This window comes from Falco cherrug, chromosome Z (assembly GCF_023634085.1).
Source record: "Falco cherrug isolate bFalChe1 chromosome Z, bFalChe1.pri, whole genome shotgun sequence".
Taxonomy (NCBI): Eukaryota; Metazoa; Chordata; class Aves; order Falconiformes; family Falconidae; genus Falco; species Falco cherrug.
In genome coordinates this window covers 25057882-25344608 of record NC_073720.1, presented here as the reverse complement: position 1 = coordinate 25344608, position 286727 = coordinate 25057882, and the positions used below count along the sequence as shown (strand labels likewise).

The 286727-nt window shown below is 43.2% G+C and overlaps 9 protein-coding genes and 3 long non-coding RNA genes across 22 annotated transcripts in view; 3 read left to right on the top strand and 9 right to left on the bottom strand.

Moving 5' to 3' along the window:
* CMYA5 (cardiomyopathy associated 5) overlaps nucleotides 1–35678 on the top strand; it is a 46369-nt gene extending 10691 nt beyond the window's left edge. Inside the window, exons 2-13 of the mRNA XM_055699178.1 lie at nucleotides 1–8907; nucleotides 11796–11891; nucleotides 12611–12844; nucleotides 14556–14578; nucleotides 16521–16642; nucleotides 21101–21250; nucleotides 22304–22450; nucleotides 25843–25987; nucleotides 31555–31688; nucleotides 32485–32584; nucleotides 33669–33845; nucleotides 34814–35678. The exon at nucleotides 1–8907 is cut by the window's left edge and continues 2602 nt beyond it. Coding sequence (XP_055555153.1) covers nucleotides 1–8907; nucleotides 11796–11891; nucleotides 12611–12844; nucleotides 14556–14578; nucleotides 16521–16642; nucleotides 21101–21250; nucleotides 22304–22450; nucleotides 25843–25987; nucleotides 31555–31688; nucleotides 32485–32584; nucleotides 33669–33845; nucleotides 34814–35066 — 10488 coding nt within the window. The 3' untranslated portion in view covers nucleotides 35067–35678. The remainder of the gene's footprint in view (nucleotides 8908–11795; nucleotides 11892–12610; nucleotides 12845–14555; nucleotides 14579–16520; nucleotides 16643–21100; nucleotides 21251–22303; nucleotides 22451–25842; nucleotides 25988–31554; nucleotides 31689–32484; nucleotides 32585–33668; nucleotides 33846–34813) is intronic.
* A 49319-nt stretch (nucleotides 35679–84997) lies between these two features.
* LOC129734720 (uncharacterized) lies at nucleotides 84998–206440 on the bottom strand. Its single transcript, XR_008730238.1, has 2 exons — nucleotides 203702–206440; nucleotides 84998–86856 (listed from the first exon to the last, which is right to left on the bottom strand). It is a non-coding gene; the product is annotated as an uncharacterized LOC129734720 (long non-coding RNA).
* Nucleotides 85830–95957, bottom strand: MTX3 (metaxin 3). 5 transcript variants are annotated; one of them, XM_055699187.1, is made up of 9 exons: nucleotides 95783–95957; nucleotides 95150–95219; nucleotides 93769–93845; nucleotides 92184–92276; nucleotides 90945–91127; nucleotides 90722–90798; nucleotides 89694–89851; nucleotides 89189–89277; nucleotides 85830–87748 (listed from the first exon to the last, which is right to left on the bottom strand). In XM_055699187.1, the coding sequence occupies exons 1-9, from the start codon at nucleotides 95861–95863 to the stop codon at nucleotides 87674–87676; spliced, it is 903 nt and encodes a 300-aa protein (XP_055555162.1). In that variant the 5' UTR covers nucleotides 95864–95957; the 3' UTR covers nucleotides 85830–87673. The 5 variants fall into 5 exon arrangements, with proteins under 5 accessions (XP_055555162.1, XP_055555161.1, XP_055555163.1 ...); XM_055699186.1 differs by having other exon boundaries at nucleotides 85830–87722; nucleotides 95783–95955; XM_055699188.1 differs by lacking the exon at nucleotides 89189–89277 and having other exon boundaries at nucleotides 95783–95956.
* On the bottom strand, nucleotides 96723–101587 carry LOC129734721 (uncharacterized). The gene is made up of 2 exons (XR_008730239.1): nucleotides 101250–101587; nucleotides 96723–97186 (listed from the first exon to the last, which is right to left on the bottom strand). It is a non-coding gene; the product is annotated as an uncharacterized LOC129734721 (long non-coding RNA).
* On the top strand, nucleotides 100622–146253 carry THBS4 (thrombospondin 4). The gene is made up of 22 exons (XM_055699179.1): nucleotides 100622–100766; nucleotides 105479–105682; nucleotides 108777–109024; nucleotides 110095–110200; nucleotides 122098–122180; nucleotides 122776–122827; nucleotides 124172–124344; nucleotides 127623–127760; nucleotides 128383–128460; nucleotides 132069–132221; nucleotides 133550–133654; nucleotides 133878–133985; nucleotides 135463–135622; nucleotides 136292–136410; nucleotides 137146–137198; nucleotides 139228–139421; nucleotides 139708–139886; nucleotides 140804–140852; nucleotides 140953–141149; nucleotides 141679–141851; nucleotides 143961–144100; nucleotides 146026–146253. Exons 1-22 carry the CDS (start codon nucleotides 100679–100681, stop codon nucleotides 146085–146087), a joined length of 2862 nt encoding a protein of 953 aa, XP_055555154.1. The 5' UTR covers nucleotides 100622–100678; the 3' UTR covers nucleotides 146088–146253.
* Nucleotides 150865–194872, bottom strand: SERINC5 (serine incorporator 5). The gene is made up of 12 exons (XM_055699185.1): nucleotides 194681–194872; nucleotides 180073–180240; nucleotides 172806–172984; nucleotides 172427–172509; nucleotides 169451–169544; nucleotides 167617–167828; nucleotides 166672–166767; nucleotides 163674–163800; nucleotides 161973–162039; nucleotides 158633–158672; nucleotides 157820–157967; nucleotides 150865–157510 (listed from the first exon to the last, which is right to left on the bottom strand). Exons 1-12 carry the CDS (start codon nucleotides 194705–194707, stop codon nucleotides 157363–157365), a joined length of 1389 nt encoding a protein of 462 aa, XP_055555160.1. The 5' UTR covers nucleotides 194708–194872; the 3' UTR covers nucleotides 150865–157362.
* A 3756-nt stretch (nucleotides 206441–210196) lies between the features above and the next one.
* Nucleotides 210197–233894, bottom strand: CDK7 (cyclin dependent kinase 7). Of its 7 annotated transcripts, XM_055699109.1 has the most exons (13): nucleotides 233838–233892; nucleotides 233733–233805; nucleotides 233271–233330; nucleotides 228793–228826; nucleotides 226968–227035; nucleotides 225015–225083; nucleotides 223338–223448; nucleotides 221948–222066; nucleotides 220810–220909; nucleotides 218921–219007; nucleotides 213156–213305; nucleotides 211388–211535; nucleotides 210197–210420 (listed from the first exon to the last, which is right to left on the bottom strand). In XM_055699109.1, the coding sequence occupies exons 2-13, from the start codon at nucleotides 233790–233792 to the stop codon at nucleotides 210395–210397; spliced, it is 1032 nt and encodes a 343-aa protein (XP_055555084.1). In that variant the 5' UTR covers nucleotides 233793–233805; nucleotides 233838–233892; the 3' UTR covers nucleotides 210197–210394. The 7 variants fall into 7 exon arrangements, with proteins under 7 accessions (XP_055555084.1, XP_055555087.1, XP_055555086.1 ...); XM_055699112.1 differs by lacking the exon at nucleotides 213156–213305 and having other exon boundaries at nucleotides 233838–233894; XM_055699111.1 differs by lacking the exon at nucleotides 218921–219007 and having other exon boundaries at nucleotides 233838–233889.
* Nucleotides 233895–234408: 514 nt separating this feature from the next.
* On the bottom strand, nucleotides 234409–239884 carry MRPS36 (mitochondrial ribosomal protein S36). The gene is made up of 4 exons (XM_055699629.1): nucleotides 239739–239884; nucleotides 238923–238986; nucleotides 235938–236140; nucleotides 234409–234679 (listed from the first exon to the last, which is right to left on the bottom strand). Exons 1-4 carry the CDS (start codon nucleotides 239775–239777, stop codon nucleotides 234662–234664), a joined length of 324 nt encoding a protein of 107 aa, XP_055555604.1. The 5' UTR covers nucleotides 239778–239884; the 3' UTR covers nucleotides 234409–234661.
* An 82-nt stretch (nucleotides 239885–239966) lies between these two features.
* CENPH (centromere protein H) lies at nucleotides 239967–247075 on the bottom strand. Its single transcript, XM_014281246.3, has 9 exons — nucleotides 246924–247075; nucleotides 246776–246831; nucleotides 246072–246120; nucleotides 245586–245648; nucleotides 244859–244915; nucleotides 244006–244069; nucleotides 243666–243717; nucleotides 242287–242450; nucleotides 239967–240675 (listed from the first exon to the last, which is right to left on the bottom strand). The coding sequence occupies exons 1-9, from the start codon at nucleotides 246995–246997 to the stop codon at nucleotides 240583–240585; spliced, it is 672 nt and encodes a 223-aa protein (XP_014136721.2). The 5' UTR covers nucleotides 246998–247075; the 3' UTR covers nucleotides 239967–240582.
* Nucleotides 247076–247077: 2 nt separating this feature from the next.
* On the bottom strand, nucleotides 247078–249709 carry CCNB1 (cyclin B1). Its single transcript, XM_055699689.1, has 4 exons — nucleotides 249555–249709; nucleotides 248430–248495; nucleotides 247957–248067; nucleotides 247078–247688 (listed from the first exon to the last, which is right to left on the bottom strand). Exons 1-4 carry the CDS (start codon nucleotides 249657–249659, stop codon nucleotides 247587–247589), a joined length of 384 nt encoding a protein of 127 aa, XP_055555664.1. The 5' UTR covers nucleotides 249660–249709; the 3' UTR covers nucleotides 247078–247586.
* A 1161-nt stretch (nucleotides 249710–250870) lies between these two features.
* Nucleotides 250871–276610, bottom strand: SLC30A5 (solute carrier family 30 member 5). The gene is made up of 16 exons (XM_055699171.1): nucleotides 276408–276610; nucleotides 276064–276186; nucleotides 272342–272408; nucleotides 270918–271003; nucleotides 269048–269135; nucleotides 267191–267278; nucleotides 264044–264120; nucleotides 262664–262834; nucleotides 261751–262039; nucleotides 261175–261383; nucleotides 259958–260115; nucleotides 259223–259352; nucleotides 257510–257735; nucleotides 255874–256100; nucleotides 254064–254192; nucleotides 250871–253315 (listed from the first exon to the last, which is right to left on the bottom strand). Exons 1-16 carry the CDS (start codon nucleotides 276479–276481, stop codon nucleotides 253145–253147), a joined length of 2313 nt encoding a protein of 770 aa, XP_055555146.1. The 5' UTR covers nucleotides 276482–276610; the 3' UTR covers nucleotides 250871–253144.
* Nucleotides 276611–276877: 267 nt separating this feature from the next.
* LOC114016312 (uncharacterized) lies at nucleotides 276878–281804 on the top strand. The gene is made up of 3 exons (XR_003560710.2): nucleotides 276878–277226; nucleotides 278770–278810; nucleotides 281234–281804. It is a non-coding gene; the product is annotated as an uncharacterized LOC114016312 (long non-coding RNA).
* Nucleotides 281805–286727: the final 4923 nt, after the last annotated feature.

Here is a 286727-nt window from a genome sequence, read left to right as displayed (position 1 = left end):
GAATCAGAGAGTGCACAGCTGGAGACAGAGTATCCAGACTTTTCTTTTTCCAGGGAAGAAGTGGAAGGTGCACAGCTGGAAATGGAACATGAGGGGTTTTCACTTTCCAGGGAAGAAACAAAAAAACAAACACGTGTTCCTTTTGAACTGGAACAACCAGAGTCTTATTCCCCTGAAGAAGCAGAGCAAGAAAAAACAGCACCGCTTGCACCAGTACCGTCAGATTTATCGTGTTTGATGGAAAAAGCAGAGAAAGAAAACACCACTGAATTCCAGTGGTCAGTACATCCAGATATATTTGATTCCATGAGAAGAGCTGAAACAGAGCAAACTGGATATCAGGAAACAGCACATTCAGATTTACTCTATAACATGAATAAAACAAAGCAGCAAAAATTGGCACAAACAGATTTGGACAATTCTCTTATGTCAGATTTTAGTGACAAAGGACAACAGCTGCAGCCTGTACAGCAGCATTCACAACCTGGAGATAAGTTGTATTCCTGTCCCAAGGGAGTACAAGGAGAAACTACTCCACTGCAGTCAGAGCATCCAGTTTTGTCATATTCTACTGGAGAAGAACAGCAACATAAATTCTCACAGCTGAGGGCAGAACAGCCAGAGACATTGAATCGCACTGGCAAAACAGAGCAACAGAAAGTATTGCAACCAAAGCTGGAACAAGAAGATTCACCATATTCCCAGGGAGAAACAGCACAAGAAGCTGTACAAGGAGACTTAGAAGGTCCAGAGCCATCATGTTTCGTTAGTGAGGCAGAGCAATGTGAAAACGTACAACCAGCTTCAGAAAATAGGGATTTCTCATTTACCACTGGAGAAGTAATGCAAAAAGGAGTGGAGTCAGGATCTTTAGGGTCCCTACATTTGATTGACAGAGCAAAGCCCTGGGAAATGTCACAAACAGAGCAAGAGCAGTCACTTGACTCCTGTTCCGCTGCTGGTAGTCATCAACAAGAAGCACCACCACTGGATATGGTGCAGCCAGATAGATCATATTCTTTTGGCAGAATGGAACAACAAGATATAGTAGAAAGAGAGATGGAACAGCAGGAAACAGCCCAACAAAAAGCTAAGCAAACGGGAATGGTGTGTTCAGATTTGTCAGAAACCTGGGAGAAAGAAGAGCCACTGGTCACAGACCAAATTAATTTGGTACATCAAGAAATAGCTCAGCCAGAGCTGGTGCATCCGTCTTTGCCGTATTCTTTCAGTGAAGAAATGCAAGAAGAAATGCAAACAGAGCCAGCATATCCAGAACAGACATTTTATGTAAGTACAGAAATGCAGGAGGAAATGACACACCGCAAATCAGAACAAGCATTTCTTTCATGTTTTACTAGCAAAACAGAACAACAAGAAATAATACACCCAGAACAGGAGCAAATATTTTTACCATCTTCCACTGGAAAAGAAGCTCCACTGGAAAAGGAAATGAGTTCAGAATATCCAGATACTTCGTATTTCCTTCATGAAACTGAACAACAAAAAAAGATGAAACATCCAACCTTACCACTGATGAAACATCCAACCTTACCACTGACGAAACAACCAGATTTTTCATGTGACAGTGGTGAAACAAGACCAGGTGACATCATAGAGCAGGAGTCAGGACATCCAGAGCTTTCATACTCCATGGGAGAAACACAACAACAATTAGAACATTTGGATTCATCAGGAAACCTGGATGAAGCAGTACAAGATGAAAGTATGGAAGTAGAATCTAAATGCCCAGATTTATCTGATGTCCAAAGAAACCAGCAACAAACTTCACAACTAGATTCAAAATATCCAGATTCATCATTTACGTTTGGTAAAGCCAAAGAACAAGCAACTCAAGACTTTGAATCTAAATATCAAGAATTGCCTAAAGTGGCCCAAAAAAGACCTTCTGCAGCACAAATAGAGTCAAAACATCCAGATTTGACATATTGCCCTGGCAAAGCAAATGAGCCGGAAACTGCAACATGGGAAATGAAACATCCTGATTTGTCACATTCCACTGAGACAAACTACCAAGAAGTGGTAGTGTTGGATAAGAAACACAGAAAAGTTTCTGTTGGCAGAGAAAATCAGCAGCAAACCACAAAACAGCAGATAGAGCAAGAAAAGTTATCACTTTCTCCTGGTAAGACAGAGCAATTTAAACATGCCCAGGAGGACTTGGAACAACCAGATTTATCATTTTCCTTTCACAGGCCAGATGATGAAATGGCACCACCAGAGGCAGAGCACACTGATGTGATATATCCTCTGGAGAACACAGAGGTGCAACAAAGAGTGCAACAAGAAACAGAGCAAACTTACCCCTTTGGAAAAGCAGAACAAAAAACAGTTCAGCGGGAAGTGGAAATTCCAGATTTGGCCCATTCTGTGGGTATAGCAGCAGCAGAAGAAGAAACGGCAGAACCATGGCAGAGACATTCTGACTTGCCTTATTCTGATTTGAAAATAGGAGGACTGCAAAGTGAAAAGCTGAAACCTGAACACCCTGGCCTAGCATGTTCCCTGGACAAAGTGCAGGAAATGAACAAGCAGAAGTTGGAACAGTCAGGTGCCTTGGATGTTCATGACAAAACAGAGCAAATCCCACCTGCCCAGCTGGAGCTGGGCCACGCACACGTGGCATCCCCTGCCAACAAAGTGGGGCAGCGAGGAATGCAGCACTCAGCCTCAGGGTGCCCAAGTGAGGAACAGTCTGCCAGCAGAGCACAACATCCACAAGCTGCAGAAGAGAAACTAGGAGCTCTGCAGGCATCATCTCATGGTGGAAAAGCAGAGGAAAGAGAAATGACAAAGCCAGAGCCAAAACATCCTGATTTGTCATATTCCATTGATAAAACACAAACAGAAGAAACCACACAACTGGTGTTAGGAAAATCAGATCTACCAAGTTGGCCTGGCAAAACAGAGCAAGCACAAACTGCACAAGAGGAGCAGCCAGGCTTCTTGCTTTCTTCCAAAAAAGCTGCGCAAGGTAAGAAAGCACAGCCAGGACTGGGACACTCACAGTTACCTCATTCTGCTAGTGAAGCAGAACAAGAAGCTGCACTTGCAAAATCAAGCTGTTCAGATTTATCTGCTGGCAGATCAGAACGCCATGAAGTCATACAACCAGAGACAGAAATAATGGATTTATCAAGTTCAACTGGTAAAACACAGCAACCTCAGATTGCTGAAGTGGATTTGGTTTATCCAGATTTATTGCATTCCAGTGGCAAAGTACAACAACAGGAAAAGTTTCCACCAGAGCAGGAACAACCAGGTGATTTCTCATCATCTCTCAGCAAAGAAGAGCAATGGGAAGGTGTAGGAATGCAGACAGAACACCCTGAGCTGCAGTGCTCTGTGGGGAAAACAGAAGGATTGCAAAATTCACAAGCAAAATCAGAGTATGCAAATTTGTCATTCCCTGTTGACACTGCAGAAACTCGTAAAACAACACAAGCGAAATTGAAAGAAGACAATTTGTTGCATATGTCTGTTGAAACAAAGCCATCATGGCCTGCCCCACTGGAGTCTGAACATCCAGATGTCTCGGATGCTATGGGCAAAGTACTGCACCCTGGTGTGTCCTGTGCTTTTAGTGAAGAAAAAACAAGTGCACATCTGGAGGTCAAACAGGAGAGGGGAAGCTATACATTACACCCAGAGGAAATAGTACACCTGAAACTGGAGCAGACAATGTTTTCAAGTTCTCATGGCACAGCAGAGCAACCACATAGGGCCACACTGGAAGGGGAATTCCCAGGTTTCCTCTATTCCTCTGGCAAAAAAGAGCAACAAGAAATGGCAAAACTAGAGTCAGAACATTCAGATTTATCATACTCCACTGATGAGACACAACAACAAGAAACCACAAAACTTGGGTTAGGACTACCAGAATTATCTTGTCCTGAGGAGACAGAGCAACCACAAATTGCTCAAGTGGAAGCAGAGCATCAGGATTTACTGCATTTCACTGGCAAAAGAGCATGGCGAGGAACAGCACAACCAGAGGTTGAGCAGCCAGATTCATCGTATTCCAGTGACCAAGTAGGGCAGCCACTAGCTACACAACGGATATCAAAGCAGCCTGTAACACCCTATCCCATTGGAAAAACAGAGCAACAAGGAAGGGCACATCCAGAACGCGAACTTCCTGGTTTATCTTATGCCATTTGCAAAACACTATCACAAGAAGCAACACAAATGGACTTAGGGGTACAAGATTTAACGTATGCCCTTGGTAAAACAGATGAAATGCAAACTGCGCAAGGTGGACTGGAACATACAGGTTCATTGTATTCTTCTGACAAAAGAGAAGAAGAAATGACGTTGCCAGCATTGCAACATCTGCAGCTGTCTTACCCTGTTAGAGAAGTAGAGGAGGAAACTATTTATCAGAAATCAAACTATCCAGATTTGTCATATTCTATTGTTCAACAAAAGCACCATGAAACTGAGCAACCAGAGGTGGAAGAAATGGACTTATCCTATCCAACTGGCAAATCAGAGCACTCACAACCTGCCCAAGACTTACTGCAACAGCCAGAGCTTAAGGAGTCCTTCAGCCAACTGGAGGAAAAAAGAATGGCTCAGCCTGGCTTTTTGCACTCCATTGGTGAAGAAAAGCAGAAACCAGCTTCACAATTAGAATTAGTGCAGCCAGGTTTATCACATTTGCTTGGTGAAAGAGAAAAACAGGAAATGGCACGAGCAAGGTTCATGCCTTCTGATTTTTCATATTCCACAGGAAAATCAGAGCAGTTGCAACCAGAACAGCTAAAATCAAAACATCTAGATTTGTCTTATTCTCTTGGCAAAGCAGAGACTCATGGAATGAAGCCACCAGATTTATTGTATTCCTGTGGCAAAGCAGAGCAGTCACAAACTGCCCAGCTGGAGCATCTGCAAACATTGTCTTTCACAGGTGAAACGGAGCGGGGGGATGGGGCCCAAGCTGAACGGCAGTGCATCAATTTGCAGTCCTCCGTTGTTGAAACAGAGCAACCAGAAACACCTTCTGTATCACATACCTTTGGCAGGCCTGAGGAGCAGGGAACCACACAACTGGACTTTGAGCAATCAGATTTATTAATTCCTACTGACAAAGCAGAAAAGCATGATTTGGCCCTGCTGAGAGCAGGACGTTCAGAGAAGCGAGGCAGTGGGGCTACTTCATCTCCAATTGCTCAGATGGAAACTGAACAACAAGAATTATCCTTTTCCACTGAGGAAGCAGAGAGTCAAAAAATTCAACCATATTCCTCTCCTACTGAACAAACACTGTCTGTACCTGTGGGTGTTTCACATTCTGTCTCTGAAACAAAATCAGAAAGAGGTCCAAAGTCTCCACCTGTAACTGGAAGCCTGTTGCCCAAGCACTTAGAGTTATCAGAGCAGTCAGAAACTTCCCAATCTGAGTCAGGTTTCTTAGCAAGAAAAGAAGCAGAGAATAAAAAAAGTCATATACATTTGCCTGTGGCTGCACAGTCAGAGGCTGAACACATAATTTTACCTGAAACAGAGAGAGAACAGACTCCACAGTACTTCCACACAGCTATACAATTAGAATCTGAACAATTAAATTTATCATATCCTACAGATAAAGCAGAAACTCTAGAAAGTCAAGATTATTTATCTTTACCTTCAAAAACAGAGTTTGAATCTTCAGTTCCATTTTATTCAGCTGATGAAACATGTCAGCAAGAAATTCCACCTTATTCAAAACCAGCCTCTGAGTATTTGGTTCCCACATTGTCCCTTGCTGAACAAGAAAAGCAAAGCATGCAGGCTCAGTCTACACAATCAGAGTGTAAACATGTAATTCCACCACATGATGAAAAAGAATTGCAAAAAATTCAGCTCCCTTCACCTAAAACAACAAGCTTGAAGACAGTGCAGTTAGAGAGTGTGTCTCTAATGCATACACAAGACCAAGACAAGCAAGAATCTCAAGATCATTTGTTGGACACAAAATATTTGTCATCAGAGCAGAGAAGAAATCCCTCCAGATTCACTACTAAGCAGGATAACCAAGAAATGCAACCTGATGTGGGGACCATGCCACGGTCAGTGACCACAGAGTCAAAGATGACTGCTGTAGCAGGCCAGCAAGCAGTGTCATCAGATTCATTTTTACCTTTTCATACATTACCTGAACAGCCAGTATCAGTGGCTTTCATTGATGATGAAGAGAAACAAAATATACCTTCATCTTTGTCCGACATAGTAGGCATGTTTGGAAAGCAATCTAACATCGTTTCAGGCATTTATTTTAAAGGAGAGGATAGATGCAAAATGCAACAAGATTTTGCAGATCAAAACCATACGTCCTTAGAGTCTGTGGGAGCTGTTTCATCAGATGTTGTTTATGAAACTGTGACACACAAAACTCAGCATCATTCCAGTGAACAGGGCAGCCTTTCTTCAGCAGAGATGAAGTCTGTTATCTCTAGTTCTGATCAAGAGGAGAATCCAGATATTCCATCTCTTGCGCTAGCCAGCTGGCTGACAGAAGAGGTGGAAGCTCGCTCAATTAGTCCAATAAGAGCTGCAGAAGCAAGCAGGCAAGGAGTTCAGCTTTCTGCAAGTGAAGCTTCTGATTTTGGATCAAAACAATTCCCAGCTGGAAGCTGCACAGAACTTGCAGTTCATGGTGCTACAAAAAATAAAGATCATACGTTTAGAGCTTCTGATTCAGTGTCAAGTAAAATTTCCCACGAGATGTCCTCAGACTCCAGAAACAGAACACAAAGGTATAATTTACCAGCTCTGGTAGGAGATAATCCAGGTCCAGACAAAGTTTCAGAGCATGAAACCAGCAGTGGAAATCCTCAAAAAATGGAAGCAACACAACATCCAGAGGTAGACAATGTGTCTGAAGTACCTGAACATTACCTGAGAGGAGAAGAGGAAGAAATGGAACATGCGAGCACTGTAGAAGGCACTCAGCATGCTCCAGAGACTACTGAACAAAAAGATATATTTAATATAATATCAGAAGGTTATGAAATACTCAATATTCATGCTTCTACACATATTTTTTCTGTTGATGAAGAAGAAAGTAAACACATGGTAGATAAACTAGAATACTTGGAAACAAATCCTTCATATAAAAGAAAATCAGCTGATGATGGCCATAGAGCCCTAGCTTCTGGAACAATCACAGAAATTTCAGAAAGCTCATTGTTGGGAAAGCCTGCGAGTGATGAACTAAAAGAATTGATCAAAAATGATGATGTTGAGGAAACTGGAGAAACACAACAAGAAAATCCTGTTTTGCCAGAAAATGATAATAATGTGGTGTTGGATCCTAATAATGGTATGGCCGATATGGATTATTTTGAAAAATATACATTGATTGATGACAAATCCCCAGTTAAGCCACATTTTGAAAGACCAAGTTCATTGTTTTCTGTGACAGAAGTTCCCCACGAACCTGTGGAAGAAGCCACAACTTTTAAAGAAAGCACCGAGGCAGATACTTTGGAAGAGGAATTCTCCTTACTTGAGGATCTGGATGAAGTCTTTTATGGTACTGTGAAAGGAGAAAGCAAAATGCAGTCCTACGCAGATTCTCCAAAACCTTTACCTCTGCAGAAACCAATTGATATTAGCAGTAAAAAGGTTACAAATGTAGAAGATGAACAGAAGTCACCAGGGACCCCACTGTTTGATTCTGAAGAAGGAGTGCTAGAACGATCTCTATTGTTTCCTACCACTGTTGCTGCAGTTAATCCAGAGCTTCTAGAGGAGCCACCTGCTCTGTCATTTTTATACAAGGACCTCTATGCAGAAGCAGTAGGAGAAAAAACAAAGGATGGGACTCCCTCTGATGAAGAAAGTGGTAATTCTAATGCATCTTTTCCTAGTAGAAATTCAGACACAGATGATGGAACAGGAATGTATTTTGAAAAATATATTCTTAAAGATGAAATTCCAAGTAAGGCCATAGGGCCTCAAAAGTATCAGATACCGGAGGATGAGTCCTTTACTGGAGGAATTTCAGTTCAGAGTTCACAGGACAAACAAAAGCAGGGGTCTGGTGATCTTCAATGTGTCAGAACTGAGGTTCTGCCAGAAAGGGGTGTTGTGGAGAGAAAAAAAGTTCAGGTTGACTGTAACATTCAAGCAACAATTTGTAAACCAATGCATGCCATTCCTTTTGGAAGCAAAGTCATTCCTTCAGGTGCAGCAACTGATACCACTGAACAAAGAGAAGAAGAAAATGTACCTGTAGAAACAACTGAGGAGTTACCAGATCAATCAAGTCAACAAGCCTATAGTCAACTAGTGGATTACCAGAGAGCTGCTTATCAAGAAGCTGGTAATAAGCAGGAAGAACAGCATGACATAACAGCCGTTCCTCAAATGGAAAAATATGTCCCATATGTCAGAACTCCTGTTGAAGACAGTGAAGATGATCAGTATACTCAGGAAAATCTTTCCTGTATCCCTACCATTCAGCAAACAGAGAAGCCAGACTTGCAAAGAGAAGAGCACCACTCTGATATTTATGAAGATCTTGCTGAGTCAATGGACTATGATGTAATTACACAAGAAGAACTCTTGCAAGATGAAATATCATCTCAATTGACACATGAGGAGCTGTTATTTGAAGACAGGGACTCTTTTGAGCATGCTGGTGATAGTTATGAATTTGTTAATGAGCCAGAGCAAAGAACACCTGTTGAGCTTGAAGATTCAGGCTTTGTGGTTATGTATCCTGAAAAATCAGCAACAAACATTCCTCAAGTTGAGAGCCCACAAAGAGAACTGAAGAAAGCACAAGCAGACACATATTGTTACCACTGTAAGTGCCCAATATCTGCTATTGACAAGCTTTTTGGAGAACATAAAGACCATGAAGTCACAACACTAGATGATGCTGCAAACAAGATGAAGGTAAGAATTAGTTTGGGTGGTGGAAGGGGCTACTGAGGCTAATTTCTCCAGACCTCCTGTGTTGTCAGGGGAGAGGCTTCAAAGAGCAGTCCAGAGGCTAAGTCACAGTACTTACAAAATAAAAACTATTCCTAAACACCTGTTAGTGATCTTGAACAGAGACTGTCTTATTAAGGTGTTCTCTGGAGTCCTAGGCTTGCTAAGCTGGTATTTTTGCTTGTTCAGAAGTTTGAATTACTTTGTTTATATGTAGCTGCTACCAAACTTTCCATCTTTTAGATTTCTCACCTGTAAGTTTATTCTGGTTTGTATGTGTAGAGGAAGAAATGGGAAGAGTGTTGTTTCTATGAAAAGAAAATTTTAGTAACAGCAGCTTATTTCACTTAGCAAAGTACAGAAACCTTCTTATGTGGGGACCAGTATCATCATGAAGTGTTCCCTGTCCCGGCTACAGGTGTTTGTTGCTTGGAGATGTTGTATGAGTTGCAAAGTTCACACAGTTTTGTTGATATGCCTTCTTCATTTTCTGTTCAGTTCGTGTTCATCTATGCCAATAGTGGTTTAGCTGTAGCACAGGTAGGAGTTTGGCAAGTCCTACTTCCCACTATCTCTAAGCTGTACCACTCTAAAAGACAGAAAGAATTGCCCTCCATTTCAGTAGCCTAGTCCTTTGCTATCAATACTAGTGAAAATGCTTTTGTTTCTGTGGAAGCTGTTCCTCATTAAATTGTAGTTCTGCTTGTGAAAACAGCATGCATGTGATGTCTCGTTTTTCCCATATCAGATTTGTTCATGTACAAGTATAAAGATGTTCCTTTCTTGGTCACCAGCTACTTAATCTTGTAGTTGACTGGCTCAGTATTAGATCAGACATATGTATATACATGGTTGATAGAGGGTCAGTCTGTTATTTAACTCGAAATTTAGACAAAATATGTAAATATCTACAATGAAAAACAAGAAAGAATTTGAAAAACAAAGTATGTTACAAATTGTTAATGAAACAGGGTCTTGGGAGGACTAGACACCATAAATAATGTCAAGCTGGGGCATAACAAGGTAACTCAAGGAGAACCAAATAGTTAATGAGACAAACAGAAAATTACTTGAACTATGTATCCTAATCACCATACTAAAAGATCCACCCTGAGCGAAGAGAGCCCCCTACTAACAAAGCCCCCTCCCCACAAAACATAGGAGGTGAAAAAAAAAGAATGCTGTACCTTTAAATGGAGACAAGGCTCATAAGAACAAATGAAAATTAAGTGACTAAACATAACAGTAAACAATTGCTCAAAGTGTATAGAAAATTTTACTATGTGCCAGCTTTGTGGATTTCCTACCTAGCACCCATCTCTGTGCAGACATGCAATGAATAGGTACCTCAGCTCTGTGTGTGAGATTGGCTTTTTGCACACCAGGTAACAAACTATGTTTGTGAAACAGCAATCTCACCCCCGGAACCTGAAAGGTGAAGTCTGTTTCATGTTCATTTGATGGTAATACAGATTGTGCGTCATCTCACTAAAATTCCAGAAGCTTGTATCGATGGTATTTACGTTAACTTTATGTTAACTCATCTGCAAAAAAAGAGAAATTTAAAGTAGTAAGAGTCAATGTAGAAGTTTCAAATGTCAGTATTTACAAACTATCTCCATGGTGTACTGACATATGACAGCAGAGTTTCTTTTTATATGTGGCCATTCATGCTTGACTTAGAAATGATAATCAGCCACCAGTAAGTCAGCAATAAAGTCACAGACCCCAACCATAACTCAACGGTACCTGCACTGCAGCAAGTCAAGCCACAAATAAACATCCCATTATACCCCTCCCTGGCTGTGGAACATGGACATGAAGCCAATATTAAATCTGGCTACAACACAGACTTGGCTTCACATGATTTTTAGGGGTCAGGGCTCAGGTTACCTTGACACAGCACTTGTATGTTTCTTGTTACTTCTGTGCAATTACTGTGAAAACTTTAAGATGGCAAATGTATTGTCATCTGAATTTTAACTGTAGGAGCATAGCCCCACAGTAAACGAAATGTGCTATGGATGGCATATGTCAGATTTTATAGGTTATCTTGAGAAACAGAAGTTTGCTTCCGAATCTTGGTGATTGGCCCTAAATATTTATAAAACTGTACAGTCCAATGTGACATTGCTAATCAATAGAAAGTCATATGTTAGTTTTCAACAGATCTAGCTGTAAAAAAATTGCCACAATGTGAAACTGTTACCAAATTAAGTTAACCTTCCTTTTAGATTTATGCCAGCTAATTAAAACTAAATATTGTCATAAATTATAAATTGCACCTGAGCAGATATCCAGCTTGCTTTCACAAAAGGTCAGGAATGACCAAGAAAAAGTTCTGAGTTGTCTCTGATGCCTGTTGTCCCTTGAACTGCTTTTGTTTCCACATCTAATTCAACCAGTGATTTTGATGATTCTGGGTTATAGGAAATATCTTTAAAATTCCGATTAAAAAAATCATGGCACTGCATGTTCTATTAGACTCATAATCACCTGCATTATCTTCCTTTTTATGGACTTGTTCTTGTGGTCTCTCAAGGACCTTCATGAGGTTCTGAGTACCCTCAGTCTCTAGCAAAGCTACATTGGAATTCATAATGTTCAACAGCTTGTATAGACACTCAGCACCTTGTCGATCTGAGCTCACTTTTCTGGTTTGGAAACAGTTTTGTGACTGTTCCAATTGCTATTTCTGTGCTTGTCATTATAGCAGGGTGATACTTGAACTTAATTTAGCAATTGTTCCAATGGTGGCTCATAGCAAAACAGAAATATTCACCTAAAATAAGTTGCATGTAAACCCTGTATAAAACAACATGTTTATATTACTGAAAATTTTTAAATTTCAGAATCAGTTAAATGAATTACTAATAGCAGTGGAAGAAAAGTCAATGAAGATTGAAGAGTTTGTAGGTGATATTGAATTACTATTTAACTCTGTTGAGGTAAGTCCAGTGTTTTATCACACTAGTTTTCTTTCCCTCTATTTAATTTTTATATATATATATATATATTACTTATAAGATATGCTTGCCTTGTTTTGTAGCGTCATCATTTCCACTAAAATAGGCTGTTTCTCCAGTCCCCAAATTGACTTCTCCCACTGGAAGGTGTTAACTGTAGGGGAAGAAAAAGATTGCTTTTTTTGCACATTGTTGCAAAGTGGAATATGTGACTGTCAAGCACTGGAGGAAAAGGTTCCTTTCATTTTTTTTGTGCTTATAAAAAGCTCACACTGTTTGTGTCTTTATTTAGAATCCTGTGTGAAGCATTTAAATGAGTTGCCCAATGTCAAAAGTTCTTAATGCCGAAATTCTTAAGCCTTGAGGACTGTATTAATTTCAGTTAGAAGTATGGACTTATTTATCAATTTTGTAGTCAGACTTCCTGCTCAGTGCTTAAATATAGAACTTTAAACATTAACAGTAAAAAAAAAATAAAAAAAATCTGTCATTGTTTTAATGTATTTCTCTAGCATTATTTCTCCCAGATGAGCTTGCTTACAGAAATAAAGTTCTCTTATTGTCAGGATGCGAGAGGATAGCTTGTATTGATGTAATTGTATGAGGAATTGAGATGTAATGAGTAATTGAGAATTGCTGTGTATTCTTTAGATGTTGTGATTTTTTCAGCAGACCAATTTACATCTGCTTTTATTTTGCAGGAAAACTGTAAGAAAAATGCAGAGTTATTGGAAAAGCAAAATGAAGACATGCTTAAGAAAGTGGTAGCACAATATGATGAGAAATCAGAGAACTTCGAGGAAGTAAAGAAGATGAAAATGGAGTACCTGTATGAGCAGATGGTTAACTTCCAGCAAACTGTTGATTCAGCAAAGGAAACTTTGGAGACAACAGCAAAAGAAATGGAAGAACTTGATAGATTTGTTTTCCTAAATGTAAGTAAAAATGGCTTTCATACTGTAGCTTTCATGATACTTGTTAGGAAAGCACTGTACTGTATCTAGGCTGAGAAAGAGTTATTTACCTTTTTCTTTTTTTTTTTTTTTTCTTTTTTTTTTTTTTTTAAGACGGCTAAATCCTGCAAGCTCAGCTATTCCATTCTGAAACTGCTAGATCATTTCTTTTTGTCATATGAATTCTCAGAGTGAATTGCAAATGATGCACAGGATGAAAACATGACATGCCATTAAGATTTTTTTGTGAAGAGAAGGCTAAGAGACAGTTCAATAATTTATCTACAATTAATTGTCTGCTGAGGAATAAGAAATATTAGAGTAAAAGGTACTTTATGAAAAATGAGGGTGAAACAAGAAAGTGTAATTGAAAATTATCCAAAGCAGAGTTTTTGTTGGGTTGTGATGTTTTTGTGTTGTTGTGGGTTTTTTTAATGAGCACAGACAGTAGTTATGCACTCAAATTACTGAGGCTGTGATAAATGTTTACTGCTGAAAAACAGTGAGCAGCTGTGTGGTGCTTTGTTGCCAGCCAGGGTTGAAGTATGAGAATGGGCTAGGTTTAGGAATGTGCATGTGAGGTGCATGTCTGTAATGGTCCTTTCCGGATGTAAAAAATATCCCTTATGAATCTGCATGACTAGAGGTACCTCGCTCATACTGTTGTCAGTCATAAGCTAGTTTCAGGGGGTCTTACAGGTTAAAAATTAATGGCCTGGGTCCTCCAAGATTGTTCTTGTGCTGCACAACTTGTCTGTAAGCTAGCTGTGGTGCTTTCTCCTCTATACAAGTTTATCAGCGGTCTTGAAGGGGGTGGGATTTTTGGGACAATAATCTCCCATTATGGAGTTAGAATGTAGTCTGACGTTGCAGAGAAACTATCCTGGAATACAAGAAATGGAAAGTTCAAATTACTGTCTAAAGATCCATCATTTGTGCAAAATAAAACAGCTTTCCAAATACAAACTCCCAGCCCATATACCAGCAGTTATAGAAATAGCAATATTTGGCTTCCTCCCTTGTTCCAAGCTACACAATGTCTTAGTATCCTGAAACCAAGTGAATGCTGTGGTAGGTTGGCTGTTTTGGGATGGATGAAAAATATAGCTTATTTTCCGGAATTTTGTGAGGTAATAAAGCAGTGCTTTCACAAAGAGATCTTTGCAATCTGGAATTCTTTTGGGGGCTGTGAAAATTACTGGATTCCCTGCTCCTTTCTGTTAGTGATAAAGAACGGAAACTTTTCTGTCCACAAGCCAGGGAACATTAGCTGAAGATTCATGGAGCACAGGGGGGACTCTCACTCCATGCATATACATCTCACCCAGCTTCTAGTGATAAGAAGTTATGAAGGAGTGTTCAGCCAGAATTTGGATTTGTTTAAGTGTAAAAGTCTTGGTTTAAGAAAATATCTGACTGTGCTCCAGTCTTTAAACCTGGGTATTGAATACTGACCCCTCAGGGGCTTAAAACCAGATTTAGACTCTGATAGCCTGCTGAGCCAGAGCTTTGAAGTGCTATATTGTTAAGGAACCAAATTCTCTGCTGCTGTGAATGAGCAGCATCCCAGACATCAAGCCAATAAAGTCATGTGTATTTTATATCTGTGGAGTAGCAAGACCGTTAGATGAGTGGCTCTTCAACATTTTCAGGGCTTTGAAAACTGTTAATATCTCTTTTTCTCCTCCTCTAGTCATCGAAAGAATTCAATAAAAGGTATATGAAGTATGAGTTAGTGCACTGTAGTGAGTACTAGGCCTAGCATGCTGGGTGCTTCATTTAGTATTTGCAAGCTTTGAAAACACACTGCTAATATTCATAACTACTTTTATAAACCTTGCAAAGAATGATATTAAGAGAAGAGCTGCTGTAACTGACTGGTTTTGAAGTGTTTTGCAAATGTTCTGTAATACATCAATTGAACAAGTAGCATTTTAAAATGTCAGCTCAATTTTTGATCTCTACACAGACGTTTTTAAACAGATGTTCCTTGTAGTTGTTATTATATACACATATACTAAAAAACATTTTGACCATACTTCCATCTCTTAGACATCACTGGTATGTTCTTTTTTCACTAGTCTGGTTCTATAGTACCTGGTCTCTGAAAGTTTATAATGCAGTGTCACTCACATGGCTGGGGTTGTTTGACTATATTTCTGAACACAGCTCCAGGAAAAATAATGAGATAAAGTAGCTTTCAAAAGCTTACCAGGAGACTATAGGCTGATGTTTTCCTATGTCTCTCCATCGGCACTGCCTGATTCAGGATGTGTCAGAGGACTGGTGCCTCACCACAGCTGCATCCCAGCCTGCCTGCCAGCCAATACCAGTAAATACATACAATTGCGAACAGTTCTCTGGCGTGTGTGATTTCCTCAAGGAAGTCATTTTGGTGAGACCCATCCTTTATGAAAGAAGTGTTTGATTATAAGCCCATATTCCCCCAATAGATTTTCTAAGGTGAGCTACAAATATGCAGACAAGCTGGCTGCAGGCTCCTCCTATGCAAGACCCCAGATCTGCCTTGCCCACACTGCTGCCGTTGGCTTTGCCCAAAGGGCATGGGCATTGTGCAATGTATTTCAGACATACCCTTGTCAGTGCTGCCACAGCCAGCCCAGTGATATGCATACTGACATGGACTGGGATATAACGATGACACTAGGGTTTCGATTTGTGGTCAAACTACAACCTTCGGAGAGTGGTCTGTAAGAGAATGTGCCCAAAAAAACCTTCATGGTTCCTGTTAATCTGCAGAATTAGGAGTATGAATTTGGACTCACATGTTGTAAATCAAAATGTGAGAGTCTGGACACATATCTGCATGTACTTTATTGCGTAAGAATAGAGCAAGTGTAATGGGACAAAACAATTTTCCAAGACTTCCTGTATACTTATCTTTACTTGTTTACTTACACACTAAACATAAAGTTTATTCTGTTTTGTGCATGGGTTTTGTTATTACTTTCCTTTTATAATAACTGACTTGCTAAAAAATGTCAAGAACAAGTCTATATAACAATTAGGTTTTTTCTAAAGAAAGTGTATTTTACATTTGTTGTGCTTTGTTAAAATTATGCATGATTACTTCAGTGACTGACAAAAAAGAAGGGGAGAAAGGTAAAATTCAGTTGCCTTGAAAAAAAATAAGCTTTCATTTCCTTGAGGCTGCTTCTACCTCAGAGTTAAAAATATGTTGGGGTTTTTTTCCTGTAATGAACTCAGCCAATATGGGCTAATTAAGTGGAATCTATCTTCCCTCTCATGTTTTGGGGTTTTTTTGCTTGCCACAAGCAGCTGTTTTACATCATGTCTCTGGAGTCAGCTGCTGTATTTTAGCTCTAAGGTTTGTAACCTTTAAGAGCACTGCATTAGTAAGTCTGAGCCCCTGTGCTCTTGGGAGCCTTGCTGCGAACTTCATGTTCTCATGGGTTACATCTATACAGACCGTGTGCACTCTCACGGTGCTACAGATTCCAAACCGCGGTATGCTCTACATGTTCAAAATCAGGGAAGCAGTTTCTCCTTGCATGTTGTCCTCAAGTTCATAGGAAGTGTTTGGAGAAACGTACATTGCATGGTCTTTGCTTCTGGCCTCTGGAAAACTATGCCACAAGGGATTTAACTGGACAGCTATGTGTTTTCTTCCAAACAGATTACTTTCTGCGATGGACAATACCCTCTCTTTAGAAAAGGTGCCCAGTGCTTTTTCACTGTTTGAGCACTATGCGGACAGTCCAGGACAAAGTAACCAGCACTCCTTAAAACATGTGGCTGGTAAGGATCTCAATTTCATCTTTTTAAAAGCCAACATTTTGGCAGTGCTTTGGAAATTTTAGTGAGCTAAAAAGAGAATCTATTTGAGAAGTACTGGTTTGCAAACCATGTAATTAGCAATCAGAGCTGAATGTAAAATGAAGTCTAATTGTGCATAAGTGTTTGGCTTATAGTAGAACACTAAGAGGAGCAACAGAGGGAAAGTGGAGGATTCTTGCATTATTTCAGCTGTCTCTATGTCAGATTAGCAGAAAGTCTCTACCTGTAAATCTCCTGAGGCTGAAGAAGTTGCTGTTTGCTTGCAGTCAGGGACAAAAAGAAGCAATTAAAGGGTGTCCTGAGCTCTCTTCCTCCGAGGGGAGCAGCCCCAGCATCGGTGGTGTGTGGAGGTGAGCAGGAGGCTGGCTGACAGCTCGGGTCCTTGGGCTTGTGCTAAGTGAATGGAGGCACCTGAAACCCCCACGGGATGTGAAGGGAAAGTGGTTAACTGTAGCTGGAAACAGCCTCTGCTTTGGAAATCATCGGTGAAAATTGCTTATCTGATATTTCATGTCCTGTAAAAAGCCTGCCTGTGTGGGCTTTCTGCTCTGCCTGTGCATACATCTGTGGAAATTGTCTGGATCTGGACAGCTGTCAATGAAGAATTTGTCAGCACCAATTTGTGGATTTGTTTTCCTCAAAAAGGGGTCTTACTCCAGTGTCTCTTTCTCAAGAGAAAGTTTGTTAGGGATCTTGCATCTCACTGTTATGCTTTGTGACCTCTTGTTCACGATCGCATGTATCACCACCATCATGGTCACTCTGTGGCTTTACAAGCAAGGCCTCTTTCTCACGTGTTTGGTCCCTGAGCACTGGAACTAGAGCATCGATTTCCCTAAGGTGCTTTGTTTCTTGGCTGGATTTTCAGGTGCCTAATGGAACACTGGAGAAGCACCATCTTGCACAGACTCTCCGGTGTCTAGTAAGAGCTGAGTGTATTCAGCAGCATCATTATGGGGACATGGTCTCTCTCCACCCCACCACTGCTTTTATTAGACTTAGATGAACTGAGTATCTCTGAGACTTTAATGTCCTTTGTCAGATTTGTATGAATTTGCCTGCAGCATTCGAAGCTTCTCAGGTGGTCAGGCAGCTGTGCATGCAGTGTTACCTATGTCATTTTTTTAGGAAGTCACATAAAAAGATCTTTTTTGTAACGCACTCTCAGTCAGAGTTAACTTAGTGATGTGAATGTGCTATGTGTCTTGGTTCGGTTCCTAAACTTCCTCTTGCAGTCCCATGGGTGCAAACATTCTTTCTTCCTGGCCTGCTACCCACTGGCAATGCCATCCAGGAGGACAGACCCATTTTGTCATACTGTATTTCCTTTTCCTACAACTCACTTCCACGTGGTTTTCCCTAAACTGCTGAGATCCGCTTTTCAGCTCGATTTGCATTAGCTACTGTGTTTGCTGAACACCAATGGCTCCGGACCAGTTTGCTTTGACAAACTGGAAATGCATGACTACCCACTAGCAAGCAACCTTCAATGCTTCTCATCCTTTATACTTTCTTCTCTTTCTGAAATACCTGGTTTTCATTCTTCACTTTCTAGTACCAGGTATTTCAGTTGCTATTGTGATTTTTACTTCGGTGAGCAGTGGAAAAAATATATATTTATTTCTTTCAAAATTACACCCTTCCTGAAGAAAAATAGAGGTAAATGCCCACATGAAACTTTATGTGGAATTGAATGTCTTGAGTACACCATTTATCACGTAGCGGAGGCAAACGTCAGACGCTCTCAATTTTTTTGACTGAACCATTTGATGAAATACATGTGAATTTACCATGTTTCTCCAATCAATGTGTTTTTTCCTTCAGAAAGTATAGTCTTTTGCTGAACAACTTAATAGAATTTCATTTTCACCACTTCAGTAATATCTTTCCTTCAAAATGCCCTCAGTTTCCAAATTTCCATATCAGCTAATGAAAGGCCCTTTTCCCTCAAATTCTTCCTCCTATCATGTAAGCCCCATTGAAAAATGCATAAGCATAAAAAATCCTTGCAGCATGACACTGAGTGTATTGGAACCCAGGCTCTGCCACAAGAAGAGTGCGAATAATTTTAAAATTTTTAAAAATATTATTTCCAAAGCCTGCCACGAGTCCTGCCCTTTTATACCAGAAGGTGAGGATCTTGTAACAATCTTCCATTAGAGTCACAGGGGAATGTAACTGCTTTTCTTCAAGCCCACAAAGCCAAGGAAATTTTATTTCTCATTACATTGGAAAGGAGTAAATATCCATAAAATATCTGGGATTATTAATTTTTTCTCCTGGGGGCTGTGGAGATTAGGTAACATGAAGTAAAAACTTCCTTACACCACAAAACTTCAATAAAAACCGAACTGATGAGAAAACATCATGGTTTTCTGTAAAAAAATAAGATTTAGTCAAACTTGTGGTGCAAATATTTCATTTCTTTAACTGAAATTCATTTAAAAAGGGACCAGCATTTTGATAGCACATAAATGCTCTGGTTTTGAAGAAATAGTTCAACTTCTTGCTTTGAAAGTATTTCCTTTCAGAATTTTGTATCATACTAAGCAAAAAGGAAATTAGAAATAAAATGTTTCTCAATGTTCCCAAACTGAATTTTTATATATAATTTTTTTTCAGGAGTTTTATTCATTAAGCTAGCTTCTCTTCAGATTTGGCATAATAATAAATCTTGCAATTGTGGGGTTTCTCTGATCATAAAACAATTGTTTCTAGGCAGCTTCACAGGAATAAAAAAGCTGGTTTCCCTACCAGGTCCACTGAAAGGAAGTCTTTTCCTAAAGATGATCAATTTTTAAATTGATCAACTCTAGATGCAGTCAAAAGACAAAATGCAGATTGTTTTTAGCAATTAGAAGGTTGAGGGTTTTTTTCAATGGGAAGCAGATGTAGTCCTACTGTACTGATAGCTCTCTGTATAAATCATAAGGCAACAGCCAGCATCTGCATTTGCCTTTTTCATGCCACAGGGGATCATCATCATTACTGTGAAGATAACTGAAGAAAAGCAAAAGCTTGCTGCTGAGATTCTAGGAGAATTCATGCAATATGGAAATTTACTGGGTGAAGAAATAGAACCATGTATTTTTGTTCCCTGCAATCACTTTAACAATGAGCATCTTTTGGGGCTTTTTTCTTCTTTCTTTACTCTCCCTCTCATTTAAGCCATAATTGTAGAAAGGAACAATATCTCATCAGGGATGGATTTGTGCCGATCAGGAGACAAAGTTTATAAGAAAGCTGGGGAGCCTTGGAGGTCTTTGAAGCACTCTTTGCGAGGGATGCTCCTGTTTGTCCCATTGGGTTCAGATGCTTTGGCAGAGCTCAGTTTCACCTGTGCACCAATTATTCGTTGTCCACTGGGTCTGTGGGAAAATGACCATGCCAGGCAGGAGCACCTAGCTGTGTACCTGCAGTAGGAGTCCACCTCTGGGCAGGGGTGGACTTGAGTCTGCAGGGAGCCACCTGCTCCCCTGTGCTGTTAAAGCCTCCCTTTGCTTATAGCACATCCCTGCTGCGGTCAGTGTCTGGATTTGACAAACTGCATGAATCCCCTCCTGGTGTGTCAGGTCCTTTCCCCTGCCCACCTTTCTGGGATCAGCTATATACATCTGTCTCTGGAGAAGGCTTTCTTCTTCTGCAAGCTCCCTCTCCCCATCAGTGAGCTATCCTGTGCTGTTTGCTACAAACAAGTGCTTTCAGCCTCTGCTTTCGTGGGCATCCTCTTCATAAGGTGTCCTCTCCTCTGGTGCCTGTGCTGCAAGGCAAAGTCAGGTAATAGAGAAGGCAATCACCCAAAGGAGCCTGCATTAAGCTCCAGGGTCCAGTCTTCTGGCCTTTCTGAGGACGTGGCCTGAAATTCTCAGGAGTCCCTTGAGGTTTCATCAGCACGTGTGCCTCAAAGAGTGGAGCACAGAGCTGGAGGACCCTCCCTGTGACTGAAGGGAGCAGGTTTCTTGGGGAAAGGAGAGGGATTGTTGGAGTGGTATGACACCTCTGCATGTCCAGGATTGCTACAGCCCTGGGAGCCTCCCCACTGGAGGTCAGAAATGAACAACTGTGTCATGACTTACCTGCATGATGGTCCTGCCCCATGGGGAAGGTCCCCAAGAGCTGGGCAGGGCATGGACTCATGGTTTGTGTTGGGTTCAGGTGTACTAGGACTGGATTTTATTTTATCCAGACTGTGGGGGAAAAGGACAGATTCCAATGCTAAGAAATTATTTTTTTCTTTTCTTAGTTTAGGACAGCGTATTGCTCTAAAAGTGCACCAATATTCCACATTTCATATACTTATTGTGCTTGTTCTGTGGAAATAAGCAATCTGAGTGAAAATAAGCAAGGGTGTTGCCTCATGAACCTGTAAGTAATTTGGCTGAAAATACAGGAGTGTAAGTAACAATGAAAGACTTTCAGTCCCACAGACACCGACTGTCATACCTCAGGAACCAAACTCGGCCACCAGCACCTCCATAGCTGTCTACTGGGCTGTGAATGATGGGGACGCCATTGACTGCTTCCAGGTCTACTGTATGGAGGAGCTGCAAGCCAGCAAAGATGCAGGGGGTACGTAAGGTCTTCCCTTCACAATGGCAGGAGTCCTTTCTGCTCTGGTTTGGGGTCATCAGAAGGGAGGCCAAGCTGCAGGGGAGGTCCCAGGGCACAGAGAGATGAGAAGGGATGTGAAGGCATTGTATGTAGTACTAAGGATGGGTAATGGTGGAGGAGGGTGAAGTAGATGCTGTTCCTTCTGCTCCCATTTGTCCCCCAAAATGCAAGATAAATATCATGGTCTGTGAAGTGCAAGGCAGTTGTTTGCAAAGAAGCAGCAACATCCCTGTTGAGGTGCCCTGTTATGAAGTGGCCTGGCCTTCAGAGAGGATGTGTCTGTGCTGCCCCGTAGGAACTCACAGGGACTACAGACAGGTCTCCCAAAGGGTCTGCCTTCATTAGGCTTTTAGGGTCCTGTGTGTGCTTCAGAAATATGTCCCAAGAAAAAAAGTTACAGGAAAAGATAAGCAGTATTTCCACAGCATTTGCATATGCAGACAGTTGGGGTTTTTTTCCAAATTGACATTAAAATACTTAAAATGTTAAATATGAAGTTGAGAAAAGGGGATTGAATTGCTCATTCATTAGAAAGCTCAGACTGATCATAAAGTCACTTTAAGCAGCTGGGCTTTGCACAAATCCATGTGTGTATGTGGGTGCGTGAGTATATGCATGTGCATGCTAAAGGTTGCTAAGGGCTTTTTATAATAGCTAATTTATAGCTAAGAGCTATAAAGTCCATTATGAGAAACTGTTGGTATAGAGTGGTGAAACCAGGGTTGATACCTGCTGATTGTATGTCACAAATTTGCAGTCTAGTACTCAGTAGGACTGAGGGCCATAGTCTCCCTTTGCCATCAACGGTGTTTGAGTGCACTCAACTCAAGGGTATATCAGAAACTTTCTGTCAGAACTGTGTCAGAGTAAAAGAGGGAGATCTCGGCTAGTAACACTTTCTGGACTTTCTGCAGTGGCTGTTTTTTACCTGCTAGTTGAGAGATGCCATCGTAGGCCGTATCAGTGCAACATGTGAGTGTGACGTCCCGTTCATGTGTGTGTTCCTCCTAGCTTTGGTGGAAGAATACAGAGTGACGGTGAAGGAGAGCCACTGCATTTTGGAGGACCTGGAGCCAGATTGTTGCTACAGTGTGTGGGTCATGGCTGTGAATGGCACAGGCTGTAGCCTACCCAGTGAAAAAGCCATTTTTAAAACAGGTATGTACATATGTTACCATTGATTATTATTTTGACATTTGATTATTATAAGCTTCAGGTCCTCGGGTGAATTCTAGTCCATAGTGTTACTGAAACAGAAGAAACTTCTTGATTTAGCCCATCTGGCAGATATCAGGCAACTCATGGTCATTTCTTTATTTGCTAAGAGATAGTGGCTTAATTGCTCCAGGGAGGAAACATGAAGGCATTCATATTTGAAGATGTTCCCAGTCTCACACCTTGTAAGTGGGGCATTGGTGCAGCACATCACAAATTTCTCTCCTAAGTACACTGCAATGCTCCAAGAAGCCCTGGGAAAGCCACCTGGCTGTTCCCTGCTGCTTCTGCTGCTTTCTCCTGCAGAAAACAGCTGCAATTTTTGCCTCTCTGCCATCCTCCCAAATACGTCTATGTTGGATTGATTTAAATTATTAACTTTTCAACAGAAGGCCTGCTTTACTGAGGTTACATGCTGTGTCTAGCTCAGTGGGACACAAATCTCTGCTGTGGCTGAGAGGTTCTGCTGCTGTTTAAGTGGTACAAATTATGATGAGGAATTAGATGAGTACTGTTCATGAGCTTCATTTGACTGGCTATTTTTCCTGAGTTATAATTTCCTTAGTAATTTGTATTGACAAAACTATTGCTTCTTGAATTACAAGCAAGGTGAAGCATCCTGTGTCTGAGGCCCTCTTGCAGGCAATTTTTTTAGTGCTACAGGATAAAAACAATTATTCCATTCTTGCAGTCACAAAATACAGACAAGCATATTTAACAGTTTTGTAATTAAATAACTGTGCAACACTGAGTGTATTGTTGAAATCACTTGGCAGCAACCACAGCTTCAAGCCTATTGCTTAATCCACTAGACTTCAAATTTGTTGATGATTCTCTTTGATATTCGATTTGCTATTCATTGGCTCATCAAAGATTATTTTCCAGACAATTCAAAATAGAAATTCAAATTTTACAGCCTCAATAATGTAATTGTAGGCATAATGCAGAATTCCTGCAAAATGGTCAATAATAATGAATTATTGCTACCTAATAAATCATAATTTATAAAGGGGTTTCTCACCTCTTTGAAGCCATTTGAAGCCTTCTGAAGAAGTTAATAGCCTCGAGTTTTTCATGCCTTTGTTTGGCCTGTTTCTTTAAGAAAACAAATAAACTAGATCAAATAAGGGCTCATTTAAACACCTTCCCTCAAGATGAGGTGAACTCCTTCTGGAGCGTGCTGAGCCCCAGATGGACTTGCGGGAGCACTGGTGAGCACCGATTAATGCAGAACCACTGCACCCCCTTAACACCAAAGTTGGAAAGATGAGCGCCAGTAATGGAAACGAGTTCCTCAGTGTGAGCCCAGCTACCCTGACATAAAGCTAGAGAATACTTTGATTCTTCAAGCAGTCCAATAAACTCAGAAGCAAGATTTTAGAGTTTATGTGCCGGCTTTTAATCTGAATTACCAAAAATAAAAGAAAATAATTTGCTGGTATATGCAGTTATGGGAACATGCACATTAATAGTGGATCAAGGCTGTGCCTTTTCCAGGTGTTGGGAACCCCCACAAGGTTCCTCTGTTGGGATAGCACCTATGGAGGTGGCAGTGAGCCTGGGGAGCTGTGGGCAATGCAGGTGGGTGCTGCTGCAGCAATCCCCCCAGCGTCTTCTGTCTCCTGCTCTTCCACCTCCCAAATTCACAGCTTGTCTGACCCTTCCCTCAGGAGCACACTGTTTCCAAGCTGTATTTTCTGTGAGGGAATGATGCTGAAGGCAGCAGGTATCCCTCTACCTGCCATCCCCTGTCTGTCTGTCTCAAACTGATCTCTGGATGAAGGCTCTTTGCAATCCTAAAGACACAGGTGTGAATGCACCTTCCTCCGTTGTTCAAAACTTATGTGATCCTCACCCTGTACCTGAGGGACAGAGTAATAACTTACTCTTTTTGCCTTTTATAAAATCACTGGACTATTATGAGGATATCGGATACATATTCTAACCGCAGTTAATTTGTTAAGATCTCAGAAGCACAGTAACAACTTTTTCTGGTATGCTCACTCCATCTACTCTTTAGACAGATAATTTCATATTAAAAAAAAAAAAAAAGCTTGATGTCTTGTGACATACTGTTTGCACATACGTAAGTGAGGGTATGTGTGTCAGTTGCTGAATGCAGGTATTAGGGGATTTAGCTATTAATTTTACATTCTTTAGGAACAGATGCATTTAAAAATAGGCAATAATAAAGTATGACGGAAGAGAATGAAGGGATTGTTACTAAGGGAGCTACACAGATGTATTACCAGATGAGAATCAATCTCACGGTTTCATTGTTCTGCTGAATACCTAGATTAGCTGTTCCTGTAGTAAAATATCAAGTACATCTTAACCTGAACTGCTAATCTCCTGATTTTCACTAAATCAGGAAATTGATATGTAGTTGTAGGTGTTTTTCTTTCCTGTTCTACTAATAACAAGTTGTTTTTCTTACAAAACAGGATGCGTCTGGAATGCTTGTTGCGCTGCTGTAAGATTATCATATCATAACACTGTCTAATTTCTACTTTTGTCTTAGGCCTCTTATTTGGAACCCAGTATTTTTAAAAGCAAACAGCTTTCTATGACTAGGATTTTTTTAAATCAATAACCTTTCTTTTAAGGATTGGTATTAAGAATGTTTGTATGAGTTTCAACAACAGGTTGTAAGGTTCATTTATGTTGCTATTCCTTGGAGAGGGAAAAAGCAAGTGAATACAACTGATCCATTTTCAGCCCATGATGCTGGATGTGCAATTTCACACAATAGCTTTTGATTACTTGCATTCAGTGCACTATTTTACATTCTGTTTTCTGTTTTGCAGTTGGGCCTGTAGTTCTTAAACTGAGGTTCTAAAAGAGAGAAATTACAGGACCAAATTGTAGCATTGCAAAAATAAACAGGACATAATTAAGCAGAAAGTCAGCATCTCCCTGTGAGTTCTGCAGCAGCACATTTGTTTCTGGTGCAGTTCATGCAGGGACTGCTGAGGACAGGACTGAGGTGATGCAGGGAGAGCTGTAGGCGGTACTGCCTTGGTGCTCTGCTCCTTTAAGATTGGCAGAAATGAGGAAAATGTGCTTGAGGAAAGGCATAAAAATCTACAAGGGTGTTCTAAGGATGTGCAGTAATGCACAAATACTCACAGTGACTTCCCTAGCATGGGTTTTTCCCCCGTAATGTAACCCTCTGCTGTTGAAACACAAACAAGCAAATGGTCACTGTAAAGGTGGGCAAAACTGACTATCCTGTGGGATTTTGGGGGAGGTGACTTTCCTTTCCCTTTTGAGCATCTCCCTCCAGCTGCTGGTGCACTCCTTGCGGTATGCCTAATATGTCCCTGTGTCCTCAGCACCCACTGTCCCCACCATCAAGGCCGAGGACTGCACAGTGTGTTGGGACATGGCCACTGTCCGCTGGCATGCTGGCTCGGCGTCGGCGGAGTCCTTCATCCTGGAGTACTGTCGACAGCACTCGCCAGAAGGAGAGGGTCTCAGGTCAGTGCCACCATTGCAAGCACTGCTCGGTCGGATTAGGCAGCCACAAATCAGCATCCCCAAGACCGTGGGTCATTATGCAAGAGATTATTCTGCCTCCAACTGCACAAGGAAGAAATCTGCTTCTGCGTGCTGAGGAGCTCATAGGACAGACACTAATCTATGAGATCAGGCTGGGACATAAAAATACTTCTTTTTAATTCTGCTTAACCAGGAAATCCCATTCATTTGGGCCCAAAACCTTGGAGATGTTGCACTGTCTGCAGTGAACTAGAAGCTGCAGGGCTGTGGTGGCTGGGGAACCAACTGCTGCCCTGCAGATGTCATGGCCCTGGGCAGGGCAGGGTAGCTGCTGAGCTCCAAGGGAAGGAGTGGGATGGAGGAACTGGACCCAGTTTGCTCTCTGCTTTGTGGTGAACAACGTAGGAGCCAGACTGGAGCATAGTGAAGGTGGTATGGGTGTCCCAGTAATATTGGTGATACATCTCCACTGTCTGGATGTACAGGCAGGTGCCTCTCAAAGCACAGCTGAACTAAGCACTGCTGAACTGTGCAGGCATGCCACAGAGGTCAAAGAGCAACCTAAAGAGCAGCTTTGAAAATGGGGGTGGTGTCTGCTTACGCCAGACTCTCTCTGGTTTCGCCTACACAAAGTCTATGCTTCATAGATTGGAGGGTGAGGAGGAATGCAGGCACCACTAAGCCATGAAACCACACACTGTCGAAATGTAGAAAAATTATATGGTGCTTTGTAAATACTTGGGGCTTGGGGGTTTTAATTTGTTTTTTACAAACAATGAAAACATTTTTTCCAGTAAAATATAGTTGCAAATGTCTAGGAAGCTTTGGGAGGTGGAGGGGTGACTTGCCATATGGACCCTGTGGAAGAGCTTCAGTCCAGCTGAGTTTGTCATCTTTGCCTCCCTGGAAGCCTGATTAGGGGTCTTCACCTGGAAGATAGTTCACATGGATTTCATGGAGATATGGCAGAGAAGGAAGAGCTCTACCCTGTGCAGTCAAAATTAGTTGACTAAAAGGTTCATGGGTTTCTAGCAGACAAGTATGCCAGTGAAACTGTGTGTGCCTTGCTGCTTACAAAAGTAGGTTAAAAATTGAAATAAAAAATTTCTGTGGGGTTGGGAGACCTATTTTTCATGCAGTAGCAGCATGCTGCATTAATGCAATCAAGGACTGGTCTTGCCAAGCTCTCCTGCCTCTCAGAGGGCAACCATGACCTGCACTGTTTCATACATATTTCATGAGGCCATCAAGTCCCTGTCAACCTGCCAAAGTCACTGTTGGTCAAGGATAATGCAGATGCTCCCAAAACCTGTGCTGTGTGTTTGCCCTCAGATTTCTTTGCTGTTAACTGGAATTACCTCTTTTTCTCAAAACTGGACCAGAAAGTGTGACAGTTTCTGTAATTGGTGAGCGAGGTGTCAATAACACCAAGCAGTTTCCTTGTGGGGTGATAAGTGTGGCAAAAAGCTGCCAGAATTGACCCATTCCCTTTCTCAGTGACCTTGTGGAAATTCTAACTTGTTTGTAATTACACTGAGTCACATTTGACTTTTTGGCCTCCCTGTGAGTGGAAGGTGGCCTTTTACTGTGACAAGTGTAAAAAATTCCCACAGGACAAAGTCATGAGTCTTCTCAGAATTGCTGTAGTTTAAATTTCTGTATTTGTAGAAGGGCTCTGACTTCTTTTTACAGTGTCAAAGATGATCTTTTACCACTTATTTTCCCTTAAAGCATTACCACTCTTTTCTTTTCCAAAAGCAACCCCCTGAGATTAACCTGGAAAGCTTCTGTAACAGCACAAGACATTTCAGTGATGGAGAATATTTTTTTTTATTTTATTTATTTATGTATTTATTTATTTTGCATAAAGCCAAGGAAAAAAGAGCCTGCTGGTACATGGAGCATACTGCTGCCTGTATTGCTCCCATCCAGGGCCCCCATGGTGCAAGTGAGGACTAGAAATCAATGCCTTATGTAGCTGATATAGTGAGAAGCTGCCTTCTTGGAAGTACCTGTAGGGAGCTTAGAATTCCTATGTCAAGTACTTTTATCAGGTGGAATAAAACTGTGTCTTTATGGACACCTAGCATTTGCGCCTGGAAATACTGTAGTTTCTTCTGATTGCTTTTCTTGAAAGTTGGGGTTTGTCCTTTGCAAGTTTCCTGAGCAACACTCATCTTGGGGAGCAGCCAAATGCGGAGTCCTTTGACAGACAGCCTGTGCCTCTCATGCTTGTGGTGGCCCTGTAGCTGAGTGATTTCTCAGTCCCTGGGTGGGAGTTCAAATACGTTTCTCAGCAACTCTGGACAGTTCATACAGTTGCAGCTGGGGACACAGCCTGAAAACACTGGTTGGGGAAGGACATCCAAGCCAAGTCCTGGAGAAAGTGGCATGGTCCCACCCCACAAGGCTACTTTCACAGACATTGTTCTAGGAGCTCAGCCAAGGCGAGGGACACAGCCAAGGGAGCAGGCCGGAGAAATACCCCCATCAAACAGCCAGAGATGAGTGTGGACCCCCTGGTCTGGGCCAGCCCCCTGTCAGGGAGCCTTGGACATGTCACAGAATTGCAGGATGGTTGAGGTTGGAAGGGATTTTTGGAGGTCATCTGGTCAACACTCCTACTCAAACAGGGCCACATGGAGCCACTTGCCCAGGCAGCTTTTAAGTATTTCTGAGGAGGTCCTTAGAGTAGTTCTGGAGCAGTCCCAGCTCCCCAGGGAGAGAATTTGAAGCACATCTGGAAATGAGTTCATTAAAAGTTCCTTCTAAATACTATTTTAGAAAATATTTTTATCTGTGTTTTCCCTTCTGAGTTCTCTCTCCTTGCCAGCTTGCCATCTGAGGGACATGGTTTCATATGAAATCATCTTAAGTCTACTGCAACAATGAGTCCCTGGCCTCCTGCTTTGGTCTTAAAGCTCCTTCCTGGGTTGATTCTTTTTCCAGAATCTTCACAAGGCTTGGAAATTTTCTTTCAGTTTCCAAAGCTCTGCTATTTTCTCACCATTCAGCCTCTTTGTGTTGAGAAGTCAATGGAGCTGTGGGTGGAAGATGGAAAACTGTGAGAAACGTAGTCCAGGGATTAAGTGTGTGGGCTGTTCAGATGGAAACCATGTATCACATTATGAGAAATCTGTAAGACTCATGGAGGCAGAAATTAGTACATTATGCAGTGAGTTTGTAAAAGTGGAAGTGACTGAGTGTCACCCTCTCTGCCAATGCAAGACCAGCACTTCCAGTAACAAAAAGTTTACCGTCTACTTGCAGAGCAGGTCTAATGCTGGAATAGCGAGAAGACAGAAGAGGGCATCACTGTGCTTAAGATGTTGCCATAAACAGCTTCTGACAAATAGCTCAGCATATCCTCCCTTCATCTCACTTGTAACTACTTGCTCAAAACTTCTTTCTGGTAGTCTGTGGTTCAGATACATGTCAAAGATGTCAAAATGGTGCTTTTACAGAACAGATTGGGTGAGACTTGCCCAGGAAGCATGGACAAATTTCTTCAAAGCTTAGATGCCCACTTCTTTTCCCCTGCCTCTGCTTCCATCCCAGTTTTCCTTTCTCTCACTTCTTTTATATTTGCCTTCTTGCTCAGTTCCCATCTTGTATTTTTCTTTAACTCATCTTTCCTTTTTCTCTTGTGCCTTACACTCAGATGAGCTTTTTTCCTCTTCCAAGTCTAAAGATCTCGGGTTCCTTTCATCAAGCAACTCATCAGGTTGCACCTTTTCCCTGAATCTTTCAGTAAGAACCGACCAGCCTGCCAAACTCCCAGTGCCTTGCTGAAGTGCTCTTGTGGTTGGTGCTTTGGTTAGTCATGGGGGTGAAGCAAACTGCAATTGCTACCACGTTTGGGCAACCCATTTCTGTTTACCGCATTAGTTCCAGCATTAATGTAACACATTTCCCAAAGGTGACATGGCCCTGTGCTGATCACGCAAGAGCCCCAACCTCTCTGGAATTCTTTCAAATTGAAAAAAACAGATCACAGGAGCACCCTGTGCTTTTTCTCAGTGCTTTCAATCACTTTCAATGGCAGCTGTCAGTACAAAATACCTGTTACAATCTAACAAGAATGATGCACCAGTCTTTCCCCAGAGCCATCCTCCTAGACGCAGAGCTCTATGTGGTGTTAGCAGGAATTTGGTGTGTGTAGTGCTATAGGATTTTACCTTTATGTAATAAATGCAGCAGAGGCAAGCATGTGAAAAACCCTGATGGATGAGCACCGATTATTCTTCAGATTGTACTGCTCTCTGGTGAGACATATGTGGAAAAACAGACACTATGAGTGAATAGCAATGATCTGATCTGACTGCTGACTCACCTACCTTACCTCCTCTGGGGTCACAACAATTAGGGCTAGAAAAGGTAATTTGTTTAATTTAGCTTCCCATAGAGACATTACCTGTGGGAAGGAGACCATCCTGGGTGCCACTCTCAAACCTGAGGTTGAAGGGAAAGTGCCTTTACATAGGCACGTCTCCTATTCATGAATTTAAATAAATTGCCTTGAAGATTTGTATAAGCATTTCTGGGAGGCAACTATCACCTTTATACAGATGAACAGTCTTTACCTGCAGGCATACAATGCATTGAATATATACTCTCTGGCTTTGCAGCTATCAGTCAAAGCAAAATCAAGGAAAATCAGGATCCAGTGTATGAGAATTTGTTAAGCCAATTTTTCATACTCCTGACAACACAGAAAATAAAGTTGGCATCTTTCTAGCCATCCAAAGTACTTCCAGTGGCACTTCAAAGCACCTGTGATCATATTGAGTTGGTACTGACTGTTGCTTTCCAGCAGTGTGTCAAAATACCAACAGTTGAGTATGTGAACACTGGAGGTTTTGAGGCACCACAAAGCAGGGCACTGTGCAAAGGCAGTTCCCCTGCCGCTGCCTTTTGCTAAACCAGTCTGTGAGACTGCATGGCACCATAAGGGAGACAAAGTCAAGAATTTGTTGATAAACAATTTGTGAGCCAGGAGGTCATAAGAAGAACTGTATGGTTTCAGTATGGTCTCAGATATGGGTATCCTTTTTTTTATCTGGAATATGTGCCCAGAGAGTACAAACACAAGAATTGTTTTCACTGTGGTGCAAATGAATTAATTAAAAGGGTTGGGGTTTTTTTCTTCAGAAGCTTGTCCATTTTGTAAAACAGATTTTTCACAGGAGGCAGATGAGAATTCGATTCTGTGCTGCTTGCATTTCATGTGATGACTTATGCTGTAAAATGAAGTAAGCATTACACCAGATAACTGCACGGAGTGAGAAGGTGGTACAGGAACAAAGACCTGAAAATTTGTCTGAAAAAATAAGGAGGATCCCTCAAGTGACAAATGCCAAAGCTCCTACATGATCCACTTGTTTGTAAAATAAGTGTTTGCCTTTCTGATTTGGAGTTTCCAGTTGTGCCTGTTGTTTCAGTAGTCGACAATACTGTTAGCTGGCTTAGCTGTTTGAATAAATTAGTCTTTCCAGGTTTGGGTATCTGCATACATTTTCAAGTATGAAAATCTTAAAACTTTGCAGATCTTTTGCTGGTATAAAGAGACCTGAACTGAAAGTATCCCTGGAGCCCAATGTGAACTATTTCTTCTACTTGAAGGCTGTCAACCCATTTGGGACAAGTGAACAAAGTGAAGCAGCTCTCATCTCAACTAAAGGTAGATCACCATTTTCTGATGTCAAAACAATGGGACAGAGGGGCAAAGCAGCCAAAGATGGAATTTTCCTCTGGAAATCAAACCTAAACTTTCTGATAGGAGAGTATGCAAGTTATTGAGATAAAAGGGATTGTGTTTTATCTGCTGCTTAAAATCAGCACAGTCACGGATGACTTCACTTTAAGTTGGTGTATTTATGTCAGTGTAAAATTGATGTGACCTCAGAAGCAAAAACATTGAATTCTGTCAGATACATGAAATGATTAAAAATTCTTCAGGGATCTCAGTTTGCTTGAGTCTGGCAGAGCACGTTCTGATAAAAGATAACATAATCTTAAAAAAAAGCCCCTTACAATTAAATCCTTGTGGACTTTGGATTTCAGGGATGAGGAAACACGCAGAACAGTTTTAAAATGTAATGGATGATTTAAACTTTAAGGTTTCCAGATGAATATCATTAAAACATGTCTGGTTCTTCCAAACCAGCCTCAAAATTCAAATTTGCTATTTTGAAAAAATAATAGATTGAACATTATTCAACCTTTTTAAATAGTGAAGACTCCTTTATCACTTAGCTACAGTTCTGAATATTAGACTGCCATCCCAATCAGGCACAGCTTAGAAGACCCTTAGCATTTGCATCCTATTTTCTGTTGCGTCTACCTGCCAGCAGACACAACTCTGTCCAGTTGACAGCTAAAACGGTAGTAATTGTTGCTTAATGTTTTATGATTCATCTTGTGTTAACATTGCCAGCCTCTCATAACTGGTGTTTCCTTTTCACTAATTGTATCAGGAACTCGGTTTCACCTGCTGAGCAACACAGCCCATCCCGCTTTGCAAATCTCCTCCAATGCAACAGTGATCTGCCTTCCTGAGAAAACAAAATTCATGGGGTGAGTAGCATCATGACAAGCATGATCACCCTGTGGAGTTCAGGATGGGTCCCTCACTCTTATTTTTGCCTATAGGTAGCTTTCACTTGACACTAATTAATTTTGTAGAACTGAAGCATTTCAGTGCTGGCACATTTCAGACACAGCCCCTGGACTTTGCGTGGTTGACCCCCACTTTCAAGCACTGCAATATTTCAATAAAGCCAGTAGCAGCGTTGATGTACGTTCTGGGAAGAGTTCAGTTTCACACTGAGGAACTGCCAGAAAGTCAAAGGCAGTGGTACCTACTGCAGTTGCTGGGTTTGCCTCAGTCCATGGTCACTTGCTTAATCCTTCAGAGCACTTCAGTCTCAAAGCAATTTGTAGCTGCCCCAAGAAGGCCAGATTTGTGGGCTTATTTTTTAATATATTGTGGCTGGAAGTAATCCATCTCCCATACTTTGCTCCTCTACTGAGGGCATTATTGATAATGTTTTCCAAAGCATCTGTGGCTTTGGAGAACTAGGAAGTGTTCCTGGGGTATCTATAGAACAGTTGTACCAGCCTAGCTCCATCCATTGCAAACATGATTTTTGCAAAAAAAAAACCCCAAACATGCTGATACTGGCCCAATCACAAGTACACGTTAGCTTGCATAACTTGTTCCATTACTGAGATGGCTTCTTAAAAAGTAATGAGGTATTACCGGTTTAAGCACTTTTTTTTACTATTACAGCTGAATGCACGCGAAGTGTTTGCCACTGTGTCTACTCAAACCAGCCATACTTCATAGTTTGCACAGGCTGAATAAATTTGAGATCCATTCTTTGCCTCCAAAGTCACCTTTTCCACCTTTTTCTAGCTTCGTATAACTTTTGGTGAAGTTGCATGGGTTTGCCTCCTTAAGATGAGTCCATCTCAGTGCAAAGATGAAACGACTCTCAGTGACAATATTCAAATCTTTGATAAAACCCTGCAGTTAGAAGAACAGAGTGCAATCAATTAGTAATTTTAGATGCTGCTACATGATGTGATTGGAAGAAATATCACAATATGGTTGGTCTGCCACCATACTCACTTTACTGTATGCCTCTTCCACAAACAGGTTTCCTTCAGTCCTGGGTGAACTGCTGCCTGCTAGGGGACGTCATTACTGGGAAATTGTTGTCACTGCCTGCAGAAGCTACAGGATTGGGATTTGCTACAAGGCAGTGCCACAGAGTAGTATCTTGGGGCTGAGTGATACCTCCTGGTGCATGCTGTGCTGTCCTACACAGACCAGGTAAAGCTTAGTCGGTCTAGCTGCTTCGGAGGTTACTTGCCCTTCATGTAAATGAAGCTGGCCAGCTTCAGAAATCACAAGAGCAGAAAGGATTCTTCTGCTTTCTTTCTGAAAAACTGAGTTATAAGGAAAAGACAACTACAAAGGAGCTTTAGGCCTCCTCTTAATTAACAAAAAAAAAAAAGCCTTATAAAGCACCTCAAAAAATAAAAGTTAATCTCAGACAGACCAGTTCACAGCCCTTGAACCAGGCAGTGAATAAAACTTAAAAAACTAATTTGCTACTGCTTTGTCATACCAGGCGTGTATGCTGAACTGCTGCACAAAATCCCAGCAAGTGTATTTATTTCCATAAATGTGTTCTTTTTAGAACCTATTTCCACCTGCAGGAGATGTCAAGACTCCATAGGGAATGCCTTCTCCTGCCTTGTCCTTCACAGCAGTGGGCACCCAACTGCCACTGTGGCAGGGCTGCAGGGTGCTGGGGTAGTTTTTAAACAGTCCAGTGCCAGGCTGCTTGGAGGTTTGTAAGGCATAACCCTGTTAATGGCATAAAGGTGCTTTTGATCTAAACAAGTGTGCTTTTTTTAGTGTGAAATCATACAGATGCATGAACATAAGTAGCTAAATGAAACATCTGAGACGTAAAGGATTTTGCCAAAGCAGAGCTCATGGTTAAGTCTGCATAAAGACTTGTAATAAGAAATACATAGAGTAATATGATTACAGGAAGTCTGCTTTTATGCTGGGAGTCCAAAGATACGAAGTGAAAGAGCTCATCGGCATGCCAGGCAGGGCTTTGAAGCAATGCCATGTTGGTTTTGCTTACGTACTGAGCAAAATGTGGTTGCCATGTGATATGCTGCTGTATGCAGCCACCTGTTAATAGGTGGGAATAAAGCCATAGGTTATTTCTGGTAAATCACCATGAGGAGGCTCACTGTATTCTGGTTTCCATATTCCTGCAGCTTTCTCTACAGATTTCTTCACACCGGTGTGATGAGTGATGTCCATGTGACAGAACACCCAACCAGGATTGGCATCCTGTTGGATTACAGTGGTGGCAGGCTGTTGTTCTTCAATGCAGAGAGAGAACTGGTGCTGTTTGCCATCAGGCACAAATTCACTGATGCTGCTCACCCAGCCTTTGCCCTGGAGAAGGCTGGGATGCTTACCCTGTGCACGGGAATGGAGCTGCCAGAGTTCGTAAAGAACAGCTAATCCCCTGCTTTATGCCACAGAAAAACTGGCAGTTGCAGTGTCAGGGGACAGGGCGAGGAAGAGGGGTGCCCGGGAGGGTTGTCTAGTCTTCACTGATGAATGCTATGCACGCAGCTCTCCCCCACATCATCAGTAATTGTAGTTAATGCTCAGCCACACAGTCATCCTGAGCCTGGAGAAAAAATTGACTCCTTCAGGTGGAGTGTGTGTCTAGTGATGTACACAGGAGTACTTTTGAGGGGAAAAATAAGTTTTGTTAGATATGAACATTAAGAGGGGGGGAGATTATTTTCCCTGTAGAAATGATAGTGCTAGCTGTCTTTTTAAAGTTGATGATGAGCCTGTGTATGAAATAAATGCATTTCTCACTGCAATACGTGACAGCCATCATTTCATCATTTACCAGGACAGTCAAAGCCTGAATCCAACATGATATGTTTGAAAAATGTACAAAAATTTCAACAACTGAACATTCTGTAGGTTAATACATCTTATGTTATTGTTTGCCAACTCTTTTTAAATGCACAAATTGAGAAAACTTGAAAACTTAGAAATCTGCACATTTGCAAAATAAGTGAATCCCAGACTAGTCTTCATATCTGTCATGTAAAGTTTGAATATGCAACACCTACCCAACCTGCTCACAGCAGACTAACAGGCAGCTACCTGACTGTGTCAGCAAATACCTGTTCCTGTGAATACTCATGAAACACATGTATGAGGAAACTTGATACTGGTGCTAAAAGTCTTCTATGCTTTCCGTCCTCAATTTGTTGGCTAAGTGGTTTTGATGGTGAAGGGAAGGTTGCCACCTGGGACCTTAGGGAACAGTCAAATTACCAGCAATCTTATTGTGGATCACCCTTTTTCCATCACTGCTTTTTACCTTTGCATTTAGAGATTGGTTGCTCTTAATTTCAGGGTTGTGGATATTTTCCTGCAACTGTCCTGCTCTCTCTTGTTACCTACACTAACATCAGCATCGTGGCAGTGAGATGCAGTGTTTCAGGGCCATCAAAACAGGCAGGCTAGAAATGGTTGATGTCAGCAGAGGAACAGGATGCTGACTTTCCCCCTTAGCTTTTTCAAACCATTTTTCCAAGCACTTCACACACTGGTGGTGCAGTTGTCTTCTTGCCTGCCCCAGGGGCTGAACACATGAATGCCAGTGGTGCTGAACTCCAGTGAATGCTGGGGGGACATTAATCTTAAGGCAGGCAGGCAGGCAGGCAATGCTTTTCATGCTGTGTCTGCTCTGGAGATTTCTGCCATGAAGGACTGGGCTGCTGGACTCATTTCTGAGCTCAGCTGAAGAGCTGTACTCCACAAAGTAAAGCAGATTTCAGGAGTCTAACAGAGGGTTTGTCTCTGAAGAGAGGACTTAAATGAGTTACAGGGAAGCTTCTGCTTTTTATGCTCAGAGAAGGTGCCTGCTGCTGCTCTTTATTTATGATTTAACACCACCAAGGCATGTGCTTGCTGCTTTAGCCTGCTGTATGCTTGGTGTCCCAGAGAAGCCACACTACACACTGTCATAGGCTCAGGCGAGATGGCTGGGGCAAGATAAACAAAATCCTGTGACCATTTATTTTAAGCCAGAGCTCTTTTTGGCGTTTCAATTGAAGAGTGCCTTTAATTGAAGTCCCTGCTGGGGAGAGGGGAATGAAAAAGCAGAATAGTGCCCTGTTGGTTTAAGCAAGTGTTTTGTGGAGGTGTGGAGGATGGTGAGAAAATGTCCAGGATTAACTGGGAAAGGAAGACAGAAAGGCTATTGGGGGTAGTGTTACCATGAAGGCTGAGGAGGAGGAGGAGGCAGAAGGCAGGCTAGAGACACAGAGAGCAGATGGTGATAAACTAAGAGGCAGGTCAGTGGTGTCAGCAGGGTGCATTCCCCAGGTTCCTGCAGCCAGTGAGCTCAGTGGAGGTTTAACTATCTCCAGAGCTTAATGTGTCGCTTTGAACTAAACCTAAAAAATCCCAGCACTGGGGCGATTTCACTTGTGTTCTCCTCACCCTGGTTGCTGCTGTCCCAAATGTGGAATTGCTTCAAGGACGTCAAAGTGGTATATCGCCAAGGGAACAGCCAGTGAGGAGGAGAGCAAAATGACATGGTATTATGTAGGTAGCCTTTTCAATGAAAGCAAGAAGCAATTGCTGTGTTAAAGGCAATGGTGTATTTCTAAATAATGGTTTTAACATGAAAAGTGAAAGCCGTGTCTATTGCCATGCATCATTACTCAGGTACTACCACAACATCTGAGGCTGGCAAAATGTTTTTACTGAAGGCACATCAGTATTTGAAATGTTTGGTTCATTTTGAAAAACTGTCTGACTCTGTTTTCTTGTTTTCTTGCTGATTTTTGTATAAGGTTCAACTTTTCCATTGGGCAGTATTCAAAAAGAGTATTTACTGTTTATACAAAAGCTGGATAAATTATTTTAAATTGAAAATGTCATTTTAAGAGCCTAAACAGTACTAATTTGAGTGAAAGAAGAAATGCCTAGAGACAGTATCATGTTCAGAGATATGGAAAAAAGTACACGCTAAACAAAAAACAACATACAAGAGTTATCATTCAGTATAGAGAGAGATTTCACCAGTGAGGAAAGCAGATCCTGAAAGCCACAATTAAGCTGCCACAATATATGGTGCAAACTGTCCTGTCCTTGGAAAGCCTGGCGCCACATCTGCTGAGATCTTTTACTTGCCTGATGCGCATAAAGTGGCACCAAGTTCAGGGATTCACTTTCCAGAAGATAACCATCCACAGGCACTTCAGTGTGCAGGCATAGTCCATATGTCTTTGAGTTCAGATGAACTGAGATTTTGAGGCTTGTTGCATCTATTTTTTTTTTTTCTGGCCATTGTAGTTTGTAACCACGTAATAAAAAAGAAAGACAAAAAACTCCCAGACACTATTTTTCTTGTGCTTGATGAATTTAGCATTTAGAAATACGTCAAAACCAGCATGACTTATTCTTCAGCAAAGAAAGTTAACTTGGCTGATAGTAACTAAGACTTTGTGAAATACTGACAGGGTTGTGTGGTATGTGTACATGGTCTGGTCATCATTCCATGCTTAGATTACATAGAAATATATTTCAAGACTTAACTCAAAGAACTGTAAAAGAGTTCATCAGTAATTTGGAGGTTATTTTCATCCTGAAAGTACAAAAGCTGATGTCTAACACTGTAAATATCATTAATAAATATTTGGACTGATCCAAAACATATTGGATTAAAAGGAACGATTTCTCTTCCCTTCAGCAAGTTTTAGATTAGGCTCATAAACTCTTGTGCACTGAGATAAAAATTTAGGCCTAACTCTAAGAAGAGAAACATTAATTTCTATTGCCAAAATAGTGCTGAACTGGAATATTGCTATTATCAGTAGTATTGATCCACAAATCTTGCTTAGGTCTTGCTGCTCCAGAGAGAGTTTAATACTTGCATGACATGACAGGCGGAAGAACTTGCCAAAGTGTCTGCAAACCAGTGCACGCAATGCACATGTGTGCAGGCACAAATTTGCTCTCATGCTAGCTCTTTTTAAAAAGGGAAATATCACTGAAATACAACTGTTTGTACTGCAGATGGTCTAGTGATGCCTTATTTTAGAAATAGGTACATTAACACACTCGTTCCCACTATTGTGGAACTTAATTACATGTTATCACTATACTTGTTGTAAGACATAGACCCAGTGAGGCACACTACCAATAAATTGTTGTTAAATCCACAGTGCTGTGATATTATCGGTGATATACATGTGAAATATGATTTCTGTTTGCACTGCAGGGTTTTGAATAGGTATGTAAAGATGTATTTAAGAATAATATGAAAATATTACCTTTTTGAACCCTCCTCACTTCAGAATAATAAATAGGACCTCTTCCGTGTTGGAGTTTAAATTGGATTTGAAAAATTACATTCTGTGATGGAATCACGATTGTATTAATGTAATTTTGCTGATGGATTTACTTGCTATCGAGAAGCTCGGTATGCTCAGATAGTCACACAACCAGCAAGAAAGTGACGTATCTCTTCTTCTTCAAGCCACACATACTGGAAGAAAGACTGAACTAGAAAAGTACCTTCATTTTTCGTGTTGAGTTTGTCCAATTTTTTTCCATAGCAGAAAGTAGCATTTGCTGACCAGAGACCACTCTGCAGCACATTTCCTACAGGAACACAGCCTGGAAGGGCAGATGTCCACCCCAGACCCTGCAATGATTTTGTCAACAGGTCAAAAAAATGTATAATGTCATAGAACCACAGGATGGTTTGGGTTGGAAAGGACCTTAAAGATCATCTAGTCCCAACCCCCCTGCCATGAGCAGGGACACCTTCCCTGAGACCAGGTGGCTCAAAGCCACATCCAGCCTGGCCTTGAACACTGCCAGGGATGGGGCATCCACAGCTTCTCTGGGCAGCCTGTTCCCAGGCTGCTTCACCACCCTCACAGTAAGGAATGTCTTCCTAATATCTAACCTAAATCCACCCTCTTTTGGTTTAAATACATTCCCCCTTGTTCTGTCACTACATGCCCTTGTCAAAAGTCCCTCTCCAGCTTTCTTGCAGGCCCACTTTAGGAACTGGACAGCTGCTACAAGGTCTCCTCGGAGTCTTTGCTTCTCCAGACTGAGCAATCCCAACTCTCAGCCTGTTTTCATAGGAGAGCTGCTCCAGCCCTCTGATCATCCTTGTGCCCTTCCTCTGGACTTGCTCCAACAGGTCCATGTCCTTCTTATGTTGGGGACCCCAGAGCTGGATGCAGTACTCCAGGTGGGGTCTCACCAGAGCAGAGCAGAGGGAGAGAATCGCCTCCCTCGACCTGCTGGCCATGCTTCTTTTGGTGCAGCCCAGGATACGTTTGGCTTTCTGGGTTGCAAGCACACATTGTCAGGCCATGTTGAGCTTCTTGTCCACCAGTACATCCCCAAGTCCTTCTCCTCAGGGCTGCTCTCAATCCATTCCCCACCGAGCAGTATTTGTGCTTGGGATTGTCCTGACTCAGGTGCAGGACCTTGCACTTGGCTTTGTTGAACTACATGAGGTTTGCACCTCTCAAGCCTGTCAAGGTCCCTCTGGATGACATCCCTTCTCTCCAGTGTGTCGATTGCACCACACAGCTTGGTGTTGTTGGCAAACATGAAATTTAGCTAAATTTCAAGTACAGTTCTGCTCTAGAAAACATCTGTGCAGAAATGCCACCTTCCCTTTCACAATTTGTATCACAGAGACACTCAATTACTAGTATGTACTTTTCTTAACCCTGAAGAAACAGTGCTGCAAGCAGAGATGGAAGTCACCCATAGCACTGTCAAAGCAGTGGTCAGCTGAATTTCAACCTGCCAGACCATTACAACACTACTGAGGCGTGAGGGATGGAGAGCTGGACCCGGCCACAACACATACAGGAGAGAACTGGCTTCTGCTGAGCAAGCAAGAAGCCAGCGTGGCTTTTAATGCTGGGGCTGCCAAAAGAGACCTTTATCTCAGCATCACTTCATATAGCCCAGCCTTCTGAGGTTGTAAAATTCTACCCCACATCATTTCATGAGCCCAGGTCAGAAGGCACGGCGTCCCTTCTCTTGTAGTCCCACATCTCTTTATTTTCATATTTACCATGAAGAAGAGAACTGTGGATAACTGGCTAGCTGAAAAAGGTCACATAGACCTAGTCCAGCTGGCTGGACAAAAATGCACATCGCTCTCAGCCTATCTGAAGTAAAGCAAAAATACGCTATCCTTGGCTGTTCTTGTTACACAGTAACAGGAAGATTGCAGTGGGAAAAGAATGATGCAGGTGGGAACAGATAACTACAGAAGAGAAACTAGGGGCGGGCTTGGTATTTAGGCAACTAACCAATAATGAGCTTAACTTTTGTAATATGTATGAGCTAATTATAACAAGGCAGAAAAGGTGACTGTAAGGCACAATAAACGAAGTCTGCTGATCACTCATATTGAGTGACTGTGTCTTCCCTCCATCGTGACAGAGAACTACATTTTGAAGTAAAATTAAAAGGGATTATATTACCTAATTCCATAATTGTTTCGGATATGTGTCTTTCCACTTCTTGATATCTTTTAAGAAAAATATAAAACTTCTGAAAATGGTACTTGTAGAATGAAGCACAGCCTTCAGAAAAAAAATTAAAAATACAAATAAATTCTGAGTACTTTGTAAGAAGCTAGGGAGCTTTGCACATTTTCCAACAGCATCTTCTGGTGTTGGTCTCCCACACTGGCTACCAGTATCGTTCTCTTTACCCATATGGAGTTTTTTTTTCTGAAACACACATTAATAAAAATACTACATGCAACTAGCAGTGTAAAGAACTGATAAATGACTGCTAGTGCTTAAGAAGTCATCTTATCAGTATGTAATGTACCAAGTGAGGGCTTTCCTTTCAAAGCAAAGAACGTGTGTTGAGAACAGCAGAACTACACAGGAATGCATACTAATAGCCTGGCCAGGTACAGAAAGGATATTACTCTCCAGAGTACAAAACCAGATTTTGGAAGTTAAACAAGGGCATTTCTTGGGGGTTTTAAAGCAAAAAAGTGTATTTTGTCATTGAGCCCAAGTTAAAAATTGCTTTTTTTTAGCTCAGAGCCACATACTTCTGGTATATGCTTCTCCAGCAGAAACTAGTGCTGCATTCTGCAATTGCAATGCAACAAGACTCAGTTTTGCTGCATGGCACTGCAGTTATTTTTGCAGACATTCAGTAAGTTCAGTGGAGCCTGAATAGGTTGGGCTTGCTGATCATGTATGGCTCATCTGGGTAATTAAAGAGCGGTAAGTCAGACAATTCCTCGAAGTGTGAGATTCCAGAACACCTGCATATCCGTGGTGGAGAAATACCATCAACTTTTCTACCAGTTATTCTTCCACAGCTGCTAGACCCTTGAAAGACCCACAGAAGGAGCACAGGAGTTATGGTCCATCTGAACAGCATTTCTGCTGCAAGAAACATTCATGCTGGAGGGGCTTACTCTGGGCTTTAATCATGTCCGAAGTTCGTCTTCTGCTTAAGTGAACAATGGTAGGTAGGTCACATTCAATTGATCAGAAAAAAAAAACCCACCAACAAACCAACCATACAAGTCCTCTTCCCCAGTTACTTCACCAAGTGCCATGGGGTTGTGGCCCACTGTAAGGAAGCATTTGTTCTGCTGCTGAACACTTGCTTTCCCACCAGTTTATAGCATGCTCCTCATCTTCAAAAAAGCAGGTTCTCTGCTAACAGCAACAGAAGTTACAGAAGAAATCCCAAGCAATTATACAGAGTTCTTTGTCATCACTTTTACACTGTTCTTTATCAAACACACCTAGAAATAATTTAAGATCTTCACATTCTTTATCGAACACACCTAGAAATAACTTAAGATCTTCACATTCATGAAACTATTCCCTTAATACGGTTTTGATCTCAAGTTAAACAGGTTGGCTTTAGCTTTCCAAGCTTAAAATAGTTATCTGCCTTTTATAGATAAGTATCTGTGTTTTAAGGTGGTACACATGCTCTGCTCATGCACCATCTTGAAACTGCAAGGCAGCTCTGTTATCTGCAGTGCAGTGGTAACGGAAGACATTAAAGGTTATGAAATAACTGGTTAAAGGAAAAGGCATTGTGGCTGTAACCCTCAAGAGGATGCTAACAAAGCAGCAAATCCATGGCCGGATAGCAGGCTGTTAGCACAGGGAAGTGAAAGCCTGGAGATGTTACCAAATTGTAAGCCAAGGAAGATGCGAATGCTGGCTTTTACTGCACAAAGAAAGGAGTGAATACGCAGGAGAGATATGCTGGATGTAAGGACCACGGGCTTATTTTTGTCAACCTGTAACAGGCGTGTAACAACGTGGCAAAATCCTCTTTTTAATGTAGTTAATTAGACTGAATGACATATGCACACACTGAAAAAGCAAAGATGTTGTCAGACTTGTGGCACTGAAATGAACCCAGAGTGACTATTCCCACACTATGGCTTGACATACTCTGCTTCCTTGGATACCCCCTGCAGCTGGAGCTGAGGAACAGCTGTCCTGGATTCACCACCTGCTTCAGCTGAGGCTTCCAGTCTGGTTTGTAGACAAAGGAGAATAAAATGGCAGAAATGAGGCTAACAGTGAGAAGACAGACAGATGCTACCAGCAGGGCCAGCTTCCACAGGACTGCCACCAAGGGGGCTGCTGGAAAGAAAAGGACTGTGATGCTGGAATGCAGTTGCACTTCCTTAGTCCTGTAGAGGTGCAGCAAAGTGTTAAATCACGCCTCTCAACCCCTGGCTTCTACAATAAGGGCAGTAAAAAAACAGGAATAACAGAATGATAAGTTTCAAATTGGGTGGCAGAAAGAGTACGGAATGTGCTGGCGTGTGAAAGAGCTGATCTCCACAACACAACAACTCCTAACTGCAGCCAGAAATGGTAGCTCAGTGTAATGTATGCTCTGCTTACAGCAATTTCACAGCTACGTGTCTCTTGCTGTAATTCTGGAAGAGTGCAATTATTGTTCTGCAAGTCTCACTGAAATTTGCACAGCCCAGCTTTGACAAATAAGCACCTTTTTTAAATTGAAAACTGCTTCCTAAAGAAATTCTTGACTCAGTGTGTGTAATCCCTTCTATGAGCTTCCCCATTCTCTCCAAGAAGGGAAGGTACTCGTAGCATGAACCCAGGTCAGCTCTGGTCTGGCACCAGACTATACAGTGTATCAACCCTCCTGAATGATGCCTGCTTGGCTAGCAAAGACTGTTTGGTTGGCTCACCACACTGGTGAGCCTTCCAATAGCTTGTTTACTACCTACCTTTCATGGATTAGCCAGTACATGGATTAGCCAGCTTTTTACTTTTAAAATGTCTATATAGTCTGCTTGCAGTGTCCTTGCACCTACCAGAAGTAATATCTGCAACCAGTTACATCTACAAGTAAGCAAACTAGCAGCCAAGTAAGTATCACATTTTCTCTCTCATTTCTCCCGCAGCCCGTAGTGACAGCACTGATTTCTGGTTTTGCAAGTGTCTAATTCAGTGACTGCAGCAGTGTGAGAAGCGCTGTCACTTTCTCCCACTTCAGTCTACAGAGTTGAAGTATGCATGTGTGGGAGTATATCATGCAAGCATGGCTTCAAATGAGAAAGAATGTTGAATTTTTAAAACACTGTTTTCTCTGATCTCACTCCTGGAATGACCCTGGTGCTCCCAATGAGTATTTGGGAGGTTTTGTGCCAGCACACCAGTTCTTGTAACTGAGGTTGAGGGGAGAGGACAAGTATTTCATTTTCAGAAAATTGGGCTGTGTGGAACTTTCAGGGACAACAGTAGAAGACAGGGTAATGTTTCTGAGCTGCATAATTCCGAGTTACTCAGAAACTCTGATGAGATGGGTCTATATCTTTCATTACATATCCTGTTTTGAAAAACAAAGATCTACTAACCTAAAATGTCCATCACCTGAATCACAGGTAATCATAGATTCATAGAATTGTTTAGGTTGGAAAAGACCTTTAAGACAACCAAGTCCAACTGTCACGCTAGCACTACCAAGTCCACCACTAAACCATGCCCTGAAGCACCACACCTACACATCTTTAAAATGCCTCCAGGGATGGTGATTCAACCGATTCCATGGGCAGCCTATTCCAATGCTTGTCAACTCTTTCAGTGAACACATTTTTCCTAATATCCAATCTAAACCTCTCCTGCCACAACTTGAGGCCATTTCTTCTTGTCTGTCGCTGAGGCTCGAAAGGATCTCTGGAGGTCATCCTGCCCAACCCCCCTGCTCAAGCAGAGCTATCTACAGGTGGTTGCCCAGGAAAACACCTAGGTGGCTTTGGAATATCTCCAAGAATAGAGACTCCACCAGTTCTCTGAGCAAGCTGTACCATTGCTCTGTCATCCTCAAAGTAAAAAAAGTGTTTCCTGATGTTTCCTGCCTCCCAGCCACAGCCACAGGGTTTGGGACTGGAGGAGCTGGGCTGCTGTTGTAGAAAATTGTCAGAGAAAGGCTCAGAGCACGGTGACTGGAAGGTGACAGGGCCAATTGGTGTGGAGGTGCTGGCAGAACAACCCAGCACAGGTAGAGCTGTCAGCACGGCCTGTGTCCGTGGCACCCTGCTTCACAGGTCTTCAGGACAAATGGCCCTGCAGAACCTCAAGGGACTTAGACAGCTCTGCCTCAGTGGTTGGAAGGGGGAAGTGGGGAGGCTGGAAAGCATTCCCTGCATTAACTTGTGCTATCACTTTGAAATAAATATTCCATAAAATCTTTGGATTCTTTATTTCCATTAAACTACCATGAATTTCCATGAAATTATAATGACAATTTTAATAAAATCATAAAGCCATGCTCTCAGCCCCACTGTTGTTGTGGAGGCCAGGTCCAGCCACTGGACTGGCTGGGTGCGGCATCACAACCTGATGGCCAGAGGCACTGGAGTGCCTTGGAGCTGCATCACCCTGTGCCCCTCAGTACCTCCTCCTTCTCCCAGCTGCGGTCTGGTTGTTGGTGGACCTTGGGCGCAGGTGGTAGCGTTGCTGCAAGGATCTTCTGTGCACCGCCATGGTCCTTTGCTCACGGGTAGATGAGCCGACCATGTACACCTGGTACTGATCTGCGTTCACTGAAAGCAGAATGTGGTTAAAAGACTGCATGCAGAGCGGGCACACAGGTCTCTTGGCAGCCCACTGCTGGATGCATTTGAAGCAGAACGTGTGAAAGCATTCCTCAACAGAAGCTGCATTGACAATCTCACTCAGGCAGATGGAGCACAGGTTCTCTGGCTCTTCCTCTGCTTGCCTTTTCTCTGCCTGGTTTGTAGTGGCCATCATAGCAGAGCCAGTCTGCACCTCTCCAGCATCTGATGCCATGTCCTGCCAAAAAAGTTATTAAAAGTGTCTAAGCATTCCTGGCACTAGGAACAGAAGAGCAAAGACGGCTGCAAAAGCAGTGGGAGAAGGGGGTTAAGGACCTCCTGAAGGGTCTCCATGCAGCCTGAAAAGTGGCAGCAGAAGCAGCCCTGTGTGACAGCAAGCCCAAGGGCTGCCCTCCCCCCTGCCTGTCCCCCTCGGCTCTCCCACAGAGACACTGCCCACAGTCCAAGACCCCCCACTTGCTCTGCTCCCTCCAGACAACCAGCACAACTTGAGCTAGAACCGGGTACCTGACGGAGGTAGTCAGGGAAGGCGGATGAAATGGCTGGGAGTCTTCAGTGGCATCCACAGTCACAGCGCAGCGGTCTTGAAGGATCCACAGCACCCCAGCCAAGGTTCTGCACAGTGGCAGCACCCCAGCTGGAGGTCCACAATCCCAATGCACTACCAGGACACCCAGGTCCTTTCCCTTAGAGCTGCTTTCCAGTCAGTCAGTCTCCAGCGTATGCTAGTGCATGTTCCCCCGCAGGAGGAACTGCTATTGTTGATCTTGGTTATGTTCCTTTTGCCCCGTTTGTCCAGCCCCTCAGGGTCTCCCTGGATGGCACACTGTCCTCTAGCCTACCAGCTGCTCCTCCCAGTTTTGCATAATCAGCCAACTTGTTGAAAGTACATTCTGCCCCATTATCCGATTAATTAATGAAGATGTTAAACAATATTGGACCTGGTGTTGAGCCCTGAGGTACACTGCTAGTTACCAGCATCCAAATAGATTTTACACCACTGATCAATATGCTGAATCCACCTACCCAAGTTCTCAACAAAAGTCTCCTCTCTAACCCCTTAAAAAAACCTATTTTAAGCTGCTGCAGTAAAATTAGCACTATATAATGGAAACTTTGCATGTAATCACATCTCAGTGGGATGTTTGAACTTCACCATGACATTCTGGTGAGGCAGATCCCCAAGATTTTGTGGACGTCTAATGCCCACATAGTTACTGCTTAGCAACCAAGAGCTTCTTCAGCAGAAAGCAAATCCTTTGCAGCTTGTGAGTTGGTTCCATCCAGAAAGGAGGAGAACTGAAACTGTAGAGTGGATCTCAGCACACTCATCTCCAAGGTACTAATGGCTTTTTTCTTCACACCATGATTTGTGTCACTATGTGAACCAGGCACAGCTCAGAGCCAGCCACTGCCTCGCAGACTTCCACAATGCTCTGAGGACATGTGGAAGGCTTGTTTCTTTTCTCAATAAGGTTATTGCTTATAGGCTGCAACAGGAGTCCTGCTGTCTGAACCCAGGCTGTTCTGAAAGTCTGTCCTCTTTTATACACTTCAATGAAGTTTATTAATTTCCTCAACCCAGGTGGCATTAGCCCATCTTTGAGAAACACTAGCAATGCACCTAGTGGGGAGCTGGGGCCAGCTAAGGCTCAGTACTTGCTTGTTGTAGTGGAGATCTGTCCCCTCACCTGTAAAATTACCACAGGAGACCTGCTCCATAAAGAGCAGTATCTACTGATCTTCTTCCAGAGCTCTAGAAGTGGGTCTTTCTCTTTCTCTTTTATTGCATCTTTCCCTCCCATGAAAACAAGACACTGTATACAAAAAGGAGCAAACAAAATGTGCCTCTCAGCTGTGCTTTCAAATGTTCTCTAAGTGAAAAAATGAGTCAAAATCTATGATGGTATCCCAGCTAACTTATCTCACACTTCTCAGTTTTTCTGTCATTTTCATTATCATTTAATAGGTCCATTCTGATGTGTGATTTACATTGCTCTACCACTTCTTGGGGTCCTTTCTGCAAATATTAAGAAGTTGTCTTGGAATTCCTTCTGTAAATATTAAGGAAGTCTTAGCCAGCATCTTGTATTAACCCTGTGGCAACATTTCAGAGCTATTTTTGTGCCCACGGCCTTGAAGGCTGGTGTGCAGAATTCATCATCGCTTTGTTCTGGGACATTCTTTTGTCCAACAAGATTTTAAATTGTGTAAGCTCACTGACAAGAAATCTTGTACTTGATGTTCCTTGTGGCTCCGAATTTTTTTCCTTGTGCCAAATGTAAATGTTCCTTGCTATAACATGAGCAGTGAGCTTTCTTACAAGTGACATACAGAAAGATTATTTCCTTCAAGTCTGCAGATACTCTTTTATATTATTGTGCTTCTGGTCAATCTTTTCTTTGCTTCTCAGAAGTTATGTTTTCCACACCTCTGAATAGTAGGTTTTCCTTCTCTGGATGTTCTCTAACTAGTCTGTTCTTTCTGTGGTGTTTTTTATGGTGGTTTGGGATTTTTTGGGGGAGGTGGGGGTTGGGGATCGGTTTTCCTGATACCTATTGCCTAATACAAGAAATGGAAGCCATCTAGTACTGTCAAGAAGAGTTTTTTTCCTTAAGACATAAGTCTTAAGACATAAGTCTTACTTATGTTTATTTACTGCCATAAAATGTTTGCCTTTTTTCCACAATATAATGTTGTTTAATTCATGATACAGTGAAATCTACAGACTTTCCTGATATACTGCTGCAAAACTAATTGTTCCCTCCCCAGGTATGTGTAAGTATATATTCTTGCCTGAGTTCAGAGTATTTGTTCTTGTTCTTCAGGATTTTCATCCTGTTGCTTTTCCAACAGCTTTATGTCACTGTGACTGTTACCAGGCTTCTGCATAGGCTCCTGTTCCAGCATCCACTGAAGTTGCTCTGGAATAGCTCTCCAGGCCTCTACTTCCTACTTTGCACAGTAATCCTTCTTCCATCTGGGTATTTTGGACATTAGAAACACTTATTTTCATACAAATAATTGATAAAGAATAGGATTCTTTTTGTTGTTGCTGTTTCTGGTTACGTGTTATCCAAAAGGAGGCAATATAGAGTAAGAACAGAACTGTTGGAACTGCACAGAAAATGTTGTCAGGATCCAAGCAAGATTAGGTGTATTTTGTCTTTTTTCCCCTCTGGAGAGTTTCTGGTTAGCTTCATCTGTGAAGGAATTTGAAGGATCCCAACCCTATGGTGTTATTGTTTTCAAAATCAGTGTTATGTCTGATGGCTGTTGAGAAAATTGTTTAATTTTGCACAAAAGTAGCCTTTGATTAGGACAGTTATGCTGTATTTATATTTTGTTTTCCTGTAAAGGGTAGAGAAAATTATTTGTAAAAAACCAAGGCAATATTTTTTTTCCTTTCTGGTATGCACTGATAGGCCGTAACAGGAACTAGTGCAAAAATGTGTTCAGCTTGAGCTATACAATTTTGGAGAAAGAAGTTTATTAGAAACAAATGTGTTTTCAGGAGGAATATTCTCTCAGTGGTATTGAAAGCTTGCTAGGCAAATCTCTAATAGTTTTGCTTGGTTCCAGCTGCTGTCATCTGAAAGTCCACTCTGAGCAAATTGTATGTTTTTGTATTTTGTTTACGTATTTTGGTGGTATGGTAATGTTTCTGAATACATGCCATGAACCGCAGCAAAGAATACCTTCACTATGCTAATGCCTAAAGTCATTAGCTTCTACAGGGGCCAGCTTCCCAATATCATTCAAATACCAGGCAGTCTGAGTCAGTCCTGATCATCTCTTTGGGAAAACAAATTCACCCCTTTGCCAAAAAATAGCTTGAGTGAAGAGTGATCCTGCAATTATTCTGCCATTCCACAGAGCTGAGGATCTTGGTGTGGAGCATAGCATATCTTCCTGAGGCCTGGGATGTGCCATCCAGCAGCCGGCTCTCATGCCCCAATGCTCCAGGTGCATAAAAATGTATTTAGTCTCCGTGATACGGTCCTTTCCCTCTGCACAGCCTAAACCTCTTTTTCTTTTGTGCCTCTCTTCCTTCTTAGGCAGCAGCAACCACCACCACTGGAGCTCTGATTTATTTCTCCATTTGACTTTCCTTATGCCACTTGTCAATAAATACCTCAGAAAACTGAGGCCAGGCTCTGTGCTGACAAATGTTGAGACCTTTTGAAGGGATGGTGGATTCATTTTTGTACTTGAACCTTTAGCTCCAGTAAAACAGTATTCAGGTAGTTGCTACTTCTTGGTTGGCTTCACATATGGCTGCACACATGTCCCTGCCTCCCACTGGGATCTGAGACAGTGGGCCTCAGGAGACCTCCGTGTGGGGTTTTGTAAACCACCCTCATCACACTGCCTCTCCTATGGCTGCAGCAAGCCAAAGCAGAGTGGAGCAGTGAAGGACTTGGGTCCAAAGGTGCATCCTTAACCTCTAAGTGTATACAGTCTCCCTAAATGGCCACACAACTCCTCACATCAGCATACTCTCTGACTTTCGCTATCAAATTTCTTTAAAATGAGAACTAACAATAATACTAAGAAAATGGAAGAAGGGGATAAAATGACTTAAAATTCTAAAACTGAAAATATTTTTCCCTTATGACTTTGATATGCAGAACAGATGGTCCTCAAAAAAAAAAAGTTCAGGCAGAAGAAAGGAGCCTAGAATGAGTCTGTATCCTGCTCCCACTGCACTGGGACCATGAGCAGCTGAAAGGCTAATGGAATTGATTGTTCTGTTGAACGAAAACATCCATCCATTAGTGGTTCTGTCTGAAAACAGCTCTGTTTTTTTAATTCAGAGTTCCTTCTTTTATTTTTTTCCTCACTACCCAGTGTGTGACAAAATGACATTATGTGACACTGAAACGCACTGTCAGTTGGAAGCCTTAGCTGTCCTTCTTAAGATACATTTTCATTTGTGCAAGAGCTAGACAATTTCTCTGTAATGATATTTGTAGTGAGTGGGATTGTTCCTGGGTGGGATTGTTCCTTGAGTAAAATAGTGAAGAAGAAAAAGCAAATAGTAAGAGCTCTTGTTTTCTTGACCCTAAAATAGATTCTATTTCCAGCCCTCCAGACATTTGCTTAGCAGGTCAGCATGCTTCTAAACAGCCCAACTGTTCTCCAGAAATTGCCATGTAAAGCTCAGTTGCTGCTAACTAAAACTTTAGTATATGAAATGTAAACCCCTTTGAAATGGGTTTGACATTATTTTTTATTTGTAAGAAATTATTTGTCTGCTTCAAGAAACTAGTATTTTTCTTTCATCCCCTCTAATGATGCACGCTTGGTAATTGAAGGACCAGTAATTCCTTCAACTCTCTGCTAAACTTTTCTTGAGGTCAATGCATTACCTGTCTGTGGGCACCACAAAACTTGTCAAAACCCCAAACCATCTTGCCTTCTTTTTCTTCTGTATTCACAGCTCTCTTAAGTTGCTTTATAAATACCTGGGAATCATTCTGAAAGTGGAAGCCAAGCAAGTGATTCTCCTGTGGCTCATTTTTATTTCAAGTAATTAGGTTATGAGCAATTTATGCTGGCTTGGTCTCTCACCATTCTTCTGTGACAGGCCTGGGACAGTGTATTTAGAAGAAGGGTTGCTTCTATTGCTTTTAGAACTAACATTAAAAGCCCATTTGCCCTTTTCAGACTGAACCGGTTAAGAACATAGTGTTTACCAGATATCAAAGGGAGAACATTTTGAGGTATTTCCTCCTAAATAGGGGTTTGAACCCTTCATCTCACAAATCAAAGGATGCTTCCTCAAAGTAAATGCTTTCTATTCCAGATCTGGAATTGTGTTTTATACTGTCCCTTCAATTTTTTTTCATTTGGCAGTACTGTAATTACAGGCCAGCTGTGGACACATGTTCAGCTGCAGCAATGCACAGAGAGTGAAGCACAAGAGTCTTAACCTTTCAATAATATTTTTCATGACCCATCATCATGTTCTCTAAGCCTAAAAACTCAGGCAAATGACAAGGCTCTGCTTTTTTCTAATTGAATCTGAGCCACAGATCACAGTTATTTTAAAGGGAAACAGAACAGAACAAGTTCATTCCAATTGCGTTACAAACAAGGGAAAGACCTCACAGCTTCATCTAGAGGGGCATCTGTCAAACTCAGACAGCAGCCATTACAGAAACAGCCATTCAGAAACTGTTCCCTCTCCTCTGCAGAATCAGTCCTTTGACCACTTATATCCCCTTTATGCTATTGTAAGATCTTGACTTTAATAGACTAGCTCCTGGTTTATCCCCTTATCAGCAGTAGACAGTATATTCCTGCATGTTCACACATCCAATGCACGGGGAACAGCGGACAGTACAATAATATTAAACTATGAAAAAGAATTAGAAAGCATCCAATTAACAAGAGCATTTCCCCAGAGGCAGAGGTAGAGGAAACTGGCCTTGCTGAACAACAGCTTCTGCATGCTCCGTGATTTCCATCCTCTGGCTGCTCCAAGTACATGTCTGAAAGGGACCTTTGAGCTGGAAATGAAGTAGTCAGAAACTTTACTTTAAAACGTTATCACAAGAAGTTTCTGTATAATATAAATGTTCCCACCCTGTATCTGTACTTGTTACTGTTACTTCTTTGCGATACTTCTGCATGAGGAAAGACCATTTTGTAATTAGAGCTGAATAAAAATAACACTTGAATGTGAAAGATATTTGCTGGGTTTTAGAACATTTTGATTTCTGGAAACAGACCACCTGCTGCGTAGGACCCTTAAGTCTCCTAGCTAATAATCTTCTCTCCACTTGGAGGACTAATTTTAGCTATTGCCACTTGAAACTTTTAATGGTTTCAGACACCTACTTCCTTAATGCAACTTTTCCAGCCCCTTTCTAGCACTCTGCCTGTTCATATATCTGAGGATTATAAATAGTTTTATTTGGAAAATGGTCACTGGAGATGGAGGTGGAGAGACAGGAATCATCTGAGTGTAAATAGATTGTTAATTCCCTTCTGAGCACTGAGCTGCTGATTCACTCCCAGTCAGTTCCCACACAGCCTGGGCTGAGTCAGCCCAGAGGGTGTTGAATAGTCAAGAGCAAAGACAATTCAGAGAATAATGGTTCTGCAGAGACCAAAACAGAAAAGTGATTCAGAAGAGGGAACTAAAAGAAGAAAAAGCACATACTGCCTCAAAAGAGAAATAAAAATAGACAAGCAACCCCTATGCTGCTACCTCTGTGTGAGAAACAAAGGTGTGCAGGGATCTTAGAGATGAAACAGAGATGAATGAAAGGAAAGGAGTGGATGGAAGAGGAGAAAAGACATTACAAACCAAAAATAGTATCAGAGTAAAACCATCACAGGAAAGTCAAAAAGGAAAAGGGCTGTAGGCAGAAAATGGGCTCAGAGTAAGGGACACACTTCCAGGTGTGTCTCAGCTTAGCCACTGACTTCCCATCCACATAAACATGGACATAAAAGCTTGCAACTATAAATGTCATATCCATACCTATCCATGGGGAGGAAATAGCTGAAGCAGGGCCCTACAGTCAAGAACTTTTCCATCCTTTACACATCAAAACACATGAGATAGAAAAAAAAGTAAGGTTCATAGGAGAAATGGACACTCCAGAAATACATGAACATATTGGAAAGCACATTCACCCAGATTAAATCCAGGCTTCTGGCTTTGAGTTTGCTGTCAGTTCAGTGAAGAGTGTGAAGGTCCTGACCTGGATGCTCTCAATCAACCTGTGGGACATTTCCACAACCTTTGGTTTCTCTACCACTTCAAAAAGTTCCCTAAGTCATCTCAGTCCAATAGTGCAGTCTCTTATATCTCAAATTCAGTCCTGCAGCTTCTGGGCATACTTGGGCTCAGGACAGAGACTTGGCTCATCAGAGAGTTTCTCATTTCATGTCCTGTGCAGGAGCTTTCCATCTTTGCAGTTTGTTCATATGAAAGGCAAATAGCTGCTATGGCGCTGCACCTCCCGATGCAATAAGCTCTCTGCTTGCATTCAGCACTGCTGAATATACATTCTGCCACAGTAATCTAGGCTTCAATTTCCTTCTTCTTAGAGCATCTTATTTTCAAATAGTTTGTATATATTCAACCTGTGTATGTTTAAGGAGGCCGTAGTGAAGACTTGTCAGCAAGAGGATAGGAAGACATTGTTAGCAAGAGGATACATTGGCTTGCATCTGGCAAATTTAATGCACAGTAATGGTCAAGATTTAGGCACAAATTGGTGGTACTGATCCCAAAGCATGCGAACAAGCACTTAAAGGCATGTCCCTGGAAATGACCTCTTTACAATTGTATGGAGCTATATGGATGATGCAAGGCCCACTTGGCTGAGATGCCTAAGTTAGAAGTGTGTTTGCCCAGAGATACCTGTGGGGTGAGTGGAGAGAGTTTGCAGGGGCAGCTGAGAACAAGATTCAGCTTTCATCTGGGTCAGCTTGTCCTCTGCAAGTTCCCCCAGCCCCTTTAGTAAGTCAAAAAACACTTGTATTTCCAGCCTTATCACCTCAGCCAGACGATTAAAGACAGAAGGGCATGAGCTGAAATTTAGGCACTAAAGCAGGTGTTCAAGTGAGGCTGTGCATTTCCTCCAAGAATGTACTGTTTACTTATATGTGAAAACAAGTAACAAGTTACTGTGATGTGAACGTTTGCACAAAAATTAATCCCACCTCATTCCTCTAGGGAGCTGAGACAGACTTAGCAATGTATCTGAGCCTGCTCTGTACTGCTCTGACAGCTAAACACTCTCCAGAACTGGTAAAAAGTAAAATTAACAGTTCTGGTATATTGTTCATAATGTCACACTCTCTGCCAAAGAGAGAGAATTGTATGATAGTCATTTATGGTGTGGTGCTCTCTTGAGGCTTGTTTAGAGGAGGTTGTTTTGCTGTGTATTTGCATCAGAGAAGGAGAACTCTAGAAAACACTCTTCACACTTTGAGTAAATACCATTGAGCTTTGAGATGTTCCTTAGTTCCTGGCTTGCCAGGGTTTCAGACCAGCTCCTGAAAAAGTTGTATCTCATGAAATTAAGGTAGTTATTGTATCTCATGAAATTAAGGTAGTTATTGTATCTCCAAGGCACTGAAGCAGGCCTCCAGAGACGATGTTCTGATGGTTGCCTCAGAAAGATTATCACAGGGTGGCTACCACCACAGAGTAAATGACCATGTTGCAGGACCCCAAAATGGCAATTTCTATCAGTCTTGCAATGCTTCTTACCAGCTGTAGATTTAATAAGCATTTTACTGGTTTTTATTTTATTTTATTTTATTGTCAAAGAAGCAATTGTTTTGATCCCATGAAAGAAAAGCAATTGTCTGGAAAAAAACATACATACAAGATACCTATGATAACTATTATCTGGTAATGAAAAAGGAAAGCAGCAAGTTTTCCTGTGCCACCAATACATGCAGTGGGCACTGCAGCTGCCCTTGCATACACTGTGTTTCTGCACCATGCTGCTCAGCACAGGAAGCTAGTAGCAGGAGAATGAACTATGGATGTGGTGAGGAGATCCTTGTGATTACAGCTTGAGTACTCATATCATGGAACAGTCAAAACAAAAAAGGGCCTTTGATGAGAATTTTTGGGTTTGGTGGTTCTGCAAAACCAGAGGGTGCTGATGATAGAGGAATAAAAGCCACAGAGGTGTGGCTGAGGTGAGATGTGTTTCTGCTGACACACCACCATTGTCAGTGGCAGTTTTGGAGGGCAAACATTGCTGCAAAGTGATGAAACTGCATGGTTTGCCAGACACGGAGGGACTGTCAGCAGTTCCACTGCTCCTGTGTGGTGCAGGTTCCCAAGAACTGTGTGAAAATCTTCCCCCATCCAACCCACTACTTTGGGGTTGGAATAACATTTCTGGGGTGCCAGAGATGCACTACGCTGCCATGAAGCTCATCCATCAGTGGGTTACTAATAGAAAGACTTCTAACCCAACTGATGGAGGCAGTGAGCATGTCAACTTTACTCGTCTCATTTCAGCAGGATTGGGAGTCTTGTGGAAGATGCATAGAAACATCAGAAGCAAGGGCAAGACTCAAAGGGTCTGAGGGACACAGGAATCTATGTTCTTCAACAGCTTCATCTCCATGGGGAGTGTCATCATACTTAGGTGACTTCAGGAGCTTCACAGCCCAGCGACAGTGGAGCACATGATGAACTCAGTGGTCCTCTATATCATGTTTTGCTGGTTAGGTGGGTAAAATGCTGTCCATAGATTTAAGAGGACAAAGAAACTTTCTTTCGCTCCTCCATCTTCTGAAAATGAGTGAGACAATAAGGACTGCCTTCAGCAGCAGCACAGAGGAAATCTGATCTCAGCCATCCCATTTTTCCCCCTTAGTAAGAACATCAGTTAGGTCACAAATTCTGCAGTGGATACAGTAGTGGAGTCAAATTCCCCTATCCCAAAAATATCAATGTAAGGAAATAGAGCTGACACAGACATGGCAAAGAGAAAGTACTGGATAAGAGTTGTACCTTTTATTTTCTCTAATAGATACTACCTTTCAATGAAATAAGCAGCAAAACATGTTTAAAATTAATTATTTGGTTCAAAATGCATTGTTCTGCTCACATGAGGATTTATGTCAAGTTCAGGGCTTTTAAAGCAGTGAATTTACTGTACTTCATTAATCTGGTACCATTTAATAGGTCACGACCTGGTACAATAAAGGACCACCCCAAGAAATGGCAGTGCTATAAAGGCAGGCAATAAAACTCTCTGATACAGCAAATGTTACCTTTCTTCACATGTCTGCTATTGCATTTAGGATGAAACTTACCAGAACGAATCACTTTCAAGAGGTGAAGTCTTTTGGCTCTTCTTTTTTGGAAAATAAAAAAAAAGAATAAAGAAAGAAATGAAAAGGCAATACTTGCCTCCTTCAGTCTTTTGTTACAAGCAAAAGAGATATGCGAAGTGGTACTGTTGTTCTTAGCTGTGAATTGCTGTCTGCATCCCTGCTTCAACAGGATGGATATGGGCAGGCTGCTAGTGTGGTAGTACAGAAACCCTGTACTACTGGCTGACCAGACTGAAGACCCTTCTGTCAGTGGTGGTGAATTCTGCTGGGTCAGCTTGAAAACACCTGCCTCAGCCTGGCATTGACCAGAGTCATGACTGCTCCCTAGGCACTGCTCAGGTCTGCTTGTCTTCTTTGTGAGCTGGAAGCCTGAAACCTCAGTGAGAAGTACATACTGTTTATCTGTAAAATCAGAGCTCTACAGGCTTAGGGCACTCCTTGCTCAGCTTGCTCTGATACATGGATGGCTCAGAGCCACAATGGTGGTGCAAAGGACTCCAAGCAGACATGAGGCCTGGGCACACCTCTGCTCCCACCACTACACTGTGTGCTCTGCACTGCTGCCGAACACCCTGCTCAGGGCCTCTAGCAATTTTCTTTGCTGCTTTCCCCACAAGGCTGTTCTGGATCGACTTACCATTAACTAACAATAGAGTAGTGGGGACAGAAACAGTAATGGAAGTGCCATACCTTTGGAAAAGTCGCAACAGCAGGAGACATGTCAGCTTGAATTTTTCCTTGCTTCAAAGTGCCTTTGGTTTTATAGCTTTTATGCTGAACATGACATGTATTTTATAATTTACATGCTGGAACACATGCCTAACTTCAGAAGACTGTTCGCATAATTGGAGTTAAGTCTGTGTTTAGGTGTGTTCCTTAATCAGTGACCAAAAGCTAATGCAGAAACGTTGATTCATTATATAATAAGAACTACTAACACCTTAACACGCTAACTAACTGTTAATTGGTTTCTGCCTATTTGCACTGACAGGATTTATGACAAAACCAGTATACTTGCAAAACAATTTGGGATCCTTATTAAGCAGAAATGTGTGAGTGGACTTGCCTTAACTCATTATGTTCCACTGGAAAAATTATATTTGTTTTCGCTGGTGGTGTAATTAATTGTGTCCAGGTTAGATGGAAAGGTTTTTTATATTAGCTAACGCATTAATGCATTAAGAAAATTTTGAAAATGAGTTTTTTCAATATCTCACTGTTTGGTGGCATGGCTCTGGTCTGCGTATATGCTTGACAGATGTGGGTCTGGAATCTTACCGGGGTTTTCTTTGAAAAAATATTAAGAAGGAGTAACAATAAGCAGATTCTTTTTTATATTCTGCCTAGAAGGCACAAAGGGTTTTTTTGTTGAAAGCATTCATTATGTGCTCAAAATGCGACATCTCAAGAGTTGGGGGAGTGCAGGTACCATGCGTAATTTAAGAAGCTTGCACGTTAACATGAAGGTAAGTGGAGATTCCAAAAAGACTGAGAGGGGTAAAAAGCACTCCTCAGGGGAAAAAAAAAAAAAAAAAAAGGAAGGAGTGGCACAGGAAACTAAGGTACAATCAAGTTAACAAAGTAATGTATTGAGATAACGGCAGTCTTCATCTGGAATAGGCCAAGTTAAAACCTGTTGTCCACAATATCTGTCCTGGGATATGTTTTAATTCTGTTCTGCAGGATGAAGTTCCTTATGCAGGGAGTATGTCTTATGACCTAAAGTAATGCTTCATATCCATCTGGAAAATAGAAGATTGGCTTCTCAGAGTCTGAATCCACTATATGCAAGATGTTTGATCATCTGGAATCTCAATCAGAGAAAAGAGATGTTCCTGCTACAGCTTACTACATCAGTATGCTGGATACCTGAGGCTAGGTACTTTTGTGACCCAATGTCACATTGGACTACAGAAGTCAGCTAGAGTTTTATGGGAATACTTGAAGAAAAAATAGTTTCCTTCACTTTATTCACAGGGTTAAAGTCTTAGGATATCGGGCAGTTCAGAAGAGCAGAATAAACAATAACAGAGAGCTGAGCTAAGCATTCTAGTGAGAACAGTGGGTGCTCTGGGGATCAGATCCCTACACGAGATCATGGCATTTGAAAAACCTCAGTACAGCTCCTCTGTCTGGATACCTTCAGGCAACACCCTCAGACAGGGATTGTATCTAGAGCTAGAGTTCATCAGCATTTGAATAACCTTCCTCTTCCATGTGCTGAGCTCTCTCCAAAATGTTCTACTTAATGAATCGCAGCATATCAATTCAATTGCTGATGTACCCATCCTCCAAGGGGACACTGACTCAAGCGGTAACACAGTGAAGGAGCAAACTGCTCCTGCCTTTAAACTGGTACAATATACAACAGGCTCTTTACAATAAAGTCTCCTTCACAAAGCTGCTATTCTGGAGAAACAGCTTAAAAACAAAAAAAGTGAAAGCTTTCTGTTGTACCTATTTATTTATTTATTGTTCCCCATCTTAAATCACACCAGCATCACTTTTTTTACTTGAGTATTGCCCAGACTGGGTACTTTTTAACACCCTGCTTTCCTCACTTGATTGGGGAAAGTTTCTAACTGGAATACCTCCCAAGGGCACATAACTGAGGTTGGTGCTATTTCTAGCAAAGAATACTGCTTAATGGGGCAGTGCTAAATGGGAACACCAGCCAGTTACGGCTTTTGTTCATCTCCCACTCCTGAAGGTGCTGTATGTTCCTGGGGGCTCCTGCTCTCTGCTCTCAGATACCAGCTCTCCAGCTTGTCTCAACCCTGAGACAGGCAGAAAAGCTCCTCTCTTGTGCATTCAGCATAGCTGTGAGTGCTGGCCCACTAAATCAAAGAATTTACACCAGTTAAATATGATCAAGGGGGAAAGTCCTCATCCTATATCAGCCAGGGCCCACTCATAGCTTCATTTTTATTAAGGATATCATATGCCAGTTTGTGGAGCCAGGGGCCACTCAGAGGCTGTTCCTTTGAAAAGATCCTGCTCTAGTTGCTGCTTACAAGCATTGCCACCTTTCTGTGCTGTTTTTCTTTCCAGTGGGAGTGAGGATTTTTGGAGTTAGAAGCACTGTGAGGAATCTGTGTGGCTTTGGAACAGTTTCTTCTTGCAATGATTTAGCACTGAGCTTCAGTTCTTGCACTGAGATAAACCAGCTACCCCACAGCAGCCTGGATCAGATTCTAATCCTGCCATATCATCAGACTAAACAGGGAGAAAACAGCCTTGGTCGGATTAGCTAAACTTTCGGTTAAAATAGATGGAATGCTAAAATGTTACAAATGCTTAAGCAGTAAAGTGAGGACAAGATAAAAATGAATGGTTTTAGAAACCAGCTCTGAGAGAGAAAAAAGAGCTCTTAAAGAAAAAGAAACCCAAGAGCATCATCAGTCTGGAGGTCTGTACCTTAGTGGACAAACCTAATGTTCATAGTCCAGTAATACTCCTGAGCTTGCAGAAAGCTACGAAGTATTTCCTCTTTGAATGTGTTCCCAAATGACTGACCTTTATAATATATGGTACAGGTCACTGTGAGCTAGGAATTCGTGCTGGGAAGTAAAGATGGCTTCTTTGTAGCACCATGGGGATGCTGGAGCCTCAAATATCTGTCTCATTATAGTTCATGGGTTTGTAGTACTCAAGCGAGAGCATTCAAAGGAAAAACACTTGAATATCTAGTTCTAGAGACCACTGCTCAATAGAAGAGTCTTTGAAGCCATCATAAATAACCTGGATGGCTAAACTATACCTAATATGAGTGGATAATAGTTTGCGTGTAAACAGAAGCACAATGTGTGGCTAGCTCTTGCTTTTGTAACGCAATTTGAATATATTGATGCTTCTGTTTCACATACCAAGCAATGAATAGCTGAATCCGGAACAGCAGCAAGGATGGAGGAGAAGAAGTGTTTGAACACCATTAACTCCCAGTGTGGTCACGCAAGAAGACACACTGGAGGCTTTGCAGGGAATGAACAATGAGAAACTGCCTCATGAAGGGTTAACGAGGAAGTGTGAGAGTGTCACAGTAAGCATGCTTAGCCCAAAGTGGTTAGTCTGATAGGCTTGTGAGTATTCTGTTTTAACTCTTTGTATTGCTGTTGTATTGGATTAGACTGCCCCAGGGTCCTTGCTAAAACCTAGAACTGCTCATCTTTTTGCCCCTGTGGTTTGACAAAGCTTTGCAAGCAACAAGGACTCCTGTGAATCTGAGCTTGTCCTTGCACACATAGAGTGGGGGGAGCTTCCTCACTTCTCTGCTTCTGCATCCTTTTTGTGAGCTCTAAGTCCCCTTCTGCCTTGGATCCTGCTGTGGTTTGCCCTTACTCTGGCACATCCACCTAAGCCAAACAAAAGCAGGAATAGAGGAATGAGAACATGGAAACTTTCTCTGCTGAGTCAGATTTTAGCTGTTACCCATCTGCTTGTTCTAAGGAGTTGTTGTGGGTTTTTTTAACTCCGTTTCACCATCTATTATAGAAAAATATTCTGACTACAATTTGCAATAAAGAGGAAAAGGCAATTTCAGTTCCCCCTTTCAAGCAACCAACAATAAGCATCTATCTGTATTGCCTGTTGCTTCTGCCACCAGCCTAATGGAGCCAACTGCAGTAACCTGTCCCATCCTGTCCCCTCTTTCACCCCTCCATGCTGTGGGGTTGACTTTTCCCCCTAGCTGTTTGTGTTGGCACCTCAGGAAATAGCATTTCAGCTCCAGCATTCTTTCCAGGTCAGGAACAGCAGGGAGTTTTCCTTCTGACTGCTTCTGATAATTTCTTACAAGGTGAAAAGAGAAGTGTGTGCTCTGAACTCCCAAACGTGCATTGATTTACATGTTTGGAGTTACAGGTCTAAACAGTCATTTGACTAATGACATTTTGAAAGTGAAAATATGCTTTTTTGTTGGTGGTGTTTTGTTTTGTTTTTTTTAACCTACCTTCTGTCTTCCCTCTCCAGCAACAGACAATCAAAATGTCTTGCAGGTAGAAGCTAGCTCCCATGGCCTCTGGGTATAACAGGTTGTCAATTTTTTTTTTTGAGATCATATGTTGAGAAAGGCAAGTATCTCTTAACAAAGCTTCAGAGGTGGGCTCCTTTCAGTGAAGTGCCCAGCTGGAAATTAAAATGTCATACGCTGTCTGTGTAGGAAACTGGTGTAAAACTAAGCACAATAGCCCAAGAAAGCAGAGTGAAATTTTGTTTTACAAATCTCTGTATAACTTGCTTCTACCCATGGACACTCTCACACATACATATTTCAAAGCAGCAAAACACATAGATAAGTCTTCTGACTTTTCTTTCCCAAATTTGGGTATCTGTGCAGATGCGGTCTGTTGTCCTGTTTGGAGAACTGGAAGAACACCACATGCACTAGACTGTCCTGTTGTCAACCTCTTGGCACCAGAGTGTGCCTTTATCAGAGCACAGGCTCTTTCATGCTGGTGTAAACAACACATTCCTCAGTGTTTAGCAGCTTTAGCACTTACAGTGATGTCCTTGGCTATGAGCACAGGCCATTCTTCTAAACCTTGCTCCACTGTTTTTTCTTATGGTTTCACATGCATATTTCCACTCTAAACTAGAATTGTAATATTTTTTTTACAAATCTCCACACCTGTCAGTAGGTACCAGGATAGCTTGAGGGTGTAGATTTTTAAAGGATAACATATGGCATGTTTTCTCACTAAGTAAGTGTAGTCCCATGTCACATACTAATGCCAATGCAGCACCACTCTGGGTATCTCAGTGGTACTCATTTTCATGAAATACTGAGTAGCATTTTATATTTTTAAGGAAGTCATATATTCCTGATACTTGTGGAAGGTGCTAGGCCTGGAGGAGGATGGTCACTTCCAAGAAAAACCACCAAAAATAAGTTTGGGGTGTGTCAATAGGAAGCCACACTTCAGGTTCGTTCATTTGCTGTGTACATCCACACCAGCTTATCTGTTGGGGCTTCAGTCAGGCCCTGAAGCAGTCATGACTGCGTTTGAGAAGAGACCTGCCTGGGCTGAGACCAATAAAACACATCACGTACATAACCCAACAGTCCCTCCAGGGACAGGCACACCGCACTATGTGCTGTCTGCAGCCCAGCACAGGCACACTGATCATTTTCAGCAAACAGATATGTTGGAGGGTTACAGTGAGTAGTAATATTTTCAATCTGTTAGCAGAGCTTTTTTCATTCTTTAAGAAGGTTGACCTTTTTGGGGTTTTTGCCTTAATCTTTTAGGAATCATCACTGGGCCTGTCTCTGTTTAAAAACTGCTCCTGTTTCTGCTGGTATGTGCATAGAAACGTATTTCTTCAACACTGAGCTTAAAAGATCTCATTGATAAGCTGCTGAGCTTCCACAGCGTCATGATGAAATCCTTGTGAGACGTATGCTGCAAAGACCTTACATGAAAGATACCCATTTTCTTTTATTATGAATAAAGGTTACAGAAAAAGGACTTCGAGACTAAGTATAGTGTAAGTAAATAAATTAGATGCAAAAAAAATCTAGCAGTGTAGTTATTCTAAGGTTTTGTATAAAAACATATTATCTTCATTAGCTGTAAAAACAAAATTAGAATTGTCTGCAGGATTTTACAGTAACTCATTTAATTTCCTGTTTTCTGAGTTATTTGATTTCTACAGCATGATTGGTTGGGGGTGGGGGAGCGGAAATCATCAACTACTTTTCTTTGAAGATGGTACAGGAAACTCAGGAAACTTAAATTTCAAAGATTAGCCAGTTCATAAGAGGAATATATTTCACCAGGTTCTAAATAGTGAACTGGCTCTTGACAGAGCTGTGGTGACCAGCAACCTCCATCTGTTTTCAAAAAAGGAAGAAATAATGTTCTTTCTGTATGTCAACAGGCAGGAAAAAAGGGATATGTAAAATGGTTGTGTAAGAGCATCAGAAAATAGGCACCTGCCACCTTTAATGTATCAAAATAGTTGAGGTTTTCTCCCCCTCCACTGCCTCCCAGTCCCATCTTCACCCCAATGTAAAGATCAGGACTTCACTGATGAGTTCTTCCTCATCAAAGCATTGCAACCATTTTCCTTCTCAAACCCCAAATCTAAACCCAGAAACTTCCCCCTCAGGGAAACACAGGTGTGTTGTTGGGAAGTAGCAAAGCCATCACATCAGGTACATCCACAGAGACATAGGTAAGGGGCTTGGCCCCCAGTGTACAGATCTTCAGCAGCTCTGCCCTATCCCTGCAGGGTCCCTGGGCTTCCCTCCAGTCACTGGGCTCCAGCTAATGCCTTCTCCTGGCCCATGGAGTGCCTAAATGCAGCAGCACGAACTAGCCGTGTGTAAAAGGTAACCCTGATGAGGGCCTTGGGAACATTCACGGGGATTCCTCTCAAGGGCATGATGCAATAGGAAGAAATGGTGGTGTCTGTAACGCACACGGCTTTAATCCTACGCCACCCGCTCCAAGGCCCCATAGCGCAGCCTGTGACCCAGCCAGCTTTCAGGGCTGGGAGGCAAGAGCATGAGCACCATCTCTCCAGTGTGATTCAGCTCCCGTTCAGCAGCCACCCCACCTAAGCAAAGTAAATCTTTCAGGGGCTAAGATCAGAAATTATCCAATGTGACCACTATTTAGGATGCTGAGGGAATGCCCTAGCTGCCCTGTTCAACAAATGCCAAACTCCTGACTGAAAACACACCCTTCTGCACGGGCCACATCTTTGCTCCTGGGGAAGAAAAGCAGCCAAGGAAAAGGAAGTCTCCTCAGAGAAAAGCTTTTATCTAACCTCAAAGGCAAGATCTTCAGAGAGCGAAGGATTAATAAGCTCATTAGCAAACAAGTTGCATGCTGCTGCAGACAATACAATATCTGATTTCAGGCACTAAAACCTTTTCATTCCTCTCATATTTGTAGGCCAGATCCCTTGAGCTATCTACTTCCAGGACCAAGCCTTGATCATACAGCTGAAATGTAGGCCTAGTGCATGCAGATAAACTGTAGTTTCAAGAAAGCTTGGCCAGGGAGGATGCCAGTGTCTCGTTGGTGCTGAGAACCCAGGAGAGATGCAGTGACCATCCAGCCTGAGCTTTCCTAAAACTCGGGCCAGAGAAGTATCCTGAATTCATTTCAGCCTGTGTTGGAGCAGACCAGCTGGAAATCCAGCCCTCTCCATTTCACAGTTTCCATGGAGGTGGAACCACAGCAACACTGCAAAGAGGTACCAAAACCTAAATAGTCTCCCTATTAAGAATACAGTGCCATATTTCTGGTTGAATTTATGGCACCTCAACATGTAGCCATTGAATCTGCCTATGCCATTCTCTTCCAGAATAATGAAACTTAAATCCTATTTCTGTGCCATTACAAGTGCTCTTAGACTGTCATCAAAAACATCCAAACCCCTCTCTTTTTGCTAAGCTGCACAGATTTGAGCTCCTGCAGTCCTTTGTTAGAAGGCATTTTCTGATGTGTTAGTTGTTCCTAGTTCTGCTCCGGCTGAGCCTCTAATTCACCAGCATCCTTCTTCAGCTGCGGGCATCAGGAGCCAGCTGAGCACAGGATTTGCAGCAATGTCAAAGACAGACATGTGGCAATTTCTTTGCAAGTGGATGCAGGCCCATTTTCATGTCCCAGTTTAGCCCTTGTGGCCCCCACATTGCACAGGAACTCCTGATTAGCTAGTCTCTGCCATGACTCCATGCCCTTCTGCAAAAGGCTGGGATGAGTTCTGTTATTCTGCAAACCTACACTATCATTTGCAGTCTTCAATGGATGATTTGCCATTTAGCTGTATTCAAATGTACTCTGTTTGCTTACCCCACACAGTCAGCCTGTCTAGGTTCCACATGGTTATATCTTTATTTTGCACTCCTTTGCATTTGGGGGTATTTTTTACCATCTGTGCTGCTAACAGGCAGTGTGATGGAATATAAAAAAAAGTATTAATTATTCAGTCCAGGAACGGCAGGCACGGTGACTCCTCTTCAGCTCCTTCCTTCCCTTTTTTCTCTCACACTTGTAGCCGCTGCCATTTTGGCTGAGCATAAGGACCGCTACAAAAGAGGACAATGCATAGTAGTGCAGATGGAGAACAGGGTGCTTTGGTTTACAGTGCCTGTGGACACAGGCGCCTGGGATCTGCTCCAGAGCCACTCCTTTGCACTCGCTCCCCCAACAGTCCACGGGAGGCAGTGCGTGGCCACAGGGATGGCCGTGGACACCTTACACAGCAGCAGCATTTGACCTTCCTCTGCAGGCACACAGAAACACATTTTAAGTTAGCTAACGGTAGCCACAGCAGCTAGGGCTTGCCGCTGCCGCACTCACCCAGGCTCTTTAGTAAGCATGACTACTGTGTTAACGACACCCAAGCCCACCTCTGCAACTGGCATAGCCTCGGTTGTGTGTAACATAGAGGCCATTCTGGATTCAGTAAGACTTTATTCTGTAAGGTACTAAACACCTCACAGAATCAGAGTCTGTAAAATATACCTCAAAGTCTTTTTTCACTTGCCTTTTAACTACCAAAGGAATTAATTAGTATCAGCATGAGTGTACAAACTGTGGAAAGCAGAACAAGCTATATGAACTTCGTTGAGTCTGTTCCAGAGAGTTCTCATCAGAATTCATCCAAATGTCATCCTTGGTTTGCTTCTTTCAGAAACCTACTATTCCTGTGTGTTTAAAATGATCCTGTGGATGTGCTGTTCATCTGAGCTAATTAAAGCCTATAGACTAACAGGCACATTTTGCTCCTTGTTCTTTCAACAAACAGTGAGGCTGTATGTGCAAAGATGTGTGGTAGATCTAGGGGTTATGACAACTTTATTTGTAGTAAAAGGGATAGATGTGAGCCGGTACGATTTATCACAAAAGTGATTTTAAGTCTTGGTTTTTATTTTGACATTTCAATAATAGCCTTATAATTTTAATTCCAGGAAGGTGGGGGGGGGGCAGAATATATTACGTTCTCATCTTTTAAAATAATTTCACTCTTTAAAAACAGTTGATATTGAATAGGTTAATGTTATAATTTGGTTTATTAACTCTTTCAAATATTTTTTGTCAGCTTTTGATATAGCTTTTTTAATTAAAATCTCTAGGCGTCATATATGAATAATGCTGGCCAAGCATTTATTACATCTCTGCCTCTTAAATCTCCAGTGACTGGCTAACTAAATCTGTAAGTCTGTAAACTCACTTTTTATTCTGTGTAATGTGCTATTAAGCAAATAAAACAACAGAGAAATCCAGTCTGGAAGGTGTCACTGTATGCCCTATTCTCATTCTTTTGTTGTTGTTACTACCTTCATAACAGATTGAAGACTACAATAGATTGAATGGAAATAAATGCAATGCTATTTTAACAGTAAAACCCAGATGCAATGCTATTTTAACAGTAAACCCCAGAATGTTGCACAGCCACATTTCTGTTGAGATTTAAAAGAACTGTTTTAATTTTTCTTGTGTTCAGGTATTGCTTCATCTGTGATCTTCTATTGTTATCTACAATTTACCTCGTTGTCTGCAACCCCTTTTGAAAACACAAGTGCTGTTTTCTGCTTGGAACGTTGATCAGCAAATGCTGTTCCTATAGTATATATCAAGACCACACTGGAATGAAATTTCTGTGCAATGAATTAGATTTATAGACAGATGGATAAGACAGGCAAATAGATGAATTGGATAGAGATCCAGTCCCCGCTGACATATGCTGAATCAATATTAAAATAACTGTGTTAAACCACAAGGTTTTACACTGTATGTTGACAGGAGTTAACAGGTGGTGAATGAAAGCGAGGTTTTTCCAAAGCAAGGTAATGGGACAATTTTTTCAGTGGTGACATCAGTAAGCCAAGGACACTGGTACCCCAAAATTGACAACATTTGTTATTTAGGAACATACAGTACTGGTACTGTTACCGAAATCTCGGAATGAAGAACTTATCGACACCAATGTGATGTAGATAAGCAGACACTTTATTAACGGCTGGGTGCATGGTGAGTCCTCTCACGATCAATGCACACCATGGTTCAAAATCATACACCTTATATAGAACTCATTCATACATATTCATTAAGTATTCCTGCATAATCATAAGATTTCCCATAAATCCTTAACATACTCTCCTCCCATATCCGATTCTGCGCAGTAAAGCTTAGAAAGGTCCGGAAATGGGTCTGGGGTACGATTTGGGTAGGTGGTATATGAGTCGGTGGTCTCGATCTCCCCCTGCCGGAACTACCGTTCACTTAAGGTAACTGTTTCTTGGCCGGCAACTATGGGTTGCTTCACTCGACTCTCCCCAGTTCACATTAATTCTCATTTTCACATTTTAGTACATTCTCCTAGGTTACATATAAACAATCATCTCAAATCTTAAGTCTGTTATCTAAGTTCTAAACATTCCTACTAGGTGATTCTGACCAATACCTCCGGCCTTAGTACGGGGCTGTACAGAGGATTTTTATAGCAGCTTTTACTATAGAATTTTCATTAAAATATATTTCTTATCCTTCTATATTTCTATTACATAATTGATTTTATAAAATCAAATAATCAATCAAATAAAGTCAATCAATCTTGATTTATTAACAAATCTGTAACAGTACCAGTTTGCCAGGTTATTCTGTAATCAAAAGCGAACAGGTTATAAACACTGGATGAAGCAAGGCTAATTCAAAGAAAATCCCATTGTTCCTAACACTGAGATCTAACTGCTATCTGCTATTGTTGGCATAGGTCTTCCTTCTCCAGGACCTGGCTGGATGGCATGGGAGGCAGGGTGTTGAAAGAGGTATCCTGAGACAGGTTGGGCTGCTTGGCACCAGCTGTCAGAGACATACATATTGCCGTGTAATGACTCTGTCACCACTACGAGCTCTTACCTATTTAGGGATGTGTCTCATTTAATCATAAACTCCTGCTGCAGCAGTATTATTCATGGCAATAGTGCCTTGAGCGTCTGCTAGGCTGGGGTCCTTTTGCGATAGGCATTACATGAAGCTGTAGCAAATTATAGTCCCTGGGACTGCTGGCCCACTCCTATTGCACTCAAGGGGAACTTCATCTCTGGTGCCAGTAGGAACTGTAACATAGCTTCCCATATGAAGCATGCACGTCCTTTGTAGTACAGCTCTCAGGTAGTCATGTATTGCCTGAGTCTTGATCTCATTAAAGTAGGCAAAACCTGTGATGAGAAACGATGGGATCAGTAGCTGTGCTAAGGTAATATAGCCAGCTAGGGTCAGGACAAGAAGTAATAGGTATCTGAAGATGAGTTGAAACCATTACCAGTACTTCTGCATTGACTTAATAAGCCTGTGGATTTTGTGTCAGCCTGCGTCAGACTCAGACCCTGAATATCACATTTTTCTAGGGTAAAAAAATGAAGAACAAAAAACCCTACGAAGCCATGGGTCTTAAGAACCAGTTTTCCGGACTTGGGGATGCACACACAAAATTTGTTATCCATCCTCTCAACCACACAAATCCAACACTGACCAAATTATTCCTTCTTTCCTCTTCTTCATGAATGCAAACCAGATTTAAAAGCAGATGCACATTGCTGCTTGGGTACTTTGCAAACATCTGGTGGTGATCAGAGGCCTCTGTGTCAATTAATCCAGCTCACAGATGGGTTAATTCTAAGAAAAATAAATATCTTCCATGGCTACTGGACTGTTGAACCCCTGAGGAGCTGGGTAGGAGCGAGCAAAGTTCTTATTAAATTGCCTCCTATGTTATCTATCAGCTGGCTGTGCCTTACAAGAGGGATGTTTAACAACGTGAGAATTAGATGTAAATATGGAGGTTTTCTCCATCTGCTCATACTTTAAATTAAGAGTTGGTCAAGCCCAGCACACTGAATTTGCAATGGGTTTTACTCTTTGCTATGTATGGTACAACTCATCTAAAGCCCTAGTGAGAAGGCTGCAGGAGGACACAGTGAAATTGTTATGGCACTGATCCCTGGGCTCCACTGTGCCCTGCAGGGTGATGAACAGCAAGACAAACCCTGCTGCTTCCAGAGTGTTCCCTGGCAGTGGAGACAGAGCATCGCTGTTGTAGGTGGCAAAGGGGAGCTCTGGGTTGGGGATGGAACAATGTGCTGGGTGCTGGGAAAGGGCTGCTGTGGGGCACTGCAGTCAAAGCCAGGCAGGGCAGGACACTACCATGAAAACTGCAACCCCACCTTCCTTTGCTGCTGAAGGACCTACTAGCTCCACAGTTTATGAACTCTCTGCAGTGGTGTCCGAAGCAACCCTGACCTGGAATCCTTAGTTCAGTGTCCCATCAAGTTAACCAGACTGGAAAGACAGGCTTGTCCTAATGAATACTGCCCTATGTTTCTGTCAGAGAAATGATAAAGGCTTATAACACAAAGGCATATACTTAAGATCACCTTATGAAAACACTTTGCCTTTTCAGTTGGTGTTAACTTTCAAAATTTTGAAAACTGCTGATGTTTGAGAAGTTTGATGTTCTTGCCTGTGGCAGGAACACAGCTGAGTGGTTTTGTTTAGGAGGAAGCAAAGGGTGGTTTTGTCAGAAAATGCTGAGTGTTTGTATAACCATCAGCCGTGCTCAGATCGAACATCTGCATTTCCAGGGACTGGCAGAAATGCAGTCACAACAGCAATATTTTGGCACCCAGCATCTCTTGAAAAGGAAAAAAAAATCAGACCCCAGAGCTGGTCGCTGTCTCCACCTGGAAGGAAAAGACTGCCAGACATAACCAACACACCCCATAGCATTGAGCACCACTCCTGTCCGCAGAATGGGGCAGTCTATTGGGAACAGGACAGCCTCCAGGACCCACCAGTGTGAAGAAGAGACAGGGCAGACAACAGGGAATTCAAAACATTTGACAGGAGCCCCTGGAAAGCTGAACACTGCCAGCTTCAGGTGTGGTGTCAGTTCTTTTTTCTTGACTGGATAACATGGGGGTAAGAAAAGAACTACTGCTTTTTAAATAGCATCCATAACTTCTAATTGCTCTGAAGTATCTCCAGTTTCTAAAGGACAGCAGTAGGAATAGAGTTCCTGTATTCCTCAAGAAGTTGTCTTTCTACTTGATTATAAATTCTTCCTCTATTTCTTTCCTGAACAGTTTCTTGGACTTTTTCCTCTCTTTTTTGAGTCTATAGACTTAAGTAGCTCTAAATCACACCAGTGGTCTTTATGATTTCCCACCAGAGCACACTTAGCCTCAGGTTAGTTTGAGCCCAGAATCCTGCAAGCACTGCCAAGAGTGTGACTTACCTGCTGAAGCTGTGGACCAAAAATCCCCACAAAAAGCATCACTAGGCCCATAGATCAGTATTAAATGCTTCTTGCTACCAGGTCACACTTCTCAGTCTGCGTGGAAAATGGTGACCGCAGTCCTGTTTGATCTCCCAGTAAAGGTCTGATCTGAGGATGGAGATCTCTGTTCAGTTGGTCACAACAGCAATTGCTGAAAAGCACCAAGCAAAATAAAATGTGCCTAAACTCCCAACCTGACAATCCATGAAATGCTTCCTACTGCAAATTACAGTGTTACCCAAGCCCCTCAGATACCACAGGGACATCCAGATTGTGGAGCAGAGCCTTGCAGTGAATGGTGCACATCCTGGTGTGACGTGTGTATATTCTGACCAAGCTAGGACAGTGCTCGGGTGAACTAGGGCTTTTCTGGAAACAGCTCAGAAAAAGATTAATCTTTAATTTTATTCTTATCAAGAAAGACACAGTGTCCCTAAGGAGAAGATGTGACACGCTGCAGCTCACTCTGTGCACTCTCAGAGGCCCTGGGGACCTCACCAGCAGTCACGGGGAAGGCAGCACTCTGAAGTGGAGCATGAACCTTGCCTTTTATGTGTTGGGGTTTTTTAATCTCCTGTGCTATCTATGAGGTGTTCTCTTTTCCATTTGCCTAGAGCAAACACCACTAGAAGCAAGGAGGCAAACTGGGAAGCCAATGGAGTGGGGTAAAGACAAGGGATAGAGCTGCTGCTTTATCTCCCAGGAGGAATTCTACTGTGCAAAAATGTGTGAAAAATGTGAATTTTAGTGGCCAGTGTTTGAGAGCTTGTCATGCTGGTTTTGAAATGCTGTGAGGCAGGGGGGTCTAGCCACATCTCTGGAGGAACAGCCATGCAAACAGGAGGCTTGGTCTCACAGAGGTGCACTGGTGTGCAGTGGCTGGTAGCATAGATCTGCAGCAGGAAGGACTCCAGTATCTCACAGCCTGGGACGCAGCTGTATGCACAGCCCTGGCCCATAATTAAGCAGTGAGCCCTGGTCATCCTCTCCCTGCCAGTCACTTAACCATACCTCGGCTTGTCACTCAATGTGATGTGTGTCCTGTGGCTCTTAGCCACACTGGGAGGTCGATATGGGGTTTCCAGGGCTGTGAATACTGGCTGAGTGTGCCACCATGGGTGTCATTTGGATGTCTCCACTGTTAATGGGAGATGAAAATTAGAACAGAGATGAGATGAAGCTGAGATAATATCTCAGGGGCAACAGCATCTAAAACCCCACATTAGGAAGGATCTTAGCTGTGTGCCAGCACATGATTAGCACGCCGGACACAGACATGCTGGCCCAGAAGTTTCACCTTGTGGGAGTCCCACTGTTGTCATGAAGCCAGTATCTGAACCTGCATGATCATACCTATGTTCAGCATTTCAGTGTGAGGAAAGTCTAGGTTCATCCTGGTCTTTGCAGTTTCCAGGGAGTAATGTGATGACCATTACGTCAAAGCAGGTTGCCTGCTGTTCTGGCCTGCTGAACATTTGAGTGAGACCCATGCCCTGAAATGATTCTGCGATGGATTCACTCTCACCTGCAGAGCTGCTCCAGCAAAAGGAGAAGCTCACTGTTTAGTAAGCTGCAGAGCACAGCTGCCTGAGGAGCTCTGCACTGGCTTTTGGCTAGCGTGTTTCATGTCAGCCCAGCTGTGCCTGCCACATAAAGAATTCCTTGGGCAGTTCTGGCCCCAGGGCAGTGCCTCCACCTAGCCTCTCTGGACTGGGAGCTGCTAGAGTTTCAAACTATTTCAGCTGGAATGCATCTGTGCAAGGTAGTAATACTTACTTATGTCAATAGCAACTACCCCACCACTTGTCATCTTTTACAAATGAAGCAGGATAGTATTTGAATAAGAGCTCTCCAAGGACGACTTGCATGCTGCAACTTGTGCTGGCACTGGCTGACTGAGCAAAGTCTGCTTTGAAAGAGCGTGATGGGAGTGTGCTGCAAGTGATGCTGTCTTTGACATGAGGCATGAAAGAGATGTCCTCACTGTTTATTGCTGTTCCCATTTCAGGAGTGCCTTTCTCTCTGTAGGAGTGAGTATCTAGCAAAGCTTTTGCATCAGGATGCTAGCTTGGACTTGCTGGCTGGATTCCAGTTCAGGCAGTTACCATCTACCTCTGCAAACTTTCCATGCTGTTTCAGTTGGCTACAGAATGATTTTTCATTTCATGTTCAAATCTGATTTAAATAGTTACTTCATACACTTGAACAATTCCTTTATTTCACACCCAGTGGTGGGTGAAAGGATGTTATGTAGCATATACTTGGATCCACTTCAATGGCAGTTATTACCATCACTACTGGGGTTGCAGTGCTGAACAAATTCATGCTGAAGGGAGCAAGCCAGCAAAACTGGAAAATACTTCCGTGTAAAACAGCATTGGGTTTACAGTGTCCTACTTAATACACCAGCAGTTCATGACAGAAATCTATCATAACTCAAACACATTATTAATAGTAAATGTTTAGTTCTTGAAAAGGTTACTCGTGCTTACGTTAACCATGAGAAATGGGATCTCTTACCACTGAGAACAAGCCAGTTAAACACACAGCTTAGTCTCTGCAATAGTGACCAAACCCCGTACTAGATGTCTGCAATTTTCTGGCACCTCAAGAGGACAAACTCCTCCTCAGCTATTTGAGTTGCCTCATTTCACCAAGCAAACTTTTTTATTCCCTTATATTCCAGTTGTTGAAGTTCTTTCACCACCCTGTGCTCAAAACTCCTTTTCCTCCCACTTTTCAGAACTGTCATGGTTATCAGCTCAGCAATATGCAATGTAGATTCTTGAGATCTGATGTCATCTTGCTTGGCATATGTTACACACTCAAATAAGCTGTTGTGCTGAATAATGTACCATATGTATATTTCCCAGGTCCTCCCAGCATTGTGAAGACTTACCAGTGCTCTGATTGTATGCCACTTAAACCAGGATTTTTGTTGCTGTGTAGAGCTTCCAAGTCTGGTGTTACAAACTGAAATAAAATCCTCAGCTCACCCTCTCTTCTCAGCAGCATACTGCTCTGCCTATCCAACCCCGAAAAGGTCCTGGGAGAAGCCTACCCTGATGATCTTTTGAAGAAAGAAATCATGCTTGCTTGCATATGCTCACTTGTCCTGTAACACTTGAGGTGCTGCTTTGGATGGGGGTTTTATTATTTTTTAACTCCACAGAAAGAAATTAACACCCCAAATGGTCTTCCCGTAGCAGTTCAAATGGCACATCTCCTCTCCTGTGGGGCATGCAGAACTACATCAGCTCACCAGAGGTGGTGTGGAGCCACTTCCTTGGAGGTTTTTTTGGGACTTGTCTGAAGGTAGCCTAGTCCAGCTTTGCAACAGTCCTGCTACAAGTGGGAAGGGATGAGATATCTCCAGCAGCCCCTTCCAACCAACACTGTGGTGATGTTTTGTGCCAGATTCTGACCTTTCTGGTGTAGGAGGCTGCCAACGATGACCTTAAGCCTGGGGGGAGGAGGGAAGAAAGTGACCCAGAATGGCCAGAGCAGGAAAGGTGGTACCACAGTGCTCCTGCTCCAGCTGCAGGCTATACCCAGGCCTTGGTTTCCCTTGAAATGACACTGCAGGGAATGGACCCCACCTAGAGACAATAGAGCAGCAGGCAGCCACTCCTGCAAAGCCCCCTTCCTCCTTCTCCCCACAGGCTTGGTTATCCTGCTACAGACAACTCCCTGCAGCCAGCCCTGCATCTGCCTTGTCCCCTGCACAGTATGCTCCCCACCAGCCACGGGCACATCTGGACACTGAGGCAGCAGTAATGGCACTATCCACGCCAAGCCAGACACACACCGAGCACCGGACACCTTTTCTGCCTTCTCAACTAGCTGCACAACAAGCACCTCAGGGTGCTCCTGTGGTGCAAGGGGATGCAAGTGGTGTCACGACACGCCAAATGCCTGCTCAGATGAAGCCTTTCATTTTAAAAGCATCCAATTTTCAGAGAAACTTCTGTAATGTTTTTTCTTGGAGGAACACAATAGTAAGTAAAGTAGTGCATGTAAAGTGGTGCTCTCCAAGCGTTACTCATAAACAGAAGCACCAGCTTTAATAAGCCACCTTCATTTTTTGGCTTTAATGCTTTTTGCACACGTGTTACTGGCATCATGTGTTTAAGTGATTCAGATTTAAAGATTCTGAAGCCGTTAAAGGAAAATGGAGTCTGATCACCATTGAGGTATCTGGTTTAGAGTGAGTAAAACATTCTGTTTTTTCTGGATCCCATTTGCACCCTGGGAAAACACTAGGAACAGATGGTTTACTATCCATTTTACAAGCAATTCAAACAGGAGTAGGCACCCTGCATGTTGCAAATGTTTACAGAGGTTAAGCATAATCAGCTTCTGCTAGTCCGTGCCAACTGCATTAATTAAGTTCGTGGTGAGTATGGGGGAAAAGCTTAAGGAAATACAGTTTTATGAACCTATTACGTTATTCTACATAGTATTCAAGATCACAGCTAAAGAGCTGACATAGATGGAAGAGTCCCAAGTCTACAGCAGAGAAATTTAATTTTCACGTTAGGTTGTTTATCAGTACCAGTGACTAGCAAAATAAATCTTTAGTTGCGTTCCACCCTGCAGGTTGGAAAGGATCTTAGAACAATTGCTGTGGAGAGGTACCCTATCTGATAGGAATGGTTTTTTGTTAGTGCTGATCTGTTAGCACAGAAGAAGTAATGGGAAGATTTTATTTTCATAGCGGTTCTTTGGGGCAACTGAAAAGCTATCTTTGGTGTTCTTGCTTTTGGCCAACAACAGCTAAACTTTGTACATATTCTCTTCATTTCTTTGAGAAAACCAGTGTGAGACATATGCTAGTCAATATCTACAATGTTTGAATTGATAAGGAAACCTATGACCCCATCTTCTTTAACTACATCTGAAGTGCAAGCCACCAAGAAGGTCTGTCTTTCTTCTATGATTTCTATGTATATTTGATTTCTAGGTGTATTGTACAAGTCCAGCAAGGGCTATCCATCAGTAGACACCAACAGTCAGTAGAACAAGCAGTCTAAGAGTTTATTTTCTTGCTTGTCCAAAGTGAAAGGTCTGAAAAGTAGCACACTCTCCCTTGTAGGTGAAATCTTTTCATGGCTTCCTCTACATAAACATGTGAAAGAGCTTCATTATGCTATTAAAATCAGCGTAATGACTCATTTAATAGCCCAAACAGATTTGCTCAGAAATCATTACAACTCATGAAATATAAAGTGCAAGTTCTTTGTCATGTCTGTAGGAATATTGATCTGGAGGAAAAGATTTCATGTTAATAAATCCCACCAGCTCAGAGCATCCCTGTTACAAATGGAGTTTTAAATTTGGAATTTGGAGAGAAGTGGTGTAATGGGCTCTAGGCTGCAAACAGGCTTTGTTACACAACCTTTACACTGCATTTTTTAAACTAAGCCACAGGTGTTAGTAGCTATAAAATGTTATACCGATGGTATAAAGTTTGAGAAAGAATTTATTTTTTTTCTGAGTCAGTAGTGAAACAATGTCACACTCCGGTTTACTTTCAGGACACAAAACCTAGGCCTGGTCAGCTGGCTTAATTTATGTACAATAGACCTTTGTTTAATAAGTATTGAACTTTAATATGACTGAAAACTTGACTTCTGGAACCTGAACAGAATCAAAGTGCATTTACTGCTTGTATTGTGACAGCAAGCATTTTGTTTCCTGGGAAAACCTGCAGCCGCTCTGCTCAAGGCTTGCTGAGAACTGAGACTATTTGTTGTGACAAGGTTTGGCACTTCCACAGCAACTGAAGTTCTTTTCTTCTTTCCAAAGCCCCAAATACTTTAAAATACCTTCTAGAAAAAAGCATAGCTCTGCCTCATATGCTTGACTCCTCAGGAAGATGTTGCGACTATGTTCAGTTTTCAATGAGGGAAGAGGTTTGGAAAAGAAGGAAAATAAAATCCACTCATGCTCTAACACAACTAATGTTATTCAAAGAAATTCAAAAGGCAAGTATTAAACTATTATGAAATAGCAAGATAAATGCTTCTATCAAGAAATAATCCTTTTGTTTCCTGTCTGAATCATTTTGTCAAAAGCCCCATGTAATTTTTACCATTAAATGTTCTGGGGTAAAAAAAATCACTGTGTTAGCTTAATCTACCTGATTGCTCTTTTGAGGAATCATCCGAAATATCAGCTCTTCTTTCTGGTACTATGACTACCTTTGTCTTATGCCAAAGTATTTGAAAAAGAATACACTTTTAGCATGAGGTGCTACAGCATACCTTGGAAAAGTGAGGCAATGGATTACAGATGCTCTGACTCCTAAGCGATGAAAGTGCTATCTGGAGCTCATGCAGGATGCCTTCTCTCTATTTGTGCACATGTTGCTTGCTGCTCTAAGCCTTTGACACCAGGCTCCCAGTAGAGTAGCCTTCTTCAGCTCTTGTTTTAAAACTTCTGTGGAGTAATAATACTGTGAGCTGTAAAACAACTTCTTTGCTTTCCCCATTGATGGTGATCCCATCAGCAGCTGGGGTCTCCAAGGGCACCATGGGGGTCAGTCTCCAGAGGTGATGGAGCTGCATCTCAGGCTGGGAGACACAGAGGTCTACTTTCAGGAAATCTTTCACATTGCCAAGCCTACAGCTCTGTGGCTCAGACAGGCATAACAAAGCACTGAAGACTCTTCTTTGTCTTGCTTCAGTTCACAAGTGCATTAGGGAGGAGATAGTAAAACATAGAAACAATGTAGGTAAGTCTTAACTGCGTATTGTTTTGTAAGAATACTGTAAACTGCAGGTCCAAGAAATAATATTGGTCCTTTCAAAAAACTTTCCTCAAGGTTTGTCCCTGACCAGTGGTGTCAGAACTCATGTTATTTTCTTCTGAAAGTTAAAGGAGAGAAGTGCATCCATTTCTTTGCAAAAATACTTAGTTCATTATTTCTTCATCCATATGATAAAGGAGAGCCTAGGAAAATACCCTGTTCTCCTTCTAAAAGGCAAGATCCCACCAGGCACTGTGGGGTACCTTCCTGTGATGCACCTGAAGTTACCAGTGACTTCTTGCAGAATTCAGCTACCGAGTAATTGGGAAGGTCCTGAGAAAACATGAAGAGCAAACGAGCACAAGCAGTGCAACTGCTTTTACCAGGTCAAGATATCCTGTCTATTCAGTGTTGATATTTGACCTGTGACAGCACCAGAGGCTTCTGAAAAAGTGCACCAGGAAGAAATTAGTTTTGTAAAAACATGGGAGGAGAGAAAGCAAGAGCAAGTTAATGTATCTGCCACCAGATGTAGTCAGAAGAAACAAGTAGGCATATTAAATGCATCTCTATCAATTTCAAATGACTCTATATCAATTCTTTACAGGATGTGTCACCTTCATATGCTAAACTACCTAAATTTTTGTAGGAATTATCTCAAACCAAGCCCCAGGGAGACACCTGGTAAACCTACAACTGAGAGAAGTGTTACTAAAGCAGAAAACACAGAAGCAAGTTATTAAAACCTCAGATCACACTGAACTGACTGAAAGAGAATGCAAAGGATATCATTATTGTTAAGAACTAGCAGCTAATTGCTTAATGAAAATCAGGTGGTTTGCATCCTGTGAATAACTTCCAGGAACATAGCTTATTTTATTTCATTCAAATAATCTTTGGAAGAAAAGTGGTCTGGTTTGTTTCTGTACCGTTCCCTTTGTGGCAGTACACAATTTCAATAACGCTTTAACAGAACAGCAGATGCAGTGAAACAATGCAGCCTCTAAGGTTGTTGAAAACCCTTCATAGAACCTGACAATTCAGAGAGCAGATGTCATTCTGACACTTACTGTTTCTTTCTCCAGGTGTACACCTTGTGATATAGGAAATAAGACACTTCCCTCTATGCCAGTGAAAGATTTTCTCACTCAAATGGTGAACAAAGCACCTCTCAAAATTGATTCTTCTTTTGTGTCAGACTTTGCCAGGCACAAGAAACCAAAAGGCATGTAACGATTTTGGGTGCCAGACCTGTGAGTTAGAAACTTGAGAGTGGAAAATGCAGTCTTACGCAGATGCGGTCAGGACATTTCTACAAACGTGTGCCCTTAACATGAAGGAGGTAAGGAAATCTTCCTTTCCTCTGCCAGATAAAACAGCAAACTCATACTCTGCAAAGGTTTCCCAGACTACAAATCACTTTTGAAATGTGGTGTGTACTTTCATGCAGCTCTGGAAATCAGCGCCTTGTATGTCTCAGGAACATCCACATCTCCTACAACCAGATGGGTCAGCCAGTATTCAGGACCCTCCTTCCAGGAATCTGGCCCACTGAGAAACCCAGCAAAGAAGCACTGGCGATAGTCAGTGCAGAAGACTGACACCATCTTGCTAAAAGGGAAAACAGTGGGCAAATAGTCTTAACGAAGTCTACGCTGACGATTAAACAAAAGGACATAAAATTGCCATGGATTCCTCTTCAACAGTTTTCCTTTATGAACTAGACAGGTTAGTAAAACAGACTTCTGCCCCCACTTTTGTGTCACTGATATCCCAGCTTCCTTCATTGAAGTTGTGCATCAGGCTTGGTTCAGAGTCGGTGCTTGTCATGGCTATGGGTAAATTTCTGATGCTCAAAGACGAAGGCAAGGTGTTCATATTTCTCTCCTTTCCTACTGCCAACTGGTCATTAAATCCCAGCACAAAAGCTCTAAAAGCAGTGATGGGAGCATCCTAACATGTGTTGAAACTTCCCAAACCAAATGTAATAAGCAATTACACAGACAGCTGACAACATTAGGTTCAGTCTTCCTCGGGCTGGTGAGACCACAGGAGAGCAAACTGGCACAATGCCACCATCAAAACATGCCAACATCAGTCAGGGGCCTTCTACACCAAACTAGCCTAAGCATACCTAAGTGTGACCTAAGGCTGGCCTGAGGGAAAGCTGAGCCTGTAGTATTAGGAGAAATGTGGTTACTGCCCTACTCTGCCCACTGTCTTTCACTGGGGAACTGTAATCCCAGCTGACCTTGTTTTTCCTGGACTCTTTGGTGGCATTTGATGTCTACTGGACAGGGCTGCAAACAGCACAGAGCCTTTGGAGATTGCTCTCAAGACCTGCCTGTTGCTGGAAGTGGTATCTAGCAGGTATTGTGCCTCCCACAAAATATTCTTCAGGGAAAAAAAGTAAGCATCCTGCCTGCTTCAGTCCTTCTAAGCATGTCGCTCTGTTGCTATGTTCTCTACACTGGGTGCCACCAATTGCCAACACCATTTCAACACCTTGTCTTCCCTCTGTGAAGACAGCTACCTGGCTCAGCTAAAATAAGGAAAGCAGATAAACAGAATAATCCTTGTGAGCTGCTAAGGAAGCAAATAGAACAGATGGGAAACTGCTTTCTTACCCATGGAAGTCAGGGGGATTTCTGAGTTTTTCATATCCTGCACTGAGGAAAAAGGACCTTTCAAGGATTTTTGTGAAAAAAAAAAAAAAAAAAAAAAAAAAAAGGTATCTCTGCCCATCACAGAAAAGCTACTAATCCACTGGCTCAGACACTTGCCTAGAGCTGTGGAGCAGCCAAAATGAGTTCTCACTTCCCTTAATTCAGAGCAGAGAGCTGAAATCCCTCTCCCACATCATCACAGAGTACCAGCTATTCCAGGCAAACTTGTGCCATCAGTATCCATCAGTTCCCTTACCCTCTCTCTAAATTCCTATCTGAGCTGAGCAATCTTTCCTGTCCAAAACAGTATGGCTTTTTTAGAATGTATAGGTTTCAAAAATTTGCATTTTCCAACAGCAACAGTTTCAGGAGAATACATGCCACTAGCCATGGAGGTGCTACAGCCCCTCCTCTTCCCCATGGCTGCTGCTGAGCAGTGGAACGTGCTTAGTGGGACTGCAGGAATTTCCAGAGATCCCTCTCACTGTGGTCACAACTAATGACTAAAAGCAAAACTCACTTGGGAATCCTGACCTGACCATATGCAGTCCAGTTCAACCAAATATTGGTCTTGCCTTTTAACAGTGAGAAGAAAAGTTTTCTACTTTTCTTCCCCCCAGGTTTTTGGGTGTGGTTTTTTGTGTGCTCTTAATAATTCTCAGAACACAAAGAAACCCCATGGACCCCACATGAAAACTTAAAGATCTTCCCTTCAGCATCTGGCTCTTTAATGCTGTGGCATTCAAGAGCAAGTTAAATATAAGTTGAAATAACTGACTGCAGAAATGGACAAAGCTGAAGAAGGAGACTTAAGACTTATTCCAGTAAAACTAACTAAAATGCATAAGGAAAAGTAAACCAGCCACATTCGCTTGAAATAATTGCCTAAATAAGCAATAATTGCAAGTGCCAAAACCCTGTAAGAGCATGGGTAGGTGATAACAGCTATGCAGAAATCAAAAGGGAAGGATGCTTCAAAGGTAAGAGGGCAGACACAGGTGCGCTGTTTGCAGCACAGAAAAGACATCAGCCTATTCCTCAAATAGCAAAGGACAGTTCCCAACATGACCATTGTTACCACTTCCACAATTGCTGTTGCGTCAACAATAGATCAGCTGGCAGCAACTCACAAATGATCATTCACCACAGCATACGGCAATGCAAGCAAGGCTGGACTCCCACCTCCATCAATTGAACATTGCTTTGGGTAAGTCATAGCTTTGCAGGGACTTGCGCTTCCTTGTGTGCACTCTCCCCCTCTCGCCTCTGTGCTCTTGGAAACAAAAGTTGTCAGGTGTTTGTGTGAACTGGCAGGCTGCCTAACCACCCTTGTCAAAACGGCTTTGCAAATTTGAGCTGAGCACCAAAGGCTTACAAAGGGACTGCTTCTACTTAATGAGCTCACTTGATACGCAAGGCATACAATTTCTCTGCACTCTTGGTTTCACTGAAGGGCTAGGAACATTCTGTATTTTGATAACAGTAAATCACCAACAGACCCCCACATGCAACACTTTAGCATTGTAAAAATTTGGAACACTGACATTCATGATGAAAAAGAACCCATGTGTTTTTTGTTGAGGCAAGGAGCAAAAGAGAGCTGAACGGTGCTGTGGCACAGCCTTGTGCCATAGGCTGATTTACTGCAAGATCTTAGTTGCTGTGTAACTGAAGTTGTGCCATCGTTGATTCCTGGTCTCAGCTTAGCTCTTAATGAAGTCAGTAAACCTTGCTCGCTTGGTCTTGCACTGAAGCAGGCTGGCTTAGCACATTACAAGTAATTTCTTTCTTTCTTTTTCAAAACCTGCAGCAAGTCATTGGATTCCTCCCACCTTTTGCCCACAAGAGCAGTACATCAGAAAGACAGCTAGTGAATCAGTCTTTCACAGTACTGTGACGCTGGTAAATCTCTAAGACAACAGCTCACTGAAGGTGAAAGTAGATGCCACTGATGCCTTTCCCTTGCTAACCTTTTCTCCCCTCCTCCTTCCCACCTTCTCATTCCAACCTGATCTGATTTCACTTGGGACCAGGGATGTGTTCTTGGGAGCTTTGCTGCAGGCAGAAACCAGTGTGGTACAGGGGACCTTCTCCTTGCCTTCTTTGCTTTAACACATTCCTGAGGGGGTGCAAAAACTCACCTGCCCCCCTGGCAGCTACCTCTGATACAGAGTTCTGCTCCAGAACAGGCTGCACCCAGCCCTCCCCACAGCTGGGCAGGTCTCCTGCTGCAAGGAGACCGCTGCAGTAGGGGTTGGCTTCTGCCCTTGATACTCAGACCAGGTCACAGGGTCCTAAAAGAGCATTAAGCCCCACATCACCACCAACCCTGCATGGCTGGGTCTCACATAGATGCAGAACGGCAGTGCTGCCAAGAGGCCTGTATGCCAGACATCATGTGGGCACATGCCTGGCAAAAGGCTGGACCACGTGAGCAGCCTCTCACCCAGAAACCTGCCTGTGCCCAGCCACTTCTCACCTTTCCCGGCACGGACTGTCACTCCCAAACTCTGCAGGCAAAGCTGCCCCATGGGTGTTCCCTCACCTGCTTCAGGAGAAAAATGCTTCATGAGCTGCAGCTGCTTAATGGTGCTGCCCAGCAGGCACACAGCTGGCAGCTCCCGACAACATAGGCCAGAGCACTCACCGTGGCTAAAATGGCCGGACAAGACAGGTGGAGGAGAGTAGCCTTCCCACTGGCACAGTTAGGGCTAAATGAGGACAGTGGCCAGATGCTGACTGGAAGCTCTGGGCTGTGTGCTTTGGTATTCGACCAGCTCAGCCCCCTGCGTGGCCCTTTAATACCACCTGCTGCACTGAAGGGCCTGATCCCGTATCAGCGCTCTAGCAAGCGCATCACCTCGTGGGCGTTGGTTAGCACCAAGTGGGATTATGGAGCATTTTGCTGAATCAGGCTAACCACTAACAGCAGACTAAAACGATTTGTGAACCTGGGCATTTGCACTGTGAAACAGTACATTTTTTTATGCAGTGTCTTCTTAAGTCAACAATCTTTAAGTACGTTAGGGATTGGACAACTTGTTGCCAACAGCACAGACCAGTCAGATTTGAGCTACAGCGTAGTTTGTCAGGCTAACATAAAAACCTGGTCTGCCTTTCTTTAAGGAAAGAAAAAAAAAAAAAAAAAAAGGCACTATGAATGGTTCCTACTGCAATGCCAAGAATAATATCGAGAGGAAATGTACTCAAGTGAGTCTGGAAACCATTTTACCCAGGAATGAAATATAATTGGGTGTTTTTCTTAATGGAGCACTAAGCTACATTAGCAAAAGCGATGTGCCTTCACCAACATGTAAGCATATATAAAAGCCTGTTTTCAGAGGAGGGAAAAGCCATTTTTAAAGCTATCTTGGAAATGTTAAATAGACCACATTTGTAGCAATTAATTCGTAACATTTTTCGTCTTATTTCTTCCAGAATGTATGTGTTCCTAGAACCAGCTGACAGAAAGACACAGAACAGCCCTAAAGATACCTATACACACACTTTCACCACAAGAGGTGTTAAATTTGCAAGCTGCCGGAGCAGTTCACCCCTGACAGCGGGCAGCCTCCTCCACACGGGGAAGCGCGGCAGGTTGGATGAGTTGCTCTAGAGGTAATAACCTGCTCACAGCCACCACCTTCCAGCAGGAGGGCAGGCAGGAGCAAGCTCACCAGCTGCCCTGGTAGCAGCAAGACGACAGAATCCCAGGGGTATCTCCTGCACTTGCACATTGTAGCCACGTGCACAAGAAGCCCACTATTTCGAGACTACAGAGAGCTGCAGCGCGTGCGACAGCCCCCTGCTCTGCACAGGCATCAGGTTGCATGCAGCGGTTTCACAGCCCCACCACTGCTGCTTGGCCAGAAGGGCTGACCACTTGTGTTTGCAGCCCACCTGCAACCTTAGGCACTGGAGGAAAAGCCAATCGCTGTGGCAGGTTTCCACGCTGTAGCTGAGGTAGGTAGCTTAAGGCTTCCTGTGCGTTCAGCAGACACATTTTCAGGATTCAACTCACTTTGCTATTTTAGGTATCTACTTTAAGGAGATGAATCACACCTAGCTCCCACCTTTCTCCACTAGGCAGAGAAGCAGCTCTGACTACTTCAGATGCAGAGAGCTACAGTTATTCAAACTGATCCCACCCTGGGCGTTATTAACTGCCCAGCTCCAAAACTCAGGCACATAAAATGCACCGGTAAAAGAATGGGCAAGTCTGAGTTGTCAGGCCAGGGATGACATCTTCCCCATAAAGGAGTCTGGTTTTGAATTCACCTTGGACAAGAATAAGGAAGCGTATGGCTATGCAGCCTCACTGGTGTGCATGACTGCAGACAGTGTTTGCTGTGATCTCTAGTCCCGTTGTCCTCTGCCGTCCAGTGAATGAAGTTACTTGGCCATCAGTTTGTTAAAATTTTGCTGTCAGACAGCGCAAGGCTCGCGTCTATTAAGATTAGAAAACCTGTGCTTCCCCACTCCCTCCTTCCCAAAAGCAGCTGCGGTGAAAGAAAAGATTAATACTGAAGAGCTGTGAATAGAATTTAAAATCTGACCTCATGGGTAGGCTAAGTTGTTCCAGTTTCTTGTTCTAGCAGTCAGTCATTTTTATTTCTTTTTTTTTTTCTTTTTTATGGCCAAAATAAACATTTTCACAAGGAAAAAGAAGAATGTTCAAAAAACCTGACATAACTTCCATAAAAAACACTACCAAAACTCCACTAAAAATCCAAAATTTTAATCTTGGAACAACCACCTTTTTACAAAGAGATCTGAAAGACTGAGTGTACATATTCACAAAAGCAACAAACTAAGGCATATTCTCCATAGCTGTGTTTATGAATTAAAAACTTTGAGAAGTCATGTGACACTATCTCATTTAAACCTTGTCAAGATACAGTCAATAAAAATTTTAAAATGTTTGACTTACTTTTACATGTAGTTGACTGTTGGTTTACACAATTACCAAGAGTATGAGCTAGATTAATTTCAAATCACTGAAACAAATACTCTGGTAAAAGCATGAAGCTTAAACATTATTTTAAAGTACTCATTAGAAATGCAAAATTTCAATTATAATTAAGAAATGTTAAAGACACTACATTCCTTATATATCAAGCCTGAATGTATCTTTTTTGTACAGTATGCACATAATTGTCTTTATAAATACGAAATAATTTATCTATAAATATCTCAAACATGACTAGTAGCTGAAGGGAAGCTGAAAAACTATTTCAATTTGGCCTGAAAAATTTAAAAAACTTAACAGTCATCCCATACATACAGAACTCCGATAGCTCTATCCCAAGGGCTGCCATTTTGGCCAATATCCTTTGACTCATTCTCTTCACACCCACTCATGAAGCACCTGCCAGTACATTGCCAGTAAAGAATTATGGCATCTCTCCTGTAATGGAATAGTCTCTAGAACTAGCAAGGCTGCTGCTAGAGAAAACTTAATGAGACATAAGTACCTTAATTAAACAGAAGAAATATGTGCTGTAATGTGTTACAGTTAGCAGAGATAAAAGAACTCTTGAACTAGACTGTCAAACAACAAAAATATGGATGTTCTTTATTTAAGTTTTCGAATGAACTCTATAGTGTTTATAAAAAATAAGACAAAACTATTACGAGACATCTGTGACAAATTCCAAAGCCTACATCAGCTTTCTTATAAGCCCCCTAATCAGTTCCTTTAAATCCAGAGCCACAGTACGTTTGTTAGTCAAGTCTCTTGTCCTGACAGGAGCTCATCAAACCTCTCCATCTCACGACCAGCCTTTTGTGATTTTGACTTAACGGTTTCATGGCATGTGATACTGTCCTGTGCACAGGTTCAGCCTGTTTAACACAGGACTCATACCAAGTACATGTTAAATGTCAGTATGGTACATCATTGTACTCCCCACAGCACACACACTTTTCAACAACCCTCCTTGAAGTACAACACAAGTTTTCAAAAATACAGCCTTAAAACACAAAACCAAGAAGTGTTAATAGAAGTAAAATTTTAAAAAAGTTTTAACTTCTTCTCATTGCTTTTCATTCCTCAGCTGCCATGAATCACAGAATTGTCAATGTTGGATGGGACTCTGGAGATTATCTAGTCCAACCAGCTGCTAAAGTAGTTCTCCTAGAGTGGGTTGCACAGAATCACACCCAGGCAGATTTTGAATGTCTCCAGAGAAGGATACCCTGCAACCTCTCTGGGCAGCCTGTTCCAGTGCTCGCTCACCCTCACAGTAAAGAAGTTCTTCCTTATATTTAGATGGAACTTCCTGTGTTGCAGTTTGTGCCCGTTGCCCCTTGTCCTGTTGCTGGGCTCTACTGAAAAGAGCCTGGCCCCAGCCTCTTGACACTCACCCTTAAGATACTTGGAAAGATCCAATTTTCTCCAGGCTAAACAGGCCCAACTCCCCCAGCCTTTCCTCAGAAGGGAGGTGCTCCAGCCACCTCACCATCTCTGTAGCCCTTGCTGGACCCTCTCCAGTAGTTCCCTGTCTCTCTTGAACTGGGAAGCCCACCACCAGCCTCACCAGGGCAGAGCAGAGGGGGAGGATCACCTCCCCGGACCTGCTGGCCATGCTTCTCCTAATGCCCCCCAGGATCCCACTGGCCTTCTTGGCCACCAGGGCACACTGCTGGCTCATGGGCACCTTGCTGTGCTCCAGCACTCCCAGGTCCTTCTCCGCAGAGCTGCCTTCCAGCAGGTCAGCCCCAGCCTGTGCGGGTGTGTGGGGTTGTCCCTCCCCAGGTGCAGGACCCTACACTTGCCTCTGCTGAACTTCATCAGGTTCCTCTCTGCCCGATTCTCTGGCCTGTCCAGGTCTCACTGAACGGCAGCACAGCCTATTGGGTATCAAGGAAGGGCAACATTTCATTCTTTTCCTAGTCTTTTCACCAATTTTGCAACTGGACTTTGTAATTTTCAGACAGACACAAGAGCACACCCACTCACATGTTGTAACATGATTACAGCAAAATCAAAAGCCACAAAATAAAATAATGGTGAGCATTCCATAAGTGGAATTTTAACTTTTGGTCAACATTTCTGCTAGGCTAAAGGCAAAAATATGCTATATAAAATCACTTTAACAACTGCAGAAAAAAACCTCTTGTTTAATTTAGCCTCAGCTTCATGTGTGGTCAGCCTGAACTATGCAATTTCCTAAAAGAACAATTATATAGTAGATTGTAAAGCTAAATTTCTTCCCTACTTGTATTCATTAGCAGCTTCTCCCCTTGCAAAACAACATTCATGTGAAAAAATTTACTGTGGCACTCAGAACAGTTGAAGGCAAACACACGTGTACGAGCAACAAAAGCTGTCAAGGTGACAAACGATTCAATGGACTGCTTTCTTCGCCACCTGCAGCAAGCTTGAGTGTTGTTAGCTTTCGAGGGGGGTGCTGAGGACTCTTACGAAGGTTGTCGTCCATCTGCAGAGAAATAATGAGAGCCGAATCTGGCACACAGTAGAATATAGATTATACAATTAGCCTATCTGTCAAGGCTGCCATCATTAATGCTGATTTGTAGTGGTTTGGGGAAGGGGGGGGGGGCAGGGGGGGCAGTATTTTTTACCCTGTTATTTCAGTCCCAGCCAAAACTGATACTTTGGTTCCTTTCCACTCCTGAACACTTTTTCCACTCCTAAATACATGCTTGTGTTAGAGCTGCTATTCATTCCATTAGCATATGTTACATCAAACCCAGGGCAAACAGATGTGCTTCTCCTCAATCGTTTCACCAAGATTGCTAAAGAAAGCAACACTGGACCTTCTTCTAAGAGGTCAAAGTTTCAATTTGGTATAATAGCCAAATGCTGCTAGAAAGCATATAAGTCAAACTGCTAACATCAATGGATGCTTTTGCATGTTCGTTCAGCAACTTGCAAGAACAAACCTTTTTCAAATTAAGAATGTTCTGGAGGCACTGGGTGAATTCAGGATAATTACAGATTTCAAAAAGTATTTAATAAAGAACTTGTTGTAAGCCCTTTTCAAAGACAGGTTAAAATTAAGCTCTGAATATAAAGATTTTATATTTTCATAGCAAATCAATCTAATACTCTGTGCATAATGTGCTATCAAAGAGTCTAGTTACTACAGAATAAACAGTCACAGAAGACAGCACAGGGGAGATCTCCAGAGGCTGTCTAGTCCATCCCATTTCCTCAAGGTAGGACCAGCTTTACCTAAATCATGCCTGACAAATATATGTGCAACCCATTCTTTAAAACTTCCACAGCCACACTTCAAAACCACAAAGAGGAGATACAATCAATACATAATGCTACAAAAGCTGATCATAGTCAATGATCTATTTCATACACTAATCTTTTTTTCAGGAAGAAATGCCTTCCAACCTTCAGGTTAAAAGTCCTCTGTCTGCATCAGAAGACTAATTCTCCCCAAGTGTTTTTCACACAGGTTGATAGGTGCTGAATGAGTGCTTTAGAAACAAAAAAAACCCCAAAGAAATAAAAGCTAGATGTAGAACAAGCAGGACAAAGTGTGACTGTAGGTTAGGGACTACAGCATTCAGCTGGGAACAAGGAGAGCTGGCAATCAGTCTTAACTTGCAAGACCATTTCCGAGTTTTGATCAAAACATTTGCCTCCTCCTTTGCTGAAATGTACACTTGCAGAAAGACACCCTTCTTTTGTTGATATGTGTGCTTGCAAGACAATGTTCTTTGGATTGTAATAAAAATACTTTTAAAGTACAAGGCTTCATTAATTATTCCTTTCAAACGACATATTCTTCCTGCCTCTTACACAAAGTAACTCTCTAGAAAAAAGCAATTAAAGTGTCCATTGTACAGTTGCAGTTGACATGCAAGAATATCTGTGAACAAGTAACCACAATGAAGCAGGAAAATTAGAGACTGAAGCAAAAGTAACCTTTTCAATCAAGTTGGATTCTTTATTTACAAGCTGTGTGAGTTTCTGCAGATTAGCATCTGCTGTATCCTGTCCAGCCGGAGAATGGCCTGGAGAGTGAAGGCAGAAAGATGAAGAGTGAAAAGGTATTTACAAAAGCTTTGAAACCCTTAAAAAATAAACCCACATTGGAGAAAAAGTTCATGCGCTATTTTTATCTGAAGAAGAATTTAAGTGGAAAAGCCATTCCATGTGAAAAAACCACAAGTACTAAGCATGAGCCATAGCACAGATACAGGTGCATTTTGCCAATGCTTGTCAAAGTTTAAAACTGAGTATTAACCCTTGCTTTTAATTTTCAGTCCCTCCTGCACAACTCTGGAAGTTTCTCTACCTCATTTCCCCACAGAAGCTCTAGCATAAACTACGTAAAATCCAATTCTGCCTTGGTTCACAGGTGGAATCCTGGAGTCCTAATTCAAACAAGACTACACATGACAAAAAGGGGAAAAGAAACACAGCTTACCTAAGACAGTTAACCTGAAGTAGCAAGTCAAAATATCATCACAGAATCGACACAGATTGGGAAGCTGCTTCAAATGCTCTTGTAATTGTACTCTGGGGAAGCACACTTTATAAATTGGTGCAAGGAAACCAAACACAAAGGCATCCAAGGTGGTAGGACTGAAAAGAGTGACAAAACAAAAGCGACTGAGGTAAGACGTTAAGACCTCTACAACTCAACCATTTTCTGTATATGTCAAACATAACTCAGGACAGGAGACAGTCAGCTCTTCTGGTATTCTATCTTTTCATATCAATCTGGTAAATGCTTTGTACAGATTGATTTCAATGCCTCTGAACAAGAGACATGCTGGCAAGCTGAAACAGTAACTTCAGCATTCAAAGGCAGCCATGCTGTCATGTACACTGACAAACAAGCCACTCTGAAACACATTTCTGACACCACAAAAGCCAAGCTGTATACCAGGGGACCAGGCTCCTCTCTCATGAAGTGGTCCAACTTCAGTGGCTGAAGAAACAGATCATCCTTTTTAAGCCCTGTGGGTGCTTTGCTGTTGGCAGTACCTGCTTCCTGCTCTGTGCACATACCACAGGAAGAGGAGTATTCCTGGACCAACATCCTCCTCCCATGAAGGTAGTGGTAACACCTCAGGCTTAAAGCATTTCTTCTATGTATGAGCACAGGAGGTGACATTCACTGGCTAGAAAAGCATTCTGTAGCGCTACACTAATTCATCAGGCACCCCACATTTTCTTAGCAGCTGTGGGCAGCATCCACTTGTCTGTGGAAAACACAAGGTAAGGAAGACATCACATTGCCTTAGTCTAAAGATCTCATTTGTGCCCTGTTTGCTCATTCAGATTTATCTGAAAAGCACAAGTGTGAGACATGAAACTACTGTGCAGCACTTTTAACCTGCTCTGGCAGGTTAGAAAAAAAATTAAAATTACATGTAAAGTGTTCACAGAGTCATGTGGCATCTGTTTTATCAGTCATTAAAAAAAAAAATAAAAAGAAGTCACACTCACGTATCCCCAAAGAAAAACTGAGATGTTCCCAATCTCTTCGACAGGAGATTTAGGCACTCCTTGGCATCCCTGTATATCTGATGAGACACAAGACTGTCTGAGAGCCCTAGGTGTAGCAAAGCTAGTAGCACAGCATTGTTCATCGTCTGACAGTGTGCTAGGCTGTTTCAGTTCTTGCCTTCAAAAGCATCAACTTACAAATTCTTTACTACAGAACACACACCTGTGCTTCTACTTCAGTGAGACTGTAGAGTGGAGGCCCTCCTCTGGTCAGCAAGATCCTGTTCAGCGCTTCCCTGGACATCCTTCCAGGCAGATACAAACTCAGTGGGAAGGCAATCCTTGAGGCAAACCATGGCTTTGTCACACTGCAGTAATTTTCAGCCTCAACCCAAAAAGTGTGCAGCTGTATCAACACAAGGGAAAATATGACTGGAATTTAAGTAAGAATAGCATGTATCTCTTAAAAGTTTGATGCGTATGATCTCCGTCAGAGAAGCAGAAGCACCAGGAATTACTGTAATTTAAGGCAATCAGGCTCCATAAAGGATTATACTAACCCTTTGACAGTAGGAGTGTATAATTAAGGTAACAGCTACCTTCCACCCAAAGAAAACCAAGAAAGATAATACATAGACCCATACACATGTGCCTAAAATTATATACATGCTCATGTTTATATATGTATATACATACACACACACTCATACACACACCATACATAGAAAATATATGACAAAAAAGTGGCAGACTTACAGGATCAGGGTGAACTCTCTAGAATTTTTCTATTTTGGTTTATATCAATCTTAAAATAAAAGATACGATGAAATAATGAATTTGAAACCTAGGGGGTCAGCTGAAGACACTAGCCTATGATACCATCCCATCTGAGTATTTTTTCCTGTGCAAACTGAAGGCAAAGTCATTTAGCAGATCCAATGTCTGGGGATTTTTATACCTCTAACGTACTTAGACTAAACTGGTGAGGGCTTGTGGCCTTGTGCTACTTAGAACTGAAAAATGAAACTACTGATGGATATCTTAATTTCTCAAAAGTTCTAAATGAACAGTTCAAAAGGCTTCCACAGTTGCGCACCACACATCAGACATAGCACATCTTACTCAAAGCTTTTTCAAAAGAGTCAAATGAAACAAAAAAACAGCTACAATAAGCTTTTTCAGGATACTGTTTCCCAAAAAAGGATTAAAAACCCCAACATTCACAGGTGCCCTTTTAAAATGTGTTTCATAAATTCATCACTATTACTTCACACCTCACAAACACGCACTTCTTTCCTTTTCAAAAGCTGCTAGGCAGTTATTTCCAAAATTGCACTAACAAAGCCAATACATTCCAGCCAGGACTACAGCTGACAGACTTCAATGTCTCTCATGCTGGGCACCTCTTGTAGCATTCCCTTCCAAAAACTCTGACCATTTTGAAGTATTTCTCAGTATTTACCAGAGCAGGAAGCAGCTTCTCTTCAAGTAGTGCAATATATGCCAGTGTATCAGCTCCTTGTTTTGCAGACAATTCATAATCAGCATTATATTTCTATGAATTAAAAAAAAACAAACCAAAAAACAAAACATGACAACATACTACAGTGTTCCACAGAACTTTCCAGAAAGATCACCAACACAACCTAAAGTTGCTTCAAACTAAACAGCTATCAGGTTAGTACTGTAACAACACTTTTTAGGACAGAAAGCACACGCTCACTAGAATTTCTTTACTTCTTCAGTCCAGCCATGTCAAACCTCCTTGCATCTCTCTTTTTCCACCTTCCCATTCCTAGATTTTTGGGCCCTCGTATTTTCAAAATAACTCATGTTTTCTTCCCATTGCTTTCCAAGCAAGTATCCAGAGATACAGTGGCAATTTTTCAGTACTTGGGGATGTAGCAAACCCCTGGCAAGTCCCCATCTTTATTTTTGAAGAAGCATCTGGCATTTAAGTTGCTGTAAGCATTAAAAAAGGCAAGCCATCCCACTTTTTGCTTTTAATAACCATTCTAAAAGCTCAGAAATTGGATGCTAACAACATAAGAGACCAAATGCACAGCTACCTAAATTAATGCAGTTACAGCTGACTGAGCTTTTAATTCTGACACAGGATCCTTTCAAGGTATCCTTTTGGGGGGGGCAGAGGAGATTCACTTCATTAATTTAGAAACAAAGGCTCAGTGCTGACCCTTAAACATCTGAAAAACAAGCGTATTATTGTTATACTTTAACTCAAAGAGGGTTTTTCTTCACCAACATTATGAAACTTCTGAAATTTAAAACAACTGTCTAAAATCCCATCTCAAATGCACAGTTGTAAGATCCTGTTTTTCTCCCCCTAAAGATTCAAAGTTTCAATAAGCCCTCTTGATTAGGCAGGAACTGAATTTCTAATGTAAAAGCAGAATAGTGGGCTGGAGGACCATCTTAGAAATAAAAGATGATGATGCCATGTTTCACTAGACATTTTTATTCTTTGTAAATAAAACATTAAAGAGATCTGCAAAAGACAAGCAAGAGTTGACTATGCAGTAATATGACGAGCATCAAGAAATGCTTGCAGACATTTTTATGCTACAAGCTACAGAAAACCTGCATATGTTAAAAACACTGTATGTATTATCCTTCAAAAAAGAGCACTTGGAGACAATTACCTATTAAAGCAGATAAAACCACAGACTTCCCAAACGCTGATATCCTAGGTCTCCAAAGCCATAATAATTTTAACATAATGATGTTAAAAGTGTTATAATTACAAGCAAAGGTGCTCAGTGAAAAACTGCTCAATTAAGACCAGTTAGTTGTCCTTGTCAATGAACAGTTTTCTTGTGCCTATTTTTAAATCTTCCACATAACTAACAATCAAATTTTCAAACAGTAATCTGTTACCCACCATTCTGCAATTCTCTGGCATACATGAAAAACAGGGAAACACCGGGTCTGAACTGAGTTCCAGATTTTCAGAAGCCTGTATCAATGTATATGGGGACATGCTGAGTCACTACAAGGCAGAGAAAACCAATCTTCTGAAAGAGCCCCACCTGTTTTCTTAAGAAGTTTAGTATTTTTGCTGGCTGAGAAATAACAATGTCTTCTGATATCAGGACTGGTACATCTCCTAGAAGGCATAAATAATAAAGTCAACAATTTATATGAATGAAATCTAACATAACTAGAAGGCAATCAGTCACTGCATCCACTTTTCCTTTTCTCCATAGCATGCTCTGATCTTCCTAAACATATACACATAAAATAAGCTTTACATAGCAGTGCAGTTCCACTACACTCACAAATATGTTTAGTGTATTGTGGCCTTCACCGACAGCAATACACAAAATCAGGCCCACATCAAATCAGACTGAAGGCAACATTTTCTGCTAGATATCTGATACTTCGAGAACCAGCCTATTTGTCTGGATTTCCCATGTTCATCTTAAGAAAAAAATTCCCATCCAGTCCAACTGCCCTCCCAACCCATTCACCTCTGGGCCTCTCCTTTCTTGTACTCTAATTTTTCCCAGCCCTTCCCCTCTAAATCCATTTTAACCACCTGTTTCCCCTAGCCTTGCTACAACCACTGCCCAAGCTACCACTGCATACCCATCAACTTTTCCAGCACCAAGTATGTCACTTCTGCCTAACATGATTGTGCTGCTAAATACGATTAAAGTATCGATTATCAGTAACACTTACTATTTCAAATTTATTCTTTTTTTTTTTTTTAATGGATTTAATGTATTTTGGCTATAACAAGTCAGAGAACTTTTGGCAAGTACACCCTGCTAGTTTTGGTACTTTCTGCTAACAGAAAACAATAGACCGAAAAATAAAGAGTCAAAGGTGCAACTTCTGCATGGATACAGTAAAGCCTAAGCTGACGATGTGTATGTGTAAATGACAGTACTTTAACAATGCAGTGATTTTACCTCTCGGGAACACACCAAGACAGTAACTTAAATGCCAAGCAAACAAGTAAGAATAAGCAGAAGTATCCAACATGAAGCAGTCCTCTGTGATACGTTAGTTTCAACTTCTCTGGCAACTAAGCTGTTAGCTGCCTTTTCTGAGTGCGAAACACTTAAGACTTACTTTCACTAGGCCATCACTTTAAGACTGCCTGACAGAAACGAGGTATGTATTGGCACCAGTGCTTTGTCAACTCTGCTGCTTCAGCCATACACATTTAAACGAAGTATCTTTTGAGACACCTTATTTATGTCCTCCATTATTTTACTCCCACAAATTCATCACACTTAATCTTGTACAGGCATTCACTGATGTATTGTGAAAGCAGGTAGCCTTCACTGGGCTGGTTACACTCATGGACATAAAACCCAAGCAAACCCAGGAAAAATGCAGAAACTGGAACCTTAATTTATAACGTGGCTATGATTAAAAGAACAAAAACCGCAACGATGGTACCTTTCGGAGCTCTCCAAGAGTTATTTATAGTATTCACTGTCAGGGGAGCACCAGAAAATTTGGCGTAAGCCTGCAATAAAGATTGTGGGGAAACAAATCCAGCCGCTGCGTAAGTGGAAGACGGCACTTTTAGAAGTTTCAAGCAGCTGCGGGCACTGAAGATCGACTAAAAGCAAACGCGCCTACCCCGCGTTGGCCTTCAGCCGCTCTCTGGCGCCCTGCTGCGCTCCCGGGCAGCGCCGCCCGCTCAGGCCGCGGCCAGGCAGCCCCGGGAAGGCGCGACGCCCTCGGGCAGGGCCGCAGCCGGGCCCGGCCCCGCGGGGACGGAGGCAGCGGCCCGCGGCGAGGCGGCTCCCTCGGGGGCAAGCGCCGGGGGCCGCCCCGCCCCGCCAGGCCGCGCCGCGGGCCCCGCCGCCGCGGCCCCCCTCGCCCGGCCCAGCGCGGCGGCTGCGGCGGGCCCCTCGCCCTGCACAGCCCGGCCTCGGGGCGGCGAGGGCGGGTGCGCCCTGCGGCGGCGGCGCCTCGCCCGCAGGGGGAAGAGCCCGCGGCCGGCCGTGCAAGCAAGCCCCGGGGCGCCGTCCCGCCGTCCCTTCCTCCCTCCCTCCCGGGGCGGCGGCGGCCGCCGGCCGTTACCATGACGGTTAGCGACTCCGGGTGCAGGGACGGCAGTCCCCAATCGCCTCCCCAGCAGCTCAGCTCCATGGGGGCTGCCATCTTGTCCGCCGCCCGCGCCGGCCCGGGAAGCGCGGCGCCGCTGTCCCTCGCACGGCGGCGCCCGAGCGCCCCCGGCCGGGCCGCGGGGAGGCAGAAGGCGGCGGGGGCGTGCGCGCCTGAGGGCACCGGCGCGGGGGCGGGCCCTGCCCCGGGCACCGGCGCCGAGGCCGGGGGGCCGCGGGCTGGGGAAGGGCCGTCGCGGCCCGGAGCTGCCGCCCCGTGAGGAAACGCTGCCCGGCCTGAGGCGCCGCCGCTTTGCTCGTGGCACACGGCAGCGTAACGCCTCGCTGCACCCTGCTCCCAGCCGTGACTTTCGACAGGAGAATAAAATGCGGCTTTCGACCAAACGTGAGGCGCAGTCGTCAGCAATTTGTCCTTAAAAATAAGGAACTCTGATCATATGGTACCGGTTTTGTCCAGGTTATAATAACAGCCTATTCAGCGGTTGGTTTTTTTTTACTGTGGATTTTTAAAGGCATCTAGTTGTCAGCCGTTTCATTTCAGTGTTCGTGCAGACACACCACTGCACATCTAAGTACTATGTCAAGTAAAATGTTTCCATCCTTCCCACACAAGCCCAAAATATCACACGATGACTTCAAAAAAACCCTGCACTGACCACCCTTACTCAGGTCCTCCATGCGCAAAGGGATGAGGAAAGCTTCATCTGTCCCGTCCCATTCCTGCCCCTGCCCCCACCATCCCCACTTTAAGGTCTCCATGAAATTTGTGGCAGAAAGTGTCACAATAAAAATCTATGACACTGATCTGAGATCGTTCTGCTCTGTTTAGAAGGAGCATGGGAGAAGCAGCACGTATTCATACTTCTCAGAAAAATGAACAACTGGCAAAGTTTGCATAGGAGTTTTTTTGTTTTATTTTGTTGTTTATTTGGGTTTTTTTAAATGGCTGCATTACATTTCTGCCTGTGAGAAGGTATTTGAGGTACATGTTCTTAAGGACACCTTTCTTCTCTTCCTCCATACTGGGAACAGCTAACCTATAGCCAGTCTGTCCACGTCCTTCACTTTGACCTGCTCATTGAGATGTGCGGAGGCAAGGGTGGCTCCTAACAGCTGTGGTCCCAAACATCGCTTTCTGTGAGAAGGATGAGCCAGCTTATGGCTTTTCCTAAGGCAGGCTGCAAGAAGGCTTAGGAGGTAAATAGGAGAGTAAACTTTCTTTGCAATGCCTTAGGGCCCAGTTGATCTCTCTGCTGTTGGGAGTCCAGAGCAAAGATGGAAAAAAGGCCATCTGCATCTTTCCTCCCCCATCCAAAAGCTCTTCAGGAACTTTTTCCTCTTGGGTGCCTGAGTGGAATTCCTATTAGTGTAAATGAAAAGTAAATAGGTGCACTGAGAATGGATATATGCCTTGACTTGAAAAAGTGGGACTTCAATTTCTGTTTCTGAAAAGCAAAACTTCTTCCGAATCTTGTGTTTGAAATTTTATGTTTTACAAAATTTTTAGGAGAATGTGGCAGGTTCAAAGCCGGGAGTGTCAAAGTAAATACAGAAGGATGTGGTTTAAAGCCAGTATTTCCCTTGCATTAAGACTCCTATATCTTAATTGCCCATGAATCCCGATTTTTAATCATCCTTATAATTACATAAAAACAGTTAGTCTCCTGATGCATATTAGGAGCAAAATATGAAAGCTGAATGGAGCAGCAGAGATTCCTTGCTACTTCCCCTACCCCATTACTTGGCATTTGAACAAGTCACGGACAGTTCTGTAAAGCAAAATCTGTAATGTTGCCAGCTTCTCTGTATTCGATATGCTTAGAATTGTATTGATTTGTGTAAAGTCAGCAGGATACATATTTTAATGGTTGAGGTTTACTTGCAGATTCTATATAAAAATATTACACTCATATATTTCTGTAAGAAACTTCCTTACAAAATGTTATTGGCTTTATGAAAAGTTTCTTGAAAACACAATGCCCAATAACCAAGTTTTGGTTCTTACCGAAGACATTAACTTCCAGTAAATTAAGGTGGAGTTTGTACTTCAGAGAATACACAAAAGTGAAAAGGTAATAGCTGGTATTCCATTGTTGTTATTGAAAATTATGATTCAAAGGTCAAATAGCCCCTTCCAGACAGCAGATAAACATTATACTTTGTGAAAATCCCTTAAAGAAGGTTGAGCTTGAGCACAAAATCCCCTTCAGTCTGTAACATACTCCAATAATAAAACTCAGCATAGAAACGAAAACTGGAAAAACTGTAGTGACCTTTATGTGTTCTGGCTAAGTTCATCTAAACATGGACTTAAGCTTCTGTTTATATACACTGTGAACTGGTTCCCTGTTAGATTGTATTGTGCAGCATGCTCTGTTTGCCAAATACTTCTTCCATGTGCATTCTTGGTGAATAAGCATGGAAAATAAGCAGATGTAAGAGCAAGAACAGGATACGGCCCTCACAAATCTAACTAACAAGTAGTAGTGCTACAAGTGCTACAAACAAGATCCTCTTCCCATAGACTCAATTGGCATCAGTGCAAGAGAATCCTCTGTAGTTGAATCAAATGAAAAATGGTAACTTAAACTATCTAATAATATATTTTAAAGAATAAAATTTTTCAAGAAAACTTTCTGTATGTTTTGATAAACTCAAATAAATTGCATAATAAATGGTTGCTAATAATTGATGTTCCCTTACATGAAAGCAAAACTTTACTGTAATTTTATCCCTTTTTTTTTTTTCCGTCTGCTATAGTCACTAAATACTTTAATACGGCATTGTGATGATTTTGCAGACCTTCATGATGGTTTTGTGCCAGGCATTTAGGCCTGTGTTTTCAAAGAATGCTCTTTGGTGATGAGGGCTTCTCCTTAACAGATATCAGAGCAGCATCAGTGCTGTTGTAGGTCCACATATCAGCCTCTGCTGCACCTGTGCTACCTCCATTGTTTAGGCTGGGGATGAGTTCTGGACGCAGACTCCTTTCTAGGGAGCTTGTGGCACTGTAAGTCCCTCCTTCTTTTGCTCCACATACTTGCCTTCCTGCCCTACCCCTACCCCCATTCAGCCTCCCTCTTTCTCCCTGCTTCATAGCACTCTGTTCTGCTTCTCTGTTTTTCTCACTCCGCTGTGCAGCTATCTGCCAGCCCACTGACACCATGACACCCTGTCACTTCCACTGCAAGGGCAAAGATGGTGGGAGTGAGGCTGAGGCATTTCTTATTGTAGGGAGATGTATACAGAAGAGCAGTGGGGCGAGAAGGAGGAGTAGCACTGTGCTGGGACACATTGCATAAGGGGTAGCAGCCTCCAGCCTGGTGGTGGGCAGAGGAAGAAATGAGCACCTGAATAAGCAAGGAAGTAGGGTGTGTTACAGGGGATATACCACCTGGGGAGGGCAACTAAAGGGCACGTGCATGCAGGCTAGCTGAGGGTATTTGAAAAGCCCACTGCTCCGGGATCGGAGAGGAGCCCATGGCCGCGCCCTGTGGGGTGGCAGAGCGGCTTGGGCAGACGCTTTGCAGCGTGCTCCTTTGCAGTGTGCTCTGTAGGGTGCTGTGTCTTGCCTCGCACACAAAGAGGCCCCCTGGGGCTGCTCTCTGGTGCTTGTTAGCTGTATATGCCAAACCTGATGTGGCTGAATATTAATCCATACTACTTTTCACACTTAACATAAAATTTCCCTGTTATTGTTGCCCTTCTTTTTATGATGTAAATAGTATCAGTCAACTCCAGCTATTCCAACTGGGTAGCAAGCTGTGAGGGGCCCACCACAGCTTCCTGGCTTTCTTCTGATGTGACAGAGGTTAGTCTGCAGGGCTGAGGCACACAGAGGGGCACAGGACAGAGGGCCATGCAGCAGGTTGGAAAGCCCACCACGTGCTGTCAACTCCTGGGTGGAAGAAGCACCTTGCAGCTCTTCTGCTGCCACAGGGTCCAGTGGAAGACCCCTTCCCTTGTGAGCCAGAAGGGGGGGGGGGGGGGGGCGGGGGGTTGCTACCTGATGGTGGTTTGACATGGGCATGGATGAAACTGCTTGCACAGCTGCTTAGCCCCAAAGGGGCTTGCTCACTAGCTCCCTTTCTCCTGTGCTTTCTTAACACTAGCAATGTAGAAACAAGAAGTTTCTGGAAGAGAAACAATGGGATAATGACATCCTGGTGGCACACACAATACTGGAAATTGTGGTAGTTGAAAGCAGAAGTTTTTTTAAAAACTGACTTTGGTTAAGTCATCAGGTTTCAGGGTTTTTAAGACTTTTTCAGTAGCCTCAATCCGGTCAGTTTGAGCTCTCCCAATGCTCCTGAGCTCTCTAAATGAAATCGAGGAGCAGATGCTACCTTCCTCACTTTGCCAGTCAGTGTCTTCTAGAAACCCAGTTTGGCCCAGTCTGCAACCTGCACAACCCCTTTTGGTGACACTCTTCAGTTAGAAGTGGACGAGCTAAATTCCTACCAAGGCCAAGCCTAGACACCCCCATACCTCTAGAACTCAATGCCATTCAACAAGATTCCGTTTCCAGAGCTCCTCAGAGGGCAAGACCCCCCTGCCGGGATCCCGGCAGGTGTTGATTTTGCTGGACCTCGGCAAGGTCCCCGGCTCTGCTGCGCCCCCCGCCCACAGCTCCCGGCGCGGGCCCCGACGGGTCGGTCCCGCCTGGCCCACCCCGCGGCCCGGCCGCCCCCGCCGCGGCCCCCCGCCCCCAGGGCCCGGGGCAGCCCCGGCCAATGGCCTGCGCCTGCCGCCGTCCCTCCCCGGTCCCGGGGCCACCCCGTTAAACGGCGGGACTCGGAGCGGAGCGGCGCGCTGTCCGCCGCCGCTCAGCCGCTGCCTACCCGCAGCCGCCATGGGGTGCGAGCGCCGCGCCGCCCTGTTGCTCCTGCCGCTCGCCCTGCAGCTGTGCCCGGGCCGTGCCGCGCCGCCCGCCCCCCGAGGTAAGGACCCCCGCCGCCCCCGCTTCCCTTGGCTTAGCAAGCCGGCCTTTCCCCTCCTTCATTCGAGACGGCTTTGGGCGCGCAGCGCCCCGTCCCCTCGGCCGGGGACCGTGTGCTGGCGGGGGGCGGGCCGCGGGGTCGCCCGCTCCGCAGGTGCGAGGGGAGCGAAGCGGGCGGGGTGCGGGGGGCGCCCCCCAGCCGCCCCGCCGTCGGGCAGCCCCGGCCCCGCGGCCGCCCCCAGCCGTGCTGTGCCCCGCCGGGCTGGCGGCGGGGGCCGGCGGAGGTGGCGGTGGCAGCCGCGCCGTCCCCGCTGCAGTAGGCGAGGGGCGGTCCGGCTTCACGGGGGCGCGGGTAGGTGTGCTGGGCGTCTGCGGAGCGCTTGTGCAGTTGCAGGCTCTTGTAAATGAGAAGTGAATTGCTACGCTGTGAAAGAAAACTCGTTGGGAAAACGGTACCTCATGAAGTTCATAGGAAAACGCGTACCTTGTGAATGCAGCGTTACTTGGGCGCTGTTACGCACAGTGTCCGGAGCCGCTTTAGAGCATGCATGAAGTGAGCGGTGCCGCTCTCCGGGAGCAGCCTGGGGCTGGAACCAGCTCAGCTGTCGAGTGCAGTTAATTACGTTAGTTCATTACAGAGTGAGTAATTTAGAGTCATTGAATCTTTTAGGTTGGAAAAGACCCTTAAGATCATCAAGTCCAACCGTTAACCTAACACTGCCAAGTTCAGCATGTCCTGAAGTGCCACATCTACATGTCCTTTAACCTCCAGGGATGGTGACTCAACCATCCGATTCCCGACCACTTCATTGAAGAAATTTTTTCTAATATCCAATCTAAACCTCCCCTGGCACAACTGGAGGCTGTTTCCTCTTGTTCCTCTTGTTTCCTCTTGTTGCTTCTTACCTGGGAGAAGAGACTGACCCCCATCTGCCTACAGCCTCCTGTCAGGCAGTTGTAGGGAGCAATAAGGTCCCCCCAGAGCATCCTCCTCTCCAGGCTGAACAGCCCCAGTTCCCTCAGCTGTTCTTCATAAAACTTGTGCTCCAGACCCTTCACCAGCTCCATTGCCCTTCTCTGGACACACTCCAGCACCTCAGTGTCTTTATTGTAGTGAGGGACCCAAAACCTAACACAGTATTCAAGGTGCGGCCTCACCAGTGCCCAGTACAAGGGGATGATTGCTTGGTGCCGCTCCAGGAGCCTTAAAGCTGCTCCTGGTTCCTTTACATTTTTAATCCCATCTGTTGTCTCACAGGTTGATGTTTGACATTTTAATTGGTTATTCCTTAGCTAAGTGAAGCAGATCTAAAAGACAGCAAATCAGATTAATTTAGCTACATTTCCAAAAACCTGTATTGAAGTCCTTCTTGATGTAAAAACATTTCAGCAAATTGGCATATTAGAGAAGTGGGGTATTGCCATATTTTAAAAAATAGAGGCAGATTTCCAGCTTGCTGGGGGCAGTGGCCAGTGAAATACCCCACTCTCAACATGTGAAGTTTTCACCTTCTTACAGTAAATCAGAGATTACTGCAGTGGGGCTAGGGTTTCACTGCAGGTGTCTAAGCCATCATTAATTACCTTGAAAGTGCCCAACAGGAGTGGAGCAGTGTATACATTTACAGCTATTGTGGTTAGCTGTGACCAGAGAATAGCCTTGGAGGGTCTCGAAAAGCTGGTGTGTTACAGCAGCAGAATTCAGGGAAAGAAACTGTCTTTTATTTTGAGCTACATCCTTTTCTGTGCCACTAATTTCACTTCCCCATACCACCTCCTCTTAGGGTTTCCTGTTGTGTCTTCTAGCTCCCATCTGAACAGCCAGCCTTCCCCAGAGAGTGGTTTGCCACTGTCTCAAGGTGTAGCTGGCCCTTTCTTAGCATTTTTGTAATGCTAAGGTCCCTTCTAAAAACCACAGAAAGCAGGGAGGGGAGAGAATTCCTGGTCTGTCCCATGAGTGGGCTTGGTTTGACCCAGTGGGTATGTATGCTCGCATTCAGACACATGCCCCAGTCCTCACTCTCACTGCACGGATTGAAAGCAGCTGCTTGTGCTTTTTGGCTTCAGCAGTCCTTTTCTATCCATTTGTTTTCAAGTCTGCCTTTCTGGGGAGAGGAACAAAAGTAGGAGATTCTTCTGAAACCTGAAATCCTTGTGGGTCTTTTTTGTCTTGCTCCTTCCAAACAAGCAATTTCTCTCTAAGGTCTAAAAGCTGTCTCTCCCTGCCAGCGCTACTAAGGATGTAAAATGAATTTTCATAACCTGATTGCTCTTCTGCAAGCCACTGTTTGCTAGCATGTGTGTAATCCATGCTAAAGGGTGGATCCAGTCATGTATTGTATCTACATGCTGCTCAGCAAAGATATCCAAAGAGAGGGTTTGAAAACATGGTGCTGAAGGATCTAGCTGGTGCCAAAGGATCTGGTTGAGGCAGTGTGCTTTATAGAACACAACTGCCAAACCAATTTGAGCATTCACTTAAATATGCAAATTTCAAAATTTTTAAGAAATGTTTTCTGTAAGGTTAGACAGAGGTTTGCCAGTGTTTAGTCATTATTTTTATAGTATTTCTCCTGTATTTCTGAGCGTTTGACTCTAGCAGAGATGAATTAGTCTTACAGGAATTGATATAAAATCAGACAATAGACCTAGAAGAACTGGACAAAATGTACAGCTGTATGTTCTGCTGTCAGAGACTTAAGTGCTGTATTGCAGTGCTCCAGCTGAGAAGACAGCTGTATTTTATGCATTATTATTACCAGCAAAATGCTGCTGTACGGGGCAGTGAGTCACATTTCAGTCTCTTGCTTGAGCAATTGCTTTGCTCCCTGTGCACTAAATATGCTAGGTACCCAGCCTTTTGCTTCTGCTGTCTGGGTCACTGGTTTCAGTGGTAGCAGTGGTTGTCCTGGGGTGCTGTAAATCTGAACTGAATGAAAGAGAAGTCCTTTGACCAGGTCCATCTCAGATATGTGTTTCTTAGCTGTATTATAAGTGCATGCAAATCAAGGGCCTAATTCTTTTTGTGTGGCTGCTGAAAACTCTCAGTGGAGTTGTGGAATCCTTGCACCCAATACAAGTATAGACTTAAGCAATGATTTGTATTTGAACGGTTTCATGAGATGAAGGGAAAAATCTCTTAATTTTTCTTTTTTGGAAATGACATGAGTGTCTAGATGAATAGATGCTCCAGAATGAACAATGGAAGCAGCACAAACCCAGGCTCCAATGTAAGGGAACAGGGTTTCCCACGTGGCTGTGGATAGGTCTGTGTGCCCCTGTGACTGTCCTCTGAGTGCTCTTCAGTATCCTCCTGCTTGTAGCGTATGGGAGCACTGGATCAGTAGGATGGCCCTGTCTCCTTAATCGGCAATGTCAGCTTTGGGGTCATGCTGGGTAGAAAAGACCCATATGTAAAGGTCCACTTTTTTTTGGCCCTGAGAAACTAAATGCAGTGGTACAACCAGGGGCTTGACTCAAGGTAATGTGCAAGGTGCTGTCATGTGCCTTTGCTGTCTGCCTGGTGTTAAGGCTTCTCTCTGGTGGCAGCTCTACAGCATTGTGCTGATATGGGAGAAAAATATGACCCTGCTATGGTAGGCTTATGGACCGGCAGTGGTATGCAATGGCTAAATATGCCCTTATGCTTAAATAACACTTGTGCATCGTCATTTATCAAACTTTATTGGAAGGGTATGATGTATGTACTGCTTTAATAGCAGTGGGTTGAAATATGAGATTATCTGGAAGCCTAGTGGGGTAGTTTTTTGAATTTGGAGACATCATGGATTTAGGAACATTGAGGAAAAGCCCAGTTTGTTGTTTCAGTGCCATAAAGGGGGTAGCTCACATACATGCAAGTATAATGTTTGCTCTTTGCTGATGCATTGTGCAAAATTTGAAACAGCTTTCACTGTGCCTTCAGGGTTATTTTTTTTTTCAGGTCTGTCTTTCTCTTTTTATTTGTACCAGAAGGGGAAGATGAGTCTTATTCATATAATATATCTTCTGAGAAACCAGTGAAGTGAGAAGGAGGTTAGGAACATCATATTGCTTACCTGGCTTTTTAGCATTTTAATTGGTGCTCTGCAAATGCCATGATTCTTAGGATAAGTACACTTATCTGTCTGGAAATCTGTCTGAAATTTTTCATGCTGGATCCTGAGTCTAATTGAAATGTGGACACAAGCACTTGAATTCATGAAAGCAGAAGTAGGTTAGAAAGCTTTCCTTTGAGGTGTGTCTTCAGAAGTGAAAAATTTTAGAGATCTAAGTGAAAAAATTTTGAGTACTTCAATTTGAAGACTAGGTATTTCTGTTAGTAACTTAAAAAAAAAAAAGTTGCTAAAAGTTGATCAGTTGCAACAAAATCTATATGATATTTTGATAGAGTCATGGAATAGTTCTGATTGGAAGGGACCTTTAAATATCACCTAGTCCAACCCACTTGCCATAGATAGGGACATCTTTCACTGCTTCAAGTTCCTTAAGGTGTCCCTACCAATGCCGGAGGGTTGGACTAGATGATCTTTAAAGGTTATCATATTATTAATTTCTGATTTCATATTATTTTTTGGGGGTAGGACAATTTGGGTTCATTTTAAAGTATCTGTGTGGAAATAGTGAAGAGTGTACAGTCTCCCATGGGTGGCTTCAGACTACATTCTTCTTTGGTCATTATTAAATTGCAGTTGAAACTTCCTTATTTTTCAGTTTTTGATCTTCTTCCATATTCCAACAAGAGAGTGGTAATGAGCTTCTTGCAACAGGCACTTGGTGATCCTACGCTGAATGAAGTGTACTTGCTCTTGACATTCAAACTGCAGCCAAAGAGCACAGCCACCATATTTGGCCTGTATTCGTCAGCTGACAACAGCAAGTATTTTGAATTCACGGTAATGGGACGGATGAATAAAGGTGAGTTGTTTGGAGTATGTAGGGGAAAACTAGTGTTGGATCTGTAGTTACTGGTGTGTCACAGATGGATGTTGAAAACCGTGTGATTAACCTTTGTGCTTGAGTCATTCCTGTTGCATGCTGTCACCACTGAGACCCCCCACCCCACCCCTCAAAAAATAGAAGTGTTGATTACATACCCCCTCACTCCCCTTCTCTCTCCATACTCTTACGGGATGCTGCTTGCTGCTGGCCAGGGGAAACTGACCTGACAGCTGGTACCTCCACACTGCTGTGGCACTTGCTCTGAGCAATGCTAAGGAGAAAAAAGGTGGAGTATGGAAAAAGGAATCAATTTGGTCGTGTCGTCCCCCCCCCCTCCCTTGGGACAATCGCTGGTTCTTATTACTCAGGAATGTGAGGGACTCACGCACATACTGCCTCATGCATATGAAAGGCAGGTTCTTGTTCTGCTGACCCTGGAGGTTAGATGTGACTATGCAAGACAAACATTCCTAGCATTTACAGGATCTTCTGGGCAAATTAAAGTGTTTGTTCTCCATTTATTGAAATTAGTTAAGCAGGAGTCAGAGTAGGAACTTCACCAGACTTTTAGAGATTGAGAGCTTTCATTGCTTTCTAGACCACATCCAGGATACACTGCAAGTTTAAGGTTCAGTAAAAAAATGTTGATTTATGTAAATTATTGCTGCTTCTTGACTTCACCACTGCTATGATAATTTGCTGCTGCAAATGTGGTAGTTGGGCAGCTGAGTCCAATATATTGAGAAAATCTACTAGGACAGAGAGCTGTGTTCCAAATGGTTTGCTCATGTTCTGGCTTGTTGTGGTATACCCGACAGTAAAATATTCATAACACCTAAATGCTTTTAAAGCACAGGTATTAATTACTGGGCAATTGCTCAACTTGTTTTGGTTACACCAACGTACTTTTGGAGGCAAATAGCATCCATGGGTTTCTTAGCCTTTTTGAATGGTTCCTTTATGGAACAAACAGCAGTAAGTGCATAAAAGTGATGTAATTTAACAATCCTGTGAAGCAGTATATATTACTGACAGAATTAGTAGTTTCACTGAAAATCTGTTCCTTGAACGATACAGGTGAAGCATTTACTCTCATGGACATCAGTGCAGAATATCCTAGCAGCAAACATATAATGCAGGGGATTGGATGGGTTAAATCTTATTCAGGAGGTGGAGGCGTTGGTTCAGAAAAATCTCCCTTTGAAAGTCTACTCTAGTTCACCAGATGGATGTTTGGCTTTGGCTGAGGAAGGAATACTTGATCCTTCTTCCAAGCCAGAATGTGCTTTGTCCTGAAACCATTCTGGCAGGGTCCATTCCGGGCCGTGCCATCATCTATCTCCTCTTTCTTTCTCTAGCTTACTGCTGTGTTTGGTCATTCTGAATGCAGGGCCCAGATCCAAAGACCTTGCTTTCATATGACCAGGCGTGCACAATACTCACATAAGTAAAATGGTTTCAGTGTACTCAAGTCTTGCCAGATCTTTGAGTTTGCCAAGAAATACTACCTTTTAGCAAGTTACTGGTGACCTCCTGCACCTTTGCGGAAATCTCTGCTCTGGCAGTGTTTTGACATAGACAGCAGTGAAAACATTCCTGATATTAATCACAGCTGCTGAGACTTTAGCAGAGGCATAGACTTTAAAGATGGAGAGATACCCTGCCCTGTTCCTGCTGCTATAAATCTGGATTCTTTCAACCAATAGGCTGAATGGTTGGAAATGGTTTCCAACTGGAAAAATGGTCGTTCACATCTACCCAGTAACTCAGAAGGTCACCAACAAACAGAGATATCACAGCATCAAAGAGGATACGTTAATAGGGGAGAGACGGGAAGATAATTTGTTAAATGAATAGAAATTGAATGAGTTCAGTAGGTTTTATTAGCTCTGAAGCGAAAAAGAGTTTTCCCCTCCACTATACCCACAATTTCTAGTTGACCTTATTGTGTTTCTTGAAGTTCAGAGTATTTGGGAACTCGCACCTGATGCAACAGTACCAGTCCTCTGTGAACTTCAAACAAATGTTCACAAGAGCCAGCACTTAACTGTTTAGGCTCCCGGCATCTGTGCATTTTCACTCCTCAATGCATGTAACTGTTATCATGAGGAAATAAGGGACATGAAGGCTAGTGATTAGTGGGATCCTTGAAACAAGGTGTGTGGTATTGTAGCATATTTACATGCTGTCTAGATGCACTCAGCTCATTGCTTCTGCAGATATGCATTTGGAGAGCCAGGGGGAGATTTTGTGGAGAGAACTAGCTAGCTGGTCAAAGAGATTTAGCTTGCAGATCCTAGCTCAGCCATGCAATTTCCTTAGGAAAGAAACATTTTTTCACTATTATGCAGTGAGTAAGAGTTTTTGTTTGTCTGCTGTTGTGGTTTTTGATGGTGCTTTTTACTTCTTAAAACGAGAATTTGTTGTGTGAATTATCAAGTCATTCACTAATGCCTTAAAAAAGGGTTAAGAAGGGCTTAGTCATCTTGAGGGGTGGAGTATGTCTTTTCTGCATTCTGTTTTGGTTTTACTTGCTTTTTGTTACAGAGAAATGCAGGTTATTGGCTTTGAATCATACTTCCTTTGGTTTCTCTAATGATACATTTGGATACACTGTCAGATAGCTTTACTGAATGCGATACGTATCACTAAAACTGGTTTTTTTAGCTGTGCATTTCTGCTACAGTGTATTTCTAGGTCTATCAGATACCTACCTGCCAAGTGCTGACTGCAGGCTGTGTGCTATACCCTTTGCCACTTGCATTTTGGTGCGTTAAGCGTTGTGAGGTGGTGTTGGTTAAGCCAGTTAGAGAGGCCTGGATGAAGCAGTGGAAAAAGCTGTGCAGGCAGCAATGCTTTACAAATGGGGAGTTATGCAAGAGTCCTGGTAATCCTGTTCTGAGAATCAGTATCCCATTCATTATTACCCTTTTTATCTGCATATGGGATGCATTTACAAAAGCTGACATGGAAAAATACCAGAGCAATTGCAGTTTTCCACAGGATCTTCCCTGATCAGTTTTGGGTTATCTGCTGCCCTCTAATAGCCCTTCTCTGTGTTTTGTACTAGTGGTGCTGCGCTATCTGAAGAGTGATGGGAGGCTGAATTCTGTGATCTTTAGCAACATCCAGCTGGCTGATGGGAAACCCCATGCTGTCATCTTGTGGCTAAGTGGCCTGCAGCAGGGATCGAGCACAATAGAGTTGTATGTGGACTGCCTGCAAGTAGGTGCCATTCAGGACCTGCCAAGAGCATTTTCAGTGCTGTCTCAGAGGTCGGTGGCAGTAGAGTTGCACACTTTCCAGGAGAAGCCACAGGTAAGTGGGAAAACTGGGAGCAGGCTGAGCACTAAGAGGGATCACCAGAGATCCTCTGGATCACTGAATCCAGACCTCAGCCCTCACAGCAGCCAAGCTCTGTACAATGATACTTTAGTAATACTTGAGTATTAACTTGTGAAATAAATGTAAATATAAGTTCCCTATGAGCCAAACAGGTGAAATCTTAGCTTCATTGAACACAGCAGTAGTTACACTATTAATTTTAAACACAATTTCCTGCCTCCCTCGCTTCAGTCTAGATTTTTCTTGGGGAATGAACTTTTTGCAAGGACTTAGCTGATGCATTAAGGGCAGCTCTTCATCAGCTTCTTACAGCTGTTTGCTGTGAGCAACCCTTGACTGTGTGTGTGGCTTTCCTCTTAATGATAAGCCACATGGACTAAAAAGACAAAAGCAGGGGGACACTCATGTGGTATGAGAGTCCAGCCCCTGTCTGTTTGACTACAATAGCTTTTCTTCCTCTGCCTGCCAGCCAGAGGTTGACATGGCTTCCTGTCACCTCTGCATCAGCACCCAGAGCTGCTGCTTCCACAGGCATCTTCTGTCATCATTAATGCAAAATATGCATTAGAAGATCCAGAGGTTATTCTGCATCCATCTTGCCCCCTTGCTTTGTTTCATTGCAGGCTTGAAAATGAGCCTGTTTGTATGGAGAGCCACTAAGGGGCCCACATTCCTGACATGAATGTAAACGTGTTTGAGGGGGGAAAAAAGTCTGCTCTAGATTCAGTTCCACAACAAAAAAATCATTCTTATATGCCACGGATATAAAAATATGTGAAATTCCTGGTATATGAGATCATATGAATCGGAATAATAGAAGTTCAAAATAAAACCAGAACTATGTGAACATATGCAAGGCAAAGAATAGGGATTTTATTACAGTTCACATGGTGATGGGTGGTCCTGAAGGGGACAGTGCAGGAGTCCTGCATGCTTAGGAAATGGACAACCTCTGTAAAAAAATTAATTTACTTTGCCTGATGTTTCACATTTTTTCTATTGTTGTACCAGAATTGCTAGCTCTGTTTTTCTTGTGAGTCCAGGATACGCTAGATGAGCTGAAGCTGGTAACTGGAGGAACACTTGCCCAAGTGGGGAACCTGCAGGATTGTTTTCTTCAACAAATTGAACCTGTTGCTCAGTACACTGGTAAGGCCTGCAGCTGGGAATTACAATTGTTCCTTAGGATACCTATGCAAGGAAGTTAATGTGAAGAAGCTCTATAGACAAGTAATAACAATGGTTTGACTGAATTACAGCCATAATTTCCTGTAAATGTTTTAGAAATAGCTCAGTTTAGAGACAAAACAGTCACTGCTGCTGGTGACAAAGCAATGCGTTGTCCTAGAGAAGAAGGAGCTGTAATGATTAAATGAGGTTTTTTAGCTTGATTTGGAGGACAGAACATTTGTGATCCTGATCTGATTGTGTCAATAATATTTTAAATATCCAAATTGCAGACAGAAGTAGTCCTAAGTGTGATACGCTGCAACAGGCTTTATGAAACTAGGTGGATGGATAGAGTAGCAAGACCTATTCATGTACTTTTCCATGTGGCCAGTATTCATCTTTTGTTGGTCACCAGAGTGTGCCAGAGAGGGGAGGAACAATGTATGAAGACGGACACAGGAGACTGCGGAGCATGTTGGTGCTCAGCTACAAAGCCTGCAGGTTCACATGGAAAAAGCTGTTGCAAAGCACCCACTAGTCCTGCCACAAGTTAGCCAAGGTTTTTGTCATGTGTTGGACTGGAAATCTGCTCCAAAACCAATTTCCTTCCTGCCTGTGCTGAGCATTGTGGGGACTGAGCTGGGAATAAGAAGGAAAGGAAGGAGCTGAGGCTACTGGTTTTCTGCAGGTTCCCCATAGGCTGGGTGAAATTAGCTGTGCTGGGTGGGGGTGCTCTCTAACCTCTTGACACAGCAGACCTGGGCTAGAATGCCCCATCTGTACCCCTTTCCTAGTCCCTTTTGATCTGCCTTTCTTCTGCCTGTGTGAGGGAGACAGATGGGTTCACACCATGCACGACAACCATGGGGAAAAAAACAAGTGAGTTTGAGGTTTGAAATGGGATCCATGAGAAGTTCTCTCTCACACCCTTTCCTGTCCAGCCCCCCCCCCCCCCCCCCCCCCAGCCCTGCAGCATTGCTACTTTTGATTAGAATAGAGTACAAGGTACACAAATTTCATGAGAGCATCCTGGGTACGTTACATGGATGTAGGCATCAGTGGTATCCAGTGACAGCAGTGTGTTTTGTCCTTTAGCTATATAAATCTTCAGTTGCACGTGCTTCTGTTTTCTTGCTCCTTAATATATATACATCTAGGCAAAAAATCAGGGTTTTATCATCAAAGGTCTCTTTTTTTTCCCTGGATCAACAGACATTTGCACATAGAAGGGATGGGTAATTTGGTGTTTGCTCCTGGAAAAAATCAGAGCTCTGTGAGTAGGGTTTCCAGATTGCAGACTTGCAGCTTTCTTATTTGTAACCTTTTGCTCATTAATCAATAATACAAACAGCAGTTACACAGTGAGATATTGTCTCTCCCTGGCTGCCTCTGCTTGTCTGAGACTCAAATTCAGTTGTTTATAACTTTCAAGTGAAATTACTAGCATATTAATAATAATAATAAAAACCCTCACATGAATATATTCAAAGTCTACATAGTCAAATCCACCAAAGGAAAAGGTGCAAATGTTCCAGCAGCAATATTAGCTCAGCTGCCTTGCACTTTGTATATGCTTCACGATACCCTTTTGCAGGAGCAGTATGTCAGATAACCACAATTTTGCCTTCAGCCAGGAAAATCTGGAATGTGAATGCTTAGCTGTATAGAGGTGTAAGACCACTATGTTTTGGTAAAAGCATGTGTTTTCATATTAATTGGAAAAACCCTGGGGAAGTTCATTGGACCTGAGTGATTGTACGTGGCTTTGACTGTGTGCCTTGCTCACTGCTGTGGCAGCAGCATTCCCTCCATGTTCAGTCTGTGCAGCTAAGACACCTAAACAGTGTAGATGAGAATATGATGATGAGACAGTGGAGAGCATGTGTATTTGGATCTTCCTCTATGGGCAGGAAAATACAGTGCAAGTTGCACTGTATTTGGTAGATGAGATTAGTATGCTGCGTGTGATCATCATCACAAAACCATTCAGGTCAGAAGGGATCTTTGGAGGTCATCTACTTCACATAGGGTACCTGAACCTGACATAGTGTTAAAAAACCTGCTGTGTTGCACCAGACCAAAGGTTCTTTTAACCTGGCTGCTGTTGGAGACAGTACACCAATACAGACCCAAGGACAAGATTATAGGAGAGTGGAGTTATAGTGTGGCTTTCCACAATGCTTTCCTGTTCTCCAGCAGTTCATGGTATACAGAGCTCTCGACTCAGAGGTGGAATCTTTGTGTCTTGTACTCAATATATATTTGCTTCCATGAATCTATCCAGTCAGTTTTGAATGTATGATTCAAGACTGTCTCCTGGTGAGAAATTTGTCACATGTTTGAGGAGGTGTCTCCTTCTATTTACCTTGAACCCTCATCTTCATAATTCCATGTGCAACTTGTATGTGGAGCTTCTCTGGGGGAGGATTATAGGCTGACAGGAAACTATTCTCTGGTCAGCCATCATCCATACTTTACTCATGGCTGGATCTCTGGCCAAGTAACCACAATCTCATTGAATGACACTTCAGGAATCTGACTTTGCTGGATGGGGCAAGTGGGGTGCTTGAACCAGTATTGCTCCCAAGAGATCTAGAAGAAGTATCTATGAGGCATTTCACAGTGGCCTGCAATTACACAAGCTAGTGTTTGTGCATTTGCTCTGCCTGAGCCAATTAACTGTGCAACAAAGCTCTAAATCCAGGGTCCTTTACTGGAACATGTTGCCTAGAGAAGCTGTGGATGCCCTATCATTGGAAGTGTTCAAAGTCAGGTTGGGTGAGGCTTTGAGCAACCTGACCTAGCAAAACATGTCCATACCATGGGAAGGGCGTTGGACTAGGTGACCTTTAAAGGTCTCTTCCAAACCAAACCATGCTATGATGCTACACTGAGGTCCTGGGAAGAGAAAGACAGGGTTGCCCCCTGATGTGACCTCAGGCTTACAGAGATTAATCATGTCAAGAGACTTCAGTTCCCTGTTGGATGGTAATTCTTCAGATTTGTCTCTGAATGCAATTATTGCAGTGAAAGCTATTCTGTTACTGAGGTTCTCACTGACTCAGCATATAGAGCTGGGGACTAGCTAAACTGGGAAGTTGCCTCAGTAGGTGGGGAATGCATGAGATCTCATGGTAGGATCAGATAATTGAATAGCTCCAGGCTGTACCTTTTGCTTACCCTGCTCACTCCTGGGAAAAGCCACCCCACAATATACTGTGGACCAACAGCTACCTGAAAGGCCTCTCTGAGTTCTTACCACTGACCATCAGTTATTCTGCTGCAGGTGGGGCCTACTGTAGGACTTGGCTTTAAATGGAAGAGAAAAAAAGAAAAAAAAAAAAACAACTACAGGAAGTCATCTGCTTCTGTTCTGCTGTCTAAATTTGCAAACAGGACATGTAGTTCGTGGCAGTGTAACCTGTTTAGCTCAACAGTCCGCAAAACTTAACTGTATGGAATAGATCTCGCTTTTATTTAGATGCTAGCCATTGAACAGCCTCTAAAATCTTGAGAATTTTTTTGCATATCTCAATCAATAATGCCTAAACCATTCTTTGTTTGAAATGAACAAGCAAATCAAGAATAGACCCTGGCATCTGTCTGGACAGCTTGCATGCCAGGTTCCACTATGGGATTCTGAAATGCCCATGATATTAAGTCCTTCCACCTTCCTACCAAATAAAAATAAGATAAGGTTTGGATTAAAACAGAGCCAGGTTCTCGAACAGGTGGTTCCCGAGTCTTTAAACTGGTTCAGTATTTTGATGAGAAAATCTGAAATTAAGAATACATAGTATGTGAGGAGTAGGACTGTACCTACTAGAATGTTTGGAAACAGTTACACATGCTTTGAAGTACAAAAAAATGACGTAAACATTAAGAAAAGTATTTTTCATACAAGCTTCAATACCCACAAAGGTAACATATGAATAAGCTTCCCTGAAGCCATTGGGCATTGTTAACAGTCTGGTGTGTGGCTGGGGAGGGGGACGACTACACATGACAGCCCTCCCGCTCAGGAGGGATCCCCTTGCTTTCTAAGCTTCTCAGAGAGAAGTGTAGGTGCAGCTAGATCCAATCCTAGTCTCAGGCTCGGTCAGTGGTTTTGAGTCTAAAGGATTGTGTGTACAGCCACTCACCAGAATGTCACACTTGCCTGTCAGAGCCCCGTTTAAGGACTTGCACTGGAACAGTTTTGCAAAGCTGAAAGAACAGGTGATTTATTAAGGCGACAGATATAACAAGCTAGGAATTGCTGTTGATAAGTTCACTTGCTGCAAAAATTGAGCTTAAGGGTAGAGCACTGTTGATAGTAATGCTGTCCCGAGTAACACCCGCCGTGGTCGGAGGCGCAATGCTTACCAGCGAGGCATGCCTGCTTGGGGAGGAGAGAGATCTGGGCCCGTCAACCCACACCGAAGTTAGAGTTCTTGCCCTCAGGAGGGAAGAAGAAGCTTCTGAAATGCCAGATTTTATCATCTTGGTGAGGTGGGACTAAAGTCAGTTGTTGTGTGCTGATTGGCCCTTAACCAGGTGCCAGGACGCTCCTTGCAGAGCGGGGAGGGTTCGGGGTTCGGTGCAGGCGCAGACTGACGGTTACAGACACGCGGAATCTTCTAGCCCTCACAGAAGCAACGCCATGCTGAGAGGCCTCCGCCTCACCCTGGGCGTCAGTCTGTTGGTTTGCTTGTTGGGCTGCATCCGTCATCTGTTCTGCAAGGTAAATGTGCTGCTGGAGTCAAACTGCCAGCTTCCTGGCTCCACTTGGAGCTGGATACGGTTCTTCGGTTCTTCGTCTGTAGGTCAGGAACTGGGGCTGTGGGGGCGTGGAGAGCACTCTGCCACGTTCCACCCTGTGGCTTTAGTCACAACTCTCCAAGAGGAATATCACGTAATTTGTATATAGATGGGTTGAGGGGCTTGTCTCTCTCTTCCTTGTTTTCATCTTCTCCCATTAAAGGGGTATAATTGGTAAGTTGCATCTTCTTTGTGTTACAAGCTTTCATAATAGTTGATTTTATGGAAGATACTGCTACGCTTATGATAATTATAATCACAATAAACATCAAAGCATGTTGAATTAACCTTTGGATCCAAACAGTAACACCAAGTCAAAACAAACTAAACAGTTGTGAAAGCTAGCTATTCTTAATTGATTCTCAGAGCTCATGGGTGTCTTGTGCCACCTGTTGCATCTTCTGTAGTTGGATGTTGAGGTCCTGTTAAACATTAGGGATATGGGTGCAGTGATCAGTACTGGAGAGACGTAGGTAGCCACAAGGTCCATTTTGATGTAACAACACTAAGTCCAGTGCAGTGTGATTCTGAAGAGCCATTTGTGACGTAGCTTGTAGGTGATTGTTGAGCACCTGTAAACTGGCTTTGGAAGCATTAGGTAGCCTTTCTTCTGGATAGGCTAACTTACTCATCCATAGTTGCATCTGCATGGTAACTGACCCAAATCCTCATAAACCTTCCATCCCCCAGGTCATGCGGGTGGCTGATCCTGTGTCCTGCCACCCCTCTACATCTCCCTCCCACACTCCCCCAGTTCTGTTCTCACCCGTTTCATGCAAGCCACCCAGTGGGGTTGGATGGGAGTCCTTTTCCACCTTGGGCACAGTGTTGGGAGGCCCAAGGTACACTGCAGTTCAGGTGACCTAGCCCACAAAGAGGTGTACATATTCCCATCATTACAGACCCAGATCAAACCAGCTGGAGCACCATCAGAGGCAACGTGGCAATCATTGCAAGTGCAAAGTCTGCACTTACTGACTTACATGTTATACTGTGATTGCAGCACAGACAGTCCATTTTTAGGGGGGTGTAAACCAGCCAATAGTATTTGACCCAATCATATTGTTTCCAGTTGGAACAATTTATCACGTTTTAGCAAGACCACAGTGCTGGCTTGTTTGATACTGAGGCAAAAGATAATCCCAGGTCAAATGGTGTAAAACTCGGAGGGCCATTCTCATCAAACCTGAACCAGGCACAGTTATTGTTACAGCCATTTGTTTTTGGACAGTCTTGTGCTTTATTCCACTGTATACACCACAATGTAGTTATGAATTGATTATATTCCAGGCTGTCAGTTACTCATCCCCATGGTCACAAATCTGTTTTTCCCCATATGATCTGATGACAGGTGAAAATTACATTTTCCTCTTCATAACATGTACACTTTGTGCTGCTGATGGTGGAAAAACTAAATGGCTGACTGAACCACACAGCAAAGCAACTCGCTTTCTTTCTGGGGAATAAGGTTTCACATTTGGAGGGTATCCATTGTATTCCACTGTCTTGGCAAGCTCCCCACCCTGTCTGTGGGAAGAGTACCCATGGCAAGGGGGTCTTCCACAGATTTAGGCAGAGACACATAAGCAGTAATACTAGATTCACTGAGGGCAAGTGCAGATCCCTTTTTCAAGGCTAGGACTAAGTTATCATCCAAAACACAGGTGACTTGGACAGACAATCTGCCTATTTTCACTCCAGGTATCTTTGATCCCAGTGGAGTATTATCCATGAGCATATTAACCCAAAGCCTATCTTCCCAGCACCACTTACAAATGTCATGTTCGCCAACCCTAATTACATCCTTCACCTCAAAGCCTACACCTTTGTTTATAATTCAAAGTTATCCTACCCAAACCCAGTCGTTTTATATACAAATACCAAACACACCACACATGTACATACTAAACTTATACAAATCCTCCTGAAACTACTCACACATAATAATAGGACTATTGGTTGTTAAATGACAACTGACATTTCAAATTAGTAATACAAACACATGTGTTTCAACTCAACACCTTAATATACACACAAGATATTTCAACTTATTATCTCAAACAATATCACAGGTTTGTTAGCTGTATCCATATTAAAATTTTGGTTTCCAGATAAGTATGAGGATTAAAACCAGAAATACCCAACAAATAAAAATAAGCAGTCCTTGGGGGCACTCTAGATTGTTATAGAGGAGTCTTTGACTCCAGGTGCAATTGCCTGGCATTTGGAGTACCTGTGGACACAAAAAGGGAAAAAGATACTTCGTCATTATTTGACCAGCAAATGTTAGGTTAAAAGGTGGGTACTGTCCAGCTGGTACTGATTTGATGGAGTTTTCCAGAGCTATCTTTTGCTTCCCAAGCGTAAAGGTTCTTTGGTTAGGACCATTGCCACTATTCCAGTCTGAGGCATTTTAACGAGGATGGACAGGAGAACTATAGAGGGAGCGCACCTGAGTGATAATACCTCTTTTTTTCTAGGTGTGTTACCACTCCATCTAGGCCTGAATGTGCAGCTGCTGACAAAATAGCTGTTGAGTTTGCAATGTTTGGTACCACAGCTGTTAGCAGGGCTGTATCAGCATTCAGGCACTGATAATCAATTGTTGAAGGCCACCTGCCACCTCTGGTCCGGTTTCCGAACCGGCCAGGCAGGTGAGTTATATGGGGAGTGGGTTCTGGAGATAATCTGTTGTTTCTCCAAATCACCTATGACTTCAGAAACTCCCATTTCATGCTGCAGCAGATATTGTGGTACGTTAGTGATTTCTGAGTTAGGGAGTGCAGGGGCTGTGTGCAGCAGCACATCCACTGCAGCCTCCCGGTTTCTGCCGGGGTTGGGATCAATGTTTAAGCCACACGCTGCCATTCAGCAGGCACCAGGTTCACCTGTTAAAAACATTGAACTCTAAAATACTTTCATGATGATTTTAATTGCAGAGCAAGTAGTCGACCTGCGCTTTTAGCTCAGGAGACATACATTGACTTTGTCAGTTTGACACACACAACACTCACCCAGTTCATACTGGTAATCTTTAATCTTTGCCATCCAGATCACATGCCCAGCTTCTTGGCATCTTGTGTTAGAGTTGAAATTTGTGCTCCAGTGCCTGTTAAAAACTTCACCAATTATCTCTGAGGATAGACTGGAATTAAAATGTATGGGCCATCATCACTTACTCACTAATAAGCTTCCCCTTTCCAGACAGGCAAGCCCAATTGCCTTCAGGACATTACTCATTTTTTTTCACTTCATGTCCTGCAGTTCCCCCCTGAGGGGAAGGAAAGAGTTGTCTTCCTTTCTGGGGACTGGTGCTGAAGGAGTTAAAAAAAGGTCCTTCCTTTCACTGTTATCTCATTTCTGGAATGTTTCAACCAGACTCAAAACAATGCCAGTAGGCTGACCTTGAATCATAGCTCTGGGAATGCCTGGGGCTAATGTATTCTTCCACAATTCATTTCTCTGTTCTTGAGATTCTGTTTGAAGGGTTTTTAATTTGTTTACCTTTGATCTAGTTTCTGTCCCCTTTTTCAAGGGTCTTATTTTGTGATCTCCTCCCCAGGGCTTCAGGTTTGGTTTTCAGCTGCTGCACTGTCCCAGCTCATTTCACAACTGCAGGTAACAATGCCATGCATTAACTCCGCACACATAGGGAGTTGCTTAAGAGCATTATTGCCCTGGCTTTTGTTATATTTGGTATCTCCTTTAATGTTGTCCTGTTTTGCAACTCGGTTGCATTTAAGAATTGTTGGGGCTGCTCTACTCAGTAGTTTTAACATTGCAAAATCTGTTAAATCAATTAAATTCTGTTGTGGGGCTGAGGGCATGAGTCTACTAGGAATTGATTTATTTCCTGCAGAGCAACCTCCCCCTGCTGAATCAGTTCTCTGGCTTAGGCTTAGTGGTGTGGACCTGGAGGTCCCGGGGTTTCCTGGTGGTCTGGCCAACCCGGCATATTTGGTGCCTGTATTTCCTTAACTTGTGCATAAACTCGCTCCAGGTGGGTATATGGATTTGCTTCTGTGGGGGCTGTGCAGCAGCTGCAGCAGCATTCTTAACACAAGTGGTGTGTATAAGGTCCTGAGCTCTGGCTACATAGGTTTTCAAGCTACCCGAGAGGCCTTGAATAAGGGGAGTTAGTTTTGTTGGATCAATAGGAGCTAGCATTGGGGATTTCAGTAACAAGTTTCTCTCATACATTGCTTGTAGGCAGGCTGCTTTTTTCACAGATGCGGCCAAATCAGAAAACCTCGAGGTTCTGATAACAAAAGGCTCACCTCGTTTTTGCGAGTCTATACCACCGGCCCAATGGGCAGCCCGTGCAGTTAATGAATAGTTGTGGTCACCTGATGTGATGGTTAGAAATACTCCAGGGCCCCAGTAGCCTCTTGCTTCTTCCTCGCTTAGTAAGATTAGGTCACCCCCTGTAAGAGAGACTCGCCACACATATTCCACCACGGATTCATCTGGACGCCTGGAATACTTTTTCTGTAACTTTGTCAATTCGGCAGGAGACTGTGAGATGATACCTACAGTAGCACGGACATTGTTATATCTCTCATTTGTGGTTTTGGTCAATGGTTCTATAGCCACAGGTTCTGGGGTAGGATCATAATTAGAGCCTGCCAGCAGTTCATCATTATCATTATCACACCAGATGTTTCCATCCCATGTTTTGGGATCTGCACACTGTATTAATTTGCGGATTTGCTTAGCCGAGACTGAGGACGGCATTTGATTTAGTAAGAGTATTAACTTTTTGTGTAGTTGTTTTTCTCGTCTCTCGGCTGATGCTAACAGCATTTTAAGTTCCCTATTTTCAGTTATTAAGTTTTGGTTTTCTCTTATGAGCTTATGTACTCGTGCCTGGTATCTTTGGACGCATTCCTTTTCCACTTGGGATGATGCACTCGTATGTTTTTGCAGCAGTTTATCCATGGCAAACCTGCCTGAGATGCCAATTTTCTGTTGTGCTAACAGTCTGATGAGTGGCTGAGGGGTGAGGTGGGACACAGCCCTCCCGCTGAGTCACAAGGCTCAGGAGGGATCCCCTTGCTTTCTAAGCTTCTCAGAGAGGAGTGTAGGTGCAGCTAGATCCAATCCTAGTCTCAGACTCGGTCAGTGGTTTTGAGTCTAAAGGATTGTGTGTACAGCCACTCACCAGAATGTCACACTTGCCTGTCAGAGCCCCGTTTAAGGACTTGCACTGGAACAGTTTTGCAAAGCTGAAAGAACAGGTGATTTATTAAGGCGACAGATATAACAAGCTAGGAATTGCTGTTGATAAGTTCACTTGCTGCAAAAATTGAGCTTAAGGGTAGAGCACTGTTGATAGTAATGCTGTCCCGAGTAACACCCGCCGTGGTCGGAGGCGCAATGCTTACCAGCGAGGCATGCCTGCTTGGGGAGGAGAGAGATCTGGGCCCGTCAACCCACACCGAAGTTAGAGTTCTTGCCCTCAGGAGGGAAGAAGAAGCTTCTGAAATGCCAGATTTTATCATCTTGGTGAGGTGGGACTAAAGTCAGTTGTTGTGTGCTGATTGGCCCTTAACCAGGTGCCAGGACGCTCCTTGCAGAGCGGGGAGGGTTCGGGGTTCGGTGCAGGCGCAGACTGACGGTTACAGACACGCGGAATCTTCTAGCCCTCACAGAAGCAACGCCATGCTGAGAGGCCTCCGCCTCACCCTGGGCGTCAGTCTGTTGGTTTGCTTGTTGGGCTGCATCCGTCATCTGTTCTGCAAGGTAAATGTGCTGCTGGAGTCAAACTGCCAGCTTCCTGGCTCCACTTGGAGCTGGATACGGTTCTTCGGTTCTTCGTCTGTAGGTCAGGAACTGGGGCTGTGGGGGTGGAGGGGGCGTGGGGGGTGGGGGAGTGGGGGTGGAGGGGGTGGTGTGGGGGTGGTGTGGGGGTGGAGGGGATGGGGGTGTGGGGGGGAGGGCGTGGGGGTGTTGGAGCACACCACCAGAGGCATAATATCAAAATATTGTGCCTGCTTAGAACATAAAAGAGCATATATTTGTGAAATTTGTTTTGACATACAGACTTAGAGAAGTAAACAAATAGCTGTTCAAGATTCCTACAAACTCAGAAGTGAGCTACAAACAACTACAAGATACTGTGCTTAATGTGCTCTTTGCTTCTCTTGTCACTGGCTCAAAAGTAATGTTTCATCTAACAGATAAGATTCTCATGTGAATATCCTGAGTTGGTTCTGGTCCTTCCCTATGGCTTAATACAGATGTATTTTTCAGTCTTGTCTAAGAGGTCTTTAATTTGTTTCTTGATATTGACAGTTGGCTTTGGTGTGCATTCATACTTTGTTGAGTAGCTGTTTTGTGAGTCCATACAAACTCTGCACCCCCAAGAAGCAAATGTAGCCATGAAACTTGTGTACAGTGTGATGAGCTGCTTTTTGGAAGAAAAGCCATATTACTGTCTCAGGTATTAAAAGTGCTGTTTTTATCAGAGTAGGCACTCTTGATGCATGGTTGGAGCTGCACAGTGAGTTTGCTCAGAAAGCTGAGTAACTTCACTTTTGAAAGTATGCAGGAGTTGGTTGTGGTGACATGGAATACACTTACGGAGGGTGACTTGCCATTTTACGCAGAGATACTTCATGCCGCTGCCTTGTCTTCCTGCCCCAAACGGGTTTTCACAAAAACCCAGACCTGAAATCCTAAGGTTTCACTTAGGGCTGCTGGTCTCAGGCCTGGGGGGGACCCATGACTCTGGCAGCATTAGTTGCTGGTGTTGTTAGGTCTTACTAGAGAGCCTTGACACTGAAATAATGGTAGAAAAATCACAGACTGCTTTTCACTCTGTGGAGAGGTTTCTGCTTTGCCTGTTTCTGTGGTATACAGTGAAGTTTAGTCCAGAAAAGCCCTGAGTTCATTCAAAACACTATAAAAAAATGTAGACACTGTGTTTGCTTTAAGGATTCCTGCAGGGATTAAGTAACTATAATGTCTGTCCTCCTTCTCATGGTGTTTCTATCTTGTATCTCAGAAATTATCATGGCAAATGGAGAGTTAAGTGCACTGACTGTGCAGTCTTTTTCATTGCTGTTTCCCTGCAGGTGATTTTAATAGGCAGCTGATGGGTCAGATGATGCAGATGAACCAAATACTGGGAGATGTGAAAGACCTTCTCAGACAACAGGTATTGTATAAAGGCTTCAGTGTGAAACATCCCAAGCTTGCCAGTTTTGATAGAGTCAGGGCAGAGTTCACATAAGCAATAAACTCCTGTGTAAAGTTTGTTGCCTCAGAGCCACAACACAGTGGAAAAGAAATAACCATATGGGTACTGGTACCTTGTGCTCATTGTGGAGGACCACTAAATGTGGGAGTGCAGGGGCCTTATTCAGACCCAGAAAATCTAGTGTCTTTAAGTGGAAAGGAACCAGAGTAGCTGTCCTAACACACTGTTAGTTAGAGGTCAGTCTGTTGCACAGGACTGAAATTGCATTTGTTCTACCTGCTGGTGGGTGTCAGAACTGGAATTGCTGGTAGCACATGCTGTTAGTTAAGCATGTCATTTTTCAAGTCCCTGTTGATGAAGGCTGAAGTGAAGTACAACCGTTATTGCTATCCTTAATTTTATGGAGTACGAGGAACATCTTATTTCAAGAGAGAGTACGTATGTCGCACGGTTTGAGTGGCATCCTGGGGAAAATGATAATGGTTCTTCTGGCAGCCAGGTGCAAACTGGAGCTGCCTATATCCAAATAATGTTTATTTTCTATATCCTTAAGGTCAAAGAAACAACATTTCTGAGAAATACCATAGCTGAGTGCCAAGCATGTGGTAAGTGTTCCTGTTATCGCTTGTAAAAGCCAACTAGATCAGATGTAGTGTCATTTTAAAACTAGTATTGATTGCATCAGCTGTATGTGGTTTCTAAGAAGTACTTTTTAAAAAACACCATGTCCAAAGTTCTAGATGTACGAGACACAAATTTAAAATAGATTTTTATTAGAGAAAAAGCTTTCCGTTTCCATAGACCTGACAATCACCTACTGGGAAATAAAACCCCCACTAAACTAAGCAGTACCACTCACCCTGTACTGCCAGTTCTCAGTCTGCCACAAAGCTGTGCCACATGTTCCTGGGGAGGGAGATGTTGCCTGCCAGGTATCTCATGAGCAATCTTAGTAGAAGGACAAGGGAGGAATCATGTTCTGCTCTAGCTGGTGTTGTCACTCTGAGGAAGATCCTGTGCAGTCCACCTGAAATTCATCCGATTCTGAGTATGCAGTCACTGGTTAACAGCACTAAGACCCAATAGGTGGTCTCCAGCTTTTCGCTAAATGGAAGAAATAAGTGCTTCCCCAAATGCCACTGTATGGTCCTCCAACTTAATTGATGATCAGGACATACATGCATTCAGTATAAACAAAAGCCACAAAACCAACTCCTTTACTGGGTGGGATGAAAGGCCTTAAACTCAATGGGTCTTTTAGTTGATTTCTTCTCCCAGTCTGTCAGTCTCATCAGGACTCAAGCTGAGCTCAAGCCAGGTTAACCTTCATGTGTAAGTGCTGAAGAAATGTCTTTAAATCCTGCATGCATCATTACTGAGGTTCATCACCAAAACCTTGCTTTTCCCCAGGGCTGGTCTCTGTGCACCTAAGTCGGTGTAGCTGCATGTCCTGCTGTGTGTTCATGGCCTGCCCACTGCTGCTTTTTATTCCTCATACCTGTAGACTATCGGATGGCCTCTTGCGAAACCATGGCAGTGTTTTTCTTATGAAGTGGTAGTGTTGCCAATTTAGCCAGAAAAATACCTTGTACCATCACACTTGGGTCCCTTGGGCCATTGAGGTCACTGGCTTTTAGATTCTCCTCCTCTGGCCAGCAGCAGGTCTGTGCTGGGACTAACATAGCAGGAGGGCCACTATCTGTAGCGAGGAGAAGCACATGGACATAACAAAATAGCCTTAATTTCCCCTGTCTGGAGACACAGCAAGCTGCTGGGCCATTCCCAGCATGAAGTCTCTTCAGCCGCAGCACAGCTGGTAACAGCACAGCACAGAAACACAAAACCCTGCTGCACAGTGTCTCGGGGATCTCTTCAGAGCACTTGCCAGCTGAAAGCTATGGTGGATGTTTCTTTCAATGGCTAAAACTATTGTTCTTTCTTCATTAAAGGTTTGGGAACTGTGAATTTTCCAACTCAACTTCCTAGGCGCAGTAAACCCAAATGTGAAGTTAATTCCTGCTTCAGGGGAGTCAGGTGTGTGGAGACAGCAGAGGGATTTCAGTGCGGCCCCTGCCCTGAAGGGCTCACGGGAAATGGAGTTACCTGCTCAGATATCGATGAGGTAAAATAGTGACTTTCACTGAATTAAAAAAAAAAAAGGGGGGGGGAGCAAAAAGCTACAGTTTTATACATATCAATGGATTGCTGATGCTTGCTGTCTTCAGCATTTGCTGACTGCTTGCATGGTGAATATTAATTCATTTTGATTTGATTCTACCTCCTGATTTTGCTGTTGCTGCAACTTTACAGAGGTTTTATGTGTGAAAACTTGAAATACCCTGGTGAGTTGAGAAGTCACTTAAAGGAGTGTAATGTATGGAAAAAAACCAGCCAAAACAAGCTTTCAACATAGTTGTTTCTATTCCACAAGAAGATGCAGTAGCTTCTGTTACAGGCTGCAGAAGCCCTTCTTGTCGCTATGGGCTTTGTTTCTTTAAATTGTAGTGCTCTTGAACCAGCCTTGGAGTCCAGAGTCTTCTCTTCAACCCAAACTGGAGCCATGTTTTCAGCATTACCTTAAAAGTCTGTGAAAGAAAATAAACATTTGTTGTTATTGTTCCTTTTGCTTCTTTATGGTTGTGTTGAAAGCTGATAATGTTGACTTGATTTTTTTTCTTGTGCTATATGTTAGAAGTTCAGAGCTTGCTTGTATTGAGGACTGGGTTAATAAATTTACAATATCTTAAATGATTAAATAAAACCTGTGTTAATTGGAATGTGACACTTACTCAGAACACAAACAACAAAACCACTTACAGCTTCACCACATTTTTTATGTGTGATGATTTTTGCCGTTACTCTTTAGTGATTTTTGTGGAAAAGCACCTGGATACAGTAGAGCAGAGGACCAGGAGAATTAGGTCATTAACTGTGCTTGTGGATAACACAGTACTATACCGATGTACCTGCCTGATGATGTAAAATAGCAAAAGCATTCCTTTTTTCTCCTTCCTAGCCAACGGATGTGCTTTGACTGCTTTTTTGGTTACTTCCCGCTGCAGGCCATCAGCAGACAGGTTGCAATGTGCCCAAGTTATATCTGTGTGTGAAAAACACTGGGTAGAGAAAGTGAGTTGAGTGTGGCAGTTTTCCTGAGTTGTAGGCAATGTCTTTTGTTATGCCTCATGTGGCATGTACTGTCTGCTGCAACAGAAGGTGCAAAAAATGGAAATGAAGCTCTGAAGTGGGAATGCAAGAGGTGAAGCTGAGACAGCTGTGGTGCAAGTTTCATGCCACAGACAGCCATGGTGAGAGACTCAAATCAGCCTGAGTGGAACCCAGCAGTACAGTTGGGTTCTCCTGAGCCATACCCAGACTGAGGCAAAGCATGGTGATAATCTCCTCCCTGCCGTTTCCAGAGTTGAAGCAACTCTACCCATGGTGACAGTGGTGGGAAAACAAACTGAGGATAATCTGTGGTAGCCTGACCTGAACGTGGCTTTCTGTGAGCAGTCAGGCTCTGCCACTGGAGACTGACGTGCCTTCGTTTTGTGCCACCAGCCCACATGGCAGACCTGGTCTCACATTAGAAAGAGCAAGGAAATTTTGCCAGAATGGTGTCCTCGACATCCAGTTTTGCTTGTTTGAGGGCTTCACAGGGACACTGCTATTAAAATGCCACCTAGTCTGGTGTGGTTTTGTTTACCAGTAAATAGCTCAAAGCTTTAACGGCTGGATTTTCACTTGTGGTTGTTCCAGGGGAAGAATAAATGACATTAACTTTTCATTGCCTAACAACAGGGGATGTCATTTGTCTTCCTGAGTTAGCTGACTAAGAAGGAAACTAATCCTGGGGTTTTTTTGAAGGTCTTTGGGAATCTCTTCTGGGAGAGCACCTTTCTACTGAATAAACTGTTTCTGTTCTTCCTAATAACTGGAATTTAAAAATAAGTTAATATACAAATTCTAATAAAGTCAAATCTAGAAGCTTCCTCGCTAACAGCTGCCATCATCTTTTCTGAGGCTGTTAGCATCTCTTCAGTATGCTCCCTTATTTGTTACCAGTTTGAGGACATTACTTTCAAGTGCTGATGCCCTGTACCTTGGGAGCTGCAGCTCTGCTCTGTGTAATTTGAGTGCCCTCTGCTGTCTACAATAAAAAATCCACAGCAACTAAGGAGCACAAAATGTCTCTAGTCCTAGTTTTACATTTTGCTTATGCTAGTTGTGGACCTACTTCTAACAAGTCTTTCCGTCAAACACTCTTCGATATTGAACGTACCTTTTGTTGCTCCCTTATGTGTGTGTTTGATTACAGGTTGTACTTTGTTTTAGGTGGGTATCTTCTGGTTTGATCACCCTCCATCTTGTGGATGTTTTTCTATGAACGACAGAGGGGGTGGGAAAAGACATATCTTTAAAACTTTTTCTATTTCTTTCTTGTGTTTCATATTTATTCTTGTCTTTGAGCCATATGCAGCATGATGGCATGTTGATATTTTCGGTACTCTTATAAATATTACCTGGCAGCTAGTGTTGATGTTGGAGAGGCAGCAATGTGGGATGTGGTTCCCAAACTGGCAACCACAAGGCCAGTGAAATGGATCACAGCTGTTCTGTAAAATATCATGAGGTAGTGAAGTGAATGGCGCCTTCAGGCTAGGGGTGATGCTGTGGGCATGTGCTATTTCGGGAGAAGTGCCAAAGGCTGTCTGTGGACCTCCGGTCTAGAAATGTGGTGCTACTTACACGTCCCTGCTCATCTGGCTTATGTTAGGGTGACTTGCCTAAGTGTAAATGAAGGAAAGTGCTGCTGCCACTTCTTTGTGTCCAAAACACAACTGCAGGACCATTTGTTGGGTTGGAGTTATGCAGCTTTCCTGATATTGTGATCTGGACTCTTGCAGGGGACTCTCAGCCTCCGAGGGAGCGGAACCTGCCCAGCAAAAGGAAGGACCTTAGCGCAGGGGTGCTCAAACTGTTTAACCAGGGGGCCGGCGCGCGGATGCAGTGGCAGGCAGTCATCTGCGGCTGCTTGGTTTCCCCCCCCAACCCCCGGAGGGGGGTGGGGGTGGGTTCTGTAAATACCGGGGGCCGGATTGAGGACCCTGGGGGGCCGTATCCGGCCCGCGGGCCATAGTTTGAGGACCCCTGTCTTAGGGCATCAGCTACAGGCTATAAAGGAAGATTGCAAATGTTACTTAAATTACAGAGATAGCTGAAGACCCACTGGGGTCAGAAATACCTACAGAGACTGTTCCTTCTGTAAGCCAGCTCTGAAGAGAAGACATGCAGACACTGCATGTAGCATTGCCTTTGACTGAGAAGTCTGTGCACATAGTCAGAGTCTGGATGTTACTGAAGCATGACCGTGTGCTGGGTTCATTTTTTTCTTTGCAGTGTCGTTACAACCCTTGCTTCCCTGGAGTGCGATGTGTGAACACTGCTCCAGGTTTCCGATGTGAGACCTGTCCCCCAGGATATACAGGACAAACTGTGCAAGGGATAGGACTCAGCTACGCCAAGAGCAATAAGCAGGTGAGTGTCAGCATTCCTGCAGCAACTATTGTTGCAAGGTGCTGGTTTATATCAATGCCTCTGTATCACATTTTGTTTATACTTCAGTCATTCCATAATTGACTTGTGCAGTTAGGCAGAGATCAGAGTGTTTCAGTTAGAAGATCTGAGTTGTTTGCTTGGTTTTAATGGAAATATTAATCATCTAATACTCAGGACTGGTATAGAGACAAGTGTCATTATCTTTGTAGGTATCTCTGATCAGTTTTAAAGGAGGCTCCACTGACGTCTGTAAACTGGCTTTGAACTAGGAAGGGTATGATAGAAAAGGCCTATTTTACTGTCATTTTTGCATTTTCCTGTAGCACCCTACAATGGGAATATAATTCTTGTCTGAATTCTTGTGGGTGAACCAGAACTCATCCTAAAGTTGAAAATTTTTGTATCACAGTGTCTCTTCAGGGTTTATATGTGTCTGGAGATGCATCGGAAAGTTAGCCCATGAGTATGTCTGTGCCATTCTGAGAGTGGTTTCAGGAGAGGCTGTGGCTCTTTTCTGGACTTAAACTTCAGTGGCTTTTCTTCAGACTTGGAGCTGAAATTGACATTGTTTTTATTACATGTCGATTTTTTTTATTGCTAGGTCTGCTTAGATATTGATGAATGTCAGAATGGTGGACTTGGACTCTGCGTTCCGAATTCCCATTGCATAAACACTTTGGTAAGCACCTTTTCATATCTGGCTTTAAAAAATTGGTTGCTTTAAAATTCCAAGTGGCTAAGATTAGTTTTATGTCTCTGATTGAAGAGCTGAATAGTACAATTTATTTGTTGGCTTCATCTAAACCAAAGAATCTTTTCCTCTTTCCTGACTAACAATTAAAAAATCAATACTTCCTTTGGCATTAACATGCCCATCTCAGTTGTATCCTTATCACTTTCCCTGAGGAATAGCAGGAACTCTTCTCTTCACACCAGCCAGTTATGTGTGTTTATGAGTATGTTATTGTAAGGAACCTCCTTTGAAAGATAAATCTTTGCTTCTCCCCACCTCTTCCCACCTGGTAACTGCTGCAGCAAGCTGATCCCCTGGGTGCTCTTTTTATAGGAGTAACATCTTTGCTTTGTTAGGGTATTTATACAGTACCAGACATCCCTCTAAATAAGTACAGAGAGGAGGAGAGCTGCAATTGGTACAACACTTTTCATACCCATAGATATTAAATCCAGGAGAACACTGTATCAGAAGTAGAAATGGTTTGAAAGATGTTAGGATCCAATAGAAGGAGTGTACAACCATTGTAATGCTATGAAGCAAATTGGATCTTTTACTTAGAAACAGTAAATCATGGAATCATTTATGCTGGAAAAAACACTTAAGATTGTGTCCAACCGTTAGTACTGCCAAGTCCACCACTAAACCATGTCCAAAAGTGCCACATCTACACATCTTTTAAATATCTCCAGGAATGGTGATGCAACCTCTTCCCCGGGCAGCCTCTTCCAATGCCTGACAACACTTTCAGTGAATAAACTTTTCCTAATATCCAATCTAACCTTCCCCTGGCACAACTTGAGGCTATTTCCTCTCATCTTGCCACTTATTACTTGGGAGAAATGACCAACAGTCACCTTGTCGCAACCTCTTTTCAGTGAGTTGTAGAGAGTGACAAGATGTACCCTGAGCCTCCGCCTCTCTAGGCTAAACCCCAGTTCCCTCAGCTGCTCCTCACAAGCCTTGTGCTCCAGACCCTTCCCCAGCCCCGTGGCCCTTCCCTGGACACGCTGCAGCCCCTCTACGTCCCTCCTGCAGTGAGGGGCCCAAACCTGAACACAGGGTTCGAGGTGCAGCCTCACCAGTGCCCAGTGCAGGGGGACAGTCCCTTCCCTTGCCCTGCTGGCCACACTGCTCCTGACACAAGCCAGGGTGCTGCTGGCCTCCTTGGCCACCTGGGCACACTGCTGGCTCATGCCCAGCCGGCTGCCGACCAGCACCCCCAGGCCCTTTCCCACCAGGCCCTTTCCAGCCGCTCTGCCCCAGCCTGTAGCGCTGTGTGGGGCTGGTGTGACCCAGGTGCAGGACCCGGCACGGAGCCTTCTTGAACCTCATCCAGCTGGCCTCGGCCCATCGGTCCGGCATGTCCAGACCCCTCTGCAGAGCCTCCTGCCCTCCCGCAGATCAGCACTGCTGCCCAGCTTGGTGCCATCTGCAAGCTTACTGAGGGTGCACTCGATCCCCTCGTCCAGAGCACCGATAAAGATACTGAACAGAGCTGGCCCCAGTAGTGAGCCCTGGGGAACACCACTGGTGACCGGCCGCCAGCTGGATGTAACTGCATTCCCCATCACTCTTTGGGCACGGCCATCCAGCCAGCTTGTAACCCAGAGCAGAGTACATCCATCCAGGCCATGAGCAGCCAGTTTCCCCAGGAGAATGCTGTGGGAGCTGGTGTCAAAGGCTTTACTAATACCCAGGTAGACAACAACCACAGCCTTTCCCTCATCCACTAAGTAGATCATCTTGTCACACAAGGAGTCCAGGTTGGTCAAGCAGAACCTACCTTTCATAAACCTGTGCTGGCTGGGCCTGATCACCCAGTTGTCCTGTATGTGCCACTTACACCACTACTGTTCTGTAGCTGGCTGCACAGAGCAGGCTTTATCCATAGCAAGAGAACATTTAAAAGTATCCTACAGGTGTAAATACAGTCCTTTTTGCAGCTAGGTGTTGTTGAGGTTATTAGTAGTGTTCCAAATGGTGTGCTTTCCTCACAAATAACCTTGTTTTTCTAGGACTGCTTTCACTGTTCAATATGCGTCTCTCTTTTTTCTTTTTTCTTTTTTTTTTTACATATCTAGAACATTTCTGTCACATGTTGTATCTTATGGCATGACTAGGTCTCTTCAGAGGCCCATCAGGCCCTGTTTGCAGAAGGCAGCAAGTGGCCTGCCACATGTCAGAGCAGCACTGGGTTTTTAGTCCTGTCTCCCTTTAGAAACAGTTTGATCTGGACATGCAGCCTTAAAGGCTATTTTAATGCATACCAGCGCTTGATACAGGACAGAATATACTAAGAAATTCAGCAGACTCCAGAAGTTATTACCCGGCACGTCAATCAGGAGAAAGTGTGTTGGCTGGTATGTTTTATATAGGCTATATCATTTGCATGGACACTAATTATTCTACTCTTCAGTCATCTGCATATCTTCATTTTCAGCCTGAAAGTATGCAGACAGCACAGAGTTAAAGTCTGGAATGAAGCTAGGAACAGAGGACAAAAATAACACTCATCTGGGTAGTAAATATATCTCTCCATTGTGGTGGATTAGGACAATCCTGACAGTTCCTCCAGCAGGCTTTGTACAGGAAGAGTAAAGTTGTGTGAAGTGCCTCAGTTTCACAAAGGGTGCACAAGTTTGTAGGAGATTTGGCTGTTTTAATTCATTGACATATCAAAAATAATTATTCTCTATAAGGAAAAAACAGTGTTTTCAATTAACTTTTTTGTCATAGGTCACAAATCTACAAGTATGTGAGACAGAGACAAAAGCCGCATTTAGATGTCTAAAGACGACCCTTTCTTATCAGCATTTATTCATTTATACCTCATGTAGTGATTGTCCCAGCACACACTGAGATTCCTTAGCATAGCTCCTTCAGGTTTGTTTACAAAAGAGTGACACAAATATAAAACATATATGTATGCATCTAGGTAAACCACTGCAAAAGGTTACATGGATGTTCTTATTGCAGTGTAAATGAGGATGACTACATCTTCAACTCCTGAATTCTTTTCTGAAGAACAACATTTAACTCAAATTGGCTTAAAAACATTCCAGTTAAAAAAAATAAAATGAGGCAAAGACATACTGAATTTTCTTGTCTCTATTTGATTAAAAGTTATGCCCAGCTGAGTTTAGATAAACTGATGGGGCTGCTTTACCCTAAAATAAGAGCATCCAATCTGATTAAGCAGGTGCTGCTTAGAATTTCACACAAAGTCTTGGCCACCTGGAAGCAGCTCAGAGTAATGCTGGCAGGGACAAGACATCATGAAGAAGCTTTTGCTGCTGCATGACTTTTCTATGGCTTAACAAAAGGCTGATCTAAACAGGCAAGAGTTGAGTTTGTTTTCCAGCATGCATTGTGGGAGCCAAACCTGAATTTCACATAGAAAATAAAGTTTGTTCACAGTGCAAGAGACCTCAGTGGATGAAAAACTACACTTGCACAACATAAGCAGTGTGATATGAACCTTGCTCACAGGCTTGCTTTAAAAGAAAAGTAAGTCATGTTAAAGGCTGGCTAGTAACTTTTTGTTCTTACAGGGGTCTTACCACTGTGGCCAGTGCAAACCAGGATACACAGGAGACCAAGCCAGGGGATGCCAGGCAGAGAAGAGCTGCAGAAGTCGAGCCCTCAATCCATGCAGTGTCCATGCCCGTTGTATTGAGGAGAGGAGAGGAGAGGTGACATGTATTGTGAGTTCATAAATTCATGCATTTTTACAGTGAAAAATCGCCTTTTTTTAGTCTGAACTGACAAAGCCTTTGGGATCATTTTATACAGTTGAATGACCCAGAACAGCCACAGACATAACCAGTCTGAGTCTGTCTTGCAGTTGTTTTCTTCTTGCAGGATGTCTGTAAGGCAGTTGTACTCGTGTGCCATATTTGCTGTGTCTGTGTGATTTAGGTCTTTTGGGAATGGCTTTTGTAGACTTTCTGTAGTCTCCTCAGAAAGGGCTGTCAAGTGTCACTCCACAGAAGACATCACAAGGACAAATTCCTCTCCTGGTCCTCAGCTACACAGCTGTGAGTAGGGATCCTCCCTGCATACCCAACGTGCCTGTATTTGCGTGCTGACAGAGAGGGTATTTCTCCAAGTGAGAACACAGATTCTAGGCAGAAGTAGGCTGTACTGTGCTTTCCAGCTGCGGGAGCAGAGGAGCACCAAGTGGCATATGAACTTCCATTGTAAGAGTCTAACTGAAGTATGTTACTGTTTTTCCAGCTTGCAAATGGAAGCAAGAGACTAATCCTGTGTCCCAAATTTGGATGCTTTTGCTGGCGCCTCCTTTGGTCTCATTTTTAACTACAACTATTTCAAAGAAAAATCTAGGATATTTTAAGTCCACGCTGTAATGGAAAGATGCTTAGATACTTGTGTTGGTCAAGTCCTCATTTCAGTGGGAGGCCAGAATGTGACATGCAGGTCTATGCATGTATCTTCAGTTACAACACAAATTAGGCATAGGTTTGAAACAGTACCAATTTAATTGGCTAGGAGAAAGTTGTGTGCCAGATGCACTTGCTTTGCTGATGCAAACTAAGTAACTGTCAGCACAGTTTTCTCTTAAAACTTCCTCTAGCTGCAGATGTATTCTTGAGATACTGAAAAAAACATATTCATCCCATGTAACCATAGGCCCCATACTGAGATGCTAGGTGCATATTCTGCGTAGGTTGCCTTTTTTCTTTTTCTGCATCTGTGGGAGGGGAACCAAAATTGACTCCTGACCTTTGTAAGAGAAATCTATGGCTCCCACTGAAATCATTAGGTGTTGCAGGCACACATTCCATTTAACATCAAGTCTGAGCTCTTTCTAGCTGTGCCTAGATATAGAGAACTTGAAACAAAGATTTTCTTTCCACACAGAGATGCTGAAGTGTACCTTATTGTACTTCAGTATCTGTCCATGCCTTCTGTATATTAGTGTTTTCAAGATTGATATGAGGTTTCCCTCTTGAATATTGCAACAGTGACTCATTAACCTTTTGGTAGTACTACCATGTTGTTTTATTGATAGTGTGGCATTGGCTGGGCTGGTGATGGTTATATTTGTGGAAAAGATGTTGACATTGATGGCTACCCTAATGAAGAACTCTCATGTTCTGCTGAAAACTGCAGAAAGGTAAGAAATTCTTTCTTAATCCTATAATAATTAAGAGCATAAAGGGATGAAGAGTGGAAGAAACATGACTAGATATATTAATCTTTTTTCAAGTTGCTGAATTCCTTGGGATAAATTGTATTTAATTTGATTAATTAAAACAATAATATAAAGAGTCATTCAAATTTTGAAGGCATCCAGTTTACCCATAGAACACCAGATACATCCCATTTTTTTTGTCTAGGACAATTGTAGATTCGTCCCAAACTCTGGACAAGAAGATGCTGATGGTGATGGGATTGGAGATGCCTGTGACGACGATGCGGATGGAGATGGCATTCCCAATGAGCAGGTCAGATGTATAGGTCAGGGTGCTGGGATCTGTGCAAACATACGGATTTCATGTACTGCAATAGGCAGTGATTTTGAAATCTGGCTCACTACTCTTTGCCAAAGATTATCCCATTCCCGTCACTGTCAGCAACTCTCTAAATCCTGTCTTTTTCTTTTATGTAATGCTCAATATTATAAGACCTAAAAAAGCCAGGCTATCCCACCCAGCCTTAAATCTCACCAGTGTATGCTCCATTATTATATTTTAGCATTGAATTCTAGAGTTTTTTGTTTACAGAACTTGTGTCCTTCTGTCACGCTTTCCCATAGCATGGTCTTCAGGAATATTGCTTGCACTAGTGTCTTTCTTTTTAAAAAGCAGGTTGACCTGATGTCACATTCCATAAGGGATCCAAAACCCAGATAAATTAACAGTTGTCTTGTCAATAACTTGAAAAAACTTTGAATCATGTTCTCGAAGTGGAAGAGGTTTCCATGTGGGAACTCTATTGCAGAATATATCAGAGAATAAATTCAGATGGTAAAATCTCTTTTGTGTTCACCCTGTATTCTCACATGCCCACTGTTGTTCTGCATTAAGATCTGTCTGTGGTATTGCTTAATGCACTTCCAAGAAAACAAGAACACTCTATCCAGAGTACAAATGTCCATGTTGAGCTAGGGCAGACTGATAACCAGAGAAAGTCTGGTTTAGGCTGTTTTGCCACAGAGGCCAACCCTCAACCCTAAATTCCGGTAGCTCGAAACAGCTGAGTTTATTAATGTTCTGTAAGGAAAGACGTTAAATCCTCCTTCAACTGTAAATCTATGTTCAGGTTCAGCACCTTTGCAATCAATAACTTCTATGTCATTGCTAAGCTCTATTCTGCCTCTGCATGTGCAGGTGTGAGAGGAACTGGGTGTGCTAGGTGGGAGAGGGAAATTTACACCACTTCAAAATCAAGTTTTCTCCATGGGCCTCCTGATGGTCTTAGGGAGTCAACAACAGCTTGGCTGACAAAAACCCAAAAAGACCTGTCCCTTTTTGCATCAGAAAGACGTTTTTCCATGTTTCAGCTTTGGTTTGAGTCTCTACCAGAAGGGGGCAACAGCCTTTCACCAAGAGTATCTACAAGCCCTGTCAGGGTCTCTAAACTGCAGCTTTTGAGGGACCATGTAAGGAAGCCAGGGCGCCAGAACAGGTTACTTAACTTGGATGCGTACAAAATGAGAATCAGAACTCGAAGTTATAAATAAAACCTTATGATACTGGGTGTTTACGTTCAGGGTTCCCACAGTGGGGTTCAAAGCAGAGCTTTGAGAGAGCCAGTGAAATCTGATCCAGAGCTAATATTAATGTAAAATCATGTTTTGTGACATTGCTCCCAGTAATAATTCTTCGTGAAAGTAGAAATAAATAAATATCAGAGTTAAAAAGTAGAAATTATGGATTTGGAGCCCAGTTCTTGTCTGATTTGGATATGTGTCTCTTGCAGGATAACTGTGTGTTGGCTCCCAATGTTAACCAGAGAAATGGTGACCAAGATATCTTTGGAGATGCTTGTGACAACTGCCGCAATGTCCTGAATAATGACCAGAGGGACACAGATGGTGATGGGAAAGGAGATGCTTGTGATGATGACATGGATGGAGATGGTTGGTAATTCTTCCCTTCCAGCTTCTCTGATGTTCTTGAAACTTGCCCAGAACATGCCATGTGTTAGATTTCCTGTCGCCAGCTGCTAAATCTTTCTTCATTAAACCTGTGTTTGGAATCCTTTTCATTTAGATTATTATATATCTTTTTAGCCTCCATTGGAAGCATTGAACACTATAACAGATAAACCAGCCCACGTTTCATGTATAAGTTAAGGTCATTGGTCATTCAGTAATTCCTTAAAGGTATGAACATGGCCCAGAGTACCCAGCTGCTGTCTGTCCCAGATGCCCAAAAGCTACATAGTGTATTATTTTCATTGTTGTAGGAGGTGTGAAAGAAGTGAAAAAATAACAGCCCTTCAAATGTAATAACAAAGATGAAACATCCCATCCTGTAAGCTGTGATATAGGAACAGGATAGAATGAATTGTGTGTAATTAATGAAGTGTGTGTGATAGCATTGAAAGCTGTTCTTTAGCAAGATATTTCTAACTTCTAATAAATTAATGGATGCACACATAAGAAGGATTTGCTATGCAGGCTTATAATGTCATTGCAAGATTAAGTAGTTGCTGAAAAGGAATAAGGTCTTTACTGTTCTTGATGTTTATGTTGTCCAATATCAAATATGGGAATTGTTTTTAACTAATATCCACTTCTTGCTAGGTATTAAGAACCTTTTGGATAATTGTCAGAGGATCCCCAACCAAGACCAGGATGACAGGGATAATGATGGTGTTGGTGATGCCTGTGACAGCTGCCCTACAATCAGCAACCCAAACCAGGTTAGTAGGCAGAAGGAAAAAATACCCTGGTTTAGGGAGAGGGACTGCTGAGGTCCAAAAAGATGCAAGAGAATGAGGCAGCACATGCAGCCACAGTGTTTATCTTTTAGCAGTAATTATTCAGGGAAGTTTTATGGAGCTTCAGACTCCTGACATGGGAGAGTGGAGCTACCAGATATATTCTTTTAGCTTGGGATGCTATTAGCACCTCTGTCCTTCCATTATCTTCTGCTGTCATGCTCTGAAATGTCAGCATGCTCCAGTCCCATGGAGTCCAAAGCCGGACTCTACACAGTGGTGTGTGTTAGTTACACTTGGTATATTTTTTAATTAGGACAAAATCCTGGAGTCCTTATTTAGCAAAACTGTCGCTGCTCCTAGGTGAGAAGTCAGTGAGACTTTTCATATGTTTTGAATTCCAATTAGGCCACATGTGAGTAATAAAAAATGCTGGAAACTTTAGAGAAACATGGTAGATTTTTAAAGCTGCTTAAGAAATCAACCTTGGTTAGAGATGAGGGATACTTATTCACAGTAGTAGAGGAATCTTGCTTGGACTACTCATCTTGCTTGAACTATCACAAATCAAACAAAGAATTTTTTTTGTAAACCAAATGTTTTTCCATGCTTTTATTTTAATTGTATTTAATGTGGTTGTGTTTTGGTTTAGTACTGCCATGTTAATAGATGTTCTCAGCAGCTGATACTGGAACTTTCTCTGTTTCCTTTTTGCAGTCAGACATTGACAATGACCTTGTTGGAGATTCCTGTGATACCAATCAGGACAGGTATGCTGTGTTGTGGCTTTTAAGAGCAGCAGGGAAGTAAAAGAGGCTAGTCTTGAGCTGAAGCACGCTACTGATTCCTGGAGAGCTGTAATCACTCAGACTAGCCTGGATTTAATTCCAATACCTGTTCAAAGAGATGTTATTTCAGAAACCTTGTTGGTTTACTTCCCTGTAGCAGTAGTTACGGAGCCCTTCACCTGTAGCCCCATGTTCACACAGGCTTCCTGTGGAAATGACATTTAGAGTAGTTCTCTGGTTGTAAAACCCAGGGCACTGCTCAGAGCTTCTTATGAGGTAACATATTTTTTCTTTTCTTTATCTTTCTTTCATCTTTCCTTTGGTTATTTTTTTTCCCTTTCTTTTTTCTTTTCTTTTTTTTTATCTAGCAGAAATTTCACAGCTAAGGGCTGCATGCTTTTCCTTAAGAACCTAGTGTTTCAGAAACAGAATTTTATTATCAAGTGCAAAACATTTGCATATAACCCCCTTTGCTTTAGCACAGCAGGAGTGGCAGGGCTGCTTTATGGCTTTTACATGTCCTGAGCGTTCAGGGGAGCATGTCCCATGACAAGCTGCTAACGCCTGGCTGGAAGCAGCTTCTGCATAACCAGCTTTGGGGGTAGCAAGTCCTCCCCTGTGCTCTTAACTTAAAGCAAGAGGAAAGGGAAGTGATAAATCCTGTGCCTGTGCTGGCACAACATTTCACCAGCCACAGATGGCTTCAGGGTCTCACTGCAAGGCCATTGGTGGGTGCTGTTGTCTGGGAAGAGAAGCCCAGAGCCCACTGGGGAGCCCACTTCCCCACCTCTGCAGGGAGCATTCCCAGTCTTGGGTCAGTAGCTGCCAAGGCCCCCAGCTGGGAGCTGTTTTACTCTTAAGAAGATATGGTCTGGTTTTTTCCTGTTTTAAAAAAGGATATAATTTTCTTTTTTTTCCTTAAACCTAACTAATGTGTTTGAAGCATTTCCTGGTAGAAATGCTGTAGCTCTGCCTGAGGTTAACCTTGCTATACATATATGTGCATGGTCATCGTTGCTTTTTGACTCAAGAATGTGCAAACACTAGTTGCTCTGACCTAAAATTAAAGCACTTTTCATGAGCAGGGAGAGATAGGTGAGAATATGTATAGCTATAAGCTGCAGCACTGCCTTAATTTGGCTGCATGTCACTTCTGCCCTGCCTGTGCTAGGCAAAAAGCTGCTGAGGCGGAACATGCCTGGTTATCGCCAGAAACACACACCTGACATCAGGCCATGTTTTTTGCACAGATGCACGGTACTGTTGGCTTGGGGAAACAATGCAGCCACCCCATAACTTCCGAAACCCTTTTCTGTAGTCTGTGTCCTTGTTTCTTGTGACTCTTCACTGCAACCAGCTGATGCAGTCATGGACTGGGTGGGTGCTTGGGAGCTACAGACTTTCTCTGTTTCTTACTGTGCAGCTCCCCTGCAGGAGTGAAATGTAACAAAACCCGCTATGCAGGAGGGTGAAAGCAGTGCCTGTTTTTAAACAAGACTGATGGCAGGTTTCATGCAGAGTCTCCCATAAATTTTCACTCACATTCACACATGAACATTCATGAGCACCAAGACACTTTTGGGCAACATGTGTGACAAGGGACCTCAGCTGTTGAGCTCTTGCTATCTCAGGGGTGCCTTTTGATTGATGACACTGCACTTGTTGGGTGTGCCTTACCACAGTCTTTAGGAGTGGATGTTGTTTGAGATCTTGGGCTCTGGTATTTTTTCCCACTCCATGTCACGCATCTTTTTCTTTTCCTTACCTGAGTATTTTTATAGCTCCAGGCTTAGTCTTCATCTTCCTGCCACCATATCATACAGTCTCTGTTTGTTCCTTGTCTCCTCGCTGTTCAGCTACCTGAGTGACACCAGGTCGTGGTGCCCCACTGGTCTATTTCCAGCTCTGGGCATGCTTCCATGCATTTCCCACTCAGGTACCCGTGCTGTCCCCCATGCAGAGGCAGGAGCTGATGTTGGCATGACATTTCTTTTTGTCTCTGTGCTCATAGTGACGGTGATGGGCACCAGGACAGCACAGACAATTGCCCCACCATCATTAACAGCTCCCAGCTGGACACGGATAAGGATGGGTTGGGTGACGAGTGTGATGAGGACGATGATAACGATGGCATTCCTGACCTCTTGCCCCCAGGCCCTGACAACTGCAGGCTGGTCCCCAACCCAGGGCAGGAAGATGATAATGGTAAGATGGGCCTTCAGGAGCCATTTCGGTGCTCAGGCAATACATCCTTTCTCAGGCATTACATGTGCACCAGAATCCGACAGTCACCTCATGTGCCTATGCTCATGCCAGGAGGAACCCGCAACCTGCAGGGGTCCTTTGGCCAAGACAGAGGTCCCCTCCCCAGGCACTACAGCCGTCTGACCTGAGACTCCACCTGCTTCTCAGACACACTGATCAAGTGGCTTATACAGATGTGGCTGCTTGCTGCACCATAAACCTGCTTTCACTTCTCTGATGCATTCAGGTGATGGAGTCGGGGATATCTGCGAGTCTGATTTTGACCAGGATACAGTGATTGATCGGATCGATGTGTGCCCTGAGAATGCAGAGATCACCTTGACAGACTTCAGAGCCTATCAAACAGTGGTGCTGGACCCAGAGGGGGATGCTCAAATTGATCCCAATTGGGTGGTTCTGAACCAGGTAAAAATGCATCTGGTCTTTCTTACCTGTCTGAGAAAATGCATTTAAAAACTACAGCAAAACTGTCTTTGTAATTGCTGGACCTCTGGCAAACAAGTGAAAAGTAAAAGCTGCAGGTTGGTTGACTATTCTGCAGGAGTTATAATGAAGGAACTTGCTTTTAGCATGTGATAGCTTGGGGCTTGGTGCTCCTAATAATCTAAAATTAACTACAGGATGGTCAGCTTGTTCTGGGTGGATTTCGCCACTGCCAAGAAGGCAAACAGGAGACTTTTGTGTCACCCTATTGAAATATTTCTGTAGCAAGGTTTCATGAATCTTTCCCTGAATTTGAAAGTCTGACCTGCTCTATAGCAGAACATTTACTCCTATATGGAGTCCAATCACTGTTACTTACACTAACAAATTTTAGCCTTCAGGAGGCTAATGTGTTCTGAGTCACAAGGAATGTGCAATTTATTCCCATTGCCAAAGTCTCTGCCAAGCCCACTGAGATGTATACACCTTTCTTAACCCAGTCCTGGCAGTCTGTTTAATCCCAAACTCCATGATCAAACAGTATAAGCTAAGCCTAGGAAAAGCTCTCTAGCCCCTCACCCCCCTCCAGACCTCACCCTCTTTCCATCTTCCCGTCCCATCTCCAATTCTAGACAGGTTCAGTGATTTTGAGAAGACTGGGGTAGGGAGAGAAAATCCACTTATGCAGTGGGAAAAGAAAGATCCTTCCTGACTCAGGGAACACAGCAGCTGAAACATTGGTATTTGATTGTAGTTCAGAGCTAGAAGTCTTACAGACATGTTGTGAGCACATGGAGGAGACAGATGGACAGGGTGTTAGAGGGAGGCCAGAAGAGACTGCTAGGATTAGCCAGCCCAGCTCATCACACATGCTAACCACCCTGTTTTTACTCGTACAGGGCATGGAAATTGTGCAGACTATGAACAGTGATCCTGGCCTTGCTGTTGGTATGTACCCTTTTCTGAGATTCAAATTTTACAGCAGAAAACTTACAGGATATGAACTCGTTTTCTGAAGACTTTTTTTTTAACTTGTGTGTGTCCTCAGGTTACACAGCTTTTAATGGCGTTGACTTTGAGGGCACTTTTCATGTGAACACAGTGACAGATGATGACTACGCTGGCTTTATTTTTGGTTATCAAGACAGCTCAAGCTTTTACGTGGTAATGTGGAAACAGACTGAACAGACGTACTGGCAAGCAACTCCCTTCAGAGCTGTTGCAGAGCCCGGCATTCAGCTAAAGGTACCGCTCTTGGCTCCTAGCTGGGGACACAGTGGTCACCACAGCCTGGCTGTGCCATCTTGCTATGTGTTGGCTATGCCACCCTGCCATCCAGCTGCTGTGGGCTAAGCCATCATGCCATCCATTGGCCAAGCCATCACAGTGTGTGTCAGCTGTGCTGCCCAATTGCTGTTCTCTCCCTGCAACAGGTGTCAAAACTGATAAGTCAGGCATCTGCCACACAGCCCTTTTAATAGCACCATCTTTTAAGGAACTTCATCTCGAGTCTTGTCTCTGCTCATCAGCTGGAGCGTTTAGTCTCCACTCTCATTGTGGCTCTGACTGAAACTGGTCAAATTACCTCCTCCTCCTTGGCCCAGGTACTCAGTTGCTTTTCCACACAAGCAGTGGCAGCAGTTATACAAGAGAAGTAGGGGCTTATGAGCAGGATGGAGGGTGCTTCTGCAGACCTGCTGCCCATGGCAAAATGACTTAGAGCTCTGGAAGTGATATTCTCTGTGGTCAGCATTGAAAAACTGTATTTCTGCAGGCTGTGAAATCCAAGACCGGCCCTGGTGAGCACCTCCGCAACTCCCTCTGGCATACAGGGGACACCATTGACCAGGTCAGGCTGCTTTGGAAGGACCCCCGCAATGTAGGGTGGAAAGACAAAGTCTCCTACCGCTGGTTCTTGCAGCACAGACCCCAAATTGGTTATATCAGGTAAGAGAGGAAAGGATAGATGAGGTGCGTACAGATAGATGTCTGCCTAAACTGTTGCTTCTCGACATGTAAATCAGACAATGAATCTGAGAATTTATAATATGTCTGGGCTTTGCACTGATGAAACCTCATAACAGGTTAGACTTTTCAAATTCAGCCTGCAAATCTTTTCATAGGAAGTTTTGTACCATCTGGCTGTGGTTACTGTGCCCTACTCTAATAAGCCCTTTTCTGGCATTAATACCTTGTTTTGCAAGCTGCTACTGGCCACTGATCTGAAAAAGGTCTTTTAGAATATTTGTGTTGGAATTGTGATAGTTCATTTACATATTCTGGGATAACAGAATTAATAAAGGTTGTCCACTTAAAGGTAAGATCAGTAATTGTCTTGACATGATAGGTTTGAGATTACATAGTGTATATTCAGAAAGTTTGTCGAAGCCATGTAGTGCATGTTATGTATTCTTACTTTGTTGTTTGAAAAGGAAGAAAAAAAGTGATTTAAAAAAATTTCACCAGGCAGATGGAAATGTTTCATTCTGCAACATCCAAATCAGCAGGAATTATACTTGTAGATCAAGGTTGATGTTAAAATGCAGAAAATAAACTGCTCCGGCATCATCAGCTCAGGGTTTATAACCTTGTAATAGAACAGAAATACAGGTAAGTCAGTTGTTTCCGAAATACCACCACCCTGTGGTTGAGATGCAGTAACTTGATGGTATAATTATTCCACTTTTTTGGTGCAGAGTATCATCTTCAGAGGTAGTCGGAGTGAGCATGTTTGACTTCATGCTATACTGGATTAAGAACATTTACACTGTCAGTTTTTGTGTCCCAGCCACAGGGCAGTAATGACTGGATCTTAGGTGGCAACTTCTGTTTAGGCCAAGCTGTTTGTGAAGCTGCTTCGTGAGCAAGCATCTGCCTGTGGTTGCAGTCTCTCAAGCCAGCCTAATTAATGCCCCCTGCAACTGGGAAAGGTAGCAAAATTAATGTCACTAAATCCTTCAAAACCGAAAGGAAACCAGGCCTAAAGCGAACTTTTGCCAGCTCTCTGTCCCCATCTCACTGTGGTCTGTTCAGGCCAGGTGCTACAGACCTATGTGTCTAGCAGAGGTTTTCTGAGGCTTCAAGGAAGCCTAGGAAAAAGTCACTTAGAGCCAGCCTCTCCCACGGAAATCTGGAAGACAACAAGTGCTATTCATTGTACAGATACTTTTGAACTGCCTCAGCAAATCAGGAAATAAACTCAGGAACATAACAGGAATTGGGTTTGGGTTTTTTTCTCATTTTATGAAAACACACAGGGACTTTCTTTCTCTTTACCACGTGCTGTTTTCTTACATGTCAGACCAGCGGTGTCTTATCCAAAACAGGGCTTTCCAGGTTCATCATCCTCTGAGTCATTTACCCAGTACCTCAGAGGCTGAGGACTTGGTGTAGACAGTGCTGCAACAGCCCAGCTGGCTCCAGCATGGTCCTGCTCAAGCCCTCAGTACAGTGCACACGCTGGGGAGCTGGCAGGGTGCAGCTGTTCCCAGAGCGATTTGGGAATTTGCCGATGAGTTTTCTAACAAGAAGATGCCAGATCATCAAAACTGTTCCTGGAATTAAACATATTCATATTTTTAAAGAACTCTCAGTCAAGTTTAAGGTTCCAAACAGTTTGTTTGAAACTTTGCCTGTTTAAAAAATAAAAAAAAAAAAAAGGTTTAGGTTCAGACTGTGTAAGACCATATCCATTTGGCCTTCTTCAGCCGATCTAGTCTGGTTCTCCCTTTCTCCTACAACTATCAACTGTGGAAACTTTCAAGAGTTAAAGCTCTTAGTCTGACTGACTACTGGAAAACACACTCCAAGCTTTTGTAGGATGTGTCAAAAACCAACCACCACCAAAACACCCTCCCTGCCCAGCTCTTGCCAGTGTGCAGCATTGCTCCAGTTGCCAGCCTACAGAGGAGCTATGTTAACTGCTTTTTCTCCCCTGGGCTAGGTGGGAGAGGATAGCATGTCTAAGACTAAAGTCACCACGGGTAACGAAATTGCTTTGGTGAATGTTGCAGCCTTGGAAAAGACCTAACAGAGCTTCTGTTTGCTTTCATGAAGGGCAAGATTTTATGAAGGCTCTGAACTAGTGGCAGACTCTGGTGTAACTATAGACACCACGATGCGTGGAGGACGGCTTGGAGTTTTCTGCTTTTCTCAGGAAAACATTATTTGGTCCAACCTGAAATATCGCTGCAATGGTAATGTTGCTGTTATGTCATTTTAGCTAACAACTAGCAAGTGACCAAGAAGAACTGGTAGTGTGGCTGTTGGATTAAGCCATTATGCACCCTTTTCTTTGCTTTTCATTTACACACTATTCACAGCTGTAAAATGCCTCCCCTGACACTGCAGCCAGACGGGAACTAACACCTCACAACTGCTCCTCCCAGAGCAGTCACTGTGCTGCAGAGACTGTGCCAGTGAAGTAGTATAGCTGTCATCAGAGAATTAGAAACATTATTTACAACTAACCACGCACATGCACATGTACATGCACAATATACTGAGGCCATCATGTATACAGGATACCTTAAGCTCTGAGTAAAAAGTGAAATAAATCTGGAGAGCCAGGGGCATTGGTGTCAGTCAGGTACTTGCTGGTTGCTCCTGTCTGTGGGAGGACAAGATCATAAGATGCCTTTTATCCCTCAGAGGAATCCTTCTCAGACTGTGGGAGCATGCTGGCTCACTCTTCTTGGGGCAAGACCCTTGCAGCTTAGCCCTGATCTCCCACTACATGGAGTAACTCAAACCTTGGTCACCCAAGCAGAAGCTGATCATGTCTGGGTGTTTCTGCCCTGGCAGCAGTTCCACTGTTGAAGTGGGGTTGGAGAAGCTGCCCCCCTCTTCTCAGCATCAAACCCTACCTGACCGAGGCAGCCTTAGGAAAATAAGTTGCCAGCCAAGTTGCAACAGTTTCCTTACTTGCTTTCTGTGGATCCAAGAAGCCCAGATCAGGTCGGCAGCGGACACAGCTGCTGCATGGCCAGACCCTGGCTCTGTGGCTTGTTCTGTTGACGGACTCTGGTTCTTGGGCACTTGGTACACCTAGGCTGGCATAAACAGGGGAAGTTCTAGACAGTGGTGCTTACAATTAAAAATCGTTTGCTAGGAGTCTTGAACAGTATGTGGTTTCCCAGAAAACATGTTTCAAAGCTGCCACTGAAGTTGTAGGTACTTTCCTGGCAGTGAGCAGGCAATGGCTTTGCTGCAGGTGCTGCAGTAAGTCAGTGAAACGCACTCAAAGAAGCCTCTGGAGTCCCAAAGCATTCCTGCATTTCAGTCAAGTTCCTACACTTTCAAAAAAAGCTTAAAAATAATCTTCAAGCCTCAGGAAGAGGGGTGATCAAAAAAAAGCAACGGACTTACTCCTTCTTTTCTATATACTGTATTTATACAGTTACTTCTTTTTTTCAGTTTGGTTACCTGTCCTGTCTCAGGGTGGAAATAATCAGAGCAAAGTTGAGGTCGTGCAGTTGAGCTTCCTTGCTGTGGCTCCATCTTTGGCTGCAGCTTTAGCTCTATGGTTAGCTCTGTGGCTCTCCAGGTAATACGTTCTGGGATCTGGCAAAGTCACACTGCAAACTCAACACTTCAAACAGAATTGTAGTTACTCTTAGGCACTGACCTGTCTCCAACTCCCTTCATCAATTTTAAAGTTTTTCTACCAGCTGCTGTTGGTCCCTGTTGATGTTTCCATACCTATTTGTGGCATGGAAAGCGATTGCAGGGAAGTTGAATTAGGGTACATGAGAAACAGAGATGCTGATGCCACAAACGTGTCTGGGGTGCAGAACAAGGTAACCACTTTTTCTGCCTTTCTGGTCAGCGTTTATTAATAAAAAGAGGAGTAGGATCCAAAAAGTTTTCAGGTGGAAATGTAATTCAAAGATTGATAGCATTCCATTATGGGCTGGCATTGTAGCACTCGTCCTGTTAGCTTCTCTATGCTTTTCAGTGGTGCACAGCTAAAACTGAAAACACTCCCTGTTAGTTCTTAATGTGTAAACAGAAGAGAAGGCACATTACCTAAAAAAAAGGAGTAGGTGGGTAATTCATTAATTTATGTGCTCCTTGATTTTGTTAGAAGAGACTAAACTTTTGCATATTTTCTTGTTTTCAGACACTATCCCAGAGGACTTCCAAGAATTTCAAGCTCAGCAGTTTGGCGTTGGTGATATTTAAGAAGGAAAAGCAAACTAACGTTGCTATTGCAAACAATAAAACAGTGTATTTTAAATCCTTATATGATTGTTGTTATCAGACTGCACACCGCAGCTTGTTCTTATTGATGTGACAATACCAGGCCCATTTTTGTATAAAAATGAAAATTAAAAGGAGACAAAATAGACTGGGGCTTCACTTGTTTTCAAATTTGCCCTAAAATCTAGGGTGCAGCATGTAATGGAGTGACACTTCCTTAAAACATTGTCAGGAAAAGTTTGAATCTATTCCCATTTTGGATTCAGTATTAAACAGGATGGGGAAGAAAGCGCAATTTTGTTTATCTGGAATGTGTCAGGAACAACATGTTTCAAGGCATGAAGTGGTTGGAAGCTGTCTGGTCAAGTCAAGAGCTTCTTTCTACATTTCCAAACCTGCCAGGAAAAAGTTGTATCTCCTTTAGAGCAGTTTAACTCATTTGGAGACTGTTACCTTTGGCAGACCCCTGCCAAGAGCCCTGCTAGATCTCCCTGCCCTCCCAACCCCAGAAAACTATGAGTAACACTACCACATCCTGTAAAAGCAAAAAAAGCTGACTGCAGGGCGTTGTAGTCACATCTTGTGACCTGCATGTGACTAAAACCAAAAGACATATGGAGATAAATGTAGAATCACCAACAGAGAGAAAATAATCTTAACTTTCACAGAGAGAAAATAATACTAACTTTCACATATACAAAGCCAGGCTTTGACCTGTGGTCCCCACTTAGAGCCAAGCTCCCTCAGCAGGTACTGCAATCTTATGAAAATAAATCACCAAGTTAGAAGCTCAAAACACTGCATTAAGCATTAGTAATTAAGCCTTAGTAAACATTAAGAAAGGTCTAGAACACAGAAAGCCAAAAAAAAATAAAATTGTATTACAATGCACTCTGTAATTTGAAGTATAGAAAGGTGTTGGATACCATGTGCATTTCTACAGCATTCTTTTTCAAAATGGAGCTATGAAAGGAAGGGAGGACAGACTACAAGGACAGTTGAAGAGAAGGATATTGCAGCCTATAGGAGAATTACTTTAAAAAGGACAATTGGAAACAGTACTTCAGCCTGGGGCGAGCGCGAGGGAGGAAATACACAGAGGGGGAATACAGTGAGGGTTTTAAAAATCAGAAGTAGCCCTGAGAAAATGAACAGCCATGGCTCTTTCCCAGCACAATACAGGGGAAATGCTGAGTGAAATTATCAGGTGGGAGTATCAAAATAAAAAAAAGTGGTTTCCTGTTCTCAGTACAATAAAAATGGTATACGTTGCTATCAAAGGCTTGGGCTACAGGAAGAGTTTTCACTGCAGGCCTGTGCACCATTGCTCAGGCTTCTGGGAGCAGCACAGCCCTGGGAACTGTCTCACGAGGGATCCCAGAGTTCTACAGCGAAGGGCATGATGCTGGAGTGTTTCTCTGGCATGGTGCTTCATCATGAAAGATCCTCCAGTGCCCGTGCTTTCCCCTTAGCTTCACCAAATCCAACTTCACTCGCTGGGTCTTCAACAGAGGATTGAAAGGCTAGCTACTTTGGAGCAACACAGTGGGTATTGTCAAATTACGCTTAAAAGATGAGAAAAAACATCTTTTTCTAGCTGAACATAGGCTGTAGCTGCAGTATTGTTTATTCATGAATGAGAACACAGATCATAAAGCAGATATACGTCTTCCTTATGTATTTGTGTTTCACTGGGTGGAGCCCCTTCTCCCCTTCCCCAGGCCCATATCCTCTGTGAATGGTTTGGGCACAACCTGGGCAGAAGGCAGGTACTTGTACCACACACACCCCCATCCCCACCATGGGTGCCCTGCAGCTGGGGCCCACACTACATGCATTTTGCAGAGGTGGTCCCCTCATGGTGGATGCAACAGGCCTGGCCCACCCTGACCTGCCTGCAGCATGTCCGGGTCAGGGCACCACAGCACACATCAGCTCCATCAGGAAGCATGATGGCAGCTGGCCTCCGAGTCCCTGCTGGTCTTCCACCCACCCCCACCCTCCACCCCCACCCCCGAGCCCTCCCACCTGCGCTGGGGGCTCTTCTCTTGCTGCAGTGGCTGGGAGGGAGCACCCTGGCCATTTGCCACACCAGCCTACCACCCCTGAGCTTGCCAATTTCCAGGCTCTCTTCCAGTCTACACCACGGCCATTGGCCACTGGAGGCTGGGAGATGAGACACCTGGCTCTCGTGCTGTCAGAGGTGAAGCTGGAGCTTCCAACCTGGACAAGAATCATACTGGCCTGCTCAGCTGGTAGCCACAGAAACCAGCCACAGCTCAGCCAGCTGGAACTTTTCCTTTGTTTCAGAAGGTGCTGTCGAGACCTTACAACAGGACACTGGCACTCACTATGCCTGTTGTGTCGACACACCAGTTGCTGAGTAGCCTGCAAGTTCAGGAACAGCAAAGTCCAGCAACAGCAAAGTCCAGCTGTAACCTCCTGCCCCTCACACTCCTGTCACAGACCACGCAGTCCCTGCGTACAAGTTTAAACAAGCTCCTCTTGCACCACCGCTGTTGTGCAAAGCAGACGTAGCTCCTGGCAAGTACAGATGCTGGACTCCCACACTCTTAAACCCAATGTGTTGTTTTCTCTGGCCCCCACAGCCTGTGCAGTGGGGCTGCACTCAGCTGGAGCAGCAGCTGCAGCTACTTGGGAGTTCAGAGCCCTGGGGCTCCTGCACCAGGGTCTAAGGTCTCACCAAAGGTTAACTCTTTGCTGTGTGCTGCAAACACCACAACAAACACGCTTGAAATGCTTATGTTCCCTGAAGACCATCTCCTGGCTGGAAACGCCAGGAAGGAACATCCTGCCAAGATGCTGCAGGGTGGGCTGAAGGCAGGGTGGGCTGAAGGCAGGGGTGGGCAGGCCACTGGGAGGCCGCTGCGCAAATGTGGCTGGTCAGCTCTTGCAGACCTTGCACCACTTGGGAACTGCTTTAGCCTCGCACCTCAGTCAAAACATACAGCCCCCCAGCTACGCACACCAGAGCTGCAGAGAACTGCAGCTGCCGTCCAACCCTTAGCAACTTGGTCAGCAGTTTCTCATAACCACAAGGAACCCACGTGCGGGAAAATTGCTTGGAGGGGGGAAATTACAGAAAACTGGGACCTAATAGAAGCTGTAGTATTACAACTTTTTAGAGGAAAACGCAGTTGCCACTTTTGGACAGCACAGCCTGCTATCCTGGGGGAGCAGTGGAGGTGGAGCAGAGTAGGGACACCGTGGCCAGGCTCTGCTGTGCTCCCTGCAGGACTGGGAACTTGGTGGTACCACACAGCTGGTAAGCTGCACAACGGCTGTCAAACGGAAAATATATAAGATGATGCCTGTTGTTGGGCCAACAACTGTGGTGAAACTATTCTCCTTAGATGAACCTTGCTCATTGTAATCTTGCTATAATACTAACACACATCTCCACCCCAAAGTTACCCACCTCCAAGGCACAGCCACCCCTCACCGAGCATGCGCTTTCTATTTCTTATCAACTATGTCTTTAAATGAGAGTGAGAGAAGTTTACACCAATCAATAACGAAAGAATGTACGACTGGAGTCACTCAAGCTCCACCGGAGAGTGAAGTATGAAATGTGAATGAATGAGGGGAGGACATGGAAGACTCCATTGTAACTTCCGGGATCAGTTGACAGGCTGAACCTGCCTTTTCCCCCACAGGGACACCTATTGGGTTAGAACTTTTACTTATGCATGCTAAATAACTAACTCATTCTAGTTGTCATTGGTATAGTTTGGCTGTGTATCAATTCAAGCTTGTTTTTGCAAACAGTCCCTATTACTGGCAATCACAAATCTTGTCATGACTTTATAACAAAGAGTGTCATTCCATAAACTGTTAATGGGCATCAGCAGTTGCCGGCAGCAGGTAACACATTTAAACAAGGAGGGAAGACCAGTCGAGGGGTCCCCCTGATGTTGGTGTGTTTCCCTGAACAAGGCAGTCGAGTCGCCCTCCAGTCCAGCAGGGCTGTTCAAGTGAGGGGTCCCTGTAATGGGATGCTGACAGACTGGTTGGGCACAAGGGTCTTGGCTTTCCTGCGGCACTAAGACAGATGAAACACCTGGGGTCGAGAGGATTTTCACACACACACGCACACACCAGCCCCCCTTTCACGTGACACCATGCCCTGGTGTGGGTCTGGTCAGCTCCACGGCACGGGTACAGCCAGTACCAGCTGGCAGTGCTGAAATGGGACTCTACAACTGCCTTAATATGGATGGCGAGAAGCAAGGGACCCATGGAGAGGCAGAACTTTCCCTTGTGCGGACCTAGCTGTCAAGTTCAGCAGCAGTCCATCCTACCATAAGGGCAAATGAGAAAAAAACCAAACAAACCAAAAAACAAAACCAAAAAAACAAAAACAGAGTTCCTTGCTTCAAACAACTGCACAGGCTCCAGTGCTATACTTGGCCTGGAAAATACTGTGTTTGCACCAGGAGAAGTATCCGACGTATCTGAGAGCTGGATTGTATAGAGCAGACACCACGAAGAAATCTGTGCAACCTGCCAGCTTCCAAGATCATGCTCTGAAGGGATACAAAAATAACATGGACAGCAAGGCCATGTAATATTCTATAGGCCAACAATTTTTTTGTTAAACATCCAAATACAGTGGACAAAAAAGATCAACCTATTTATTTTACTAGCTCAGTAACTGCTTAGATTGTGTATTTATATATTTTTAAAGTTTCTCCTGGAACGAATTGAGTTTTCAACTTTAATTTATCACAACAATTCATTTCAAATGTAAGAAAAATTTTATTGGTCCATTAAACATTAAATCTATAACAATACATTCACTCAGTATACAAAAGGAAGTGTCCATAAAATCCATTAACATGCTTTAAAAAGGCAAAGCTGTTGACTATTTTACAATGAAGATGTTACAGTTCTGAAATCTTTACTAATCCTTAAAAGTCAAAGTGTTACAGTTACTACAGATCACAACACTCACAGAAAATGTTAAATAAACTAGCAAACCTCCACTTCACTGGGCTACAGCTTAATAAAATAAAACCACACACACACACCAAAAAGTTCCCTTGAGATATGAAGAACCTTGAAAAAGACTACTAAAAACCCCCTCACCATTAAGAAAATGTGTTTACATTTTGACTACTTTGCATCCAGCTTTCAAACATGGCATATACAAGACTGACCACCACTCACTGGTGGAAACAAAAAGCAGACAGTGAACCCGTATGTCCCTAGTAAGTATCTTCTTAGCTTGTATATGACAAGTTGAACTATTTTCTCTGAAAATCAATTCTCTTCGCTTTAAACCTGCTTGGATGTCCACAAACACCTAAGCACCTGGACATGTATCGGTAAGAGGAAAAATAAAGCTACAGTATGTGTAACTAGATATTATATCCCCATTGCTTTCCAAAATTCTTCTTGGCTTTGCACTGAGGCTTCTTTGGCAGAAGCATGGTTGCAGTGCTGCACCCTGCAGCTCTGGTGAGCAAAAGCCCTGGAAGCTTTAAGCTGCTGGAGTGGTTCCAAAACTGACAACTGTGGCTTGAAGAAGTTTGTGCAAATGGCTGTACACTATGGCACTGGGAGCTCTGGGAGACTGGCAAACAGGCAGAAGACAATATGGCTTATATCTGAAATAAATTCCAACTTTTAAAAAATAACATTATTTTTAACAGGTTGGAATGAGTTGAAACGGGGCTTGAGTTAAAAAACACAAAACAAAACTGGACTTAAGGCCTATTTGAAACCTACAGAGTTTCTTCAGGCATCAGAAAGCAGCCATCATGCCAGTCTCCTGAAGTTTCTACTTCAAACCCTCTGCAGTGTGTCTGCATCCCCGTCCTGGGGCACCTGGGCATTCTGCCTCAGGATGTTGAAAATGCAGACATACCAGTTCCCGAGCTATGTATCCTGCCAAGAGTACAAAAAGCCAAAGCTTTCTAAGCACTTCACCCCTGGCATTCCCTTGTACAGTCATGTGAAACAGTTCAAACTACTGTTTACAAAATTGAAAACACAAAGTAAAATGTCATAGTGCTGATTGTGTTTTCGTCCCAAAAGAACTTTTAGGCCACTTCAGAAAACAAGCAGCTTTCACAGAGGAAAAGTGATCCATATAATAAACTATGATCCTTGACTTTGCTTCAACACTGCAGGTTGTCCTGCTATAAAAAGGAAAGGATCAACAAGACCTGGCAAAGAAGTCTTCGCTAGTTTTTAGCACCAAAGACATCCCACTTGATAGGGGTCAGAATGGAAGTGAAGCAATGCCTTTAAAAAACAAATCCAAGGAGGAAAAAGGCAAATGAAATGAGGAGGTACAGCCTGCAAGCAAAAGCCATTGCTTCTAAAGACCAGAAGGAAAGATGAGAGCAAAATTTTAGCTGCAGGTAATCTTGCTCATCTAGGCACACAGGTACAGTCTCATGATATTTTGCTTCATCAACTCATTTAGGAGGAAAGCCTAAAGGTTTATAGCATAAAATCTTTATAGCATGTTTTCAAAGCAGTCAGTGGATTATTTTGTTACCAATACATTCAGAGATGCCCATGATACTGTGGGCTGCTAGCCAAAGTTCAACCAGCACTATTTCGAGTGTCCAAATTTTCCTGATGCATTGGTCAAAACCAGAGAACTGTTAAAAACCAGCTTTTTTGCAAGTGCAACAGTTGCTTCACTCATAGCAATGTTCTAGCCCATAAAAAGCTGCACCAGGGGCTGATGAAGCAGTTATACATGCACAGTTTACAATTTCAAAGCGCTTCTAGATTTGGTGCTAAACACAAAGGTGCTAAAACACAAAATAAATAAATAAATAGACATGCAGTGTTTATGATTCTGTGAGGGGATAAGCCCTCCCTCTGGACTATGCATATGCTAGCAACACTGAATTACCCGTTTCAGACACAAGTGGCCCAACCTACTACAAGCTTTTTGAGCCTCATGGAAATGCTTGAAGTACAAAGCTAAGAGTATCACAAAAATGTAATTAACTCTGATGTGTGTGAACACAGTGGAGTTCCTTGCTTGGCATCCATCTGCAAGGGCTGCCTACGTGCTTTGAGGAACTAGGTGGTAAACAGCAAACAAGCATATCCATCTGCTTTCCACACATTCTTAATAAGGTTTTATGGTCTCATTTGTTAGTCCAGCTGTTTGGATTCAGAGGCTTGCTGTCCGAGTCCATCCCATTGATTTTACCCCAAACAATAACAAGTAATGACTGCAGCTCTCAGTTCCCTTCATGAGAAAAACTAAAATTATTCTAGTCTCGGACAGCAGTGCAGCAGTGAGGTTCCAAATAACCTTCCTTACAATAGCAAATTTGAAAGAGTAGGAAAAGGCCAATAAAACTGTCTCATCTTCTCAGCAGCACTAACTTCTGCCAACACGGTCTGTTCCTCCAAGATGTTCCTCCATTAAACAACTCAAATTCAAGTTTAATTAGAGGAAACTTCGTACAGGACGTGTTCTCTAGCCTTCCTGTCTTTGTAACAACAGCTTCCTTACTTCACACAGGCCAAAAATACTAGAAGCCAGAAAGACTGCACCGTTCACATTCAGGAACAATTTCAATGAACAATCATGGCACAAGGCAGGACAGACACTGAACAGCTAACTGCCTCAAGCAGAACAGCTGCCCACCTGCATGTGCTTTTAGGTATGTGTCAAGAAAGTTAACTGTTTACAATTTAAATGTAAGTGTAGGCAACAACTACTCAATTACTCACAAAAGCATCAGGCTCTCGGTGAGTTTTCCCAGTTCATCTTCCACTGTACAGCAGTATCCGAATCAGTCTCATCCCCAGAGGTCTGTCAAGCACAGACTATTTCATTGTCCACATGCACCATGGGTCTGACTGTCTTGTACACGCTGGCATAAGGTACAAGGCAGCATCACCCAGTCACAGGCTCAGTTCAGGTTTTCCAGTTCCAGTGCCACCTGAATTACCAGCTATCACAGCAGTAGGTACTGAAGGCACTTTAAAAGGTTTTAAAACCCCGTTTGTGTGAACTGTTTGGAATTTATGAACTGGGCATTTGACTCCTTCAACCACAGCCAAGGATTTTATTAAGTGGTTGCACATGGAAGTTCACAGTACGGATTTCGCAGCAAACATTCAGGCTGCAACATTTGCTGGGCCAGCAGGAAGCCGCGCCTCACTGCGGAACTAGAGACTTTGCACACCCAGCTGCCACCAGTTACCGCTTCCTTAGAGAAGTCTGGAGATCCACAGTTGGACCTGGGGCCACAGCATGGACATGCAGGTCCTCAAAGTTATTTTTGGGGTCTTTTCGCACAAAATTTGCTCAGAAGCAGACAAAGCAGTCTAGTTGGGTGCTCCCCCATTCCCTCCCTATGTATACCCTCACACCTAGATTCTGAAGGTCAATAGCTGGTGGAAAGGATGAAGGAACAACTCAGCGAGGCGTGTGCTCTGTAAAAAGAACAGACTCATGCCTCGCTGTGGACTTTCCTCCTACAACCCTGTTTCCTTTGTGCAAAATCTATTTCCTTAAATACAAACTACAAAAAAATGAGCACAAGGAGGTGCAGGAAGTCCTTATGCAGGCAGATACTCCCTACATAAAATTAGTGTTTTTGTAAACACGTAAGAACATACATTGGCCAAGATATGTATTAAGATCATCCACATTTGCGACTGGGATCCCTGCTGTCAGAACCACAGAACAGTTACATTCCCTGCATTACGCTTGACGTAGCGCATGCTCTCCTCTGTAGAGCTCCTTGCCCAGTGTTCTGTTATAAAAAACATTGCTACTTTTTAAAAAAACACGCTTGGTTTCTCATAGTACAACACACATTGCACTAGAAGGCAACTCCTGCAAGCCTCTGTACTTTAGGGAACGGCATTCGTCAAGGGAGGAACAACAGCCTGGACCATCAGCTGCAGTTCACAGCTCTAGCACTGGATCGTGACTGCTTCTCAGAACAGCTGCTATGGTGGGACAACCAACTGTCAGACTAAATGTTAGTCATCATTGCAAAGCCCATAGGCTCTCACCTTAGGGATGGGACAGATAAAGGCTTCTGCATTGCAAATGCATTAACAAATGCCTTTTTCAGCTGCAGAAGAATCTGCACAGCTGGACTCCAAACGCAGAGACATACCGATGAGCCACCACGCTAGCAGAGCTCTTGGTGAGATCAGAAACCTCCCAGCAGAAGCAGAAGGAAATAAAACACCTGCCTCCCTCTCCAAAGCTATCTGTTGCTTTTCTAACTCAAAGCTAAGTCTCAACTGCTTTTTTCCCCCTGAAGTGCAAACAAGGAGAAGAGCAGCAAGTCACCTCTGGACAGACTTCTCCTTCCCTCAGATCTCATGACAGATGTATTTTGAGGCTCTTAAGCACTGGGGTAGGTGGTACAAGTATACAGGACTGCACACCTGTAGATTTCGTTTGAGGTAAGAGTGCATATGGTTGGGAAGATTGCACCCCCAGCAAGCTCCAAGCCAGACAGGAGCCCTAGGATACCATAGCAACAGGGCAGCTAATAGCGGTAATGAAATCAAGAGCAGAATTGAGATCTGTTACATTAGTATTACTCACCAGGTGTCCATTAGCCATCAATTATTGCAACAGAGCAAATGCATGCAAATATTTTGGCCACCTCATGGGCTTCTAGTTGTGCTTTTCTTTGTTTTGCAGAAAGCATTGGGTGAAGCTATAAGGGTCAATCATATTTCAAAAAAAACAACTGCTAAATCAGTTGTTTTGTTTATTTCATGCATATTTCACATTGTGTGTGTGTACACATGTATATGTAAGGAGAGAAGACAAAACTTCTGGTACTAGCACAAGTCATAAATCCATGCCACTGGAATGTAGGTAACTACAGTGGGTTCAACCTTATTCAGCACTTATGGCATCTGAGTTGTTGTTCTACCACCAAATCATCTGCTTAAAGCGAATAAAAGTGACATGGTTCTGACACGATATTGTCAAGTCAGTCATTTGTACTAAGGCAGCTGCTGTTACATGTGTCTTCTTGTCTTTGTTTTTTCTGCCTGCTTAGCCCACTGCTTGGAACAGTTCTCCAAAATAAGTTTAGTCTCCATTAATGGATTGGTTGGCTAAGTCTCATCCCAACAGCAAAACTAACATCAACAGAGGAGTATAAAAATATAGCAGTTAGAAAGGATACTTTCCAACCAACACACAGGCAGAAAAGGAAGATGATGCACTAGAGTCCTTTCCTGACCATCAATGCATTTAAAATATTATAGTAAGTAATGGAAACTGAAGATCCTGTGAGATGTTCAGACAAAAGTTGAAACAGTAGGGTAGAAAAGTACATGAGCATTCCACTTTCAAATTTAACAGCAATAGGCAGTGCTCCTGTCACTCGCATTTTCTCAACAGCAAACATTCTGAATAAGGAATGTACCATATCTTAGATCCCTGTGCAGTACACACAATTTTCAGTTTAAATGAGGTGGCAAAGCAAAGCTGAACAAAATTCTGAGTTTAAGAATTTGTGTGTAGAATTGCCCTTCTGTTAACAACTGGACCAGAAGTGAATTGCATAAAATATTCAGGTGCCTTTTAAAGTTATAATAGAATAAATACTCTATTATCATTGGTACATTCCTTTCTCAATCTAGGTATACAATAACTTAATATATTTAATATTTAGATAAATGATTTTTAGTGGATGCTTTGGCAGTCAAATTCTTACATATTCTCTATTTCTACAGAAGTATTTAGTTATGTTTTCTGAAAAAATATCTGGATGCTACTTAGAAGAATTCTCTGCTGTACAAAACAGCAGTCCAAATCATCACTGCAAACTGTAAAAGACACAGTTAATAAAAAGAGTATAAAAAGGAATGCATATTTGCTAGAAGATATCCAGCATTCACAGGAAGGAAGAAGATACACCTGCACTATGATCTTTTCTTTTCTTGATTATGAAGCCAGAGAAAGATTGTCAGTTATTTGAAAAGCATTTCACTTATTCCAGTTTATGCAACAACTGTGTTTGCTACACTCCACACCTAAGTTACAAAATTTTGGAACAGATTTGTTCCTTTGGGCAATGCTTGCTCATGATGACTTAAAAAATTTAAAAAAGTCTTCAATCATTTGTTTAGTCTGACTAAAAGTTTACTAACTGATACATTATGATAACTGGGCAATAGGTGTTTCCTCTTTACAAAATGACTGTTGTATTTTATTTGTAACAAAAAAAAAAAAAGAAAAGAGAAAAACACGGAAGGCCCTTCTGAATGTTCACACTGAGAACTCTCTGGATGGACAACAGAGTGGAGCAATAAGAGTCCACAAGTACAGACAGACACAAACCCAGCAGGAGACCATCTTAATCCAGAAGATGGACCAGGTTCCGGTGAAGAATTTTTCCATCTGAGCACTTTCATAACTGTTAAGAGGAAAGAAAAGAAAAGAAAAAAAGAAACAATAAACTCACTATTCATATCTCAGACTACAGTACCCTCTGTTTTTCCAAGTGGGTAACAGACTTCAGCTAGGTTAACCCAGACATGAAGCAGAGGACAGCAGCCCTTTACAGAGCAAGATCTTGCTCAAGAACTGCCAGCGAAAGACCTGAAACGTCTCTTCCAGCTTCTTACTTAAGGAGAAGACACAGCAATGACAGAAGTTCCTGTCCACATCTCCCCTCTCAATGCAGAGAGGCATTAATTTCTCAGCTTTAAAGACAGACACTTACTGGAACCAGTGAGTTACTGTCATCATCACGTAGAGCGAAGCCAAGAAGAAAACGAAGTGGAAGTAGGCGTAACTGTATACTGTGCCTTTCTTCTCATCGTAAATCACAGTCTGACCTCCCCTTTTTTCAACATGCTCTTCAGCATCACCTGTAAGAGACAGGAAACAACAAAGCTTTTGCAGATTTATTAAGAACTGAAAACAGCAGCTGGCATCACCAAGAGCACAGCAAAAAGTCTACAGGGTGATTTAGGAAAGCAACACTTGAACACTTCCTTGCCCTCAGGGCATGGGTCTAAGCCTTTGGTAAGGAAAATCAGATTGCCACGGAAATCCTGCCTTGTATCAGTTTCCTGGCCTACTGGCTAGTTTTTGAGCATTTGGGCCATTTAAATTGCTCTACCTGTAAAATATTCCTCCCACAAGTTCCAGCTAATAACCCCAACCGTACCAGGTCCGCAAACAGGACACTCCCTTCCTAACTCACTCCTGGACTGCAGTCCCTGCAAAGCCACTGAGACAAAAATCCAGCAGTCACACCCACAAGCATGCAAAGAGCAGAGATTACTCTGTGTATGTTGCAGTAATGAAATGTTCTTTAAGGAATCATTAACTAGCCTGTTGTTTTAAAATGGTATTGTTACATCCCCTGCCTTTTTCCCTAACCTAACTCTGAGCACTTCAGCTGCTTCAGTTTGATATGCTACAGAGCAAGGATACAAGCAGCTTGCCATGTGGAGTTGTGTCCTTACTCTCTTGGCTTTAATCTGAAAGCCACTAGTGAGATAAATTGTGCAGTGAAAATGTTAATTACCATCTCCATCAGGCACACAGCAAAAGCAGCAACGAGCTACCTGTGGAACAGACAACAGGAAGGGTTAGAGTCTGTGCTACAGCAAAGGAGCAGAACAGCTGGTGAAGGAAGGGCTGTTATGTCTATGTTACAGACACTGATTTAGAAAAGTCTAGTTTATTTCCAACCAGCACAAAACTCAAATTAGGATATGCCAGGTAGTTCATAACAGCAGTTTCTAAGCTTTGGAAAAACCTACTCAGTAAGATTTGGAGCAAATAAACCATTCTTTGAGATTCACTCTACCCAGTTTACATAACTCAAGGTCAAACACAGGTGCAAAGAATTATGACGATGCTGGAAAAGCTACAGTAAAGCAGTTGCACATTAGTAGTTCAGAGGGGACTTACCTCTTCAGACTTGCATCTGAGGGCTTTTTAAATAAAAAATTTCTCTACTGAAATAAAAGTGTAAGGAATTTTTAAAACCTTGCTGTATGGGTAGGAAATCACAACTGCACAAGCTAAGTCAGAAATGTACTTCGTAAGATTTTTCTAAAATGGAGCCAGAATGAATACAAGTAGAAAGAGTAAAAGCAGAAAACTGGTCTTACTGCTTCATTTAAATGAAGATCTTATCTTTTTTTAACTGATGGAAAAAGGAAGGCTGAAATTGACACTTTGTACTGAGGGGTAATATAAATGGGAAAAGGGTGCTGACTATCCAATAAATATATCAGTGCATTTTCTGTATCAGACCACAGTACGAGCCAGCACTTTCTGTAGTGCATCACCAATATTATCTGTTCTGATAAAATCCTCTTCTGGAAGTTATTTTGGTTGTGGTCTGATGAAGACAGCGAACCCTGTCAGGAAAATTCCCTTCCCTAACTACTATATCAATCAGTCTTTACTGTACGGAAGTATATTAACTTTGTTAATATACATTAGTTCACAATATACGCTGTGATGTAATCAGGTAGTGGAGTTTCACTGGAGACTTTGATACTGTTCATACTTTAAAAAAATACAAAACAAGCTGTCCTTTAGGACAGCTTGGCTGTGGAAATAATGACTTTGCTTATTGGAAGCTTAGAGCTATCCGTGAAGGCTAAAAGATACCCCTGGACAACCAAGATGATGCCAGCATCCCAGCTCCTCTAACACATCTTTCAAATCCTCCCAGCATCATAGATAAGTAACTATTGCAAGACTGACCCCAGGGACATCTGGATCAACAGATAATCAGCAAGAACACTGCAGATACATCACTGCTTTGCAAAGTTTTACTATGACTAGTAAACAGTAGCGTGGTTGGTTAGTCAAATCTGAATGCTTGAAGGGTATAAGGTTCCTGCATAAAACCACATTCGGGGTGCCCCAATTTGGCTGGGACACCTCGTGTGCATGAACAAATATTTACCCTTGTAATTCTATACCTTGTGTTCTGGCCTCTCTCCCTAGTCGGCAGGCCAGTTGCAAGTTTTCCCCAACACCCCCAAAAATCAGATAGCAAGCCTTTAAGGTAAAGTGTCCCAACGAAAACATCACACGGCAGTCTTTACCGTGCATATCTGTGATTACATATACTTGCTGGGTTCATAAACTCATGAGAAGCCAAAAAGCTCATTCCTTTTTAAGAGGCTGGCTGAGAGTTTAAATAAACCCTTATTCTGTATCTCTCTCTACTGCTGTGCCAAGCCTCACCTACAGTGCCAGCTTGAGCTCCTGTTGGGCTGCACTCACATTCTGAAGCAAGTGCTGAATTCCTTCAAACATTTTTATTCAGTTGCAATAAAGTCATTGCGCACACAGAGAAATGAAATTAGTAGTGCTGGCACACATACCGCTAGCTCCTTGTAATGCTCGGTTGTCTTCAGCATAGATGCCCACAAACCCTCTGTACAACACAAGCAACTGCAGAGCTCGTTCACACTCCTGGCCAGGAGACAAAGGCCTTTTGCCACAGCAAAGGCAATCAGAGTGCAATTAGTTGCTCTTCACCAGTCACTTTTTACATTTACGTTCAGCAGCTCTTGTACTGCTCTTTAAAACCAAATAGTCCTGAAATAATCCTGTTGGCAAGCCCTGCAGCAGACAAGCCAGACCCTCCCAGTGATGGGGCCACAACCAGTGCCTGCACTGTGCCAGCCACCCTCAAGCTGCCTGCTACTCCTGTCACAGGGTGCACTGCAGCCCCAAGCCCTTTGGAAAAGGTCTCCTATGGCATAATACTGGCAGAGGAAGGCGGGTGGGTGTGAAGGGCAGCTGTTTGCTACAGTGCCCCCTTGCCCTGCCCTGCCCCTCCTCAGCACAGGGCAGGAAGGCACAGGTCCTGCCTGGACCTGCCCAAGGTACACCAGGCCATGTCTTGGTGCTTGATGCTGACCTGCTGGCAGGCTGCCCACCTGAGAGGGCTGGGGTGGGGGCGAGGAGCCACTGGGTGCTCAGCTGCTCGGCACTGGCACCAGCACCCCGTCCGGTCACACCATCTTGCCAGAGGAAAGCTCTGCCGGCACTGACACATTCCCACAGTGAAACGTGTTTTGCTTCCCCGCACCCAGCTACCGCAAACACCGAGTGCCTCAGCGGATACTTCTGCATTTTTGGATTTGCACAAACACTCGGATTAAAGACTTGGAAAATCGAAGTTAAAACTGCAGGTGCAGGTAACACTAGTGCAGAGAGACCTAGGGATGGAGATGCATCCTCTGAACACACACACACATACATTTGAAGAGGAACACTAACAAGCCTAAGTAAGGAGTAACTTACTCAGCAAAACCCCACCAATTCCCCAGTGTTTCTGGGTGTTGCCAGGATAAGACGACCAAAGGAACAGGCATACAGAACGAAGAAACACGTACCGCTGAACCAGGGACAAGAAATGAAATCTGAGATGAAATTATAGGCAAAAAGAAAGGAAGTACTTATGTGTGGAAATAAGATAGAAACTTGGGCTCTTAGTCCGTTGCTACGGGAACAAAGGCAACCAGGACTGAAAAAGTTCAAGAACGCCTCCACTTCTTCATAGCTTCCCAGCAAACCTTTCCTTTAAATAGGAGGACATAATCTTGTGTGGAGCAGCACAACAACATTCATGGGAAGCCTGTAGGATGTTAAATCAACTGCAAGAGCAACAAATTATTTCAGTACATAAAAGGCACCTCCACAGGACCAGAAAGAGCTATAAAAGGGTCAATGTGGACAAGTGTTCTGACAAGTCCCTACCCTGAGGCACACAGCTATGAACAAACTTTTGTTTTCACCTAGTTACGGATGACTTAGCCATGAAAACAACAGCAAGAAAAGCACATGAGGAAGTCTGTACAGAAATCCTGTGGGAGGGAGCGAGAACTCACGTCAGTTTCAGGTGTTGCATATATTCCCCTCAGTGCCTCTGAGCTTGCACGTGTTGTTGAAGTCAAACTAGGAGGAAAAGAAAACACTGTCAAAACCTCAGCATGAGTATAAAGCCCAACAGTGTGATTTTTCAACACCACAGCAATCATAAATGGTCTACTCCCATTATCTAAGCTAAGCATTTGCCTGGACGTAGCAACAAGCACTAAGCCTGTGAAAAGTTTGTTCTGCACAAGTATAAACCAGCCTGAAAACAGCCACTGGCCAACTCAGTCTGAATCACGAGCTTAAAAAGTAGGTCACTCATGAAAGGTGAATTCATCACCATCAGACAGCAGCAGACAGCTAAGTGCTCCAATTTGCAATTCAGAAGAGCTCTCCCCTGCCGTGCACAACCGGTGCTTTTATATTAACTGCACAGCCATCGCTTTGGCTCAGCATTTCTGTAAAAGCTTTGCCATCGAAGTAACAGGTCACTGGCAGCAGTTTTCAAAAGTAAATTACCAACAACTATTGTCTGTGTACCAGTTCCTGGAGATCACTTTCTTGCATGACTGTAGCTGTCTGGGGGGAATCCTTTCTAGTTTCTCCTGATCAGAAATATTTCTTGCCCAGTCTTCCCCTTACAGGATGTGTAATGCAAACTTCCCACTACCCACAGGGAGACGTGTGTTAATGCTTTGCTGTACACACTGAGCCTTAGTAATACTTTAAAACATTCCCCTGAAAGCCTTCCTATCTCTGCAGCTACATGGCACACCCCCCTGCAGGCTACCTGAAGGTTTTCTGCATTCCTGAAACACCCTGTGGCACTGCAAATACTGTTCTAATGTGAACTAGATCCATGACACATGATATCCATGTATTTGATACCAGAATTAAAAGGTATCAGAAACAGAAGAGTAGCTGTGCTACCTCTTCTTCAGAAAGTCTCTCATTTTAATTTCAAAATTATGAAGAAGTTTCAGTATGTGAATTTTCAATTGATTCAAAAGCAGAATCTGCTCAAAATCCTGCAGCAGACAGGCAGTGCTGTCTCCTGGCAACCCGCACAGCCAAAACAAGTGATACATCACCTTTCAGTCATCAGCAACTGCCCCCTCCCTGTCCCGCAGCATGACTTAATTTATCGATGTGAGTGCAATAATACGAGGTAAGCATCACAACTATATGGGCACAAACAGATTTTTTTAGAGCAGGAGATTGCTGGCAAATCCTGATGGCAGTACTGTGTTCATCATTTGTTCAACAGAAGACCTAAACACTCCGTTTTGTTTGTTTTAAAGACCCTCAAGAAGCAGTCATAGCCTCTGCCAGGAGGCTACAAAAATTTCAAATAGCTTTTTTAGATGGACATAACTGCTTAGAGTTTTTTAATAGAAAGAGTAAATACCGAATCAAAGCCCTCTCAGACTGTTGGGATCACAGACAGCTTGAAATTTTCCCCTCCTTTTCTAGATACAAATTGCTCTATTTGGTTTTAATGAAATATAGTTCTTTCAAAAGTTGTATTACCTTGTTGAACATTTTTGGCTAAAATATCTAACCATTCTGAAACTGAGGAGAATATGAACCTTCCATCTCAATTCTATTCTACTTCTCCCCATTACTTTGCCTGCATGAGACCTGCTATAAGCCTTTACTAGTTGGACCGTGATATCTGCATTTACAGTGAGGTAACCGCAAACCCCCAGACTTACCAAGAATATAAAATGCAGCCAAACAAAATGGTAGTACCCAGGCCAGTAACCAGGTTTTCATCTCTGTGCAGGCCTTGACTAAATTCAGGTACACAGATTGTGATATTCTGATTGTTTTCATCCAGCACTTCACAAAAAAAACCACCAAAGGAACAGTTAGGAAAGATCATTTCACTGCATTTCAACATAGTCTTCACACCAAAGGTTTTCAGTCAAATATTTTTATTACTTCAGACACTTGTGTATGTACATTTCAGTTGTGTCTATCTATCTTTTTAAAAGATTACACAGAAAAAATTCTGTACATCTGACCTGGCAGATTCTGTGTTTCAAGCAAAACAAAAATGCAACTTAGCAGGTTACTAAAATTTCTTGTTTGACCAGAGCAGACAAGTAAAAAGACTGCTTTGTGAACTAACAGGTTCAAAGTTTACTAACACTTCACCCAAGACTACAGAGCCATGTAAGACCAAAGTAAGTACAGACCTGACCACAAGCTTCTTTGACAGCAGGGGTGCCTTGAGGACAACTATGAAATTCATACTCAGTGAAAGAGAAAAATGGTGGTCTGTAGTTGCCCTGTTCTATACAGAAGACCAAAGAAAAGTACAGGCAGCAGTTACAGGCAGGATTTTATCTTAACATCTAAGCAATATTACTTCTAGGTTCCTGAAATGAAACCAATTCAGTCCTTGATCTTGCAAGATGCACATGGCTTTTTGGTGTCTGCTTGAAGATAAGACAAGGCAGAGTAGTAGCCTGCAGCATCACCCCAAAGCAAGAGATTACAGCTGCACCTCATCTCAAATCAAGAGCCTTTTGAGACAATACTGTTTAAGGCAAACTGTGTTCCCATCTCCTCTTCCCTTCCAGCAGCCACATTGCATCCCCACTGGGACAGCACAACTATTTGTAAGGGCAGAGGGCAAAATGCAGCCAAGGCTACACCCAGGTTAAAAATAAACTCAAAATTCAGTCCCCTGACCTGGTGGGGGAGGACTGTGCATGGCCCTGCACGGCTGCACAAATGGCTTTATCAACACACAGCAGGGACAGGGCAGAGGCGGGAGAAAAAGAAGAGATGACAAGCCTTTATAAAAGACCTTGGTCAGAGATGTGCAGAATCCCCCACCAGCATCCACCAGGGATGCATCTGCAGCAGGGTGGGTTCACTGTTTGGCAGGTCTTTTATCTTTTCAGTTCCAGACTTAGTTAAGACACAAAGCGATAACACAGGTTCAGCAGACATTACCTTGTGTTTGCCCACTCCTTCTAAACATATTTGCAACTCTGCTTTTTGGGTGTTGTATATAAATACTTGTGGCTTGCATTTTCTTCAGGCCTGGTTTGCAAAGTGGCCAATTTGCAAGATGGCCAATTGGAAAGTCCTTCCTTGAGGAATGAGTCAACATTAGGTAAGTTCATGGCAAATATCAGTGACAGGGCATGAGACACATTAGTAAGTGCCAGCACCCCATACATTCTCCAGCACATGCCACTATAAAAGCTGCACAGGCCAGTATGAGAGTCCTTATCATACAGACAGGGGGGAAAGGTGCACCTCTGAGAACAGATGACAACCATGAGAGTTCTCTGGCCTGGGAAGACCAGAAAGGACCATCTGATTCAGGAGGTCTGAGAGAGCGTGCTTGATGTATACTCTGACAAATGCAACAATCACACTTGCAAAACCTACAAGAACTGGAGCATTCACTTAACATCTGAAAGCTTTGTTTGTCACCAGTTAATACCATACACCACTTTCTTCACCTTTTTTCTTCTTTTTTTTAGTGTCAAGTCTTATCAGTAATTCAGATACCTTCTAAATTAACTTCTATATTCATTCAAGAACACTGCTTAAGCTCCATCAATAAATTATCCATCTAAATACTGTTTTTCTTTCTTAGATCTAAAATACAATGTGCATGTGCCTGTGCCTACACAAGTGTGACAGCGGGAAGATTCTTTCCCCCACCTCTCCCCTTTCTTCTTAGGGGGTGTCTGTAAAAAATTCTCCTTCCTGCCAAAACATTTTTTCTCTTTAGTTATTGTTAGTTATTCAACAATAAAAGTTGAGCAATAATTAAAAAAGGGGGTTTAGCATTAGTAATTTGAACCAGAAAAGTAATCTTTAAGTGAGAAGAATGCTCCCTGTCCAAATAGGTGAATCTGATGGTTACCTGGGAAAAGGAAACAGTTTCAGTTGTGCTTGTCAAGTCTTGCTGGGGTTTTGTAGCATAAAGAACATAAAAGTCTAGGGAGTTCCCTACTCTGGGCTTGCAATGCCAATAGTGAGAAGGCAAGCGGAGTGCAGGAACTCTGCTGAAGAACAGCATCATCTCACACAACTGCAACATAACTCCAAGTCCTTCCTTTCTCAGAATGTTTCCTCTCAAAATGAAAGATGAATGGTACTCAAGTTTCTGCTCCATTAGGAATCCAGAGCTAAGGCTATCTAGCATACCAGTTCTAGGAGAAAAGAAGTGATTTTAGTATGCACTTTGATGGCCAGCACCTACTAACTGGTGGTGGACTGAGTCAACTTTTGGACGGAGCTGATCACCCCATTCTTCCAGAGGCATCCAAGAGCCATTTGTTCCAACTCCTTTCCCATCATGTGACCAAACACATTATGTATTTAGTCATATTCTATTGTACAAGAACATGCACTTGCCACATGAGGAATAGGCTACAAGACTCTGGGAAATCTGTCCACCGGAAGCAGGCTGGAATTGCTCTGGTGCAACAGATGCAACTCACCCAAGGTAAGTTAAGCTCCTCTAAACAAAGCATTTAAGGTACATGGTGAGTGCCAATTGCATGGGTTCTCTGCTGCATAGATTTATGTTTAGGATTCGCAATTTCTTCTGCGTGGGCCAGAACAGACCAAACCCAGCACTCCTATATCCCCAAATCTATTTAACTCAGGTTCGTTAAATTCTTGCTTTCAGTACATGGCATGTCTAAAAGAATTTGCATAAAGCATTATAAAACTTACTAGTTTCTGGTGGCTTGCTGGATAGTGCTGAGAAAGTGAGGTACATGACGTAGCAACTGATAACTCCTGACTGCAGCAATCCAGAATGGGGCTGGCCTTTACAAGAAAGAGGAAAATAAATTATTTTTGCAGACATTTTAACAAGCTGAAAAAGAAACTCCTATCCTTTAAATAACAGTACTTATTATACTTAATATAATAAGTACTGTTATTTAGTACTTAACTAGTTTCTTTCAGAAGAGTATCTTTTGTTTTACTTTGAGCAGTCCCTAAGTCTTTGAGGCAGTTTAGATACATTTCCACTGGCATGTAAAGAGGCTGTCCCTTAGTTCTGCTGGCTGTTTTAGAAAGGTATTAAATATTCCCATGTAAGTAAAGAATCACCCCTCTGCTCTCTCCCAAAGCACCAGCTTTCCAAAACCTATTGACAAGCTGCCATGATAATTTTATTTGCCTGTAAAATTTGTGCTGGAGTCACTCCAATTATTATTTCCAGGTCCAATGTATGCAAGATACTAACAGCACACATAAAATACACCAAAGCATGAAATACTGCTGTCAGCTTCTCCAGGCCCAAACTTTACAGATGGTAGATCACAAGCAGTCAAGAGTAAATGATAAAACAGCGGTGAATGAGTTTGACAGCTATTACCTCAACTGCTACCATGGTAAGAGTTGTGTAAGCTCCACAACACATTACCAGCCACCAACATTTGAGCCCTCTTTACAGTATGCCTGCCTGATGGCACACCCAGAACGTCTCACAGCTCTGTAGATGCAGCAGCTGAGCGGATGACCAGCAGCAGCACTTCATAGTGTACTTAAAGGGGCAAGAGCAGCACCAGCTCTGAACTGTCATGAGACTCTGCCCAGACATGGCTCATGCCTCCAGACACCCAACTGTGGCAGCACCAGAAATCCAGGAGAAGAGGTCAGCAGACTCACGATTCTGGACACACGGTGATATGGCCACCAGCGACACAAAGAGGCACAGGCCACCATTAACACCAATCAGGACCTTGTTGTACATGCAGCCATCAGCGCGCGTGTAGAAAAGAGCCATGAGGACCAGGGCTGCCACAGCAACGGAGTACAAGATGAGAGTGACCAGGGCAAGCAAACCATTCCACATCTGCTTGTGGTTTGCACCTGCAGTCCTGGGGAGAGAGAGACAAGCACCTTATCTTTTTCTTCCCTTCCTGAAAATATAAAAATCTAGCAATTGAATAGTGCATATCCTCAAACACATAAGACAGTGCTTACTCTCCTGAAGCATGTGTATGTGACTATACCAACACAGGTCTTTGCAAGGTTCCTCCCATGAAACAGAAGGAAACATTCCAAGGTTCCTCCCATGAAACAGAAGGAAACATTCCTTAGCATTAATGTTCGCCTTCTGTATTATCATGCCCAGCTGTTTCTGCAATTATAGCCCATTGTGACTCCTAGAATTCCCAGTCTCTGGTATCAGCACATCTCACCTCAATACTTCAGGGACTTCCTCAGCAGGAACTTGGGAATGCCCCAGGCTCAGCTAGCAGGTGGTGCTCTTCACACAAGGACAGCAAAGGCATATCACTTGGCACAGCTGCTCTTCTGGCCCCTGCACTACCTGGACAGTTCTACTACCCCCTTGCTCAAAAAGCGTCCTCCCCCTTTGGGTCTATCCCACCAGTCTCCCTCAGCTAAAGCTGTCCATCTTGTCTTCCTCTCTTCACCTTCCAAGTACCTTTTGGAAATATCATTGGGGGTTTTTTTAGGAGTAGCAACTAAAAAAGTTGTTTTGACACCTTTTTGGTGCAAAGGAGGTTTTTCGGGTTTTGATCTTGTTTTGGTTTTTTTTGTTGGGTTTTTGTTGTTTTGTTTAGTGGAAACATGACTTACTTCAAAAGAGTATCTAATGTTGAGAGTGCTGCTGTTGGAAATATTTCATCCACAGAAAAGCAGCTGCTGTAATTAACAGCAAAAATATCTGCAGTATAAGGAGATCTTACCCCTTACTCCATGAAAACAGGTATTTGACAAAGCAGAAAGGTTTGCTAAAACTCTTAGCAGTCAGTATGCTAACTAGAACAAGAGAGGACTGCAAAGGTTTGCAGAGGAAGAAATGAAAGACAAAAAGCATGGAGGTGGAGGTAGAGGATCCTGCATATATGTGGGAGGACAAATTAAATATTTGAAATGTATTAAAGGCTAAGGCCTAGGAAAGCAATAGCAAATATGCTTAAACCAAAAATAAAGTCAATGCCAAAACGGGGTATATGTGGATTGATAATGGAATATTATGTAGATGAAAGCAAAAAAGTTGAAGATAAAGCAGCAGTTCTCATGTCAAGAAAAAAAATTTAATGTGCATTAAGCTGACACAAAAAAGCAGGATTTACCAGTTTACATCACTGCACACAGCTCACAGTTACATTTTGCAAATCCAGTTTTATTCCCTTGCACCCCCTCTCTTTCTTAGCAGGTATATTTTCATACAAAATATAAACTAACTTAAAGTAAGGCACTTCTGCATCCCAACACACTATTACATACTGGAAGATGAGCAATTCCAGTTAAGAATAAATCACCAGAACAGAAGTGAGTAAGGAGGAAACACCTTTGCTGAGGAAGGAGAAAGTGGATGTAGCAAAGATGAACAGCTCTAAATATTGGCATTAAAGTGTCTTCTTTCAGAAATTACATCCATGCTACTTTTAAATTCTTTGTTACAAGAAATCTATTGTTCAGGAGTCCACCAGAATTTTACAGAAGTAACTACTTGCCCAACACATACCAATTTTTATTCCATTTGTGTGCAAACTCAACAAGCAGGATGAGCTGAATGGCAATGAAAAGGAAACCTCCTGTTGCTCCTACGTAGCGCCAGGCTGCAAAGCAGAGGGGCAGAAAATAGGTCAAACTGCAGTCACCTTTCCCTTAGGATAAAATGGAATTATCGTCTATGCAGTGAAGCTGTTATGCTGTTTGAATATCCCAAGCCCACAGATATAGCAGGAGATGAGAGATTTCAGCTCAGCTAACTCAAGCTTACCTCCCTGATGAATTCAGCTTGCAACCTGCCACACTTTCAAAATAAGCCTGTTAGGACATTTACTGAGTTTCCCTAACCTAGAGAATTTTTGTGGAGACTGAGTTACTATATTCAGACAGAAAATACTGAAACCTTTATTTGTGACTGGTGGGAGGGAGGTAGTGTGAAGGCATTTTCACAGGCATCTAAACCCTGAAATTGTAAGGTACTGGAACCCAGTACTAAAAAGGGCAATTTCTTCCTTTCCAGATTCCAGTACCACAGAAAAACAAAGGTGGAGCTTATCTATTTACAAGCGTTGTCCCTAGCCACTCCCAAAGAGATGGGAACACTTGATACTCACTGACTAGTTTTCAGACAAGTTACTTGACTACTTAACCACTGACCTACATATACTGTATTTGGGTAGCTATTTGGAAACTTTGGAGAAGAGACCTCTATTTTGCGACATCAGAAGTGTCTGAGGAAATACTGATACCTGTTTAAATGTTCAGTTGCTTATACAGCTTGTGCTTATACAGCCCAGGCATAGGCTATAAATGACTCCAAACATGCAGCTGATTTCACTGAATATGACCAAGGAAGTGTACTAGTGAAATTCAGCCATATCCTACCATTGTGTTTTCCTTTTGAAAAAAGCTTGTGGGAGTGAAGTGGAAGAACAGAACAGTCAGGTCACGTTACCCTTAGCAGAAGATGCAGAGATTTTTTTTGTTTTTTTTTACTGTACCATAACCTCCTTATTTGAAAGCAAGCAGAAACGCTATTTGTCTGGTTTTGCTAAGCATATTATATGCACTTGATAAGCATGCTGTTCTTCAAACAAACAAAACAAAACCCCCAAAAAGCTAGCATATAAAAAAGTACATATAAAAATATGCAGGGAACAAGGTGTGTGCATGTGTTTGGGAGAGGCAGAGCAGGAAAAAGCAGACCACCAATCCAGTGAGTAATTAAATAGCCAGACTTTCATGATATCCCACTGCCACAGGCAGGACACTGCAAGACGTTTTAGATCCATCACATATAAATTTAGCATGGCCAGTATAGATTTAACACTACAGCCCAGCCAAAACTTGTGCTTGCACATAATACTCCTCCATTATTAACAACTGCTAAGCTTGAGAAGCATAGCAAGAGTTTGTTTTGGTTGGTTTTGTTTGGTTTTCTGTGTTTGGGTTTTTTTCTTCAAAAATATACGCAAACTGGAAGAAGGCTTAAAAAGAAAAAAAACCCCAACAGTGCAAATGTATTGATGGCAGGGAAAAAAAGGGAAAACAAAAAGACACAAAATACCCAAACCATCTATAAATCTCAAACTGAGGGGCTGACTGGAGGACGGTTCAGCAGGATGTGCAGGAATACAGCTTGAGACAGAAAAGTCAAGAGCTAATCTGTGGAAGAAAGCTTGCCATGCTGTATCTCTACACTAGGTTAGACTGCTGTTGAGAAACACCACTCTAACGAGCACAAGAAGTTGTTTCCCCTTTTCCCCAAACACTTCAGTTCTTGAAGAATTTTCACCATGAAAAGGGTCACTTACAAAGATGGTAGGCAGTCTGATCATGAGTGCAATGTGTTGTACCACATGTTCCAAACAGTGATTAGACACTAAGAACATACAGTCATCCCGTGTCATCACGGAGGATAGGAATATGGATAAGGAGCCCTTCACATCTGGGGTATCAAAATGAACCAAGACCAAACAAACAGTAAGAGCAACAAGTTGCATTACACCCACCGGTGGTTTACTTGAAGTGTTTTTTACCTTAGTTTCCCAGAGCACTGTGCTCATAGTACGTCTGCCCACTCTGTTCTCTTCCCCTGTGTTACTCCTTCCTCCTCCCCTTTTAAACACCCCAGCTAGAGGAGACCGGTGTTGAAAACACAGGTAACCAAGCAAGCCTTTAGTGGAAGCAGGCAGCATACCCAACTGTTTCTTTGCATTACTGATCCCACCCCTTTCTACCTGCCCACCCTCAACAGGCTTAAGGCCTTACAAGTACCCAGCAAACTGAAGAGCCCAAACCTATCCCAGTATCATTGGGATTTTTGCTCCTAGACCACAAGAGGCCTGTGAGAAGGCTTCCCCCGGAACTGGCATTTAAGCGCTGGCCCAGTATGAGCATGCTCATGCAGTGCCAGGGCATCTTCCAAAACTGGCAATGCTTCAGGCACAGTATCCTCAGCAGAGCACTCACAACACACCCCAAGAAATCTAATTTTACCTTACTGCATTTACGCCACCAGTCTGAACGCTATCAACATCCCAAATTCTTTTGCAACACTGCAGGTTTCCAGGCAGCAAGCACCAGAGCCTGGCAGGTCACCGTGCCCCCTTGAGCACTGGCACCTCTCCACCACGCAACACTGGCTGCTGTGCTGTGGCAGAGCTACCTGCACAAGCCAAACTAACATGGCTCTGCATTTTCAAGTGAACAATTTCTTGTGCACCATTACAGCTCCCTGCTTTAATGTGCAAGACAGCATGGCAGTGGTATTTTTATCTACCTATTTGGCCTGTTCTTGATCAGAAAAAATTATGCTCTTTACTGCACAGAGTTCCCCCCAAACAACTCCAAATAATCCTTCTGCATCTGGAATATACTGATTTTATTTGAAGAAATATGGCAATCATCATGTTGATCAGGCCTTTAGGATTTATAACCACTCACAAGGTAGTACAGAATGAAGCAGCGTAACAAAACAAGGACATACCATTGAGGAAAGTGTCCTGATCAGGAATGAAGAAGGCTCCTGAGCACATTGCTGCCAGAATTACAAGTTTAACAAGCCAGAATCTAGACAAGAGGACAGGAAAAAAATAAAATAATCTGGTTGTAGTAAGAATTAGAGGTCTTCAACAAATGTACCATAAGAAAACTCAATTTAAAACCCAACAAGACAAAAAAAAGTCTTTGATGACAGATAGCCACTTTAGTTAGTTTTCACTTGCCTAGATTACTCCTCACAAAAGCAGTAAAATCAGCTTTTGTTTCATTTTGGGTTTTTTGCCTAGTACTACACCCAACTGGAAATGAGGTAGCACAAACCTGTAAAGAGTAATTGGAAATTAAGCCATCAAACAGGTACTTACCCATTATGAATGTATGCTCGGCAGCTTTTGCTGCTGTTAATTTTGATGGTGAACAAGAAGAACAAAAAGAAAAAACAGGCCATTCCAAAACAGACTTTGTACACTGCAGAGTATCCCACCAACTTCTCACACGTCTCACCCGCCTGAATACCCTTGCACATCTGCTTGTAGAAGGGAATCTGAAAAGCACAACATATTACAAGCTGTTAGATAGGACACAGGGCTCCTCATAACCAAGCATGTCTATGTCTATGTCCCACCAACTTTTCACTGGCTTCATTTAACACCTTTCACTCTTGACAGGCTCCAGCCTGGAGTTAAGGGTTCAAGGGACATAAAGAAATGTATGCCATAAGGAACTGGAGTTTTCCAGAGCCTCCACTCTCAAGTCCTTCCAGATGCTTTGGGGTACAAGCCTACCTACCTTTCCTTCAGCTATACCTGCCCCTTACTGCTGATCTCCTCACCTGGGGGACCCTCTCCTCTCTTCCCATGCTTTACAGCAAAATACTTCAAGTGCTTCAGTAATCCATCTTACCTAACCATACGGCAGTTTTACTAGCTGAAGGGGCACGAATGGAGCTGCAGGGCAAGAAGCTCTGGTTCGTGCTGCCCTCAGTGAAAACGTGGACTGAAGCACACCCAAGCAGCACAGGGGCAGCCAGCCTCCCCCTCCTCTGTCACAGCCAACAAAAGCGAGCTGTGCCAGTTGCCCTGATTTTTTTTCTAAATTAACAGGAAGAATTCCACCCTTCTCTTGACTCATTAAATATTTGCCTTTGAGGCCTTGCTCTCGCCATGAGGGCAAAGCAAACAGAGGTACATTTTGGCTTCAGTTTTGCCAGGCAGACATGATGTTGGGTGCTCAAAAAAGCATGTCTGTGTGGCCAGGACCCAATTCTGTGGGGTGTCTCTGTGCAGACACTCTCCTTGCAGCCAGGGAGTCATTTAGCTGTGCTGAAGTACAGACATTTAATTAGAAAACCATAGTTTTCAAAGAAAGAAGGGCCTCTCTGTACACTCACAGCTCTCAGCTGAGGCTGGTGAGACCAGCTGAGCAACACATCAAACTTATCTGGAGCTGACTGCTCCTACCTGCACCAGGTAACTGGAGGAGAGAGAAGGCAATGTGTGCCAGGACACAACATGCACAAATAAATAACCTGGGCAAAGGAAACAGGAATCAGTCTTCAGAAAGCATTCAGCCAGGCCAGATTTTGCTTAGGAAAAACAGACATACAAAGATTGTGGGCAACACCATTCCTGAACACTTCCAAGAAATTAGCAAAGATAGGAGTCTCTCCTTCCTTCAGCAGGCAGGTCAGCACACAAAACCAGGACAGGGAAAGAACAAACAGGATCTGATAGCAAGCGATCAGGTAGCGTTCCCAGCTGGGTAAAAAGCCATCCAAGATGCAGGACACAAGGGATAAACGTGACCGGCTGGCTTCTAGCCACCAGGCTCTGAAAGCCTTTCCCTCAGCAGGGTATGGCACTTCCCACCCCATACCAGCAATCCAAACCAGTCAGGAGCTCAACAACCCTCCTAGCAGTTTCCCAAAAAGGGGAAATATTTTAGCAGCTCACAGCACCAAGTTGCTATGGTAAGGGTAGCAAACCTAACTACAGTACTGAGCTGATCCTAGGTGGGCTAGAACCAGAAAGGAGATGAAAAGCAGGTCTCAACACAGCTGCATGTTGTTACGAGAATGGATTCAATGTTACAAGAATGGGCCACTCTGAGATGGTCTTCCAGAAGGAACTCACAGATCAGTAGCCCCAGTGTAAGAAGCTGGACAGTAAAGAAGTAGCTGTGGCTAGCTCACATCCAAGAGTCTTTAGACAGCTCCTGAGAAATTGTCTGGAGCATCAGTGACACCCTTCCCAGGTGTGAAAGGCAATGAAACGTCAGACTTGGCAAAAGCACCAGCATTCAAAACAAGCAAATGGATTGACTGGAATAATTAAAGGGACCTATCAATGCACAGTGATGCTAGGGAAAGCAACTGGGCTATCAGCTGATGCTTTCCTGTTCTTTGCTTACAATAACCATCAGTCAGCAGAGATTAAAAGGAAGCATAATACTGAACTAACAATATTTCTGAGAAAATTAGGTATTTGTTTGATACAGGTGATAGCAGACCAAGGAGACAGATTTCTCTAAGAGCTGTACTTAGTACCAAGCAGCATTTTGCTTATGAGACCTACAGAACAAAACCAAAAATGCCATGGTACTTGATTAATTGACTAGCTAATTAAGAACAGCTAATTAATCTCTGGGCAACTGTTGATGGGTATCTTCTTTAATTGCATAGGTCTCTACAGAGATCTTGATGGGATTTTTGACCCTCTATGTTCTTTCCTCCATTTAGTAGTAATTTCCTTACAGATCTGGCTGAGAGAAAATGGATGGATTCATAAGAACAATAGCTCAGTTTGTGCCTACACAGCCACAAAGAGCTCAGCTATCACGTAGTATGTGCAACACTATGCACCAGTAAGTGATGGCCACAGGAATAGTCCTGTGGGATTGAACACCCTTTTTGGAGACTTGCGATCCTGAAGGAACAAAACAAGAATAAAATCAAACTCTTGGGGACCCTGACAGATAATAAACATGAGCACAATGCTGGTGACAAAAGGCTGATGTAATGAAAAGGGTATGTTTTCATGACAGGATGGTCTATGGCTGGGAACAATTTATCAAGGCTTGTATGACTTCTTCACCGAAAGTTTAAAAAGACTGGTTGGTTTGTTTGGTTTTTTTAATTCTGTATCTCTGAAACATTCAGCTGCTGAGCAGCCTGCCCAGCCTATGTGCTTTACTAGGCTTTCCATTTGCTGGGTAGTTTTGCCAGCTGTTAAAGGCACAGATTAGTTATCTGCCAAGTCTGACATAGTGAAATATCTACTTTTATACTGTTAAAAGCAACGTGAGTTAAATTCTTTGGCCTCTGAGTAGGGGATAAAGCATTCTTGCTGCAGAAACTCAGTATCCACTCAGATAATGTAAAGGCCTTTGTTGCTGCACAATAATGATGTTATCACAGCAAAGCTGGCAATTTTCCAAGTGCACTGAAACAAAACATTTTGAGATGATAGCAACATCTACAGAAACAGGGACAGACTACCCTGAACTTGCTTTCCCGTCACTGTGAGTTGCTGACACCTGAAATAAATGGAGTGAAAGAAGCAAGCCAACATGGCCACACCGCATCCAGGCTCCAGCTGGCAGGGGCTTAGCCACCTCTGAGCCTGGGTCTGTCTGTACCCAAAAGTGAATTCAGGAGCATGGGAAACAGCATCAGAGGGGGAATAGGAAAGAAGAAATGTGTAGAAATGGGCCTGCAGAGCCCAAAGGAGACTGTGTTTGTATGGACATACTCAACCAACAGAGGGAGAATGAGAATGTGGCAATGAACTTTGTTATGGAAATAGGGGAAGTATGAAAGAAAATCTGTGTAGAGGGGGAGACAAGGGCAAAAAAATGGGTACAAGAGCCTGTCCTGAGCAGCTGAGAAATGAAAACCAAAAAAACCCAATCAAACCAAAACATATGCCATCTTGCATCTATGGCTAAATTCTTATCAGAAATAGGCAATGGGCATCTGCACTTAAAAAACTCATTTTTGGTAGCAAATGTGATTTTTAACATACTGTAATTAAGGGCCAAAATATAAACCTGGCTGGGGAAACAAGCCTGAAAGCATGCTCTGCCAGAACACGTAACAATCTAGAACTAAAACGCTTTGACACAACTGCACTGGTTTTTACTGGTGCTCATTTTCCTGAAAACATCTTTCTTATTTTCCTTTCATTATTTGAATAGGACATGGAAATTTTCAGGGTAAACCCCCCAGTTTTGAAACAGCTTTAATATTAAAAATAAATCTAAAAAATAAACAAAAACACTACTTTGACAGATCAAAACAATACTCTCCCTTTTCTTCTCTGAATTATCCTTTCAAAGCCTGTGAAACGCGAGTTTTGCTTCAACAGAACATTTGTGAGTAAAGTTGTACCTGTTTTTCAAAAAAAGAGAGTAACTGAAAAAAAGACATATAGATTGAGGCACAGAAGCACTTCTTCAAGTTGGGTTCTGCTTTGCTTCATTTTGGAACAGAGTCAAGTCTCTAAACAATTTTGTGTAAATGCATATTGGTCTTTTCTGTCCCCATCGCTGAGGCTCTGACATCTTGATTGATGCTCTACCCCATCTTTTGCCTTGATACACAACCTTGTTCCTCTGAAATCTATTCTACACACTACTATCCAAATATTTTCCTGGTCAAAACCATCCACTCTTCCCTACCCCTCCATTGCCTCTTGCTTCTTCCCCAGAGATCAAACAAAAATGCCCGGGTTTCTTTGCACATTTTTCAGAATTTAATTCTTCGGTCCTCTTCCTCTTGGTGTCCCATGGGTGCAGAAACAGCTCAAGAGATGGGGAAAAACAGTGAAAACAACAGAGAAAAAAAATCTCTCCCAAAAGACCCTGTTCAATTGTTAAGGCTTGCCACAAAATACAACGTCCTCAAAACGCTGCAGGTTAGATTAGGAACCAAGGTTTTGAAACCATAATTAAATACTCCACAGGTAGCATGTCCTCCCACTGACACGGCTTCGTCCACCTGCCAACTTCGGTGAGGATGTGGATGGAAGCTGAGCTCCCTGGGACAGTGCTTCATTTTTCCAGCCATGTTGCAGGGCACAGACCAGTTCCCCAGCTCTGGGCTGGCACCTGCAAATTAGGAACTGAAAAATTGTCCTAAACATGTTTTACTTAACAGAATGCATGACCATGGGGATAGAGAAATACTGCAAAACAAATACAAACGTTTTTTAAAAGTCTCTGTTCACGGTGTCCATAAGAGAGTCCATTTGCTGCTGTTCCCTCTCAAAATAATACCGAAGGACGAAGTGCTACAATAAATACTTTTAGAACTATTTTAGACTTGGGAATTTATAGCAAATAAACTAAAAAAAGCCTCTAACTGACAAGAGAGAGAGATCCCTTTCACATAATTTCAGCAAAACATCAGTTAAAGCAGACAAATGGTTCCCTGACGAGATTATGGGTCCCTAAAGGACCACACTAAAATTTTAAATTTAATTTTAATACAAAAATTTTAACAATCTAATAGAAATTAATTAAAACACTGTCTCCTCTCAAGGAAGAGTGGGTGAGGTCCTAGAAGCACCATGCGAAGTGTTTCCTTGTAATCTGGCTTCAGGACCTAGAAGTGCTTCACGGTCCAACCAAAAGCTAGGGAATCAGTAAGTGCCCAGCACTTTCAAAAGACAGTTCATCATTGGGAAGCTGAGACTGGTTAGTCTGAATAAACATTTTCAAGGTGCGCTCTGTTACAACTGCCCTGAATTAGCTTCAAGAGTCTTTGAACTCTTAAGCGCCCTGAACATAATTATTAAATTAGAGAGCAGATAAAGAAAGCCTACTCACAGATGGCCCATTTCCCATTTAAAGACATCAAGTGCTCTAAATGCAGAAGGTGATTATCGTTCCACTTCACACTAACAGCTACTCTTTGTGCCATTTCTTCCCACACTGAGTTTTCAAGCCTATGAACTGGAAAAGAAATTTGGCAATACTGAAAAGCATGTTGTTGAAGGCTTCTTGAATCACTCTTCTGTTGGATAAAGAGCCGGTATTTTTTGTTAGGGATACAAGCTGCATTAAAACCACACTTCTGATGGAAAATGACTTTATTAAATTTGGACGTGAGCACATAATTTGTCTCCCACACACTTGAGTTCCTTGGGTTATTCACTTTATTGCCAAACTAAGCATCTAGTAAGTCAAAATAATTCCTGGCAAACAATTTCAGCACACACATGTTGAACAGTTTTTAGGTTGCAGCTCCCAGGCAAGCATCATGTCTGTCCTGGGTGCTCTTAGAAGGCTGTCAGCAGCTTCCAGTGACTGGTGGTAAGACAGTGGCACAAAGATGGCACTAGGATACTTCAAGCAAAGCACTATTATATGAAAGAAAATTAAGACAGAACATACAAGAAAGGTACAACAGGAAGAAAGAAAGGTCACTGGCAGCAGAACACAGAAACCTTCACACCAGCCTTGTCATAAGCCCACTGGTTCATCTGTGTTGCAGACCCAGGGTGCTACCACCAGCTTCTGGATCTGGGTTGCTGTGGAAGGAAGCGTTTCACAGACAACTGGAAGTCAAGTGAAGAAGGTAAGGAGGGCATCAACTTTACCAGCAACTGGTTAAACGAGGAAACAGCCTTAACTGTGCACCCAGGAGCAGGTACTTCCTCTTGGCAGGGTCACACAAAACAACTAGATGCCTGCAGAGAAGGAATCCTTCTGAACCTCCAGGGCAAGCACATTCACAACCTCGATGCAGGTCTGATGCTGACTTTGGTGCAGAAACTTAATTTTTAAGAATTAAGCAATTCAGCCATTGTTGCCTCTACTTCAAAAAAAAGATTTCTTGTAGTTTGTAGAGAGTGAGAGAGAGGATTTGTGCTGCTGAGAGCAACTTGGGTGGCTTAAGAAACCAAACCAAAGATGTGGTACAACAGGTCTAGTGTATGACCACAAGCAAGCTGGCCAGCATTTAGCTTAGGGAAGTTATACTGAGACTCTGAAAAAAAATTGAGTTTTAAAATCTAGTTTTAGCCACAGATCCTTTCACGCTTTTGAAGCTTTTTAATTAAAAAGTCAATCAGAGATGTACAGTATCTGCTGTGGTTAGAGGCCATATGAACACAATGACTCAACACACTGAAGAAAACCCCTTGTACAGGATCTGTAGCATTGTGCACTGCAGGAGTCTGTCACACAGCACCAAGAACACAGGATAAAATCATAAATGCAGCACCTGAAGAGTTACTTTGTAATTTGCTGCTCCTGTACTAAACATGTTGCCAGAGACAAACTAAATGTCAGACTGAACCAATTTGCTCTACTGTAACTTGTTCCCTAACAACCTCTAGTGATATACCCACACAGCAAACCTTGGATGGGTTCACTGCAGCATGTTTATGCAGAATGAAAAAGGAGGAAGGCTGCTAGTCCTGTAATCATTGACTCTTCCTGTTGTGAAACACACTGGATGGGTGAGCAACTGACAGGAAGAGCCTGAGCACAGCAGATCATCCCATCTGGGTCTGGAAGTGGAAGAGGGAATTGACTGCCTATTCTGAGGGAGCACCCCTACATATCAAGGGCTGTGTAAGGAGCCCTGTTTCTTTCCAGGGGCAGCAGTGGGTTCATCCTCTTACTTACATGCGTTTTCATTTCGTTAGCTACTGTTGTTGACATCATGACGCAACAGATGATAGTCACGAGGATAAAGTAAAGCGCATACATGAAACGGGTGCTGGTTGACTGTTTTATCTTGGGGCAGCATTTGCAGCACAAGGAACAAGCAGCAGTACCGCAGCAGCAGGCCAACTGGAAAACAAGACAAAAACCACAAGTCATTCCATCACTGCCTTTAGGTTTCTATTGAAAAAGTCAGACAGGGAAGCTGGGAGATTTCCAGTAAAACACCAGAATTTCTTAAGTCTTCTCCTCCCAGCTGAGAAGCATTTAAGTGGAAGCAGACTGTCTTGTTTATCAAAAGTCAGTAAGTTTAAGCACATCAGTTTCTAGCTTTCCCACCCACTAAAGAATGAGAGTGAAGAGGATGAGGAGGAACTGTTTCCAATTTTTTAATTCCACTTTTTGCTGTCTCTGTGCAGCTCATGGTCCAGACATGTTTCACCCAGCAGAAAAGGCACTGCAATGATTAGGCTCTACCTATTTCTTGCAATACACTCTCCACGCTCAGCAATGAAAAAACAAATCTGCACAAGATGACACAGACTCCAAAACTATTTGCTTCTAACATACACACAAAACTATTTTATTAAGACAAGCTGAAAGTTTTGTTTCAAAACAAGCTGTACAATCCATTTCAAGTCACCAGAACCATACTGTTCTTTTTTAAGGTGCCCTTTCTGGTACAAACACAAACAAACAAACTTTCCTACAGAACTTTTTATGGTGCTAAAGACTTAAGAGTAAATTAAAGAAGGGACGGAAAACTGTTTAAGCCACACTTTGGGATAGTTGTCCTGAAGGCTTTATAAACAGACAACAGCTATAAAAAAACCCAAACTCAAACCAACAAATATGAAACTACGTTAACAGTTCTAGATATTTTGGACAGTAGAGAAAGAATATGGAAATACTTGGCTTACTGCAAACAAGGCAAAAGACAGCTGAGCTTGAAGGACCCCAAATACAATAGCACCATCTTGAATTGAAGAAAGTCAGAGAAGAAATGCAACTTCACAGTTATTTAGAGACACACTCTAGTTGTTGCGAAGTTGAAAGCGGTGATTCCACATGCAAGATAGCAAGGCAAAAACCCCCACAGCTGCAAGGAAAATAATACTAGATCAATTTTAGCTGATACCGTCTCCAATGTTTAAACGTTACTAGAGATGGGATTCCTTGTGTATTCCTTCCTTCCTGCAGCTGAGGGTCCACCAAGATAAAAACGAAGCAGAAAGCACATAATTTCCTTATTCCACAGGAAGAAAGGTACTGAATAAACCCTGAAAGGGATCAGGCTTGATGCTTATTATTGCCTTGCTGTGAATAGTATGATTAACTTTCAAAGAGGATGAATTCACCTCCCCTGCCTTCTACTTCTAGGAAAGTCACATATAAAAATATACATAGAAGCCGTATTTTTATACATATGGTAGCACAGTCCTTTGCCAGGCCCCTCCTTGCAATAACCAGCAGCTTCACATGGCTCCCATGCTTAACCCAGCAGCTGTAGCCATATGGAGTTTTGGACATCGGCAGGTAGCCAGGAGCAGGGAACCGTCTTCCAGGTCTCACTGCTGCCAACCCAGAGCAACTTCACCCCTCAGCATTCACATTTTTGAGGGGCTCCCTGCGGCTAGTGTGTAGCACAGGCGTGGTGTGCTGCCAGTGCCAGGGACTCGAGCACACCAAAGCAGCTTTCTCCCAGTGTTTCCTCTGGCCTCAGAGGAGCTGCGGGGTAGTAGTTCAAAGGACACACTTGCAAGCAGTTGTACAAGATGGATGGCTTTTTTTAGCCCTTGCCAGAGGATTAAAACTGCAGAAGGGCCACATTTGAGTTGTCCAGGCAAACTTCACTACCTTGCATGTGCCTTCAGGCACCAAACCACCACCCGCCATCTCCCTCCCAGCACACTTCTTCTGCCAGCATCAATGACGGTCCAACCCAGATAAGGGGGTTTCACATGTGTTTGCAGACACACACATCTGATATAACTCCACAGAGCCTCACAACCATACTTGCTGATCAGAGCCCCAAATAATTTTGAAGTATCTTGAAAAGACTCCCAGCTTAAAATTTTCTTGCCTTGACTATCTGCTGCAACACTCAAGCTCAAGCTTTTGCCTTTAGCCCCACAGAAAGGGCGTAGCGTAGCTTGCCTCACTTGACAACAGCTTTTCAGTTTGCAGAAGACATAAAATGGAGACAGTCCAGCCTGGCTCCCATACTGCCCTTCTCTCAGTTCACCGCTGGATCTCACACCAGAGGAGACGGGGCCTCAAAGCATGCAGCTGCTAAAACTGCTGCTGCTGCAAAACAGAAATCCTCCCCAAAACACACAAAGCTCCAACTGTGGCAAATAAACAGAATAGGCTCATGTTGGCACCAAAGCTGGAAATTAAAAATACTACGTGCATAAGCACATCATGTAAGTATACTTTCAAAATAGAAGGCAGTGGTGGCTGAATGGCAATTCTATTTTTTATATGTAGTGAAATTAAATTAACTTTTACAGCATCAATATATGCCCAAGAAGTAAGGAATCTATGGCAAGTTACCGATTCAGCAAACAAATACAATAGTAACATTTCCAAACAAAAACATACCAGACAAGTATAATCCATCCCCTTCAGAATTATGGAAAAAAACCAGAAAAGATTAAGACTAAAGGTCCTTTCAATCTGTGTCAGCCAGATCTAACGTATCCATGATGAACTCCAACTGGAGGCCCCACTCACCGTAACATTAAAAACTATAGTATAGAAGTAAAAAGGTATGTAGCTTTGGCATTTGTAAGGGGAACAACATTTTCCTAAGCCAGGTGCTAGATAGCTCTGCCAGTGAAATCTCATCTGTATCCAGCAACGTGTCTGCTATTCCAGTCATGGGGATTCCTGGAGCTGCTACTTAAAGCAACAAATACTTAAATGGAATATATAAGTCATTTATGCATTGCTCTACATTACTTTGAGAGATTTTAATGACAGTTTTTAATACCTATACCCTATAAATTGGCAATATTTGTGAAAAATACCAGCGTCTCCATCTTTTTTCAGATGCACTCCTTTAAGCACTCTGAATGGCCATGGAAACCATAAAAAGTTGGTTAGGTTATTCAGTCACAGTGACAGATTCAGTGGTTTGGGTTTTTTTTTTTGCTGGGTTTTTTTTTTTTTTTTTCTTCCCCTTTTTAAAACTCTGGTTATGACTAACTACATTCCAGAGTGGGCCACAATGAAATAGGTGTTACCTAAAAATAAATGAAAACAGTCTTTGTCCCAAAGAGTAAGACTTGCCACAACACGACCCAAGAGGTTTCAAAGATGTTATCTTTGGGTGACAGACTTCAAAGCCCACATATATAATGAAATCTCTGTGAAAAGGATGCCGTCTACATGCAGCTAAACTATGCAGTCTCTCTGATGCCACACGCTTTACTGCAGGCATGGCCCATCTCACCTCACCTCCACCTTCTGACTGTAGCGAGGGTCTGGCCAGGGGCTCAGGACCCACTGGTGCAGAACTGTAAGCCAGTAACAAATTCTTCCCACATTAAAAAACTGGGCTGTGAAAAAACAGATAGCAATGTCATAAATCTTTTACAGATTTTGCTGACCATTAACAAAAGCTCCTCCAAAGGACGCATTCTGCAGAAGGAAGGACACTGTGTGGTTTTCAGGACAGAGACAACCCAGACAACCCAATCTGTGATCGCCGGCAGCAGGCAGGCCTTGAAAATCCTTGTCTGTACCTTCAAAGCTCCCTCAAAGTCCTAGGATCCTTCCAAGCCCAGGGTTCCCAAGAGCCCAGCGCAACGGCATCCTAAAGCAAGGCTGCTCTGGCCGGAGCTCATCATGCTGCAGCAAGCCTTTCTCATCCAAAGGCTCCCACAAGTCAGGCAGCAAACGCAGCCACCCAGGCTCTAGCTTTGCATATCCTCACCAGGTGAACACCACGCTCTGACAATAATTACAAGCGCTACACAAATATTTATGCTTTCTGCAAATACTTATGATCAACTGGCCCCCTCATGCTAACCCACCACGACGTCAGGCCTCCACACAGTAGACGGGCTGCCTGCTCTGCTTGGTGCTGCTCCTGCAGCGCTCAGGGAGGGTGCAGCGCCTGCCTGCCTGAGACCCCAAACCAGGAAAGCCTAGCACACCCGAAAACAGACTGGCCCGTAATTTGAACTGCCTGGACGATGGCTGACTTGCGTGGTTTCACAACAGCAGCTGTGGAAAGCTGGGTGGGAAATTTTTCTGTTAAAAAACATTCAAAGCACTGTTTCACAGACATTTCTTCTGGTAGCCAGGCTGGCCTAGCAGCCACAGGGCCCTTCCGCCTTTCTCCTCTGCAGGCCACTCACTCCCACCCTGGCACCAGCACCTCAGCAGCCCTGACAGTTTTTTGCTGCTGGGGGCGGCCAAATAAAGCAACCTGCTGGCTGAAAAACAAAGGGGGTGCAGGCGGTGGGGGGGTGTGTGCAGAAAAGATGACATATCAGTCCTTCTCAGCTGCTGATTTATTATGCAACAGCAGAAACAGTTACCATGTCAAGTGAGGGCACAGTGCACAGGCAAGAGGGAAGAGCAGAGGTGAATGTCTCACAACAGTTCCACATGCTCTGACCCTTCTCTGCACAGATGTTTCAGGGGCATTTTCCTACCACCTTGTTTGATTTGAGTGCAGTAGGTTCCTGCCAATGCATAGGAACAACAGTTTTTACATCCACAGGGTCAGGAGCATAAGCAAGCAGTCTATTAACAGCCCTAGGTCCCATGCAAACCACTTTTCCAAGTACAGGCAGGCCTGGACATATTTGCATACTCCCATCTTATGCCAGCCCGGAGAGCACCTATGGTTTACAAGAATTACAGGTTAACAAAACAGGGTAAAAGCAGGCTTACCAACTTGTGCACATGCTATTAGCTCCCTACAGTGAACACTCCACCAACATACACTTAACATCTGCCACACACGCAAGCCTTGATTTTTGCAAGCTGTGATCCAACCTGATAAATCGGTGGAATGAGGTATGATGGTAACATTAAGCACACACACAAGTATTTACATACAAGACTAAGAAATAAAGTGAACATGTCCTGCCTACTGGATTTGTAGAGACAGTGTCATTTTTAGAAGGTATTTTCCAAAGATGTTTCCAAAAATATCTCAAATGTCTTAGAAAATATTTTGCGCAGCCATTAACACAAAGTGAGGAGTTTCAGGATCGCTGCCTAAAATAACCTATGCTATTTTAAAAGTATAAAAACCATAGGGAAGTATCAAGCTTATCACAACAAAGCACTCTTCCTTTTGGGACACTTCAGCAGAAATCACAAAAATCAAAGGGAAGGAGAGCACATTGGGGAAAAAAAAAAAGAAAGCTGCATATTTAAATGAAACAAAGACTAAGCAGCATTTCATCTCTTCCCTCCTAACTGACTGCCTGGCTGGAGCGGCCAGGGAGACTGCATGCCTTCCAGCCTGTCCACAGAGCACAGGAATGTGCCTTGCTGAATCTTCTTTTCACTGGGGCCCACAGCAGCTTAGTTTTTCATGCACTGCTTGATTACTTGACTACCGGCATTATCTGGGCCATAAGATTCGCAGATAATGCAGCCACTGAGCTGTTAACAGCAATGTCTATCAAAAACACCCAAACATCTACTCTCACACACAGCATCCTTGCAGTCTGGGAGAGCAAAGCACCTAGCCCAGCACGAATAACACCCTGAAGCAGCTATATACCTGCCCTTGGAGTTTTAGCTTGAGGAAAGAGCATCTAGCAAGCCAACCATTTTGTTAGTGCACTGGTTCATGAAAACAACAGATGCCTGATGCCAGGTGTCCCAACTGTTAGCAGTTGGGTTCAGACTATTATTGAAAATCCCTGCTATTATGCATGCATATTTTGCAAAGGTTTCTTCAGCTAGTGGCACGATTACACAGTGGTTTGTCCCTGTGAATTAACTAAATTAACCAAAGAAGCTTTATTTTGTCTTTTGCCTGACTTAACTGGCTTTTGATTGCTTCTTCTTTAATATTCAGACTCTCCATACGGCGTAAGCCAAGAGGTTTTGTGACCTGAACAGCATACCAGTTCATCAACTCATGACCTGTTTTTGGGAACACACCTCACACTGCAAACTGCAAAATTAAAATTAACTTCAGAGAAAACTCACGCAAGCCTAGATGCTGCCTGCACCATGGGGCAGAACTGCCATATAGCCCCAAGCAGCTCAAAACCTAGGCAAGAAAGCAGCATCTAGGACAGCTACGCCAAGAGCCAAAACACAGGCAAGCTGCTGCCAGGTACCCATACAGCTGGAGTTAAGCTGAACTGGGGGATAATTAGCTTCTGTCTCCATGTTCAAACATTACTAAGTGGTGACTCAGCTCAACATTAGAAAATAATGTCACTGCAAAATGTCTAACTTTAAACAGCCTAGCTGCTCTTCTCCAGATGATTTTGGAAAACTTAAGACAATTGTTTAGTCTGACCTGATTCTCACAAGTGTACCACATCACCCAGCTTCCCAGTATTACAGCTATTTTCCATTAGCATAGACCATCTGGATTTGACAGCAGTATGAGTGGACTGTCTGTCCCTCTGGTTACTTACATATATCATTAAAAACAGAGACCACCACCTGCCTTCTGATTTATCTGCTACAGTTCCCAGGTGCTAGTTCTTGCTGAAGCTTTCTTCACCAGCTTAGAAAGCCTTTTAATTAGCTGTTCTTTTCTCCCCACTCATCAAAGAACAAACCCAAGCCATTTACCCTCAATCTCATTTGAAGGCTGTAAGATTTTTCATCCCAGCACCTAACTTGTTTGGGTTTTTTCCCCCTGCATCCCCTCAAGTTTCCCCAGTCCCTCCCACAAAATCACAGCAGCAGCCCAACTGCAAAGCAAACCAGCAAGCCACTTCACTCCTTTCCCCAGCATGTAGGCTAAAATATCCTCTTTTTGCTTTACTAACCTTTTGTTAGAAGATAGAATAGGTCACTATAACCTTTTTGAATGTGGAGCTGTGGCCTTCTGTGGTGAGAAAAGGAGGTTTGAGGAAAGTAATAAATAAGAGAATCAAGGCCTGCTCCTAGAGATAACAAGAACAAGGCTATAAATTAAAACAAACCAGCTTAAGAGCAACATAATTGCATAACCCTCTAGAAGACCCCTTGTGAGCATGTGTGGGCCCTGAGGTCAACTAGCGGACACAGTGATGAAGACTATGGATCACCACTAGAGACCCCTAAAAGACCACTGGCTCATTTCATGGCACATGCACAGTGTATTAACAGGAATCAGTATATGTATGATGATACTGGGAAGCATCATGAGTATGCAAATGGTTTAATGAATATGCAGAACTTGAACACTACATAACCTATGTGATTTCAGGCAATGAGCACGCTCATCTTTGTGAAACTATTCGCATGTGTGCCCAGCGCTGCAATAAAGAATGCCTGCTTTCTAAAACTCAAAAATGAGTCTTACAGAGTTTCTCTGCCAGCTTTTACAGTACAAGCATGCACCCAAAGAGGGGGCGAGATTCCCCCACAGCACCCTACACTGAAGGAGCAACCTGCCTCCCATGCACACGTTGCACAGGCAACCTGGCAGTACTTCAGAGGTGGATTTTATCTGCACTGGGGTCAGGGCATCTGGGTTACATCACCTTCAACAGTACTCTCCGCTCCACCAGTCCTTACATCATGCCTGTGCAATTTCGGGAGCAATTTTAAACATACTCTCAGGACACTGATTAAAATAGGCCACTGTTTTCTTCAGTGACCTGATCCTGAAGCTTCTTTGCATTGATCCCTTGACAATCTTCATGGACAGCAACCTCCGCTGGGCGACAGGTTCGACTGTCCTTTCCTATCATTTCATATTTCAGAGTTTTCTCATCTGCAGGTCATTCCGGCTCATGCTGCAGTGACTTCCTTGCCTTTCACAGCAGAGGAGCTATGAACAGAGAAGCTGGAAGACGGAAGACAAATCAGCAATGGCAAAATCTGACAATTTGAGGCCATCACTTCATACAGCAAGCAGATTTTCTCCAGGTTAGCTTTGATGTTCAAGACCAGGACTCCAAAGGTAGAATGGCACACAGGCGCAATGTGGTGCATCACCAGGGACAGAGAACCAAGTACAGGGCAGCAACTGCGTAAGTCTGTGTACCACTGGAGCAAAGAAGCAGTTAAAATGAAATTTCTGTATCCACTGACTTAAAAACATGTAGCTGTAACAGCTGTTTTACTTTTTTTTTTTGGGGGGGGGGGGGGAGGGAAGGGGAGACGAGACATTACAAAGCGACAAAAGCCAATAAAAGGTTCCAGTTTAGATCAGTGTCACAACAGCCACCTTCACACATTTCCAGATTAGCCGGTTCCAAATGTAGCCTGCTCACACATCTCCCCCTTGCTTACTTCTTGATGACCATTTTTAAATACAATGACACTCAATAAGTATCTTGAATAGTATTCCCGAACTGCAGGTTTGTCAGTGACATAAAAAGCCATGGAAAAAAAAAACACCACATGAGACAGGTCTCTTCAGAAAACATTAAGAATGGCTCCTGTTAAAACTCAGTGCAAGAAATGACAGGTTAAAAAATATGTCAATATTTGGATGAGTCCTACTGGACAGAAAGTGGTGCAAAACTTTCCATTTTCAGACTGTGTACATTTGTATGTTTAAATACTTGAGCATATGCCATTTCTAATTGCTGGGAGTTCCTATCACTAAACTCCAAACAGCATCCCAGCATAGTTATTGCTAATTAAAATGACGAGATTGCTAGGTGTGTCAGGGCACGCTTCAAAATAAAGGTGGAGACACCTCCCCCCCACCCCCACTCCACATGCTGTCATGAGTAAATGCTACAGCCCGCCCAGCTCCGGCTGGTTCAGTCCCTCGCTGCCTCACACATAGCTCATGCTGATGTTGAAGCCTCTCTCTTGGGCGACCTGAACAATGCAGTAGGTCAAATTCAAGTCAGCAGAATGGTCGATCACAGCCTAAAAATCTAGGAGGCTAGATATTTAATATGCCAAAACATATTAAAGCCCACACAGTTGAGCAAGAAGTGGAAGTACCATGAACTCAGGTATGAGAAGGACCCTGGAAGCTACCTAAGGTCCAAGCATCTTCACATGGCTACGCTGAGAACACCACATCGAAGTTGAGAACAGCCTTAGCATGTGTTTGGGATGACAGCAGTCATCAGCTCCAGACCAGATCTGTAGTCATAGCTCAGGCTTTCATTCAACTGCTCCTGGCAACATGTATGTCTTGCACCCACAACTGTGAGCGCATCCACTGTAATGAGTCTCAGTAATGGAAAAAACATCCTGGAATACCTACACTGGCAAAAACTGAAATAATAGCTGCAGTAGGACTTATATCCTTCCACAGAGAAGTATCCCCTTACCCTTAAAAGTGAAGGTTAAAAGAATAAAGAAGGCAGCAATGGGAAATCAAGCAGGAATAAGAAAGATGGTCTTCTACCTGGAATGAGAAAGGGTATCTTCTGCCTCTTATGCAGTGCCAAGGGAAGGATTCCAACCTAGCAATGCAAGGGTCAAATGACACAACACTTATGATGTCTAGCTATGCATTCAAATCCCTGTTATCTTACTGTTGTCAACATAACCGTTCACCCAGTGTGCAAGAGCCAATTGACACAAAGAGTATGTGTTTCTTTATTACAGATTTGTGCAAAGCTGGGGGCTAAGTGGTATTCCACAAAGCAAGCCCAAAGCCCAGGAGAACAAGAAAAGTATTCATATAGCCCAGTTACGCATGTGTATTTTACAAACTCTGCCTAAAAGATACCATCAGCAATTAGTTATGCATGGTAGTTTTCTACTGGTCTATGTATGTCTGGCTTTGTCTTTTTACAAGAGTAAATAGTACACAGTGTATTTTCAATTTACTACCCACATCTGAGGGAGGGTGGCAGAGGTGAGTCTTTTCTTCCTTGAGTCAGTCAGTGGTCATGATCTCCCCCGCTGCCTTTCTCTTTCCCTTAGTTACAGTCTCATTCTGCTGAATTCTTGTCTTTGTTGCAATTAATTGGCTGTTGGCACCTCCTGGGGCAAAATGTTCCCCTTACTAGGCTCGTAGTTCTCCTTCAAGGGCACAGTCATTAATCCAAAGTTACAGATAAATGACCAACCTAACTTCACTAATTTCACGTTGACAACAATAAAATAATGAGGATTAAACGCATAGCTAGATATCACTTAGAGGATCTCACTGTCTTTTGGTTGCTTTTCCCTCCCTTTCTAATCGCTTCTGAATGCAGCAGCAAATTTTATTCAGCTACGGCAGACAGATGGGGGCCTCAAAGATACTATGTTCTTACAAAATCCTTGAAAATAGGCAAAAGATTTAGCAGAGGAAAGTCACCTCTCAACCCTGAGCAAGAAAAAGGCTGCATCACAAGTTCAGTACTTACTAGAAAGGGAATTGATGTAAGATACCAAACTCAATGGACAAAGCGACAGAAAACCAGGCTTTGCTACTTCAGTTGTGCAGGCAATCACCCGTTTAAAACAAAAACTCCACGTTTCGCCAAGCAAGAAGAAAAGTCCTTCCCCAGTCACTTTTTCCTAACTGTATTTAAGTGGAGTACACTACAGTACTCCACATCAGAACTCAGATAGCTAGTTTCCCCTTCGATCATGATTAGTAAGTGGTGGCAGAAGCGTGCAAAGGTAGCTGTGAGAGGGGGTAAGACACACAGCTAAATTTATCTTATTTTAACTGACCAGCTCAGGTTAAACACAACAAACCAAACCCCTCTCACCCACCTGCAGAAGGAGAGACGTGTTTTGGGGAACACCTTGTGGAGCAGAGCCAGGAACACCACTGGCACCATCCCATAGTGCTGCAGTGCATCACCCCACACAAATGCCCCAGCAATGCCCTGGCTCCCTCAGAGGACACAAACCTGGACAAAGATGACAGAGCCACCCTTTTCACCGTGTAATGAAAAGAGCAGACCACGAGGGCAGGATTGCAAGCCCCCTTCTCGACCTACAGATGCAAACAAGCAGTGCCAGAGAGGCAGGCAGCCCCAGCGCGCACAGGGGGCTTCCCTACCCTGCCCCAGAAGCCAGCAGTCTTAAGATTGGCTGAGGCCAACCTTATAAATAAAGTTGTTGGTTTTTTTTTTAAACCCCTACTAGAATTAGAAGTCTAAGCATAAAATGAAAATCCAATACTCCAACTTGCAGCACATCTTACTGCATTTACTACATAATATGATTTCTAAGTGCAGAACAGTATTAAAGAAAGCACTCAAGATTTAACGGACCTACAAAAATAGCTTTATAAGCTTGAACAACTACCAGCTCTAGCTGAAAAATCTATCTTCTTGAACAACCCAGCTACAACATACTGCCCCCCAAAACCTGATGTTAACTATCTAAATTACATTTATTTAACTCTGGAGAAAAACATATTCATTTTAATAAAGATTTTCCGCAACAGCTGCTTTTCTTAACCATGATCTCAACTTTATTCTCTTGAGAATAACTACTGAAGAAAAGCCAAATGTAAAATCCTGTTTCCTGTCAGTTTAAGCAGATGTTTTTATGTAATCAAAAGCATTGTGGAGGCCAGGCCCAAGCCAAACTGTATTCTCACTGCATTCTCAAAATAGGTCTACCAACGAAACACTAGAAAAAGAAACATTTAGCAAGCTTATTACAGCTCAGAAACCTAAAAATCACAATTCTCTTCAAAACATGGTTGTGTGTCACTCAATAAAAACCAACTGCAGAAACTAAAGTTTATAAATGACCAAGTTCCTTGAAAGCAAGTTCCCAGGGTTGACTAGGCAAGGATACAAGTCACACAGTAATGTTAATTAAGATTATTGAAAATAATTTTTGAGTGCAAAATCAGCATAACCAAAGTACACTGAAGTTTGGCAGCTTGCCGCTGTATCCTATAACTACAGGAATCTGGGCTGTGAAACCTGAATGCATTTATTCTGACAGGCACCATCAAGTAGACGGTTAGCACAGTTTGACCCAATACCAAAAAGTACTGATCACTCATCGTCTTACTTCACACCAGGAAAATTTGCTGGTGTTACGAATGAAGAAAAAATAGATAGTCAAATGACAGTTTTATATCAATGACAGTTTTATATCAACTACAGACATCCACGCATGATAAGACAGCTCAGAAGCACAATACCAAAGTTCTCAGTCAGGTCTAGGAAAACAGAACCACAGAAACGGAGAGGTAGATAAAAGATATACACACAGGGCAAAACCACTACATACAAAAAAACCCTACCCCACGGGGTATCAAACCCATTAAACTAGTATATTTTAGGGAAAAAGGAGGGACCCAACATAAGCATTGTTTTTCACAACTCATATGAAGTTCCACCTTTCCTCAAGCACACCATCTCTGTTTCTGGAGAAGGGCTAACTTCATCTTCAGGGGAACATTTAAGAAAAGGCCAAATTCCTTCTCAATCTTCCAGCTTGATTAACGGTACCCATAAAATGCCTAAGGAAGTTCTGTTGAAGAGAGAAAGAACTTCCATCCCCTTGTTTTTTCTTGTGTATCAATCATGTTAAACAAACATCCCTTCACTAAGGTTGGACTAAATCAAGTTGTGAATGGAAAGATTATTTTTCCTTCAAAAAAAGTTGCACTGCATGCTATTGAAACATGATTTATGTCATTTATCATCTTAGCCTATAAAAAAGTTTATCCACACTAGGTTTGCTGGTATAACTCCAGCAATTTGCCATATTTAGCAGATAAGTCTTACATCAAAAATAGTGCTTGAGCCAGCAGAATACATCTCCTCAGGGTATTGCATAATTTTAGCGTGATGACTGCATCTACTTTAGGGCTTTTGCTTTGGCTCCAACATCACTAAGGAGTTCAGTCTATTTACGGACTCCAAACTGACACATCATTGTCAATAAAACATTACTATCAGATATTACTGCATGGGGTAGGAACAGTGGCTTCAAGAATGTCTCAAAGTCACGCTAATGCCATGTCATTCACCACACGAGTCTCACAATAGTTTCATCCTCTCTTGGTATTACATTACCTCCCTCAGGAGCTACACCAAAAAAAGCAAGGCAAACGCAGACGTCCATGAAGCACTTCAGTAACAGCACCTACTAACTTTACTGAACTGCTCCGAAACTTTTTTCACACACTGCCAAAACCTAGGCGAAGCAGCAGTCAGGGAGGCCCCCTGCTTTAAGGTCACTTAGCAAATGCAGCTACTGCGTCCCCCATGACCACCCAGGGCTGTTCGGCAAGGCACAGGGGAGCCGGCGGCGCACGGGTGCGTGCAGGCACGCTTAGCAAGCCTCCCAGCCCACTGCAGGCCGAAAGAACCACAATGTAGATGACCAAACCTAGCCCAGGATTTCAGTCGTCAGGCAAGGGCTGAGATTTTTCCCCAGGTCGTTCAGACAAAAGCAAGAGAATAATCAGATGCCAAGGGTGGGCAGAGTGGCCAAAGAAGAAGTATCGATAGAATCTGGACTATACGGACATGTTTAAATACGTGGAACAACAAGAATAAGCTCTCTGGTTAGTCTGTTGCAGGCAGGACAAGTAGGAATTGGTTTCTATTGCAGAAGTGGAGACTTGGAAAAATTAAAGCGTCTGGGGGAGGTGCGGGCTAACACCATGCTAGAGACAGCTGGTAAGAACAGGAGTCCTTCTCCGAGTGCAGCCGAGGAGCTCCGGCCAGGGCCCTGCAACCACTCTTCTCCTCCAAGTCCACGGACCCTCGCCCGCCAGAGCCCCTTCAGCCAAGAGAGCAGGTGCACCGCGGTGGGATGCGGAGCGCCGATCCCTCACCTCGTGGATGCTCAAAGGTGCCGCACCACCCTCCATCACCACTTGCTCTCATCTGTCACTTCCTCCACCAGCACCTGCACCTGCTGAACCCCTCCACCGGCCACACGTACAGCGACAGGAGCGCCAGGCAGCCAGCAACCGAGACGAGTTCAGACCGTTCCACTTCTCATACCCCGGGGTGTCATCTCCCCGCCACCAGGCGCCAGCGGCGACGCTCCCCCCGCCCCCCGCATCTCCCGCTGGTCCGTGGCGCCCTCGGGAGCCGCTCCTGGCGGCGCCGGCCCTCGGCAAGGCTGCCCCGGCGCCCCCGCCCACAGCCCAGCGCCCGTCCGCGGCCCGCACACGCCCGGGGAGGCCGGCAGCCCCCCGCCTTCCCCCCGGAGCGCCCGGGCGGCTCACCCGGGGCACGCCGCCAGCACGCCGCCTCAAACCCCACGGAGCCCGGCTTCGGCGACAGACGCCCCCGCAGCGCTGCTGCTGCTGGAAGGCGCCGGCTCCCCGCGGGCGGACCGCGCTGCGGCCGAGGGGCAGCGCAGGGGCGCGGCTCCCCGGCCCCTCGCTCCCCGTGCCGGAGCCCCCGGCCTGACCCCCAGCGCCGTCTCCCGACGGATCCTTCCGTCCGCCGCAGCGGGGGTTGCGGGGGCGGCACCCCCCCGCCCCGCACACCTGCCGGCCTCCCCGCGCCCCCCAGCCCCCTACCTGGCCGGCGCAGCAGGGCGCGGACATGCCGGCGGCGCGGCGCGGCCTGGCTCCCTCGCTGCCTCCCTCATGCGGGAGCGGGCAGGGCTGGGACGGGACGGGACGGGGCGGCCGGGGCGGGGCCGGGCGGGGCCGGGCCGGGCAGCGCGGGGGGCGCCGCTGCGGGAGGAGCCGCACCGCACCGCCCCTGCCCGCCGCCGGCCGCGACGCGCTCGGCCCGGCGCCGACGCACCGCTTCCGCTGTCGTCAGCCCGCGCGGCGGGGGGCCGGGCCGGGCCGGGCCGGGCCGGGCGGGGGGGCGCGGAGTCGCCGCGTAAGGGCCGCGCCGCGGTGGCTGCGGCTCCCGCCTCCCCGGGCGAGGGGGCACCCTCCGAGCCGGGAGCTCCACGCCCGCCGGCGGGGGGACGCCCATACGCCCCGCCTGGCGCGGAGAGCGGTGCGGCGGCTGCCGGGCCCCGCCTGCCCTCGCACGGCCGGGCTGCAGCGCGCCTGGCGTTCCTCGGCTCGGCTCCCGATCCCGCCGAGCGGCAGCTCCACCTGCAGCCGTGCCGTGCAGAAGGGCCCCCGCCGGCCCGTCCCCTGCGGGCTCTCGAGGACACCGCTGAGATCACGCGCCTGCTTGTGCACCCTCTCAAACACCTGTTTGGTAGTAGCTGGAGTTTAATGGAAGTCACCGAATGAGGTGTATGAGCATAAAGGTCTTTATCGGACCTGGCACCACACCGAGCGCTGCCACACGCAGACCTCAGGTTCAAACTGCTCCGCTGCACCCCACGGCCATTTCACAGCCCACGCCTTCATGGAAAAGCCACGTGTAAAGGATGGCTTCAGGGCTGTGCTTTCCTCACAGGAGCTGAGGCCTTTCCCAGTGTTTCTGAAATACCTTCTCCAGCGTAAGTTCCTAGGAACCAGGGGTAGTACAAGGCACTAGCCAAGGATTTCTCAGCTTCCAATGCAGTGATTATAAAACCACAGGATGGTTTGGGTTGGAAAGGACCTTAAAGATCATCTAGTTCCAACCCCCCTGCCATGGGCCGGGACACCTTCCATGAGACCAGGTGGCTCAAAGCCTCATTCAGCCTGGCCTTGAACACTGCCAGGGATGGGGCACCCACAGCTGCTCTATATCCAGTGCCTCACCACCCTCACAGTAAATAATTTCTTCCTAATATCCAATCTAAATCCACCCTATTTCATCTTAAAGCCATTACCCCTTGTCCTGTCACTACATGCCCTTGTAAAACATCCCTCTTCAGCTTTCTTGTAGGCCGCCTTTAGATACTGGAAGGCTGCTATAAGTTCTCCTTGGAGTCTTCTCCAGGCTGAGCAACCCAAACTCTCCCAGCCTGTCTTCATAGGAGAGGGGCTCCGGCCCTCTGGTCATCTTCATGTCCCTCCTCCGGCCTCACTCCAACAGGTCCATGTACATCTTTGGTATGGCAGACAAAGCTACCAATGAAGCAGCAAAGGCTTCTGTGGAAAGACACCCTTGCCTTGTCTGCTTTGTTGCCTGTGTTCATGTGTGCATGCATGCTATAATATTTAAGATAACTATTTTGAACTCTATTTCTCATCTTAAACTGCCCTAGCTTTAGGAGATCAGTACAACTAAAAGCTATTAACCTGCACACAGGTACATATATGCAGATAACATAGCTACACCTACCAAAAAGGCAATCGGTATGGATTGCAGGATGTTGCATAAACCCCCTTTCTCTTTCGTGTGTGCAAACAGAAAGCTGATGCTTTAGGAAGCAGATCATGCAATGGATTGGTATTACATAATTTGGTGTTATACCATGGACCGAAGAGACTAGAGTTACCATCAGGATACCGTTTATAAAAAGCAGACTTGTGCTTTATTTTTAATGGTGCTCTAACATCTGCATGCACTCAGAGACAGGGTATTTACCACTGTCCTAAGATTAATTCTGTCAACCAGATGGTTGTTTAGCTGCAAAGAACACTGCTTGTGGGCATCCCAGAGGGCCCCACCACAGCTCAGGCACAGATGTGGCAGACTCTCCTGCTCTGTAGGAGCAGCAAAAGCCCCAACCTCGGGTGAGGACTTCTTAAGTCAGGACTGGGGGCAGCAGTCACAGCACACCTTCTCTGATTTACACCTCCTCTCCCCAGAGGCAGGGCTGAAGAGAAAGAATAAAGAACTGAAGAACGGACAGGAAAGTAGTATGGCCAGCGAACAGGCAATAGAAAACCACAGGTGTTTTTAACTTTGAAACATAAGTCAGCTTCCTGAAGCGTGTGGTTAAGACATGGGAGCCCCAGCACCACAACACGGTAAGAACTCAGCAAAACCGCATTCATCTGCTGTTTCTCTTCCAGACTTCTTATGCAATCACAGAAACTGACTGGTCAGGCTTTGTTTAATTTCAACATCTGCAAAATCAGCTCAAAGCATGAAAGAGAATCTGAGGTTTAATTTAAAAAGGAAACTGTCTTGCAAAGAGAGAATGGTGAAGGTGACATATGGGTATGGTGAAAGGGTGCAAGTAGCTGTACCATGCATCAGCGTGTCTGCAATAGGGACAGGCATTCACTGGGTGGGGAACACCACTAATTCACGGCTCCAAGCGGGTTTGTTAGTGCCAGTCAGCACTGTTATCACTGACAGATACATCCAGCCTCTGCGCAGCCAAGCTCTGTAATGGACTTGCCAACCAGCCAGAGCACCCCAGAGCCCTGGGAAGTGCGTTCTGGCTTTTTGAGTGAAAAATCTGTCACCAGAAAGGCTTGAACTTCCCTGCTGTGTTGCTGGCAAGCATTAAGTAGGCTAATAGCAAAGCAATGAGCAGATGTTACTGCATGAATAAAGTGTCACTCTGAAACTACCCATGCATTTAGAATAAGGCTTAACCATCAAATACATATTCTGAAATCACGAGACAGCTAACCTGATTTACTGGCCAGAAATCTTCAACCAGTAATTCCTGCCTCAGACTGTTGCTTTTGGCAGGGTAAAGTGTGCCACTCTGAAGAGAGAGATGCTAATTCTGATTTAGGGCTTTCAAGTGACAGGGAATCCATAGCATCAGTACAGCATGGCAAGATCCTTTGGCCTTGCTTTATATGAGGAATTTTACAAACACAGATCTACGGATTTAATGAATCAGGCTGAATGGGGGCAAGAAGTGGCCCTATAGGGAATAAGACAGCCAAGGACTACTCAGGAATGGAGTAAACCTTGGTCTCAGTACAGGTGCCAGGGAGCAAGGAACAAAAGAAAGCGCATGGTTAGAAATTTTAACTACGTGGCACTTCCCAGATGAAAAACTGGTAAGAAGACAGTTGTGCCCTGGGAGCAAGCCACTTTCCTCACTCTGTGTGTGTACAAGCAGAGCCAGAGTGGCAGAACCTGGAGTCCCAGAAGCATGTAACTTTGAGCCATTTATCTTCAGGCAGCCTACAAAACTGTGCCTGCAAGATACCCAGCCCAGTATCACGTGCACTCATGGCCTTCTGTGCCACATCGGCTTTGCTCAGATGAGTTTCACTTGCACATGTTGCACCTTTACATGCATCCACTTTACTCATTCCCAACTCGTTTCTACGCGTATAACAGAAGCAGAGGTTCTCACTGTGAGAAGATTGCAGTATTACTACCTCTATAAAGAACTCAAAAGATGTGAGTGGTGAAGCAGAAAACTTTTTGGCATAGCACAGGGAAATCGTAACTTACCAGGAATGTCAAGGACTCTCTGCTTCTTCAGTACTTGCACAGTACAGACCGGCCCAGCGTATTTTAGGGTAAGAATATTAGGAATTGTCCTGTTTTGTTCACACCTTCTGGAATGAAGCTGCAACTTGGAATGATGCTTTAGTGCTGTAATTTCAGGATTTTTCAGTAATTAAAGGATTTTGGTTTGTGCCAACTGGCAATGAGAAGAGCACAAAAAGTCTGCATCCAATGAGAAGGAGAAATCTACCATTTGGCTGTTTTTCAGGTGAAATGAAACACAGAAAATCTTTCAAAATGTAAATGCAGTCAGAAAGAAAACAAAACCAGATTGTTACGCATTGTGGTCAACACTTACATAAAATCAGTTAATTTTTATGGTGTAAATTTAGACTCATATACAATACATGTGAAATTGCTTTATAGATAAATGTGTATTTTTCTTGAGCATAGCAATTAGACACCAGTGAAGAATGTAGTTATGGGAAGCAGGGGACATGTCTGTGCATGTGCATGCACATGTTCTGGAAACCACCATTCAGATCCCAACCGGACCTCTTATACAGCTAATGACCTAACTGCTGTGATGTCTGCTGGAATGGTTTCCTGTATGGTTACCTGAAAAAGTATTCCAGTAAAGGGGAGCATCATGCAAAGGCCTGATCAGAGAGTAAAATAATGTATTTACCACGTATGAGCTTCACTTGTGTGTGACTGCAAGACCATCCTTGTCTCGCAGTCTAGGTGGCTGCAGGCCATAATAAACTCATGACTTTCTCAATTTTTTTAAGTATGCACCAGCAGCTGGATTATGGACCACTCCTCTCCAAATCCTCCTAGGTAGCCAAGGGCTTCCAGAAGCCATGACACCTTTGGACATCTTCCAAAAGCTAGCCTATCTAGGAATCAGGCCAGGACCTGCTGCAACAGCACAGTATAGCCCAGTTGATCTGACAAAAAGCAACTGTGAATATTCCAGTATTTGTTACTGCTGTAATTGGATGAACACCTTCAAGATTGTGTGTGGAGGTGCAGGAAGGCACATGGAGTAACTGCAACAGCAAAGAGAACTCTGAATGATCTGCCAGTGCAAGGCAAGAGCAACCTGCAAACATAAATCTCTGAGACGGGGCTGACGACAGAGAATGTCAGTGCATGTGGGGCCACACATGCACCTGTAACTGGCCCTTCCAGAATATCAGGTTGGTAATAATGCTAAATGGTGGTGTCTTCCACTACATCTTGATTAGTTTTCCATAATTCACACTAATCTTTTACAGCTGGTAGTAGTTAATTAAAAAAAAATCAAAAGAAAAAAATAATCCATGCACTTAAGTAGTCAGATTTGCTTAGACTCTGATCAAATGAAATGTTTTATATCACTTGTTGGACTCTCTTTAAAGAAAGCACTTCATTGCATTTGAAGGTTTTAGTATTAAAAAACCCACAAGGCTGGTATTTCCAGGCAAATTTGCTTAAACCCACCAAACCACTTTTATGTTGCGTAATTGTTTTTTCACTCCGATGTTAAAGTGGATTAAAATCTGCATCGTCTCTTAAGGAAATGTACCAAATAAACTTTTCCAGGTATGTTAATTGTTGTAATCAAAGTACAGAAGAGTAACATTAGACAGCTTTGCACTGAACTCTGCAGGTGCTTTGTTGACCCTTTCTAGCACAGTATCATGTAATGCCAAATATAAATGTCATTCTTTCTGACCTCCCAGCAACTGTGTGCAGTATAGCATTTAATTCCTAAATCGGGATTTCATTATGTGATATCTCAGGTTTCCTAATCACAGCCAATACCTTTACCTTGCAAATAACTGACATAGACATTTAACTGTGGTGAAATTAAGGAAACACTGTGCTAGGAAAAAAGGAGACAGCAGCATTTCCCAGCACGTTTACACATTTCTGACACCCAGGTGACCAGCCAGCAGCAGGGAGTCTGGTGCTGGCTAAAGGCACTAAGTCTTACTGGAGTTAATGAGTGACAGATGGAAGAAAGCAATCCTGCATGCCCCTGGATTCCTATGTAAGGTCAATATAAAGAGCCTTATTAAAGAAGTTCTACAAGAATATGAAGTTAAGCAGGCTCAAGCTGCATGCTGAGTGACAGCGCCCAGTTCTTCCATCCTTACAAGGAGCTTCAAGCTGGCAGTGATGGTTCTCAGAGAGATGAGTGTTAATACCAGACAGTTGTTGCCACATCTGACCATCTGCCTTATTTAGGTCAGACACTGCCTCTAGTGGGAGGGAAACGTGATCTGGCTGTGTATCAGCATTTCAACTCATACAGTTAAGTCCAACAGGTTAAAATCAGTTTCTACCATAATACGTAAATACAAAAACCATGGTGGCACTGCCTTTCTGCACTGTTGGCTGCCTTGGGGTGCTGATGTGAGAAAACCAGAGGAAGCTCCTGAACATATGGTTGAGTTTCAAGTAGCCAGAAAAAGTTTTACATTTGTCAGCCCAGTAGTAGACTTCTTCAGAATTGCCAGATTGCAATACTTTAATTATCTGTTAATTTTCTTTGCCAGTGAACTTCTTCCTCAGGAAAAAAATAAAAATCATTCACAGATTCCCAAAACCAAAGCACATAGTTCACAAACAGTTGTCAAAGGCAGCTTAGTGTAACCACCAGTGTCCCACTGAAGTGGCACAAATCTCTCGCAGTATGCAGTAGGCAATAAACCACATCCAACTAATGCTTTCTAACTAGAAGTGACACATCCCCTCTCCTCCTCCCTTCTCTGCATACCATTCTGTTTGCACCACAGTAATGAACGTTGTTAGCATGAGGGGTTTATGGGCACTGTCTGAGCCAACAGCACTAGAGAAATGGTCACAGCACTGATGGCCTCGGCGCTGACCACACAGCAAGTCTCTTGGAAAATCCTTCTGCAGGACCCGCCTGCGGATTTCATTCTTTGGAAGAAAAAGACAGGCACACATGTCACACAACTCCCTGTCCTTTTATTTGAAAGAGTAAGCATTTCTAAAAGGAAATAATATAAATTTTATGAATAAATTGCTCAGAAATAGAAGGGGAAAAAAAGAAAATACTGGAACTGAACACAGAGACGATACAAGGCTAGTTAAATAGCATCCAGGAAGACTTTATTCCAGCTCTACTTAAGGAAGCTTAAAAATGAGAAATAGACATTATACAATGAACAAACTTTGGCCAAGTGGAGTTCTCAAACTAGCAAGAACACAGCTGCTTCTGGAGCCTTCCTGGTAGTGGTGGTGGGCTATAGAAGGAACAAATCTAATTCCCAGTAGGTCTTTGGGAAGATTAGAATCAACAGATGGTTATCCTAGCCAGTGCTGTATTTTAGAGCCAAAAAGAGACTGCAGCCATGCATGTCTTTTCCCCAGCCTCTCACACTACTGGGTATCAGCAAGGCGTATGTCAAAACACAACCTGCCAAAAGTGTTCAAAGCACTCAGTTTAGCTCTTCAAGAAGTTTCTCTACCTCAACCTGACAAGCCACATGCAGACATATCCCTGTTTTATCCTGTGATTTTATTAGAACCTTGTGGCAAGAATACCTTACCTCAGAGACATAGTTGACAAAGTTGAGTATGAAATGCAAGAGGGGGCAGAGGGATTCAGAGAAAAGCAGACCTAACTATAGCCTTTTTTGGTAATGATGCCTTCCTTCCCTCAGAGAAGCAAATGGGTATTAGAAGTTCACAGGTGAAACCTGCTCTGTAAACAAATCATTACACTGGAGCACAAAGACCATAAATAATTGTGCACCAGAAGAAATGGCTGAGTAGGAGTTAAGCAAGCAGTGTACATGCAGTAAGTCAAGAGAACAAGAACAGTTATAAAAGCCAAGAACGCACACAGGTAAAAGCAAAGAACTGGCTGTACTGCCTGGAGTGCTGACAGCATCGAGGCTGCACCATGGATGACAGCATACCACAAATGCAAAGCAACAACTACATATTACAAGTCAACCTGGCTCTGAGCCTTCTTTGCCAAAACAAAAATGTTGCAGGGATCACGCAGCATTGGCATCAATCAAGAACCAGGGAGACAAGATGAGGACATGTAAACTAGCAGTCCTTGTTCTCCATGCCACCACAAGTAATCCTGGTATCTGAGAGAAAATGAAATCAGTTTTGCTTGAAACAAGAGAGCTCCTTCTCCTTCTGTATTGTGTGCTCATATAACGAGTTTTGCTACATTTATTGTGGCAACTAGTGGAAGAAGAAAAGTTATAATTCAATTATAGAAACAATACCTGTGCAATGCATAGAAGTGACTCAAATTCCATTAAGTCTCAAGGTAAGAGCCATCAAGTTTGCAAAGAGAAGTACTAACCTTTCAGGAAGAAACAGGAGTAACTCATGATGAAAAGGTGGTAAGGGCAGAACAACTGTCTCAACCCCAGAGAGAAGGCATTTAGATTATGTTCCAGTCTGCACAAGTGTACAGTTTAGACCTTTGCACAGGTATGCACATTGCAGGCTCAAGACAAACCATCCTCGATTGCTGTGGTTTATAACAGAAGCAAAGTAGACTGCAGCAGCTGTATATTCCATGAGTTGGTGTGATAAAAGACAGATTATCCAAGCTGAAACATGATTAGCATGATACAAAGCTTACAAGGTAACCAAATCACAAATCAAACAGTATTTAGATAACTAATTGCATATGATTGCATATTAAGTTATATTCACCAGAAGTCCCAAATATTCCTTCCAGAGTTCTAAGTCACAAAATTTACATCAAAACTATCCAAAAGCCTACACTGAGAAAAAATATTGTGCTGATCCTTTCTGTAATCTTATCTCACTCTGTGATGTACATGCATTAAAGCAGGGGGGCTGGACCTAAAGCAGGCTGCAGAGTTGTGTCCAGGCAGGTTTCGAATGTCTCCAGAGAAGGAGATTCTACAACCTCTCTGGGCAGCCTGTTCCAGTGCTCGCTCACCCTCACAGTAAAGAAGTTCTTCCTTATATTTAGATGGAACTTCCTGTGTTGCAGTTTGTGCCCGTTACCCCTTGTCCTGTTGCTGGGCGCTACTGAAAAGAGCCTGGCCCCAGCCTCTTGACACTCACTTTTAAGATACTTGTAGGTATTACTAAGATCCCCTCTCAGTCTTCTCCAGGCTAAACAGGCCCAACTCCCCCAGCCTTTCCTCAGAAGGGAGGTGCTCCAGCCACCTCACCATCTCTGTAGTCCTCACTGGACCCTCTCCAGTAGTTCCCTGTCTCTCTTGAACTGGGGACCACAGCAATGGACACAGCACTCCAGATGCGGCCTCACCAGGGCAGAGCAGAAGGGGAGGATCACGTCCCCGGACCTGCTGGCCATGCTCCTCCTGATCCCCCCAGGATCCCACTGGCCGCCTTGGCCACAGGGCACACTGCTGGCTCATGGGCACCTTGCTGTGCTCCAGCACTCCCCAGGTCCTTCTCCGCAGAGCTGCCTTCCAGCAGGTCAGCCCCAGCCTGTGCTGGTGCGTGGGGTTGTCCCTCCCCAGGTGCAGGACCCTACACTTGCCTCTGCTGAACTTCATCAGGTTCCTCTCTGCCCAATTCTCTGGCCTGTCCAGGTCTCACTGGTATTTGTAATACCCAGGTAGGATACTCACTGAAAAATGTAGTACCTGTTTGCAGAGTTGAAGGTTTCCAGCCTTTGAAGTCCAGTCAGAATGTTGCCCTAGATAAGTTCAATGCAAAAAAGTTTACAGTTTTCCTAACTCTTTCCTCCCTATTAAGATTAACCTATTTTTGTAGATATGCTTGTGAGAAGTAGGACTGCAGTTCTCTTAATCTCCCCTTGACGTATGGAATTAGACTCTATAACTCGAAAGTTATAAAGTAGGTATGTTTATTGCACACAGATGCTCGGGGGATCGCTCCTCCACAAGCGCGCATGCCCAAAGTGATGAACCATCTCACATTTATGCAATAAAACAAATGAATATTCAATTAACGCCTATACATATTCGTTACCTAAACCCGCTTACTCTTGCTTCCTATGTTAATTAGCTTATCAGTCCTTTGCCTGGAATGTGGTGGTCTTGCAGGCTTGTAGGTGATTCATGTCCTTGTGACCATCCCATCTTCTCCAGCAAGAAGACTTAGCACTCCCTCTAGATAACATTGGAATGTCTCTCATCCTTTTCCCATCCTTTTTATAAATAGCCCCTTTGTTAGAGGTGTCCCCTCAGAGCTGTGTGGCTATGTGACCAGACACCGCACCCATGACCAGTCACCATACCCACATTCCTTGAGCAGACATATACAATCACAATCGATGTCCAGTGTCCCTATTTCACACTATTTCTCCGTATCAATCCCCCCTTTTCTATCAAACTAAGTAAATTCTTTTACTTAAGCAGTCTTCCCGAATGATATAAAGCATCATACATAAGTGTTACCCTTTTAAACATTCTCCAAACCCACGAACATAACATAATGGTTAGTATTAAGGAAATTCCTAAACTGATCAATAAGATCACAATGGGGTGTACCATAGCGTTAAGAATTCCTGTTGCAGAAGGTGACCAGCCAAAGAGAGTATCCCACCAATTATGGTTTCCATCAGGGAATCATTTACATATTCATTACAATTCCGGGAATTCATTTACATATTTCGCTCCTGCGCAATGTCCTTGAGGAGTGGTTGTCTGGGGGTCTCCAAGATGAAGATCAGGAGTCTTCCTCCAGTGAACCTTTTTTGCCTTCTTGTTTCTGCATAGACTCTGTTCCTCGATAGACTAATGAGCATGATTCAAATTCCTTGTTTAGGTAGCGTTATATACACAACAGAAACTTAGGACCAGATGGCCCTTATAAAGGTAACGAATCCAAGGACCTTGTGTCTAGTACATCCGTGGTGCTGACACTAAGGGTCTTGGTGTGTTCATCATGTTGACAATAAGGGTCCCTGAACACCTCCCAACTTTGGATAATTATATATAAGCACATAATTTTCTAAAAAAGTAGTATACCATTCATCACTCGTTGTACGTAGCTCATTATTCAATCCCCCTGTTCTAAAAACTATCATCATGCTCTCTGATCATTATGCTCTCTGATCATTGTTCGACAGCACCAAACAGAACACTGAAGTAATGAGGAGTATGTAATTGCCAATCTATTCCCAATACTGTACTCACTTGTTGTACTATTTTGGCACAAAAGTGTGAGTCTCTATTGGAAGAGATTGTTGCCGGAACCCCAAAGCGGGGGATAATTGCATTTAACAATCCCTTCGTTACCTCTCTTGCTTTATTTGTTCGACAAGGAAAGGTTTTTGGCCAACCTGAAAACATATCAGACATAACTAATAAATATCGGTACCCCCCTTTTCTTGGGAGTTCGGATCAGCTTGCCACTGTTGTCCTGGATAATTTCCTCTACTAATGTTCCCTAGTTTTATTCTATTTGCTGTATTGGGATTATTGCGTAAACACATTTCACATTGCCGAGTCACCTGTTTTATTACAGTATACAAGTTTCGCCCTATCAATTTCTGATTTAGACTTTATATATAAAGTATCAGCTCCCCAGTGCGTCTTATTATGTTCTGTTAGGGCTGTGGTCTATATTAAATTGGATGGTACCACTATACGACCATCCCTTAAATAAGTCCACTTATTTATCATTCATGTCCTGAATTACCTTTAAGTTTTCTTTAGAATAGTTTGGTTCCTGATCTGCACTTACAGTTTGGATTTTACCATCTGGTATTAAGGACAATTCCTCTTTCCCCACCTCCTCTTTTACTCATCTGGCCTCATGGTCAGCCAGGCGGTTTCCAATTTCCAAATCAGTGCCTCAGTGGGCCATCTTATGTTCTTCCTTCCTGGATGACCCTCTTACAACAGCGGGGGCCATTCCTCTCATCAAGGTCTGGCATGGCATATGTTCCCACCGCTCAACGCCTACTGGGTTGCAGCCAACAGCGGAGCTCAAGATTCTTCTTGGTGGCAAACACCGAGGCCAACCCAGTCTTGCCCTTGACTATGGTAGGAGGCACCTGACCAACCTTATTCCTTGTACTTCGTTGTCAATGCAGAGTTTTATCTGCACATCCCATAACAAGTCACTGTCATGGGAAAAACCACAGATTTACATTAGTAGAACTACTATAGAGTGTATTTTATTTCAGCTTTTCTGCCAATATCCCCCACAGCCCTGCTGACCAAGGGATACTGTTTTATCTGAACTGGGCAAGCCTCCCCCTTATCATTTTTACTGTAACAGGTAAAGCATTTTTCACCTTTCCTGGAATTTATTTTCAGATACACCTGGTTAAAAATTTCTTTTACTTCAGGGAGGTCCTCTTTCCCTCTTTTCTGTTTAATTAAAGATAAGCTCATTATTTCAATTACTTGATCATTTTTAACTTTTAGTTTCATTTCTCCTTTAAACGTCTAGATGTTCTAATAAATCTCATCCCAACAAAGATTTTGGTGAATTTGGCATTCTTATTGTTTTCTTAGTTTGTACTTTAAAGGTTTCAGGATGTTTTCCTGGTGGCCAGCAGCTCCCACAACTGTAACAAATTATTAATTTTTTTTTTTTTTACTGAAGTTTAACAAATAAGTTGTTTCTGTATTCACTAAAATTCCACCTCATTTTTCCTAGTCCCTAGTTCACTAGAGCCCCTTGCTGGTTCTTTAGCTTAGGGCAATCTCGCTTCCAGTGTCCGCTTTCCCTACAATATGCACACTGATCCGATCCCATAGGAGAGGGGTTCACTCTTTCACTTCTGCCCGACATTCCTCCTGTCTCTGCCTCGTCTCCTCTACCAGTTTAGCACGATCCAGCTCTTCCTCTCTTACCTTGTGTACACGTTCCCTGTTCCTTCTATCAACTTTTCTATATCACGCTTACCTAGTAACTCGAACCTTTATCTAGTCCTATTAGATCATCCTGACAAGCCTTTCATAACCAACTTTCAAACATCTAAATTTCCCATCAGAGATTCACCTTTACTCTCCTCAGACCCACTGCCTGCCCTAAAGGGGCCGTTACCGGTCCTGTTGTGCTGCAAATGCTGCAGCACTTGGGGTGACATTGTCAGGTCCTTCTGCTCAACTGTCAGCAACAGCAACCCCCTCCTCCTCACCAGCAGAAGGATTCGGGGCAGGAGATGCTGTTCCTGCTCCGCAGGTTACACAAGCCTGCCTCTGCAACAGCACTTCTGGTTTAACTCTTTCTGACCCTGAATGCAAATCTGCTCCTTGTTGCTTTAAGTCTGTGTTCTTACCGATCAGCCTCCGCAGGCAAACAGCAAACACCCTGCCATGCATCCCAGCATGATTCAGTCGCACCTTCGAGCGGGTACGGGGGTTTGTACAAACTTACTCCAATACTCTTAACACTTTCACAAGGTCTCACACACACACACACCCCGCCTCAGGTTTTACATACATTAGTACAAGTTTTTATCTTACAACGTGTTTCATTCTGGTTGCTCCACAGAAGGAACCACAACCTGAGGTTTTTAACACAAAAATTTCAACAAGAACATCTTTCTAGTTTAGGTCTCAGGGCTTTTTTCCTTATCCTTTTCTGGAGCCATACTCAAAGATCGGGTGATGTTAATCCCGCACTCTTTCTGCCACATAAACATATCTGCACACATTATTTCATCCCACTTCTGTTCCCTACGAAGAAACAACATAAGCTGTAAAACTGTGTTGTAATACAAGACTTCCTTCAGGTGGCCATCTTTCACCATCGCCTAATGTATACAAAGGCCACCAATTCTGACAATATTTTAAAAATGTCTTTTTTGTTCAAATTTCCTCTGGGAATTCCGCCAAATTCTTTCCAATGCTTCAAAATATATCTCAGGGGTATTTTGGTATTTATTTCTTGGCTCGGTTTGCCCCCCATCTTCTTAATAAGTCTGATATATTTGTCTACAATGTATTAGTTATTTAGCCTTATTTCTTGGTCTCTTTTTTTTTTTTTTTGAAAGGAGATAATATATTTTAGACACTTGCCACCCTTTGTTCGAGTATACAGACAGCACCTACGACACTAAGGGCAGAGGTTAATTCGTGCTTTTTCCAAATGATGTTAGCTCTAATGTTTTGTCCACAGTCTCCCGCTCTAATTTCTAATTATGCATTCCAACACTTCATAAATTGATTTTTCAATCGCTCCGTCCCTCTCTGGCCGGCCCCTCGCGGGGAACACGGACAGGCAGATGGGGACTCCCCACTCGCTTTGCAGTGACACCCACACATGTCACACTCTCCGGGCAGCCCGCAGTCACACAGGCAGTACGTTACACGGTACCGTGCGCTTACATACAGCCCTAGTAATGCTGACAGTTCGCGTTATCACACAAAGTACGCATTTCAATGAACAACTGCCAAAAAACAGATTCTAATTCTTTTCTGGCCTTAAGCAGAGTGTTAAGTTTTCAGCTATTTGCCTAGAATTACCAGAATATTTTTTTTTATAACATACATTTCATAACTCCAAGTTTGAACATGTAACACATGTAACAAGACAACACATAGAACAAGACACAGAGCGCTATTTCAGTTGTTACATTCTAGGAATTTCCCAAATTTAAGACAACCTAAAGGAAGTTTTTAGCTTCCCAAATCTTTATGAAGTATTTAAGATTTTGTTACTCCCATGTTTTCTCCCCCGCCCCCCCCCCCCCCAACGCAAAAGTTTCCCTTTTACTTTTGCTGTGAGGTCCCTCTTAACTTGTTCCTGTGAGATTCCGCCTTATTCCGTCGCGCCCCCCCGCTTTCCGTCACGAGGCCTCTGGGCTTTTAGGATCTGGCAGTAACCTCGGGTTTGCTCGATCTGCCCTCAGTATCGCTAGCGGCCACCCCTCGGTCAGCAAACCCCCTCCCAAGGTACCTTTCCGCCTGGGGACTACGCTGCGCGCCGGATGTCTCCGTGCGTCTCGCCAGCCGCCCTATTACTAAACATACCGTTTTACCCGTGGATCCAGGGGTTTCTCTTCTGCTCCTGGGGGAACAGCTGAGAAGAGGAGGCTCCTCCGAGGAGATCTCCCAGGGCGTGCCTAGGAGCGTCCGCTCCGCAGCTGGTCCCTCAGCCGAGCAGAAATCCTCCTGCCTGGCTCGCCAAACTGACGTGCGGAATTAGACTCTATAACTCGAAAGTTATAAAGTAGGTATGTTTATTGCACACAGATGCTCGGGGGATCGCTCCTCCACAAGCATGCGTGCCTGAAGTGATGAACCATCTCACATTTATACAATAAAACAAATGAATATTCAATTAACGCCTATACATATTCGTTACCTAAACCCGCTTACTCTTGCTTCCTATGTTAATTAGCTTATCAGTCCTTTGCCTGGAATGTGGTGGTCTTGCAGGTTTGTAGGCGATTCATGTCCTTGTGACCATCCCATCTTCTCCAGCAAGAAGACTTAGCACTCCCTCCCTCTAGATAACATTGGAATGTCTCTCATCCTTTTTATAAATAGCCCCTTTGTTAGAGGTGTCCCCTCAGAGCTGTGTGGCTATGTGACCAGACACCGCACCCATGACCAGTCACCATACCCACATTCCTTGAGCAGACATATACAATCACAATCGATGTCCAGTGTCCCCATTTCACACTATTTCTCCATATCAACATTATAGGGCTAGCAGACAATCACATGTACATTGAGGCTTCAGGTGAGAAGGGTGTTATTTGTCCCGAGGGTGTTCATCTGTACAGGATAGCATGATACACTAATTTGAAGTAGCTTTGTGCTGTATGTAAATCTGTAGCCAGCAAGCAGTTTTACAGTTACTACCTCAAAGCACAAGTCAAAGTAACAAGACAGCAAACCAGAGAAAGGAATCTTCTCGTTTATTTAAGACTTTTTTTTTGAAATAAAGAGAGGTAAGTTAATTAAATCTCCAGTCCAGAAAAATATTATTTTCATATGTGAAATACGTATTTCTTACAAAGTAGCCATCCAGTAACTATTACAGCGTTTTTTTCAGTGGTTGGGACTCGGGCCATTTTCACTTATTTTCATCCACAGCAATCAAAAAATCAATTTTTTTGGTAATCCTGGAAAGTGTAAATCACATTGTTACTGAAGGGGTCCAGCCCCCTCCTCAGGGTTTTACTATTTGTTTGATACCGTTCTTGAGATACATCTACTCCAAGATGCTTAATGTTTGCTGCAGCAAAAGTAATTTGATAGATTCTTTATACTGTGTCAAGTCAGCAAAAAGCTTAGTGTGGTACCTTTTATACTCTTGTTTTGCAAACCTACGGCTCCATAGAAATGCAGGTTAATAGGACTAGGAATTGGTGTTCTGGGGAAGCCGTGCTGCTTTTGATAAGTTTGCCAGAGTGGAGAAGATGGACAATGATGTTATCATAACATCAGTGTCTCCACATACCTCACTGATCAGAAATAAGTGGCAGCAATAGCTAGAAACGGTGCATGCTTAATACTTTCCACAGGCAGTCATCCATCAGTGATAGTTTTCCCGTAACAATAAAGAGGCTGTTTTTTGAGAAGTACAGCTGCTGCACATCTAAGTTTGGGGAACACTCCCCACAGGCTACAAGGTTTTGTTCTTATGGAAAAGCAGCACTTAAGTGGATGGCATAAATTTTTTCTTCTGACAGCTAGACCCCAGTGCCAACATTTTGTACGAGAGTACACATCACTAATCACTCAGTCTATTCTACTAAGTTCCAGAGTGCTACCTCAACAGGGCTAAGGGAAGGAGAAAGTCGTGTGCTGGATGCAAGCATAGGTCAGCCTAAGAACTTCAGGAGATGCAACTTATTTTGAAATTACTTTTGCACATTTCTACCTTCAATAGCAATAAAAATATGCTGTACTTCAAATTTCATTTAAACAAAGACTGTAGGATTGTTCTTCCAAACCAATATTCAGATTTTCACTTTAGATGGTATAATGCCACATAAGGATGTCAAATGAAATTCTCAACCACTGAATTACATTCTCCCTGAGCATGTAGTTCTTGTTTCAAAACAGGTGAAAAGATTCAGAAGTTACCTTGAACTATTCCTTCTTTTTTTTTTCTTTTTAAATTTGAAAGTTTGCTTTGTTCTTCCTTTATAGCTTCTGCAGGACAGTTGGGTCTTGGCAGCTGATTTCCTGGAGTGGGTCCTGGTCGGTTACTGAAATACTTCTGTTTCAATGCCTTAATGATAATGGCAAAAAAAATAACCAAGTAATTATTGTAAAGTGTCAGAACACATATAAAGAGGATATAATGCAATAAGAACTTGCAATTGGAACTCCAAAACTACTTGGACACTTTTATACCAGAAGATGGCCTTCAGGCCAATCAAGATTTTGTGTTCTCAATGAGTATCTGCAGCACTTTGATTTGTCAGGAAAGAGATAATTGTGTACTGTTATTTTGTTAGACTGCTTGAGTGCTAGTTAAAAAACCCTAGACCACAATGCAGGACATTTTGTACAAAACAGCAATTTTCTAGCTCTGAAGAGTTTACATTCTTAACAGAAAGATGAGACAAGAGGATACAAAAAAAAAAAGTAGGAATAAAACCACATAGTAAGAATGTATCCAAAGCCTTGCTTGATCAGATCCAAACCTTGGACACCAGCTGTTTTGCTAGCTTTTAAGACACGTCTTTCCCCCAAAATTCTTTAACTGTGCTGCTTCTACACTACAAACTGTGAGAAAAACACAGTTTGAATTAGAGCAGAAGTTGAAAACAAATGAGCAGGGTTAATTTCATGCAGTGGAATGACATGGTCTGTTTTAATTTTTAGGAATTCCACAGCTTCTATAAACTGTAGTTGAGGAAAAGCTGTCTCTTAGGTAAACCATTACTCCTACTAATGTCAGTTACATGGTATTCAATGCTAGCTATAAATCAAGCCAATACAGTAAGTGCAAGTTGTTTTCTGCCTTAAACTGTGGCATTGTCAACAAAAACATTAAGACCAGAAAAATCATATATATTCAAAATTCAAGTCACCACCCTACAATATGACTTCTAAAATGACTTCATACTTCCGAGCTAGTACAGAAGTGTCAGAAGTACAGCAGAACTAGTTATTTGGAATCTTATATTGAAAATTCTTGAATATGGTGACCAAAAAAATCCTGAATGCGCTCTGAAAAGATCCTCTAGTAAAAAGACACACATGCACTAACTCCCTGGATTGGAATCTGCCTTGTCCAAGAAGCAATGAGGGAATCTTGGCCTTAAGGGGACAGCTCTGTTTCATGCTTTGCTCACAGTGTAAGGCGATAGAAAGTTTTGAAACTGTCAGCTGCTATGTCTTCCTCACAGCAGAAATCATTATTCTGAACGAGAATATTTTGCAAGATTTTCATTCAAAATCCTTCATTTCTCCCCATCAAGTAGTACTAAAACTGAGATCAGTTTCACCCAAATATAATAGAAAAGGATATTCAGATCAGAATGCTGGTTTAAATCACCACAGAATTTCTTTCAAACCCAGGGAATAAGATATGCAATGTTAAGACTTCAGCTTCAAGCTTTAGGTGATTGCGTTTGGGATGTCAATGTAACGGCTGTCTGATGGCCATGACTCATACACCTTTTCATTTTCTACGTTTGCTCTACATTGGGGATGAAGATGATCAGTCAGCATTATTCACGCCTTTTAGAGAGTTCTCTCCATAAAACACTGGAAATAACGTTGCTAGCATTTCTGTTATATGACGTTTCATTTCAAACCTGTATTACTGGCTTCAAAGCACATTTATCTGCTATTAACAGTAGGTTAATGAACATTTGGACATAATGCAAGTGTACTATACCTGAGTAGCTGTAACTCTAGTGCAAGGATTAAATGTGAATAAGCCTTGCAGAAGACTTAGCAAATCATCACCAGCTGCACTGAAGATATGTTGAAGTGGCATTCCCGGAAAAGACTTAAATGTGACATAATCCGGAAGACTTGTCATCCCCTATTAAGACCAAAAATGGAATGCAGGTTTTTCAAGTTAGAAAAAGTTCCACTTTTCACAGAAAGGGAATTTCATATGGCTTTTAGCAGATATAAATTATCTTTCAAAACACCTTGCTAATACTTGGTCACCAAAGTAAAAGTAGTGTAGGAATAGTAGGTCATAAATATTTGGGTTTTTTTAGTAAATGTTGTCTCACACTTGCCCTTTCCAAGTGATCTGTCTTTCCCTAGCTTTAGTGGTGACCAGTCCAAAAGGGAAAAGTGGTAGTAGAGTGGGTACAGACAGATGAAGTATAACTTTTTTTTTTTGTGAACTGACATGGTGGAAGAGACAAGATTCACAAAACAGCCAGTCTGCATTTTCTCCAAGTTAATAACACGCAGTCTCAACTTCCTCAAAGCTAGCTGATCATCCTGAGCATTTTGAGATACTTTTGAAATGCACAACTGAAACTTTTTTCTGGGGAGTAGGAGGAGGGAAGGAAATATATGCCAATCAGTTAAAAATAACACATGAATCGCATTTTTTCTCCTGAAGGTATGAAATCAATCCCATTGTATTCAAATCCTGTGATAAAAATGATCTTGTAACAGACAATTATCTAAACAGATTTTAATTATTTTAAACCTCTAGTCATCACACTTCAGTAAGATTATCCAAGCAAAATAAAATACTAACAATGAAGTGAAAATGTGCTCAATCAATTACAGCCCTGACAGTAAAGACTTCAATTCTTGAAATGCATAGATTTGCATATTAATTTGCGAATGCATAATCTGTCATGCTAGCAAATCTTGTAGTCTCTCTTTTCTCCAAGTATATCTTCCCTCTTCCTCGCCAAAGAAAGCAGAAATGTCACTGCAAAAATCTCCATGCATTTCACTTAGAATCCCAGAGCAACAACAAGATTGTGTGGGGCTAGTAGCGTCTCATACAGTTCTTCTCGGTACAGCTATCGTTCCACTTGGTGATTGTGTACCATCGCATTCAAGTACCATTGCCACAAAGGAAAAGTGGCACGGAGAGGGATCAGAGGTGCGATGCGGTAACTGGTTAACAAGCCCAGCAAGTGCTTCCACAACTCCACTACAGAAGAGGACAGTCTGATCAGGGAGTTCTGGACACCATGTGCCCATCAGCTGGTCCAAAGGAGCCACGCCCTGCTTCCTATCACCCTGCTCATTGTGCACCCTGACATGAAGTTTAGCCCAGTATTAGCGAATTAACCATGAAGAGGCAGTTACTCTGCCTGTTCCCCTTTGCTCACTGTCTCAGAAATAGTGAGCACTATTTGGCCGCAGCCAAAGCATGAGCTGTCTCCCTGCAAAAAGCCCAGCAGGATACTCAGCCTACTTTGGAGATTGTCACCACTGCTGCGCTAAAAGCATGCAGGCTCATGTTAAGAAATTAAGAGTGCCTCCTGGTTCCCCCCAGTGGCAGCACCCGCCCAAGAAAAATTGGACTGGCAGCTGGAAGCTACAGAAAAGGGAGTTTCTGCAAGGAACATATATAAAGCTTTATATATTGACCAAGACTACTGGGAAGGAAATAATTGGTTCAGTTTGGATTCAAACAATGGCATATCAAATATCAAATTCCTGAAGCCCCACCAGACCTTCAAGTTGCATCAATTATTGAAACTGAGTAGGATGCTAATGGAGGCACTGCAAGTATCTCTACATGACCCTTCACAAACATACATGTAGCCAAACTAAGCAAGTGCTATCGCAGATCTGTTACTGTGGATTAGCCCGACTTGCAAATATGAGGAGAGTGGTGGGGATGCCATCCAAATTTCAGAATCAGAAGCCTAGATCCTCACTTTGGAGTCTGGAATCTGGCTACAGTTTCCACCAGAAAACACAGATTCCATCTTCTGGGCATCAACAGCTTATGCTCAAAGAGAGGTACTCCGAGATGACTGAGGACACTTACAATTCCCTGGCCAGTCTCACAGATTCAGAACTGAGCATAGCTAGGTTGGTTATCGGTCATGCTTTATATGTAGGCCCTGTGGCAGATGAAGACCTATCATATCCCAGTGAGACACAGTAGTGTCTACTACTTGAAAAGGGTCCACTCTCAGGACATCCAATGCCAATAGGTGCTTGCCTTACAGGTACAGCAGCCAGCCCCCACCATCGTCCCTGCTACTAAGTTTCTACTGTGCCTGTTCTGCTATCTTCCCAACTCTTTTAAATGGACTTGCATTCTTCACTCATTTACCTCAAGATAAATGTACAAGATAAATGAAGTACACCTTCATTCATTTACCTCAACATAATCACCATAGTCATACCCTTACTCATGGTCTCTTAACCTTAGCTGAAATTTCTTCCACTCCTTATTTCCCCTGCCAGCAGTATACCAATGACATTACCCTGGGCAGACCTACAGATCCACCTGTTGCAGAAGATAATACACTCTTAGTTTCAGCCCTGAAAAACCACTGGGATCTTTCTGTTCCTCCCTGTAAATGGCAGGGCCCTGCCCAGAACGTACCAATCTCCTCCTGTGCCAGTACCAAAAGTATTCCTGAAGTAGTCTTGCAATGTGTTTTACCTTTACCTACTACCTCCTCCAAACATGACCTCCAGAGATTTTAGGCACTTTATAAATTACAGCATGCCCACATCCCTGGTTTTAGTCATCTAGTCCATTCTCTGTATTCCTTGCTGCAAAAACATTTCACTTGGGACTGTAACACAAATCATCAACAGGCCTTAACCCTTCTCCTAAAAAGTATTCAAAAGTATCAATATTTAGGATCCACCACCATTACTGGCAGATTTGAACTCAGGATCCAGTAGAGTGGAAACGATCCCTGGTGGGTACTGCTCCAGGAAAGAAGTTCTAAGGACGATACCCCAAAACATTTTGGTAGCAAGGGGTAGCAAGGTGCACAAGCCTCATACTGTGAACAGCAGCATGCTTTACTTGCTACCTCTTCTGACATTGACAAACCCCGGGATCATCCCCTTACACTTGGGTTTTGACATCCTATGCTTCACGACATCCTTCACAACATTCCTTTCCCTGAAGGATGAACTCAATCCAGTGCCACTCAACACAGGGTTCTTGGTATCCCTTGTCATCACTGATGGGAACCCAAACTTCACGCCCCAACCATTGCATTCTCACCCACCTTGCCCTTCCCATTCCTTTAGCTACCAACAATCACTCAGATTTGCCCATTACTTGAGTCCCTCCTTCCACCATCCCACAGGAGGCTGCCTGGTTTACTGATGGCTCAGCCATCCTTTGCCGCAATGACTGGTTTGGGTACAACACCCCTATCTATACCACTGACTGCCAAATCATTATGGCCAACTGCCATGGTACTACTCAAACGGGTAGAACTCCTGGCCCTTTGTTTAGCCATTCAGTCCTTTGCCCATGCTGTCTGACCCCTGGGCTGTTCTTCTAGGCACACTTAGTGGCCTTCCCTCTTAGACAGCATGCTCCTTCCACATTCTTACTGCAGAAGTTAGAGGCCACTTTCTTTAGGAAGATATTGGCACACATTGGCTGTGGGTCATGTTGATCCCATTCTGCTCACTCCACCATGGCTGAGGCTAGATGGAATGACTGAGCACATGCTACTGCTGCAGAGAGGTCGAAGTGAGAGTGGACACTGACACCCATGATAAGCTGATAGCAGCCCAGTAGTAGCAGATGAGACTGAGGAAATCTTAGTCCAAACCTGCAACCTGGAATGTAGAACCACCATTGTAGCACACTGGTTGCATGAGTACTGGAGTTAATCCACTGTTAAAGCTTTAGCCCAGATTGCAGCACACTCTGAAATAAGTCTTCAAATGTAGCGAACTGGATGTATTCAAACTGACAGATGGGAAGACCTGGCTTAGGGAACCTGGATACTTTAACACTGGTAGGGGGAAACCCCACAGATCCCCGGTATGGAATCCTCCTTTGAGACCATCTTATACCTCTATAACCCAAGAGCAGAATGTCACAGTTAGCTGTGGGATCATAAGCAATTCAAATGGGAGATACCTCTGTATCAGTTAAGGGACCAGCACATCAGCGGACCAACAATCATCATGCTGGATACCTATGTTAACCCTTTTGTAGCATGGCTTTTATATTTTCTCACTCTGTGAACTCCATACGCCTTTGGCTAATGCCCTGATAGCTCTCTTAAATGTAATATCACTACCACATCTCCAAGTCCCTCTCCTACTTCACTTCCCAAACCCACCATATCATCCACACCTTTATCAGTATGAACTTTCCCTAACTGAATGGTTTTTGCAACATGGAGACTTGCACCAACTACTGAAACTGGGAAAGAAGCAAGCACAACAAACTTTAATAGCTGTGGTACCAGGTTTAAAAAAGCAAACCAACAAACAAGCCCAAACTAAGGAAATCAAACATAGTTGGCAGGAATCCCTTTTAGGATAGCCTCCCACCGTTAGGTGGACATGGAATATTCTACTTCTTTACCTAGTTGTTATTATTTTGAGTGGCTTCTTACTGGTTCTAGTTGTCATATTAGAAGACTTTTACTTGGCTTTTGTCTCACACTGTTCTGATGGTTTCTTGGCACACCACCTTATTGAAAGTCTTTTCTCAATTTAACCCTTCATCACTCCATGACCAGACTACTCTCCACACCTGACGCTCCCAGGTGAGGTGGGTAGTGTCAACATCACTCTCGGGCTCATGCTGCCATGGCAAGACAACTGCTCTTTCCCCCACACAGTCAGAAGGGGAAATGTGGGACTAATATTGCCTTATAACGTGTCTCCTCCATATGGTGACCACTTGTCTTCTATGGCTATAGCTCCACTCGGTATTTTTGCACTACTTAAGGTAGCATTCGAGCACCATTCACAAAGGGAACTGGCACAGAGGGAGAGCAGAGGTGGGATGTGGTAACTGGTTAGCAAGTCCAGACAGTGTTTCCACAACTCAACTAGAAAACAGGACAGTCTGATCAGGGAACTCAGGACTCCCTCTTGCCTGTCAGCTGGTCCAGGTCACTCATCAGAAGTCATGCCCTGCTTCCTGTCAGTCTGCCTGCTAACCATGGTTAGGTAGGTCATTGTGCACCCTGACACTAAGTCTGGCCTGGATTTACTCTCACCTCAGAGATAAGTGTACTACCAGTTTATATTTGTTACAGTACTGTTACTCTGAGATAAACCGTTTATCCCTAAAGCTGTTGGGTCTGGTGTTTCTTGCTGTACCCCAAACTAGGCCAACTGAAGTCCCTATGAAGTGTTTCTACTTCTGAAAGTGATTAAAGCCTTTCAGGTTAAAACAGACTAATTAATCAAGCATCTCAAAAACATTAAGTGACAACAATAATTTACAACAATGGACATGGGAAACTGGATACACACAGAAAAGAAACCAAGAAGTTTCATTACTGTTGCTTAATGCTAACAACACTGCCATGTTGACCGGATTTGTCAAAAGAAACTATAGACCTCAGTTGTTTATCCTCCACTTCGTGAGATCAGGCAGCTGCCTTCTGAAAAATCTACTCAACCATTCTGGTATACCCTTTAATTTAATTTCAAAAGCTAAAATAGAGAGTATCAAGTAAAACTAATGTCAGCCTATTAAAGAAAGGAACTCACAGGCCACTGTTCTTCTGTTGGAGTGCCTAGTGTTTCAAATATCCTTGTCAGCTGGTCAAGATCAGAGTCTCCAGGCAAAAAAGGAACCTGGAAGAAGGCAACAGCATTTCATTGAATTAATTTCTGAACATCAAGTCTAGAGAGGAGCTTTGAGCTATCCCTCGTAGTTGCAAGGTAAAATATCTTTGTATACCAGCTGCTCACAAGAGGTACACTGAATATTTGAGGCTTTCTGGTGGTGTTCAAATAGATTCTGAATGCTTCTTGCAACCCAGGCTTGATATCACTAAATTGACAGCAGAGAGGTAAACATAGGATTAAACCACCACCACATTAATAATTAAACTTAGGAAAGATTTTTACATCTCAGTTGCCAGTTTGAAGTCAGCTGGTCCCAGTGATCTTTCCATCCTTTGCTCCCTGAAATTAGGTTTTTATATATTTTCAAAACATTTATGTGAATTGTAACTGAATTATACAAGCAGCAGTTATATTGATGGCACGAGATCACAGCATGAGGGAGAGTAGTGACCCACTAGGATAGAAACTGCCTAATCAATGTCACATCTCATTTAAACTAAGCATAAGACAGAAGAGGGGATATTCGCCCAGTTCAACTTGTAGCTCGCAATCAGGCACACAATGCAAGAAAAAATGGAATTTGTGACCAAGGTAAAATTGTTTAACTATGTAGGACATAATGATCATCCCTACTAGGTGGCGTACTAAAACTTGGTGTCATGAAAGCCCCTTGAACATAACAAACTGCTTTTGTAAAGTTCCCAGAAATTGCATTGTCCCTCAACCCAGTACAATCAGGAAGAAAAAGGACAGACACATTTAAAACTATCACAGTGATAAAACAATTGTAACACATTTTCTGCTTTGTGAGAAACCTAAGTATCAACAGAATTCAACAATTTCTTATTTGCTTTTGGACCTCCTTTGAGTTTATCCAACTTTAGCCAGTCTAATGCATATTTATGTACACATGACTAGTGCTGCTTAAACAGCCACTGTACATTTCAATTTCTAAACTGTCAATCAAACTGTACCAGAACACCTATTTGTGTGATAAACCAAGGCAAAAGATTTCTTTCAAGGTGTTTTCACAGACCAATTCCCCAAGCTAGCTCATGACAGAGCAACACAAACATTTAAAGTACAGTGCAAAAACCAAGAGGAAGCCACTTACTCATGGAAGACAAAATTTACTGCAGGCTACTTCATGCTTTCAGCTATTCCTGTGCCCGTGCCCCCCACTCCCCACCTCACACTTTCATGTCCTCTCCAAAAAGCTGCATAATAAATGGTCCACTTCAGGAAAACATACATAAGGACATTACATCTGAGTACCTGTTAACCTTCAGCTTCATTCCAATATTGTCAACTAATCACAGCTTCGAAAAACATCAGCCTTCTGCTCATTACAAATAAACTCACAATTAAGGCACTGTTGATAATTATTTACAGTTATTGAGGAACAATGTAAAAGGGACAGAGTATATACGTATCTAGGACGTCACACTTGTAGAAGGGTAGCAAATTAAATCTAATGGAAGGTTGTGCGAAAGGGTAACACTCAGAAAACTAGAAGAGTTATGTATATACTCAACCTACCCCAAGGCAAGACTGTGACAGTTTGTTGCAATTTTTTTACCCAGCTGATTACCAATGATTGTGACGCTTATGGAACCTCTGCCTGTTCCAAACCTTCACTTTCCTTACAGTTAGCAAGCTTTTGGAAGCTTTTTCCACCCACATCTTCTTCCTTTCCTAAATAGCTTAATTGCCTTCACCTGCTGCTGTTAACAGGAGAGAGGAAGTCTGCAGACAAAGCTGTAAAGCACTGAAAAGCAAATACAAAATGCTTACATTTGAAGACTTACCCTGAGGAGCAATTCAGCTAAAATACAACCAACAGCCCACATATCAACACCAACACCATACATTTTGGCACCAAACAATAGTTCTGGGGCTCGGTACCACCTGAAAATAAAACACATTTTGGGAAAATCACCTGGGTTTTCTCATGTCAAATGTTATACATTGTAGCAATGCAAGAACTACACAGGCAAGAGCAGTGTCCTCCTTGTATTTTTCAGACACTGAAGAGCTGTATTCTACCCTTCATTTAAGAAAGATTGATAAAAATTATGTATTCCTCACCATAGGTTCATATATAACCACAAACTAACTGCAGTTTCAACTGAGCTGATTAACAGAACCGAAGACGTGCAAAGGAAAAAAATATTTAACAGGCAGGTTTGCATGTTATAAACCAAAATTTTCTTTAAACTTTATGTTGCAGAAATTAAAGACAGACAGAATTCCTTCCAGCTTCCAAAAATCTCCATACCAAAAGACCTAAGTATAGAAACTAGTCTTATGCAAAATGGACCTTGACAGTAGTTGTTTAAAACAGCTACTTCCACTGCCTAAAAACTAGCAAGTTTAACGTAGTGATCTGACAACTGCTGCATTTCAAACTACTGTAGCATTTCTGCCTTTTGAGTAAAGGTGTTAAAAAAAACCAGCTTTGCCCGAATAGTTTTACCATTACAGCAGATAAAAGGAAATACCTTGTGTATTTTGCAGTCCTGCTTTTTAAAGCATACTTTAAATAAGCATGCCATAAATAATATTTATTAATCAATTGTTCCAGGCTTTTGTCTCATAATAGGTAATCTGGTTAGCTACAAGAAAAAAGATTCTACCTCTCATGATTAACAGAAAGTAACAGTTGTCTTGTTCTGAAAGCCAGGCAGATACATATTATTTCCAGGCGTTTCAAAAGAGTGTCATACCCCAGAACAACAGCTATGGATGCATATTCTAACAGCTCTTGTGGAGACTTTGCCAAACAATGCTTTCTCATGTTTCCTTTATGAGGTTCTTGCCATTACAGGTCTATCAAATGAGCTAGATGTCAAACTTTGAACATGTTGATTTGACATGACATGTTTCAAAAGACACTGCAAAACAGCTACACAATCACTATGTAAGGAACAAAACACAATATCTTACCTTGTTACTACCTGATGTGTATAAACTCTGTTGGGACTTCCAAAAGATTTTGCCAAGCCGAAGTCAGCAAGTTTTAAAATGCCGTTTTCATCTAACAACAAATTATTTGGTTTAAGATCCTGTCAGTTCAGAAAGTAAAGAATTAGTTTTGCCAGTGCTGATAAAAACAGACATATAATGAACCTCCTGGCAGGCGTGTCATACAGTATTCTAAAATGCAGGCTTTTGATTCTACCTTAAGCCTACATTGTGAGGAAAATCCTAAAAAACACCCAAACCAAGAAAGCTCCCTACAAACCTACCCACCACCACCCCAAACGATAAAACCAAGGAAATAAAGTATATCATTATATGTGAAAATGCGTGAAACACACCCATTTGAATATTATAATATTTAAGCTGCTGAGTTTAAAACAAACCTATCTCCTTACAGGTTTTTAGCTTTGCTGCAGGAACAGCAGTGCTGATTTAACTGAGTAAGCTACCATATGAAATAAGACCTTGCAAAAGTTTCAGATGACTGCAGAAATAATGGAAGTGATACAGTTTAATACAGTATCAGTATTGACAGTGTTGACCTCTGGCCAGCAAAGAAGCACGGACACAGACATTTGCTCACTCCATTCTCATCCCATCCTCCTACCCTCAGGAGGACAGGAGGGAGAAAAGCAGCAACAAAAGCAGGAATATGTAATAAATATATAGGCATTTATATAAAGGCAGTTTAACAGGTGAAGGAAAGAGGAAAAACCCAAACAAACAAGCAATGCAATGGAAATCATTCACTCCTTCCACGCAGACCAATACCCAGACAAGTCCCTAGAGCCACCCTGGAAGCCCAAATTTCCCCCCCTCCCCGGCTTTTACTGCTGAGCATGGTGTCACATGGCTCGCAATATCCCTCTGGCCAGCTTGGGTCGGCTGTCCCAGCTGTTTCCCCTCCCCACTTCTTGCCCACCCCAGCCCACTCACCGGGGCAGGTGCAGAGTGGAGTGCAAAAAGAGAAAGCCTTGATGGTGCCCAAGCACTGTTCAGCAATGGCCAACACACTGGTGTGTTGTCAAAACTGGTTTAGGCACCAATTCAAAATGCAGCACCATACGGGCTGTTGTGAAGAAAGTTAAATCCATCCCAGCCAGAGGCAGTTCACAGTACTAATCCAAGTCACATGTAACCTGAGACACTTTTATATAAATATCTAAATGATAACCACATCAGTAATTCTTAACATTTCTGGTACTGTTACTGTCTCTCCAAAACAGCTAGCATGAATGCTTACGGACTAAGAATGTCTGAACTTCAAAACTATCTTCCTTAGACTTTAAACTCAAACTCTATCGAATATGACTTTTGTTATAGCATAAAGGCTGTCAATTTAGTACATGCTTACCCTGTGCAGAATCCAATGCTGATGTAAATATTCTAACCCTTGAAGTGTCATCAGCATATACGCCTTGATGTGAGATTGTGTCAACACAATGCTAGTATCCTTTATAATAACCTGTAAAATGTTAGATTGATAGACTTCCATTATTTCAGCTGAAAACTTATTTAATTCTTTAAGACAAAGTTCAAATTGGCAGTCACATATTCTCTACTGTTCTCACCCTTTTCCCAGAAAAACAGGTCTATTCTGGAGATCAGAAACTGAAATGAGTAGTCCAGATAGAATAATAAACTCTTGTTTCCCACTCATTTTCTCATTTGCTAGTTATGCAAAGTTCACGTAGGCTATCTCAGTTCCAGGTTGACACTCAAACACATGACAAAGACTACTACATAAAAATGATAAATGTGTCTGTAAACTTGAAATTACATTCCCACTTACTGATTCTTTCTCTGAGCAACCTAAGCATCTAACCTTTGTAAAAGCAATGGTTTCCTTTTCTATTTCCGAAGAGCAGGAGGTATGGCCACTTTGCTATATGTTAACAAATCTACTTAAAAGTTTTCTACATTCTTTGACTCTTAACATTAAGATTATATGTAAACACCTTGTTTGAAAGTATTTTCTATACTACTCCCCAAAATTTGCTTCATATGACTGTTCAGTTCAGTAATACCCTTTCCTAAAATTTGTTTGAGACCTAAAAAATAGCTGTCTAAAGCTACCTAAAATTTAATGTGTGTAGCACACATCCAACAGGCTGCAGTCCCACATGGTGGCTTGAGTGATACAATACAGATAAATGCTCTGCATACCACAGCCTTATGTAGTACAAGAGTATTTAATTCCTCTCCATACATCATATCTTCTTCAGCTCTAAATGTTGCACAGTTACTGGTTAAACAGAATGAATCCTCTAAAGTCTACTCATGACTTCAACTTCCATTAACAAAAAAATGATCTAACCTTTTCAATCTTGTGTTTATCTAGGTTTCAGCAAGCCTGTCAACATTTTCTTTTAATACTTTAAATGCTAGCCCCAGTTCTTAACAGCGTATGTATAATGAGCTAGCTTAACAACCCCATTAATTTCAGTCCAGAGTAGGTATAACATGTGCTTACACAGATCTGACATGAACTGCCATCTAGGACAGTCTTCCAAACTCAAGTACCTTGCATCAAAATTTCTCATAAAGAATTCCGCAAACTTAAGTCAGATCAACTGACTTACAGATGTTTCATTCTCCAAGACTGTAAGATGGTCATATGCAAGTACCTAGCACTGTTACATTTAAAAGAATGGTTCAGGTGCATGTGATTTCAGTACCAGCTTATCACTTGATATACTTTAGTATTGCACTTGAATTTGTTTGACAATACCATGCTTAGCAACTGCACTCTGAGATGCTGATCTGTGACTGAGGTTCTACACTGGAGTTCCAGAAAACTAACATACTAAACATAATCTGTTACTTGAAGACCATGCTGACAAATATTTAAAAGTAAAAGCATTATCAGTGGAGAACTCATAAAAATTGTCAAATTATTCAAACTACTTTTAGGACATGAGCTTAATCAACTCACATAATGTAAGTCACCTTTTTAACATAGGCAAATAAAAGCCTTGTAAAATAAGATGTTCAAAAAAAAACACTTGAAGACACTGAAATAAAACCTTACCTCTAGATCCGTTTCCATAAAATCAAAGACCAAACTAATATTGGACTTGTGTCCAAACGCATCTAGGAGCTGTAAATCAAAACACATTATGTTGAAGCATACCGTCATACTTCCAGTTTTCTAAAATTCTGCAACCATTGTAGTCTGCATGTGGATTTTTAGCTTGCTGAACTTGTTTGAAGTTTTTCAACTTGCAATATAAAAATTCTTACTCATTTTAGCTTTTTAACTTAGTCTCTAAAAAACCCCACCTCATTAAGTAGGTAAGAACATTTTGCACAACTGCCCTTCCTTCCTGGAGGTAGAAAAGAAAAAAAAAGAATTAACTTTATCTGTGGTAGCTAACATGATAATCTAATGTAATAAAAACACTTTGTCCTCTCCCCAGACTTTGCTGTTCTATAAAACTGCTACCCTTTCTTGATGCTCAGACCAAGTTTTGGCCATGGATCTCTGTGTATGTCCTTCCTGTAAGCATGCAGACTTCAGAAATTCTAAGTGTTAGGCTTATTAACCTCCCTGTAAATATACTCTTAGGCATGCATTCATCTTTGTAGCAAGTTTTGTATGATAAATAAAACTCTTTGGGAAATATTCAAACAGCTGTGTAATGACAGAATCAGCTTTTAATCTGAGATAACACAAGCGTGATAATAATTAAACATAACAGATCATCTAGCCTGGTATTCTACCTTCAAGATCAGGAAGGTATGCTCTCCATAGTGTTGCTCATTCCTTACAGTCTCAGTATGACGACCATGTGAATTACCCAGTTGCAAGACAGTCATTTGCATAGTTCATAACAGCAGTGACTGTGCTCATGTTCTGCAGAAACCATGGTAACAGGAGATACTATGCAGGTGAGCCTACAGGCTCGGCCAGTTTTTCTCATTCTTGCCTCTTACACTTCCAACATCCACAACAGTTTTATGAGGACTGTTAAGCGGAGTTGTCTGTTGCCTTTAGTACCCGATTCTGGACTTGCGGATCATAGATTTGTCTAATTCCTTTTTGAACTGCTGTTGCTGTCTGCTTCTACAATGCCTGTGACAACACATTCAAAAAAATTCTCTACACACTGTGTCAAGTAGTACAATTTCCATACCCCCCGAAGTAAACATGTTTTAAATGCGTCTCTTATTTCCAGTACTTTGGAGTTTTGCAAGTATCTGTTCTGCATGCACTTTACCTACTACCTCAGTTCTGTAGACCTCCCCATTCCCAGCCTTGTCTCCAGAGTAAGGAATCCCAGACTTTTTCACAACAAAGATGCTCCATCCCTTTGCCATTTTAATTGTCTTTCTCTGTACATTCTCTAACAGCTAAAGCAACCACTTTGAAAGTAAGTTCATAATCTGGAAGAGACCCATATTTCCACTCTGAAAAAGTTAAATACCTGGAAAACCCGTATTTGGTCCAATATTTATGGCAGACCTTCAAATTATCACTATTCACTAATTTAAAATATCTCTAGCTCCACCTGGGTATCTGTAGCTCTAAGTCCACCTAAATACAACTGAAAAGATACAGGTTTTTAATCCTTCTAACAGAGGTTTTAGGTATCAGTACTAAACACTAGTAAGCCACCTGAATCTCACTTTCCATTGCTTATGAAAGCCTGCTTCTGGCTGTCACCAGTTCCATGTGAAGGACTCAGCGCTGCACTCATTTGTAAGTCTATCAGAGAGATGTAAAATCAGGTAATCTAAATTTCTATGATTAATACCCACATAGCTCCAGGATAAAATGCAAGATAATTACAAAAGAAATTACCATGTCTACTGAAATTGGTGTTTTGTTGAAACAGTTGTTTCACTGCCCATTTTGCGCTACAAAAAATAGCTCAAAAAAAAAAAAAGCATCTCCATGAATCAACTGATTTTAAATTTCAGTCTGAACCTGTATCAAAAGTATTTGAGGACTGATTCTAGAAGTATCATTCCTTTTACTTACACCAATAATATTTGGATGGCTTAGCTCCTGTAACAATTTTATCTCCCTGAGGGCTGTTCTGTTGATTCCTACATTGGGGGGTGGGGGTGGGGAAAAGAGAGACAGAACAAAATTTTAAACTTTGGATTTAGCTCCAAAGAAACCTATCATCCTGTTACTCACTGATGATTTACAACTAAAAACTACTTTCTGACTACTCAACAGTTTACAAAATGGCAAGTACATTGCAACAGATAAGTGGATTGCTGCAGAACAGAAGTGGACATAGACTTTCTTGCACAGCAAATATATTCTGCACCACATTAATCTGATTTAGATTATGAGGCAAAATGGACCCCTGCTGGCAAAAAAGGAAAGCTCTAGCAGAAGCCTAGGAAAAAACACAACACTTTCAGGGTATTGTAAGCTTTGGTTTTATAAGTTACATCTTGCACACATCAGTTCTTCCATGTGTCTCACCTCCAGAGGGAGGCACAGTCACAAACCTCATGAATATATCTCTTTTTTTGTTTTAACGTAGCATCAGTCAATAAGGCAAGACACATATTTTTCTACATTCATGCTGTGGCATAAAAGGTACGGTGGCCAAAACCTGCTCATCCTTGCTTGAATCCTTAATAGCCGGATTTCATAAAGGAAAAACCAAGGGGTAATGGGCAGTAATGGTGCACTTTGGCAGTCACACCAACTGTACCCTGTACCACACCAAACAATGATTCCTTCAGGGTAACAATTCATCCTTCAAAAATGCTGATATGTATGGCTTGCATGAAAACTGACTGGCAAGCAAACGCTCCTGTGTTATGTTGTACAGGAAGATTCAGCTATGCATGAGCTGAAAAAAAGTGTTCTCCCAAAACCTGGGATCCAATTCAACATGTAAGACTCTAGCAAAGTTTTAAGCAAAGCTACATGGATTACCTTACACCTCTGCTTTGCCTACTTTAATTTCCTTATTTTGGAATCAAGATGACAATGGCTGCTTTTGGGTGGGCAAAGCCTTAGATTGAAAAAAAAAAGTATGCCAGGTTACCAGATAACACAGGGAAACCAGATATGACCATTACTTTTAGTAACATCTTTGAACTATAGCTAGACATTGTATAGGCCAAAGTAATGATTGTCCTTAAAGAACATTAGTCACTGAAAGCCAGGTGGATCACAACTCAGCTGTGAGACTCTGGGATGACTTCTAGTTTCTGTTTCAAAATGTCTTCCCTTAGAATGGAATTGAAATGTTGAGAGAAAAGATTGGTAACCTCGTGCAGGACCTCTAAATGATGGCAACCTACACACATACAAAAATTCTAGCTGTAAGAGAAGACCAGGGTTATTGCAATATCCATGCTGAAAGGAACGTGACTAGTCAGAGCACATGATCAAAAGACAAGGAAGACCTTGTTTTTATCAACTTTTGTCTCTGAATAAGTAACAAAAATAGAACAAAGGAAATATCTAAAGACAGAGATAAATACTTTCACCTGCCTTAAATATTTAAGGCACAGAGATACACCAATACAAAAATTTATTCTGAACTCCATGCTGTGAAGATGATTATTCTGTGTTATATTCACGTTTGTACCACACTGAAATTAAGAAGCTAAGTGGTTATATACTCATATTTAGACACATACCACGCATCCAGATAGCTCTGCTGCTTTTTTCTGTCCCTGCGGTTTGGGAAGTATTTCTCCCCTAAGCCCTACATTGAGAGTTTAACTCATTTTCCTCAGCCAAATTATGGTGTGGGAAATTAACGATCCCATTTACAAAACCAAAACAAATGAAGCACAATTCTGCAGCATGAATTTGTTATAAAACTCACCATCTTTAGCTTCTGATCTGTGTCCCAGTTTAATCTGAAAAGAAATGTTTCATATTATATGAGGTTAAGCCATCTGCCCCAACAGTATGGGATATATTCTTTACTATTACCCTTCCAAGACAGAATGAGTTTCAGTACCATGAAACACTTCACTAGTTAGGGCTGGAGGTTTCTTTGTTGGTTTTTTTCCCCCTTTTAAAAAAAAATTGTCTCTACAGCATTAGTTTTTATAAAAGCTTAAAGTAAGTCTGTTTGGTGCTGAAAACAGACATAATGCAAACTGGCAGTATAAATTGCTTTGTAGCCACTGTTACGCCACTAACAAGCTTCTCAGGGAGAAACAAGGGCAACGTTAATTACAGTTGTCTTACAATTCTAGTAAAATTAACGTACTCTGTAAACATGGGCTGGCTGAAACTCCTTCGGTCTCAATCATCTATTGCCCTGGAATTTTCAGGTCCAGAATTGCACCATTGATTTTTCCAGGTGATAAAAATTAAGAAAATATTCTGATAAAATATTCTGGTGCACAAGCTGCTTTTTCTTCCATTTTACCAGTAAGAGGAAAGGGTGCAGCCAGAAACAGACACATAATGCACATCAACTTCTGGCTTCATGGCTGGTGCCATTGTGAGGGGTTTGGCTTCTGTGACAACGGAACATTCTTTGACTGCAGTCTGTTAGGGAGGGACGGGATCCATCTGTCTAGAAAAGGCAAGGGAATCTTTGGCAACAGGCTGGCCAGCCTGGTGAGGCAGGCTGTAAATTGAACGACTCGGGGGCAGGGGTCCAAAGCAGCAATGCTCATAGAGTTGCATCCAACAAGGGAATAAGCCAGGCCAACCACAGCAGTGATGTATGTTCCTTAACTGCCTCCACAGATGAGTATCAGAAGGCCAGCAGCCTCAAGGGTGTGTGTGGCTATGGTGGACCCACCTGCACGCCTGCTGTGAAACCCATGTGCTCCATTACCTCTCAAATGCCTGCACACCAATTCCCGCAACATGGGGAATAAATGGGAAGAATCTGTACGTGGCTGCAGGGCCACGATCTCATGGCAATTACAGTGACATGGTGGCATAGCTCCCACGAGCGGAATGCTGTCATGAATGGCTATGTACTTTATCGGAAAGACAGGCCAGCAAGGAGAGGTGGTTGAGTTGCTCTTTATGTGAGGAAGCAACTGGAATGTATTGAGCTCTCCCTAGGGGTGGATGCAGAAGGAGTCAAGCGCTTATGCATAATGATTAAGGGGCAGGCCAATGCGGGTGACACTGTTGTGGGTGTCTGCTACAGGCCACCTGATCAGGAAGAGGAAGCTGATGAGGCCCTCTACAGAAAATTGAGGGTAGCCTCATGATCACAGGCCCTGGTTCTCATGGGGGACTTTACCCACCCCAGTATCTGCTCGGAAGACAACACAGCTAGGCACGCATAGTTCAGGAGGTTCCTGCAGTACGCTGATGATAACTGTTTGACACAAGTGGTGCAGGAGCAAACGATGCAAGGCGTGCTCCTAGACCTTGTACACACAAAGAAAGGAGGACTGGTTGGGGATGCGGAGGTTGAGGGTGGCCTTGGATGCAGTGACGACAAGATGGTGGTGTTCAGGGTCCTGCATGGAGGATGCAGGACAAGAAGTAGGATTGCAATCTTGGACTTCAGGAGAGCTAACTTCGGCCTCTTCAAGGACCTACTCGGAGGAATCCCATGGATTAGAGTCCTAGAAGGTAGGGGGGTCCAAGACAGCCGATTAATATTCAAGCATTACTTCCTCCAAACTTGACTGGTGCACCCCTATGAGTAAGAAATCAAGCAAAGTGGGCAGAAGACCTGCCTAGATGAGCAAGGAGCTTCTGGCAAAACTCAAACAGAAGAAGGAAGTTTACAGAATGTGGAGAAAGGGACAGGCCAGTGGGCAGGAACTAGGAATGCTGTCGGAACATGCAGGGAGGCAATGAGGAAGGCTAAGGTCCATTTGGAATTAAATTGGGGTGGGGGAGTGGCGCAGAGCAAGGACAACAAGAAGGGCTTCTTCAAGCACATCAGCAGGAAAAGGATGACTAGGGAAAATATGCGCCCGCTGCTGAATGAGGTGGGTTCCCTGGTGACAAAGGACAGACAGAAGGCAGTTACTGAATGTCTTCTTTGCTTCAGTCTTCACTGCCAAGGCCGGCCCTCAGGAATCCCAGACCCTGGAGGCAGGAGAAGGAGTCGGAGAAAGAAAGACTTCCCCTTGGTCAAAGGACTATGTCAGAGATCACTTAAGCAAACCTGACACCCACAGATCCATGGGCCCCCATGGGATGCACCCCTGAGCACTAAGGGAGCTGGCAGATGTTAATGCCAAGCCCCTCTCCATCATCTTTGAAAGGTCATGGAAGACAGGAGAGGTACCTGAGGGCTGGGGGAAAGCCAGTGTCGCTCCTGTCTTCAAGAAGGGCGAGATGGAGGACCCAGGAAACTACAGGTCAGTCAGCCTCACCCCCATCCCTCGAAAGGTGATGGGAACAGCTCATGCTGGAGGCCATCTCAAAGCACGTGTAGGAAAAGAAGGTCATCAGGAACAGTCAGTGTGGGTTCACCAAAAGGAAACTGTGCCTGTCCAACCTAATAGCCTTCTATGATGGAATGACTGGGCTGGGTAGGCAAGGGCAGTGGGTGTTGTCTACCTTGACCTCAGCACAGCTTCATGGGTAAGCTTAGGAAGTGTGGGTTAGATGAGCAGGCAGTGAGATGGACTGAGAAGCCTGAATGGCAGAGCACAGGGGGTTGAGATCAGAGTCTGGCCGGAGGCCTGTAGCCAGCAGTGTTCCCCCTGGGTCAGTACTGGGACCAGTTCTGTTCAACTCATTACTCATAAATGAGCTGGATGAAGGGACAGTGCCCCCTCAGCAAGTTGCTGATGATACAGAGCTGGGAGCAGGGGCTGATACCCCAGCAGGCTGCGCTGCCATTCAGCGAGACCTGGACAGGCCAGAGAATTGGGCAGAGAGGAACCTGATGAAGTTCAGCAGAGGCAAGTGTAGGGTCCTGCACCTGGGGAGGGACAACCCCACGCACCCGCACAGACTGGGGCTGACCTGCTGGAAGGCAGCTCTGCGGAGAAGGACCTGGGAGTGCTGGAGCACAGCAAGGTGCCCATGAGCCAGCAGTGTGCCCTGGTGGCCAAGGTGGCCAGTGGGATCCTGGGGGGATCAGGAGGAGCGTGGCCAGCAGGTCCGGGGAGGTGATCCTCCCCCTCTGCTCTGCCCTGGTGAGGCTGGTGGTGGGCTTCCCAGTTCAAGAGAGACAGGGAACTACTGGAGAGGGTCCAGCAAGGGCCACAGAGATGGTGAGGTGGCTGGAGCACCTCCCTTCTGAGGAAAGGCTGGGGGAGTTGGGCCTGTTTAGCCTGGAGAAAATTGGATCTTTCCAAGTATCTTAAGGGTGAGTGTCAAGAGGCTGGGGCCAGGCTCTTTTCAGTAGAGCCCAGCAACAGGACAAGGGGCAACGGGCACAAACTGCAACACAGGAAGTTCCATCTAAATATAAGGAAGAACTTCTTTACTGTGAGGGTGAGCGAGCACTGGAACAGGCTGCCCAGAGAGGTTGCAGAGTATCCTTCAGACTCTGGGACATTCAAAACCTGCCTGGGTGTGATTTTGTGCAACCTGCTCTAGGAGAACCAATTTTAGCAGCTGGTTGGACTAGATGATCACCAGAGGCCCCATCCAACCCTAACCATTCTGTGAAAAACAAGAATGCTTTCACAACAGCTGCTGCTAGTAGCAACCATACAGGAAAGGAAATAAAATGCTAAAAGGGATTAGTGTATCGAACAAGTTTACTTACTATAGATATGGCTCCGCTTGGCTAGTAAAGTAGGCTCTTTACCCCACCAAAACACTGTAATGTGCATTCTTCATCCCTCACAAGGCACAGCTAATCACCTATTTTTATCACAAAAAGTTCCTGCAATCTTTCCAGATAGTGTGAAGGGGAACACTTTATGACAACACAGACATTGTCAGCATTTGTATTCAGGTAAGTTGCACATCTAAGGTCATTTTTGTCAAATGTTGTCAAAAAACTACCATCAGTTCTAAAGAACTTTATCAGGATTAACATTCCTGGACTGAAGGAAATGGGACACAGCAGGAGGTAACATAAAAAAAAAAGCTACCATCAATGAATAATAAAGTGTTAATTTAGAAATACGTGGGGTTTTTTTTAAATAAATCTAAGAAATAGTCAAAATTTCAACTTAAAGACCAGGTAACCCTTCTGAAATTGAAAAGTGTAGTAATAGTGAAGCTAGTCTCTCACTGCGGAGAGTTGGGAGCATTAAAGACAGGTTAACCAGATCATTTAAACAAAACACTGTAGAAAAAAATACATATTGTCCCACTACCCCATTAGCGTGGTAAAAAAAATCATTAGGGAGGTCAAGAGCAACCAGACATTTGATCACAGAATGGAAAATCCGCGACACTTACCTTTTTAATAGCCACAATTTGGTTGTTGTTCTTGTCCCTTGCTTTAAAAACGGTAGCAAACTAAGGAGAAAGAGGCTCGAGTAACTGGAGGGGTAGGCCGGCCGCATGGGCTGTTGCCTGCGCGGCCTCCCGGCGGCACCGACGCTGCGGCGGCAGCGGTGGCCCCGCGCCCAGCCCCTCAGGCCCAGGCGCCTGCCCTCCGGCGGGGGCAACCCGCCCCCGCAGCCGCCCCCCGTCTCGCCCTGCGACCGCGGCACCCTCCCGCCTCGCAGCGGGGCACCGCTGCCGCCTGCGGAAGGCGAGGCCAGGCCCGACGGCAGGCAGCCCCAGGGTCGCGGGCGCCCGCCACAGCCCCTCCAGGCACATGAGGGGCCTCACCACGGCCGCCCGCCGGCCCGCCGCAGAGCGGGACCCGCACACGCACCTTCCCGCCCCGCCGCTCACGCCCCAGCGGCCGCTCACCTGCCCCTCCCCCAGGAAAGCCAGTTTCTCGTAGCGCTTCGCGCGTGCCCGCGCGTCCATCGCCGCCGGGGGGGCCGGGGGGGCCGGGGGGCGGCCGGGGGGCTGCCGGGGGGCTGCCGGCGGAGCAGCGGCTGGGCCGGCGATGCGGCTCCAACACCCCCAGCGCCAGGCCCCGCGCTACTTCCGGCGCTACCGGCGCGCCGGCCCGCCCCACCCTTTTCAACTGCCGCCACGAACCGCTAATCGCGGCCCGCCCCCACCCCCTGCCCCCACCCCCTGCCCTCCTGCCCCCGGCCCTTGTCCTCCTGCCCCCCGCCCCCGCCCCCTGCCCCGCCCCCTGCCCTCCTGCCCCCAGCCCTCCTGCCCCCGCCCCCTGCCCTCCTGCCCCCAGCGCGGCTGAGCGCCACAGCCGGCACGCTGCGGGGGCATCACCGTGCCCGGGTACGGCTGAAACCATCCCAGAGGAGCCCGTTTTTATTTTGCTCTCCCATCAGATCCAGTGTCCGGGGGGACAACGGCCACAGCTGCCTGACGGAACCAGCACGGCTGCTAAAGCCACACCACAAAGTCTCGACGGTCCCTGAGAATGCTTCAGTGTCCCTTTCCTGCATGCAAAATCACTCCTACTAAGATATCCTAATCTTTTAAAGTAGAAAAATAAAATGACTCAATGGTCGTTTGCAAGCAGCTAATTAGAAAAATATTTTAATGGCGTGGACACCAAATACATTCAGTTGCTAGTTAGCCATCAACAGAAAATACTTCAATCACAAATCAATACATAGTGTGTTGTGTCAGCCGTCTCACCCTTCATACAGGTTTTTATTGAAGCTATTAGTATACAATAACTTTTAATATTAAGGAAATGCCTTTATTGTGAATACAATACTTCATTCTTCCAACAGTGGCCAACAAACTATCTTCCATACCTATTCTGGACCTCCACGCTGCAAAAGAAAAGCGGACAGTTAAGTATGTTAGCATGGGAAATGCAGATAAAATCTTCTTTTGCACTAGTATAGACTAACTGACAGAGTTCTAGTTTTGATTTATACATTTTGTTTTTATGTAAGAACATGCACAGAGTGTCAAATATTAGCATCTACCAGTAACAGCTCCATTTTTTTCAGGGGAGAATACAATAAGATCAACACACGCAACCAACAATTACAGCTGCTTCCACTTCTCCCACTCTAGAGAAACCCAACTCTTTACTCAATTTAGAGAGGTCTGACAAACACGGTAGTAGTGAAGATAACTTTTGTAATTTAGGCAGTGGAAATAATTCTAAAGTGCACAGTTAAAAACAAGGCCAAGGTGAGCCACTGCAATCTTTATGAGAATTCAATTCATTATTTTCCCAACCAAATTATTTTACAACTTATCTCACTGTCAGAAAATCTGTGCTAGAGGTCAAGAAGTGTATTACTATGGGAAAGAACCCAATTTATTTCTAATTATAATACCCTACCCACATACGTGCAGGAAAACTGATTTCCTCTACTAACATGATTACACTGTAGGTGTCCTTCTCATTTAACAAACGTATGCAAGTGTCTTTTCATTTCAAACTCACAACTATCTCACACGTTCTTCACAGTTCATTCCTTCTCCCTTTTTAGGCATCAGTGTTTACAACCAAGAATTGTTACAGAAGAAAAGCAGGCATTTCTTGCCTTTCATGTACAATGCTGTATTTGAAAATATTGCAGAAAATATTTAGATGAAGTTTAATAAAATGTTTCCGCTACAAGAAATACAAGATTTAACTTACAAAATAACTTATAAAAAGTAGTTTGAGAAATATTTTGGACTTCAATCACCTGGTAATAACGTTCGCTGGTCTAAGAATTGACTCCTGTATTCGGGTCCAGCACATTCAAATTACACATTATACAGCTGTTACAAAATAGGTAGTGGCAGTGATTAACATAGGTTACGACTATCGATAGCTATCTGCATGTCTGTTCTAAGTCCATCTCTCTCTAATCAGCAATACCACAAAGCACTAATTAGTCAAGAGTTGGGTTCCTTCTGCATTAAGAATTTGTAGCTTGGGTATTGTGCATGAAAGCCACGAAAGCTCAGAGCAGGCACTTACCAAGAATCACAACGTACTAGCGTATCTGAAAGTTCGAAGCATGTGTAGAAATAAGCCAGATGCTGGGTAAATACAGACAATACACACCAATAAATGAAACTTACTTGAATAAATTCAATCTCTTCATCTGACATAAGTTTCCTTCTGTATTTCTGAGGCAAGGTTCTCGCTAATTCAGAAGTGTCTGGTGTACCTTTTACTCTACTAACAAGTGCCATATTTTGAAAGCCCAGAGAGCTGCCTCCTACAGACTCCTGTGCTTTTGAAGCATGGAGAGATGGCACACCCGCTTGTAGAGATTCCTGTACTGAAACACAGATTGCAAAACCGTTTACAGAAATGTAACAGGACTGTAAAATTAATTAATAAGCAGCCAACAGAAGTTACCAGCTGTTGACAATTTTTTTTCGTTATAACAAACACTTAGAATAATTAAGACACTCTACTTCTCACAACCTGTCTTTACTATAATTATATGTATCAAGAGCACAGTGAAAAATTATGACAGTAAAAGCAAGCATGTTTGAGTGGCAAAAATATTGATGTATAGACAGAGGATAAGTCAGCATATATCCTAACAAAGGCTTTTTCACTGGGCAGCTGTACATACAAAAAATACATAAAGTATCATACATTTGTGTGTGGAGGCAACTACGCAAGATAAAAAACCAGTCCACCTAAGATGATGCTTTTTGTTTACTGTGACTGTAAAGACAGACACGTGAAAAAAAGGTGGGAGCCTTACAGAAAGATAAAGCTTGCAACTATGACACGCCACAACACGCAATGCAGTGCTGTACCCATTTTTAACATTACAAAAAGGCATTGTATCAAATTTTGTTAATAATGTGCAGAATGACCACCAAGTATCAGGCATCAGCAATCAATGTTAACGAAACACAGAGACCAAGAAGCGCCTGAAGTACTTCACAGGTGAGGGTCAGGAGCTAGGCTTAAGGAATTCACATTGGAGAAGTTGCCTTGACTCTGAGGACAGGAGAGATGACAGAAGGGCCACACTGTCAAAGTCAGCATTCTGAACTTAGATCTGTCCCACCATGGCTGATTTTACAGTGGAAGTACACAATCACCCCAGCAGGCAGGACAGAGTCTCACAACAATGGTTACTTTACAAGCACTCAGACCTCTGTATACAAGGTTAAAGCACGTGATGAAGCAGAACGACTTCCACAGGAAGTCCCTCTCAGTGCTCCTGAAAAATGAGCAAGACAAATGCAACATTTAAACAGCTGGGATGGAGGGACTATATAATTTCAAAATAAGCAGCATCAAGACTGGATGAGTCAAAGAATGCGAGGAGTTACAACACAGCAGCACTGCCTGCCTCTCTCCCTTCTGCCTCCAACAAGACCAGTAAGGACAAAGGAGAGGAGCCAGTTTTAGCCATAGCAAGTCTGGGTCAGTAACAGGACTGGGACATCAAAACACCTGCAGCAATGTGATCAGACCACTATATATTGGGGGTGGGGGCGTGGGAAAGCCACTATTGAGAGGCATATTCAGAAGTTCTCAGAGGATTGTATCTGAAAGCTCCAAGTTGATCAGGTGGTTCAGGAACAACAGGAGGGCCCAAAAACAGCAAGGGGGAATAGAGCCCATCAGAAGGAGCATATTCTGAACAGGGGGCAAAGTACCTATCACACCTTATATAAGAAAAAAACAAGAATCAGTTTCTCCAAGTTTGTTTCACACACCGCAAAAATGTCTAGAGATCTGCCAAGGATTTTCCTGTATTGTAGTTTCACTCTGAAGTGTAGTTGGAGTGCATGCATTATCCAGTTAAAAACATCAGAGGTCAAGATTCAGAAGTGCCAGACTTAATACTGCTGTTGCTTCGAGATCATCATGTTGCAGTAGTAATACGGTAGTAGTAATACGGTAAAAGAATTTGGCACCCACGTCCCTACAAGTTTAGTCTTGATCTACAGAGCTCTGCTGGGCTACTACATAGAAGCAACAGCCTGGTATAGTGAAATGTAGTTATTGCTATAGCATTCAAGCAAGATGAGGTAGATTGCAATTTACTAATGAGATGACAGAACCTGATTAAGGTAGAAAAGTCTAACATACTTCAAAGATACTGTCACAAAAATCTTCTGATGCAGAGATAAACAAGAGGTAACATGTTTTCAAGGCTTCGAGAAAGCAGTTCCCTGGCATGAGAGGTGGTGCATTTGGCTGAACTGTGTACAACTGTGCACACAATTCTGACAGAAAGTTATCACAGAAAATAGCTCCTGAAGAGTTCACAGGTAAGTCTGAAGTGGCACTGATGTGCACTGTAGATACTTTGTAATGTTAATGAATAAAGTAAACTCAAAGCTAAATCACAAACACAAAAATGCTGTGTCAAATAATGTGGTATGGTATAATTTCTAAAGAAGTGAGAATAACATAAAAAAGCTTAAGACATCTACTTTAATTTCAAATGCTTTGTTGACTCAAAAGCAGTATTAAACCAACATACTGCTCATACAACTTTGATGTTTAAATGTAACAATATTGGGAATCCTATAAATATCAACGCAGATATAAGTATAAAAATTCATGCCAAAGATTGCAATGAAATTAATTTTTTCGCAGCATTAATTAGTAACACAACAAAATACTTCTTAAAATGTACAGTGGGGTGGCTCTCCCAGCTATAATCATGGTTTTAAATACCATCGACATTGCAGACTCCAACTAAGAAGAGATGAGGAAAATGCAGTAATTTCTGCAAATATCACTGAATACCTAAAGTTCCTTCACACTGACTTGGGCACAATCATTTCACACACATAGTAGTATCTGGAAAAAATGGGACTTACACCAGAAATCTTTGTGAATCTGCCTTGACCAAGAAATAAAGACATGCATATATTATGTGTATTTCCACAGTTGCGCAGAGTCTGAAAAGGAAGAGTCAAGGAACTGCCTTCAAACTAAAACAACTGTGTTTCAGAAACCCTGCTCAAAATCAGCCGAGTTGCATAGCTGAAACAGAAAAATTGCATGCTGGTTTCTTAAATAAAACAGTTAACACTAAGAAATGTGGTGCAAGTTGTCTCTATAGATGAAATACTTACTTTTAGGTCTGGGACTACCTTTTCTGTCTGGGAACTTAATTAACGGAGTATGTGGCTTGACTACCTAGAAAAAGGCAAGGTAGCAGGAGAAACAGAGAGAGTAAGATGTACTTCTAGACACACGTTACCTTCAAAACATACAACGAATACAACTAATGCCAGGAACGCGCATTCCCTTCCTTCCCTCACCGCAGCCTGTGTGTGCATGCAGCGACAGCCACGGAAACGCAATTATAAAGGTTTAGCACACGGAATTGCTAGCTGCGCTCTGACTGTACAGGAATGTACTTGGAACTGTATCGACCCAAAGGGCTGTCTGCTGAACCAGTGAGCCACTTAAATGATCCCAGGAGAACCCGTTTTTATTTTGCTTTGTATTTGTTCACCTGGCTGGGCAGGACCGACTAGTTCTGTTAAGAAAACCCGACGAACTACGAAGCCTAGTAGCCGAAGCCACACTGCTTATTCCTGAAAGACGCCTTCTGAAGATGACTCCACGTCTCACCTTCACCTTGAAGGAAGAGAGCTTGGGAAGGCGCGGCCAGCTAGCGCCCCCCGCCCTGCATAGCGCACGGAAGGGTGCGGGCTGCCCGGAGGCGCCCTTCGCACGGGGAACCAGGCACCGGCCCAAGACCACCGCCGGTACCGGCGGGCCCCCCCCGCACGCCTCCCCCCCCGCGCCAAGGACACCGGCCTACCCGGCGGCGCCTCAGGCCCGGCCGCCTCAGGCCTCGGCGCGCCAGGCCAGCCCGCCGCCCGAGCCAGGCTCCCGGCCTCGGCCCCCCGCTCCCCAGGCCGCACGCCGAGCGCCGTTACCTGAACGACCCTCGTGGCGGCCGCCATCTTACTGCCCATGGTGACCCCCCGCCGCCGCGTCCCGCGCCTCAGGGGCAGCAACGGGCCCCGCCCGCCGAGGGCACGGCCCCGCCCACCGCGACGTGCGGCCGCGCAAGGGCGGCAGGGCCGGCCCGGCGAGGGAAGGCGGGGCGGCGCCGGCCGGGCGGCGCGTTACGCACAAGCCAACAAAAACCCCGAAACACTTCAGGAAGTTCTCACATTTAATTCCTATTCGATTAAGGCAAGCCACATCCACCTTTTGAAAACGGTTTACTATGTCACCAGGCGAAAAGCAAGACTATGTTAATATGTTACGTGCTGTGATACCATCGATTTTGTTCAAACATAAAATGCAGTTGTCAAGCAGGGTCACAAACAGCTGCTACAGAAAAGAGTGCAAAATTCGCAGTGTTGAACATTCGATAAAATGTTTCCATTAAACAAGCAGACGCCCCCCCCCCCCACCAAGACCCATTAGAAAAGCCTGCAGCTGCTGCCCTGGGGAACAGGGCAGAAACAGCAAAGCCTTAGCTGAAGCCCACCTTTACATAAATGCTTGAAATATATAGATTACTATTACTATTTCTTGTGTTACCGCTGCCTTTCAGGAGGGGATGAGCGCTTGGGATGGGACAGCTATTAAGTGGCTCTTCAGGCAATTTCAGCAGCTACACTATGTGCGTGCGTTCTACGTTTCTAGAGAGCCACAACCTCCAGAAAGGTTAAATTTTCAAATTCTTAAACTATACTTTATTTATGCATAGTAATCTATCAAGTTTAGTACATCAGTGACATGCACTATGCAAAACACATTTCTCCTGACTCACATAAATTCAACATTTTTTTCAAGCTGTAGAACAATTGCTTTTAAAGATGGATCTTCTGCCCAGTTAACTTTGCTTCCAATTATGATACCCTAAGAAAAAAAGAGTATTGGTTAAACAAAGCCTTTAAAAAGAATTATTCCTAGTAAAATATCTCAAATTTTTCTGATCTTTAACTTTTAATTTGCACACTCTTAAAATTCACAGCAGTCTTTGGAGTAAGTGGGATGAGGGGAGAGGAGAAAGGGAAGTATGGTTTTAAAACCTATTGTCAACATGTAGGGAAAAAAAAGCAGTGCTTTGCATTTCCTAGAGGACCTTGTACACCATCCCTATTTTAAACATAGGATTTTAGAGGAATTTTGTTTGTTTGTTCTTTAAACACAAGAAATAAAGTTTGCCTCAAGCACAAGATAACACAGTTAATATTCTCGCCCTGCCATTCTGGATTGAAAATGGAAATTATTACATGTTGTCAAAGAAGATTTGCTCTACTTGTGGTTCAGAAGATTTCAGGAACACAAACCCATTCCTAGGTTTTGTATCCCAGATAACAGTAGGAATCCAATCTAAACCCCACTTAAAACGTTTAAATTCTCATTCTCAATTTGAGATGCAACATTGTTATCGATGCAAACTAGTAGACATAGCATTGCAATAGAAAAACATGTGATACTCCATCTTTGAAATTCTTCCAATCACCCAAATTCACAGCACGGTTATATCCTGTCTTCTATCTGAAGCCCTCCAATATATTCTCTTTTCCCCAGTCTAAATTTTTTACATCGGCTTTGTGCGCACTTAACTGGGATTTTATAACCTGATTGCAGATAAATTCAAGAGTGCTGCAATTACAGTTTAGCATTCACTCTGCCTCCCATCTTTGTACTTAAGTCACTGACCTGTGAGGCCAGGCAAAGGAAGCCAAGAGAGATCTCACAGTGAGAGGCAGAGTACCAGACTGTAGCATAGCATACGTGACCTGTAGTAGAACCACTCCCAACACAGGATGCTGCAGGAGGCCCACCCACGCTATCCCAAATCATGAGGTTTTCCTCCTCACTTTGCAGGGCTCCACACTCCGGATGACCTGCCAGCCAGCTGCATGGGTACAGGCTGCCTAGTGGCATCTAAATACGTGGGTAACCAAAAGGTCAAAAGCTACGCTGCTGAAAGTATTTGGACACTGGCTGTGGCTGCAGGCCAAGTCTTTCACAAGGCTGCGGTGGGTGACACAAGCAGAGGTGTGCATGTGGTCAGAAGGGGCAGACTGAGGAGCAGCAGTCTGGCTCACTGGTATCGTGGGATTAAGATCTACTTATTTTTCCTAAACATGAGATGCACAAACCGATTTGGGGGGGGTGGGGGTGGGGTGGTGTAGGGGTGACACTCCATGCAAGGAAACACATTCACCAAGAAAATGCATTATTTGTGTATCTTTAAGGAAACAAAGAATTAAAGATAGATTGACAAACTGTCTCTAAATTCTGTAAATAATTATTCTGAAGAACTTTCTGACAATTTCACTGTTTTAGCTCTCAAAGCATTAACGTTTTTCTTTCACATAGCAGCAGCTTGTCTATTGTCGCTGTTACTTAAAGTTTTTAGAAAACAGTTTTGTTTGAAGTTACATTTACCATACTCTATGTTATTCTGACTAATGCAAACCTGCAAACTTGCTTCTAAAAGCTACAACATATTACCTGGAATACATTTTGAATTACTGAAGTCAACTGCCTTTCTTTTTGTAATTTTTTAAACATCTTCTCCAGGGTTTTGTTTGCTTCCATACTTGATTGTGTCTCCTTTCGGTTTTTCATCGTGCTTTGAATTTGCAGTAGTTTCTGTCTTGCGGCTTCTTTTAGTGCTGTTCCATTATTAGGAAAATGAAGTATTAAGAAGTAGTTAGGCGAGCAGTAGAACTAAAGATGGATGTCTGTGAGAAAAAAACTAAGGCACTTCTGTGGCAATAACCCTAACCTCACACTCCATCCCCTCCCTCCAATATATCTCAAGATACTCCTTTCACACAAGGGGCAATGCATACTGTGCTTACCTGGTATCAAAGTACATCGATTCGGTTTTGGCAGCAACCAGGGAACCAAAGTACTTTGTATCCTGTCTGCATTTCCATCAGGCATGGACTGTAACTTGAATATCTGTCCTATACCCCATCTTTGGTTGTCACAACTTTTATAATCAGAGGTGTTTAAGACCCTTTCTCCCTTCTCAAATTTGATCAAAAACAAATTCCAGAGTTGTACAAGGAACATATGGACAGCCCCAGTGAATATTACTAGTTTTTTATAGGAAACCATACTAAAAACTCGTCTGGATAAAACCATTTAGGGACAGTTTGAAACCTAGTCTGGATAAAACCATTAGGGACAGCATTTGAAAGAATGCCGACACTGCATTCCTTCCCTTATTTCCAAAGATACTAGGGATATTAATTTTTTTTATGAAGACAGGTATTTCATTGTGTTTGCTTATTACTGTCAACACACACACCACTTCCTATGCATGAAACAAACAATAGTTGTTAAAACTGTTGGCAAACCTGGTCATAGCGCAGTAGAAACATTCAAAAAACACACTTAGTTTATGAAGTTCTGAAGATTGACTTCACATCTAAATTTGACACACTAACAAGCCTGCTGAACACCAACATATATACTATTACTAGAGTTCTTTGTAAGTAAATCCCCTCCCCTGGTCTGCAAACATTTTATAAAGGTGCAGTCTGACACACACACAAAAAAAAATCATTTAGGTGTTGTAGGACTGATTTAAATTTTACTAAATGTTGTGTAGTTTTCTGGGGAACTTATACTAAATAATAAAACACTACCATATTCTCTCTGAGTATCTTCTTGCACCTGTCATACTAATGTGTCAGTCTTATGCTCAAGTAAACAACACACCAGGTCATTTTTGCAGTACTTCCAATGCTTTTCACAAGTTTTGTAACTATGTTGAATTTCACAGTTACTTCAGATGTAAATTAATATTGCTACAAGAAGAACTTTAAAATACAAATGATAAAATTCCAATATAAAGTCAGTACTGCTAACACACTTACAGAATCTTTTCCTTTTAATGTCAGCCAATTTCTGTTCCTTCTCACGTGCTTGCTAAAAGAGAAAAAAAAATAAATATTTCCCAGACTCTTGGCTCCAAAAATATTGAAAGATGCCAATTCAATTCACAAAAGCAGTTAAGGGCAGCTCTAGAAGCAGACTTTCTTACATACTCACTTGAAGTCATCATTTCAGTAATTAACACCGGTAGAAATTGTACCTTTTGGCCACGCATTTAGCTTCAAATGGCTGGTGCGATCCTGTTCCTTTCAAATTGCTCTGCTGCCCGTGCTGAGGTTGGCAGACCTGCACAACTGCAACAGGAGCTACAATGCCACTTACCTCTTGATATTCCATTATTTTCTTGCAGAGTGTCAGTATGTGGGATATATTTTCTGTGATCACTCTAAGGAAGGAAACACAGTTGCACACCTTAAGACAATTAATATGAGTCAACAGCATAAAGGTTATGTGGATTGCACAAAAAAATCCCCATTTCCCTTTATACCAAAAAAAAAATTCCACCCCCACACACAACTGCACCCTTTCTTTTTACAGTTATTATACTAAGTATTGTTGTAGGAGCCAAATAGTGTCCTTATTTCCCTCTCAGTTTCCCTAATGTTTCAGTTAAGGTTGTATAACATTTCAAATCACAGAGCTTGGAAGGTATCAAGGAAACCTAGTCACCCGAGAATGGCAAAGAATTGCAGCTCCTGAATTCTGGTGTGTGGCAGGGACATCCTGGAGATGCAATGTTTTCAGCTGTAGTTCTGACAGAAATTAAGTTTCTCATATAACACTTCATACATGTGCACCCATTAATATTAGGCAGGATATGAAAAGCTAATTCTAAAAACATTTGAAACTTTCAGTTCTTTTTCAAAGCCATTAAGCTTTAATTAATGAAGGCAGCAAAGCAGAGGCAAGGCTCTGTCACAAGCCTGTAATATGTGCCCAGCTATTATAAATGCAGGTAACAGTTCTCATAAGTGAATCAAAGGTTGTGATTGCTGTAATCAAAGCTTGGTTAATTTGGAGCCCAAACATAAATCCACGCAGGGTATAAGTGGTCTGATCATGCTGGCTCTAGCTAAAAGGTGGATGGTACGTCATTCAGTAAAATCTAGAAGAAAGCTGGCTTTAAAAAAAGGTACAGTGAAGTACAGCTATGCTTCCCCTATGAACACCTTACCGTGAGCCACTGTCATTTTCCTTAATTTTGTTTCTCAGGGCAGTCGTAAGTTGGATCCTGCATAGCAGATAGTGGAGAAGAAACACACAACTGATGAGAACTGATAAGAAACTTAAGGCAGATTTAGACAAGTAACAGAAAAATATTTCCAAGGTTCCATTTATGTCCAATTTCACATTGGAATTATGTATATAAAATACTCAGTACCTTTTCAGTATCATACTTCTTAACTAATGAGGCTTAACTCTCAGGACAAGAAATGTACATCAGTGATTATTTGACAATGACAACTCCTTTTTCTCTTACCAAACATACTTGGACACCATTAATCCCAGAGCCTGCAGAAGGGAAGCTGAGCAAATACAAATGAACAGCCATATAACATAGGAGATGTGTACCACCTATCGGATTCCACCTTTTCATATGCATTTGTGAAATCCTGCCAAGAAATATTTTTACAGATTTATGAAGTCAGCCTTTCACAGTTTTGCAGGAACCTTTGGGTTTACATGTTTCAACTTGGATTTTTTGTTGTTGTCGTTGTTCTCTATGGTATCTCCATCTGCATTTCTGCTTGTTCAGTGGTACTAAAATCTCTCATGTTTGCAACACACTGTAGCACTTTGAAATCCTATTTTAATCAGAATTATGTATATGTGCACACGCATGTATATGTGTGCACACAAACAAACAGAGAACCTCCAAACAAACAGGAAGAAAATTCTACCTTTGCAGGGCTAATGTCTTGTTGAGGAAAGAAGCTTTTGCATCCTCCAAATCTTGCAGGGCACTGAAAGGAAAAAAAACCAAACAACCAACCTCAAACAGTTGGAGAAAACAAAAAATTCAAAAGCAATGTCACATTTTTAACTTGCTCTCTACATGTCTAAAGAATTTTTCCTGTAAACCACAAATTATTAAGGCCAGGGGTATTTTAGCGTGTGGAACTGTATTAGGAAATTCTAGTTATCACAGGAAGGCCTGCAAATTTAGAAGCCACATCAGATATAGAACTACATTAGAAGACTGAGTAAAATATTTCTTCCCCATATTTTATCTTAATTTCCTTTTTATTCACCAGACTTTGGCAAAGTACTGATTGTTAATACAGAGATTTACTAAGGAGTAAACTACAAGAGAACTTACGAGCTCAGTTCTTAACCCTTCTCCCCTTTCAAATACATCCAAAGTTTGAAGTTATGCAATAACATACCAAGTGATAAACTTTCCTTCAGTAGCACCACCAAGGTGATTTCCCTGACCTGCAAAGAACGAACGTCACCAAAAAAAACGACATCAGAGACTTAAACACAATCTACAGAGGATAAAGAGTTTGATAGCTGTACTTTCAAGGTATTTCTTATTTCTACCTCCACACCTTATCATTTCTTCCACTGCCAGTGAGACTCCGTTATCAATTGACTGTATCAGAGAAATAATTAGGCTTTAATTTAAGTGCTTCCACTTAGCACTTTTTACAAATGCCAGAGCTGTCTCACAGCATTGTTGTATATGTGCAACCGGCTCGTTCAGTGGAAGAAGGTTCAGGTAACGGAAACAACGGCAACAGGAAGAAACACCTTCAGTCAGTGTTTCTGCCAAAGGCCTGTTTCCTCAAAACCGTCACCAGGAGTCAGAGGAGCCTGAAGTGAAAACCCGGGAGGAGAAGGGGCAGCAGGCAATAGTCACACGGCAGTTTTGTAAGCATTCAAACGGGTCTTCAAGAGCCGTCTAGAAAACGGAGTTCAGCCCAGACGCTCAGCCAAGAAAAACATTTCGTTATTATAACGAGCACTTTTGAGAAACAATTTTTTGGAAGACGAGTGTTAGCCGCATCGCATGCCTTATTACCGTAACATCACGTTAAGAGGGAGCGCGGTGGGCCGCGGGGGGACTTAAGAGTACGGATAAACTTACTGGCATGAAGCGCAACGCCGCACTCCATGAGCTGCTGCTTCAGCTGGTCCCGCAGGCTGCAACAGAAACCGAGGCGCAGCGGTCAGAGGGCGCGCCCAGGCCGGCCCGGCCCGGCCCCGCCACCGCCCCCCGGGCCCCCGGCACAGACCAGAGCAGGAAGAAGGGATCCACCTGGTCCTCCACGCTGCCCATCGCGCCGCTCAGCTGCCCCGACGCCGCCATGGCTGCGCCTTCAAACTGCCCGCGCGCCGCTGCTTCCGTCCGGTGGGGCGGTGCCTCCCGGCAGCCCCCGCGACCCGGGGGCGGGGCCGCCGGAGGGCCGTTGGTCAGCCGCCGAGCTTAGTCCCCGCCCAGGGCCCCCCGGTGGCGGGCCGTGCGGGTGCCGCGGGCAGATGGGAGCGAGGCAGCCCGTCCTCCCGGGCGTGACTCCGGGGAGCCCAGGGGGGCCGAGCTGACGGCATATTCTGATTAGTAACCGAGCGAGCAAAGCCCGCGTAATTTGGCCGCTGTGGCAGACATTATCCCTGTCAGCGCAGTGCCGGCGCTCCGGCCTGCACAGAGCCCGGAGGACCAGCCGCCACGCCTGGGCTAGACCCAGAGCTTAACAGCAGACAGCATCGCTCACAGGCGCCGCTGCGATGCCTCAGCTGCAGGAGGCAGTTTACTACCACAAAGGTGGCAAGTGAAAAGAAGTACTTTCTTAAGAAGCCTGAACACAGGACAAAGGACAGGTTGTGTACAGGGGCATCATACAGCGACATAATCGTGCTTGAGTTCAAATGCTGTAGTTTCATTGAATTAGAGGCAGCATTCAAATCAGAGGTTGATCAAGATTCGGTATGATGGAAGAGTCCAGCTGTCCAACAGTGCTCATCTTGTAATTTATGCAGCTGGCATATTTGTTCTTGATTGCCTGCAGAGACGTAAGTTTCATTAAGTTTACCCTGTTCATAAACTTACATGATTCCAGCTTACCTGAGGCTTGGCAGTCAGGCCAAGCCCACCGTAGCACACCAAACCAGTTCATGACCGGCTCACGCCACTTTGGCAAGTTAGAGGTCTGCTCAAGGGAGCAGATCGTATCCAAGTCTGCCAGCAGTGGCTCAGCTAAGCCAGCTTCAGAGTGCCATGTATCAGCACTTAACCACACATAGTCCCCACCTGAACTGTGAGATTCTTACCATCTGCTTGGTAAGGCCCACATTCATAAGCATTACATTCCTTGCTGTGCATTGCCCAACTGCGAGAAGGTCTTCCTCATTATAAGACATGTGGTACTGCAGAGCTGATGTCTGAAAGAAAAAGAAGTCATTAGACAAGCTTGCTAGAACAATCTGAGTACACCGGCTTCTTTGTCTTCTGTTGGGCTTGGGCAGTTGTGGTCTCCTGTCCCACAGGGGAGGGTTAACAGTTACCGCCCTACTGCTGCCCCCTTGCAAAGGGCCATGGGGAGACAAGAACATGCTGAGATACCACGAAGGAAGCAGGAGGCATGGACTTGGCCCAGAGTGGCCTTCTTAGCTGGTGCACAGCTGCACCAAGTCCTAAACTAGAAGGTGGTCTCACAAGCATGACTTACCCATTGGCATCCACTGAAGGATTTCTGAACTAAACAGTAAGCAGCTATGGCAGCCTCAGATTGAGGGAAACTAACCATTTCATAGTCCACAATGGAGAGCTCCATCAGGTACTTGGCCAGAATATGTTGTTCCAAGTTCACCTGCATTAAGTAAGAATTGAGTATTGGTTATCTCAAAGGCAAGAACATCCTGTCAAGCCTTTTTGGCAGGAATACTTCCCAAATGAATATGTTTAGAGCTATAGACTTAAAATTAAAGTGGCTTAATCACACAGCAGTTCTGAGCTGTATTTATGCTGCTCATCATCTAGGACCACTGTTTTCAATGGCAGTCTAGCAGTTACCTGCAGTACCAGGCAGACATTTTAACTCTAGATTTGGGTGGGTTGGGCTCATGTGACTGAAAACAGAGCAACAAGGCCTATTTCTACATGGGAGACAGGTCTCAACCAGGCTCAGTTGCTAAACTGCTGCAGTGCTCAAAAGCTTTGAGCCATTTTAATGAGCTGTCACAATAGAGTATTCTATTTTCCAAATACTGCCTACAGTAAAGCTGGTTCTTAGCACTACCTCTGCAATCTTTGAAGCCCTCCTTAGGAAGTGCGGAGGGAGAGAGCGACCCAGACCAAAGTCCAGGGCTTGCAGGATTGTCATCTCCATCTGAGAGATTTGGATCTTTGTGTAACTGTTAATCAGTTACATATGCAAAATCTCCAATGTGTGGGGGGAACAACTCTTTGTATTTGCTGGCAATGAAAGAGCTGTGACACCAACCAGCTGCAATATCTTTGTGGAAACAATATTGTCCTGTAGTAAGAAGCAGGAGAGATTTACATGAATGACTTGGATCAGAACACAGCTTTTCAGTGTAGTCAATGTAAGGTTTATTCTACGGCAAGATGCTCATACTGGCATATTCAAAATAATTACACATCTGTTGCCTCTGTTGGCATCTGCAGAGGTATTAGAAAGGCTTTGAGAATACATTAGGGAGAGCAGTGAGCAGTTTTTATGTATCAAGTCACTACTCATAGCTGAGAAGGGTATGTGGTGCATACAATTCAACACCAAATGTACTTTGTGGGTCAGCTGTATTTTGTTATAGGTACCATGTCTGTCCAAGTATGGTGTTGCTGACGAGTGCTTGCTGGGCTTTAGTTTAGGGAAAAGCATTGCCTGACACTGGCAAGAGACGCTCACCTGCAGGAAGCAGTCAGTGATACCAGCTGCCATGTACAAGGTCTCCTGCTGGAGCTTCAATTTTAGCTGTACTTGCACAAGCCAGTCTACTAGTACAGCACGCATGTTCCAACTGATTCCTTGACCAGTCAGGTAACTGGGACTGATGGAAACCTGTGTGGAAGGAATAGCGTTAATAGATCTAGTCACTTAGCTGAACCATTTGCAATGCTTAGCCTTGCTTGCATCTTAAGGCCTATCAAGGAGTTCAGGGCAGGCACAGCCCAAAGGTGTAGGCCACAAGGTTTCTTTGTTTACTAGAGATGGGCTAAAGAAGGCATGGCACTAATACTGCTAGATGACTGGTCTAACAACCAGCATGTTTGTTAGCAGTTCAGTTTAATCTTGTATTTTAATTTGAGGGATCACTTATTAGTGCCTCAGGAAAACCCACTGGTGAAAGTGAATACCAGATCCAAGACACACCTATGACATCAGGTCCACTGTGTCAGCAAGACGCCCTTTGCAGTTCTAACCTGCTCCTACTAACCAGCCTCAAGGTCTCTTAGATACATGCAGATGTCCTTCACATAGCTGCTGCAGAAGCATGGCTCAGTGTCATCTGCCACATCTACATCAAGCGAGGCATCAAGCCGATTTAAACCCGTTCGCCGCGCCTCCGCCTCCGCCTCCCCATTGGCTGCCGACGGCCCGGCCCCGCCCCTGGAGCTCGGTGAGGGGGCGGGGCACGGCCGCGCCGCGCCGGGCCGGGGAACCGGCAGGGGGCGGAACAGCCGGGGTGGGGGAACCGGCGGGGGGGCGCCCAGCCGTGCGCGCCGCTGGGCCCGCTGCGGGGTCTTGCGCCTGCGGGGCCCTTCCCCCCCGCGCAGCGCTGTCTGCCGCAAACCCCGGTGGAGGAGAAGCCGCGCGTCCCCAGCCGTGCGGAGCGACCCCGTGCTCAGTCCCTGTGCCGGCGGCGCAGGGCCTGTGCGAGGGCAGCCCCCCGCCCCACGGCGTCCCGGCAGCTGCGGGGAGCCTCGGGGGCAGCACAGGCACGAAGCACTGACCCACCCCCCCCCGGTGGCGACCGGGGCCGTGCGGACGCGCCGGCAGCAGCGCGGCGAAGGCACGTTGGGCGGCGAGCGGCCGGCATCGCGGGGGGGCAGCGCCCAGCGGGGCCGTTCCCGCAGCCCATTGTCAAGCTGCCCCCTCTGACCAGCTCCTGCGCAACCCGCTGGAGCTGAGCCCAGAGGCGTTTCATACAGGCTTTTTCTTAATGTACTTTCCCCTTCACATCCCAACTGATTTTTTGACCAGAAAAGTCAAGATGCACTACGTAAAACGTTACTGAAAAACACATTTATTTTTTCCTCATTATATACATACATTGCTTGCTGCTGGATGTATGATACAGTTCATCATTCATTAAAATGAACGATGCAGTTCATTTTCAATGTTTCTGAAAGTGTTTTGTTGCAACTGTCTGTCTACAACGGAGTGACTACACTAACCCCCTGCCAGAGTATTTTATTAAAATATAAATCAATTGGCCTACACCTGCGATTTGAAACCTGCCCTTACAGCAGGGTTCCAATAGACCTTGCAGGGGGGAAGGCCAAACTCTTCTTTGGGGGATCACGTCCAGATACTGGCTCTTGTTAAACAAATTAAAGGTAGATGTTTATTGCTGTTGTCTTCCTGTCTCGGTAGCCAGGAAAAAAACACCTTTCACGTGTGTTGGGTACACAGAAAGCTGCTGAATGCATGTTAAGATGCAGGTTTACACTTGCCTGTGAAGTATCCAGGTACGGGCTGATCTTCACTGCTGCGATCATCTAACATGGTCCCAGCCACCTTAATTTGTTTTGGGTCCTGTTGCCACCAGCTGAAGTAATAAATTGGCATTTGCTCAGAGAAAAGCTGTGGCAAGCATGAAGGTTTTTCAATGATGTTAAGCTAACTTGATTTGAAAAGGAAAGAATTCCCCCCCTTTTCACCTACCTATCATACCTATTATGGGGGGCTAATGCTTGGTTTGGTGAAATGCTGTCAGCTCCAGTACTACCACCTCAAACACAAGTGGTGCATGTAAATATTAACTGAAGCTTTTTGTCCGAGAACGGTTTCCAAAACCGTAAGATCACCCTGCTTATAGGCTGTGTCTAATTGGAGCACTGTTATTCAGTGACCTGAGCCTTCTGGAGAAGGCAAGGTGAGAAAACCACTGAAGTGCCACAAATCGGAAGAAAACAGGATCAAGCTTTGAGAATTCTACTGGTTCTGCAGTGCTATCTCAAGAAATGAGGGACTGTGATTTGTGCCATCATCAATGTAAAAGCAATGTGACTTTTATTATGAGAAACGTACTCATTCTTGCTAACTAAGAACTGATTTGCTGAATTCCAAGGGAAATAAAATTTAAGTGCTTCAGACAAAAAGAAAAGGGGGCACAGGGAGACTGTAAACAGATGTAAGGATAAACACTTCTGAGGAGTTATTACCCTGTTAACAGGTTTTCACTGAAGACTGAGATTTGTTTTCTTTGCAGTATTAAGACCCCAACATGCGCAATTCCTTCTTAAACACACTCTTCTTTCCAGTCAAAAAGTGTCAGTTCACAGTTTGTTTCAGCAACTTGGCAAGTCCCAGACTACTGTCACAGTTCAGCGTTCTAACCCAGGACTGCTTCCTTGGGGAATACACAAAGGTATAGCTGGCTACAGTACGCTGCAGCTGTGTTAGGGTATTATGAAAAAAGTCAAGTAAATGACAGAGTAACGTATCTTGAATAGGTGAAGTTTAGCAAGTGCTATGATGCTGATTAATTAAGCTTCAAACTATTGCATTTACAGTTAATAATACAAAAAGTACAAAAAAATTATCTTACAGAGTGTTTTTTTGATCCTGAGTATTCCCAGGAAACAGAAAAGTGTCTGAAATATTTTCCCCTCCCAATTTCTGTTAAACTGTGGATTTCTCTCCTTAAAAAAATAATTTGATATAAATTTAAAATGGTAACATCTATTTGCTCTGATGCATTAAGTTTAGAAATCAGATTTGTATGCTTAGACATAATATAAAAACTGTATATTTCTATTATCTAACAGTGTGCAAAACCCATGACTTCATGTTGGTTTTTACTCCCCATAATAAAGGTGTACCTTTTTTTCATTTAATGAATCTTCGAGCTATGTTTGAAAGAAAAATAATTTTCAGTTGATTATATTTGCATTTCAATATAAATTATTTCCATTCCCACTGCTAACATGACATTATAATGATGATGTTCCATACTTAAAGTATGGAATATAGCTGTGCTCATCCACAAGTTGCAAGACTTCTGTTTAATAAACACCAAGCACAGTACTTCAGATTTCAGTTATTTTCACATGTACATCAAATTAGTCCATCTTATTTCCTATATAAAAACATCCTGATGCAATTTTAATAAAGATAGTATGCTTAAAAATTTCAAATATATAGTACATTTGTTTCTGTACATGTAATTTCATGTACATGCATAAAAACATGCAAGATTTCCTGACAAAAATACAAATATGGAATCCTACAGCTTCACAATTTACACCTTCTTTGGCAAGCACAACTTTGTATCACATGATGTAAGTACCATCTTTGTAGTATTTCATGGATTCTAGTTGCTGAGCCATTGCAAGGACATCCTGAAATCCTGTACTGAGTCCTGACATGTGCTGAAAATAAGCTTCCTTCTCCACCTGGACAGTTAGGTTGTTTACACCAGCATCTTTGAGAATTGCTGTAACCTGCACAGAACAGTATGGTTAACATTAGTGTTACACTTTATATGCATCTCCCAGTAACTTGCAGTATCCTGGCTCTGAAATACTTCAGATTGACAAAAATATCATCATAAAGAATTCAGTTTTCTGGAAAGCAAAGACTAGCTTCAGAGGGTACGTACGGCTTTGCAACTTCTGTAAGCCGCAGAACTTTTTGTTCTGCAAGCCTTTGCAACTTAGGAAGAAGTCATCTTTTAAAAAAGGGAAAAATTTTGTTTTAAAGAAAACAAAAAACCCAGGCAGACACATAACTAGTTATGTCAGTTATAAACCCACAATTAGCATCCAGATATCCCCACTGTTTTGCAGCATGAAAGCAACGTCCGTCTTCTCAGACCAGATGCAGCGACGCTTGCAACAGTGAGAAAAAAAAATCACATGCTTTTTTTGTTGTTTTGGTTTTGCAGGTGTTTTAGAGTTCCAAGCTAGCAGGCAAGGGAATGTACAGCATTAAAGATCAGCTCTGAGACCTTAACTAATAGTTACAAAAAAAAAATAAATCATGAACAGCAGCTTCAGATTCAGCCTATGACTGACAAAGGGCTAAAGAATAAGACATTAAAACATTAATTGTGGAGGCTGCAGACAGGCTTGGCTGCAGTGAGCATGACATAGTGGAGTTTAGAATTTTGGCCCCTTAAAGGACCCACCTGGAGGAATCCCATGGGTTAGGACTATTCTGTGATGAGGGTTTAAAAACCTTGCATCTTACCTGCTGTACAATTCTTTGTTCCATCACATCAGATACCACTTGCACATGTATGGTACCTGCCACAACACTTGCAGAGTGACACCAAAAATGAGGATCTCTGTAGGATATGACCCCCTCTATTTTCTGAATCTGTAAAGAAATTACATTAGCAACAGTTACTTTAAGAACACATTTTAAACTTGTGTATGTACATGGATAATGGTGGCAAATATTTCCCAGTGAAACAAGGCTGTATAGCAAAGCAACTTTCCAGCTGACCTGTATTCAGAAATACGTAGTATTGAAAGGTCATCTTGCTACTACTGGCAAAGACAAGAAGCTAAAAGTCAAGCTAAATGAAAAAACCCAGCAGAATGCCATGCTAAATAGGATGTGAAAAAACTGATTCAGTGTACAAATCAGAGTAACATCAACAGTCAGGACAACCAAAAAGCTGGCTGGGCATTTAACTATTTCTGGGTCATCTGTTGCTGTACTATTCAGGATTAGCAGCTGTTTAGTTATCATAGCTGGACTTAATTTATCATTTTTTTTTTAAACTGATCTTTGCACTGGATCTGGCTGGGATGGATTTAACTTTCTTCACAACAGCCCGTATGGTGCTGCATTTTGAATTGGTGCCTAAACCAGTTTTGACAACACACCAGTGTGTTGGCCGTTGCTGAACAGTGCTTGGGCACCATCAAGGCTTTCTCTTTTTGCACTCCACTCTGCACTGCACCTGCCCCGGTGAGTGGGCTGGGGTGGGCAAGAAGTGGGGAGGGGAAACAGCTGGGACAGCCGACCCAAGCTGGCCAGAGGGATATTGCGAGCCATGTGACACCATGCTCAGCAGTAAAAGCGGGGGAGGGGGGGAAATTTGGGCTTCCAGGGTGGCTCTAGGGACTTGTCTGGGTATTGGTCTGCATGGAAGGCAGTGAATGATTTCCATTGCATTGCTTGTTTGTTTGGGTTTTTCCTCTTTCCTTCACCTGTTAAACTGCCTTTATATTGCCCCCAGATTTTTCTTGGTTTTGTTCTTCCTTTTCTCTTCCCTGTCCCACTGGCAGTGGTAGTTGTAAAGGGGGAAGCAGGCACCTGGGTGTATGGATGCTTGGCTGCTGGCTGGGGTCAACCTACAGCAAGCACATTGTTTTACTGTGATGTTATTCTTTCTCATGCAGACGAGAACACTTCTCCCTCTCTACTAACTGACAGGACACCATCAGGATAGTCTTCCTTGCTGCCTCTAGTTGATGGCATCCTCAGAGAACATGTTACTAGTTCTTTGACAGAGAGGAGTTCTCCACACTGAGGCCTGCACTACAGATTTGGGCAGGAACTCCAAGTAAGCCAACAGTGAAGACTAAGTACAGCCTCAATGTACATACCACACTGCAGCAGACAGGAAGAGAATGGACTAGAATGAAAAAGTAATTAGAACAAACATCTCACCTGCTGTGAACCATCGTGCCCTTTATGATATGGAGAAATAAGAAAACCTGCAATTTTACAGTCTCAAGATACAATCCTGTAGCCTGAACCGTGCACATCAAGTTTAACGAGGCCACAGCTTTGGGGAATTGCTATGTAACTTTCTTAGTACTTCCCATGCTGTTACCACGCATATCTGAAATCATGAACTACCCATAAAAGCAAAGAACAGTAATCCTGTGATGTCTCTGCAAAATACATTTACAACAACTTGAGACATGAAGTGGTCTAAGACAATGGAAGCTGTCAGACTTATCTACTTGAGTTTAGTCATTATTAAGAACAGTTATAGCTTTGTATGTTTGTATATGAAAACATTTAGAATTGTAGTTCTGACCTTTTCTAAAGCAGCATGCAGATCTTTCTCCTGTTCTGGAGGTATCCTCAACAAAAGCACTTGACAGGCATCTTTCAATAGTGGGATAACACTAAGAAAAATCAATGTAGCAATAAAAAGAGAGCAGAGTGGATCAGCTATGAGCCATCCAAATTGCTGAATGAATATCGTGGATACGATAACACCAACACTGCCGAGAGTGTCTGCTAACACATGCAGAAACACACCTGGAAACAAAATCAATGGAGTGATTAAGCTGAAAAGTTCTGTTTAAAATGTATGTGTATGTTCCACAGCAGAAACATAGTAAGCTTTATTAAATTTGGTAAATACCCTTCAAGCTAAACAGAGGCAACTATTTTTTTTTGTCTGACCTGTGCAAAATTAAATAAAACATTTAGCTTTTCTAATATTTAATTACAGATCAATGAAATAAAACATTTTTACTCTACAGTGCAATGATCTAGGCAGGCATTTGCAGATTAAACCAAACGTGAATAGTCTTTAAATTGTTAGTAGGATTTGTACTGTATAGCATAATCATTTAAACTGTATAGAGGGACTGACTGATCCTTAACAGAGGATAAAATGATCAGTGTAAATGCACTGGCCTGCTAATGCGGACAGATATTAATGTAGCACTTGGTTTTTGTATGCCAGCTCTGCTCCCATTTCACAAGAAGATTGTCTATCTGCTACTGCTAGGCATTTTATACTTTATACTGCTTTAATGGTGGGTAGCATTCTTAATGTACATTGAATGGGCACAGAAAAATAATTGCTAACCATTTGCAAGATTAGTGCTAGTCAAGCGTCAGGATTTGAAAGAATACTGAAATAGCTAAGAGTATAGGCAGATTTCACAAAAATGCCAGACTGCTGAATTAGAACATAACCAATGAAATATGAGACTATTTGCTAAAATGTTTATGTTCTGACAAGCTTACATAAAAAAATCATTCTTTTGTACATTTTTTTTTTCATAAGCCAGGCAGTTGGTAAATAACTACTTTGTAACTACTAGGAAAAAAATTCTAAGCAGCAGCTAAGCTGAAATTTTTTATATATTGCCCTTCTCAGTTAGCTTCTGATTTTACACTTGTAAAAGAAAGTTTCTTCTTTATCACCTTGTCTTCTGAATCACAGATAGAAACATATTCTAGATGACTGGTTTGAATTTGTTCTTCTGCTTCTTAGCCCCTCCCCCAGTTGTTTTTGTAAGCAGCTGTCACACGATACCTAGAAGTGTGCTACTAACTTTATAGATAAGAGACCTTGTACTTTCATTTACAGATAGGACTTAGAAACAGGGACTTTCAGCTTATTCAATAAGGGTTACAATGACTGATTATAAATGCTAGTGAAGACTGTTTATTAATGCTTTTTATTGGTCCTTAGATATAATCTACGTCTAAGAAAGCCATGCAAAGAACCATTTCAGGTAATGTTTCTTCAAGTTAAACTCATTAATGAAGAAACAGTTTGAGAAATTAATGTACATCATATCAAATGGCTGCCAGATCACTTCTGGAAAGAGACTTCAAGAATGATGCATAGTACTGGGTCTGATTCTGAAAATCTTCAAAGTCTGCCAGAAATCACATGTATCATTTACAATTCAACCATCTCTACTTGCCTCTCATGTTGGTATTCATGCCTCCTGCAGAAGACCCGTGGGAATGTCCATGGCTGTGCCCATGGTCACTGTGGGAATGGACGTGCCCGTGGCTGTGGCTGTGCCCATGGTGAGAATGGCTGTGATCATGTAAGTGACAACCTCCCCGAGAAGCCCCATGGGAGTGCGCATGGCTGAAGGCACAGATACCAACAAGGTTTACAATCAGCCCTCCAACAGAGACTGGCTGTGAGAGGGAAAAAAGTTTTTAACTTCACTACATCCTCCCAGATGTTCAAGTTTATTTTCTAGAACACGGTAAACAGAAACAGTGTGCACCCAATCAAGGAGAACTGTGAAAACATTAACATCAACAGAAGGATTATTCTAATGTGAATTCCTCATCATATTCCTTTCAGTATACAAGCTGATTTCAAAGGAATTTTCTTCCTGTCTCAAAAAAAGCCAATTCTCACCAATCTTCCCCAAAAAACCACCGAATAATGACCACCAAAATGCAAAACCTAGTATCCGCTAATCAGGACAAGATAGCAAAATGAGTTTTAAGAAGGGGTGATTGATTTTATTTACTTCCAAAACCACATAAAGTGTTTTGAATACAACCTTTGCTTTGCTTTCATTGGCAAAATTAAAATTGTATATTGTATCTAAGACACATGCACTTCACTAATACTGTAGTTAACTGAAGACAGCAGCTAGTGCTTTACTGGTTGAGCTGTGCTTTTTATCGGTCTGCCTATTCTTCTACTCTTTTGAAAAACTAGCAAAGCTAGTAGAATTAAAGAGTAATTTCAGCTAATAAAGGAGTTAAGCAATTCCTTCTTAGGTGTTATGACACCTTTCCTTGGCTACATAGTCTGTGCTCATGTAGAGGGGTTAACCCCTCCCACCCCCAAGAAACAAAATCCGTAGTGAAAATGGAGCAAATATTGAAGATTAAGAAGAAGAAAAAAAATCATGCCTCAGTTCCATCAATACACATTTCTAATTGTGTCTACATAAAAATCTTTCTCTTTTTACTGGAGAGCAGGAGAGCACAAATTGGCAGGCGGGGTGAACAAGTGAAGCTGGAACTGTGACAAATTAATAGGCTTGGATTTGCAGAATCCCATAATATAAAATATTTAATTTGATGAAAATAAACTATTGCATTTGGAACAAAGGGATGGAAACTTGAAATTTTAAGTAGGGAGCCCCTGAAGAAGCTGTGGAATGTAAGGACACAGAGGTGTAGTTACTATTAGCTATGCACAGCTTCATGATTGCTCATGCTATATTGTTATGAATATCAACTCAGCATATTGTTACGAATTCTGGCTGAGTTTTGAGGCTTCTCAGAGACTAATATAAAATCTTTTCTGTAACAATTTACATTGGTCATATGACGTAACAGCAGAACAAAATTTAGCCTTGTGCAGATTATTTCCTTAGTATCTTTCACTGTAGAAAGATCACCACCTAAAAAGATTACAGCTTTAACATCTTAGAAAAAAAAATTATTTAGCTGTTACAATTACATAATACTCACCCCTATATACTTTCATATTTTAAAACTAGATGTATTTTGGATTTTAAAATTAGAATATGTTAAAAAGTCAAAGCATATTTTAGACCTCTTGAGTATGCAACTTCTCCCTCCTTAACTTTTTCAAGATGAACGTAAATGAACCAAGGAACTGCCAAGGAACATTCAAACAGAACGACAAAACTTACAGTTAACATGTTGGTATCTATGTCTGGAGGATCCACCAGTCTGGCCACTGATTCCATGAAGACAAAGAAAGCAATTACCATCAGAAAAAGGCCATTAATAAATCCAGAGAGAATTTCTACACGTCCATACCTGAAAGCAAACATATGTACTTTTGAGAGTGAAGAACAGGTACTCTGAACAAATTTCAAAGTTATAATAAATAAAGCTGTAGCATTTAATACAGCATTAAGATTGCTTCGATTTGTTTCTTTAATGGCACAAAATCATGCTTTTTTCATGGGTTATTTATTTCTGACCAAGAAAGCTAGTTTACAGCTGTCCTAATACCAAGAATTTAAAGCTATATTAATGTACTTTTATATATACTGTACATTCAGGGCTTCAAACTGCTAAACTGCTATGCAATTTAAGCATACAAATTTTCATTATGTCAGCAGAATGGAAACATATGAACACTGAATTTCAACATTTTTTTTTACATATATTCATATATAGAATGAGGTGATTTCTAAATAATATTCATAGTGATACAGTTTTAACTGTAGATATAAACTTTTTCGCAGGAGTAAGAGGGGAATAGTATGAACACAAAAGGAACAGAAGAGACATAGCAAAAAACCCACAAGAAGCATGCACCATTAAAACATCCCAAACACATCTTTATAGCAGGGCATTTTGAAAACAAGCAAGTAGAGTAATTTCCAGACAGTCCTTAAAGAACCTAATATACATACCCATAGGAAAATATACGAGTTGCTTTCCACCTTGTCATCAGAGCTGCAAAAAGCCCCATCACTAACGCAGAACAATCAAAAAGCATATGAAATCCATCAGAAATAAGACCAAGGCTATTGGTCCATACTCCATAAAAAAGTTCCACAAAAGTGAAAGCCTAAAATGAAAGAAAATTTTAATCTTGCTTCAAAGATTAACTTGTAATTTAATGCCTTGGTAGCTAGCAGGAAACTCTTTTCACAGGACACTTGACCATTTTCAAAAGTATTGTTCAAAGTATTTCTAGACCATTTTCTCTCTCCTACAGTGAACAAAAGTGATACATTCCAAGTTTATGAAAAGACATTTTTGAACCTACCCTCCCAAAAGGCTTAGACCTAAGAAAACAACCCTCTACAGGAGTCAATTTAAGTTCTCATTTAGAATTTTAAACTAACATTGTACAGACAAAGTTTTAAGCATTGTCATTAAACACTGTAACAACTCACGTTTAAAAGCAATGCTGTCTATACACCTGTTCTGTAAAAATTTTCTTTACCAATATAGTTCACTGTTTAAACCTTAGGAATTAGTTTTGAGAAGGGTAAACAAGGAAACATTTTTAATACATACATTTTCCCTGTAAGATTTACTATTATTAACTAGTCTGCCTGTGAACTTTCTTTCTTGTCTTTCATATTCCACAATGGAATTCCTTAAAGTTATCCAAGTTTCTCCCCGTTTTCTTGGATAATTGCCAAAGAACAGAGAACTTTGCAAATTAGGTTCTATCAGTCTTGCTTACTGCCTCACCTTTTCCTATTTGAGAAAGAGAGAAGCTAGAAATAAAACCAGCCTACTCCAAAATGTCACTAGTAAATCCCACGCTTACTATTTTGTTGTCCCCATCCTTGAAGGCCTTACCAGTTTCAGCTTACCTGCTCGTAACATTCAGACACCTCAATCTTAAGCATACGACCATACAAGTACTTACTGGTATAACAGTTACACATAGAACCAGTGCTACCACTGTGACAACAAATCAAAGTAATCTGCCACCTACTGCGAGATTAGCATAAGAATCTTCTATTTTAACATTCCATCTAATGAAACTACTCTATCAAGGCCCACTTTAAAGACAATTGAACATGGGAAACCTTTAAAGAATAACTCTTCTTACTGTACTATGTATATACTACTCTGATTTGGTTTGAAAAAAAACCAACCACGCACTTACCAGATTTAGGCACAAGAAATAGAAGATCTGCCTAGAATCATACTCTTCAAGGATTTGTTTCAGTGACTCCTTAATAAACCGGGGTAATGACTGAGAGCTCTGCTGTAATGCATCACCCATGAAGTTATAGAGAGGAGTGCCTTCAGGGGAATAGCCAATAAGGGTACCCTTCTGCCCTTTCCTGGAGGGGTAGGACAGGATATTTGCAGCTGCAAGGAAAGTATTGAAGTTTCAGTTGCTGTTTCTAAGCTTCACAGCTATTTTATAATGTGTTTTATCAACAATCAAAGCTTACATGAAATCTGCAGGCAGCAAAGTGATTGTCAACTTCATCTTGAGGTTTATAATTAGGTTTCATTGCTATGTAAGATTAGATCATCACTTCCACAACAGAAAAGATGTATTGCATTCTTTTTTTTGTAGACAGACAGTAAAGGAGCACAAAGTTACAGGCCTCTTTTATTCAGAAGAAACTATAAAAGCTCATCCAAAAGAATTCTGCACATACCCATTTTCTGATTGGCTTCCCAGTCACATGGACAACAGATTTATTAAAAGGTAAGTAAGAATACGTACATAAGATGAAGAAGACAGCACTCACTACCACCCCTCCAGAAAGAACGTGCTCTGTGCTTTCATGGTGTGGTGGCTTGTTCATAGCTCGAAGCTGGTCTGTTATTGGATGAGTCCAAAAGTTGCCAAAAAGCAGTGCACTAATGAAAATAAGAAAGGATCCGTATCGAGCACATGTGGAAGCTTCCATCTTGACAGAGCATATGGACTCCACGTAGAAATCCAGGATCACAACAAAAAAGATGACTGTTACAAAAGGCATGATGAGAGAAGACCAAGACTCTACTTTGCTCTGCAACAAAGAATACATTTCAAACAGGACTGTTCACCATTAGATGTGATTGTATATACAGCATTAAATCTAGGTCACTTTCATTACAAATGTTTTCAGCAATCCATCAAAACATAAATTATTTTATACTTTCAGTGTATCACACAAACTCAACATTCCAGCTATGGAAAGAGGCACATAGCTAATATGCACTGCAGAAGCTTATTTTAAATACTTTAATGTGCTTAAAAGCAACACCATATGCAACACCATGTTAGCAATGGTCTGCTCTCCCTAAGCACGCAGGCATAACCAACATGTCTTTAAATTACAGTAATCTACTCCTCAGGATAAAAGAGCCCTGCATTTATTGTCATTAATACTTGTGCAATGTTACTATATGAATCCAGGATATAATACCTGAGGCAGAAAGATGAAACAAAGTTATTACACAAAAGAGGAAATCAAGGTATCACACAGATAAACATAAAAATATAAGAGGGAAAATTTCAAACAGAGCTTACTATAAAAATGATGGTAACTTTAGGAATTTTAAAGATATTTTAGAGGAAAGATTTAAAATAAATTGTACTTGACAAGCAGAAGCATTACAAAAAAATATATTTTTTGTACTTGCTATCTTACCTCCGTTGTCAGAGAGAGGACAATGACCCATGGGCACAACAAAACGACAGAAACAAGATGAGACAAAGCTTGAAGACGCTTGGCTCCACCTACATCTACAGATAGTTTTCGGGAAGCGATGTGAAAACCAACCTTACAGCACAATGCCACTACAAGAAGCAATACTCCGCCCTGGAAACATAGAGGGATCCCATTAGCATTTCTTAGGATTCAAATATCTCACTCCAAACAAAGTGACGCTGACATGAAAGAAGATTAATATGCTTTCCTTAACTTACCAATGAAAGCCAAGGACAGGGTCATTTCCTGTAATTGCTACTCAAAAACAGTAACACAGCATACATAGTTATACCTCAGCACTATACACAACACCCTAATAAGACCTGAAGTTTAAAACTCTCAATAGTGTTAATTGACATACAACAGCAGTGAACTGGTAGTGAACAGCATACGAGGAAAAAGAAAAATTACACAGAATTTGATTTCCTATCTTCCATTATTAAAAAGCTGTTGAAAGCATACGTAAATCCCAAAAGTACCATGTCACCTGGGTTTCTAAGCTTTTGAAAACCTTTCCATCACTTACCTTTAATTGCACCGTATCATAGTGCTTCATAGTATTTTCTTCCCTTCACAACTGTTCCATAAATGAATCACAAGATACACACATAGCACCTCATCTCCCTTATATCACACTTGTTTTGAGCACAGTTAACCAGTCTCCCTAACATTTAATTTATTTTTATATTGACACTTTCTCAGCTGCTCTGTATTTTTTTTCCGTCATAGTCTGCAATGCAGCCACTTGGCACAAGACTAAGCTAACCAAACAACTCAATTAGCCAGGTCAATTCCATACGGTAAGATTTTGATACTCAGTTGTTACTCATGCCACCAGTTATAATGTGACTATACTACTGAGCAGAAGTATCAGAATCTGTGCCTCCAGATACAAGTGTCTAAAGAATAAGGATGCAGATTCCAGATACAAGGAAAGACTGGGGAAAGATAAAGAAGCAGCAAGAAAACACAGGCCAAAAAAGTGAGCAAGAAACAGCATGTATGCAAAGCATTACGAACATCCAGAACACTGATGACGGAATATTTCATGGTAATTTTAATGAGACTTTTTAGGTTATACATTACAGCAAAACCCGTATCAGCTATATAAGCTGAATATTGTATGGTTTGGCTTGCTGTATTGAAGCTGCTCATACTCAATCAGGATGTAAAAATTACAGTGCTAGTTCAGTTCCCATATGGGGTGGGGATGTTTAACTTTCCTGTTTTCATCTAGGCTTGGATTAGGTGTGAGCTGGTAAAATTCTTACCTACAAAACTTAAGAGAAATATTAACCTACTAAAATACAAGTTATTTACCTTGTGATCTGCAACACCCAGGAAAGCAATGATTGTATACAGAACATGGGTAAGAGCACTATCATGATGACCTTCAGCTAAATAAAAAAAATATTAAGGAACAGTTTTATTTTACAATTTTGTTTTTAAAACCAAAGAGCAGGTAGAGATAGCAGAAGACCACAGAAAGCAGATGTAAGCAAACTGAACTGTAAGGTTTGTCATCTCCTTAAAATTTAGGAAGGATAAAAATATTTCCTTAGAAATTAAACAGTTACAAATATTGGGGGAAAAAAACCTCAAGTATTTTGAAATAACAGAACATTGTCACTGTTAAATACTGCACAGCAGTCATGATACAGGATTTAAGTTAATTGAAAAATATACTCAACAGCATTAAAAATCAGATCAAGTTTCACTAAAAGCACTAAACCAGTGAGGTGTCTAAAATATGATCTGTATTTTTCCAATTTCTAAATATTTAAACTTTAGAAAACAAAAAGTAATTGACAAGCACAACGTAGCAAATACTAAAAACCTGACAGGTTTTGGGAAGCCTACCAAAGCACACTTTAACAATGAATTTACTCACTGAAAACTCTGGATTGATTGATACTATTCCTGAATATACCATTTGCACTTGTAATTCCATTTTTCATCCTTCCTTGAGAAAATTTACTTTCACCTTGTTTGTTTCTACTGCCCATCCTTAGATGTACCACCTTTTGCCAGTGTACTTCACTATGATGGGATGATGTGTTGAAAACTTCAACACTTCCAGTTTACTCCATGGCTCTGAAAGCATGTTAGCCAGCTTCCATTTGCGGCTTTAAGTCCATTGTTAGAACTACTGCAGGCTACTTCACGTCACTTTTCAATACAGCAGCTGAACTGAGATTACCACATTTACATAAGCACAAAACAATCTTCAAGCCACCCCCCATGATATTTGAGAAGTCATGGCAACTGGAAAAAGGGAAATACAGCACTCATTTTTCAAAAGGCTAGAAAGGAGGACCCTGAGAACTACTGACCTGTCAGCCTCACCTCTGTGCCTGGGAAGATCATGGAACAGATCCTCCTGGAAGCTATGCTGAAGCACATGGAGGACAGGGAAGGGATCTGAGATAGGCAGCATGGCTTCATTGAGAGCAAGTCCTGCCTGACCAACCTAGTGGCCTCCCATGATGGAGTGACTACTTCAGTGGACCAGGGAAGAGCTATGGACATCATCTACCTGGACTTTTGTAAGGCCTTTCACTGTCTCCCACAACATCCTTCCCTCTAAACTAGAGAGATGGATTTGATGGACTGTTTGGTGGATAAGGAACTAGCTGGATGGCCACAGCCAGAAAGTAGTGGTCAGCGCTCCATGTCTGGATGGAGCTCAGTGGCAACTGGTGTCTGTCAGGGGTCTGTACTGGGACCAACAGTGTTTAGTATCTTCCTCAATGACAGACAGTGGAATTGAGCGCACCCTCAGCAAATCTGCAGATGACACTAAGCCGAGTGGTGCGGCTGAGGTGCCTGAGGGATGGATGCCATTCAAGACCTGGATAAGCTTGAGAAGTGGGCCCATGTAAACATCAGGAGGTTCAACAGAGACAAGTGCAAGGTCCTGCACCAGGGTTGGGGCAGCCCCCAGGATCAATACAGGTTGGGGGATGAAGGGATTGAGAACAGCCCTGAGGAGAGGCACTTGGGGGTACTGGTGGATGAAAAGCTGGACATGAGCTGACAATGTGTGCTCACAGGCCAGAAAGCCAACTGTACCCTGGCTTGCATCAAAAGAACCATGGCCAGCAGGTTGAGGGAGGTCATTCTGCCCCTCTACTCCACTCTCATGAGACCCCACCTGCAGTAATTTTCCTGGTTTCAGCTGGGATAGTTAATTTTCTTAGTAGCTGCTGCAGTGCTGTTTTGGATTTGGTGTGAGAACAATGTTGGTACCACACTGATGGTTGTTGCTAGGTAATGTTTATAATAAGTCAAGGACTTTTTGGTTTCTCGGGCCTTGCCAGAGAGAGGGCTGGAGCGTCATCAGTCATTGGAGGGGACACAGCCAGGACAGCTGACCTGAACTAGCCAAAGAAGTGTTCCATAACATGCAGTGGTGGCTTATTGCAGGAGGGGGCCTGGAAATCAGGACCATAAAGTGGCAATCAGTTAGCTGAGGGGAATGTGCTCGAGCTTGTCTAGACAACAATTAACATGATACAGAGCACAGGGGAGTGGGGGAGGGATGGCGCCAAGGAAAGGTAACACCTTGCTGTTAATTGATGGTAGTTAACCACCAATCAGGGATTGCCTAGTATGCAAGGCTTAGCTTCAAGAACCAATCTGTTTAAAACGCACAGCTTCTGAAAGTGTATATAAACTCGTGCTGCTGTACAATAAATTGACATTTGCTTGCATCAAGCTGTGTCCGTCTCTTCATTCGCCACAGCTTATAAGAAAGATGGGGACAGATTTCTTGGCAGGGCCTGTTGTGACAGGACAAGGCGTAATGGTTTTAAACTAAAAGAGGGTAGATTCAGACTAGATATAAGGAAGAAATCTTTTACGATAAGGTTGGTGAAACCCTGAACAGGCTGTCCAGAGAGGTGGTAGGTGCCCCATCCCTGGAAACATTCAGGGTCATGTTGGATGGGGCTCTGAGCAACGTGATCTAGTTGATGTCCCTGCTCATTGTAGGGGGGTTGAACTACATGAACTTTAAAGATCCCTTCCAACCCAAACCATTCTGTGTTCTGTGATTCTATGACTTCCCGGATGTATGGAAAGGACTGCCAGCCAGGCTGTCAACAGTTTACTGCACACACTTACGCTACAGCCATTATATCTAGCATTTCTAAAAAACCAGGGAGAGCCGATCAAAAAAGCTTCTAGCAATCCTAAGTGGTCTGATACGTGCAAATGAGCAAGGAGCCTTTAATTACAACTTAAAATCTACAGCTGAGTTCTAAGTTATCAAAGTAAGTAATGCCATTCATTCAGCTCTAAGTATCAGTATTTAGATGTAAAGGTAAAATCTTACGCTATAATATCCTTGAAAGCTAAGATTCCTATCAAGAAAAATGCAAGCCTGTATAATTCAGTGCACTCACTTTCACATTCTCTCTGCTCCAGATACAGGCACTTGCCCATACACACAACAAGAAAGGATACGATGTTCTGCTATTTTAGCCATGAGGTCATCATTATCAAAAAGTAGCAAGCAGATGACAGCTATGATGAAAAATGCAGCACCTCTTGTCTGTAAGAAGAAAAAGAAACCAACAACAAAACCACATCCCAAATATTTTTATAATGTGCTTTAACAGATTAATATAAAAAATACAGGAAATTAGTCCCTTCCCTCTCTCTTTCTTGATCGATGCAAGCATACTTTAGTTCATACTTCAGTTCAGTAAGAAAAACATGAAAAACCCACCATTTTTTTTTTTTTAAAGTGACTGTAACAATATAATTTTATATTTGTTCTGGTTTTCAGATTTACCACAGAACTCAGAGCAAATCACCACTGTAGCAAGCTAGATGCCTGTATCTTATGAACTTCAGGTATGATTGCTTCCTTCTTCATGGTGTTTCTGCCTGCCAGAATGCACAGCTACTTAAGCCTGATCACTTCCTATTTTGTAGCATCAAGGAGCTATAAAGCAGATCTAGTGGACAAACTGTAGAATTTTGTCTTAGGGGAAGTAAAGGCTAAAGCACTGTGCAAAGGCTCTGAGAAAGCAAAGCTCTGAAGTCCTTCTCTGGGGAAGGGACAGAGGTAGCTATGAAATCCCAGCTTTCACCACCCTGACTTGTAACACTGCAATTTTCGTATTCATCTTGGCAAAACCCTGAGCTCTACAGATAAAAAAATACTACAACAGTTCATTTTCCTAAGCCAAATACAGCTATGACATTCTTGTTTCAGAAAGTCAGCTGACTTCTTTTTGCCACAGTTCATAAAGCTGAAATATTCAGAGGACAGGGTTATTGCTTCTTTGTTTCTACTGCCTTAGATATGCAGCTTAATTGTCAAGCCTGGTCCTCTAAGATAGATTGACAAAGAGCCTCTCTGAAGCTCTAAATCTACTCTTTGGGTGGTTGGCTGGAGAAAAATTTTTTGTTCCACATGAAACGCTTCATGCTGGATGCCCTAAGCATCTCAGTTTGAGGGCGGTTAGTGTAGAGTGTCAGAGCAGATGACTGTGCTATTCACTTTATGGCCAGCCTTTTTAAAAGTGACTGGGGGACTCCAGCAGCATTTATGAGACAGAAATTTAAAAAAAGCTCCCAGTCTGAGGCAACACCAAAGCCTGACTTCCTCTTACACAGCAAGTACTCTAGCCTCAGGTATGTGACATCATAAGATACCTTTCTCCAACTATCACTGCTTTCGAGTGAAAGTAGCCAAGACTTCAAGGTGCTGGGATGAGCTCACTCCATTCAGGGTTGATACAGCACACAGCTGGAGAGAACCTTGCGAAATTTTTGTAATGCAACTCAGACAAAAGGCATAGACCTCTGCTTAAGTGACAGACTGGGCCCAAGTATTCAGCACATATAGGCTCATGCAGACATTAAAGTACTTAGAGAACTTTCTGGCAGAAAAAACAAAGTATGTGAAAACCTATAGACACTGAAGAAGCTAGGCAAGGATCTGGAGACTGTATTGCTAGACTTCAGTGTCTGAAGGCCAGTGCCACTACACATTTGTATGTGCTTTTGTCAGTTTGAACTGAAAACCTCATTACAAAGAATGCTGACGTGCAAAAATAATTCTCAAGGTTCTTTTCCACCTAGAAACAGAAAACCTCTCAGGTACTTGACATGGATCTCCAACAGGTTCACCCACTGTTTTGCTTTCAATGTCATCTTTATTATTTCAGGTAGTAAATCTTACAATTTCACCACTAATTAAACTAAAAAATCCCACAGTTTCTATGAACATTGTTTGTTTCCGGTAAAGAAGTACTTGAATTTCTAGCATTCGGTATTTTTTGCATTTGATAAACCAACATTTTTAAATACCTTTGCTGGTCCTCCACCTGAGTTTGTGAATAAGACACTAAGGAGTGATAGCACAACCACATCACTGTGCTCAAACAGCAACAATGTCCTATAAAAAATGAAATAAAACACTTACATCCACTTACAAGGAGTTTATCTCACAAGCTTGATGTACACTATTTCACCTAAAATTCAATGACACAGCAGTTAAAGACATCCTGTCATTTCAACAAATTTAAACAATTCAAAAGGATAAATGCGAATCTATTTGCCTTTACCAGTAATAGATCTAGATGTGGACAGCTAGACATATCACAAACTAAGAACTTCCTAACTCAAGGAGCAGATTAAAATTACTCATTTATAGATTACTTTCTTATATTTTCTTCTTATAACACAAGATAATGACTTGCTCAAGATAGAATTATTATTCCCACTACAATACCTCCTCTAACCCAAAGTTTCTGGCTCCCAGAAAAAAGAGAGGTCGTGTGCTGTTCTATTACATTGTGTTTATTGAGGTGTTGATGGTCTAATAGTTTATAAAACCTCAGAACCTCTTAATTACTGAAAACAAGAAATTCTAACTTGCACACTAATCTGCTTCAGATGACAAAGGCAGACTAATAAGCTATACTGACAGCTTTTCAGAGCAGAACATGAAAGTAATAATCACTGTCACATTTACCAAATGCTTCTGCTGTTCTCCCCATAGAAATATAGCCTGTTAGGGCCCATGCTACTGGTTCTGTTTGGGAAGACTGCAAGCATCCAGAAAGGCACTACAGTATTAAAAGTCCTATTAATCTCAGGTGTGCCTTCTCCTGTGTATAGAAGATAAAATTTCAACTTCATAAAATGCATCATTTAAGGCTTTACCTTCCTCTCTCTAATGAAAGATGCTTTCTAATACATCAACTGTATGTTGATGTTGCTGTCTAATGTTATTCTTTATAATTACTTAGTACTGCTAACAAACCACGCAAGACAGGCTGAGAGAACTGGGGTTGTTCAGCCTGAAGAAGAGAAGGCTCCCTGGAGACCTTATAGCAGCTGTCCAGTTCCTAAAGGGGGCTGCTTATAAGAAAGATGGGGACAGACATTTTGGTAGGACCTGCAGCGACAGGACAAGGGGTAATGGTTTTAAACTAAAATAAGGTAGATTTAGATTAGATATTAGGAAGACATTCCTCACTGTGAGAGTGAACAGGCTGCGCAGAGAAGCTGTGGATGCCCCATCCCTGGAAGTGTTCAAGGCCAGGTTGGATGTGGCTTTGAACAACCTGGTCTAGTGGAAGGTGTCCCTGCCCATGCAGGAGGGTTGGAACTAGATGATCTTTAAGGTCCCTTCCAATCCAAACCATTCTGTGATTTTGTGAAGTGATTCTTCTCCCAGTATATGCCCTAATGCTACCCAAGTCCAACACAGCACATGTGTACAAGTGCCCTACAACAAATGCAGAGATTGAGTCTAGTCACCTGGCATAGGAATACAAGCTGCCAACACTAGTTGTCAAGTCATGGACTTCAACCCTTAAATAAACAGTTGGGGTTGCATTAATGAGTCTAGGGAAATGATGAAAACTATAGCCAGAAAAACAGCGATCTTGTTGTATCACTCACATCAATAGTTTAAGCACTGTCAAGAATTTCACTGGTATCTTGTCAAAGAATGCATGAAGAAAATTACAAGTTCTGCAGAAAATTACATGTAGTTTTTCCCAAGCACAACAGTGTTCACAGGAAAAAGCATAAAGATTCATCTAAAATTTCAAAAAAATAAGACAAGGGGCTGACGGACAGAAAACAAAAAAAAAAGAATAAGACAGGGAAAGATCACAAAAATTAGCTTAAATAGAGAGAAAATTCTTTACAGTAAATACATAATTACCTCAGTGGTCCACAAAGAGTAAGGCCAAAAAACCACAAGAGTGAAATGATACATCCCACAACAGCATGCTTAAAAATTTTGATCCACTACAAAAGAAAGGTATTTCATTATTATTGCTCCACAGTTTCAAAATAAATGCCCCATTATTAGCATTATTAGCACAGTAGCTGTAGAAATATAAAGGAAACATACGCTCTGCAGTGTCTGCAAAATTCAGAGTATGATTATCTTCTTACCCACTTTGCCAGGCAACAAAGGGTTTTTTGGACATATTATGAAACAGAATTAATTACTTCTTTTCTACCACAGTACTAGATTCTATAGTATAATCTGAGATCTCCTTAACAAAAAAACTGGACAAAAAGGCTGAAAAAAATTAAGTCTATTTACCTGTCAAAGATGCTGTTTATTTTGTAATCTATTGCATATATCTGATAAACACATACAGAGCTAGATAAAACATTCAAGATACAGAGACTAAGACCCTAGGTCTACAAGTATTTATGCACATGTTAAATTCTTTCTTCAGGAAGCAGGTTGTAATTCAGCTATTCAATACATTATTAACTTCTAATGCAAGTTTTTGAAGGGAAGTAATTTTGGAAACACATTAAACAAGACAAAGTGCCTATGACAAACATTACATCTAAAAAATCCCCAATTTAAAAAATTTTAGCAATAGTGAAACTGTAACTGGACAGATTCTTCTGAACAAAAATCAAAGATCCAATTTGTTCCTGTCCACACTTTAAAATTCTGCCATATGTATCTAAACACAAAAGCAGTTGACATTTGGAACACTTCTCAGGCTATCCTCCAGACTGTCTCTACTTGGCACATGCACTGTTAACACCGTGCATGAATCAAGTTTTTGCATAGTTACATACAACCAAGATAAATACAAAGCAGGTGAAGAAAATTTATTTCATACAAAATAGCAGGTCCCAACCTGGCCCTGCTCTTAACTTCTCAGGGTACTGGGAACTCAAGATGGGTTTGAAGAGCAGTTACACTAGCTCCTCAACACAACACAACACAACACACCATACAGAAACCACTCTTTTTGCTTGGGGGACAGGACTGGAGGACTTTGACATTTTGCCAGTCCAGAATTAGACCTTCCGAACTGGCGAAATCGGCTAAGTAGACTTCAGCTCTTTTTGAAAATTCAATCCTCAAAAGACATGTTTGTATGGAGCCAAGGACCAAACTTTTCACAACACTGTCAAAAGGAGCTAACAAAACCTACAAATGCTGGTTGTTTTTTACAGTGCACTAGACATAAAGTTAGTTACACACTTCTAGAAACTGCAACCACATCTTCAAGTGGATTAAACTTTGTTCCACTTTTACTCTTGGCAAAAGCCACGTTGTCAAAACTATCTACAAAGCTTATCAAATCACTATTACATATGTCAACTCACCTGACGCTTAGTTACCACTTTTCCAGAAGAAAATGGTTTTTGAAACAAAACCATAAAAAATGCGGACCTGTTAAAAGGAGAAAGTTTTCTTTATTAGTACATAAACAGCTTTTTATTCAAGCCTGCTCTAAACAACTAGGTCTCTCCTACTAAGCTCAGTTTACAAAATGGCTTCCTCTGCATTTTTCTTAAAAATACACTGACCAGAGTCACTGGTTTTATTTTCCCTGCTGCATTACACGTCAGATACCAGTACAAAGATGATGAAAAGTGAACTTTAGTTCTTGTCAACTTTAATGCAAGTTCTCCAGAGAATGGCTAATTGAGAAGTCTACCCGTGATTTACAAAAATCAAAATAACTGACCTTAGTTTTGGGGAGAAATAATACTATGCTTTTTATTAGCAAGATACATACACCCAAAGGCTTATTCACATATGGAATGCTAAACACAGCCTTGTTAGAAATGGTAAGAAAGAAACAGCACGCATTTTCCTCAACTGGGATCAAGAGTAAATGATGGGAAAAAGAAAAAGACTATGGTGCTTCAGAATACGCATGTGAAAAGCTCAGAAATGTGAAAAATTTGAAATAAAAGGAAAAAATGAGGTTCCAAATGTACCAACTCTGCCAAGTTTATTACAGAAATGCTCTTCCACATCAGTGCCTGACAAGATCATAGAATGATTTAGGGTGGACAAGATCTTTGAGATCATCAAATTGAACCATTAACCCCGGATTGCCAAGTCCATCACGAAACCATGTCCTTAAGCACTGCATCTGCATATTTTTTGAACACCTCCAGAAATGGTGATTCTACCATCCATTGCGTCAACAGCCCTTCCGTGAAGAAATCTTTCCTAATATCCAATCTAAACCTCCCCTGGCTTAACTTGAGGCTGTTTACTCTTGTCCTGTTGCTTGTTACCTGGGAGAAGACACCTACTCCCACCTGCCCACAACCTCCTTTCAGGTAGTTGTAGAGAGAAGATTTTCTGTGGGATTTTGCCCCAACCCCCAGTTCTTTTGCTGTGATGGTACCACGACCATCTTCATCAAATAGGTAAAAAGCTTCCTTGAATTCAGCAACCTGTTCTTCAGTCAGCTGATCAGCCATTGCGTGGTGGCTGCACAAACTGCATGATCATAAGCTGTGGTGGCTGTTCTAACATGGAGCAGATCCTCCTGGAAACTATGGAAAATATGCTAAGGCACATGATAAATAAGAAGGTGACTGGTGACAGCCAGCATGGCTTCACTAAGGGCAAATCATGCCTGACAAATCTGGTGGCCTTCTATGATGTGGTCACAGTCTTAACGGACAAGGGAAGAGCGACTGATGTCATCTACCTGGACTTCTGCAAAGCTTTTGACACATCCCACATGACATCCCTGTCTCTAAACTGGAGACATGGATCTGATGGATGGATGACTAGGTGGATGAGGAAGTGGCTGGATGGCTGCGCTCAAGGAGTTGTGGTCAATAACTTGATGTCCAAGTCAAGACCAGTGGTGAGTGGTGCTCCTCAGGGGTTGGCACTGTTTAACATCTTTGTCAGTGACACTGGCAGTGGGATCAGGTGCACCCTCAGCAGGTTAGCTGATCACATCAAGCTATGCAGTGAGGTTGACAGGCTGGAGGGAAAGGATGACATCCAGAGAGACCTTGACAGGTTGAGAGGCAAACCTCATGAAGTTCAACAATGCCGAGTGCAAGGTCCTGCACTTGTGTTGGGGCAATCCCAAGCACAAATACGGGCTAGGTTGGGAATGGATTGAGTGCAGCCCTGAGGAGGACAAGAAGCTCAACATGACCTGACAATGTGTGCTTGCAACCCAGAAAGCCTAGGATACCTAGGCTGCATCAAAAGAAGCATGGCCAGCAGGTCGAGGGAGGCGATTCTCTCTCTCTGCTCTGCTCTGGTGAAACCCCACCTGGAATAGTGCATCCAGCTGTGGGGCCCCCAAAATAAGGACATGAACCTGTTGGAGCAAGTCCAGAGGAAGGGCACAAGGATGATCAGAGGGCTGGAGCAGCTCTCCTATGAAAACAGGCTGAGAGTTGGGATTGCTCAGCCTGGAGAAGCAGACTCCGAGGAGACCTTGTAGCAGCTGTCCAGTTCCTAAAGTGGGCCTGCAAGAAAGCTGGAGAGGGACTTCTGACAAGGGCATGTAGCAACAGGACAAGGGGGAATGTATTTAAACCAAAAGAGGGTGGATTTAGGTTAGATATTAGGAAGACATTCCTTACTGTGAGGGTGGTGAAGCAGCCTGGGAACAGGCTGCCCAGAGAAGCTGTGGATGCCCCATCCCTGGCAGTGTTCAAGGCCAGGTTGGATGTGGGTTTGAGCCACCTGGTCTCATGGAAGGTGTCCCTGCCCACGGCAGGGTCTTGGAATGCGATGACCTTTAAGGTTCCTTCCAATCCAAACCATTCTATGATTCTATTATCAGGTAAACATGAAGCAGGATTGTGTCTGCAAAGGATGCTTCTGTGTATTTGCTGTTAGTTCCTAAACTTCAGCTCTCAATCAGGCAAAAACAGCAGTTGAAGCTCCCAAGAACTATACGAATACAAATTATAAGCAAGCAAGCTTGTCTTCTATACCCTTCTTAAGAAAATGTGGACATGTCCAAGTTTCCCACGATCAGTACTGTCGCAATACGACTAGTTTTGAAGTAGCAGAAACACTGAAGTTTCCTAATGGTAAAGAGGCCTTAAAGAAGAGACGTGGATAGACTACAGAGCTGGGCAATCACTACAGTATGAAATTTTAAAAAGAGCAAGTGCCAGATTCTCCACTTGGGATGTGGTAATCCTGGCTATACATACACACTGAGGGACAGGAGGCTGGAGAGCAGCCCCACAGAAAGAGCTGGGCGTTTGGGTTGATGGCAAGTTGAGTATGAGTCATCAGTGTGTCCTGGCAGCCAGAAGGGCCAACCATGTCCTGGGGTGCATGAAGCACAGCACGGCCAACCAGTCCAGGGAGGTGACTGTCCCACTTTACACTGCACTGCTGCAGCCCCATGTCAAGTACTGTGTGCAGTTGTTGGTGCTTCAATGCAAGGACATTAGACTGTTGACAGTGTGTTCACAGAAGGGTGACCAAGATGGTGAAAGGTCTCAAGGGCAAAACTTAGAAGTGGCTGTGGTCACCCGGCTTGCTCAGCTTGGAGAGGGCTGAAGGGTGGCCTCATCACAGCCTGCAACTTCCTCGAGGCGTGCTGCCGAGGGGGAGGTGCCGGTTTCCTTGCTGGTGACCAGTGATAGGACATAAGGAGATGGAATGAAACTGCAAGGGGAAGTTCAGACTGGACATGAGGAAAAGGTTGTTCACTGAGATGCTGGTCAGTCACTGGGACAGGCTGCCCAGGGAAATGATACTGGCACCAAGCCTGTCACAGTTCAAGGAGCATCTAGACAATGTTCTTAGCCGTACAGTTTAGTTTCAGGTAGTCCTGCAAGGAGCAGGGAGTTGGACTTGATTATCCTTATGGGTCCTTTCTAACTTATTATATAATTCTGAAATTACAGTGACTAGAGATATGGGTGAAAACTTATATGAATAGAGTATTTCCTTGATCCACTGCTATGCTTTCTCCTCTTTAATTAACTGATAATAACATAATGGACGGTATAAACTTGATGCTGACAAATAACACCGTAGACAAAGCAAGCTGTAACGGCGGTGGACAAGGCTTCACCCCCTGCACACTCACCCCAGCTGCACTATAAAAATAAACTGCACAAGGTGCACCGCTTTCAGAAGGTCGTAAGACTCGAAGAGGCCCACGGCTTTCAAAAACTTGGCGAAGCACAGCAGCACGATGTAGCGAGTCAGCCTGTAAGAGAAGAGTGCAGCCTGCACCTCCGGCCACGCAGGGCCGCCGCCCGCCCCGCCCGCGCCTCACGCCGCTGAGGCCGCCGGCTCCCACCGCCCCCGGCGGGCCGAAGGGCGACGGCCGCTGCCCCCCGGCCCAGCGGGAGAGGCGGCCACGGGTAGCGCCCGCCGAAGGGGCCCGCCTCACCCAGCGACGAACCGTTCCCTCCCCGCCGCCGTTACCGGGCGCTGGGTACATCCACAGGCCCCAGGAGGCCGCCGCCAGCCAAGGCCTGCCCGCTGTACTTCTCCTCCATGCCGGGGCGAGGGAGCGGCACGGCCCCGCACTCCTGCGGGGGAAGGGGTGCGAGCGCTCCGGCGCGGCGCGGCACGGCCCGCCTCCCCCGCAGCGAGGCAGCGCCTTCCCCGCGGCCCGGCGGCCGCCGCTGCGGGTGGGAACACGGGAGGAGGGGTGGGGGTGGGGGTGGGGGGTGGGGGTGGGGGGTGGGGGTGGGAGGGGAGGGGAGAAGGGCGGGGCAGGCCGCCCGCCGGCCCGCGCGCATGCGCCGGGCGAAGTGCGCAGGCGCCCCAGCGGGGGGGCAGGGGGTGGGGCCGGGCGCGCGGAAGAGGCGCGGTCGTTGCCTGCCCTCGGGGTGGGCGGGGTCGCCGGCGTCCGCTGTTTGCGCTGAGGGCGCAGCTTCGGGCCTGCGCTGCGTGTCCGCGCTGCGTGTCCGGTGGGGGCGGGGCTTCGTGCTTCTCTGCGCTCTCAGAGACTTGGTTTTCCCCCGCGTAGCGAGCAGATGCTGTTTGTACGTGGTGCTTCACGCCTCCTGGCGTTGTGCTTGGGAGGGAGGCCTGGCCGCAGGTTGACAATTGCCACACGTTTTTTTGTGGCTTGCCACGCATATGTTTGTGTTCTTTGTGACTTGCTTTCCCAACCTGTCCTTAGGTTTTCACCTTCACTTCTCCTGTGCTTTAAAGGAAACATGTTTGTCCTTAAACTGGTCTGTGATGTCTGCAGCCTGCCTGATGGCCATTCCAGTTGGTATGTGGTGCTATAAGGTATGGCTCACCAGGGCTCTGCAGGTGTGGGAGTGCCCATGCCCTGCGAATGGGGCTGCATTGTACCCCTGTCTCATATTGGAAATAAACTGCAGCTGTTCTCACTAATAAAATTATATATACCAGTAGCGCTTTGTTTCTGCAGAACATTGTGTTGCCATGGAATAGGTAGCAAGAGTTGACCATGGTGTATCATGTCACTACTTTCCATCTGAAAAAGTTGGGCAATATGTAGAGCTGTGAAACTTGTTTCCATTAGGGGAGGTGAATTGTGGAGTTGCATGGTGTTTTTGTGCAAGTCTATTTTGTAGTATTATGTGCAAAGCCTTGTTGTCCTGACCATTGTCAGGATCAAGGAACAGGAGGGCATTTCCCTGCTGACAGTTCCGAGCCTGTAAGCACTCCCACCAAAAATACATGCAGTCTTTTTCTCAGGACCATTGCTGCACACTGTTCGCAGAGTATCTCCTTTTTTTTTCCTTCCACTTAAGCTGGTGTGGTCCTAGTTTCCCTGATGAATTTCTAATATGCAGATTGTTTGGATCAGATATTTTGTTTAAGACCTGTCATCTGAAACAGAGTCTACCCCCAGCAGCCTGGTGATTTGGCAAATGAGCCAGAAAGCTTAGCAAATGTGTCTTGTGAGTTGCCTGAGCACTTTAATTACTTTGAATAACTAATTCGTGGTGCACCCACCTGTGGCAGTGTTAAGAGTCAGCCTCCCTCCCTTGATGCCCCCCCTTTTGGACAAGGCATCAACATCACCATGTATATACCCAAGCCTGATCTTGCTTGCAAAGCTATTCTATATGGCTGTTTCTTCATGTATGTGCTAGGTTGCTCAGAATATTCTGGTAACAGTCACAGCACTGGAAAGTCCCCTGCATGATGAGTTTTGGTATGTATTAGTGAACTGCCTGACACCCAGCTGGTTTCACCCCACCTCCAGTGTACCAGTAGGGTCTCTGCACAGGAATCACTTCACTCACAGGAAAAGTGGAGCAGCATCCTAGATGACAGACAAAGTGTGTAACAGTTTATGGAAATGCTACAGAAGAGCACAGGGGACTAAAATGTGCAGTTGAAACTAACGGGAAAAGTGAGGCACAAGATAGTAAATGTCAATATTGTGAATTAGCACTTTTGTTCCAGCCATGTATCAAGCTCCTTGGTTTCAGGACATACCAACACATGATTTCAGTCCTTAGTTCAGCACTGAGACAGGACAAAGAAATGAGAAATCAACATGTGAAGGGAGGTGGAGTAGGGGCGGAATAGAGCAGGGAAAAGGATAGCATCTCAGGAGAGACTGGAGAGGTGAGTAAGGGGACTGGCCTTGCCTATTTCAAGTCCCCTCCTGCAAGCATCATGTGTTGAATGAGTCCCAGCTGCATGTTGGATTTCTTTGAAGTAACGAGCTTGGGTAGGCTTGAGCTAGGAAGAGATGGAGGGATAGGAACATGGGGGAGTATGGCTGCTGGCAGATGAAAATTTCAGAATTTCAGTGTTCAGGAATCAAAGATTATTTTTTTCTTATTTGCAGATTTGCAAATTATTCCCAATGCAGGTGAAGACCTCTGAATGGTAAGCATAACCTTGTTAAGGGAAAAGCCAGCTCTGTTAATTCAGCCGCCTTGTGAAGACCCCTTAAAAGTTTAATTCATGGGTCCTGCCTCCAGTCCAAAAGCCCTCAGTTCACAGCCTCAAGTTCCCTGAAGACCATGGATCAAGCAGAAAATGGATAACATTTGTAGCCAGGAAGAAAAAGATGTTTAGTTATGTGCGGTGTGTGCTGTGTCCGGGAGATGGAGATGTTGGCAAACAGCACAAGGAGAGGACTGCAACCCAGAGGCAGGGGTGGGTGGATGGCCTGGGAGCTGAGTAGGGAGACCAAGTGCTGTGGGAGTGGGCAGAGGGTGAGAATCAACCCTCTGGGTCAGAGCCATGCAGAGAGGGAAAGAGAGAAAGGCTATAGAGGCACAGGGGAAAGCTTTCTGGGACGAAAAACTGGGAGAAAAGCAGAAAACAGAGGTGTGAGTTAAATGACAGCATTGCAAAGACAGTGGGAGGCAGGCATGGATCCTCAACGCTGTTTAAAGGGGGGAATATGTGGCATGCCAGGGCAGGCTGCTGCCTGTCAGTGTCTTGCCTGCAGCTCTGGGGTGGTGACAGCATGCATAAGCCTTGTATTGTCCCAAATGCTGCCCTGCTGATTCACCCCACTGAGCACCTCCTCAACATGTGTCTCAAGCACCTGTGCCTGGTGGCATCCTCTTGGCTGCTGGTGGTGCTGGGTGTCCTGGGCTAGGGCACCCCTGCAGGACCTGTGGCTCAAAGGAGTGCTCTGGGAGGACATGTATCCTGCCACATCAGTTGTTCTGCCTCACCTGTACATTCAGAAGCACACCTAGGACTTGAGTTTATGTGCATGTGGATCTGCCTGTGGTCTTGATGTACTGGAAATCCACCCCTGACTTGTCAGCCTTGTGCAATGGTATTTGGTTTGGCCAAGAGGTGTCTTGATATCAACATGTGAACTCTGTTATGTGTGAAAACATACCGTGTCTCCATTAGTTGTGAAAATACACATTACTAGACCCTGCCAGGGTCCGTGTGAGGGCTGTTAAAAAGTGGATGCTCATATATTCGAGCAGGGCGCCACTGCACATGTACGTGGCTACTGCCCTGCTGTAAAGATGGGGGCAGGTAGCTAAAAAGCAAAATTGTGGAAGAAAAAACACCTGGTGAATCTGGTCAGGATTATTCAAGGGAATGGTGCAAATAAATAACTATTAACTAGAGCAAAGTTGGAGTCTGCAGGAACAGCTGAAGGAGAGAGAAACTGGAGCCTCAGGAAGAATAGACCTAAACCCAGAGACTTTAGGATTGAAAGGAGAGGCCACATGCAGGAGGATATGGGGTTATTGGGTAGGGGTTGAAAAGGCTCTTATTTACACCCTGCAAAACATGCAGAAATGGTGAGAAAACCAAGGCATAAAATCATGTATAAACATTTATTGTTCTTTTAGTTCTAAATGTGTATTAAGTTTTTTGGTTTTGAGGAGCCTTGCAAAGCTTGTTTGCTGAAGTATTGCATGCTCCTGAAGACTTGAGCTGTGAAATCAGAGTATCTAAAAGGTTACAGCTCTGGGGATAAAGTGTAGCTGGAGTTGTAGCAGTGGTCCTGGGGTATCTGTGTTACCGTTCAATGAAAATGTGACATGGTAAGAAAGAGAATGAGGAAAAACCAGATGCTTAGGAAATGTACCTGTGAAACAATAAACCTGATTGTTGCTGCAACCTAGTGAGGCTAAGGGAGACTCAGAAGAGAAAGTCTGAGAGAAATTTGGGAGGATAATTTTTTTTTCATTTGTTCCACTGAATGAGAACTTGGGAAAATTGAAGCAAAAATGGACCCGTGCCTCTTTCTAAGTGACATACTTCTTTTTGCTATTCCAAGATTACACTTAACTATGGTAGATTTAAAAAAAAGCCCAGAAATCCCTTCCCCCTGAAAGCAAAAGTCCTTAAATCTGTGCTCTGCAAAGAGCTGCAGTCATTTCAAGTTTGGGCTTTTTGGTCTGTCAAGAGAGATCAAGCATTTGCCTTCTGGGTGGGAGGGAGTGAAATGCGGGTGCCACCAAATGCAGGAGTGGTTATCTGGAGTGAGCTCTGGACACGGCTCTGTGGGAAAGCACACTCAGGATGGTGGCAAATGTTCTGGTGGGGGAGCTCTGGCAGAGCCATGCTGCTGATGGGCCTTTATTCCAAGTTGTGCTTTCAGAGTTTTGTTTAGAAAATATCTTAATAGCTTTGTATTTATTGAGTAATGGTGCCACAGATATCTGTTCCAGGAAAAGCTCGCTGGGATTGACTGCATAATTGGAATGGCAGAAAATGTGGTTTTTTTTCTGATTTGGCCTGAGAGGACAGTGACTTTGCTAAGACTTGGGTTATGCATTTCTTCCTTCTGATTCTAATACAAGCTGTGCGCTTTCATTTCTCAGGTAGCAAAGAACAACTGAGCAGAAACTGGAATTACTGAAAAGTGTGCAGACATCAGTGGTCCATAGATTTCAGTTCCATCATGATACTAAACTGACCCACAGCAGTTTGCAGAAAATGTCAGGACTGGTGTCTGAGGAAGTGAGGAAAGGAGGGCACCTGTCTCTGAAACAACGCTGTGACTTGGATTGCTGTGAATCTCCGTCTCTTCTTGTGCTGCTGTGGTATATCTGTGTATATCACTATGTAAACTACTGAAATTACAGTGATAAAAGAGAAAGGGAAAAAAAGCTTCTGTTGTAGAAATGCGGAGAAAATAAATGGCATAGCAAGAAAGCCTTACTGTGACTGAAAAATTACATTTGCCTTTTATAAAGCTCTAATATTAACTATTTAACAGGCATGAGAAGGGAAAAAAGGGCTTAGAGAAAATCAGGAAAGCATCTGAAAATCAGGGTCACTTTAGAGGCTTTTGTGATTTCCTGTAATGTGACATAAAACATCTGTTGTATTTTTGCTGGGAAATTTGTAGCTGAGGTGAATGTAGCAGAAAATAAAAGTTGAGAAAACATACACAGGGTTGCTGTGCTGGAATGAGAGTTGTGTTCCTTATTGAACTGGTCACAGAGGATGGTGCCTGTTCAAATTCACATAAAACAGATGCTAAAGCATGTGTTAGACTGTATTCTAACATGTGTGTTGCTTACTTTACTGTTGGTTTAATTTTGCATTACCAGAAAGCTTTTGTTTAGATATAAGCAGCTTTTGTTAATCAGTCTCGTTAATGCAGGTCTCTGGCTATGGTTTTCCCTCCTGTCCTCGCTACGGGCTGTTGGCACTGAGCAGTGGTGCTTGCTGTGGCCCCAGCACCGTCTTCCTGGCATGGTTCTGGCTCTGCCATGCTTGGCACAGATGGGGTCAGTGGTGGGGATCTGGTTGGCTCCAGTCCAGAGGGCAGTCAGCCTCCTCCACCTAGCTCCGTGCTCAGTGGCGTGGCCCCGCTGAGGGCTAGTCTGCAGTCTGGCCTGGCTTTTCCCCAAGAAAAGGAAGAAACCCCAGAGATTGGTCCTCCCTTCCATGTCCCCCCTTCAGGATGTGGCCCTTTGATGTCAGCGATGCATGGAGAGAGCTGAGCATCTCCCAGGGTCATGTATGTGGTTTGCTAAAAAGTTTAGTGGAGGGACACATACAGCAAGGGCCAGCTAAGTGATGTGGTTTTGTAGGGAGCTGAGTCAGGGACTGAACCTCAGTCCTAGTCCAGCAATTTAACCACAAGGTCAGTTCCTCATTCATTTTGACTTATTTAATAATAGAACTGAAATAAATACTTGAAATCGTCTGAGGGAATTTTTTACATCTTTCTAGTCAGAATTAATTCAGTGCTATGAGTAGAGCACCTGAACCATTAGAAATGATTCACTGCTTTCCATCCTAAGGGTATAAATTAACACATGGTCTGTTTTGCTGATGCAGTGAACTCTGCTTTAGGAATCCCATGAAGCACGGGCTAATGCGAGTAGAGACAAATGCATGATGCTAACTTTCCGTCCAAAACCAGCAACTTCAGTTAGCTCTTAGTTTGCATTGTCTTCCCTTCTCTGTGACAGTTCTGAGTAACAAAGAACACATGCTACTGAGAAGCTGAACCATACAAACCTAATTCAACCACATTTTGCCTCAGATTTCCCCCTTCCCCAGCATGACTGAAGGCAGCAATTATGGAGTTGCAGTCACATGAACATTAGCAATAAAAACATTGTCCTCTTCAACCTCCTGGATGATACAGAGATAAACATATTAATGGTCAGTCTACACCAGCCCACCTATGTTTTCCAGCACTGGTAGAAAATTAAAGAGAGCTGGTAATGCAGGCAGGGCTGATGGTGGAGATATGGTGAATTCAAGGCAATAGATGGTCTAAGCCCTGTGACCTGCTTCACGGCCCTCCTTCCTCCTCCTGGTACTGCTTAATTTTAAGCCCCTGGGCATGCGTTAGAAAAAAAGTATAATAAAATGTGCTTTAAGAGCCCTATATTCGAGCTAGTTCTGGTAGACTATGCCTTGCTGTATCTGGCTTTGTGCCAGTGTAAGCTGTGTATGGCCCATGAGTAAGTGGTTGGACCTCAGGCTCTGGGCTGTGGAGGACTGCAGACGTATGGGCTTGAAACAACGTGGATTGTGGGCGAGCCCAGCCTTGGGAACAAGCCTGGCCTGATGCGTAACTCATAGTACAGGCATATTCATTTCTGTGCTGACAGAGATAAATGGGAGCTGTAGGAAAGTGATAGAAAGCAGAGTTCAGACTACTCTCTGTGGGTGATATTCCTCTTCATGTTTTATTTCCAGTTATTTTAAAATTAATCCATAAATTGGAGGCGGAATTCACATTACACATTCATCTCCTTTTCTGCAGGCCCCTGGGGGACAGCCGGTCTGCTTTATCGGGCTGCAGAGCGGAGGGTTCCTGACCATTGCTGAGCTCTTTTGTGTATGTATATGTACTGCTTGAACAGGCTGGTGTTTGCTTTTGTGTTGTCCTGGGATGTGTCAGGCTTTTTTCCCATACTGTTACTTGTTAGCATCCATACTGGTATTCCTCAGGTCTTGTTTTGACAAGATATGTAATAGGGCCTGGTCTCTGGAGAGCCAGGACTTACGCTGAGGATACATTTTTGCTCCTATTGGAACATAGGGTTGAAAAAAAAGACTTTTTTTGGTTTAAAAAACATGATTATGAAAGCAGGTAAGGTGAGGAAAAGAGGGAAGAAAAATAAAAAAGTCACTGTGAACAAAGGAACATTTTTATCGCCAAAACGATAGCTATTAATGATATGTAGGTTGTCTAGAATGACTTTCTAACTACTGAATCATTAATGAAGCCCAAATGAAACTTCCTGCTGTTGAGGCATTTAGGATGGTCTTAATCTATGTGAATGCTCTATTGTCTGGTAGTTGGGTCAAACTCATACTGAAGAATTTTCCGGAGTGGGATACCAGTCTAGGTCTCTCTCCACCTGGCTGTGTGTTTTCACACAACTCTGGGAACTAAATGCTGCTAGGACCTCTACTGCTCTGTCAGCAGCTAAGGCTGGCTGACAAGTAAAATTGTCATAGGAGGGAATGAACGCAAAGCCAATGAAATTACTTGTAGGCAATGCTTAGGAAAGCAGGCTGGTAGAAAAGCACACATCCAGCAGCACTGAACCTAGCTAGGATATTAAGCAGAGAACACACCTGGGCACAGGACTGAAGTTTTGAAATGGTTTGACCAGCTTCTGGCTCATATGACCAGGCTGTTTTGGGGGTATAGGTTTGGTTCTTGCCCCAGGAAAACTCATCTACATAACTACTCACAGCCGATTTATCCTGTGAGATCCAATGGGCTGGAGGCCAGGTGCAATGGAGGGTGGCTGGCTGGCTTAAAAGAGAGGTGTGCGGAGTTGCTGGGGGCAAAATAAGGTAGCTTGTTCTGGTGTTGTGGAAGGAAGGGAACCTAACTGGTAAATCCTTGTTGAAGAAGAAATGGAAGTGGGAAACAAAGGAAGAAATGCAGTGGATGGGATTGCAAGGAAAGAAGCAGTTGAATTAAGATGGAGGTGCTCTGATGAATTACTTCTTGCTTCTTTTTTTTTCATAATCTAGTCCTGCCTGCAGCTCTGAGCTCATGTTTTTGTACTCCCCAGCTTGCTCCATCTTCTCCCACTTGGTCTTTGTCAAGGCTGACTGTTTTCATGGCTGGCCTACAGAGTACCAGGCTCTTTGACACAGCTGGTGGCTGGGATCAAGGCTTGGCAGCCCATGCTTCCTCTTACTGCAAATCCTTTTGGCTTTTGCCACCCAGGTTTGTTCTTTCCTGACTGTTGCCTCCCTCCACCAAGCTAACGGTACAGTGAGAATTATCCCTTGTAAGCAGCAGTGTATCCCTTTTAAATGAACCAAGAGGAGCCTGTGGTGCAGAGGCTACAAACACGTCCTTTCTTACCTGACAAGTGAAAACCCTCTTCTAAAAGAGCTTTCTTGCCTTGTGTGTGGGTTCTAAAGCACTGCATCTGTGTTTCAAACAACTCTCTAAGGTTTCCTGTTTGTTTCAGGCAGTAAAAAATAGCAAGAAAGGACATGGTCAGCAAGACAATTCCCCAGACAATTGTGGAAACATGTTTAATCTTATGTTGCTGTGAGCCCATCATTTATTTTTTGAGGCCAATAGTCAGAATATTTATCACAACTGTTCTGAATTATCTCAACATGCCATGATGTCAGGCAGGGTGAGGGTCTCTCCCTTTGAAGTGGCCTTTCTTTCAGTAGGTGGATTTAGAAAATAAAAAGGGGAAAGGATTTAGTCAATGTTATTGGAACAGCCCAAGATCACTGAGCTCACTTGGAGCAGATGCCTCTGCATGAATGGTTACTTTATGTGCACTGAGAGAGAGCAGCTGATGAGTAGCCCTGTAGGATCATGGATGGTGAAGGGCAACATCCGACACTGGCCTCCAAAAGTGCAGGTCCACTGAAACCAGCAAAGTGGCCTATTGTGCCAGGTCTGGATTTGATAGTAAGTGTAAAGACAGATGGGATGTGGAAGAAAGATTATCACAATTAAGGAACAAGCACTGGGCTAAGTAGTTAGTCCGTACTGGACATGATCAAGCTGCTCTCTGTTGCCTGATAAACAATTACTGGGATTATGAGCTGAGGGAGATGTCACGTCTCAGTCCTTCTAGTGCAGCCTGTTACCAAGGCTTATTTTGCTCATGTCTGTAGCAGCTGGAAGCAATTGAAATGTGCCACGACATGGAGAGCCTGAGACTTACAGCTATTAAACATAGCTATGGGGCAGGCTGGAGGAATGGTGCTAGCTCTGCCTGTGCTCAGGGCTGGTTGGACACCAAAGCAACTCAGCCTCAGCATGCTGTGGTAAGGGGCTCAGCCAGAGTGAGTGTGTGCTGTGTGCATGTAGAAGGATTATTATTCAGCTCAGCATCAGGTTAATGTAGCCTCTCACTTCCCTATATGACATGGGTCACATCCTGCCAGGTAGGCAAAGCAGTCCTGTTCCTCCCTTTGATCTACCCTGTAGACGTCTAATGTGTCTGGGGTGATGCTGGTGCAAAACTGGCTTTAGCCTGGCAGCTGCTGCAGATTCCCCCATGCAAGTGGGGATCTCAGAGGAGTGATGTGCTCTCACCAAGGATATATGCTACCCTATAGCCTCTGGAAATGCATCTGCTGGAGGAACCTGAAGCTGCAGAGGCGATGGAGCAAAGAGGGTGGCAGGGCTCAGAGCAGCATGGACATCTGAGCTGCCAGGAGAGGGAGATCTCAGCTTTCATGGCAGCCACATTGCACAAAAGTATCTGAGGAAAAGCCTGGGCTTTTATCCAGGACAGCTAACATGTCTTACAGCTTAATATCCTCTGCAGCACCAAAAGTGTAACATGCCTTTGCTTGTGTGTGCTCCTGTTGAGAATTTTGGCATCAGTACCAATAATGGCCAAG

Excerpts from the sequence above, each read along its gene's own strand:
- MTX3 (XM_055699186.1), bottom strand. The coding sequence starts at position 95,863 with ATGGCAGCCCCCATGGAGCTGAGCTGCTGGGGAGGCGATTGGGGACTG. Across the intron at positions 93,846-95,149 it reads CTCTTGGAGAGCTCCGAAAG|GAGATGTACCAGTCCTGATA; the intron begins GTACCATCGTTG and ends TATGCCTTCTAG. Across the intron at positions 91,128-92,183 it reads AGAAGCTGCTTCCTGCTCTG|CTGCACACTTTTTGGGTTGA; the intron begins GTAAATACTGAG and ends GTGTTGATACAG.
- THBS4 (XM_055699179.1), top strand. The coding sequence starts at position 100,679 with ATGGGGTGCGAGCGCCGCGCCGCCCTGTTGCTCCTGCCGCTCGCCCTG. Across the intron at positions 122,181-122,775 it reads AAGACCTTCTCAGACAACAG|GTCAAAGAAACAACATTTCT; the intron begins GTATTGTATAAA and ends TATATCCTTAAG. Across the intron at positions 127,761-128,382 it reads ACGCCAAGAGCAATAAGCAG|GTCTGCTTAGATATTGATGA; the intron begins GTGAGTGTCAGC and ends TTTTATTGCTAG.
- SERINC5 (XM_055699185.1), bottom strand. The coding sequence starts at position 194,707 with ATGTCCGCGCCCTGCTGCGCCGGCCAG. Across the intron at positions 162,040-163,673 it reads GGCTGCATTTTATATTCTTG|TTTGACTTCAACAACACGTG; the intron begins GTAAGTCTGGGG and ends TTTTCCTCCTAG. Across the intron at positions 157,968-158,632 it reads CTGTGTGCCTGATGGAGATG|GTGATGCTGAAGAGCATGTT; the intron begins GTAATTAACATT and ends TGTCTCTTACAG.
- CDK7 (XM_055699109.1), bottom strand. The coding sequence starts at position 233,792 with ATGGACGCGCGGGCACGCGCGAAGCGCTACGAGAAACTGGCTTTCCTG. Across the intron at positions 213,306-218,920 it reads CAACAGAAGAACAGTGGCCT|GGGATGACAAGTCTTCCGGA; the intron begins GTGAGTTCCTTT and ends TGGTCTTAATAG. Across the intron at positions 211,536-213,155 it reads CTAGAGTTACAGCTACTCAG|GCATTGAAACAGAAGTATTT; the intron begins GTATAGTACACT and ends ATTATCATTAAG.
- MRPS36 (XM_055699629.1), bottom strand. The coding sequence starts at position 239,777 with ATGGGCAGTAAGATGGCGGCCGCCACGAGGGTCGTTCAG. Across the intron at positions 238,987-239,738 it reads CCGCCACGAGGGTCGTTCAG|GTAGTCAAGCCACATACTCC; the intron begins GTAACGGCGCTC and ends GCCTTTTTCTAG. Across the intron at positions 236,141-238,922 it reads AGGTAGTCCCAGACCTAAAA|TACAGGAATCTCTACAAGCG; the intron begins GTAAGTATTTCA and ends TCTGTGTTTCAG.
- CENPH (XM_014281246.3), bottom strand. The coding sequence starts at position 246,997 with ATGGCGGCGTCGGGGCAGCTGAGCGGCGCGATGGGCAGCGTGGAGGAC. Across the intron at positions 244,916-245,585 it reads AAGACATTAGCCCTGCAAAG|GATCCAACTTACGACTGCCC; the intron begins GTAGAATTTTCT and ends TCTGCTATGCAG. Across the intron at positions 242,451-243,665 it reads CATTAAAAGGAAAAGATTCT|CACTAAAAGAAGCCGCAAGA; the intron begins GTAAGTGTGTTA and ends ATAATGGAACAG.
- CCNB1 (XM_055699689.1), bottom strand. The coding sequence starts at position 249,659 with ATGCGTGCTGTACTAGTAGACTGGCTTGTGCAAGTACAGCTAAAATTG. Across the intron at positions 248,496-249,554 it reads TCACTGACTGCTTCCTGCAG|GTGAACTTGGAACAACATAT; the intron begins GTGAGCGTCTCT and ends TACTTAATGCAG. Across the intron at positions 248,068-248,429 it reads CCATTGTGGACTATGAAATG|ACATCAGCTCTGCAGTACCA; the intron begins GTTAGTTTCCCT and ends TTTTTCTTTCAG.
- SLC30A5 (XM_055699171.1), bottom strand. The coding sequence starts at position 276,481 with ATGGAGGAGAAGTACAGCGGGCAGGCCTTGGCTGGCGGCGGCCTCCTG. Across the intron at positions 271,004-272,341 it reads AAGTGGTAACTAAGCGTCAG|TGGATCAAAATTTTTAAGCA; the intron begins GTGAGTTGACAT and ends TTTCTTTTGTAG. Across the intron at positions 254,193-255,873 it reads TGCATGCTGCTTTAGAAAAG|ATTCAGAAAATAGAGGGGGT; the intron begins GTCAGAACTACA and ends ATTTCTTTACAG.